Source organism: Nerophis ophidion, unplaced genomic scaffold, assembly GCF_033978795.1.
Source record: "Nerophis ophidion isolate RoL-2023_Sa unplaced genomic scaffold, RoL_Noph_v1.0 HiC_scaffold_160, whole genome shotgun sequence".
Lineage (NCBI taxonomy): Eukaryota > Metazoa > Chordata > Actinopteri > Syngnathiformes > Syngnathidae > Nerophis > Nerophis ophidion.
This window is the reverse complement of record NW_026907082.1, coordinates 1-202,989: the sequence shown is the minus strand read 5'-3', so window position 1 is coordinate 202,989 and position 202,989 is coordinate 1. Positions and strand designations below refer to the sequence as shown.

Sequence of the window (202,989 nt, the reverse complement as noted above, 5' to 3'; positions counted from 1 at the left end):
AAATCATTTCATGCATATAAAGAAGGTGTTACCACTATTTTCAATGGAGTGGAGGGTGCATAAGGCCCAAATAAAAAAAGATGATATTATGCAGTTTTGAATGATACACATTAAATATTTTTATTATGTGGTTTTGTGGGATACGACGGTACCTCGGTTTCCGCACACCCTAATTTAAATGTGATTTAGTTTTCCGACAAAAAAGTTTGCTAATATTTTGCCCCAGATTTCGTATACCAGCCAGCCAACCATTGTGTGTCACAAAAATATAAGTGCCCAAACATAGAATCTCATGCTTTGGTGGCTCAGTCTCTGTGCTTTTTGTATTGAGTATGACTGCAAAATAACTCACCATGGGGCCTAATAAAGTATGATAAAGAAGTTGAGAAACACTATTGAACTCAAGACAGGAGTCGTAGCAAAATGTAAAGGTGGTGTAGAGTAACTCTCCCCTTTCCTCTGCCTTCTACACTCATCACCGTCTTCACCAACAAGACTTTGATAAAGGTAAAAGTAATTTTAAATGTTAATTTATCAATTTCATAAATACATTTAATGTATTCTCCTATTTCTGGGGCTGAGGTTGCTGAGGTAGTTAAAAAGCTCCTCGGCGGCAAGGCCCCGGGGGTAGAAGAGATCCGCCCAGAGTTCCTCAAGGATCTGGATGCTGTGGGGCTGTCTTGGTTGACAAGACTCTGCAGCATCGCGTGGACATCAGGGGCGGTACCTCTGGATTGGCAGACCAGGGTGGTGGTCCCTCTCTTTAAAAAAGGGGACACACTCCTCAGCCTTCCCGGTAAGGTTTATTCAGGTGTACTGGAGAGGAGGCTACGCCGGATAGTCGAACCTCGGATTCAGGAGGAACAGTGTGGTTTTCGTCCTGGTCGTGGAACTGTGGACCAGCTCTATACTCTCGGCAGGGTTCTTGAGGGTGCATGGGTGTTTGCCCACCAGTCTACATGTGCTTTGTGGACTTGGAGAAGGCATTCGACCGTGTCCCTCGGGAAGTCCTGTGGGGAGTGCTCAGACAGTATGGGGTACCGGACTGTCTTATTGTGGCGGTCCGTTCCCTGTACGATCAGTGCCAGAGCTTGGTCCGCATTGCCGGCAGTAAGTCGAACACATTTCCAGTGAGGGTTGGACTCCGCCAAGGCTGTCCTTTGTCACCGATTCTGTTCATAACTTTTATGGACAGAATTTTTAGGCGCAGTCAAGGCGTTGAGGGGTTCCGGTTTGGTAACCGCAGGATTAGGGCTCTGCTTTTTGCAGATGATGTGGTCCTGATGGCTTCATCTGACCGGGATCTTCAGCTCTTGCTGGATCGGTTCGCAGCCGAGTCTGAAGCGACCGGAATGAGAATCAGCACCTCCAAGTCCGAGTCCATGGTTCTCGCCCGGAAAAGGGTGGAATGCCATCTCCGGATTGGGGATGAGACCCTGCCCCAAGTGGAGGAGTTCAAGTATCTAGGAGTCTTGTTCACGAGTGAGGGAAGAGTGGATCGTGAGATCGACAGGCGGATCGGTGCGGCGTCTTCAGTAATGCGGACGTTGTACCGATCCGTTGTGGTGAAGAAGGAGCTGAGCCGGAAGGCAAAGCTCTCAATTTACCGGTCGATCTACGTTCCCATCCTCACCTATGGTCATGAGCTTTGGGTCATGACCGAAAGGATAAGATCACGGGTACAAGCAGCCGAAATGAGTTTCCTCCGCCGTGTGGCGGGGCTCTCCCTTAGAGATAGGGTGAGAAGCTCTGCCATCCGGGAGGAACTCAAAGTAAAGCCGCTGCTCCTTCACATCGAGAGGAGCCAGATGAGGTGGTTCGGGCACCTGGTCAGGATGCCACCCGAACGCCACCCTAGGGAGGTGTTTAGGGCACGTCCAACCGGTAGGAGGCCACGGGGAAGACCCAGGACACGTTGGGAAGACTATGTCTCCCGGCTGGCCTGGGAACGCCTCGGGATCCCCCGGGAAGAGCTAGACGAAGTGGCTGGGGAGAGGGAAGTCTGGGTTTCCCTGCTTAGGCTGTTGCCCCCGCGACCCGACCTCGCATAAGCGGAAGATGATGGATGGATGGATGGACCGGAGGGTGTGTTCCAACTATCGTGGGATCACACTCCTCAGCCTTTCCGGTAAGGTTTATTCAGGTGTACTGGAGAGGAGGCTACGCCGGATAGTCGAACCTCGGATTCAGGAGGAACAGTGTGATTTTCGTCCAGGTCGTGGAACTTTGGACCAGCTCTATACTCTTGGCAGGGTTCTTGAGGGTGCATGGGAGTTTGCCCAACCAGTCTACATGTGCTTTGTGGACTTGGAGAAGGCATTCGACCGTGTCCCTCGGGAAGTCCTGTGGGGAGTAATCAGAGAGTATGGGGTACCTGACTGTCTTATTGTGGCGGTCCGCTCCCTGTATGATCAGTGTCAGAGCTTGGTCCGCATTGCTGGCAGTAAGTCGGACACGTTTCCAGTGAGGGTTGGACTCCGCCAAGGCTGTCCTTTGTCACCGATTCTGTTCATAACTTTCATGGACAGAATTTCTAGGCGCAGTCAAGGCGTTGAGGGGTTCTGGTTCGGTGGCCAGGGGATTAGGTCTCTGCTTTTTGCAGAATATATGGTCCTGATGGCTTCATCTGGCCGGGATCTTCAGCTCTAACTGGATCGGTTCGCAGCCGAGTGTGAAGCGACCGGAATGATAATCAGCACCTCCAAGTCAGAGTCCATGGTTCTCGCCCGGAAAAGGGTGGAGTGCCATCTCCGGGTTGGGGAGGAGACCCTGCCCCAAGTGGAGGAGTTCAAGTACCTAGGAGTCTTGTTCACGAGTGGGGGAAGAGTGGATCGTGAGATCGACAGGCGGATCGGTGTGGCGTCTTCAGTAATGCGGATGTTGTACCGATCCGTTGTGGTGAAGAAGGAGCTGAGCCGGAAGACAAAGCTCTCAATTTACCGGTCGATCTACGTTCCCATCCTCACTTATGGTCATGAGCTTTGGGTCATGAGCGAAAGGATAAGATCACGGGTACAAGCGGCCGAAATAAGTTTCTCCCTGAGAGATAAGATGAGAAGCTCTGCCATCCGAGAGGAGTTCAAAGTAAAGCCGCTGTTCCTCCACATCGAGAGGAGCCAGATGAGGTGGCTCGGGCATCTGGTCAGGATGCCACCCGAACGCCTCCCTAGGGAGGTGTTTAGGGCACGTCCAACCGGTAGGAGGCTACGGGGAAGACCCAGGACACGTTGGGAAGACTATGTCTCCCGGCTGGCCTGGGAACGCCTCTGGATCCCCCGGGAAGAGTTAGGCGAAGTGGCTGGGGAGAGGGAAGCCTGGGTTTCCCTGCTTAGGCTGCTGCCCCCGCGACCTGATCTTGGATAAGCGGAAGATGATGGATGGAATATTTTATGTATGTTTTAGCCTGTAAAATTATATATAATAATGGTAATATTATTATCATACTATTTTTTGTAACACACAATAAAAATGATTGCTGTATGATCCATCCATCCATCCATTTCCTACCGCTTGTCCCTTTTGGGGCCGCGGGAGGTCGCTGGAGCCTATCTCAGCTGCAATACATTTTTGTGTATACTATAAAGTGTTCAAAGTTTGAGGTGTAGCCTACTGTATTTCTCCCTTTGTTGCAACTTTGAAAATATCCTGACCTCAAACATATACCATACGTACACTTAACGTGAGCGTTTGTCTTTTTTTTCTCAACAAGTGAACGCTGATGGAAGCCATTTTGTGTCAGGTTTGGGCTTAAGTGTGTTTTCATTCACTATCCCATAATTAGTTCCCACAATGAGAAACTTAGTTGCATCTAAATTACAGGGTTGGGCTGTTACAGTAGGGTGTTTTAATTGGGAAAATGACTGTGTGCATGTGCAAAAAGGTATATTTGTGTATATATGTCCACAAATGAAATAGAATTGAACTTGAACACGTTTCTCCCCATACATAACATACAAGGGATTTGGTGCATCAGCAGGCTTGGAGGCGATGAAACAATATTTAAAGTACTTTCCGTCATAGTTTTTAGTTCGATTTTACCAAATGTTTTCATCCTTTTTCATCCAATGGACTCTGACGGACCGGGGATACAATTACATAATTGTATATTGGAAAAAATTAGAATATAATATAGCCTTTATTGTCATTGCATGATCAAGAAAAATTAATGCAATTCTTAATGGCGTACACGCGACAAAATAGTTCTAAAAAAAACAAACATGTAAAACACATGGGAGCCTGATGTACTAAGATCCAAATACCACTCGCTAGTGATGTGTGGATCCATACTGAAATATAGATACCGCCGATATCAGCTCTTTAAGCTCTAATATTGATTCTCAAATGAAAATATCAAAACTTTTGATACTTTCATTCAGAGGTGTCCAAACTTTTTCCACCATACTAAAAAGTGAACGTATTCTTGATTTTTTTATTTTTTTTTGTCCATCTATCCATTTTCTACCGCTTGTCCCGTTTAAGGTCGCGGGGGTGCTATCTCAGCTGCATTCGGGTGGAAGACGGGCTACACCCTGGACAAGTTTCCACCTCATCGCAGGTCCAACACAGACAGACAACATTCACACTCACATTCACAAACTAGGGACCATTTAGTGTTGCCAATCAACCTATCCCCAGGTGCATGTCTGAGTAGCCGGAGGGAACCCACGCAATCACGGGGAGCACATGCAAACTCCACACAGAAAGATCCTGAGCCCGGGATTGAACTCAGGACCTTTGTTTTGTGAGTCACATGCACTTTTTTGTTTTTTAAATATGCTAATAACAGATATTGTTTCAGCTATGTATTATAGATTACTAAGTGTGTTATTATTTTATTATTAGTCAGAAAGTTTCATTTTTTTCTAAATACATACGTTTTCTTTCTTACATTTTTACTGTTGTTTTTTCCCCATTTAAAAATAGAATAAACATATTAATGATAAGATTGTATAACTGCATAACCAAGTGTGTCAAAACCTCCGCCTGTCTGTAAATATCTATGTACAGTTACATATTTAGAAGGGTTTATTGTGTTTTTTGTAATTTTTCAAATTAAATGAGGTGGCGACTTGTCCAGGGTGTACCTTGCGTTCTGCTCGAATGCAGCTGGGATAGGCTACAGCCACCCCTGCTACCACTAGAGGGACAAGCGGTAGAAAATGAATGGATGGATAGAATTCAAAAGTTAGTTTTATCAAAATGTTTAATTAATCAATTAAAACTTTGTTTATATTTTAAGTTTATTTTATCTTTATTTTGAAAGCTTCTTATATTTTAGATTAGGGGTCTCTAAACCTTTTTCACCAACAGATATTATATATATTTTTGAAGACACAATTGTGTTATAGGCGACTAAGTATATTATTATTATTAGTTTAAAAATGTCAGGTTTTTCCTCATTCCCTTCCTATGTTTTGCTTTTTTCCCTCACAATTTTAGTGGACACATTAGGGGTATTTGTAGGTGCCAGCCTGAATTTTACTTGGTATCCGATGGGAAAGAAAAATATGTGGTATTGCTCATCATTACCTCACACTAAACTCATGTTCAAACTGTAAAATTGTGTGTACTATGTACAATGTGTTGCATGTGATCTACTAACATTATATGTAGAGGTGCAGAACGCGCTATTTAAATGATGTTTTTGGGTGTACTAAGTGGCTTCACCATGGAAATACTAATTTCCCTCCACACCAATGCTATCATGCTCTCCTACATTTGGGATTTTGCAATGTTGTTGAAAAACATCCATAATCTGTGTCACTTTTTTTGCAATATAGAATGGCAATCTATGCAACAAAACCTATTTTTAGCAGACAGACGGGTGCTTTCTGCAGGCAGCACCTCAGCCCATTCATGCGTCTGGAATGATCCAAATGCATGTAAATGCATATTGCAAGAAATTTTTATTCGGAAAGTATGTTAATAGATTTCCTAAATGAAAAAATTAACATAAAAGAAAAAAAAACAGTAATTTTAATAAACCTCTAAATTACTTGTAGAATGTAGCACCAAAGACTTACAATGGGTGTAATTTGAAGTGATATTTGGGAGCGAGCACACTAGTCGTAGTCTCGTCACTCGTCTTTGCAACATATGCAATGATCGCCTTTTGGGTAACCATTTGGTCAAGGTGAAGTAGCATGTGCAGTCAAAATAAATTGACTGATCTGCGTTTAAATAATATCTGCAAAAATGTTTGTGATTAATCACACGAGTTCACTAGTCATTTTTGACAGCCCTAGTTACAACTAAGTAACTAAAAAAAATCTCATTAGAAATTGCGTGTGAATGCTCAAAAGTTGAAGGCGAAGTGAAATGCTAACAGTTAGCATACAGGCCAGATAGCATCAAGTAACAAAATAAACAACTCTTAGATTTGTATCTGCAAAAATTAATACTTCAAAGTTCAACTCATGCGTTAACTACTAAAATATGACTGAGGTTTAAAATGGCAGAATTAGCTAAAAGAGCCTTTATTTTTGTTGGTAAGAGGTGAGAGATTATTATCATATCTTATCATACATATGTCAGGTAAATGCTGCCAAATAAGAACACGTTCTTAATTGATTTACCATGCACAAATAATGCTTCAATAAATTCATAAGTGCATTAAACTAAGAAGTAAATGCTTATATATTACATTACAGAGAAGGCGTTGCACTCTAGATGGGAAACAGAAGTAGGTCTGAGTTACACAGGAGGAGAACAAATGTGCCATTTGAGCAATAAGGATTTTCTATATGATTGCAAGTGGCTGTTCCTGCCTAGTCTACACAACATAAAATAATGTAAGTTTTGATTAGACTGTTTGTGCGTGTTTAAGCGACACTTTAAAGGGGAACATTATCACCAAACTTATGCATGCGTCAATATATACCTTGATGTTGCAGAAAAAAGACCATGTATTTTTTTAACCGATTTCCGAACTCTAAATGGGTGAATTTTGGCAAATGAAACGCCTTTCTGTTTATCGGTATTTTAGCAATGACGTCAGAACGTGACGTCACCGAGGTAACACACCCGCCATATTAATTTTCACATTACAAACACCGGGTCTCAGCTCTGTTATTTTCCGTTTGTTCGACTATTTTTTGGAACCTTGGAGACATCATGCCTCGTCGGTGTAACAACACTAACAGGGAGGGATTCAAGTTGCACCGAAGATGCGAAAGTGGCAAGAAATCTGCCGCCGGAGCCCCATTGAATGTGTCGGAGTGTCTTCACATTTTACCAGCGGTGCTAAGACAGACATGGCACAAAGATGTATGGATAACCTGCAGATGCATTTGCAACGATTAAGTCAACGAAATCACTGATGTGAGTTTTGTTGATGTTGTTGCCTTATGTGCTAATCAGACATATTTGGTCACGGCATGACTGCCAGCTAATCGATGCTAACATGCCATGCTAATTGATGATAACATGCTATTTATGCTAGCTGTATGTACATTTGTAACTAGATACCCACATTTAATGCGAAACAAACACTTACCATTCGACGGATTTAAGTTGCTCTAGTGTCACAAGATGCGAAAGTCCTGATCGTTTGGTCCGCACATTTTACCGGCGATGCTAATAAGGCAGCCATGCTATGGGCCACTTCATTAGGTACAACCACGCTATGGCAGAATAGCGTCAATAGCTATTCGCTCAATAGCTTCAATTTCTTCTTCAATTTCGTTTTCGCTATCTGCCTCCATACTCCGACCATCTGTTTCAATACATGCGTAATCTGTTGAATCGCTTAAGCCGCTGAAATCCGAGTCTGAATCCGAGCTAATGTTGCTATATCTTGCTGTGGTAACCGCCATTATGTTTGTATTGGCCGCACTGTATGACGTCACAGGGAAATGGATAGTGGTTTCGAAGATAGCGAAAATAAGGCACTTTAAAGCTTTATTTAGGGATATCCCGGGACCAGTAAAATTTTGAAAAAAACTTCAAAAAATACAACAAGCCACTGGGAACTGATTTTTATTGTTTTTAACCCTTTTGAAATTGTGATAATGTTCCCCTTTAAGAAAAATGTGTTTGCCGCAAATTGATGATGAGTGGCCAAATTGTGGGGGGAAGTTGCAGTCATTGGTTGCGAAGCTAAATGCAATTTGCGGGGATTGGTTTGATTTACTTGAATTGACATGATCGCAACATCTCAAATTCTTTGGGGGCCTGAAAGCGGTGGTAAAAAAAAAGGTCATCACACTGTTAGTATTGCCCCAAACATATATTGCACAATATATGTTTGTCTCATGAAGAGGTATTAGGAGCATTACACTCATTTATAGCTTCTGGATAAAATGTGTTGGTCAACATGTTTAATAATCTGAATAGAATGGATCTTTGAAAGTGTTTTTAGCTTATCTGAGAGATCTTCAAGAAAGGGAAAAGAGCAGCTGATGATCTTCTAGGCTGAGTTGATGACCCCCTGAAGCCGTTTACTCTGCCACTGTGCATCAAGCAAACCACACACACATCCAGTATGTTGCTATCCGTGACCAAGTGATAAAAAGACACTGCTGTTTCTGCAGAATCTTCAGGAAACAGTCTGCTGTGCCTTCTTGTTTATTGATGTGGGGTGATGCTCCAAAATCAGGTCCTCCTCTATTTGGACACTAAGGGAGCAGACGTCCAAGATGGACAGGTTTCTGTCCACACACCATGCAGTCAAGCGCTGCACCTCATCCTTTTATGCAGACCTATTTCCCCAATGGATGAACTCAGCTGAGCAGGTGTGTCGCAGTGTGTACGTGGCTAAAGATTGTGCTCATGTGAAAGAGTCATTCAAGGGATGCATGCTCAGGGAGACACATTTACATTGACAGATTCCTTATTACACAAGCAGGAGTTGCGTGAATTCCCGGAGGATGCATGTTTTGACCGAAATCCGGCTCGAATTTGAGAGCAAGATGCAACAAACACATTGTCTATGCAGTGAGAAGCTACTTCTAAGATAATGATCCTCACCACCAATTTTCTTCCAAGTCTCATAATCACTGGAGGACAAAAGGAAAATAATGACTAAGCATGCTACACACACACAGGATGACACAATAAGCTAATAGCTAATACTTCAATGTAAATTAGGGGTGATTGATCCGGGTGTCAACACTGTGAATACCTAGTGATTAGATCAATCTCAGGGCATTCAATCGATCGCAACTGGACTGTTTGGTTTGTCTTAGAAGACAACATCAGCTGTGAACAATGTTTTTAATTTTCAGAAAAATAAATAAATATTATTTTTATGTTTGAGTTCTTCCGGAGGTGGGAATTAAAACTCTCTGACAGGAGACTCTGCCAGACGTTCCCAGCAGACCCTCACAATGCGCTTGGGCCTGCCAGGTCTGTCCGGCATCCTCCCCCACCATCGCAGCCAACTCACCACCAGGTGGTGATCGGTAGAAATCTCCGCCCCTCATGAGGCCGCAAATCTGATGACACAACTACAAAGTCGATCATGGAACTGCGGCCTAGGGTGTCCTGGTGCCAAGTGCACATATGGACACCCTTATGTTTGAACATGGTGTTCGTTATGGACAATCCGTGACAAGCACAAAAGTCCAATAACAAAACACCACTTGGGTTTAGATCCGGGCGGCCATTCTTCCCAATCATGCCTCTCCAGGTTTCACTGTCTTTGCCAACATGAGCGTTGAAGTCCCCCAGTAGGACAAGGGAATCACCCGGGGGAGCACTTTCCAGTACTTTTAAAAAACAACTTTTGTGCAACTAAAAAACAACTAACATGAATTTAAAAAAACACATCAATTCTGTCTCTTCTATTCACTTTTGGTTTTCCTTTTGGTTAGTATAGTATTGTGTTTGTACAATAGGTCTTTTCAATTGCTTGGTATCTTGTATATATTTATATCCTTAGTATTATAAAGCTGGGACTGGGTTGGATCTTGGTTTGCTCTGTTTTTTTATTAGAATGATTTACATTCTGTGATATTTGTAAATACAATTTCAAAAATACATTTATAAAAAGACCAACATTGCGCGAATCAGTAAATAGTCAGCAACCAAGAAGAGCTTTTGTAAGATGTTCTGAAAACGTTATATTATGATCTATATACAAAATATTATATTACGAGAATCGTGTTGTATCGAAAGTGGATTCGAATCAAATAACACCGCAAGAATCGGAATCGAATCGGCTCTTTTGGTGCCCTAATATTCCGAATTGTAATTTATATATTGGTTCAAAATTGCCCTGTGAAAAATTAATAGTAATTTTTTCGAATCGGAAATAAGAATCATTGGGAACCGTATTCGGAACAGTAAGCGAAAACAGAATCTAAACCGAAATCGTACAAATTCAAACGATGCCTAACCCTAGTCCTGATGTTTAAAACTATGCCAGTTGGTTTTATTTAAGCAGTTCTGCAGCTGAGGAGAGGCACCACCAGACCATGTTTTTATAGTCTTTGTTGTTTTAAGAGCACTTTTCTTGAGGGGGGACGTATGGTCCGACTGGTCCAGGTGTGCGAGTGGTTTAGGCCCTGTAGCCATGTTGACGTTGGTGTGTCCAAGGTCATTGTTACTTTGGTGGAGTGTTCAATGTGTTGATTGCATTTTGGAGGCCCTGATTATAAATCTGCATGGTTAAAATCAAAATGCATGCCCTGGATAAACTACTATTAGTGTCATTAGCATTAGCAATTATTCCTTATTAAATAACAATTGTATTTCCAAAATCGATTTACATGTACAGTAAATACAAATTGACATAGTTATCTGACCCTACCGGTCAATAGCCTGGTGGTTGATGATCACTTTTATTATATAGCAATGATACGTTTGAAAAATGATGTCCATATGAGAGGTAAATCAAACAATACTTCAAGAAAAAAATGAACAAGAGACAAATCAAGTATCCACATCTGATGGTGTAATTTAACAAAAATCCTTGAAAGAGGCAAAAGAGAGAACAAGCACCTGTGTCCACTGCAGACTCCCCAGACGGACATTTGGTTCCAGACTCATGAAAAACACAGTAGCTGCTGTTATTTTAGGAGTCAAATTAGCGCGCCAAAAAAAAGTTGCTGGGTTCTAATTTGAAGCAGCCCTGCTCGTTTTGTGCACTAATACAAAACTGTAGAAAGATTTGTCGCAAGTATGAGGATATTATTCAGGGTTACAGACATTTTTTTTAATTGAAAAAGCAGGAATTAGCTAGTGTCAAATATATTGGTATTTCGATATTTGGGGATAAAGTTGTGACAAACCTACTGTGCTCTTCCATGTGAGACTATTTTAATTACATCTGAGAGTATTCCTTTTTTAAACATTGCTCCTTGTAATAACATATGCTCAAAGTTGTTGCACGCCAACAAACATAGCTCATTTCTTTATGACCTTGACACTTCTGAAAGAGTCCCGGTGAGAAGTATGAAAGGTATAAAAAGTCTCCATCTTACATTTTGTTTTTTAGGAAAACGTTTTAACAAACATAATTACAGAAGTTTCCATATAAATGCAGCAATTACAGGTTACATACAATGTCATTGCGCAAGAGACCATTGGAATATAATTCCAGAGCACTGTTTTTTCCATCTCAGGAAATAATTCTCTCCATGTCTTTGATTTGGTTGCATTTCATGCTGTTGAAACGTCTCTCTGTGTTTTGGCAGCCATTTGTAACGTTTAAAAGTAACCTCCAGGCGACTGCTTTACAATGTATTCATATGTTCCCTTCTACTCCTGCTTTTTTATCTTCTAACCTCCATTTGTATTCCTAAATAACCCATTCACTTCTCAGATTCAATTAAAGTGACATGTTTAGTTTTCTTTGGTGAATTGTAAAATGTTCTTTTTCCCCCTCATATAAGATTCAAGATTAAAGATTGTTTATTGTCATATAAATAGTTAAACAGTTTGCCATACAATGAAAATCTTACGTTGCTAGTCCACCCTTAAAAAAGTCACACGGTATGTAGCTAAAATAAAAAATAAAAAATGTTATATACAAGGCACGGGCTTCACGGTGGAAGAGGGGTTAGTGCGTCTGCCTCCCAATACGAAGGTCCTGCAGTCTTGGGTTCAATCCCAGACTCGGGATCTTTCTGTGTGGAGTTTGCATGTTCTCCCCGTGAATGCGTGGGTTCCCTCCGGGTACTCCGGCTTCCTCCCACCTCCAAAGACATGCACCTGGGGATAGGTTGATTGGCAACACTAAATTGGCCCTAGTGTGTGAATGTGAGTAGGAATGTTGTCTGTCTATATGTGTTGGCCCTGCGATGAGGTGGCGACTTGTCCAGGGTATACCCCGCCTTCCGCCCGATTGTAGCTGAGATAGGCGCCAGCGCCCCCCGCGACCCTGAAAGGGAATAAGCGGTAGAAAATGGATGGATGGATACAAGGCACAGTGAGTAGCCTAACATTATTGCACATTCTGATTCACAGTCAACAGTATGAATATGAAGATGACATTGGGTCACAGCAGCAGTTAAAAGTGTCTTTAGTGATCAAAGGTGAAAAGTGTCTACAGTTCAAAAGATAAAAGTAAAAATAATTACTTACATAATACAAAATTTACACCAATATCCAGAATCCCATCGGGGTATGATCAATCAACCAATCAATCAAATTTGATTTGTATAGCACTTTTCATACATCCAATATGTAGCACAAAGGGCTTTACATTTAAAAATGTGTGGTTCTCGCCTTCATTACATAACCCCAGGTTAAAACAGTCAACCCCACCCACCCAAACCCTCTTTTCCCACTACAACACATCTGCACTTATAATAAAAGTCATGTAAAAACATATGTGGCTGAGTCCAGAAAAAACAGGTGACATGATGGGAGCCACTTCCAAACCATGTTTGATTTCTTAATCATGTCATACAAGAACCATGCTAACGTTGTTGCTTTGAGAAAAAATATGTAATGTAATGTTTTTTTAATGCACAATTTAGTAGTGATTGGAGGATCCAAATATCAATCAGAGCAATACAAACATTTTAATTTTAACAAATGTCTATTGGCATTTAAACATGGCTTTAGTTAAACACTTGACCTAGAGGCACTTCTGGGATTTTAGTCGATGGTTCAGAGTCCCAATTAACTACTGTTTATTGACCTGCATTTGAAAAAATGTTTAAAATGGAATGGAGTAGATTCATACGCTCTTGAGAAAAATTGTGAAAAAAATGTGTTTATATCTGAGGAGTCCACAAATTAAGCATTAATCAGTGAAAGACAATGTTGGACCCATCGGTAAGCACATCAACTAAGCTTTAAATCTCAGGGCATTCAATGGATTGCAACTGGACTGTTTAGTTTGTCTTAGACAATGTTTCACTCTCATCAGAGTAGGCTTCATTAGTTCATGCTCATAGACTTAGATTGGTCAGATCTAGTCTTAGATTTAGATTGGTCAGATCTAGTCCTAGACTTAGATTGGTCAGATGTAGTCTTGTGGCTGGTGACGATTTGCCAAATATTTATACTCTAAAACCAGGAGGGTGTGCCTGGGCAGAGATGGTTTTGCCCTATCGTAGTGAGAAAAACAACTGTTTTAATGCAAACGAGCAATCTTAACTGTCAAAGCCAATGATAGTCGTTGAAGTGTAAATTCCCTTCGTTAGCATTGAGGTATTGTGTGACTGAACAATCGCTGTGGATCGACTACTACCAGTCCAAAATAGTCAGAAATCCTCATTGCTACCATTCCATTCAGTTGTAAACAAATAGCACAAATGGCATTCTGGTCACCTTTTGTGACCAGAATGTTTTTAACTCCTTTTATTTGTTGGAGGCTAAATTGTGGACTCTTTTAGGACTGGTTGAAAGGACAGTGTTGTGTGTGGGAGTGTCGCAGATCACATCCTCTGTTCAGGATAGATTTTTCAATCTTGATATAGAGGGCTTCCCTCACTCCTCTTTCTTACCATCCGTCCTCCCTCCACAGAATCAGTACATGTTTGTTCTCAAAGGAGTACTGTTTCTCATTGAGGTCCAGGTAGACAGCTGAGTCTTGGCCTGAAGAGTTTGCCTGTCTATGCTCTTCCAAAAGTCGGCTGAGTGGTCGTTTTGTTTTCCCTAATATATGAATCAATGCATTCATCATTACATTGGATAGCATACACCAGATTATTTTTGTGGGTGTGGGGTGTCCAATTTTAGGATGCACCAGTCTCTGTCTCAGGGTGTTGCCTGGTTAGAAGTGTAGCAGGATGTTGTGTTGGTTAAAATGTTTTCTGAGTTTCTCATGGATACCTGACACATACTGTATGGAATGACAATAGTTTTGTGTCTGTCACCTTTTTCTTCCTTAATTACTATATTCTTCTTATTTCTGGAACTGGATGCACTTTTCACAAATGACCAGCTTGGGTAACCATAGGTTTTGAGGTCTTCCCTCAAATTCCTATGCTCTTTCTCAATGGCCTGTAGGCTGGTAGAGACATTATCAGCTCTGTGTTCTAGGGTTCTGATAACACCCAGTTTGTGTTCTAGTCGGTATTGATCGGTATGTGTGGGTTTTGGTTGAACCCCGACATTGAGGTCTCCGTTTTCTCCAATGTAGACATCGCAGTCGTAAAAAGTGTATCTTACTGTCTTTGACATTCTCACATGTAAACTTGATGTTTTTGTCCACTGAGTTAATGAGCTCGGTGAAGGCTTGCACTTCTTGTTTTCTGATTTTCACCCATGTGTCATCCACATATCTGTACCAATGACTTGGTGCTGTTCCCTTAAAAAGCTCAGGGTTTGCTACTATTGATGTTTTATTATGTTTGTTATCTATCAAGAAGTCTGCACTAAGTAGAAATCAATGATGTTGTTGAAGTAGAAATCAACGGTTATGATTTGTTTATGGAATTAATGCTTAAAATGAGCAAAAAACATAAACATTACATCTTATTATGAATGTGCCTGTTACTACATTACATATATACTTAGATTGTGTATATAAAACCTTGATGGAAGTGTTTGAATGTTTTTTAAGCGCCTTATAGGCAGTAAAGCGTGACTCCCATAGAGAGGCTCCATTGTAAGCGGACTTTGATTGCATTTATTTTCTATTTAAAATGCATAATAACAGAAAAACATATGAGTGCTTGTCTTACATAAGGATTGTAAATTATATGCAAAATTCAAAAAATAGTGCTGTTCCCCTTTAAATCAGAATACTCTGTATAGATTGGGGAGGAACGGGGTTGTGTCACACTTTTTTTTTTTACATTTGTGAGAATTGCTCATCAAAACATCTTTCAACAGTCATTCCAACATTAAATCGTCCGTCACAATCCTATTTAAACGGAATATTTCTGAAAAAAGGCGTAACCTAATTTGCAAGTCGAATTGCTTTGACAAGTTGAAAATTGCTCATCAAAACATCTTTCAACAGTCATTCCAACATTAAATCGTCCGTCACAATCCTATTTAAACGGAATATTTCTGAAAAAAGGCATAACCTAATTTGCAAGTCGAATTGCTTTGACAAGTTGAAAAATACATACTGTAACTTAATGAATCTTAACACAAAATTAGCAAGGGACATGAACAGTAAACACATCTTTAAGCCATGTAATGAGTAATGTCTGAGTGTATTTGACAACCAACCCCACAGAGAAAGTGACGACTAACCCCAGATGGAATTTCTTGCTAGCATCAAGGCTAACAATTGTGTCGAACCATTTGCTAATCTAAACTAAACCCATCACATCTTTTAGGGGTAACAATTGTTTAGTTATTAGGCCGTTGTCTAAATGCCAGAGTTGGGTATAGTAGAAAATAATTCAGTAAATGTACTATTACTTTAAAGTAATGTGACCAAAGTAAAAGTGAAACGTAGTCCACCAAATAAATACTTGAGTAAAAGTAAGAATTCAGAGAAAAAAACTACTTAACCAAAAAGTAACTGTTGAGTAACTTCTAATTTATTTAGCTGTAGCTATTTTTAATGGTACTTACACTACAGCCGTGGTGTGCATGTGCATGAGAGATAGCGAGCAAGTGAGAGAGAAACACTACAGTGTGTACCACAAAAAATGCACATTTTACAGTCCCTTATGATGTCACAACATATGCGCAACTAAAACATAAAATACTAAAACATAAAAAAACATCTACAACATACAGCAACATGTTTTCTTCGGTTGGAATTGGAATTCTTGTCAGAAGAAATTTGAACATTTCTACTGACACAGATGACAGCGGGTGATACAAATGTTCTTTTTCCTACTTAGTAAGTAAACCTTGAAGAACCTTGTCTCTTTTAATTGCGGGTCATGTAACTGCCATGCTCTGTTTGATTAGTGAAATGGAGTTAAACGTCACTTGTGCTTATGTTAGATTGGTGGAATACAGTCATGTGACAGTGAACGTTGAAATAATTATGTCAGACAAACCACAACAATTCGTCTTTGCTAACAATGATTTTACTGTACATTACAAATACAATGATGATATCGGAATGAAACTCAATGTAGCAAAGTAAAAGTATTTTTTCTTCTTAGACTTAGACTTAAACTTCCTTTATATTGTCATTCAAATTTGCACTTCACAGTACAGATAAGAAAACATTTTTATTGCATTAGCTCATGGTAGTGCAGGAAAAAAAAGCAATAAGGTGCAGATATGAATAAATAGATTACTGTACAGATAAACATATTGCACTTTTGCATATGCATCCAAGTTTATAGATGTATGTTATATTGTTTTTATATTCCAGCGAGTTAATCCATTTTTGGGGGGGAATTATGATGCGTTCAAGAGTATCTTCACAAAAATACTCAAGCAAAAGTAAAAAATGCATTAAAACTACTCTGACAAGAATTTATCCAAAACGTTACTTTAATAAATGTAACGCAGTACATTTGGTAAATACTGAGGAGCTGAATATTTCAAATTTAACATGACGAACAGTCAGCCATTTTTACGCCACAGGCGTTTATGTAGGTGAACTCTGATCCTTAGTCCGTAAATTTCCATACCACAATTTGAGACACAGGACCCCAAAGGGAATAAGCAGTAAAAAAATGGATGGATGGATGGACTTTCTGGTGGCAAAAGCATGACAACCATCCCCATGCTACGAACGTGTGACTCTAAAGGAAAAAGTAAGATGGCAAGTACGGTTCTTCATGCCGTGGGAGCGTTAGGATCGAGACAAATAGGGAGACGAAGACCTATTTGGAACCATTGCCTCCCTTTGGGGACTTGACTCAGAACAGCATTTGATGTTTTTAGCAAAATAGCTGACATACTTTTGAAGGGAATTTGTTTATTTTGGAATTGGACTGAATGTGAGCAAGGAAAGGGATGCAAGGTTGGGAGAGAGGGCCAATATAGGAACAAGGGGTCGGATGCAAGAATTAAGTTTAGATGCTTGGAAAACTGCACTATAAAAAGCAAAATACAGTTTGAGCTAACATTTACACTCACTGTAATATTTGACTTCTCCAGCTTGCAGCAACACAGGGAAGAACAGTAGCAAAAGTCAATAAATGCAGAAAAGTCAACTTTGCTTCAAACACACACACACACACAAGTTAGTCTGGAATGCTAGGAAAGAAAACATAAACAGATGAACGAACGTATTAAAAAAATTAAGCTATTATGCAACTTCCCTCCAGAACAGCAGATTGGTCACAATTAGATTCTAACAGTTAGAATCACATTTGGGAGCAATATGAAGTCATATGCAAAACAATAGATCCAAAAACTGAATCCATACTCAGAATCGGGTCGATATAAGCATCATAAAAATCCATGTCATTTTGTTTATTTACCCTGTGCCAACTCTTTGTACCCCATGCAGGAGGTGGCAACTGGAGACTCGACAGACCCACGGGTGTACATGTCCTCCACCAGCACTGTTTACAGATTAGATATGCATATCAACATTATTTGCCTTTAAAGGACACATCGTTCCTGCATTAAAAATGTCACTGATAACCCAGAAATCATGAATGAAGTTTATCCCACTTGAATTAAAGGGCCCTTTTAATGCTGACAACTTTGGCATTTATTTCATAGCTCTGGACCCCAAAATTTAAAAATTCCCCCCAAAATATACACTAGAGATTTCAGGCTTGTTTTCTAAAGAGTTTCAGCACATTTTGAAACACCTACATTTAGCCCCAAAATGTGGGCAGGTCTGCACGACCCTGCTGACGTCAGCTACAGAAGATGAGAGCTAATTTCAAATTACGTAGTATGTGTCTTGAAAGGATCTTCATCCTGAATATATACCCTATACCCGGGGTCACAAACCTTTTTGAAACCAAGAGCTACTTCTTGGGTACTGATTAATGCAAAGGGCTACCAGTTTGACACACACTTAAATAAATTGCCAGAAATAGCCAATTTGCTCAATTTACCTTTAATAAATAAATCTATATGTATATAAAAAAAAATGGGTATTTCTGTCTGTCATTCCGTCGTTAATTTTTTTTCCTTTTACGGAAGGTTTTTTGTAGAGAATAAATGATGAAAAGAAAAACTTAATTGAACAGTTTAAAAAAGAGGAGAAAACACGAAAAAAATGAAAATTAAATTTCTAAACATAGTTCATCTTCAATTTCGACTCTTTAAAATTCAAAATTCAAACGAAAAATATGAAGAGAAAAACTTGCTAAATTGAATATTTTTGAAATTTTTTTAAAAAGAATTTATGGAACATCATTAGTAATTTTTCCTGATTAAGATTAATTTTGGAATTTTGATGACATGTTTTAAATAGGTTAAAATCCAATCTGCACTTTGTTAGAATATATAACAAATTGGACGAAGCTATATTTCTAACATAGACAAATTATTTCTTCTAGATTTTCCAGAACAAAAAAGACTTTGAAATAAGATTTAAATTTGATTCTACAGATTTTCTAGATTTGCCAGAATATTTTTATTTTATTTTAATCATAATAAGTTTGAAGAAATATTTCACAAATATTCTTCGTCGAAAAAACAAAGCTAAAATGAAGAATTAAATTAAAATGTATTTATTATTCTTTACAATAAAACAAATTAATTTACTTGAACATTGATTTAAATTGTCAGGAAAGAACTTGAAGGAATTTAAAAGGTAAAAAGGTATATGTGTTTAAAAATCCTAAAATCATTTTTAAAGTTGTATTTTTCCTCTAAAATTGTTTTTCTGAAAGTTATAAGAAGCAAAGTAAAAAAATTAAAAAAATAATTTATTCAAACAAGTGAAGACCAAGTTTTTAAAATATTTTCTTGGATTTTCAAATTCTAATTGAGTTTTGTCTTTCTTAGACAAAACTCTAAAATTTTGAGCAAAGCGAGACCAGCTTGCTAGTAAATAAATACAATTTAAAAAATAGAGGCAGCTCACTGGTAAGTGCTGCTATTTGAGCTATATTTAGAACAGGCCAGCGGGCTACTCATCTGGGCCTTGCGGGCTACCTGGCAGAGGTGTGGACTCGAGTCACATGACTTGAACTCGAGTCAGACTCGAGTCATGAATTTGATGACTTTAGACTCGACTTGACAAAGTGTAAAAAGACTTGCAACTCGACTTAGACTTTAACATCAATGACTTGTGACTTGACTTGGACTTGAGCCTTTTGACTTGACATGACTTGCTACTTTCCCCAAAACCCAACGATTAAAAAGTTATTCAGGAGCGCTCCGTATCTTCCATTGTGTACGCGTGTTTGTCAACATGTGTGCGATGACAGCCTGTGCGCTACCTGTCAGTACAACAGCCAATCAAATTACAGCCAATCAAATTACATCCACGTTGTTTTCGTCACATAGCATTCACCCAATCAAATTGCAGGAAAACCAACGAAGAAGAGCTTTCAAACAACAGAAGAATAAGTGAAGAAAATTATGCCATAAAGTGTTTCGTTCGGGTATTAAGACGCATCAATTTACATTTGAAGTTGCACAAAGAAGGGTACTTATTTCCATCATTACTGCATTATCCTCTATATGTCCAAATAATATGTCAGCAGAAGAAAAAGAAAGTCTCTTAGAAAACCAAAATAAATTAGACAAAATGTATCAATCAAAAGCAGAAGGAGCCTTTGTAAGATCTAGAAAACAATGGCTGGAGGAAGGTGAACAAAACTCTGCGTATTTCTTTCGTTTAGAAAAATCGCAGGCTAAAAATAACACCATTGATCAATTGAAAATAAATTATGTAGTTTGCAATGACGCAAAACAGATTGCAAATTTTTGTTCTCAATTTTACAAAACGTTATACAATAGTCAATACTCTGAAAGTGATTCTGTTAAGTTTATGGACACCTTAACTGAAACTAAATCAATCAGCACAGCTGACCAAGTATTCTGTGACTGTCCAATCTGTCTCAAGGAAGTAGTGGAATCAATTAATAGTTTAAAAAAATAACAAATCTCCTGGAGTGGATGGTATTACATCTGAATTCTATAAAATATTTTCAGAAGAGCTAGCTCCTTTCTTACTAGAAGTATTTTGTGAAAGTATTGATACAGGTGCCCTTCCTCCAACTTTAACACAAGGCCTTATTACCCTTATACCCAAGCCAAACAAAGATTTACTAATCATTGATAATTGGCGTCCAATTAGCCTTCTAAACAATGACTATAAAATTGTAGCTATTATTTTTGCGAAACGTTTAAAATTGTTTCTGGACGACATAATTGATGAGACACAGTCAGGTTTTATGAGGAAGACACATATCTAATAATATCAGGCTTGTACTTGACATTCTGGATTACCCAGAGGTCATTAATGATGAAGGCTTCCTTCTTTTCCTGGACTTTTACAAAGCATTTGACTCGATCGAACATGAATTTATATTCAGGACACTTGAGAAATTTGGCTTTGGCAATTTTTTCCGCAAAACAATTAAGACTTTGTACTGCAATGGTAATAGTTATATAAAGCTCAAATCTGGTACATCTCCTAGATTCGAGTTAAAACGTGGGATACGGCAAGGTTGTCCTATTTCTCCATATTTATTTCTGTTAGCCACCCAACTGTTATCGGTTCATATAAAAACTAGTCATTTAAAGGGGATTTCTGTATTAGACAGAGAAATAATTATCAGCCAACTGGCTGATGACACAACACTCTTTTTGAAAGACTCTTCTCAAATTCCCCCATCCTTGGATGTGATTCATGTTTTTTCCTTGGCTTCTGGTCTCTGTCTAAATGTGAATAAATGTGAACTAATGGCTGTGAAGCGATGTGAAATGATGTCTGTATCTCAAATTCCAGTTAAGGATAGTATTAATTACCTAGGAATACATATCACTAAAAATCAAAACTCTAGATCGGTATTGAACTTCAATCCAATTGTAGAAACAACTAAGAAAAGATTTAACCAATGGCTACAGAGAGATTTATCCTTAAAAGGCAGAACCTTACTTTCCAAAGCAGAAGGTATCTCCAGGCTTACATATGCAGCAATTTCTTTAGATGTTAACCAAAAAATATGTAAAACTATTGACAAAATACTGGTTGACTTTATTTGGAAAAACAAAATTCATTATATTAAGAAATCTGTTATAATGAACAATTACAATCAGGGTGGTCTAAACTTTCTTGACTTCACTACACTAAACAACACCTTTAAAATTAATTGGATAAGACACTACTTGAAAGACCCTACCTCAATTTGGAACTTTATTTCTCATCATGTATTCTCTAACCTTGGAGGCCTAAAATTTTTGCTATTGTGTAATTATAACATTGATAGGAAATCCTTTTGCGCTCTCAAACTTCCACAAACAAGCCCTTCTAGCATGGTCTCTTGTATACAAGCACAATTTTTCACCTACCAAATATTTCATCGGGCTTCACGGTGGCAGAGGGGTTAGTGCGTCTGCCTCACAATACGAAGCTCCTGCAGTCCTGGGTTCAAATCCAGGCTCGGGATCTTTCTGTGTGGAGTTTGCATGTTCTCCCCGTGAATGCGTGGGTTCCCTCCGGGTACTCCGGCTTCCTCCCACTTCCAAAGACATGCACCTGGGGATAGGTTGATTGGCAACACTAAATTGGCCCTAGTGTGTGAATGTGAGTGTGAATGTTGTCTGTCTATCTGTGTTGGCCCTGCGATGAGGTGGCGACTTGTCCAGGGTGTAGCCCGCCTTCCGCCCGATTGTAGCTGAGATAGGCGCCAGCGCCCCCCGCGACCCCAAAAGGGATTAAGCGGTAGAAAATGGATGGATGGAAATATTTCATCTGGAACAATAAAGACATATGTTACAAAAGGAAATCTCTTTTCCTCAACAATTGGTTTAACAATAATATTATTTTAGTGGAGGAGTTCAAGTACCTAGGAGTCTTGTTCACGAGTGAGGGAAGAGTGGATCGTGAGATCGACAGGCGGATCGGTGCGGCGTCTTCAGTAATGCGGACGTTGTACCGGTCCGTTGTGGTGAAGAAGGAGCTGAGCCGGAAGGCAAAGCTCTCAATTTACCGGTCGATCTACGTTCCCATCCTCACCTATGGTCATGAGCTTTGGGTCATGACCGAAAGGATAAGATCACGGGTACAAGCGGCCGAAATGAGTTTCCTCCGCCGTGTGGCGGGGCTCTCCCTTAGAGATAGGGTGAGAAGCTCTGCCATCCGGGAGGAACTCAAAGTAAAGCCGCTGCTCCTTCACATCGAGAGGAGCCAGATGAGGTGGTTCGGGCATCTGGTCAGGATGCCACCCGAACGCCTCCCTAGGGAGGTGTTTAGGGCACGTCCAACCGGTAGGAGGCCACGGGGAAGACCCAGGACACGTTGGGAAGACTATGTCTCCCGGCTGGCCTGGGAACGCCTCGGGATCCCCCGGGAAGAGCTAGACGAAGTGGCTGGGGAGAGGGAAGTCTGGGTTTCCCTGCTTAGGCTGTTGCCCCCGCGACCCGACCTCGGATAAGCGGAAGATGATGGATGGATGGATGGATTATTTTAGTGAGTCAGCTTTTCAATAAGGAAGGTCAACTTTTTAATAACCAAGGATTTCTCAACCAATTTAAGATACCTGTGACTCCCAAACAATTTGCTATTGTATTTGATGCCATCCCAACAGGTGTTGTTATGTTGTACAGGGCTTACACACCCCCTCTTTCTGCTGTAAAAATTGTGAATGATCCACTTGACACTCCTGTGGGGAAACTTTGCTTTGATCAAAAAAATAACAGAAAAATCCGCAGCTTATTCCAAAATGATTGTGTGTCTGTCTCCTATGTAATTTCCTAATGGAATAATGTTGTAAATGACATCTGTTGGATCAAAACGTGGTCCCTTCCTAACAGGTATTTACTTACCAACAAAGTCAAAGAGATATCATTTAAAATCATCCATCGCTATTACCCTGTAAAGACTGTGATGGTTAGATACAAGTCGGACATTGATGTTACCTGCACCTTTTGTAACATGCACCCAGAGACTGTTAACCACTTGTTTTGGACTTGTGAAAACACTCGATCACTATGGCAGGGCATCTGTCGCTTCATCCTGGACAATATTTATGACAAATTTGTGCTTTACTTTAATGATGTGATTTTTGGTTTTACACTGTATGAACAAAAATTTGAAAAGGAATTCTACCTTTGCAACCTCATTATTTTATTGGCTAAGTTTTATATATAAATGTAAGTTTCTTAATACCCGTCCTATCTTTTGTGCCTTTAAAAAAGATCTGGAACTTTACATTAAAACGCTCTCTACCTCTAACAACAAAAAAGCTGTGAAAACAATGATGCTGTGTTCCAAAATTAAGTTGTTTGATGAATCTGAATAAGCCTACGGCTTTGCATTTTGTTTATTATATATATATATATATTTTTGTATTCTATTTTTGTACTGTTTTCATAATGTTTTATAATGTTTTATATTGTTGTTTGACTTATTGTTTGTAATTGTTGAAATTTATAAATAAACCTTTAAAAAAAAAAAAAAAAGAAGAAGGGTACGTTTTGAATGTAAGCTAACGTTTATTGGCTGAGTAACATGACTTTTATCTGCTGTGTAGTTAAATCAGTGAGGCTATAAACTCACTGCTAACGTATAACCATAGACATCTTATAAGGGTACGCAGCATGGAGCGCTACTGCCTATTGCCGCAGACGAGACGCGGGGCCGCCATCTTGGAGTGGTGATCCGCTCCACTCAGGGCAATTAATTTGTCAGGAGCAATGAACTGTCAGCACATTTGATTCATATTAACTCACTGAATACCACTGATATTCACGCGCTTTTCTGTCATACGTGTACCTATGATAAAGGACACATGTTTGCCGTGTTCATAATTTGCTTAACAGAAATAGAATATTCTTATATGCTATAAGTGGCCAGACGTCTCAGATCAAAACTGGGAATATAATCCCAGAGAAGGGGAAAAAACAGTCAGCTATTTTGAAGTTGAAGAAACAATATGATTAGGTTGTATATACATGCATATATCCTACATAAACAATGTATGAATACATTAGATATCTATATATTTTACGGACCTATAGACCAGTGGTTCTCAAATGGGGGTACTTGAAGGTATGCCAAGGGGTACATGATATTTTTTTAAATATTCTAAAAATAGCAACAATTCAAAATCCTTTATAAATATATTTATTGAAAAATAGTTCAACAAAATAAGAATGTAAATTCATAAACTGTGAAAAGAAATGTAACAATGCAATATTCAGTGTTGACAGTTAGATTTTTTTGTGGACATGTTCCATAAATATCGATGTTAAAGATTTTTTTTTGTGAAGAAATGTTTAGAATGAAGTTGATGAATCCAAATGGATCTCTATTACAATCCCCAAAGAGGGCACTTTTAGTTGATGATTACTTCTATGTGTAGAAATCTTTATTTCTAATTGAATCATTTGTTTATTTTTCAACAAGTTTTTTTTTATTTTTATATCTTTTTTTCCAAATAGTTCAAGAAAGACAACTACAAATGAGCAATATTTTGCACTGTTATACAATTTAATAAATCAGAAACTGATGACATAGTGCTGTATTTTACTTTTGTATCTCATTTTTTTTTCAACCAAAAATGCTTTGCTCTGATTAGGGGGTACTTGAATTAAAAACATGTTCACAGGAAGTACATCACTGAAAAAAGGTTGAGAACCACTGTTATAGACTTTATCTCTGTTGCTGCAACAGCAGAGAGTTTATTCTGTCTTGACACTTTGTATTGATATTTTCTATTACATTCTTCCTTTAAATGATCATGTTTACAGTGATTGTTTTATATGTATTTTTCATGTATGTTGCTTTGGATAAAAGTGTCTGCCAAATACTTGAACATATATAAACACCTGAAAGTCTATTTCAGCTAAAACCACCAATCTGTTTCACTGGATTCAGAATAAAACCAAATTCTGTGTTACTCAACAAAGTTAGTATTTGAATATTGTTACTTGAAGACTTATCTGTGGTTACAATAAAATGAGAATGCATCATAATCAATGGCGTCTGGTGAATTTTGTTTTAGGTGGGCCTGAAAGTTTGTAAACCAAATACCTGTAGGGGGGTCATCCTCCCCCAGAAGATTTCTTTGTGATTTTCAGATACAAATATTGTAGTTCTTTGCTCCTGCTTAACTCTGTGGTAATATTCTTTTCACAAAATACAACCAATAGTATGTTAATGTAAATTCGTACTTGTGAAAAGAAATCCTCCAATTCCTATTTTCAACAATCTGCTCAATTGAGCAGGAAAACGCTGAATACCAGCCCAGCATCTTTGTTTTCTACCTGCCAACTGTTCGTTTAGGCTGCTTGCCGGCTCCTCATCACCACTTCAAGATGGCGGCCAAATTGCTTCCGCCACAGCAGCCAATTCTGCGTCTACTTATAAGATGTTTATGGTTATAACGTCACTGCAAACACGGCAATTTGTTGCATCCACTGCAGTTCGCTACCTTATTCATACTTATTGTCAAGTGATTTTTTTTAAGCAGGGTTGCATGAGGTACCTACACATAACGTTACGTTAGTGAATGTATCACACACAGTAACGTAACGTTAGACGGCGGTCAGCAGCACCGCGTATTTTAGCCACCTACAAAAAGACAAACATAGTCAAATAAAGGTCAGTTAAAATGTATACTATATTAAGAATATGTGTACATATTCTATAGAGCCCTGACATCTAACAAGTACAGCACTATTCATTGTTATGTTCATGTATTTGTTGTTTTTCATGTGTACGCACACAAACACATACAGTATGAGATGAGATCAATGAGATAAGGTGACAACATGATATAAACTGCCAATGAACTAGTTACAATGCAATGTTCCATGGAAATACAATGTTAACACTTTTGTGCAAATAAGTACAGTTGCACTTGTTTTTTCAAATGTGTTTGTACTGTAATGAGTTAAATGTTTAGAATAACTGGTTAATAGTGCTATTATGAAGTGCAATGTCAGCACTGTTTTTTTTAATAATAAATACGTACAGCGTTTTAAAAGCATACACAATCTGTGTACATATATTAGTCTGTGGTTAAAAAGACTTGAAATGACTCGAAAGCCAAAATGCAGGACTTGGGACTTGACTTGAGACTTTCCAGTATTGACTTTGGACTTGACTCGGACTTGCCTGTCTTGACTCGGGACTTGACTCGAGACTTGAGGGCAAAGACTTGAGACTTACTTGTGACTTGCACAATAATGACTTGGTCCCACCTCTGCTACCTGGTGCCTGTGGGCACCGCGTTGGTGACCCCTGCGCTATACAATATCCTACCCTATTACCCTACTGTGCAATACTACCTTCGAGTGCAATACGTCCGACACTCATTGTTATCTATGACACTGATTGTTATTTATTACTTCGGTACTCTTGTCTTGTTCTGTATATTGTACAGCATTTTGTATTTCTATAGTGTTTTGTATATTGTACAGGATTGCTTATTATTTTTATTAGATAGTAGTCTGTTTATAAGCGGTAGAAAATGGATGGATGGAAAAAGTAGTCTGTTTATTTCAATTGTTAGTTTTTCCTTTATTACCTTTTGTGTTATTTATTTTAACCCCATATTTGTTCCCACTACCGCACCTTAAGTTGGAGTCTTTATATGCAAATATAATGACAATAAACTCCATTCTATTCTATTCTATTCTGAATCACGTACAGTAATAATCACATATGTCTGCCAGATGCATTGTTGCAGGTTGTAGCAATACAACTAAGGGGTCAGCCTGCATAAATTTCCAAATGATGGAAATATGTAAAACAAAATTCGGTCAAATGGTCACCTCTGTGAGAGGAATGCAATCCTGGAATAAGTTGCGCACACACATTAGAGACTGTGATAACTATTCACTTAAAAAAAAAAAAACTTACACACTGGCTAAAAATAAATCAGACATCCATCCATTTTCTACCGCTTATCCCTTTCAGGGTCGTGGGGGGTGCTGGAGCCTATCTCAGCTGCATTTGGGTGGAAGGCGGCGTACACCCTGGACAAGTCGCCACCTTATCACAGGGCCAACACAGATAAACAGACAACATTCACACTCACGTTCCCACACTAGGGCCAATTTAGTGTTGCCAAACAACCTATCCCCAGGTGCATGTCTTTGGAAGTGGGAGGAAGCCGGAGTACCCGGAGGGAACCCACGCAGTCACGGGGAGAACATGCAAACTCCACACAGATATGCACCCACTAAACCAATAAACACTGTTTTCAGACCCCAGCCCGTTGAAGTGGGCTTCTGGCCAGCGTATTTGAAGCTGTGAGTGAATTGTCTGTCCTGGTCTATTGTCTTGTAATTGTGTATTCCAACTGCTTGTCTTGTCTGTTTTATCATGTCTCATTAATTTGGTTCTTATTTCTGTCATTGTGGTTTTAAAGTTTCATGTGTTTCACTGTGTTAAAACCTGCCTTGGGAAAATTAGCATATATGAGCATTTATGCTTTACAATGTTTATCCAAGTGTTGATTAATGTGCACTGTCCCAAATACGTAAAATTAAAAAAAAATGTTATTAAAAAAATTTGAGGAAAGTATAAACCTCTCCAATCAAATTAAGTTGTGTAAAATAGGATGGATCAAGTGAGAAGAGTGTAATTTGCAGCAATCATTTTAATGATTCTGACTTCAAAGAAGAAGGGTTTTGGTTGGAATTTGGATGGAAAAAACATAAAAAACTCAAGACAAATGCAATCCCCAAATTTAGAAGCACAATCAAGAAGAGAAAGACTGAGTCAGAACCTGCAGAAAAACAAAAAACAGCAAAAATGAGAGAAAAATATCATTCATTGATAGTCTTCTATTTTGCGTCCTCTTTTATTGATGTGTTCCTCAAGATGCTTGAGGTTATAAAAGAGCACCGTCGGGTCAGGATTGCTCTCCTGCATTTGTGCCCGGCTTCAGGCTCAAGACAATACCTTTGAAGTTGATGATTGGAGGTTAATTGGCCTTCTTCAGTGTTTTCTGCGGTAGAATCACAATGCAAAATCTTGAACTCAGAACTTGAATCAGAGTCCTCTTGCACGTAAGCCATGTTTGTCCAAACTAGTGTAAAATTAAAAAACATTATTGTGGAGAAGCGTAGCTGACGGTCCGACGGCGGGAGAGGGCACGCTGGAGCCCTGCCCAAGATGGCGGCAAGGAGGCGGAGAATGTGCCGGGAGCGACGCCTCCGCAATCTAAATCAGGGGCGTGGATCGTGCACCGGCACACAATTGACATATCTTCTCACACTGTATAAAAGGGGAGAAGGAGGAGAGATCGCGGCAGAAGGAGTTGGAGAATCTGAGTACCAAGAACGACAGAGACCGAGCCGAAAACAGCGATGTCGTGCCCGGCTGAAAGAGAGCGAGGAGCAAGCAGGAGAAAAGGAGCTGAAAAGCAACCCGACCGCAGACAAGCTTGTGTTATTGAAAGAATAAACAAGAGTCAAACCTGCTAAGCAATGTCCTTTCTGAGTGGTCCATGAAACCCGCACGACGACGGCAAGAGTCCGTCACATTTGGCGCCCAACCTGGCTGGACCACCGGAAGCTGGGGAGGATGATCCCCTGTGGGCTCTCGTAGGCGCTCTCACGCAGCTGTCGGCAAGCAGCCGTCAAAATTGCCGACTCCTGCAGACGCTGGCGGACAAGGTGCGGGGAGGCGGCGAGTGCCCCCCCCCAAAGAAGTAACGGAGGAGCACCAGAAGGGAGATAGTGGGAGCAGGAGAGACAGATGACTGAAAAGCAAACAGAAGAAACTTTGACAACGAAACCAGATTGCTGAAAAGCAAAGAGAAGAAACTTTGACAAAGAGACCAGATTGCTGAAAAGCAAACAGAAGAAATGTGAAAACGACAACAAACGAAAAATAAAAAAAACTCTCCTGTTAAAACCCACGTCTCGAGGTGGTGTGGTCACGTTGGTCCATCGAACCCTGAAGGAGGAAGAAAGGAACCTCCACAATTATATTTCCAGATTTTATTTTATTTATAATAATACCCATATCAGTTTGAAGTAATCATTATGCAACAAAAACCCAGAAAGAAGTGATCAAAATAATAGTTTAACGTGCCTTTATACACACTGTCTTTGTGGGAAAATGGGCTCCAGTTCGGTGGATGACATCACATCAGGAGGGGCGGCATATCGAGTCTGGTGATGAAAAGAGGGTGTTCCAAGTTCAGTTACAATTACAGAAATGTTGGTCGTCTGGTCGCTATCGGTCCTTTTTTTTAAATGATGGGACCCAATCAAAGAGAAGCCCACATCTCCACACGCTCTTGTTGTCAGTAATTAACGATGGTAGTCATCTGCACTGTGAGTGATTGTGTTGACGTCTATCCGCAAGCATGCGAGCTATGTGTGTTATTGTGTGCGCTGTCACTGCATGGAGCTGAAATGTCAAAAGGCCTTGAGAGGACAGGGTGAGGAGGCTTGCGTTCCTGTTGATAAGACTCGCTTTCCTGTTGGACAGGTCAGCACGTACCGCCGACGTGAGCATTTCATACAGGCTGTATTTTCCTGACTTTAACCTAACAGTGTGTACAATGTTTTAAATAATGTGTACTACATTTGTATTAGTTGGTGTGTTGCGTGCGATTTACCAAGACTGTGTAATCATAAAGTGGTGCATGAGGATTAAATGAGGATTTTGATTGTACTATATGGAGCATCACCACAGAGACTCTCTTATTTACTGCACATTCATGTCATCATGTGCCTACCTGTGGCAATTTGCTATATTTTAAAACACGTAGCAGACGAGTAGCACTTTTTATGGGCATTTTAGAAGCAGTTGTGCAGTGCATCTACATTGACATATATATATATATATTTTTTTTTTTTTTTACAGCCGAAGGTGTAAGGTGTCATTAGTAAGAGGCTGCACTTACTCCACTTAAGACACAAAAAAAATGTGATACTTAAGTTTTTTTTTCATGTAAGAAGATTTCAATAAATATTATATGTGAAAGAATTAACAACATTAAAAAAGACAAAAGGACACCAAAATGCATCTATTGAATTTGCTTTAATTAGCCCCTTTAATCCTCAAGCAGCTGTAAAATTATAAAATTATGTTACTGAATAAACAATATGTCTTATATATTTTTTTATTTCTGACTGTCCAAAATGTCGACACGCAGACGTAGGACGGAGGATTCTCGTCTCTTCATCATCTGTCTGTGCAGCGCGAATACCGATCCTGCAGCTCTGTGTGGAACAGTCAGTTTGCACGTCCTTCTTAAACATGCAAAATAAAACGCAAAATAGTACTCTCAAAATGGTGGTGAGTGTTGATAAATCACATTGCGTGTACTAATTATTGGTTAAATCGTCTCCTCCCATTATCGTGGGGGTTTTCATGTTCAGCATATATTTTGCATAATAACAAAGACAGACACAAAATGGATTGCACACCTTATTCTGCTCACTTAACAGACGTAGTCCAATTTGCACAAGTTAAGTTACAGTAAATCAATTTTGCGTGCGCTATCGGGTTTGCCTGTGTTTTAGTACACGCAAACTTTAAATAAATCAGGCTCTTCGTGGACTATTTCTAACAACCTATCGAGTCATTCTGATTAATTCTATTATGGAAGGTGGTGGTTCCCAGTAAACACTTGAGGGAGGAGCAATTGCAGAAATTAAATGTCACACCTTTTTCACACAAACACATTTAATTGGAGTTGAGCAAGTGTGCCGTGAGTTGGATTATTTTGAGTCTGTTTTATTTGTACTATGAAATACGTTGGGTATCGTTCAGTGTAACGAGTTACAGTTGGAGCAATTCTATTAAAATTATTCAATTACTTGGCTGGGGATGTGCAAAGCTGAAAAATTGGCCTCTTTTTCACCTTTGCGTTCAAACTTAGCTATATATTTTTTTTCTTCTTTGCACTTTAAGGGGTTGTTTGCAATTACTCAAAGTTACATACAGTTGAACACCATCAGCAGTCCCAGAGAAGGAACTAACCATTTGCAGTCATGTTTTTGTTACAATAGAATATATACATTCAATTTTACATTAATAGCTAAACTCTGCGAAATCATTATTAATGCATGTTTGTTACATGGGGCATAGTTGACCGCCCCAAATCCGTAAGAGGTCTGGATATAATGCTTACAACACTTTTGAAAGTTAATGCCCTCTAGGCAGCTGTGTAAAAATTGTAAACAGCCCCTAGTAAGGTTTTTTTTGGTACTTGACTGTGAGTCCACAGAATGACGTTTCTGGATGAAATCCCATAAAGCAATTACATAATTCCGTATTTCCCCTTTCCTTACAGTCAGCAAATACAGTGTGATGATTCACACTTTACATTATCTTTGAATCCTTATTTGAATCTTGAAATGGTTTAAATTTAAATAAAAAAATATATTGAGTGTACTTTGTAGTTGCACTTTTATGGTTTTACTTATGCTTACAAATCAATTTGAAGCCTGTTAAATTTGTTTCTAGGGTCAATGGATCGATCCAAATATCAATAGCATTGAAACCCTTTGTATCAGAATAACACTGACATGATACTATTTTATTAAGTTAAATCTATGTTTAATTTCCAAATACATGTGTGTGTTAATATGTTGTGTTTGATGTAAAAAGAAAATTATTTTAAAAGACCCACTAAGGATTTTTGCTTTGTTTACTTATTTTGCACTATTGGCCTTTTTATGCTCATACAATTGTATGTAATGAAAGAGAATAATTGTATTAAATTTCCACCATTTATTAATTTGCTTTACAAAAATCACACAACATGTTAATCAATATCAAAGAAAAGAAAAGAAAACAACCCCAACTCAACCCAATCCCAGCATTACAATACTTTATCAAATACAACACTAGAAAAAGGAAAAATATAAATGTATATCAGCAACAACAGTATTCCATCCATCCATTTTCTACCGCTTATTCCCTTTTGGGGTCGCAGGGGGCGCTGGCGCCTATCTCAGATACAATCGGGCGGAAGGCGGGGTACACCCTGGACAAGTCGCCACCTCATCGCAGGGCCAACGCAGAATGACAGACAACATTCCCACTCACATTCACACACTAGGGCCAATTTAGTGTTGCCAATCAACCTATCCCCAGGTGCATGTTTTTTTGGAGGTGGGAGGAAGCCGGAGTAGCCGGAGGGAACCCACGCATTCTCGGGGAGAACATGCAAACTCCACACAGAAAGATCCCGAGCCTGGATTTGAACCCAGGACTGAAGGAACTTCGTATCTGCCTCACAACAGTATTCGTAACAATGATAATAATATCAATGTCATGATCCATTGTCCGGGTCATGTTTTGTTTAGTTTGATATTTCCTTAGTTGTTGGTTAATTCTGTTTCAGCACCCTTGTTTGTTTTCTTAGTTGCCATGGATGGTGATTTTTGTCACCAGCATTTGATTAGTGGTCGGGACGCTCACCTGCTCCTGATCACTAATCAGAGAGCTATTTATTCCTGCCTTGCGCCACACACTGCCTGCCAGTCTTGTTCGCAACACGCAACATTTACATTGGGTATTTAATTTCTTGAGACATTAGAATGACTAGTTTCTTGCTCCGTTGTTGGCTAGTCTATTGCTAAGCTTTGCCGTAGCTTCTCATACAATCTGCACGTTTTCCTTTTTTTTTTTGCCTCGTTATGAGAATAAATCAATTTTTTACCTACTCGGTGTTTCCTGACGTCCTTTTGCAGCTTGGGGAAATGACGTTCGCAAAACCATGCCATCCAGATGTGACAATCAATAATAGTGATTAAAAAATAAACAATCACAAACAAAATAAATTACATATACAAACAATATGTATCATTATTATCGCTTACCATTTACATGTCCATTTAAGCCATTATTAAAAACTGAACAATAACAAGAACAGTCACAATGGTTTAAGCTTGCATTGGATCTCATACATTTGGCCTCAAAGTGCCACACTGTAGCTATAATTTACCACCAGGAAGAAAAAGTCCCATTGTTGGGTTGCTATCACGTAACCAAGAAGCACTTCCTGGTTTCAGGTGGTGGTCTGGAGTCCTATTAGGCTACTGTTTATTTACCTGCATCAGTCCAAAAGTGGGTGTATTTTTAAAGGTTTAGAGGCAAACATATAAGCTATCTTTAAAAAATATTTAAAATGGGATGGAGTAGATTTATATACTCTTAAGAAAAATATTTTTTTGAAAAATTTAAACCATTTATTATCACTGAAGTAGATGTCTGCTTGCCTTGGCCGCACTTCCTTGACACTTATAAGGATCGAAAAAAGAAAAGATTGGAGGCACATCATGTCTTCACATCTGAGGGGTCACAAAATAAGCATTACTCTGCAAAAGACAATGTTGGACCTATTCGCCAAGTAATATATTTGATTTACTGTGATCGTGAAGCTAATGAGAAAAGGGATTAGTTTAGATTTTGCAGTTGATTTCTTCGTACAAATATTTGTCATCTACAATTCATGTCTGTGGTTGTTTTAATTGTGTGAAGTTCATGTTTTGTCTCATTGTTTAGCTATAAATGTCCATGTTGTTCAGCAATGTTTGGTTTTTCAACAATATTTTGTGGTACCAAGATTCAGTTTGCTGTTGAGCCTATGGGAGATTTATTCATCTCGTTTATAATTACTATTAAGGATATGTTCTTCATGCTAACGAAGAGTGAATATCACCAAAGACGCTATAATGTGGTTATCTGTGTGGAATAAAGCACTTGGCTTTCCTGCTCAACAACTTAACTTTTAGAAAATCAACAACCAAAACACGGTTAATTGGACCAACATTCCCAATATTTGTTCGTAGGACTCAACATGACGTTAGTTTATTTGCACAAGTGCGGTCTTTGTAGTTATATTCAAGCACATCTCTAGAACACAACTTAAAAGAACGCAAACAAACTAATGCAATCTCTTATATTATTTTATGCTCAAGTCTGATCTTAAACAAGAATAAACTTGGTTGCATCACATACATTTTCTCAAACAAATCAAATGATCACACAACCTTTGACTAAGTAATAGTTGCAGACACGAGCATGGTCTGGCTGTATTCTACAAGATAATGAAAGTGATATTTTTTAGAGCCATTCCCCTCAACGCATATTTGAAATTCCCCTAACTTTTTTCTTCTGTCAACTTTATTAAAAGGTATTTCCTATCTCTAGATTTGAATGCGTGGAACAACACAGCAAAGCAGCATTTTTTAGCTCAAATTCTTCATTTACTAACGTGTCTTTCACTTGATTTAATGCTGCGCTCAAACTTGTTACATCATGTGAAATACACCCCGACAAAGCAAAGCGGACGTGACATCATATGCAACCCAGCGATTTTAGGTTCAGTTAAACATTTGAATATTTAGATATTATGTTTGATATTGTCACAACATTGTCTTGTGTATATAGTTATATGTATATATTGTATGTTTTTTTGTTTTTAGCTAATTGTTAATACAAACCCCAACAGCAGTGAAGTGGGCACGTTGTGTAAATCGTAACCTAAAACAAAATACAATAATTTGCAAATCCTTTTCAACTTATATTCAATTAAATACACTGCAAAGACAAGATACTTAACGTTCGAACTGGAAAACTTTGTTATTTTTTGCAAATTTTAGCTCATTTGGAAGTTGATGCCTGCAACATGTTTCAAAAATGTTGGCACAAGTGGCAAAAAGACTGAGAAAGTTGAGGAGTGCTCAAACACGTATTTGGAACATCCCACAGGTGAACAGGCTAATTGGCAAGAGGTGGGGACCATGATTGGGTATAAAAGCAGCTTCCATGAAATGCTCAGTCATTCATAAACAAGGATTGGGCGAGGGTCACAACTTTGTGAACAAATGCGTGAGCAAATTGTTGAACAGTTTAAAAACAACATTTCTCAATGAACTATTGCAAAGAATTTAGAGATTTCACTATCTGTGGTCCGTAATATCATTAACAAGTTCAGAGAATCTGGAGAAATCACTGCACGTAAGCAATGATTTTACGGGCCTTCAATCCCTCAGGCAGTACGTAACTGCATCAAAAGGCGACATCAGTGTGTAAAGGATATCACCACATGGTCTCAGGAACACTTACGAAACCCACTGTCAGTAACTAAAGTTTGTTGCTACATCTTTAAGTGCAAGTTAAAACTCTACTATGCAAAGCGAAAGCCATTTATCAACAAGACCCAGAAACGCTGCCAGCTTTGCTGGGCCCGAGCTCATCTAAGATGGACCGATTTACAGTCGAAAAGTGTTCTGTGTTCTGACGAGTCCACATTTCAAAACGTGTCCTCCAGACCAAAGAGGAAAAGAACCATCCAGATTGTTATAGGCGCAAAGTTCAAAAGCCAGCATCTGTGATGGTATGGGGGTGTATTAGTGCCCAAGGCATGGGTAACTTACACATCTGATAAGGCACCTTTGATGCTGAAAGGTACATACAGGTTTTGGAGCAACACATGTTGCCATCCAAGCAATATTATTATGGATGCCCCTGATTATTTCAGGAAAACAATGCCAAGCCACCTGTTACAACAGCGCGGTTTCATAGTAAACGAGTGCGGGTACCAGACTGGCTTGCCTGTAGTCCAGACCTGTCACCCATTTGAAAATGTGTGGTGTAATATGAAGCCTAAAATACCACAACGGAGACCACGGACTGTTGAACAACTTAAGCTGAATGGGAAAAAATTCCACCTCAGAAGCTTCAAAAAGTGGTCTCCTCAGTTCCCAAACGTTTACTGAGTGTTGTTAAAAGGAAAGGCCATATAGTGGTAAAAATGCCCCTGTGCCAACTTTTTTGCAATGTGTTGCTGCCATTAACTTCCAAGTTAATGATTATTTGCAACAACAACAAAAAAAATTCTCAGTTCGAACAATAAATATCTTGTCTTTGCAGTCAATTCAATAGAAAATAAATTGAAAAGGATTTGCAAATCATTGTATTGGGGACAAGCGGTAGGAAATGGATGGACGGATGTATTCTGCTTTTATTTACGTTCACAACGTTCCAACTTCCCTGTTTTTGGATTTTGTAGATACATGTTTCGTTTATTTTCGTGTCCTGTGTTTTATTCTGACTATTATAACGGTCATGATTAACATATTAGAGGCAAAATCTTGGTATCCGTTTGATACCACCCCTAATCAGTAATGCCCCCCCTATAGTCTACTGGCTGTATGACACGCCCCTTTTCTCGTCCTCCGCACTCCGTCCTTGCACGCGCACACACGCACGCGCACACACACCAGTTGTTTGACTGTTCTGTCAAGCCATCATCACTCGGACGAATTCAACTTTATTCTTCTGGACAACAGCTCTAAAGTATCTTTTCTTCGAATTTATCCAGTTTGTCGGTAAGTTTTCATCCTTTTGTTGGCGTTCAATCGTGCCTACTGCATCCGCGTGACGTCACACTTTTCTGTGTTCTTTTGTGCCCATTAAGCAATCAAACGAGATTTAAATACTCATTTTCGTTATAAAAGCTCTTAAAACTGTGAATGCAGTTTGACTCTGGCGTTCATTGGTATAATTATGTTAAATGTGTGAATTACAGTACTAAGGTAAAGTGTTATTTGGTTTAATGTCATTATGACATCAAATGTAACCAGCTAAAAGACACGTGTTGCAATTACGTAAATTAGGGCTACATTCCACTGAGGTTTTAGCTCCTATTATTTATTTTAGTGTTCACAGACATGTTTGTCTATTTTTGACAGTATTAATGTTTATTGTTCGCCTTGTCATGTAGTATAGTTATGTATGGCAGTGGTTCTCAACCTTTTTTCAGTGATGTAGCCCCTGTGAATTTTTTTTTAATTCAAGTACCCCCTAATCAGAGCAAAGCATTTTTGGTTGAAAAAAGAAGATAAATAAGTAAAAAAACTGCACTATGTCATCAGTTTCTGATTTGTTAAATTGTATAACAGTGCAAAATATTCCTCATTTGTAGTGGTCTTACTTGAACTATTTGGAAAAAAGATATAAAAATAACTAAAAACTTGTTGAAAAATAAACAAGTGATTCAATTATAAATAAAGATTTCTACACATAGAAGTAATCATCAACTTAAAGTGCCCTCTTTGGGGATTGTAATAGAGATCCATCTGGATTCATGAACTTAATTCTAAACATTTTTTCACCAAAAAAATAAACCTTTAACATCAATATTTATGGAACATGTCCACAAATAAATCTAGTTGTGAACAGTGAATATTGCATTGATGCATTTCTTTTCACAGTTTATGAACTTACACAGCCCTTTGAGACACTAGTGATTTAGGGCTATATAAATGAACATTGATTGATTGATTGATTCATATGTTGTTGAAGTATTATTCAATAAATATATTTATAACAGATTTTTGAATTGTTGCTATTTTTAGAATATTAAAAAAAAAATCTCACAGACCCCTTGGCATACCTTCAAGTACCCCCAGGGGTACGCGTACCCTCATTTGAGAACCACTGATGTATGGGACAAAATATACTTTCCCGTCTACTTATTGCTTATCCGAGCGTTACAAAATAATGTCGCAAAGTACTGTACAATACTTCCATCACTTCCTTTTTTTTTTATTGAGACAAATATTATTTATGTATTTAATATTTATTAATTATTTATTTGTTCACTGTTCTGTTGCAGAGAACAAGGAAATTGGATAAAATTGCTATGGTATAAAAAGGGGTAGGATTAAAAATAAGCTCCTTTACGGGCGTGCTGCAATGAAACAACTGGAAATTTGTGATGCTTTACATTGTATTGTATGCATGTTCAAAATAAACTGAAACTGAACTTAACTATATTTTTAGATACAATAACTTGTATCTAAAAAAATTATCTTTTTAATATATGATTTGATCATTTGATGATGCACTTTGTCATTTTTGTGACATACTGTATATCTGCAGGTTGAACGGGGACATTCAGCATGCACTCTTTGGGGTTTAGTTTCTGGTGAGGAAAGGTGATTTCGATGTGATGTTAATGACCTTTAAGTTTGGGCAAAACTACAAATGTTGGTATTGAAAAAGCAAATACAGGTTTGTAGTGCTGATTCTAAAACCGATACATTTTACTTGAATTTTTTCACGGTCGTTGAATGGTTTTCTGATTGTGCCTTTAATTTGTTGATTACCAGCAAGACAAAGATTTTAGGCAAACATTATTTGGATCAACAAACTTATGTTTGAAAATTGCAACAATATATAAATACAAAAAAGTATATAGGACAACATAACAATATCAACAAAATAATACAATTACAGTAGTATCTTAACTTATGAGCATATTTGGTTCTGTGACAGCTGCTTTTAAGTCAAAACACTTGTTTCGCAAATCAATGTCTCCCACTGAAATCAAGTGAAATTGATATAAATGGTGCTTGCCCCCTAAAAAAAGCACTATTCATATGTAACATGCCTTTTTAAAAATACATTTTAGATGAGAAATATTGTATAAAAACAATAACTTGGAATGTACTACAAACATCTACAGTAGTTTTATAAAGTAATGCAATAATAATGTACTGCATTCACCCTGAGGAGTGGACTTTTACGGCATCTCCTTCCAGCTGCTTCTCTGTCAAACACACCATCAGGAGCTTTTCCTATATTTTTATGGATACATTTGTGCCCTTTAGGTATTATTTTAACATCTTTTGCTGGGGTTTGACTCATTCTGCTTCAGCATGGTGCAGACTAGCAGTGATACGCTCCAATTGCTTTGCCCAGTTGGGTAGACGCTCCTCTTTGAATTTATGATTGCTTTTCTTAATTCAATGAATATCATCTGTGTTTTCTTCTCATCGCTTTCTTCCTTCCCATGGTGAAAAAAAAAGTTATGTTGATCTCTAGATATAAGATAGAACGTAGTTTTTAGGAGTAAGACCAAATGTTTTGAGCATATCTTATGGGGTTCACTGTGACATTTGCTACGGCAACTAATGGGGATACTTGTTACTCAAATTTTTGCTTGTAACTTAAGGCATACGAATTAGCAGAGAGACAGCTCTTACATCAAAACACTCTTAAAAGGTCTGTATAACGCAAAACAAACTTTTCTAACCCTGATGGTACCTGCTTATGTATATTTGGGATCACCATGAGTCCCGAAAATGTAAAATCAAAGCCTGGCGGCATCACAGAGATATTTGTAAAAGCTGAGATAGGCGCCAGCGCCCCCCGCCACCCCGAAAGGGAATAAGCGGTAGAAAATGGATGGATGGAATCTTGCCTTCTTTCATACTTCTGGCAAACGAGCTGTTTAGAATTCGGTCTGTCCTGTGACGTTGTATGCCCTATCTCAGGGGTGCCCATTACGTCGATCGCGATCGACTGGTCGATCTCGGAGGGTGTGTCAGTCGATCTCAAGCCAGGCATTAAAAAATAGACATAAAAATGAGCAATCATCAATCATACCAAGACTTCACTTTCGTCAGTTGTTTGACATTCTCGGCACCCGAGGATCTTGTGAGATGACGCTGGCTGCTGCGAGCTCATATTTAAGAAAAAAATCACTAACAGGGCGGACGCAGAGAAACACATTTTATTTCTAGAGACTCCGTACCTACTGTCAAAACTCTAAAGACCGACAGCACAGTTCCTGTCTTCACCATAAAAGACCTGTTTCATCCTGCCTGTGCTAACAAAATAAGAGTCTCAGAAAGCTAGCGTGCACAAGCTAGCAAGCTACGGAGTTTGATGCCAATGTATTTCTCCCCCGCCCTCAGCGACCGCTTTCTCACTTGCTTGCCCACCCGCACACTCACTGACGTCACTCACCTGCTGCCAGACATTAAAGGGCCACACACATACGCTACTCTCATAACAAAGTGTTTAAAAACGAGTATGCAAGTTGGACAAATGAGATGCCAAATCCAACCACTTTCATGTGGTATTGGACGGAAAGGAGGACTTGTTTTCCCTCCATTTGAAAATGCGGACGTTATCAGCACCACTGTCTAATTCCAATCAATGCAAGTCATCAGAATCAAATACACCAACTTATATTCTTGTCTTCATGAAAGAAAGGAATCTATGTGTCTTAAACATGCTTGTATTATCATTAAACACCATTAACTTGTTAACAAAAATGTCTCTTTCATAAATAAATAAATATAAATTATAAATAGGAATGAGGTAGATCTCCTCGACTTGGTCAATTGAAAAGTAGCTCGCCTGCAGAAAAAGTGTGAGCGCCCCTGCCCTATCTTGTCAATGGATATTTCCATATATGGTAAAGTTTTACCCAGAGAGCTTAGCACGAGTCCACAATTCTGAACTGTAGTCCATAAGCACATTCTTTTTAACTATCCTCTTGTTTTGGGGCAGATTTGCTCGTAAATGCACATCTATCCGCCGCTGTTGCCATTTCTAATACAAAGTAGCGTATAGCTGGAAATTATATCCGTCAGTAGACACCGCCATTGAAGCGCTAAAAACTAAGACAATGACGGGCAGAAGATGCTGTCGAAGTGGAGCCAAGTACATAAGACCGCCCACAAAATGGCACATCTTGAAGAGACAGTCAGAAAGCAGCTTGAAGATGGTCTGTAAAACCTAATTTATGCAAAATTTTGACCAAAGAACTACGATTAGATTTTATGTAGACCACAACATATGACCCCTGTAAGTTGGGGCACTCTTAAATTGTGGTACTACTGTATACATTGTGTTACATACAATTGTATAAATAGTAAATAGTGCAAATTAAGTAAACAACAGCATAAACATTGTTTGGCTTTCATTTAAATCCATCTTTTTTCTCCAAAGGGATATTTGGGACTACAAACAGAAAATATGGGTCTCATCATGCTAGATACTAGTACCTTTCAGGTATTGACAGTATCAATATTTTTTGATGCGCCCACCCTCTAACATTCTTTCTGTGTAGAACTGCCCTGGGGTACACTGTCACTCAAACGTAACCCTTTCCTTGAAGAAGCAAATTATTATTGACATAATTGATTATTTTGGAATCTTTCTGAAAAGCGGCAGTTGTCATATGTAACTGTCGGGCAGCAATTCCAATAAAGTTGGCTACGCTATGGGAAACACTGGTCTTGTTGAGAGAGTCTACTCAGATATCTGTCATGAAACAAATCCCACCTGCCGACATATTTATACACCACAAGCAGCTGGATCAGCAATATATCTACATTATTATATCCCTGCTGCAACCGTGCTGTGAACTTTGATTTTCCAAATTAATTATAGGTTGCAACATGACAAAAACTAAAATCAATCGGGATGCACTGAGAGTTGGGGGACCCCGTTGACATTTGGTAGCCTTGAGGTGTTTTAATTAGTGATTGTTGGGGGCAGTGCCCTTTTTTAGCCCTACAACCTGCCAGCACATCATAAAGGAGGCCACAGTGCGAAATACCACACACATGCGCACATTCACTTGCACTGACAGAGTTTGCTGGAAAAATCCAATAGACAAACAGGCCCAATCAATAAAAACATTGCTCACCGAATGACTTGCAGTCACTGTTGCACACTTTGTGTGTCAATGTGTGTAAGCAACAGTGTGTGACAGAGTGGGTGTATAGTACAGTACACTACATCCTCCTTCAGTGTAGGCTGTCATATTTCCTGCTTCTGTGTAAAGTCAGTCAGATTTTTATTTGTGCCGTCCTTCTCCTGGACACAACACAAATCATAACGTTTGATTAACAGCTAGTCCGTGTGTGTTTTTCCCCCTTGCAAGGAAAGATTGACATTCCTTAGAGGCAGGACCCTTTGTGACCTTTCGGTGTCATTGACGCAACTAGGACGGGGTCAGTTGTAGAGGTGCAAAGTTTGAATCCGAGTGCTGTATTTGTTTTCACACCACTGGACTCTAACCATTTTTACAACAAATGGTCAAACTTCAGTGCTTTGGCAAAACTTGGCCAAAGGAATTTGCAGCATTTTGAAATAGAAGTAAAGGCATTAAAAAAGGATATTGCTTATGATCATTAGATTAGATTAGATAGTACTTTATTTATTCCGTCAGGAGAGTTCCTTCAGGAAAATTAAAATTTTCAGCACAATCCCATTCAAGTTTAGACAAACATTACAGGGAGACAGAACAGGATAGCTGACGGGTCTGCCGGCTTCCAGCGGCCCTTACAAAAAAGATGAGATACAGGTAAACAAGGAGGGGGAATAGAAGATTAAAACAAAATAAATAAAAAAAATCGGTCTTAGCCTGGGCCCTGGAGAGGAGGTGCAGACTGAGGCCAAGGGAAAAAACAACAACTCATAGCCATGGTACACATCCCTCTTCCATGTGTGTAAGAGGGAAACATCAAACATCAAAGAACACAGAGGACATTAAAGACATTAAAGCAGCAGATACAACCAGACACTTCTACATACTAGCTATGAATAAAAAGTAAAATAAACATATCCACTGGGGTGTTCCACGCCATCGTCCGCTGGGGTGGAGGGAGCATAGCCAGAGACAGGAGCAGACCCAACAAAGCAACCAAGACAGCCGACTCCATTTTCGGCCTGTGTCCAGTCCGCATGGATGAGCGAGGATACGTCCAAGGTGACTGAGGTGTCCGACACCTGCTCACCCAGCCAAGACACCGCGAAGCCTCTCCGTCCCAGCGCTCAGTGCTAGCTCCGCAGCCCTGTCCCCTCATCCGCACCTCCTCCAGTCCCTCCAAACTCTGCAGTCCTGTCCCCTCATCCGCATCTCCTCCAATCCCTCCAAACTCTGCAGTCCTGTCCCCTCATCCGCATCTCCACCAGTCCCTCCAAACCGACTCCGGTGTGGCAGACACCCAGCAGCTGGTCTCCATGGCCAAAAGGCTCCCGGGAGGCAGATCCAGGAGTCCACAAAAAAAAAAAAAAAAAAAGCACCACAGAGGTCACGAAAGTGGCACCCCTTGTCACACAGTCCCAAAGGGTCCCGGACCAAGAGGCAAAAAAATATAATAAGACATGAAAACAAGAGGGAAACACAAAAGGATGACACAAGAGCACAAAGCTCCTGCCTACAGCAGCCACTACAGCAGCGCCATCTTGTTAGGCTTACTTACAATTGTTTGTTCACATGCTTTCTTGGAAAACTCCTTTGTACAGTATGTCCTTGTCTTCACTATTGCTTATTCAGAAATTGCTTTCTTCAGTCTTATGATTGGCTAAAACGATTTTACTAATTTGCCACCTGTTGCTTTGGCACGTGTTTCACAGCCTGTGAATGTGTTTTGTGAAAATAGTAAAAGGAGAAGGGACAAGTAGATCAAAACCCAAAGCAGTGTGCCACCATTATTAAGTGGAGATTGGGAACAGGGTTACAAGCTGGAACTATAAATGTTTCACTTAAGGCATTACTTTTATATATCAAAATAAAATAAAATATATTCACATTGTTTAAACTGTAACATTTGCAAATGTCTGTACTGTTGCACTTTTGAAACACTTAAACTATGTGTACAAAATGTAGCTTAGGGCCATTTTTGGCCCACAACTTATTTTTTGTGGCCCTCTGCTTATTTTAAAACAAAAATGTATTCATTTGTTTTGTCACCTATAGCACAAAGCGTAAATAACTTTTTTTTTAAATGCAGTGTACTTACCTACATTCGATGTGGATCAAGTTCGTCCACATCCTTCCTATTAATACTTTTATTTTACTTAAAAAGTATTCAATGGGAGAATTATCACTTTTTTTTTTTTAATAAACTGTTTACACAAAAGTTAAACAGTTTTATGTTTAACATGTAACAAAAATAAACAGAACCGAACTGAACTGTGATCATATATCATAATGTATATAATGTGAATTTGTTTGGGTCGGAGAAAATTGCATCTTTTTCTCCGAGTGAGGCTAAAACTCACAACCTCAGCAATTCTCAGTAGTTGTTGTTGTTATAAACTACTCCGTCTTAGAAAACCATGTGGTCTCCAATTATACGTCTTTTTTGGAATTGTACGTCTGAAAACCTCAGAATTGTGCGTGCCTTGACAACAAAATCATATACAATAATGCAGCTACTGGTAAAATATAACACAGCGATTCCTTGCATGCAATATTTTATTTTTTTAGATCATGTTTAAGACTGAAGTTATGCCTATTGCAGAATATTATGATTCTAAGTACACAGAAAGTAATAGCCCAAAGCTGATTAACGCCTTTCAAACTCAGCATTCGATAGTAGTTTCTCTTTTCAGCTGCCTTTGACTTACAACTGAAGTGTAAACGTCTTTTGTGGATAGTGTTAGCAAGCAAGACTGATTGAATCTAATCTAATTGAGCACATACTTTATGACTTTAGTCTTGCTATTTTGCCTGCACCACGTTTTCATTTAACCTAATATCAATGACCATTTTGTTGTGATATTGTTCCTGAATGTTCTGTTGAAAACAAGTACCAAGTAGATGAAATGAAGTTTATTTGTTTTGATTCAACAAACAGCAAAGCGAGTCTGGATATTTGAGAAGTTAAACATGTTTTTTTTGACCAAAGAAGTGTTGCCCTTGGATTCAAAATGAGTGTGAATGGTGAAAATAGAAACATTGTAAACGGCTAAAGGCTTAGTGTAAAAAATGCTGCCTTATCTTGAATGTTTGTTCACCTGGTTAGCGGGGTTACAGCCCGAAGGACGTGAGGGGGGAAAAAAGTCCACTGATGTTGAACCTACAGCAGAGTCAAGGATTTTAGCACCGCAGTCATTCCAAAAGGGTTTGTGTGAAATGTGCTTGTAACTCAAAAGACAGCGAAGCACAAACAAGAAGAAAATCTTAGGCAAGTTGCATAAAGAATGATATATGTGTGAGCTTCTGAAAAAAGTTAGGCAAGAGAGTCCTAAATGTGTGTGTGTTTTTTAAAATCAACACCAAGCTTAAGATAAGATGTTAAATGGTCATAAACATATACTCCCTTAATTGATGCTTAGGAATGTGTTTGCTCATAAACTGATATCTCCTACTAAACAAATTAGTACCGGACCCAGTGACATGGAATCAGAAGTTGTGTATTCTTGGTAATGGTTTTCTGTTGCATTATGGAACATCACAGTTACACAGTTCAACATGTCTGAAAAGGAGTAGGTAAAAGCAAAGACAAAATGTTCCGTAATTCTGCCAAAGTAGCTAAAAACCTCACTGTTGAATTTTTATGAAAATAGATTATACTGTATGAATGTATCAGTGATGAAGAGGCATACATTTTAACCAGTTGTGAAATCCACAAATGTATCACAATGCACTGAAGAGTGCTCATGCAAACATATGTACTATTTGTTAATGATGGTCAGATGTTATCACCAACTGAAATTCTTCCTTTCCATGTAATATGGAAAACAATGGAGGGATACTAAGGACTTACATGCCAGGAAAACTATTTTTACTGCTTCATGTGCTTTTTAAAATGATATTTAGTTATAAATATCGGATTTTTTTATGTTTTTATTAATTGCATGAATTAATGCATTAAATTGGACTGCCCGAATTAACAGTAAAAGTAACAGTAACTGATTAGAGTCTTCTTTCCTAGTAGTATCACAATTTGGTTTGGCCTTGTTACTTTAAGAATATAGTTAAAAAAATAGTTTATTGTTCTTCGGTCAATGGTCAACAAAACAAACAAACAGTTGTACATTCACAGATTGAAAATGAAAATCTTGCAAACCAAAAGGGTTTAGGCTGAAGTTGAACACTTATAGCGCCTAACCCTATAAACAATGTCAAGTACAGAATAAACTTCCGAAAATTATGAAATGTCCTTTGCACAACATATTATAAATACACATTATACACAATTATATACACAGTAAAGGCATTAGAAATATCCTTGCACACGTATTAAACCTTTGCACCAATTATATATATATATATATATATACATACAAACAATCATACTTCTATTATTATTTATATCCCACATTTAGTTTTTAATTAACATTAATCATAGTATTAACTACAATGTTGATTCAAGAGAGATATATTTTTTCCAAGACATTGGTCTTAAAGTGTTTTTTAAATGTGTGAATGGAACTGGAACAGTTTTAAGGAATAATCCAAGCTGTTCCACAGTTGAACTCCCCTAATAGAAACACATCTACTTTTTAAGCTCATTCTTATTTGTGTTTTTTGAAAGAAAGCTGAACCTCTGAGGTCATAGGGATTCTCTCTGTGTTTGAACCTCACCTGTAGACACCCAGGCAGCATGTGGTTATGAGCTTTGTAAGTCACAATAGTAGTATTTAGGTCAACAAGATCGTGCAGTTTTAATGTTTTTAATTTTATAAACAGAGCATTGGTATGGTCATGATAATTCGCATAATTTACAATTCTAATCGCTTTCTTTTGAAGTAAGAATATAGAGTTGATTTTTGATTTGTAATTGTTACCCCTGATTTCAACACAATAATTAAGATATGGGAGTATGAAAGAATTGTATAACATGTTAAGAGTCTTCTGATTTACAGAGTTTTTCATTTTATGTAACATAGCAATAATTTTTTCCATCTTTGTCTTAAGTATATTTATGTACAGTTTCCAATTTAATTTATTTTCTATATAGATTCCCCAAAAAGTTATTGAGTACACCCTTTCTATCTCCATATCATCAATTCTTATATGACGCCGTATGTTATTTTTCCTATTTCCAAAAATTATATATTTTGTTTTATTTAGGTTGATTGATAGTTTATTGGCATCAAACCATTGCTTTAGTTTGTGGAGTTCAATCTCTACAGTCTCTAGGAGTTGGTCAAGGTCTTGCCCAGAACAGTACAGACTTGTATCATCAGCAAAAAGAATACAGTTGAGTTTATTAAAGATTGTACAAATATCATTAATATACAGTAAAACCAATTTTGGTCCCAATACAGAACCTTGGTGTACTCCATGTGTTATAATATTTTTATCTGAATCTACATTGTTCATATGCACATACTGCTCTCTGCCACCAAGATAACTTTCAACCAATCATGAGCAAGACCTCTGACACCATACCTCTGCATTTTGCTTAAAAGTAATGTGTGATCGATGGTGTCAAAGGCCTTGCTCAGGTCAATAAAAACACCAATAGCAAACTCCCTCTGATCAATTGCAGTGGTTACCTCCTCAACTAGTTCCATCCCTGCCATGGAAGTGGACCTATTAGATCGGAAACCGTATTGGTGTTCACTTAGCAAGTGATGCTTATCAATAAAACTGTCTAATATTGACACAAATAATTTTTCAAGGACTTTTGAAATTTGTGAGAGTAAGGAAATAGGCCTATAGTTGGTGAACTGATGCTTATCTCCACTTTTGAAGATGGGAATGACTTTTGCCGTTTTCATTTTCTTTGGGAAGACACCTTTTACAAAAGAAATATTGCAAATATAATTGAAGGGAACAGCTATAAAATCAACAATTTCTTTGATCAGTAGTCTGTTGACTTCTTGTTTTTCTGAGAGTTTACAATTGTGATTTCACTTTCATAAACGGGGGAATAAAAAACGATTCTAAATTGTTTTGAATGGTTTGTTCATTAAATTTTGCACTGTTTTCAGGTTGTACAATTTCATTTGCTAAATTAGGTCCAACATTTACAAAAAAAGGTGTTAAAAGCATCCGTTATTTCTTTAGGGTCATTTATAGTTTGATTATTTTCTATAAAATAGCTAGGATGTTCCTTATGTGTCATGTTTTTTTTTTAATGATATAATTTTAAAATTTCCACGTACCCTGTATGCTATTTTTATGTTGTTCTAATAGGTTACAGTAGTATGTTCGTTTGCTGTGCTTTATTATTTGTGTTAACTTATTTTTGCACGTTTTATTTTGTGTTCAGTTTCTTCGGTTCTGTACTTTAAATGTCTTCTGTAAAGATAATTTTTCTTTTTGCAAGACTTCAATATTCCCCTTGTGATCCACGGTTTGTCCTTAACGGTGTTGTCTTTAATGACATGTTTTTTTAATTGGAGAGTACTTATCGTACAGTTTCATGAAAAGTTTCATATGCCCCAGTCTTGAGCAAATAACTCAGACTTGAATGCTGCCATAGTTTCGTGTTTTTGATGTCTAACAAATCTATATTGAACTGCTTTTTTGTTTTTTCTCTTATCAAAGAAATTGTGGAAAATGCTGAATACAGGTGGATGATCACTTATCTCATCGAGTAGTAGTCCTGCTGTTATTTGATTCTCCGGTTGATTGGTGAAAATGTTATCGATCAGTGTGACAAAGTCTACTGTTATTTGGGTTGCTTTTGTTATAAGGGGAAGTAAATTATTACTGTACAATCCTGTCATAAAATCTGTTGTTTTGGTACTGTCCATGGGGTTCAGAAGATTAATATTAAAATCACTGCACACAATATGGATTTTGTTTGACTTACTAAACAAATAGTCCAATTTTTCATTGAATGTTTCTAGACATGATCCAGGTGTTCTATATACACAACTGACGTTTATTTTTATTTATTTTTTTTCTACCTCGATTTCTACATTTATACATTCAAAGACTCCAGCTATAGCAGTTAATTTGCTGTCAATCTTACAATATTTTAAATCTTGATTTACAAAAAGTGCTACTCCTCCTCCCCTTTTTCCAACTCTGTTTGTGGTGAATAATTCATAACCATCCAATCTCATTTCACAACACTTGTTGTCATCGAGCCGAGTCTGTGAGACTGCAACAACACTAAATTTTTTGAACTGGCTCAGCTATTCAGTAATTATGGAAACATTTTAAGACAAGCTTCGGCTATTAAATGTATTACAGTAAATGATTTATCCACATTCACACATTTAAATTGTTCGACTGTGTAGTACTCACAGTTTCTGGTAATATTATTGTAAAGATTACAGTCGGGATCTATATCACTGCCAAACTCATTTAAATTACAGTTATAATTGATATTGTCATAAAAGTCTTGTTGAATATGATTATAATTATTATACAGTTCTCTACTATGAATATTATCAGTACTTCTACATTCAAATTCCTTATTACCAATATTGGTAAATATAGTTTTTAATTCACTTTCCATTATATTTTAGTTTATTTGTCTTTGTAAAAATGACACATATGTACTTCAGGTCCCTAAAATGCCAAAAAGACTGTTTTGAACCTCCGGCTAGTCAGCAAGAGAAACACACTCCCAGGAAATTACTCCAGCAGTAATAAAATATTGAGATATAAGATAAGTGAGACACTGTTTTGTTCCGAATTAAATACAAAGTACACATACAGTTCAATGTGGTGGGACATAAAGTCTCCATTCCATTTCCTTTCTCTCTTTTTCTGTCTTGACAGGAGCATAAGTATCCAGACCTGTGTCCTATAAATGTGCATATTTAGGGGCAACAGACATGAAGATTTAGAGGATTATCCTGGGTATGTCCGAGACCCGCACACCCTCCAGGCAGGCCGCAACAAGGATTGTAGCATTAAAGTCATTACTGTATGTTTATAAAGCCTGCTGGTGCTTTACAGGCTATTTATCTGACACTCGAAAGTGCGGGCTTCTGTGTTTACGTGACTCCGCAAACACATAAACAAGTACAAATGAGCCCGGGGGTTTGGTGGGGGCAACTGCCTCTGTGTTGCGGTGGTCAAAGGTCTTTCAATGGATTACAGGCAGAGACGATGCATCAGAGCTTCCCGTAAGCACACAATCAGGGTAATTAACAACCCCATGTGTGTTCCCCATAATCCAGTAGGTTATCAATTAAACCAAACCTTGATATGGCATTTTTAGAGTAAGTTGCATTCATGGGAATGTGCTGAAGTACCCTTTAAGACTATGCTATCTCAGCTTCAACATGTGTCCCATTATTTTGTTTAGCTTGGCCTGATACAGCTGCGATCAGTGCTGGTATGTGGCGTGTTTCTCCCCCTCGCTCTGCTTCCAGATGCCCTTCTTAAAAAATGCCAGCCAGGGGAAGTGGAGGAAAGAGTTCTGCGACTGCGGTCAGCTGCAATTGAGAAAGACTGGACCTGGACCTGACGTAGTCCTCATCTTTTAAACCATCGCAAGTCATTAATGAAACCAGATGAGGCCGTGCATGTGTAGAGGCCTGTCTCCTTTGCTAAAACACTTTTAAAGAGAACCAGAAGGCCCTTATGTTATCAAAATATTTAGGAATTGGCTATCCATTACTGCTGCTGGCAAAGAACAGCTCATGATATAAGGACAATTTTCTACAACATACAATATTAAACTGTCAAAAGCTAGCTCCTTTGGGTAACGTCCATGACGGTTGAAACAAGACAAATACAAGAAGAAAATACCTTTTACGTCTAGGAAGTAAAATCGCAGACTTTTTAATTCACAGGGGAGTGACTTTTCATCTAAATTTAGATTCTTCCAGACCAGTCAACATTTGGAGCGCAGAATAACACAAACAAAAGGCAGACTTGCAGAGGACATATATGCACAAGGAATCAACGGCTCAACTGCCACAACATTAACTGTTAATGTCATCTCCTTCTTCCTCCTGCCTCCATTTTAAAGATAGTCCTTCTCTCTCTATTTGTGCTCTCCATAGATGGTTCCACGGCGAGACCGCAGAACCATTTGCAGCTGGACCGGGACCTATTTCTGAGCTGATGTCGACAAATTTGAATCGAGGGAAACCAGGGACTTGACTGCAGTCCAACTGGCGAGGCTTTTCCCAGAGACAACTACACAGTGTTTTCTGCAATTTATGACGGTTTTACTCTGCCAGCTCGGCATAACGATGACCAGCAAAGAGCGGCATGGATTATGTCTTGCACGTGATAAACATAGATAATGTTCAAGTGAAGTATTTGGTCAACTTTTTACTCATTTAGACTATAAGCATTCAAATCTTGGAGAACTTGGTCAAGGTTTTTGAAGGTTGATACTTTGCAGTTGAGTTTGAATTATTTAAAGACTATTTCCATTCTGTACATACTTTTTATAGTTAAGGCAAGTGAACATGAATCTGCAAGAAAAGCTCTCCGGCCTGAAGGGTCTGGTCACACACTCTCAAAGCAAACGGCGCTTTAAAGGCGACCTCACAGTGGACATGATCAGCCCCCCTCTGGGTGACTTTCGCCACACAATGCACGTTGGCCGTGGCGGTGATGTGTTCGGGGACACTTCCTTCCTCAGCAACCATGGCGGCTCAACCAATGCGGGCAATGGCGAAACGGAGTCAATGTCCACACCGGACAATAAGCTTGGAGCGTATTTCTCCAGGAAACTGCAACAAATCCGCAGGGGCTCTGACAACCGACCCAGGGAGGTATCCAAGGATGCAGGACTGCCACCCCCGGCCATTTCTCCCATTATCAAGAATGCAGTCTCCCTCCCAAGGCTGGATGTGGATATGTGTAACGGGAGTCCCATCACCAAGGTGCTTTTTCCAAGTTCTCAAAGCACGCCAGGAGAAAGGACAAGTTCTTATGGTGAGCATGGCAATACACTGGGGAAAATCTTTTTAGAAAGAAAAAAACATGTTTTTAGTATTTCACTAATCATATTTTCTATGTAGTTTTTTGATTACATCATTGGAAAAATATTATATTCAAATTGGCATCATAACGCCTCCTCTGTTTGATGCTAACTTGCACAACTTTCTATGTTTTGCCTGCATGTTCCTAACTCGCTGCTGTGTAAGTGACAGGAAGAAAAACTGACTCCACAACCCTTTTCTAAGGGAAAAACACGTATCCACTCTACCGGCCAAAAGTTTTAGAACACCTTATGTATAGTAGTAAGTAAGTATGTCCAATGGTACTATAAAAGTTACTACGGCGTTTACATACTTTGCTATTAATGTTGCTGTTGTTATTACTTGTTATAGTACGATCCAGATGTCATTTGAACGTGACACTTTTTTCTTTAATGATTTTAGTTCTACAATACACACGGTTACACAACCATAATAGATTTGAAATAAATACTGTAAATCAATAAACACAATTAGCATGTGATTAGGAGGTTTGATCAAAAAAATTTATCATTTAGAAATGACAACTACATTATAGATAACATCCATTTAATTTTCATTGATTCATGACATAATTGTAAATGTATTCAACTTGTTTATAGTCATAATTTAAGGATCTCAATGGGCTTCTTTTACTGCAAAGGATTTTCATGTCGCTAATATATTAACCAATGTGTGTACTTGAAGCTTTAATTACTAAATGGTAAATTATATTATTTTGTAACAGCTCTTAAAGTATAAAGTCTATACTTCAATCGCTAACTAGCTGGCTAGTAAAATGTAAAAAAAAAAAAACCCACCATAGTCTTACTGTATTGAGTATGTGTTTGCAAAACAACACCATAGTCTTACTGTATTGAGTATATGTTTGCATTATTCTTGTTGTTAGGAAAGGGTTGAGGTTGGTTGGAAATAATAATTAAAAAAAGAATAGCAAAAACCTACGCGGAGTCATATTTTGTGTACCATGTGACAAGACCACATGACAAATTGATGAAAGCAATATTCAGCATTTACAGTGGATCAGGTTACATGAAATGCAGCGATCATAGGTGATATGTGTGCTGATTTGCCACAGCTCTCTAGAACTTTGTAACTTCTGCTGACATTTGTAATAATGTTACTGTGTGGTTGACTCCCTGGGCTCTCATCAGCAGCAGTCTGTTTACAGCACCTTAAATAAAGTCACTGAATTCATCTTCCCGGCATCAAACAGACCGTGAAGTGACCACTACCACCACATTTGGTGGTCATATTATGTTTAAAAAAGACATGCCTGTGCAATAACAACAATGCCAGACCGACTGAATTGACTTTTTACAATGTGTGAATAGTGTCAGTGTCTGGTGAGGCCGCTAAGGAATAAAATGCTGAAAACAGACCTGCTGCAGAGTCTAGTGTGTGTTGGAGCCATCTACCACCACTACCACCGTACTTATACTACCTCACATTGAAATAACATCAACATCACCCAGCCACTCGGCTACCTTGTTGAATAAGACCATTTGCGTCCGTCACAAATTTGAACACATCAAGATGGACATTGTAGAGCAGTTAGTTTCTAAAAAGTCAAGTATTGGAGAACATTGTCCTTTTTTTTTTTAAGTACAGTCATCCCTCAATCATTGTGGTTAATTAGTTCAACAATAAACAACTTTCCACTAAGTAGGAATACATTATTATAGATTAAAAATGTTAATAACTACAGCATAAAAAATTGTTACCTACATTTTAAATCTGTTTTTCAACATTAAGAGATCCCGCTAGATATGAAATAACACCCATTTAGTCACTTTTACACTCTAAATCTAATATAATAACGCTTTCTTAGGCAGAACCAATCAGTGGCCACGATACCAAACAACAAGATCTCATTGGTTTCATCTAGTGGACAATACTGTAGTATTGACAGTTTTAGTTAATTTAGCCATTTTTTGCGTAAAAAGTATTAATTTACCACATTTCTTTAGAATGGACCATATATTTTACCCTAGAAAAAGTCTGAAAAAGTAAGGTCGTCCAGAGATTTGTGCATGCAAACTAACAGATGGTGCCGAACAGCTTCTACAAACTTGTACCCGTACATGTCAGAGCTTTTCTTCCTGTCAGTCACACATATGTGACTTAGGCGGATGCAGCTGCAACAGAGACCCTCTAAAAAGAGCTATGATGATAGTTGAACACAACCAAATTTATTTTTAGTCTAAGAAAATAAGAAATATGAAAATGTTTAGTCTGTTAGTTAAAAATATTACTGATAGTAAAAAATATATTTAAAAATATAGAAAAAGAGAGGCTGTCTTATATTCAGGTTACTGTGGTAGCTCATGCATGAATCCTAATGACAAATATGATGCATATACAGTACAAACACACAATTTAGTTAAAAGACTGTTGCAGTGATCTGAACCATAACAAGGGTCACTCTAGTTTGCAATTGTGCATTGTTTTCTCATAAGCAGTGAAGATCAGAGACATCATTTTAAAAAAACCAAAACCTCTTAACTGGAACGTCCCACAGTCATCTATACACACCACCAAATCCCAGAATAACGCCTATGATTACGATTGGATGAAACCATAAATCCCAGTTGCTAAACAAAGTAAAACACACAACAGAGAGTCAAACGAGTTAACGCAGCAAAGACTAAGCGACAACGTGTATGACTGCAGTAAAACTCATCCATGGAGTCTACTCAACGATTTAGACAGATTTTCCCCAGATGCTATTATGAATCACCTTGGCTCGCTATCAGCAGCTCCTGCACTGATAAACAGCAGCCATCCAGACATGACAGGCAATAAACTGTTGGAGTCTGTGTTTGAATGACCCGCAATGACACCAGACTCATGCTTTACGCTGCATACGTGTGTGTGTATATACGTGTGTGTACATAGATGAGTGATCACGTCAACTCCTTAAAGATTTCTCACAGACACGTTGTTACATTTCAAATGTCAAAAGGTAATTATATGCCTTAATATATACATCAGGGAGGGGCCTTTCAGCAGATTTACTGTACTATAATTATGTACAAGGTCACATAAAGCACTGTTAGACCATTGCCACGACATACAGTGCTGCTGCAGTCATTTTGGTTGTAATGGCAGAAGAGTGAATGAGACAGGATATGTGATATGTTAGCCTCATGGCAATGTGACAATGATGACTGAGAAGAAACTACATTAAAAAAGTTTGCAGGCTCGAGTGTGATGTGAGACAGGTTGATGGTGTGTACTGCCCCCTGTTGGAATTATTGACTAAATAATGTTAGAACAGAGTTGAATGGTATGAATTACATCCGGAGTATATCGGCAGTTCTGCCAACTGTTTTTACCCAAAATGTTGTGAAGCATGACATATGGCAAGAAAAATTGGGAATTTTAAAAAATAAAATTAGATGCAAAAAATTCCAACTAAAATAGTCAAATATGCACATCCAAACTTAGGAAACATTATTTTATGTGTATGTAAATATAAATTAGGTTTTATCATATTACATAAATATTAACAATACAGAACAAGAAAAACGTTTTTACGTAAAAAAAATATTAATTATGTGAATTTTAAAGATAAAAATGAATATCAAACAAAACACTTTTTAAAAAAAATGTCAAATACCGTATTTCCTTGGATTGCCGCCGGGGCGCTAATTAATTTAAAACCTCTTCATACTCCTGCACTTACCCTAGGCATGCGGTAAAAGTAAGCATGAACTAATTATTTTAAAACCTCTTCTCACTGCGGCACTTACCAAAGGTATGCAGTAAAAATTTGAGTTTGATGTATGGTTGGACCTTAAATTCTACTGAATAACTCTTAATCCTCTTCCCTTTATGCGATTTCAAATCACCGGTATTGAAATCAGCCTCCTCAATTTTGAAAATGATGACAGGGAAAGTGTCACTCGTGACGTCACAAGTTTGACCAGGCGGTAATACTAAGCATGCGCTAATTATTTTGGGAAGCGAGTTTGACCCGGCAGTAATTCAAGGCAGGCGCATACTATATGCCCTGCGACAATTCAAGGAAATACGGTATCTCCTATTCTCTTCTTGAACAATTTTACATTTCTCAATAGTGTATTACAAGTCTGTAACATAATGTCTATGCTGGCTTGTTTCATTATTCCATGAATTTTCAGCAAGTGTATGATTCATACTGTACTATTAAAGATATTAATTGGAGTAGAGACGGATATAAAGAAAATTTGCACGTATAAGTACATCTTTTGTATGTATTACATGCCTCGATGCTGGAATTTAGACAGTTTAAAAGGGCTTTCAGTAAACCATACTGGGAACATGTTTTGTGTGTCTGTAGCTTTAATGTGAATGAGTTGTGCTATCGTGATGTAGTTTTGCATAAAGGAGGATCTTTTTTGAGGATCATTTTATCTAATGATTTTGGTATGCGAAAGATTGAATGTGAGAGTTTGCATGAATTTTGGCATTCAGTTTAAGTCCATCCAAAGTTTGTGGCCCACTTTGCATAATTCAATCGGAGCTTGTTCATGCTTTACAATTTTCCATGGAATTATAACATGAAGTGATTTCTGGTAATGTTCATGTTGTGTCTTCTTCAGGTTTGGAATCTGGCTTTGTCACTCTTCCTCGTCTGTCCCGCTCTGAGCGCCAGCAGCCCTCCATCTCCAACCCTGCTCCTTGCGGCTCTCTGACCGCCCCCACCGACGCCAATTTATCCACCGGCGCTAGCACCGACCGCAAGTTCACCGCCTTCTCCGATTCCCTCGGCTCCCTGGACACCTTCAACTTTGACATGGGCCCCTCCCTCATGAGTGAAGTTTTCGGCTTACTTGAGGGAGACAATGAGGCCTGGGAGAGAGAGGACATGGGGTCGGCGTGGGGGCTCACCAACGAGGGATCGGAGATGGACTCGGCCACAATCTCGTACGTGGACTCCCTGCTGAGAGAGGACTGCGTGGGAAGGAAAAGTCCACACGTCACAGAATGGGATGACGACGACGTGGAGGTGAACGGAACGCCGATGTCTGGGAGACTAGCAGATACGCCGAGAGGCGGGTCACCCGAGCGAGCCAGTTTGGGCCTGAAAATGGAGAGTGAGCGCTTCCAGAGTGCTGCCGATGTGCTCGCACGCCATTATGGAGGTCAGGGCCTCTGGAAGGGTCACGGCACGGTGGAGGCGCCAGATTCTGAGATGAGGAGCATTGGGCAGTTGAAGAAGAAAGCATCCTACAGCTACACGGATGATGATGATGAAATCAAAGTCTGATTGAATAGGATTGAATTCTAACTAAACCAATAATCTCAACCTCAACAACTGGATTCTTTATTCATACAGTGGAACCCGCTTATGTTAAACAACTCATGTAATTACTTAATTCGACCTAGACCATTTTTAGGTCTTGTGGAAAAATGCTGCAGTGTTGTTAACTTCATTATTGCTAAGCCAAAACGTCACTACCAACTAGTGAAAGTATTAAAACGTGCGGACAGTGACTTTCGGTTCAGAGCAAAATACACTTCAAAATAAAACATGGAGTCGACACCAACTTTTAATTTTGTAACTTGTTAACCACGGTAATAAATATTTTTGCACATATGAAAGTTTTATTCTTGTCGTAGTCAAAACATATAACACCATTACTGTACTTTCCGGACAAATTGTAAACCCTGCGGATTATTGCTGGATTGCAATCACGTGACCTAGAGGGCGATGGTCTAGAGTCCTATTATGGTACTGTTTATTTACATGCGTCAGTGTAAATTTAAGTGTATTTTGAAAGCTTTAGAGGCAAAAATACAAATTATCTTAGAAAATAAATAAAATCGGATTGAATGGATTTATACACTCTTAAGAATTTTTGGGGGGAAAGAATTGAACCATTCATCATAAACATACGTTACTGCTTGCTATGACCTCACTTCCTTGGACACACGGGTTTGGAGAAGAAAAGACTGTATTTTTCTTAGCAAATGGATAAATTATAGATTGCATTAAGCAAAGAAATCAGACAGTGTACTAAAATGATTCACAACTGTTAAAATTCAAAGTGCTCAAAGTACAAGTAATAAGAATCCTGATAAACATAAGGAACTTTATATTGAAAATATTAGAATAGAAGATTTCTATGTGAATATAATATCACAACGTACTGGTATATTTCTGCTGCTAATATACGGTTGCAGATTTAGTAGGTATGGTTTATATGCCAGTGCGGCTTATAGTCTGAAAAATAGATTAGGTGTGTAAAAGATTGTAATGCCAGCAGAATGAAGACAAGACAACGCCTTTGATTGGCTTCTAGAAAACAGCAGGGTTGGTTGTCACAATCATATCTTACCCTTAAATTAAATAAATTAATAGGGATCAGAGCTCACTCTTCTCTGGAAAAAGATGGCTGAACATGAGATAAAAACTTCTTGTATTTTCATGCTAAATTGTAAATATTCAGATACTCAATGTTTGTGTTCTGGACTTTTACAGTATAACCAAAAACAGTTGCCTATGCAGACTGTGTAACACCGCTATTATATGTTTACATTCCGCGTCACAAGCGGCCCACTGAAGGCAGCCATAGTTGCAACGGGGCCCTCAATAAAAACGAATTTGACACCCTTGGTCTAGAGCAGGGGTCACCAACGTGGTGCCCGCGGGCACCAGGTAGCCTGTAAGGACCAGATGAGTCGCCCGCTGGCCTGTTCTAAAAATAGCTCAAATAGCAGCACTTACCAGTGAGCTGACTATATTTTTATTTTATTTTATGTATTTACTAGCAAGCTGGTCTCGATTTGCTCGACATTTTTAATTCTAAGAGAGACAAAACTCAAATAGAATTTGAAATTCCAAGAAAATATTTTAATGACTTGGTCTTCACTTGTTTGAATAAATTCTTTTTTTTTTTACTTTGCTTCTTATAACTTTCAGAAAGACAATTTTAGAGAAAAAATACAACCTTAAAAATGATTTTAGGATTTTTAAACACACACCTTTTTACCTTTTAAATTCCTTCCTCTTCTTTCCTAAAAATTTAAATCAATGTTCAAGTAATTTTTATTATTGTAAAGAATAATAAATACATTTAAATTTAATTCTTCATTTTAGCTTAATTTTTTTTCAAAGAAGAATATTTGTGAAATATTTCTTCAAACGTATGATTAAAATAAATAAAAAAATATTCCGGCAAATCTAGAAAATCTGTAGAATCAAATTTAAATATTATTTAAACATTTTTTTGAATTTCTTTTTAAATTTTTGTTCTGGAAAATTTAGAAGAAATACTGATTTGTCTTTGTTGGAAATATAGCTTGGTCCAATTTGTTAAATATTATAACAAAGTGCAGATTGGATTTTAACCTATTTAAAACATGTCATCAAAATTCTAAAATTAATCTTAATCAGGAAAAATTACTAATGATGTTCCATAAATCCTTTTTTTATTTTTTTCAAAAAGATTCGAATTAGCTAGTTTTTGTATTCTTTTTTTTCCAGTTGAATTTTGAATTTTAAAGAGTCAAAATTGAAAATAAACTATGGTTCAAAATTTTATTTTCATTTTTTTCGTGTTTTCTCCTCTTTTAAACCGTTCAATTACGGTAAGTGTTTTTTTCATCATTTATTCTATACAAAACACCTTCGTAAAATGAAAAAAAATGTACGACGGAATGACAGACAGAAATACTCTTTTTTTTTTATATAAATAGATTTATTTATTAATGGTAAATTGAGCAAATTGGCTATTTCTGGCATTTTTTTTAAGTGTGTATCAAATTGGTAGCCCTTCGCATTAATCAATACCCAAGAAGTAGTTCCTGGTTTCAAAAAGGTTGGGGACCCCTGGTCTAGAGTCTTGTTAACTAGATAACTAGTTGTCACGCGGTTGTTAGCCTTGATATTGGCAAAACGTTCCAGTTGTAATTGGTTGTCACGCATTTGTCGTACATATTACATACTGCATACACAAGGCTGGCCTACAGATTTGTAGGCATAGAGATGCATGTTTTACCTTTTTTAAAAATATATATTTTTACCATTAAAATAACACTGCATCAACCATTATCACCTTTAGGTAGCTGCTTGTCAACATGTATTGGCGTGTCTTTGACAGTTGTTTACCTCTTTGTTACGAAGAGTTGTAAAATGAGACAGATGAACATTTACATCCAGCCCTTCAATTTAAATTAGAAAAGAAAATTTAAAGTTGTTTAGATGAGCAATTCACACCAAGGTAAACGTTGTGACAACCAACCCCGTTGTCATGAACCGAATATGCAAGACGCACTCCACATGTCGCTACACGATGCGCAAAGACTATGTCATTTCCCGTCGACTTATTTCGATCAGTCATTACGTTTGTGTACGTGGTCACTGTCACCTGGGTTAAAAAATGTGTTGTTCTTTATAAAACACTACATACAAAACACATCACAGCTGAGAACCACACATGATACTCATGACGCTTTACAAAAGCAGAAAAACCCACATGAAAATATGCACAAATGGAGGAAAACAATTTCAACAAAGTGAAATAGGTTTAAAAATCCTCTATTAGTGATCATTCTCTTTTAGATATGGCTAAAGTCTCAAGAAAATGGACACGCAATGCTTTGTTTTGATTTATGCCTACATCAGTCTGAGGGGCGTTGAGATAAGCGAGTTCCACTGTACTTTATAATGATGCAACAACACTTTGGCTGAGGAAACACTAATGTCACTGGATGTATAAGTCATGCCATTCAATTTATATGCTAAACGTCAGGAGTACCTTACACTTATTGTGTCTTCGGCCTAAATTCAGAGAGGGGTGGCCATCCAAAGTCACTTTTATTCCAGACTTTTTGACTCATATCAGTTGATAATCCTGCAATATGATACGACCAATACGAGTAGTATGTAATGCAGACCTTTTATAGAAATACTATGTGCTCCTTTAATGAAGAGGAACTCGTTTACCTGTATGCTTTAATAGACAAATCATATTTCCTTTTATTTACTTCCTATACAAATGTACATGAAAATATCAACTGACCTCCCCTATAAATATGTACTTACAATATAGCACCTTCAGTGCAAGTTTTATATGTAAATATTCATCTCAGTGAGAATATAATGCAAAGTTCTTTGATTTCAGGAGTTCAAATTTGGCTAAAAGGCTAATTAAAGCTATAAGGAAGTGTTGTTTATGATATTCAACCACATATGAGATACTGAATTTGAGGCTTTTATTAGCAATAGGTCTAAAAAATGTATTGAACACATTCTCTAATTATTTAATTTTCTTCATTTGAACTACTGAAATAAATGAATTTTTTCAAAATATTCTAGCTGGTTGACATACTCGTGTAAACATCAGACTATGATGTCATTCATTGGAAATAAACATGCTTTCTTTTCAGCGTGATGGACACATTATGGGCCAGGAGCCGAAATAAATATTTGATGTCAAGGCTTTGTAGACTTTATTAACTGATTATGTTGAAACGTTGTTGTTAACTAACTTATATCAAATAAATACATAGTAATGAACTCAAACAATACCCCAGTAAATGTGCAAAGTTGATAGCGCATGTAAAGCTGAATTACTAAGCTTGGGCGCAGAGGATTGTGTCTACCAAATGAGCAAAATAGCGAGCGCAATCTATCATTATAGTAGAAGTGGAGATGCAACTGTAATCATTTCTTCCTCGCAGTGTGATTTACCAAGCCTGAAACCGTTTCGCATCTACGTTTAGCAAGTTGGAAATGTGTGAGTAAGCAGGCACACAATTCAGCACAAATGAGTGTGAGAAAGCATTATGATGAATAATGCAGAGAAACTATTTCGCACCTTTGGAGTGTCAGAAATAAAACATTAGACATATCGGCTTTCTGAAAATGTCTGGATAACATAAGGGGCTGATTAAAATTAATTCTGCGTGGGTTCCCTCCGGGTACTCCGGCTTCCTCCCACTTCCAAAGACATGCACCTGGGGATAGGTTGATTGGCGACACTAAATGGGCCCTAGTGTGTGAATGTGAGTGTGAATGTTGTCTGTCTATCTGTGTTGGCCCTGCGATGAGATGGCGACTTGTCCAGGGTGTACCCCGCCTTCCGCCCGATTGTAGCTGAGATAGGCGCCAGCGCCCCCCGTGACCCCGAAAGGGAATAAGCGGTAGGAAATGGATGGATGGATTTTTTTGGAAGGCATTCATTTGTTTCATCCATCCATTTTCTACCGCTTATTCCCTTTTGGGGGCGCTGGCGCCTATCTCAGCTACAATCGGGCGGAAGGCGGGGTACACCCTGGACAAGTTGCCACCTCATCGCAGGGCCTACAAAGATAGACAGACAACATTCACACTCACATTCACACACTAGGGCCATTTTAGTGTTACCAATCAACCTATCCCCAGGTGCATGTCTTTGGAAGTGGGAGGAAGCCGGAGTTTCTATAAAAACACTTCTTGCGACATGTATTTTCTTGCGTCTGGATCATTCCAGACACACCATCGGAACCTTTGGCATGCTAGTAATAAGTTCTGTTGTTTGTATTGAGTTTCAATATAACCCTGAAAAGAAGGTACACATTATATTTGTGTGCTGCATGTTTCACAACATAACAAAACACTACAGATTGAAGCATATGATGCAATGGGTGTGCAGTAAATGAGTGTCTCCATGGTGACAGCCGGTATACGCATTTATATCGGCCAGGTTTGCACCACAATCCTAGACACGCTCACTAATAGTACACGCCATTTAGAACTTATTTGGATTTTATTACAACGGGGCCCTATTTGGACAAAAGTATTGGGACACCTGACCATTTTGAAATGGAACACTGTCCTTGTCCATTCATGCAGAACATTTGCGAGGGCAGGGAGAAGGTCACGTTCCTCCTAAAGGTGTTTGGATACAGTTCTTCCACACCAAACAGCTCAGGGAGCGATGTACACATTTAAGTCGTGTGTCAAAATCTCATCTTACTGTGCTTCTGTGGACTGCAATGCAGGGGGGCGTGGCGGAGGGCAGTTTGGGGCTTTAACGGCGGGCTTTTTAAACGGCATCTTTTTGAGGCCAGTAGGTTGAGCTGGGGGCATAATACCCGGGGGTGCCACAGGGGCCCGTGGCTTTGGCGGCTCCGGGGCTTTGGGTTTGCTGTCGAAAACCGTCATCGGCTCGTTAGCTTTGTTGGCTTTTCTCATACTGACGTTTCTCTTTGCTGCGGACGAGAGGCAGGAAGACACAAAACAACTGATTAGGGACCCACTATAACAACTATTGTGCTTGAAGTGTAGCGTCGTCCTGCATTATGCTTCTTCAGCTACATGCGAGGAGTTGGTGACTACATGAAGTAAAAGGAAGTCAGCGGTTAGAGGAAGTGTGTGATATGTTGGTAGAGTGAGACTTCCTGTTATCTTATTAATGAGCTGCGTACGTATCTGCTTTCTGTAGACGTGCACATTATGAGGAAAAGGCTGATGTGTACATGACAAAAGTGAAGGAAGAAAACTGCCAGATACATCAAATTTGTTTTAAATCCTACTCTGGACTCCAAAGTGTTGTAGTTGATTATATATTGCAAATAATCTTTTTGACTCACGTTTGTTTGGTGTGATCCCCACAACTGCTTTGGCAGAGCATGGCGGGGCCTCTGAAATATTCTCCAACTGGCTCAATTGTTTTTGGGCTTGGTCCCTGCTCGGTCCTTGGCTGGATCTCACAGTTCTAGGATGCAGCGTCGGGTTCTGGTTTGACGGCAGGGCGGGTGTTTCTATTTGGGCGGTTGCTGCCTCGGACGCGGGCCCGCTCCACGCCAAGCGCCTAGCAGAACCGGCTTTCACAGAGGAGACGCCCTCTTGAGAGGACATACTAAATGGAAAATGAGGTGATAGAACCTTCCGACATGAAGTCATGCCTGCTGGGTGATGTACAGCACCTGTTGGTCTTGGAGAGAGGGTGATGGTAGGAGGATGAGGAAGCTGTGGAGGCTGTGGAGGCACAGGACACTGTTCTGCTCAGCGGCGTGGGTTTGGAGATGGAGGACTGGACTAGAGGATCATCTTGGGCTTCTGGAAGCTCTGGGACCTCAAAGGACACCTCTAAATAAACATTTAGGACAATATTTGTAACTCCACTCCTGCAATACATTACAGTCTGTCATTGATTACTTCATGATACTCAACTCAATTGTTTTGGCGGCCACATTTCGGTGTATTTATTGTATAACAGGGGTGTCAAACTCATTTTAGATCGGGGGCCACATGGAGAAAAATCTACTCCCAACTGGGTCGGACTGGTAAAATCACAGCATGATAACTTAAAAATAAAGACAACTTCAGATTGTTTTCTTTGTTTGAAAATAGAATAAGCACGTTCTGAAATTTTACAAATCATAATGTTGTTGGGGTTTTTTCCACTTACATGTTGCGGTTTCTATCTTTGTTTATATTTTCTGAAAAATGATGTGATAATTTTCATCATTTAACTCATTAGTGTTAGTATTCAATTTATCAAGATAAAAAAAAAATATGAAAATCAAATTACAGGATGTTATTTATGTAGTTTGATCAGTTTCCTCGACTGATGTACTAACATCATGTGGTTTATTTTGTACATATGTAGCATCATCTACAAAGATATAAATAATTGCTATTGCGACATCCAGTGGACACATTTAGAACAGCTGTTTCTGTCGTTCAAAAATTTCATGTTCATTTTTATACTTGGCAAACTCATCCCGCGGGCTGGATAAAACCTGTTCGCGGGCCTGATCCGGCCCTCGGGCCGTACGTTTGACAGCCCTGTTTTACAGTTAGAGAGGCGCTTTATAGGACCTTCTGCAAAGAAGGTAGTCAAATATGTTGTGTTTTTTTAAGAAACAGGTACAAAAATGTTTTTAACTGAATGTGAATAGCTGAAATGATGAAAGAGAACACTACAAGTAACTAAGGAAGTTGAAAAAAAAAATGACTACTGACTGCATTAGAAGTAAACAAGCTACAGCCACACATATTTTCCTTAAATCGCATTACGAAAAAAACATGTAATTCCAAAAAAAAGAGGGCTTAAAGGGGTGCCTTGAGGAAACTCTCAGTTATGGAAATGACAAGTTTGGATTCAGTGTTCTGTTTGCTAGCAAGGTTAAAATGTCAATGCAAGGATCTGCCAATATGTTTACAGTGGTCCAAGTTAATCTATACAACAACATTGCAGTACATTTTAGAAATGTACTGCAAAAATATTTGTCTCCCAAATTTTGAAATCAACTCGGACCGCCAGTTAACTAGTCCTGCACTACAAGAACGGTAAGTTGTGAAACAGATTGTTTGTTTTAACCGACGCTGCAAGAAAAGTATCATTCAAATTTGATGTTATTCTGATCTTGTGGAATTATTTCTAATAATTAAGCACAACATTATTCCTAGACAGTTTGAGTTCAAGTTCATTTTTAGTAAGTGTTTTAAGGTGGAAATTAAAATGATAAAATAACAACAAAATATATAAGCGATATATATTTTTTTACATTCTAAAAAATATGCCACACCCTGATCTTATCGGACAATTTTGATGACCTTGGTTATTTCTAGCAAAACTTATTAGATGAAAAAATCATCTCTTCAAACGTTTTAGTGTCGTTTGGAATGGAGGATCAAAAGGGGGGACATTTTTGAATAAGTATTTAAATGTATCATTCATTAATTGATTAATAAATGGAATTAGATACATGTGGTTTTAAATGTGTCGATGTATTCAATGTAAGCATTTAATTAATCATTTGAATATGTAATCAACTGTTGAATGAATTTATTATTTTTTTCAGGATTTAATTATTAATTGATCAATTCATTAAATATTATTATTGTATTAATCTGTCAAACTCAGCCATCAAAGTAAGAGAGCGGAGCTAACAGATATCTTAGTCCAATGATTGCTTTGGTTTGAACCCTGGAACTTTAGAAGTCTTTCAAAACATGGTGGCTAAGGATGACACTCAAATGGGACAAAGTTACATGAATACATCTTTAAATAATTGCTTAAATGTGTCATTAAGTTATTGGAATTAAAATTAAGTACATAATTGTGTTATTAAATGTGTCATTTTTTTTTCTAATATGAGATACTTTTAATTATTTAATCATTGAATTCATTAATTCAATATCTAATTCAGTAGTTTATGATTTCACTATTTTGTAATTAAATTCATTATTTCATGACTTTGATGGCTTAGTTTGACGGATAGAATAATTGTATACATGAGGCTTCCACACAGGCTCATGAAATAATCACAAAAACTAATTAATTAAATATTTAAATTAAAAATGTATTGAATTGTGAAATAGTTAAATGATTAAATAATTGAAAATGTTTGTAATTGTTTAATTGTGAAATAAGTGATGAAATTGTGGGAAAAGTAGATAATTAATAAAATTTGAAAATAACTAAATGAATAGTTCGTTAAATCAAAATAATTGTATTTTACATTAAATTAAGTAATAACAAATGTATGTACTTATTTAGATTTATTTATTTATTTAATTATGTCATATTTGACCTGCCATAGTTCCCAGCTAAAAGTTGAACATAAAATAACATTTTGTCAACTAATAATATTTGGGCAAAATCTGTCCATGTTGAAAATAATTTATGACTTAACCCAGGGGTGTCAAACCCATTTTAGATCGGGGGCCACATGGAGAAAAATCTACTCAAAAGTGGGCCGGACTGGTAAAATCACGGCACGATAACTTAAAAATAAAGACAACTTGAGATAGATTTTTTGGTTTAAAAATAGAACAAGCGCATTCTTAAGATGTACAAATCATGATGTTGTTGGGTTTTTTTACCCTTACACGTCGCGGTTAATAGTATTCTATCTTTATTTGTCGACATCTATACTTTCTGAATAAATCATGTGATAATGTTCATCAGTCAACTCATTGGTGTTCATTTTCAATTAATCAAGATAAAAAAATAATATCATAATCAAATTACAGAATGTTATTTATGTAGTTTGCTTCTTTTCCTCGACTGGTGCACTAACAACATTTAGTTTAGTTTTTTTTTTAATGTGTAGCATCATCTACAAAGATACAAAGAATTGCTATTGCGACATCTAGTGGACACATTTAGAACAGCCGTTTCTTTTATTTAAAAATTTAGTCTCACTTTTATACTTAGCAAACTCATTCCACAGGCTGGATAAAACCTGTTCTCGGGCCTGATCCGGCCCACGGGCTGTACCTTTAATGCCTCTGGCTTAACTGTAATTCTTGTTTCTAAAAAGCTGTCATTAAAACTACAATAAAATAATGAACATATGATGAAATTAAAAAGTATAATAAAGTCTCCAGTCAGTAATCTGAGGGTGACATCTTATTCACAAAATACTGAATCCATTCAAATGTGAGGTTCATATACCTTCAGGGAAGAGCGTGGCGCTGTATTGAATAAGAGGCTCGATAACCGTCACCACCTGGACAGAGGAGGCGGACGCCATGTCCAGCTGGGGAATTTCCCTGAAGAGGACAGAAAAAAGTTAGGAACGTGTGGTTGAAGACGACTAAGAAATACCAGCTCTAGTCACCCCTCTGCTAGCGGTCGCAGCAGGTTGGGCCCCAGGACGATGGCGATGTTACTGGGCGTCATCTTGTTGGCAGACTGCTGCTCGGACAGCCGGGACAAGAACTGGACTAGATAACTGGTCAAAAGTTGTCCAGTTAGTTTGGCTAAGTCTTCATTGTTTACAAGTGTACAAAAATGTACTCGTCCGTGTGTCTTTTTGACTGTTTCTGATGACATGTACCTGAGGTTGTTGTAGTTTTCTGCCGGCAGTTTCTTCAGCAGCGCTCGGAACTTCTCCAGCTTCTCACTGACATCTTTTTCACTGTGGAAACATCAACTCTTAAATCCCGGAAACAGCTCCATGCTTGAGGTTCATGTGTAGTGTTCTTACGCACCCTGCTGCTTTAAACCAGTCGTCGTAGAGTTCAAAGGTCATTAGAGGTTCAGGAAGTTCTCGCAGGTAACACTTCAGTGCTCCTGTTGGGATCCAAAGAGAACATTGTTTGTCGTATCGAGTATAAATGGATGATGGTTGGTTAGAACCCAGCAGGCACAATACGTTAAAACAACATTGAGAAATTGTTGAATTAGGTCCTGACCTTGAGCAGCTCAGACCTAATGTTAAAACAACAGGCTTTTTGGCAACGCTTAATTTCACTTTTAAACCTTTTGTTGATCAACTTGTGAAGAAACTAAAACTTAAATTTTTTATTTCTTCCGTAATAAGAGATGGTTTCCTTTTGGTGTAAAAAAAAAAAAAAAAAAAAGCCACATTTTTATCTGTACCACATTATAGTCCATCCATCCATTTTCTACCGCTTATTCCCTTTGGGGTCGCGGGGGGCGCTGGTGCCTATCTCAGCTACAATCGGGCGGAAGGCGGTGTACACCCTGGACAAGTTGCCACCTCATTGCAGGGCCAACACAGATAGACAGACAACATTCACACTCACATTCACACACTAGGGCCAATTTAGTGTTGCCAATCAACCTATCCCCAGGTGCATGTCTTTGGAAGTGGGAGGAAGCCGAAGTACCCGGAGGGAACCCACGCATTCGCGGTGAGGACATGCAAACTCCACACAGAAAGATCCCGAGCCCGGGATTGAACCCAGGACTACTCAGGACCTTCGTGTTGTGAGGCAGACGCACTAACCCCTCTGCCACCGTGCTGGCCGCTAGATTATAGTGATCTTTTTTATATAAATGCTACTCATTCCTGATTTTAGATGGTGGGCTGTGTTTACCATGCTTCTTTGAGGTTCATCACAGACTGTAGAGCCGTAACACACCCCTGTGACTTGTACTCTCAGGTGGGAAGGCCTTCTCTGTCCATTAGGAGGCAGTGTCACTGGTACATTTTTATTTACAAAGCTCTTCTGGGACTATTGCCCGAATATATTTGTGCATTGATTTCACAGAGAAGGATTCTTATGCACTGAGAGCAAACGATCATCCGTCCCTTTTGCTGGCACTGAGCTGGGGAAAAAACATTTTGTCTATGCAGCTCCTTGTGCTTGCAACATGCTACAAAGGGACTGGAAGCTGACTGAATGTTTGTCCTTAAATGCTTTTAAATCTAAACTGAGAGCATTTGAAGGAGCCTCAGTTATCTGTAACTGTTTTACTTGATGTCTATCCTGTCATTTTAGTGTGTAATGTGAATGTGTTTTTGCCAGGACTCCCTTGAAAAAGAGGTTCCTAATCTCAATGGGATTTTTTCCTGGTTAAATAAAGGTTAAATTAATCAATAAAAAAAATCAATGTTGGGTTCTGACGTTGATTTGACCATTGCCATCCTCCCATCCATTTTCAACCGCTTATTCCCTTTGGGGTCGCGGGGGGCGCTTGTGCCTATCTCAGCTACAATAAAGTTAAAGTTTAAGTACCAATGACTGTCACACACATACTATATGTGGTGAAATTATTCTCTACATTTGACCCATCACCCTTGATCACCCCCTGGGAGATGAGGGGAGCAGTGGGCAGCAGCCGCACCCGGGAATCATTTATGGTGATTTAACACCCAATTCCAACCCTTAATGCTGAGTGCCAAGCAGGGAGGTAATGGATCCCATTTTTATAGTCTTTGGTACGACTCGACCGGGATTTGAATTCAGGGCAGACACTCTAACCACTAGGCCACTGAGTAGGTAATAGGCGGAAGGCGGGGTACACCCTGGACAAGCGGCCACCTCATCACAGGGCCAACACAGATAGACAGACAACATTCACACTCACATTAACACACAAGGGCCAATTTAGTGTTGCCAATCAACCTATCCCCAGGTGCATGTCTTTGGAAGTGGGAGGAAGCTGGAGTACCCGGAGGGAACCCACGCAGTCATGCGGAGAACATGCAAACTCCACACAGAATTTGGTCATTTCTCAGCCAATATTCTGCAACACAAATACAACTTTGAAACAAAATGCGTTTTGATGACGTGCATTCAATGTCAGGTTGTGACGTTGATTTGAACATTGAAATTTGGTCATTTCCAACCACCAACGTTGTCTCACTTTACAAACACAACTATTTTGTGACTTGTTTCAAAATTGGTTTTAAAGACATGTACGTATAATCAACATTGTATCAATGTCTTGCGGCTGCTGGGAAAGCTCTTTACCTACCAGCCACAGCGTGGGGATCCATTCTGAACTCGCTCTGGTCGACCACCCCATGATCCATACACGTCTTCAGCCTCTTCACCACAGAGGCAGCAGCCGCTAGCCGAAATAAACCCTGAGACGGCAGAGAAGGAGAAGAGGTGGAAGCAGGAAGGCATTTGGTCACTTGTCATACCTTTATTAGACACATAAAAACGTGATCCCACCTCTTCGCGCATTCCTGTTCTGAGAAGCATGTGAATACACTCTTGGATGGGGGCAGCGATCTCCCTGTTGCTTTCATGCAGATGAGAGGCTAGAGACTCCCCAAAAACCTTTTGTCGATAGAGGTTCCCTGGTGGCTCTGCACCACATCACATAATTCACATTCAAATACTGTATATCCATCCATTTTTTACCGCTTATTCCTTTTGGGGTCGCGGGGGGCGCTATTGCCTATCTCAGCTACAATCAGGCGCAAGGCGGTTTACATCCTGAACAAGTCGCCACCTCATCGCAGACAATCAAATCTCATTAATATTTTTTTGTCACCAAAATTATCGGTTGAATACGGAATCTATGTGGTATTTTACCTATAAATGACACGGCAAAGACTTTAAGACACTTTGTTATGAGTTAGTAAAAAAAAAAAACTTTTTTATTCTTTTTTAATAAGCTGATAAATATTTAACTTATCAAATGAATTATTATTAGAAGGTATTAAAGATCAAGAGATTGTCATTATTTCTTATTTCATAAAGAAGTATTCATAAAAACTATAATTACCTAAATCAATACTAAACTGTATATTTTATCATTTTTTTATTTTGTAAAAAATATTGATATTAAATTGATTCAATTAATATTAAAATACAACAGTTTTTATTTTTATATTTTTAAGTATTTTAACTAAATTAATTGCATGAATCAATATTAAAATCTATGAAAAGAAAATATTTTTAAAATTTTTTGTTTTGTAAAAAAAAAAAAAATTAATGTATAATAATTAAATTGATACTCAAGGTATAAAAAACATTTATTTCTTTTCATACCATAAAAGTTATTGACAATAAATGGGTAAAATTAATATTAAAAGTTATAAAAAAAACAATTATTTTCATAGTATATTTAATTTATTTAATCTAATAAATGTATTTAAACAAATATCCATCCATTTTCTACCGCTTATTCCCTTTGGGGTTGCGGGGGGCGCTGGCGCCTATCTCAGCTACAATCGGGCGGAGGGCAGAGTACACCCTGGACAAGTCGCCACCTCATCGCAGGGCCAACACAGATAGACAGACAACACTCACACTCATATTCAAACACTAGGCCCAATTTAGTGTTGCCAATCAACTTATCCCCAGGTGCATGTCTTTGGAAGTGGGAGGAAGCCGGAGTACCCGGAGGGAACCCACGCATTCACGGGGAAAACATGCAAACTCCACACAGAAAGATCCCGAGCATGGGTTTGAACCCAGGACTGCAGGACCTTCGTATTGTGAGGCAGACGCACTAACCCCTCTGCCACCATGAAGCCCAAAAATTAAATAAATAAAAAAATAAAAACTATATATATATATATATATATATATATATATATATATATATATATATATATATATATATATATATATATATTCAATTAAATTTACAAATACAGTGGGTCATTATTTATTATTAGAATCAGCATTTGACTTTTGTTTATTATCCCTATTGCTCTATTTTCTAATTGAGTTAAATAACATTTGTATGCCAATGCTAATATAGGCCAATATATGGCTTTCTTTATAGCTGTTTGACAGGAATAGTTTTTCTAAAGCTTACTCTGAAGACTTCTGGTGTCCCTCAGGGAGAGGATCGCCCACCTTACATTTTGAAAAGCTTTTATGTGGATCGTGCCCGGGTTGACACTTTCGTTAAAAGGATCCAAAAGGAATGTTCATAAAAATTTCATTAATCAGAAATATATTTTTCTTTACTTTTAACTATTGGCATCTTTGAACAACTTCAGATCTATCTATTGATAAAAAACGTTCTATTACATGGCTTTTTTTTATGTTTCATGGCCTTTTCGTCAACATAACTGTTTTTTTATGATAGGAAAATACAAAATATGCAATATTTAGAAAAACAAGTTGCCCAGTGGAATATTTGAGGTTGGGTAATTGCAGCCTTGAATAGGTCAATTATTTTTGACAACATCAATTGTGATACAGTAGACAAGTAGACCACAAAATATTATATTTACAGTGCCTACTGAGCTAGGAAGAGACAGGAAGCAGGCAGGATTTGGTTGAGTGTGTTGAGTTCATATATCAACCATGTTACATATAACTTCACAAGATCAGTGGTTAAATGGCAATTAAACTCATCAAAGCTCTGAAAATTATACTCATGGCTTTCCGGTGCCATGTGGTGGTTAAGAGGCACAATTAGACCAAAACAATATTTTCTTGTGTTTCCATCTGCAAGAATGAGAATCATTTGGTTTACATGGAAAAAGCAGAGTAATATAGCAGGGAGTCAATGGGGCTGAAAGTGGTCTTGAGAGAAAGTGTGTATACTTTGTCTTTTTCTAACAATATTGCAATTAAAGACACTATACAATTATATATAAAAGGTTCTGACTCCTGTAACCTTCGAACTGAACAGTCATTTCACATAAGGAACACATGTAATGTTTTGGGCTCCTTAGGTGCACAAAGTTTAAACATATCTTATCTAATTTTTTATCGATTGTTTGAAAGGCATAAAGAAATCACAAGCACTGACCTTTGTGGCTGTGATTCTCTTTGAGTTCGCATATATTTCTATCCAGGAATTCGTGTGAATGTTTGTGGTATTCCGCTTGCAGCTCCAAAAGCTACAGTTGAGAGAACACAAAGTTCAATAACATACATGCATAGATCCCACTGTGGTCCCGATTTCTACAAAACAGGCAATGTCCATTTAAGGATTCCAACCTACGCGAATGAAGTAGCTGGCGTAGTCCTCTTCTTTGGTTGCAAAGTGATACAGATCTGCTGAATACTGATTCTGCAAAGAAAAAAGCGACAAATATGTGAAAGGTGCAACCCCAAATTAGAGAGGAAGGCGTCCTTTTGAAAAATGAACACCGGTGCCTTGATGGTCTCCAACTTCCTCCAAGCTTCTTCTTCTTCCTCCTTGAGTCCATCCTGCTTTGCCTGTGGACCGGTGCTACCCTGGCTCCTGAGAGTGGTGAAAATAAGCAAAAATAATTGGCAAACATGCTGCAAAAATATGGGTTCAAACTTTAGAACGAGGAAATGAAACCTGAGTCGTGCATTATTCCAATCTGTGTTGAGCTTTGCAAAGTGCTTCTTGTTTTTGAGGATCTCTGGTAGTTCATCCTTGAGGACGAACAAGATGAGAGATCGGTCAAATATATTTATCAAATATGGCTAAAATGACAAAAACATCTCTGTAATCACCTCACTAAGTTTATTCAACGGTTCCAACACTTGCTTCTCCATGTTCATCTCATAGTCTGCGAGCAGGGTGGCTAACTTCTTCTCCATAAAGCAACACATCTCCAGCACCCTCCTACCCCCCCCACACACACACACACACACATGATTAAACCACTTAAGTTAAATCCAAACTAAAATTCAAAGTTTTAATTCCTCTTTAAGTAGGTAATGATCAAACTACACCGATGACATCTATTAATAACCACAATTTATGATAAAAGGGGTTCTTAACCTTTTTGACCCACTCAAATAATGACACTTAATTAAGTAGAGTTCATAGGTCTTCTATTTGTGCGAGACACAGCCTCGTCCAATGCAAGCTAACACTTCATACTTAGTATACCAAGGTTCGACTTGCTAAAATGTATGATATATATATGGACACTGAATTACTCATCTTATTCTTGATTTTAATTGTATTCAATAATTATATCTAACCTACCTACAGTTTATAACCTTATCAAATTCTATGTAAGCATGTGTTGATCACAAAGATTATTTATTTAACACAGACACCTTAGATCAGGCTGAATAGAAAAATAAATACCAACCAAATATATTGCATAGGTAAGGACCGATTAAAAATATGTTTCAATGCAATTATGTTGTGTTAAAAGAATTAAACTAAATTGATAACGAATTTGTTTCTTGGATAAATTGTCAATAAAATTAAAATCCAAATGACTCCACTTTAGTTTTATTTTTTGGGCTTGAGAGAAGGGGAATTGCACTTTTTTTTTTTGCCTATTATTCACAATCATCATGAGAGACAAGGACACACATGTAGGAGTATTTTAGGGTCCTAAAGATGATTAAAAAATCGCTTGGAAGATGTGGCTTATGGAAGTCAGCTTTGTGGCCTTAAAGGCCCTCTAAAACAACTTCCAAACCCTCCATCAACATTTTGTATGCACTCTTTCAGTCTACATATAATGTAGTAACAGACACGTTCTTACCAATATGTAACATGTATAACATTTACCATATTTTGATCATTTTATGCATCACCAGAACTTGTAGAAGGTTTGTTGAACCAAATACCACAATTTCTGTTTTATTTTTTTTCAAATACACAAAATTGTGACCCTAACCATTCCTGTGCATCATGCATATGCAGAGTATGGTCACCCTCTTTGGCACTTTAAACTTTTTTTAGTCCCATGGCTATTCTTGTGAGTAAGCAATGCATTTCTTACAAAATGCACGCACGGTTAATCATCAGCAGAGTTTGATACAACACAAGGATGGGACTACTTTCCTAATGCAGGGTTTTCTAAACCTTTTTGACATCAGGGACCAACTTTTCCACTAATTAGGGAGCACTGAAATAACAATCTTACTCTTGATTTTATTTGTATTCATTATTTGTATCCAAAGTAATTACAGTTAAACATGATTGACCTTGTCAAATGATATGAAACAATGTGTTGATCACAAAGATTAGTATTTATTTAACACATAAACCTTACGCTAAGGTCATGCTGATTAGAAATAGTAACCAAACATACAGCATAACAAAAGACTCATAAAGAACTGGCCAAAAAATGATGTACAAATATAATAACAAATATGTTTCTTAACTATTCTGTCAATAAAAATAAAAGTGCAAACACAAATACAGCTTCACCACTAAAAAAATGTACTGCCGGGTCTCAGGTGGTTATTGTACCAAACGTACCAAAATTGCGCGTCTACTCGCTCGCTATTGTCGGAGCACACGCCGCCTTTTACGGAAACTCCCGTTGGACAGCGCAAACACAAAACTGCACGGCTCTATGGTGTTGTTCTGCTTTTGTACACAGCTCCACCTTGGCTGAGGTCTGCGCTCTGCAAAGAGTCTTTTTGATGTAGAAGTGAAAACGTGGGGGGCCGTCACACTGAGTCAGGGGGATATCACATGGGGGCGCGAAGACAGCACAGGGGGAAGTGAAGTGCTCACCTGATGGGAGACTCTGCATCAAAGTCTTTGAAGCTTTCCGCCATGCTGATTGACAGCAGCATCAGAGGAAGCTTCTTCTGCAAGGACACACACTTTCTGTTTAGAGTGCATGCACAGTTGTTCCATCGTGGCCGACGTACCATCCGTTTTTCAGCATCCAGTCCTGTCTGACTCTGCATGCAGCCCAGCAGCTTCTTGTGGAGCATATGTGCTGCTCTCTTGGCTGGTTCCACCCGCTGCTCCACCTGAAATTAAAGACATATAAACCCTTGTATTAATGGAGTTCTGGTCCTATTAGGCTACAAGTGACTGGTACTCTCACTGTTTAATCACGGTAACGAAAGCAGAAGAAAACATTTTGTCTTTTCTCACCACAACCAGGTCTTCATGTAGAAGCTCGCTGACATCATGTGACCTGCAGATGTCAACAATGGCTTAGTAAGTGGATTATTGCGTGATAATAAAGTACCTCTAAGAACTGGCTACATTACCAAGTACGAGTAAAAGTAAAAAAACAAACATAGAAAAAAGTAACATTTGAACAGTATAACACCTCACCCATATCAATATAAAAGTAATGAAAATAATCCATCCATCCATCGATTTCCTACCGCTTGTCCCTTTCGGGGTCGCGGGGCGTGCTGGAGCCTATCTCAGCTGCATTCGGGCGGAAGGTGGCGTACACCATGGACAAGGGCCAACACACATAGACAGACAACATTCACACTCACATTTACACACCAGGGCCAATTTAGTGTTGCCAATCATAATAATAATTAGCTTTATTGTCTCCGAGGAGAAATTTGTCTTGGGCATCAAGACAACGTTTTCATGTCCAACGGCTTGCTACTTGGGGGCCCAGCCGGGGTCGTTTCTCCTCATGAACAGCATCTAGCTGCCTCTCTCGGCTGCCTCCAATGCAGTTTTGATGGCTATACCCAGGCTTTGGCTTCAGACTCCCAGGTCTACAAGAAATTTGGTGGTAGATCTCGCCACAAAGCCTGTGCAGCCCACCTCCACTGGGCGGACCTCAGTTTTCCATCCATGATGTTGTGCTTCAGCGGGTAGCTCACTATTGCGTAGGTGTTTTCGCTTGTAAGCCTCATCCACTGAGTCCTCTCAAGGTACTGTGAGTTCGATGATGAAAACTTTTTTTTGTGAAGGGGACCAGAGCACTATGTCCGGTCTCATGGTGGTCATGGCAATCTCCAGAGGAAACTCAAGCTGCCGGCCAAGATGAACCAACATCCTCCAGTCGCGGGCCAAGCGTAGCTGGCCTCGCTCAGGTGGTATGGAACTGCTCCTTACTACTACCTTAGCCGCTTTGCGGACAAAGGTAATGGCCTGATAGTGGTTGGCTACTGGTGGTGGTAGGGAGTTGGTGGAAACTCATTTATCCTCCATGGTGAGCGTAAGGGTCTTTAGGACTTAATTGTGACGCCATGTGTAATATCTGTGGGTTAGACTTGTTTTGCTACCTGTGAGAATGTGCTTGAGGGTGGCTGGCATGGAACAAAGGACACACACCGGGTCTTCGCCAATCCACTCGTGAAGATTTACTGGTGTTAGAAGGATGTCATATGTAGCTCTGATGACAAAGCTCAACTGCCTTGCTTCCATGACCCACATGTCCTTCCAGCTGATCTTCTACTGACCCTGTTTGCCCAGAGAGATTGCCTTGGCCCATCTTGCAGCCTCCTCCTGGCGGCGTACTTCGTCCACCCCCGTCTTCCTCCGTTCTGGTGCTGTGGCCTTGTGCCAAGCTGGGTGGGTAGCTGTCAGCCCAAAGCCTCCTCCTCCTTGCTAGACATAACCCACAATGTCAGCATGTCTGAGGGCTGCTGTTGCTTCTTCCACTGCTTTGGCTGGTCTCCATTTGCGCCCTGTCGCCAAGGTCGGTGCATTTTTGCTCACTACTAAGTCTCTGGATTCATTCAGTGTTATCTGGAGTCTTGTTTTTGCCCACTTTAACTCCTCTGTGAGATTGGTGAGTGGCAGCTTGAGGATGCCATCTCCGTAGAGGCCTATGGTGGTAAGGCATCGTGGAACTCCGAGCCATTTTTTGATGTAGCCTGTGACTCCTCTTTCCAACTTCTCCATGATTGAGATTGGAACCTCGTAAACTGCGAGGGGGCACAGTATCCTGGGAAGGAGTCCAAACCGCAGGCACCAGGCCTGTTTACAGAACAGTTGTCATTCACTTCAATTTCACTATGAATTTTACCATGAATTGATTAACGTGCATTCCGACTTAAACAAGTTGAAAAACTTATTGGGGTGTTACCATTTAGTGGTCAATTGTACGGAATATGTACTGAACTGTGCAATCTACTAATAAAAGTTTCAATCAATCAATCAATCACTGAATCTCGCTCAAAAATGAATATCTTTATATGAATTATTTCACTGGAAAATATATCGAAATATATATCGAATATAGAGTTTAAGTAAAAATATATCGAGATATACTTTTTCATCCATATCGCCCAGCCCTAGTAACAGTTTTATTTCATGGATTAAGAAGCTCTTTTATTAATCTCTTGAGGCCTCGATCAGGACAAATAATATTCCATCAGAACATTTCTGCCTCTCTTGCTCTATACGACAAGGTTGTGCTCTGAGGCATTTACTTTTTGCTCTTGCCATTGAGCCTCTGTCAATAGCGTTTTGAACTAATCTGCTTATTATGGACCTTTTAAAACACAATGTGCAGGTGAAAGTCTCTCTCCGCAGATTACCTTCTATATGAGATCCATCCATCTTCAACCGCTTATCCGGAATCGGGTCGCCAGGACAACAGCTCCAGCAGAGACCCCCAGATTTCCCTCTCCAGAGCAACATTAGCAACTTCCTCCTAGGGAATCCCGAAGCGTTCCCAGGCCAGAGAGGAGAAGTAATGCGCCATCTGGTCCTAGGCCTGCCGTAGGGTCTCCTCCCAGTGGGATGTGCAACAAAGACCTCCCGAGGGAGATGCTCGTGAGGCATCCGCACGAGATGCCTGAACCACCTAAGCTGGTTCCTTTCAAAATGAAGGAGCAGCGGCTCTACTCCAAGTCTCTCTCGGGTGACTGAACTTCTCACCCTTTCTCTAAGGGAGATGCCAGTCACCCTTCTGAGGAAACTAATTTCGGCCGCTTGCATCCGTGATCTTATTCTTTCGGTCATGACCCACACTTCATGACCATATGTGAGAGTAGGAATGGAGATAGCTAGGTAGATCGAGAGCTTTGCCTTCTAGCTCTGCTCTCGTTTCGTCACAACAGTGCGCCAGAGAGACTGCAATACTGCCTCAGCTGCTCCAAATCTCCGGCTCATCTCCTTCTCCATCTTTCCCTCACTCGTGAACAAGACCCCAAGATACTTAAAGGCCTACTGACCCCCACTACTACCCACCACGCATTCTGATAGTTTATATATCAATGATGAAATATTAACATTGCAACACATGCCAATACGGCCTTTTTAGTTTACTAAATTACAATTTTAAATTTCCCGGGAGTTTCGTCTTGAAAACGTTGTGTAATGATGACGTGTACGCAAGACGTCATGGGTTTTAATGAAATATGAGCGCTGCACACACACACAGCTAAAAGTCGTCTGCTTTAACGGCATAATTACACAGTATTTTGGAGATCTGTGTTGCTGAATCTTTTGCAATTTGTTCAATTAATTTTGGAGGAGTCACAATAGAAAGATGGAGTTGGGAAGCTTTAGCCTTTAGCCACACAAACACACGGTGATTCCTTGTTTAAAATTCCTGGAGGTGAAACTATACTATGGATCACAGCGCGGTCAGGCAAACATGAAGCACGACGGAATGTCAACCAGCAGGTTTCGGTTAGAAAATTGTGGTAAAAAGTCGCTTCTTACCGGAGAAAAGCTGAGCTTGTGCCATCCATAAAGCTGCCGTCGACTCCCCTGAGACATTGTCGTCAAGACACCCATGGACGTACGCCTCCGACTATCAGGTACTATTTAACTCACTAAAACACTAGCAACACAATAGAAAGATAAGGGATTTCCCAGAATTATCCTAGTAAATGTGTCTAAAAACATCGGAATCTGTCCCAATGCAATCGCGTTTTGTTTTTTTTACTTATTTTTTTAAACCAGTTTTTTTTTCTAGTCCGTCGCTATCAATATCCTCAAACACAAATCTTTCATCCTCGCTCAAATTAAAGGGGAAATTCTCGTTTTCTCGGTCCGAATAGCACTTTTTGTTGGTGGCTCCCATTAAAAATAATGTGAGGATGTGAGGAGCCCCCACACGTGTGACGTCATCGTCTGCGACTTCCTGTAGAGGCAGGGCATTTCTCTTAGCACCGAAAGTTGCGAACTTTGACGTGGATGTTCTCTACTAAATCCTTTCAGCAAAAATATGGCAATATCGCGATATGATCAAGTATGACACATAAAATGGAACTGCTATCCCCGTTTAAATAAGAAAATCTCATTTCAGTAGGCCTTTAAACTCCTCCACCTGGGACAGAGTCTCGTCCTCTACCTGGACAGTACAAACCATCGGTTTCCTGCTGATAACCATGGCCTCAGATTTGAAGATGCTGAACCTCATTCTAGTCGCTGAACACTCGGCTGCGACCCGATCCAGTGAGAGCTGAAGGTCACGAACCGAAGGTGCCATCAGGACCACATCATCTGCAAACAGCAGTGACGTAACCTTTAGCCCCCCGCGACGTATACCCTCTCCGCCATGGTCAGGACTCTGCCTAGAAATCCCGTCCATAAAAATCACCAACAGGATAGGTGACATAGTGCAGCCCTAGCGGAGACAAACCCCCACTGGAAACGGATCCGACTTACATGCAAGCACCCGGACACAACTTTCGCTTTGGTTGTACAGAGATTGGATGGACATCAGCAGGGTTCCCCTCACCCCGTAGTCCCTCAGCACCTCCCACATGTAGACTAGATAGGCATACTCCCAGGCCTTCTCCAGGATTCCCACAAGAGTAAAGAGCTGGTCAGCTGTTCCATGACCAGGAGGGAATCCACATTGCTCCTCTTGAATCCGAGGTTCGACTATCGGCCAGACCCTCCTTTCCAGTACCTTGGCATAAACTTTCCCAGGGAGGCTGAGTCGTGTGATACTCATGTAGTTAGCACACATCTTCTGCTCCCCCTTTTTGAAAAGGGGAACCACCGCCCCAGTCTGCCATTCCCTCGGCACTGTCGCAGACTTCCACGCAATGTTGAAAGGCGTATCAACTATGACAGCCCCTCAACACCCAGAGCCTTCAGCATTTCTGGACGGATCTTCAATCAATCAATCAATCAATAAATGTATATTTATATAGCCCCAAATCACAAATGTCTCAAAGGACTGCACAAATCATTCCGACTACAACATCCTCGGAAGAACACAAAAAAGGGCAAGGAAAACTCACACCCAGTGGGCAGGGAGAATTCACATCCAGTGGGACGCCAGTGACAATTCTGACTATGAGAAACCTTGGAGAGGACCTCAGATGTGGGCAACCCTCCCCCCCTCTAGGGGACCGAAAGCAATGGATGTCGAGCGGGTCTAACATGATACTGTGAAAGTTCAATCCATAGTGGCTCCAACACAGCCACGAGAGTTCAGTTCAAGCGGATCCAAGACAGCAGCGAGAGTCCCGTCCACAGGAGACCATCTCAAGCGGAGGCAGATCAGCAGCGTAGAGATGTCCCCAACCGATACAGGCGAGCGGTCCATCCTGGGTCCCGACGAGCGGTCCATCCTGGGTCTCGACTCTGGACAGCCAGTACTTCATCCATGGTCATCGGACCGGACCCCCTCCACAACGGAGGGGGGGACATAGGAGAAAGAAAAGAAGCGGCAGATCAACTGGTCTAAAAAGGAGGTCTATTTAAAGGCCAGAGTATACAGATGAGTTTTAAGGTGAGACTTAAATGCTTCTACTTAAATGCTTCTTGTCAACCTCCGGAGCTTTGCCACTGTGGAGTTGTCTAACTACCTCAGTAGCTTCACTCCGAGAGATTGACGTCGATCCCCCACCATCCTCAGGCTCTGTGCCTGTCAGGGAGGGTGTGTATGTTGTAGTTGGGTTCAGGAGTTCCTCAAAGTGCCTTTTCCAAAGCCCTACGACTTCCTCACTTGAAGTCAGCAGAGTCCCATTCTTCCTGTACACAGCTTGGATGGTTCCCTGCTTCCCCCTCCTGAGGTGCCGTATGGTCTTCCGGAACAGCTTTGGTGCCGCCCGATAGTCCTTCTCCAGGGATTGATTGATTGATTGAAACTTTTATTATTAGATTGCACAGTTCAGTACGTATTCCGTACAATTGACCACTAAATGGTAACACCCCAATAAGTTTTTCAACTTGTTTAAGTCTGGGTCCACATAAATCAATTCACGGAGAAGGACTATATGACATCCTCTCTCTGAAACCTAATAATCAGGTTGGAAATTTAGGCGTAATAATAGACTCAGACTTGAACTTTAACAGCCACACTTAGTCAATAACATAAGCAGGTATTTTCTACCTAAACTACATCGCCAAAATCAAAAGAGTAATGTATAAATCAGACTTAGAAAGACTAATCCCTGCCTTTGTCTCCAACAGGTTACACTACTGCAATGGCCTTCTCACTGGGCTCTCTAAACGAGTTGTAAAGTGCTGCAGTACATCCGGAATGCTGCTGCTCGAGTCTTGACTAGAATCAGGAAATATGACCATATTAGTCCGGAGCTTAGGTCACAGCACTGGCTTTTTGTTGCTCAGAGAACACGACAGCTTTGCTTGTGTACACGTTTTTTCATGGTCCTGCACCAAAGCACGTTAGAACCATAAGAACCAACGTCAGGAAGTGGCCACACGGGGAGGCTGTATTTCAATTTTCCATCCATCCATTTTCTACCGCTTATTCCCTTTATGCTGCTAAAATCTGAAACAATCATTCAGAAGGTGTGGAAACCAGCCTCAACTTTGGCAACGTTAGAAATCCAGGTAGGCAAAACGTTTTTATTAGTGCATAGGACAACTCAAAGTACTATCTACACCAGGGGTCTCAGACACGCGGCCCACGGGCCAATTGCGGCCCGCGAGACGTTATTTTGCGGCCCCCACCTTAATATCAATCATCAATCAATGATTACTTATATAGCCCTAAATCACTAGTGTCTCAAAGGGCTGCACAAACCACAACACAAACCACTACGACATCCTCGGTAGGCCCACATAAGGGCAAGGAAAACTCACACCCAGTGGGACGTCGGTGACAATGATGACTATGAGAACCATGAAAGTTTAATGTTAGTGCGGCCCGCAAGTTTTATATGAATGGCGCTTGACAGTGTTGTGTTATTTGGGTCCAAAATGGCTTTTTCAACGTTCTGGGTTGCCTACCCCTGCGTTAGTGGAAAAGCGGCAAATGACTAAAAGCGACAGAGACGTTGCCATGGAGATGAGGGTTTTCTTATGTGCCTGGCTGCAGTCACACCGCGACACCTGTCCGTCAATAATAACAGTCCCCGATAACCTGGACCAATTCAAACCGTTATTTTTTTTATTGTTTAATTTTCATTGCCTCACACGATGAACACTACATATATTTCTATATGACGCCGGATAACACTCCGGGAGCCGTCACCTTTTTGTGCTCGCTATCCCGGTACTTTCCGGTACTATTATCCGCCGATCGTCGTGTTGCTGTAGGGAGGAAAAGCGGAACGACATACATTGCGGAAATAACAATATTCTCCAAACATGTCTTTTTTTTAAAGCTTGCAGTGAAGAGAAAGGTTAGTGATGAGCAAAGACAATTCCAGGAAAAGTGTGAAATGCAATATTTCTATGTTGAGCACAAGGGTACCCCGACGTGTGTTATTTGCACAGAGAAAGTGCACAAGGAATACAATTTGAAACGTCATTATACAACTAGACATGCTGAGGAGTATGCAACATTTTTTTGAAGAAATCTTTTCTTGCGGCCCAGCCTCACCCAGACTCTGCACCCAGGGGCCCCCTGGTAAATTGAGTTTGAGACCCCTGATCTACACAATTTGCTTTTAATCAAATTAATGACTATTTGTATGTTTTTATCCATCCAGGCATAATTGAATGCATCTGTAAAACACTTCAAATTATCTTGCTTACAAATTGCGTTCTATAAATAATCTTGCCTTGCCTATCATACTGCATCAAACCTTGCAGGACTTGCTTGTGCAGTTCAACAATCCTGCCATGTACTTTGCCCTCAGGAGGTCATGACTGTGTGGATGTCTAGCAGATAATGACACAAATTAGTGCATAATTTCCTGTGATGAGGTGGCGACTTGTCCAGGGTGTACCCCGCCTTCCGCCCGATTGTAGCTGAGATAGGCGCCAGCGCCCCCCGCGACCCCGAAAGGGAATAAGCGGTAGAAAATGGATGGATGGATAGTGCATAATTTGTCAATGGTCATAAAGCTGATGAACAACTTGTTTGAGGTAATTGTTCAATTCTATATATTTTTTTTGTTGCTTCTTTCCTTTTGATGAGCATACTCTACTGGAATCCACCCGTGCAACATACTAATACGGATGTTCAGGAGTCTATGTGGCGTGTGAAACGTCAACAGTTTGGAGCTTTGGCCACTTCCTTTTTTCAATGTCATTATTGAGAACCATTGACTAATAGTAACTATAAACTGAAATATGAAAAAACAACCAAAATAGTGATGCCCCATCAAAGTTTTGTATCGCTGTGCAATGTTTTGTAAGGATACGCGTACGTAGCATCCGGAAAGTATTTACAGCGCTTCACTTTTTCCACATTTTGTTACTTTCCCACATTTTGTTACTTACCCAGATTCCAAAATTAAATAAATCATTTTTGTCTTCAAATGTGTACATGTTATACCCATAATGATAATGTGAAAAATAAATTGTATTAATTTGCAAATGTATTAAAAGAGAAAAATAAAAACCACATGCGTAGATGGAAACTAATCTGATGGAGCTTGAGCGGTTCTGCAAAGAGGAATGGGCGAAACTGCCCAAAGATAAGTGTGCCAAGCTTGTGGCTTCGTATTCAAAAAGTCTTTAGGTTATAATTGCTACCAAAGGTGCATCAACAAAGTATTGAGCAATGGCTGTGCATACTTTAAACATGTTTAATACATTTTCAAAACGTAATAAAAACTTTTTACATTGTCATTATGGAGTATTGTCTGTAGAATTTTGAGGGCACAAATTAATTTATTCCATTTTGGAATAAGGCTCTTACATAAAATTTGGAAAAAGTGAAGTGCTGTGAATACTTTCTGGATGCACTGTCTAGAACTTTACCCCAAAAAGATGCCCTCATAATGTAATAATGCCTGTTGTTCAAAGTGACTGGCTTTGCGTGCCAGTGTGGTTTGTGTTTTGCAGATGCACACTGCACCGGTGTACAACCTCAAATTCAGAGGCAGAAACAGTGACACATGCTTCATGCAGTTTAAAGAATAGACAGAGTGATCGTTATAGGCCGCTGTCACCACGCAGGAACAATAATTCATCAATTAATGTCATTGTAAATGTGTATTGCTCAGGTGTGTTTTGCACTAAAGGACTATTTTTTTCTGAAATTTGTAATACAGAAAAACAGTGTCCGTCCACCGCTGGATTTCAGTAAGATATTGTGCGTAATGTTATACAAAAGTACAGTGCACCTGAGATTATTCCCAGCATACACTTTTGAATTTAAATGAATGTTTAAGTACAAAAAACAGAACAGTATGATGAAGGTGGAAACTTACTTTGCAGAAGATCCAAGCTGCTTAAAAATGCTCAGGGACTGTCGGAGCATTTTGGCTGTTTTAGCAATAACTGACCCACTTGGTGAGTCCCCTCCCCCAGCAAAGGTCTAGCACGTTACTACAGAAAACAGATTTTTTTTTTTGTTTGGATTTTACCGTTTCGCTTTAGATTTCAGACGCGCACTCTCAAGCTCTAAAACAGCTAATGAGGAAGTTGCACACATGCAATTGTTAGCGGGAAGAGATGTTTTTTTTTTCTTCTGCTTTGACTGACAGAGTTCCACTCCCCCACTACTGACAATCACAAACTGTTACCTTCAGCGTAGTTTTTCTTTCATAGTAAACATATATACAACCTGAATTCACTTGAGGCCTTGATTTTTGTACAGGTAGAATTTTCATAAAATGGTGCAGGTGCACTTAATGGTCTACCCCAGGGGTCCCCAAACTAACCGCCAGCGTCCAAAATCCGGCCCACTATAAATCCCAAGTTAATTTTTTTTAATCTGTCCTTTCTAAACCAACCCCTGGTCTATCCAGTATGCATGTGTGCAAAGTTAATAAAATATATTACAAGGAGTTGCTAACAATCAAAATAAACTAAGTGCCAGTTTTAAAATTAGACAAATGTGTAATCTGTGTATTCAAAATACTAGAACCACTGACAGATGAATCCTCATCTTTATGAATTTATAAAAAGGTTTATTTTCAAAGCCGTCACGTTGTAGTATCTCAAAGTTTTAATGTCGCTTTTTTTGGTCAATGTTTTATTTTACCAACTTGTTGGTTACTATTTTGAGTAAACAACCTGTGGTTGATATTTTCTTTTAAGTTATCACAACTGTAATAACAATTGCTCCATGTATTATATAATGACTTGTCATGTCATGTTGTGCCCAAAAACAAACAGCTTTGAACTGTGTTAACTACTGTTATCCATTATGCAAGCTTTTAGTCGATGGACTTTTTAACTTATCCTTTTTGTGATGTTGCCCCTGTTTTAATTCACCTATGTTTTGTACAGCACTTTGATTTGTATTTGTGAAAAGACCTTCATAATCAAAATGTACGTATTTATATTGTGACCAAATAATGCATTAAAATAATGTTCAACATTGTAAACTAAAGCTCAAATAAAAAATGTACAGCAAAGCCATCATGAATATATGAATGAATTTCTTTATTAAATGACTTCAAACACATGAGGGGAAAAATTGAGGAACTTGTTTCGATGCTGCAATTTGAGCTTTGATTTTTTTGTATCTACAATGTATAACTCTTACTTGTGTTTAAATGTATTTGATGACTGTTGACCATCCACTAAAAGTTTTTGCATACAAATACTTAGCTTGTCAGATACAAAAATGCATAACACAAGTGAGGGTTTTTTTTTGAGCAAGTGAGTGAAAATCAACTGTAAAAAATATCTAACGCAGGTAAAAGCCAGTGATGCGGTCTCACGAAATAAGACAAAATGCGTCCTATAAAAGGACTGCAGATCCTTGCAGAAACAAGGCCACAGTCACTGAGTCAGTTTGATGCGAGGCTTTCCAGAAGTGGTGTGTTAAGTGGTTGAACTATTGAGAAACAAACAATACGTAGTTCAAGTAATATTCCCTCTGCACGGAGTAAACATTCAGTCCACTTCATAAAGAATTAATACAAGCTTTACCTACTTTTTCTTTCGTGTACATTTTACTGTCTATTGCTGCGTTCCGACAAAAATAATTCAGATACAGGGAAAAGTTGCGGCTGTTAAGAGTCAACACCTTGTAAAAACATTTGAAACAAGAAAAAAAAAAAAAAGGAATGCAAATGTAAGCCGCTCTAAGAATTAGTATGGTGTACGAGTAAAGAGTGTGTGTAGCACATAGAAAACCTGCAGCAGTCTCTTCAAAACTGCAGACGAATTCCAAATGTTGCATTTCTCTTCACCGCTTAATGATTTCACCCGTTTGCCTGTCTGGACCACACCATGATGAAAAGTCCCACGCCTCGCTGGTGGTACAAGGAAGCACTGGATGGAGCTCAGGAGCAGCCATGTTCTGACACTATTCCAAATTTGTTCACCGTCCTCCCTCCATCCCTCTGAGACTGATGTGCATGTTGAAGTTCTCGGACAGGTGACTAGCGTTTTGCTTTGGCCTCCTCTGTCTCTTTTTCTACATAAAAAAAAGATGATGGTTGACATTTCAGACTTAGGGGAGTTCTTACAAACCACATGTAAAGCTGTGTAATTAAATAATTGTTCCTTCCTTCTCACCTTTCCTGAGTTCATCTCTTTTCTTAGCAGCGTCCTCCCTCTGCTTTTTGATGATAGCAAGTCTTGCCAAGTCGGCCCTGGCCTGCTCCGTCTTCCCCTCCATGTGAAGCTTCCTGTAGCGTTCCTTAGATTTCTGCTTCTCGATCTCCTCCCTGACAAACACAGCAATACGAAAAAAAGCTCACTAGCAGACACACAATTTAAGTCAATTGTATTATTCAATGACCATACAAATAAACTTAAAAAACTACCGTATTTTCTGGACTACAACCACCAACGTTTTGAATCCTGCAGCTTATAAAACAGTAAGGCTCATTTATGGATTCTTATACACCAACGGCCTTAATTTTCTGTAATTTGCAAAAAGTTTTCATAGAGGCCCAGGCTTGGACTGAATTATTATTATTTTTCTCCCCTCGTCCCCAGTGTTAATGTGCTTCTCACCTGTTTTTGTAATGGGCACCGGAAGTTGGCAGACCTGTCATCGATCCTGTTCTGTCTCCCTGTAATGTTTGTCTGCTCTTGAATGGAATTGTGCTGAAAGTGTTAATTTTCCCTCGGGGATTATTAAAATATTTCTGATTCTGAGAACACAGTTACTGTTGCGGAATTGAAAGTTGCACCGACATCATTACTATATCAATCAATCAATCAATCAATCAATGTTTATTTATATAGCCCCAAATCACAAATGTCTCAAAGGACTGCACAAATCATTACGACTACAACATCCTCGGAAGAACCCACAAAAGGGCAAGGAAAACTCACACCCAGTGGGCAGGGAGAATTCACATCCAGTGGGACGCCAGTGACAATGCTGACTATGAGAAACCTTGGAGAGGACCTCAGATGTGGGCAACCCCCCACCCCTCTAGGGGACCGAAAGCAATGGATGTCGAGCGGGTCTAACATGATACTGTGGTGTATCCCCGGCCCCGGATGGACATCCTCCCAAATTTTTCCAAACATTTTTGCATCAGCTCACCTACATATAATTGGACATCTACAAAGAATTGTTTAAATCATTTAACCAGGCTTCAATTTCTCTCTTCTTGAAAAAAGGTAAGTATTCCTTATCATGCACCTCGTATCAGAATGTTATGTGTGGACTTCAAACTGTTATCCAAATTGCTGGCTTTGTGTCTGGAGACTATCCGTCCATTTATTGTTTATATCATTTCAATATATTGTACAATGTACCTGCTTTTAACACCAAAAGAAGCAGTCATAGCTATAGATGCCGAAAAGGCATTTTACTCATTAATATTTGTAATTATCCATTTTATGTCCTGGAGAGATTCAACTTTGGTAACAGTTTTATTTCATAGACTAAGCGCTTTAATTCATCTCTTGAGGCCTCGGTCAGGACAAATAATATTCCATCCGAATATTTTCGCCTCTTTTGCTCTACACAACATGATTGTCCTCTGAAACCTTACTTTTTGCTCTTGCCTTTGAGCCTCCGTCAATAGCGCTTTGTACTAATTCGCTTATTATGGACATTTTAAGACAATGTGCAGGTGAAAATCTCTCTACGCGGATGACCTTCTGTATGTCTCAGACATTCTTTTGTAAATTAGTCAGATTTTGGGTTTCATTTAAAATAAAAAGACTTACAGGTTACGTAAACAATATTTGCAAAGACCAAAATCGTTGGGAGGAGTAACAGTACCAAACATTAGGTTTTATTAGTTGACCACCAACCACCAATTCTTGGGTATTGGCTGCAATATGAAGCATTTGATCATCCTCCATAATTGCTGACTATGGAAGCACCCTTAACTAAACCAGCTTTGGTTCACTCTCCCATTCCCCTTAACTACCAGGTGCAATCCTGGCACAGGGAGGATGAGGCCCCATCCATGCAAAGGCCGCAGGGATTGTACCAACTAGTCCTTTCAACAAATCCTCAACTTATACGAAAAACTAAATTGTGAAGACCTCATTCAATTTGGGTTCAGTTTAGGCGCTATTTTGGTCTACAGACTATATTTAATCTTGTGCCGATCACTACAATCATGCATTCTCTCCCTTTGTTGTATATAGGGCCTTTTTAAAGTAAGTCTGGGATCAACAACATGAAAGATTTATACATTGACAACACTTTAGCTTCTGTTCAGCAACTTTGTAATACATTCTCACTACCTAAGCAATTTTTTTTTACATATCTGCAGACCCGCAGTTTTGTTTGTACAGTTGTGATCAAGATTATTCAACCCCCACACAATTTTGGTGTTTTAGCAAGTTGGACATTTATTCCGTATTTTGTTTAAAGTCATACCAAATAAGGATGTGTCAGACAAATGCAACTTAAATTGTAACACTGTATTTTGAAAAATACCAAAAAATTACATTTTTCTTAATATCTTATTGACAAAATTATTCAACCCCCTAGTTACATGTATCTTTAGTACTTAGTAGAACACCCTTTGGCAGTAATTACATCCTTCAAACGTGATACATAACCGGACACAAGCTTCTTGCAACGATCTACAGGTATTTTAGCCCATTCCTCTTGGGCAAAGGCCTCCAGTTCATTCATATTCTTGGGCTTGCTTGCTGCAACTGCCTTCTTCAAGTCCCACCACAGGTTTTCTATAGGATTTAGGTCTGGCGACTGTGAAGGCCACTCCAGAGTCTTCCAGCCCTTCTTGTGCAACCACTCTGATGTTGATTTGGAGGTATGCTTGGGATCGTGGTTTAAATGGAACTTAGATATTGGGTTTCACTATGTAAAGCGCTTTGAGTCACTTGAGAAAAGCGCTATATAAATATAATTCACTAATTCACACACATCGTTGTCCTGTTGGAAGGTCCAACGTCTCCCAAGCCTCAGCTTCGTCACTGACTTCATGACATTTGCAGCTAATATATCCTGGTAAGAAATAGAATTCATAAAGCCTTGAACGCGCTGGAGATTACCGGTACTTGAGGCAGAGAAACATCCCCAGAGCATGATTGACCCCCCCACCATGCTTAACAGTAGGCAAGGTGTTCTTCTCTTTGTAAGCTTCATTTTTTCTCCTCCAGACATAACGTTGATTCATAGGCCCAGAGAGTTCCAGTTTTGTCTCATCACTCCATAGAACAGTTTCCCAAAACCTTTGGGGTTTGTCCAGATGATTTTTGGCATACTGGAGTCTATTTTTCTTGTGCCTGGTAGTCAGAAGTGGGGTGCGCCTGGGAGTTCTGGCATGGAGGCCTTCATCTCGTAGTGCGCGCCTTATTGTCTGGGACGAAACCAGCGTTCCCCCCTCTGCAATGTCCTGTTGTAGTTCCTCAGCTGTTACCCGGGGGGTTTTCACCACTGTACGCTTCAAATACCGGACAGCAGTTGCACACAGCATCCTCTTTCTACCACACCAGTGTTTCCACTGTGCCTTTAGCTTTAAACTTGGGAATTATGCTGCCAACTGTGTCTCTTGGAATGTGTAATGTCTTTGCTATTTTCTTATATCCATATCCTTTCTTATGAAGAGAAATTACCTCCTCTCTTGACGTCTTTGACCACTCCCTGGACTTTACCAAGTTGCAAATACACCATTGACCATCTACAAGAAGCTAAGCGTCACAGTCTTTTTCAATCAGTTTAATTGTTGCTCGTTATGGTTCTAATCACATCTACAGCTGTTTCCAACACCTGATTGAAAAGATCTTATTCAAATTATGTTCTTAAGAGTTATGATTTTCAAGGGGTTGAATAAATATGCCAATGAGATGTTAAGAGAAATGACACTGTTTGGTATGTTACAAAATATAATGTTGTAATTCAAGTTGCATTTGTCTATTTAATGCAACTTTATTTGATATGACTATAAACAAAATAAGGAATAAATGTCCAACTTGCTAAAAAACCAAATGTGTGGGGGTTGAATAATTTTAATCACAACTGTAATACTTTCTCTAGGTCCCCAAACTTACCGACTGAAACAGAGTCTGGTGCGTTTTTGACACCACTTTCGACTCTAATAGGATCAATTACAAGTATTTACAAATATTTTTTTCATTTATGCCCTGAGTCTCTGGATTAAATTAAGTAATTTGGGGAGGGTGATTTAGGAGTGACCCTATCAGAGGAGAGCTGGAGAGATTTTAAGTAGAGTTCATAAGTCTTCTATTTGTGCTAGACACAGCCTTATTCAATGCAAGCTAATACATCTTATTTATTATACCAAGGTGCAACTGGCTAAGATGTATGACGCAATGCCATTATGTGATCGGTGTAAACAATCTCCACCTAACTTAATACGTATTTTTTGGCTTTGCCCACCCCTGTGCAGTTATTGGTAATAAACATTGAATACTTTGTCTTGTTAATTGGCAAAAAGATTGAACCGAATCCTCATAACGGACTATTTGGGGTAGCCTCTCTTTGTCCTCTTCTCTCAGCAAATCCAAAAAGAATTCGGTAGCATTCACTACTTTGTTAGCTAGAAGACTCATTGTGGTATTTTGGAAGGCTGCAGCGTCTCCCTGCCACACCCGCTGGATCAGAGATATTCTTTAAATTGGAGAAAATTAGGCTGAATTTCATAGGTTATTCTGTGAAGTCTCAATAAGTATGGGGTGGTTTCCTACAATATGTAAGAGAATAATTTTCAATTTAACACCGATTGAAAAGTAATTCAAATGTAGATCATTGATGAACATTTTTTTGCTTTTGTGTATTGCTGTACAGTGTTGAGGACATTCAGGAGTTTGGTTGTCTGTGGCTTCATGTCAATATTTGCCTGTACTTTGACTTGCATGTTTTTTTTAATTTTTGTTTACATGTTTTGGGGCAAAAAACCTTTACTGTGTGTTTAATTGAGTTTCTGGCAACTGCATCTGCAAAAAGAATTCAATAAACAAATGTTAATTAAAAAAATAGAGATGTTGCGATCAGGAATTTATGCTGCCGATTCCAGTACAGAGGGAATGCGGCCGCTACTAATAGCCATCACATGTATTATCTCTAAATTGTTCTATATATTTATGAGTGCTGCTGACAGTTTAACAATATCAGCATTGATTGACTGATTGAAACTTTTATTAGTAGATTGCAAAGTTCAGTACATATTACGTACAATTGACAACTAAATGGTAACACCCGAAAAAGTTTTTCAACTTGTTTAAGCCGGTGTCCACATTAATCAATTCATAGTAAGCATGGTAGCACAGTATTTTAACTAGTTTTTCATTAACTTTTATTACATCCAATTATCAAAAAGTCAACAGTACTAAACAACAACTGGTCACCTACCAAACAGGAAGTGATCTGTAAGCAATGGAAGGAACATGCTAAACAGTCAATCACCTAACCGTACCAACTATCAAATTTTGTTGCGCCATCTTGCTATCCATTCTCTGCACAGAGTGAGAAGGGAAACTATAAATGAGTGCTGCAGAGAGCAAAAACTGTGGCTAAAACCGGTAAAGCCACATCGATACTTTGGCAGTTTTATGGATTTTTTCAAACGGCCCATAATCCTTTGCTGCGCTCACCTTTTACCCCCGACCGCTCCCTATTTGGATGTACGAAAACAAAAAGGTAAAAACTAAAGTGCAGGACCGTATAAATAAGATAAAGGTAATGCGATACTTAATTTTTTTTAATTTTATAATATTTAAATAATTACTGCACAAAATATATGAATTTGCATACTTTAATAAGAATAACACACCAAATTAAATGTTAAACAGACCACGTAACTTCCTGACAGTAAACCTGCCAAAAATTGTTCTCAGGTTTCTCTGTGTTTACATATTCAGAAATCAGAATCAATACTTTATTAATCCCAAAGGGGAAATTAAATCCATTGAAGATTAAACAAACATTACAGGGAGACAGAACAGAATCGCTGACGGGTCTGCCAACTTCTGGCGCCGTTACAAAAAGGTGAGATACAGAAAAACAATGGGGGGTGAGAAAAAAAAAATTTGTCTAAACCTTTAACACTTTGCGCTATTTTGTTACACTGCATTAAATACTTTCTTACATATTACTAATCTTTGCACTTTAATTTAAAGAGGTTATTTTTAAGTGTTTGTGATTTTAGACCATTGTTTTGCCATGGGTGTGCTGACATTCCTTACCTTTCTGCCCTGATACCCAATGGGATTATAATCAGAGGACAGTAACATTTGAAATGAAAATGTTTAATATATTTTTCTCCTGGTCCATATTTTTATAAGTCATAAAAATATCAATTATCAATATTGACCAATATGAAAACTTATATTGTGATAGTTTTGAGCCACATCGCCGTGTCCTATATCTACCAGAGGGGATAGCGTATGTGATCGGCTTTGAAAGGCAATAATTAGCAATGGCGATCACATAGTCTTTCTTTAAAATAGGCCGATAATGACCGGTGTCCGATCAATCAGCACATTATTCAAAACAACTCCCTAAAGACCCACCTTTCTCTGCGAGACAGTTCCGGAGGTGCATCAACATCTACTTCGGCCACTTTTTTACTTTTCTGAGACACACGGTTGGGGTTCTCAATTTCTATGATTCCCTCCACACCGCTCCTCTTCCTAGACTGTATGTAGAAATGAACGCATTTGTAGCACAACATAAGATGCAGCCAGCAAACTCTTTACCGTCCTTCCTCACCTCGGACTCCTCATCACTGCTACTCTCATCAGAGTTGGAAGCAACCTCTTTCTCAACACCACCATTTTCCTCCTATTTAAGAAAAAAACAGACACCAAAATAAATTTTTTATAAATAAAAATACAACTTTTAACTCACCAGCTCTCGCTGTGCTTTCATCTGACGGTCAATCTCCTCAGGATTGCTGAATTGCTTCCCTCTGCCCTTGTGGCCCTTTTTCCCTGGACAGTCACATGCAGATCAATTACAATACAATATGACAGACCTTGGCAAATTAAGGCCCGGGGGCCGCATGCGGCCTTTTAAGCTTCTCAATCTGGCCCGTCGGACATTCCCAAATCATTTTTTTTAGATCTTTAAGATGGAAACTGTTGCTGCCATTATGATGTGCAGTGATGCTTTCAAATGACCGTTAGTCTTGAACTATACAAAGTATTTCAATGGTTGAAATCTGCACTTTTCTGTGATATATTAGTTACTATGATAATCTAATTAGTTATACTATGGTCATCTAATTAGTTACTATGGTCATATAAGTCAAAGCAGCTCAGACAAGGCACCGAGCAGGGTGGGTGGGAAGTGTTTCCACGGTGTGTCCAGAGCGACCAGCCTGAAATGCGGGTGTCAGGGACAGATGTGGAAGGAGATTTTTACAACAAATGTTCTAAAGCTTAGTGATGTATCAGATATATCAGATTGTAGGTGGGTTTTTCTTAACCCCTTCACGTTCATATTTCGCTGTGTTTGTTGCATTTTTGTTGCGTTTCGCTTTATTGTAAAATATGTCGATGGAGAGGGGGTGCGACATTCATATGTTGTGAATATTCAGTGTTTTATCCATTCCATTTTCTACCGCTTATTCCCTTTAGGGTCATGGGGGGCGCTGATGCCTATCTCAGCTACAATCAGGCGGAAGGCGGTGTACACCCTGGACAAGTCACGACCTCATCACAGGGCCAACACAGACAGTAAACATTCACACTCACATTCACACACTAGGGCCAATTTAGTGTTGACAATCAACCTATCCCCAGGTGCATGTCTTTGGAAGTGGGAGGAAACCAGAGTACCCGGAGGTAACCCACGCAGTCATGGGGAGGTCATACAAACTCCACGCAGAAAGATTCCGAGCGATTGAACCCAGGACCTTCGTATTGTGAGGCAGACACACTCACTTCTCTTCCACCATGCTGCCCAAGTTTTTTATCGTACATAGTTAATATTGCAAATCCCACATTCTTTAATTTCATGAACATTCTGGGTGGCTCATTCAGTAAAAAAAAAAAAAAAATGCCATTCCGTTTTTTAGGCCGTCTGTAATAATGTTTTTAGCTTTCAATGAGACAATGTAAGTTTTTGTATTAGTGCTCCTATAAATAGATATACCGGCCCCCAGGCACAATTTTTTCCTCAAAATTTGGCCCCCCCGAGGCAAAATAATTAAACGGGCCTGCAAAGTGAGCTTCTGGGGTTAACTGATTTAATACTTTCGTTGATGTAGGTATTATCTAGCAGGAAACTACTGCCACAACATATTGTATACATGTCCCATTGTGAACCTTGATTAGACTGTATCAAATATCCTGGGGCCTTCAATAACAAGTCTCACACAGTGGGAAAACTACGTGTTATTGAGAAGAGGTAAGAAATATTAAATAGCTGTCAACGGGCGAATCTACGGCACACATGGTAACGTTAATGGCGGTAAACGAACACTGAAACGGTATAATGCGAATGTTTTAAGGGGAGCTAACTTTACAATAAGCATAAAACTCACTCCGACACAATTTAATGCACTCTGATATGCAAGCATTATGTTTCCGTGAGACGCTAACACAAATATAGCCCCTTTGCTAACCAGTTAGCATGCTAAAGCTAAGCATGCGCCACATTTGCTAGCTACGATTAGCTTGCTTAAAGAGATACTTACCACCTCTCGGCATGATGACGGTAAAGGACAATAATACAACTCGATCCCAGTAGTTACCACTATTTCCTTTTTCACACCACAACGTTAAAATTCGTCTAAGAAAAGCTCAACAGCTGGAACTTTGTGTCTACTGTCTTCTCAGGGTTGTCAGCATTTACCCCAACTACGTCGCGAAACTACCTGCGCATGCGCAGTCGGTAGGCAATCGTGACGTTTGACTGAGAGATTTACTTACCAATCAGCTGCACTGATTATTAGGCGGGCCTACTCTTGGACGTGGATGTTGACAATAATAAGCTTGCACTCTACATACTATGTACACAGTCCTATGTTAAGTAATTATATACAATAATGATTGGAGATGAAAAAACACAAATATCATTCTATCATCAAATCGAATATACCGTATTTCCTTGAATTGTCGCCGGGGCGCTAATTAATTTAAAACCTCTTCTCACTCCTGCGCTTACCAAAGGCATGCGGTAAAAGTAAGCACGTGCTAATTATTTTAAAATCTCTTCTCACTCAGGCACTTACCAAAGGCATGCAGTAAAAATTTGAGTGTGATGTAAGCTTGGACCTTAAATCCTACTCAAAAGCTCTTAATCTTCTTCCCTTTATGCGAAATTCAAAATACCGGTATTGAAATCAGAGGAAGTGTCACTCATGACGTCACATGTTTGACCAGGCGGTAATACTAAGCATGCGATAATTATTTTGCGAAGCGAAGTTTGACCCGGCAGTAATTCAAGGCAGGCGCAGACTATATGCACTGCCGCAATTCAAGGAAATACGGTATACATATATACTATGGTAGCTTGAAATCTACAAGAAAATACAGTAATGAACGACAGCATATGGTCTATTTGTATCCGTCATCATAGTTGTCCGTGCCGTTTTTGTTGTTACAGCCTTATTCCAAAATGGAAAACATGTCCATTGTTGTCCTCAAAATTCTACACACAATACCTCAGCATTTTGTTTTTCGATCCATCCATCCATTTTGTACCGCTTATTTCCTTTGGGGTCGCGTGGGGGCGCTGTGCCTATCTCAGCTACAATCGGGCGGAAGGCGGCGTACACCCTGGACAAGTCGCATCTCATCGCAGGGCCAACACAGATAGACAGACAACATTCACACTCACATTCACACACTAGGGCCAGTTTAGTGTTGCCAATCAACCTATCCCCAGGTGCATGTCTTTGGAAGTGGGAGGAAGCCGGAGTACCCGGAGGGACCCCACGCATTCACGGGGAGGACATGCAAACTACACACAGAAAGATCCCGAGCCCGGGATTGAACCCCAAACTACTCAGGACCTTCGTATTGTCAGGCAGACGCACTAAACCCTCTTTCCACCGTGAAGCCCCATTTTGTTTTTAATTTTGCAAATTTATTTAAAAAAAAAAACATCCCATGTACATAAGTAGAGATAGATAGATAGATAGATAGATAGAGATAGATAGATAGATAGATAGATAGATAGATAGATAGATAGATAGATAGATAGATAGATAGATAGATAGATAGATAGATAGATAGATGGATAGTACTTTATTTATTCCTTCAGGAGAGTTCCTTCAGGAAAATTTACATTTTCAGCACCATCCTATTCAAGATCCGACAAACATTACGGGGAGACAGAACAGGATCGCTGACGGGTCTGCCGACTTCCGGTGTCCTTTACAAAAAAGGTGAGATACAGGTAAACAAGGGGGGGAATGGGAGAAAAAATAAAAGATTAAAATAAAATAAAATAATCGGTATGTAAGTCATCAGTAATAAGTAATCACAGCCTTCGCTCAATATTTTGCTGATGCACATTTGGCAGCAATTACAGCCTCAAGCCTTCGCTCAATATTTTGCTGATGCACATTTGGCAGCAATTACAGCCTCAATTTTTTGGGAAAACGATGCCACGCGCTTTACACACTTATCTTTGGACAGTTTAGCCCAGGGGTCACCAACTTTTTTGAAAACAAGAGCTACTTCTTGGGGTCTTATTAATGCGAAGGGCTACCAGTTTGATACAAACCTAAACAAATTGCCAGAAATAGCAAATGTGCTCAATTTACCTTTAATAAATAAATCTATATATGTAAAAGAATGGGTATTTCTGTCTGTCATTCCGTCTACATTTTTTTTCCTTTTACGGAAGGTTTTTTGTAGAGAATAAATGATGAAAAAATACTTAATTGAATGATTTAAAAGAGGAGAAAACACGAAAAAAAAAATTAAAATTTAATTATGAAACATAGTTTATATTAAATTTCGACTCTTTAAAATTCAAAATTCAACCGAAAAAAAAAAGAAGAGAAAAACTATCCATCCATCCATCCATTTTCTACCGCTTATTCCCTTGCTGATTCGAATCTTTTTGAAAAAATTTAAAAAATAATTTATGGAACATCATTAGTAATTTTTCCAGATTAAGATTAATTTTAGAATTTTGAGGACATGTTTTAAATAGGTTAAAATCCAATCTGCACTTTGTTAAAATATATAACAAATTGGACCAAGCTATATTTCTAACAAAGACAAATGATTATTTCTTCTAGATTTTCCAGAACAAAAATTTTAAAATACATTCAAAAGACTTTGAAATAAGATTTAAATTTGATTCTACAGATTTTCTAGATTTGCCAGAATAATTCTTTTTGAATTTTAATCATAATAAATTTGAAGAAATATTTCACAAATATTCTTCGTCGAAAAAACAGAAGCTAAAATGAAGAATTAAATTAAAATGTATTTATTGTTCTTTACAATAACAATAAAAAAAATACTTGAACATTGATTTAAATTGTCAGGAAAGAAGAGGAAGGAATTCAAAAGGTAAAAAGGTATATGTGTTTAAAAATCCTAAAAATCATTTTTAAGGTTGTATTTTTTCTCTAAAATTGTCTTTCTGAAAGTTATTAGAAGCAAAGTAAAAAAAAAAAAAGAATTTATTTAAACAAGTGAAGACCACGTTTTAAAAATATTTTCTTGGATATTCAAATTCCATTTGAGTTTTGTCTATTTTAGAATTAAAAATGTCGAGCAAAGCAAGACCAGCTTGCTAGTAAATAAATACAATTTAAAAACTAGAGGCAGCTCACTGGTAAGTGCTGTTATTTGACCTATTTTTTGAACAGGCCAGCGGGCTACTCATCTGGTCCTTACGGGCTGGCTACCTGTTGCCCGCGGGCACCGCGTTGGTGACCCCTGGTTTAGCCCATTCCTCTTTGCAGCACATCTCAAGCACCATCAAGTTAGATGGGAAGCATAGTTTTTTTTATTCAGGATGTCTTTGTACATTGCTGCATTCATCCAATGTGTTTGTTAAATGTTGGGATTCATCTCCGCACCAATCCACCAATCAGGTCTGTATGGTATGGTATGGTATGGTGGCCAGGGGGAAGCCCATCCTTTCATCCATTATCTACCGCTTATTCCCTTTTGGGTCGTGGGGGCCAGAGGGAAGCCAATACCAACCCTACATTGAAGCATGGTGGTGGCAGCATCAAACTGTGGGGATGTTTTTCAGCAGCAGGAACTAGGAGACTAGTCAGGATAGACGGAAAGATGAATACATGAAAACTTAACGCTTCTCATCCAACCTGTAGAGCTTGAGAGGTGCTGCAAAGAGGAATGGGCAAAGTGAAATGTGCGAAACTGCCCATAGATAGGTGTGCCAAAATTGTTGCATCATATTCAAACACACTTGAGGCTGTAATTGCTTCCAAAGGTGCATCAACAAAATATTCAGTAAAGGCTGTGAATACTGTAAACATGTGTTTTTTAGTTTTTTATGTTAAATACAATAACAAAACAAAAAAAGATTCACATCGTCATTTTGGGGTATTGTTTGTAGAATTTTGAGGGCAACAATCAATTCCATCCATCAATCCATTTCCTACCACTTGTCCCTTTCGGGGTCACGGGAGGTACTGGAGCCTATCTCAGCTGCATTCGGGCTGTGAATGCTTTCTAGATGCACTGTATTAATAATACTTACCTGAATTTGTGTAATAAATAAGGTGTTGGTCTTCCTGGAAATAAATATGTGAATAAAATCCCCCGGCTGCTTAAATTGTGACAGAAAAATTATTTTAATGTGAAGAGTTTTTTGCCACACAGGTACTATGTAAAAAATGCTGAATATTTAAAATACCTTACGCAATAAAATATAAGGCTATTAAAAAAATCTATAGATTTAGTCTTTCTGATTAATAAACCTTTGGACATTATTATATACACAAATTCAAAAGGTATTTTTTATTTTTTTTAAACAAAACAAAATTCCACTTTATAATTCCTATGAGGAAGGCATCATATCTTTGTCATTTCTTCAATGCATGGATGTGATCCCCTCTACTTCTTTCTCTTTTAGGTGGTACTCCACTGTGGACTCTGTCAGCTACATGGAAAAGATGAAATGTACTGTTTATAATAGGGATGCATTAAACCTCATGAGTGTTCTATCTGTTCTCACCATGTCAAGAAGAATTTCAATCTTTAATTTCAGAATATTGTTTTCTTCCTCCAGCTGTATGTTTTTTTTCTTGAGTCGCTCAACTTCCTTTACGGATACATTTCCACCGGAGTCTGGTCAAGAATAATTCAAAGAGAAGTAATATGTATGCATCTGACACTGTAACATTCTCAGTACTGGCTTGTTAGCCACATTGCTAACTTACATTACCTGTTATCCACTGGCCATCTTCAAATTTTAAAGTCTGTCCTCCAATGTTCATCACAGGCGGTCCATATTCAAGGCCAAGCTCCAATTCCCGTGTGGAACGATCCAACTAAAAAAAGGACATGTACAGGGAAAATAATCAAATCTGTATGTTTTTGTGATGTAAAGGGTGGGCGATACTCCAAATGTTGTTCTCAATAAAGTCAGGCTTTCAGAATAAAAGTTTTCCACCAGCACATGCCCTTGTTGAGTTGTGTGCTCTTAATAAGAATGTTATTTGGTCGTAATGTATATTATCATTTTATTTCTGTTATGGTACATACATACTGCTTTTATTTTGAAACAATTTCCTGAACAAGTTTGTTGTAATTCATTCTTGATGGACACACAAAGGGGCTTTCTAAGTGTTGTAAGCATTATATCCCGCTCTCCAGCAGCTTTGAGCACGGAAACTACGTTCCATGTAACACGAGCACACAATTTGTACTTGTTTTAACTGTTATTTAACCAAATAAGAAGCCATTGAGATTGAGATCTCTTTCACAAGGGTGCCCTGTCCAAGAGGTCAACAGCGCATGTCACAGAGCAGTTACAGAAGGGTAATAAGACATTCATTTTAAAATGTATAAAAATCAGCTAATAATAGGGATTTGGCAACATTTAGCTCCTAACGTATGGAGGGTCGATTGGGACAGAATTAAATGAATAAATAACCCACTGACTTTGAGTTTGACAGATAAAATACATGCATGAAGCGCTGACACACAGGTTCATGAAATTATTGCATAAAGCATGAAATCATGAAATTATTAAATTGGGAAATAATTAATTAGATCGTTAAATAACTAAATAATTGAATCATGAAATAATGATGAAATCATAAAATAAATAATCAAATAATGAAATGGATTAAATAAATCATGAAACAAATAGTTGAATGATTACTTAATTAAATTTAAATTTACATTAAATAAATCAAGGACACATTTAATGAAACATATGTCTCTAATTTCAATTACAATTTACTAATGACAGATTTAAGTAATTATTGAAATATGTAATTATTTATTTATTTAATTATGTCGCAAACCTCAGAAAAAACTTGGCTCTCCAAGTACCAACATAACGACCAATAATAAAATACAGTAGTGTAGTAGGCCTTAGCATTTATGAAAACCAAAGCAGAGGTTTTATTTTTAAAAGTATATTTAATATTTTTGGCCACTGTAACAATACACACAGATTGAACAGTAACACTATGTTTGAATATCGGAAAACGATAGACTGTACCTAAATAATGAATCAAAGTTTTTGGCGCGTACAACAGTTTGAGAATTACTGCTCTATACTAACGTTAGTTATCACTGACTGTATAGCCTATCATCACAACAGGACAGCATTATTGTCATTTGCAAAACTTTCTTATCTGGAACTGCGTTAGTGTGTGTACGTGTGTAAGAGACAGCCATGAGTGAAAGTCTGAATGCCAGAATTTTTCGTCAGGCCAACAAGCTATTTTTATTCAATATGATTAGTAATTGTAAAAAAAAAACATGTACAATTCTTTAAAATATATACTATGTTAAACCACTAATGATAACAAAAAGTTCTATTTTGGTTTCATCTGATTACAAAACCTTCTACCAATCCTCTGCTGTATCATCTGTGTATCCATTTTGGTATAAACTCAACTCGTCGTGTTTGGAGGAAGAAGAATACTGAGTTGCATCCCAAGAACACTATACCTACTGTGAAGCATGCGTTGGGGCTGTTTTTCTGCTAAGGGGACAGGACGATTGATCCGTGTTAAGGAAAGAATGAATGGGGCCATGTATCGTGAGATTTTGAGCCAAAACCTCCTTCCATCAGTGACAGCTTTGAATGGTTGACCAAATACTTATTTTCCACCATAATTTACAAATAAATTCTTTAAAATTCCTACAATGTGAATTCCTGAATTTTTTTTCACATTATGTCTCTCACAGTTAAAGTGTACCTATGATGAAAATTACAGACCTCTGTCATCATTTTAAGTGGGAGAACTTGCACAATCGGTGGCTGACTATACATTTTTGCCCCACTAGTATATTCAGAGTGTGATTATGTGTACCTATGATGAAAATTACAGACCTCTGTCATCATTTTAAGTGGGAGAACTTGCACAATCGGTGGCTGACTATACATTTTTGCCCCACTAGTATATTCAGAGTGTGATTATGTCATGTTATCGATGGGAAAATGCATTTTTAGACAATATGATTTGCCTGAGCGACTAGGAGACAACGAGTGTAACAAGCGGGAGAAAATATATATATATATATATATATATATATATATATATATATATATATATATATTAGTTGGGACTTTTGGATTTTGGACGCTGGCGGGCCGTAGTTTGGGGACCAATCTAACTACACGAACAACAAAAATCATAGACGTCGATGAAACGAAATGAAAGACAACTGAAAAATATCTCCCGTGAATATTGACCAGATATTGATATAACGCGAAGTATCGATCGTATCGATGTTCAGATTGATCAGCTCGCCCTTTATAGTGACATTTACATACTTTATTGTGCAGGAACTTACTGTATGAAGGCTTGATAACGATGCTGATTTCCTTGGAGGGATCTTCTTCGGACTGAATACGTTCCCAAAATACCGGAAGCCCTGCAGTGCCATTTCTAGGTCCTAGATGAGGTTGAACACACAAGTCAATATTACTTTTTGTACAGACACTTAACGCCATGCCATCGTTGTAGTTACCAGCAGGACTCAATGCGACGGGCCAACGCTAGCTAACAGCTACTTATCTGACAACTAGTAGCTACGAATATGTATCATACCTGACTTTTATTTTGATACTGTTAATAGCCCTACGGGTGCATTATTAGCTCTTGCTGTGACACTGTGTTTATGTATGTATACTATTTAACCCCATAAAGACTATTTAGTTATATCCCTAATGCTGTGGTCGACCTCTTTGTAAACAATGCTAGCGTGCTACTGCGCAAGTGCGAATGTTCCATTAAAAAATTTGTAATTCTGTTTCACAATTGTATGTATAATATAGATGTAACGGTTGAATGTAAACCACACCATGTTTTCCCCTCTTTTATATTTCGATATTATTTTACATAAATGTATCTAATGAATTAGTAAACACATTCTTTAAAAACGATCAAATGGAACGCCCCAAAACGCATCACCATAGTGATCCGAATACGGCAATTACCACCTCCGAATTGGGTCAATATTCCTACTATGATCGTCTATATGGATAATATAGTAAAAGTTACACAAATGGACATTTTGACCAGGATGGACGCCATGATAAGGCACAGATTTGCTAAATATTAAAAGCAGAACCATGTGTTACCCATGCCCCAGTGGCCTAATGGATAAGCCACTGTGCCATTTCTAGGTCCTAGATGAGGTTGAACACACAAGTCAATATTACTTTTTGTACAGACACTTAACGCCATGCCATCGTTGTAGTTACCAGCAGGACACAATGCGACGGGCCAACGCTAGCTAACAGCTACTTATCTGACAACTAGTAGCTACGAATATGTATCATACCTGACTTTCATTTTGATACTGTTAATAGCCCTACGGGTGCATTATTAGCTCTTGCTGTGACACTGTGTTTATGTATGTATACTATTTAACCCCATAAAAACTATTTAGTTATATCCCTAATGCTGTGGTCGACCTCTTTGTAAACAATGCTAGCGTGCTACTGCGCAAGTGCGAATGTTCCATTAAAAAATTTGTAATTCTGTTTCACAATTGTATGTATAATATAGATGTAACGGTTGAATGTAAACCACACCATGTTTTCCCCTCTTTTATATTTCGATATTATTTTACATAAATGTATCTAATGAATTAGTAAACACATTCTTTAAAAACGATCAAATGGAACGCCCCAAAACGCATCACCATAGTGATCCGAATACGGCAATTACCACCTCCGAATTGGGTCAATAGTCCTACTATGATCGTCTATATGGATAATATAGTAAAAGTTACACAAATGGACATTTTGACCAGGATGGACGCCATGATAAGGCACAGATTTGCTAAATATTAAAAGCAGAACCATGTGTTACCCATGCCCCAGTGGCCTAATGGATAAGGCACTGGCCTCCTAAGCCAGGGATTGTGGGTTCGAGTCCCATCTGGGGTGTCATTGACATTTTTCTCCCTCCAGGGACAGTCATACATCTATCGTTCGTTACCTGCACTGTAGACAGTGGTGATAAAAGAGGAACATTTTTCGTAGAAAACAGGAATATACCTGCATAAATGAGGGGGCATCTCGCTAAACTGTGGATATTGTTCAACACTTTGGCTGCATCAGGACACACTTGGCGTGAGTATGGTCTTTAGTGGTTCAGACTATGAATTATTTTTTATTAGAAAAGAGAACTTGATTTTATCATGGTTTTAGACTGAGTGCGTGCATACATTTTGTTAACATTAGCTCACATATCACAGGCTGCATATATACGTGATTTATTCCCTTTGGGGCATCAATTGGAGGCATATTGTCAAACAAAGAAAAATTTAAAAATGTGCCTTAACAATTGCATTGCTGTGTTCCCGCTATGACATAAGTTACATAATGTGTGTCATCTAACCTCAACTGTGTGACCCTGACTATCCTCTTATAATGATAGGCCTTCATGAGGCCACTGTGTACTGGGATGCTGCCCAGAAAAGGGTGAGCCTAAAGGAGGATGCGATGGACACAGAGGGGGGTGCCTATGGCTACTTCAATGATACTCTGCACTTAACCGGATGGGGCATCTTGGAAATTTGTGCCGGTTTTGGAAATGTCCAACAGGAAGACGAGACAACCTTCTTCCTGGCTGGGTACCTGGAAGGCTACTTTAGTGCCAAGTGAGTATACGGTAGGCGTTTTACGTATCCCTACACTTAGTGAATGTTAAGAATGAAGCAATAAAACTATAATGTACTCATTTATTCTTTAAATGTTGGGATACTAACAATTAACCGCGTAAGGGAGGAGTGTTCAAAGTGCGGTTCTCATTTTCTATTAGCCTGCAGAGCAGTATACTAAAACATTTGTGATAAAAAAAACAAAAAACTAAATATTACACTAATAATATAATCATGTTTTGTTCTGTCAGCATAGTATATTTTAGCATCCTTATGGACAAACTCTATCAAACTGGCATCCTTCAAGTCTTCCCTATAGGGTAGCTGCACTTAAAAAAAAAATGTGTCTGTTGTTCACAATCATTAGGAAAGACATGACAACATATGGATTTTTTTTTTATGCACTGTAATTTCTAAATTTTAATGATCCGTTCCCTGTACGATCAGTGTCAGAGCTTGGTCCGTATTGCCAGCAGTAAGTCGGACACGTTTCCAGTGAGGGTTGGACTCCGCCAAGGCTGCTGCCCTTTGTCACCGACTCTGTTCATAACTTTTATGGACAGAGTTTCTAGGCGCAGTCAGGGCGTTGAGGGGATCCGGTTTGGTTGCTGCAGGATTAGGTCTCTGCTTTTTGCAGATGTGGTCCTGATGGTTTCATCTGGCCAGGATCTCCAGCTCTCACTGGATCTGTTCGCAGCCAAGTGTGAAGCGACTGGGATGATAATCAGCACCTCCAAGTCCGAGTCCATGGTTCTCGCCCGGAAAATGGTGGAGTGCCATCTCCGGGTTGTGGAGGAGACCCTGCCCAAAGTGGAGGAGTTCAAGTACCTAGTAGTCTTGTTCACGAGTGCGGGAAAAGTGGATAGTGAGATCGACAGGCGGATCGGTGCGGCGTCTTCAGTAATGCGGACGCTGTATTGATCCATTGTGGTGAAGAACGAGCTGAGCCGAAAGGCAAAGCTCTCAATTTACCGGTCGATCTACGTTCCCATCCTCACCTCTCCCGTCCAAAGACAAAACCTAGTAACTCACTTCTAGCTGATTTTGAGAAAACAAAGGAAAACCAATCATTCTTGATCCTGTCTTACAAAGATCTACAAAGTCATCAAACGTATAGATGTTTTCTTGAGCTTTCATTTTCTTGCCGATTGAGCCATGGATTGAATCTGCTCCCATGAACGTGTGCCCTTTCTCCAGATATTTTATCACAATCTCGGGTGGGCCCCATTCTGCGTTTGCACATTGGGCAAGAGCCGTGTACAGCGTCCAGTTTTTATTTTGACCTCCACAGTTATCTGCCCAAAAGAGTATGCAAGGGGAAGAATCAAGAACAATACATTTAATGAAGGTGCTTGCAACGTCCTGGGCCAATCTTCCAAATATCCCCTCGTGCCATAATATCACATAATCAGGTTGACCGTCGGCCCCCATTCGTGCAAATGTCTCATTAAAGACAATAAGGCGACTGACAAAGAAGCTTCGATTGGTCCCTTGAGATACTAGGTTTTTCTCTTGTATCTACGCGGTTATGTGGTAGTTGCTAGGTCCTGCCATGCGCGTAACAGCTTACTTACGGAACGAATTACAATATCACATACACTAATGTAAAGCATATCACCTAGGAACTCCAAAATTATTATCAGTTCAGTTTTGATGAAAATTGAGTTACTGGGTTTTGCCTTTGGACGGGAGACCTATGGTCCTGATCTTTGGATTATGACCGAAAGGACAAAATCACAGTTACAAGCGGCCGAAATGTGTTCCCTCCGCCGGGTGGCGGGGCTCTCCCTTAGAGATCAGGTGAGAAGCTCTGCCATCCGGGAGGAGCTCAAAGTAAAGCCGCTGCTCCACCACATCGAGAGGAGCCATATGAGGTGGTTCGGGCATCTGGTCAGGATGCCACCCGATCGCCTTCCTAGGGAGGTGTTTAGGGCACGTCCTACCGTTGGGAAGACTATGTCTCTCGGCTGGCCTGGGAACGCCTCGGGATTCCCCGGGAAGAGCTTGACGAAGTGGCTGGGGAGAGGAAGGTCTGGGCTTCCCTGCTTAGGCTGCGACCCGACCTCGGATAAGCGGAAGAAGATGGATGGATAGATGGCATTTTAACTTGTAGATCAACGTAAATTAAATTCAGACCAATGGGAGGTCCTGTATTTTTCCCCAAACATCCAATAAACAGCCATTCAAAAAGCGCCAACAATACTCCATTTACATTTTGTGGCTGGAATATTAACCAAGTATTAGTGATATTGTTATTATAAGCGCTAACACAGACAAACTATTTATAGCAGCGCTGTGATCACAAGCCTGTGTACAATCTCAACATTAACAACAGGTGCGGTGTTTCCTCGCTTCCTTGCTGCCTGGAAATTTATTGTAGTTCATAAATCTTGCATCTCACCTGAACAGAAGAAGTCTGAGTAAGTATTTTGACAAGTTGGTAAACTTTGACAAGAAATTTAGGACACGGAAATGGTGAGAACGAAACTAAAAGACTCTTGATTCCATCCCTAAACCCTGTTTCTTTGTGAGGACTATGGTCATTCTTCATCTAAATGGGAATATATGAACATGCCTAGTCGGCATCCTAATGACTGCAGACATTGCACAGTAAGTGATGTTTTATTATGTTTGTTGGCTCTCATGAAGTCTGCTGTGAGTAGCAATAATGATGAAGATAAAAAAGCAAACAGGATGCGTTTTTGAGATTATGTGCCGTGTTTGCTTGAAATGACAAAAATACGTAGATATTCAATGTTATTATAAATGTGACCGTTACTACATTATATATGGGTTGAGTTGAGTTTGAGTTTATTTGGAACATGCAAGCATACAACATGATGCATCACAATTTCCAGTTTCTCTTTTCAACATGTTCGAAAAGGAGTAGGAAGAGGCAGAGCTTATTCAATCCTACCCCTTTTCTTTTAGATAACAGTTGCTAAAACTTTTGTTCACTTCCTGTTCTCAACGTCTTCACAATATACTCCATAAGTAATGAAAACAAAAATAAATAAATCATTTTTGAAGTAAGTTTTATTCCATACGATGAGATAAGTAAGATTATTTTGAAAATGAAAGAATGAATGGGTGAATAAATTCAGAATGTTTATCATGGTTCTTCTTTTTTTGTAAACACTTCAAGTTTAAAGAGTTTCTTGAAGTGGATCATATTAGTAAATTGTTTGATTGCTTTGATTGTTTGATTCCATAGTTTAATTCCACATACAGATATACTGAAGGTCTTAAGTGTTGTACGTGCGTACAAATGTTTTAAGTTACATTTTTCTCTAAGATTATATTTCTCATGGGTTATATATACTTATATCATGTATATAAAACCTCAATGGAGGTGTTTGTATATTTTTTTAGGGGCTTCATGAATAGAGCGGCTTACATTGTAAACAGTTTTTTGATTGCATTAATTTAATATTTCTAATGCAACATCCATCCATTTTCTACTGCTTATAAATGGGTTGTACTTGAATAGCGCTTTTCTACCATCAAGGTACTCAAAGCGCTTTGACACTACTTCCACATTCACCCATTCACACACACATTCACACACTGATGGAGGGAGCTGCCATGCAAGGCGCTAAGCAGCACCCATCAGGAGCAAGGGTGAAGTGTCTTGCTCAAGGACACAACGGACGTGACGAGGTTGGTACTAGGTGGGGATTGAACCAGGGACCCTCGGGTTGCGCACGGCCACATTTCCACTGCGCCACGCCGTCCCCTTATCCCTTTGGGGTCGCGGGGGGCGCTGGTGCCTATCTCAGCTACACAAAATACATAAATAAAGTAAAGCTGCAAGCAGCGATGGACGGGACCGAGTACATATGGAAGTGGCTGAGGAGAGGGAAGTCTGGGCTTCCCAGATATAAGTTAGAACAACACACTACTTTGTATTATATTGTAGTTTTTACCTTCCATAACGTGTCTACTGACAGATATAAGTTCAAACTAAACACTACTCTTTATTATAAATGTCATAGTTTTTACCTTCCATAACGTGTCTACTGGCAGATATAAGTTAGAACTATACACTACTTTGTATCATAAATGTTGTAGTTTTTACCCTCCATAACGTGTCTACTGACAGATATAAGTTAGAAATACACACTACTTTGTATTATGTTGTAGTTTTTACCTTCCATAACGTTTCTACTGACAGATATAAGTTGGAACTACTTAGTATTAAAAATGTTGTAGTTTTTATCTTCCATAACGTGTCTACTGACAGATATAAGTTAGAACTATACACTACTTTGTATTATAAATGTTGTAGTTTTTATCTTCCATAACGTGTCTACTGACAGATATAAGTTAGAACTACTTTGTATTATAAATGTTGTAGTTTTTACCTTCTGTAACGTGTTTACTGACGGATATAAGTTAGAACTATACACCACTTTTTATTATAAATGTTGTAATTTTTATCTTCCATAACGTGTCTACTGACAGATATAAGTTAGAACTAGTAGCTACAATTAGCAAACAGATAGACTTACAAACTTGGTGTAATATCTTAACATCGACACACTCTCTCGTCGCAACTCGGCCCTGATGGTCGGCTCCGATAAGTTTACAATTAGTTGTAAAATGTTGGACGGTTGTTTTAACGATATGCAGGCAAACGACAACTTTAAAACACACCGGCTTAGCTACGGCCCCTGGCAGCCATCTTGGTATAGACGATCACAGCCCCTCCCTCACAAATATTGGTGCGTGCGCAGCGGTTCTTTGAAGTCTGATAAGATAAAAGCCCTAGCAGTAATTAAAACTCTTTCGTCAACTTTTAATCACAAGGATCCCATCTCTCTCCTGTGGTAGTTTGAAGCCGAAACTACAAACGCGCTCAGAGGAGATAATGTTTGAAAAAAGGTGACCGGTTTTTACAAAACTTTTGTTTTGAAGGGGGAATTGCAAACTTCCTGTTGATTTTTGCTGGAGGGTGTCAATATATGAAATGTATGTCTAAGTGAGACCTACATAGAGGTTTTTGTTTCATGTCTCTACAACATTCCTACTGGAAGTTACAGGCAGTTTTGTCAGTGTTTTCTCATGAGCGCAAGTTTAAGTTTTGGGGTTAGATTTTTGATTAGATCGCAATTTTCGCAAGTCCTGATGTGTATGTCCAGTTTGGTGAGTTTTGAATTGATTGAGGCATATTAAGGGGGTCAAATTACAGCTCAAAGAGGCAAAGGTGAGTGTTTTTACAATACTTTTGTTTTGAAGTGGGAATTGAAAACTTCCTGTTGATTTTTGCTGAAGGATGTCAGTGTATGAAATCTAGGTCTAAGTGAGACCTACATAGAAGTTTTTGTTTGATGTCGTTACGACATTCCTACTGGAAGTCACAGGCAGTTTTGTCTGTGTTTTGTTCCTAGGGGGCTCTAGGCCGCAATTTTTAGTTTTGGGGTTAGGTTTTTTTTTATTAAATCGCAATGTTCGCCAGTCCTGATGTGTGTGTCAAATTTGGTGAGTTTTGAAGCATGTTAAGGGGGTGAAATTACAGCTTAAAGCTGCGGAATAATAATAAAGAATAAAACGCTAGAAATTCAATAGGGTCCTCTGTCCCAAAGGGACATCCGGTCCCTAATAACATCCATTGGCATGTCTCTTATAATGATTGTGAACATTTTTTTTTTTTAAGTGCAGTTCCCCTTTAAGCGAAAATGTTTGGACATTACTGATCTATAGGGTGAGTTGAGACTAATAACATAAACATCTAATAACATAAACATTTTGCTGATTTCAAACTTAGATATCAAAAAATAAAGGTAATATTTTACAAGAGGACCGGAAATTGACATGATACACTTTTAATTTGAAAGCAGTTACCTCCCCTTCTGACACTTGATTTGAATCATTTTAGTGGTAATGTGAAGTAATCTGTTGTCTTTGTTATGTGCATGATGTAACTTTGTCCTCTACTTGCTGCTACCTCTTGGCCAGGACTCCTTTTGGAAAATAAGTTCTTAATCTTAATTTGATTGTTTTTGAAAACACATTTAATACAAATAATTGCTCTCCTTTCCTTGCAGACAGATGTTTCACCATTATTCCAACGTGTACCCTCAGCTAATAAAGGACAAGAAGGTTCTGAATCCCTTGGAAAGCTTCTTAAGGTACAATCATAATTAGTTCACATTTATACAGTTGTCACTCGCAACATTGTGCTGTATTCTAAGCATATTCAAGCACAAACATGGCTTAATAAACTAAAAAAATATCAATACTTCAGTCATATTGACCACGAGAGGAGCCCAAACCACTCACTGCTCATTATTGTGGCCACTGATTGGCTCAGCCTAAATTGGATTAAAAGAGTGTAAATGTGACAAAAGGGTGTTGTTTAATTTCTAGAGGGCTCCTTTACTGTAATGTCGAAAAACTTGTTGTAAGACAGGTTTTCTTGTGCTCTAGCTATGAAAATTTTGGATTTATAATTAATGGTTCCTTCTTCGCAGGCATGTCCGGATTCAATCAACAGCGACAAACAAAATATTCGTATATAGCAATAACACACAATATTGAACAAAACCTATAGTATTTTCAGAGAAGCAAAAACAATCTATGTTTCTATATTCTATTTTAGAGCAGGGATTCTCAAACTGTGGTACATTTACCACTGGTCAGTATAAAGAAAGTATGGTCAGCTAAACAACAGGCACCATGACTGCTACCAAGGACGTGTGCGGCTGTGCCTGGATGCATGCAATTGCTGTCGTTTTGACGTTAGTTTTTCTGACAAAATAAACCCAAATATTACGTCCTTATGTAGTTCTAAAATAGCCATTAGGTTACAATAAAAGGTGAAAGTACAATTTGGCGGACGTATTGTATTTCACACACTCTTCTGCTGCATTCATGCAGTGTTTAGTGACCAGCCGGCTTTAAACACGCACCCGGCGACGCAAAAGAATTTTAAAAAATTACACAGAACAACCGAAAAAGCAACCTATTAGCCTCATTTTGCCAAAATGTTAAACTTTGGACCAAAAATCATGGGGAAATTATGACTTTTGTGTTAAGTATGTAAACTGTAGTGGCTGCCTTCAGTGTCTTTTTTGTAATAATTGTTTGTGCTATGCCTGTGCTTTTAGACTTAGACAATATCGATTGATTTACTCTCATCTACTCTTACACCAAAAAAATTAAATGATTTAATTCTTACTATGTCAACTCTGTCTATTTGTATTTGTGTTTGAGTTTCTCTTCTACAGTTACCGAATAGCATTGTCCTATTTTTACTGGGATTCTAAGATAGTCTGTTTTTTTTTCAAAACATTCCTTTATTGGTTAATTTCCTTTGTTATTATTTGCATAAACTTCTGCGTGTTCTCTCCTGAACAAAACACGGACATTGTTTTGTGTGTTTACCTTGCACAAGGCACTGTAGTGTGTGTTGACGGCAAACCTTCACTTCCAATACTTATCTTCTTTCCGGTATGCAGGGAAAGTTTTGTAAAAGCTGTCTACATTTCTGGCGAGTGGAGCAACCCCACGCTGCAGGGCATTTATACATGTCAAAAAACTAACGAGGAAGAGCCGCAAACACATAGTATCAGCTCAAAGCTGGTAGCAGTCATGGCGGCCTGCAGTCACGTGAGTGCCTTTTAGGAGATTGCCTTAAACCGGGTTGGCCATACTTTCTCTATACACAACTCTGCCACTAGTCAGAGTCATGCACATTAATACGGCCGCAAAATTATACCTATTATGCAGGGTTTTTGTAAGATTATGAGCTGGAGTACGTTGAGAACTCTGTATGGACATATTATTTTGGTTTATTTTGTCAGAAAAACTAACGTCGAAATGACAGCAATCGCATGCATTCAGGCACACCCGCACTCGTCCATAATAGCAGTCATGGCGCCTGTTGTTTAGATGCCCATACTCTTTTTATTCACGACTCTGCCACTAGGAGTCTACGCAGGCTCCATTTAGTGGTATGCCAAAGAATAACCCGATAAAAGTATTTTTTTTTTTTGTACTTTTAAACCCAGTGTTACTGTTCAAACTGTTTAAACCCAGTGTTGCTGTTCAAACTGTGTGTAATGTTATAGTGGCCAAAAATATAAAGTATACTTGTGAAATAAAACCTTGTTTTTCATGAATACCGAGGCCGACTATCCTACTGTATTTTAATTTTGGTCATTATGGTGGCCAAGTGTTTTCTGAGGCGGTGCTTCGTGAAAACAGTTTGAAAACCACTGACCCACAGCGCTTTTTGTCACTTAACATAATGTGTAATGTATCTAAAAGCACCTTTTTGAGTGTAGTCACACCAGGCCAGTTGTACCGTGTTACACACCTAAAGTCTTGCATGTCTGGCTTGTGTGATCTGTACACAAGTTCGGCACACTTCCTCTTTTTTTGGCACGGTTGAAATAGATGGGCCAGGGCATGTTGAGTACATACATGCTGAAATAATGCAATCACACATCACAGGTTTGTAAAAATAACAAACACATTTTATCATACAAATTAAATATAAAGACAATCCGTGTTGCGATGAGGTGGTGACTTGTCAAGGGTGTAATCTGCCTTTCGCCCGAGTGCAGTTGGGATAGACTCATGCCCCACCCGCGACCCCGATAGGGACAAGCGGTATAAAATGAATAAATTAACTTAGAATAATCCAAAAGCCAAGGCTGATTGCCCGATTGCATTTGTGTGCCTTGTAATTTCCCCTACTCGCAAGTAATTATATGTAAAAGACTGCCACCAACTTGTAAAAAACGATAATAGTAGACTAACTCGATATACAAATAAAAAAAATCATCAATATCAGGGTAATTGCGGTAATACAGCAGTCGAGAAGTGAGGGGACATGCAATCAAGTTGAAGCCAGAGTGCTCAGGAACGCTCAGTGTCAGGTCAGCGGCGGCTTGGAGAAGGGTGAAGAATCACACCATGGTGAAGTCTGGTCCAAGCAAGGCTCAGTGGGTTGAGCGGCCATCTTGTAACTGTTGGGTTACTGGTTCGGTCCCGGCCTGGCGAGCTCATGTCGAGGTGTCCTTAAGCAAGACACCAAACCCCTAAATGCTCCTCAGGTGACATGGTTAGCGCCTTGCAGTGCAGCTTCCGCCATCTGTATTCCACAATGTCGTTGTTCTTGATGTGCAATGATAATAAAAGCCTTTTCTATTCTATTCAATTCAAAGGGCTTAGTACAGGGGTCACCAACCTTTTTGAAACCAAGAGCTACTTCTTGGGTACTGATTAATGCGATGGGCTACCAGTTTGATGCACTCTTAAATAAATTGCCAGAAATAGCCAATTTGCTCAATTGACCTTTAACTCTATGTTATTATTAATAATTAGTGATATTTATCTTTGTGGAAACACTGATCGTCTTAATGATTTCTCACAATAAATATACATAGAAACATATAAATGTCAATATGCAACACTTTATTTTTATATTCTCTCTAAGTGCACATTTTTCAAATTGAACATTTTTAAATGATCACTTCTAAGACAATATCCCATTTTAACTAGCTAGCCACTAACATTTTTTAAAAAATCATGAATTACTTTGCACCATGTTTGTACAAATAATAACTCATGTAAAATACAAAAGTCAACTCTCACATTTTTAGATAAATCATGTCACACTTTGAACTGGACACCAAATGTGTTATCTGTTTCTTTGTCAGTTAGTGGGAAGCCTGGCATTGCATGCTGTTAATTAGTGTGTTGTACTCTGGTGTGTAACTTGACACTGCAACTCTGAGTGAGTCTTGCAGATGTGCATCAGTGAGGCGTGTTCTGTGTTTGTTCTTGATGAAGTTCATGTCAGAAAAGGCTGATTCACCTTCATGGCTGCTGCACATACACCACTGTACTTTTCTGTGTCAACAAGGCCCCAAAAGTTTGGTGCAGCCTGGTGGGCTTTAAATTTTAAATTGTCAGGAAAGAAGAGGAAGGAATTCAAAAGTTAAAAAGGTATATGTGTTTAAAAATCCTAAAATCATTTTAAGGTTGTATTTTTTCTCTAAAATTGTATTTCTGAAAGTTATAAGAAGCAAAGTAAAACAAAAAAAATGAATTTATTCAAACAAGTGAAGACCAAGTCTTTAAAATATTTTCTTGGATTTTCAAATTCTATTTGAGTTTTGTCTCTCTTAGAATTAAAAATGTCGAGCAAAGCGAGACCAGCTTGCTAGTAAATAAATAACATTTTAAAAAATAGAGGCAGCTCACTGTTAAGTGTTGCTATTTGAGCTATTTTTACAACGGGCCAGCGGGCGACTCATCTGGTCCTTACGGGCTACCTGGTGCCCGCGGGCACTGTGTTGGTGACCCCTGGCCTAGTAATAAGCACACCCTATATGTTCCACAGCGAACAGGATCAATAGGCCAGAGAGCAGGTAAAACTGAGGAAGAACAGTGAACCCTTGTGGAACTACTTGGGACTGATCTTGGCCCAACTGGACGGTCTCATAGCTGGAGCTGCATCGTGGGCCAAAAGCAAACACACAGAGGTGTGTGTAACGCCTGTTGCAAATACACTAACAACGACTGTGTCATCTTACTCATCTCTCGCTCCTCTCACTCCCACCAGCCTCTGTCAGTGTTTATGGTACAGTTTCTGAATAGTGTTGGCGACCTCCTGGACCTCGTCCCTGCTCTAACACCTCGCCTCAACTCTGCCGGGCCCAAGTCTTTCAGTATTCAAGAGATGGGCCACTGCACGGCTCTCATAAAGGTTAGCTCTGGCTCTTTTGGCTCAAGCTGCCAGTGAGCGCTGAGGAATCCCAAATATAAATTAATTTTGTTTTGGTCCTTCTGCACTCTTGACAGCGCAAAATATATTTACGTGCTTGTGGATTGTTTCTGAGTTAATAGTTATGTTAAGGGGACCTATGATGAATATTGTCTTTTATGAGTTATGAACGTTGTTAAACTGTTGCATACTTGTGTGAAACAATACCATAGTGTCAAATAATAAGGTTCATACATTTAAAATGTATGAACATAGGCATCTATGTAATACATGGATGCCTATGTGTGCGGGGTTTGGCTGTCTGGCTACGCCGTGGTGTCACAGTGAGATGGATGTACTTATTTGGACATTGAGTCAAGCTCTCGGCAAGAGGGGTGGACCTCATCCCCTGCGGCTATGAGAAAACATAAAAAAGGCAGGGTGATGTATTATTTTTATTTAAATTCAACTTTCATCTTGGGATATGCATAATAAAACAGACGTGGGACTTGAAGTGACATAAAAGCTGTTAAGGATGAGGGACTGACAGTACATGTTTTTGAACATCACAACCTGCAAATTCTGTTATCATCAGGTTTGCAAGGTAGTAGTAATCGTGAATTTTACTGCCAATGCTCTTGAACTGACCCACAAAACTAGAACGAGATCTCCAATAGGGAAAACTAAACACATCCAAGCCATCCTCTCTTTGTTGTGTCCAAGGTGACGCCTGGTTTTGAGAACCTGCTGCTGGGTCACTCCAGCTGGTACAATTATGCATCCACCATGCACATCTACAAACATTGGAACCTCAGGGTGTCCAACATGCACGTAGCCACGGGAAAGATGTCGTTCAGCAGCTACCCTGGTACGTACACACATTTTCCTAATCATACATAGTGCCATAGTGCAATAAAGTAAAACAACCCATACCTATGGGTTATGGAATGTATGTATATATCTCACAAAAATGTATCTTACTTAAACTTACGTATTTAAAGGGGAACAGTCTATTGTTCACAATCATTATGAAAGAAATGACGATGGATGTTACTCATGTATTTTTATTTCAAAATAATAAATAAATGCGATCAAAAGTCCTCTTAAAAAACCTTATGAGAGCTGCGCAATCCCACCTCCAAAGCCCTTGAAAAACATATTTTATAATGATCGTGACTGATAGCCAGAATTCCCCAAAAAGTACAGTTCCCTTATGAGGTTCAGATATATATATATATATATATATTTATATATATGTATATATATATATATGTATATATATGTATATATATATATGTATATATATATATATATATATGTATATATATATATATATATATATATATATATATATATATATATATATATATATATATATATATACATATATATATATATATATATATATTATATATATATAAGCGGTAGAAAATGGATGGATGGATATATATATGGATATATATATATATATATATATATATATATATATATATATATTCCCATTTCGATGAAGATTGACTCCTAATCCTCACAAAGAAACAGGGTGGGGCCATGGGAGGGACCAAGCGTCTTTTCGTGTCATTCCGGCCATTTTTGGGTCCTAAATGGTTGTCAAAGTGTACCAACTTGTCGTAATACCTACTCAGACTTCCTTTGTGCAGGTGAGATGCATGATTTATGATCTAGAATAAACTTACAGGGAGAAAAAAAGCGAGGAAGCAGCAGACCACGCAATGATGTAGACATAGGGACACGCGGTAGTGATTACAGCACCGCAATAAATAGTTTGTCTGCAAAAGAGCTCATAATAAACAATCACTTGATCAGTGTTCAAGTCATGGAGTATTTATTGTTGACAGTTTTTGGATGATTGTTTATTGGATTTTATGGGAAAAATAGTGGAGCTCCCATTGGCTTCCCTGTAAGCCAACTTTTATTTAAGGTTATTTAATATTAAGAATGCATTAAACAAAAATCTATCCGTCGTCATGTCTTTCATAATGAATTTGATCGACAGGCAATATTCCAAAAACAGTGCAGTTCCCCTGTATACACACAATGAAATATATTCAACATGGGATTTTTTTATAGCAAATTAAAAAAGACACGGAATGATAAGAATGAAAACACCATACTGAAATGTAGAGTAAAAATAAATGTTAAGTTGCAGCAGTTTTATTCATTTAAATAATGTGTTTTGAATGTAAAAGTAGAATATCACTGAATAATCTAACTGCAAAGATTTGCCAAAAAATCCTCTTATAGGCTTGTGTTTCCTTTAGAACACAACTGATATTCAATGTGCTATTTTTAGAGCGTACAGGCTGTGACTTCACTGTGTTACAATGAAGATAGTTGTTACTCTCTGACAATGTAGAATAGTGAAAATGCTTGGCAGGCATTAAGGCTATCCTATTATATAAAGCACAAAACCACATTTGGTTACTTAAACTTAAGTTGAACCGCAGGATTCCTCATAGCAAGGGAATGACAGGAATGAAAACACCCTTCTGTCATATACAGAAAAAAATAACAGCCAAAGTACCAGTAGAGGGGAAAAACAAGTTGACTCTTTATTGAAGCTATTATCATCCATCCATCCATCCATTTTCTACCACTTATTCCTTTCGGTGTCGCTGGGGGTGTTGGAGTCTATCTCAGCTACAATCGGGCGGAAGGCGTTTACACTCTTGACAAGTCGCCACCTCATTGCAGGACCAACACAGATAGACAGACAACATTCACACTCACATTCACACACTAGGGCCAATTTAGTGTTGCCAATCAACCTATCCCCAGGTGCATGTTTTTGGAGGTGGGAGGAAGCCGGAGTACCCTGAGGGAACCCACGCAGTTACGGGGAGAACATGCAAACTCCATACAGATTATTATATACAGCTGAATGTATGACACCTGAAGACTTCCAAAGTGTGTTAATAGATATTGTAAAAATAATACAAATCTCACAAATATTCCTGAGGTATTTTGAGAGATAATGAGAAGCCAGTCACGTGATTGCGTGACGTAGAGGTAGGAACCGCAGATCCCTTCATCACGAACAACAATGCAAATCATTTAAACTTTGTGAGCCTGGGAGGAGCTGGAGGAAATGGCTGGGGAGAGGGAAGTCTGGGCTTCCCTGCTTAGGCTGCTGCCCTCGCGACCCGACCTTGGACAAGCGGAAGAAGATGTATGGATTGATGGAGAGCCAACAACAATTATTTTGGGCCCACTTAAGATCCGGAACCTTACATTGTTGATCCTAAATATAAGTTTTAGAAGCTCTGCTAAATGTATCCAGCTTTAGTAAAACACCTAGCATCACGTAGCAGTGTTGCTAAGTGCTAAACAGGATATACAAACTACAAACATAATAAAACGATAGCTAACTGTAAAATGTCTGCGATTACTTGGATGACGACTGATAGGATGTTCATATCTTTCTGTTTAGATGAAAAATTAATCGTGATGTGCATAAAGGGTTAACAAGGAAAGGTCTCCCTGCAGACACTGTCTTCGGTTGTGTGTGTTTGTCTCCATCTCTGTATATAAATTGAATTTTACAGATAAACAACTTCTAGATTCATGGCTCAATCTTCCTAACATCCAGATAAGAGGCATGATTTATAATCTATAATAATTAGCCGAGACGTGATGATGCGGGAGCAACAGGACATCGCTGCCGGCTCACAGCCGAAACGTGATGATGCGGGAGCAACAGGACATCGCTGCCGGCTCACAGCAAAGGCAGCAAAGGCAGCAAAGGCTGCAAAGGCATCAAAGGCAGCAAAGGCAGCAAAGGCAGCAAAGGGCTAATTAGCTGTCTGTTTCAATGCGCCGCTAAAAATATTTTGTCTGCATTAGCGCTTATAATAACAACATCTGTAATATTTGGTTAATATTCAGGTCATGATATATATAAAGAGTATTGTTGGCAGGGTTTGCATGGTTTTTTAGAGGGTTTTGTGGGCGAAATAGAGAGCTTCCATTGATTACATTGTTAGCTGACGTTTTATTTGTTTATTTATTTAAGACTTTGAATGCATAGAAAAACAAACATATGTGAGATTGTGAATGATAAACAGAACGTCTCTGTCTAATTTTTGCATATCGACATTTCCAGTAAGACTGATCAGATAACATGGTCAGAGCGCAAAAATGTTCCCATCGTGATGTCAATCTACGTAAATAGCCAAAGGTATTTGGATCGGAATATTCAAAATGGCTAACTAAATTTGTGGCATATAGCGATGTTTAAAGTGTTTTTTTAAATACCTTGCGAATTGTAAATACGATTGGATATGGTTTAATGGATACAATGAAACACAACTAAGCATATAAAGTCAACTTGTTTTTCCATTCTACTGGTGCTATAAGTTACAGAAGCCTTATTAATTTGAATAATTAGTTTTGAAAGTAAAAGCACTGTCATTATTAGTGTCACAAACCCCAATATTTGTACACAAATGCAATTTTATTATCATATGTTGTATGGGAATTTTTTTTTAAATGTTTTACTTGAATGCACATAATTCATATGGTTAAAAAATTGGAAACCGTTTTATCTGAAGTCCAGTTAGGGTTTATTTTGAAGTGAAATGTTCAAGGAAAGAACACTAGTTTGAGTCTCCTCACTAATTTTTGCACTGATGTATGCATTTTCTTATCACTGACCTTATGGCAGTTAAAGTAAAAGAGCATGTACGGTCAAAATAAATTGCATGATTAATGCAATATTTTTTTGTGAATAATCCTATGAGTTAATTTTGACAGCCCGATTTCCAACATATTCTTCACCTATTTTAAAATTATATTTCAACAAAAAGTATCCCTCTCAGCACATTTGCTAACACCAAATGTTCCTCATCGTCCTGCAGGCTTCCTTACGTCTCTGGACGACTTCTACCTCCTTGGTAGCCGCCTACTGGTTACTCAGACTTCCATCTGTGTTTTCAACGCCTCCTTGTTCTCTCAGCTCAGCCCTCACAGCCTGCTGGCCTGGCAGAGAGTCCGCCTGGCCAACAGCTTGGCGCGCAGCGGTGAAGAGTGGGCGCAGATCTTCTCAAAATACAACTCAGGTCACAGTAGCTGCAGGTTGTGGGACTCAAACTTGCAGGAAACAAGACAATGTTTATATTCCTGTGTTGCAGGTACATATAACAGCCAGTACATGGTGGTGGACCTGAGTAAGATCTCACTCGGTCACAGCATCAGAACTGGAGCTCTGACTGTTGTGGAGCAGATTCCAGGGAAGGTGATGCACTCTGACCAGACCCAAACTTTGCGAGGAGGTAACAAGGGTTTTTAATAGTTAACCAGAGTGGTCGTCTATCTACTATAGATAACCTTTTCCCCATGGTGCTTTGCTTTAAAGGGTACTGGCCGTCCTACAACATTCCATTTCATGTTGAAATCTATAACCTGAGTGGATACGGCGTGATGTGGACAAAACATGGTGAAGATTTCTCTTATGACCTTTGCGCCAGAGCTAAAATCCTGCGCAGGGACCAGGCCAAGGTGTTTGATCTCAGGTCCCTCAAGTACATCATGAGATACAACAGTAAGTGCAACTGGATGGAGCTAAACTGAAGTGCTGGTAAAGAAGCATGACTCCGACACAGTTGTACCTCAACTTGCATGCTTAATTGGTTCTGTGACGAAGCTCTTAACTCAGAACACTTGTATCTCAAATCAACGTCTCCCATTGAAATTAATTGAAATCAATTTAATTTGTGCCTGCCCTGTGACCAGCTGACAGGGAGGCTTGCAACGTGACCCCAAGATGCGGAGAAAGCCGCTTGTGTGCAAGTAAAAAGGAGGTTTATTAGCACAAAACCTAGTGCAGCTAGAGAGTGAACCGAAAGGAAACTCCTCCATGGCATAGTCACTAAACAACTAAAGATGAGCCATGAGGAACATGGCTTTTAAGGTATCATGATTGGTAACCAGGGACAGGTGTGTCCATATTGCCAATGAGGTAAGGGAAGCAGCGGCCCAGCCAGAAAAAAAAAAGGGTTAGGAAATGAAACCATATAAAGCAACCTGATTGACAACCAAGGGCAGGTGATGGACGCACCACTCTGACCAGAGAAGAAATGTCAGGAAATGAAAACACGCAGTAAGTGTAAACGAGAAAACAATGTTGGAAGAGAAATAACACCGAGCAAAGGAAAAAAACATAAGACGCCATGATCTATCAGCAGGTCATGTCTCCTGTTGGTTTTTGCTATATAGAGCTCCTCGGTTTTGTATTTAGTTCTGTTCCTAGCACTTATTTCCTTCTTTGTTTGCATTTCGTTGCTAGGAGCGTTGGGTTTACAAACATCTCTAGTAATGATTAGTTTCTCCACCTGTTGTAAGGCTAATCATTCCCCTTATTCATACCTGTCTTGCATTGCAGTAAGTGCTGGGCCAACGTTCGCTGTTGGCGCCTTCTACGTTTTCATGCCTGTTTTTATTGTATACCAAGAGCTACTTTTTTGCATTTGGGCTTCACATGTTTTTTCCCCACCATGCTGTTTTGTGTTTTGCCAGTGTTTGGAATAAAATAGCTTCTTACCTGCACGCTGCTTCTGCTATCGTCCGCCGTCGTCTTGCATCTTGATAACATAACTATCGCTACGGTGCGGCCCGAGAACTCTTCAAGAGGATCATGACATGTTCCTCGGAAAAACAGCATAATTTTAACATGTAACATGGCTTTAAAAAAAAACCCCAAAAAACATTTAGATACATAATATTGTGTAAAAACAATACAACACAATGTACAACTAAAAGTCAAAGTTAAAGTACCATTGATCATCACACACACACACCTCTGCATTTGACCCTTGTTCCACCCCCTGGGAGGTGAGGGGAGTAGTAAGCAGCAGCGGTGGCTGCGCACGGGAAACATATTGGTGAATTAACCCCAATTCCAACCCTTGATGCTGAGTGCCAAGCAGAGAGGTAATGGGTCCCATTTTTATAGTCTTTAGTATGACTTGGGCGGGGTTTAAACTCACGACCTACAGATCTCAGGGCGGATACTCTAACCACAAGCCCACTAAGCAGCTAATATCTACAATATTTTCATAAAGTAGTGTACTAATAATGTACAGTAGTTACTTTGGAGAAAGGACTTCTACGATATGTCCTCCCAGCTTCTTCTCCGTCAAACACACCATCAGCAGTGCTTCTATATATTCATGGATAAATGGCAGCCATTATTATAAAGCATTACAATTAGCTGAGCAACAGCTCTAATCTCAAAATACTCTTAAATTAGGGCAGTCTTAAACTAAGGTACCACTGTATACACTTTTTGATTCTTCTGTTTAGTATGACATTGTAGCTGCGGGAGTATTGTTGGTTCTAAACTGCAATTCAGCGGTTGGGCTTTATGGGGCAGTGGTGTTTGCCTGCTATAGGCCAGTCTAAAACTGAAGAAGAGTTGTCGAGTCGTCTTGGTGTGGAGTTTGTCTTGTTGTAAGGTATTGTGGCTTCCAAGGTTAAACGGCAGATTTTGTTGTAATTTTGCATTGTTATTTTGCAGACATTTCAATTTTCTATACTTTGCCCTTAAAGTTTCAGTGTACAGTATGTTTTGACAACAATGGCAATAAAGCTTTCGCACATGTGTAAATATTTCTTCCATTTACTAACAATTTAAAATAAATTCACACAAGGGTGTAACATCCAGGTTGATACTGTCATGCTTTTGTTTTGAAACCTATTTTGCACTGGACAGAGAATCACTGTGTGCATGTTTCAATGCTGTGTAACAGTTGTTTCACGCTTATTATTGATAACAAAGAAGGCAATATTACAACACATGTCGACATGAATGTAACAAAAAATTTAATTTTCATTTTAAGAAAAACAGTCCACCATGTATGTCAACATCGACTTCAATAGGCTTGTTTAGTAATAATAATAATAATAATAATAATAAAAAACAGTGGACCAGGACTTAATGAGTGTTCCGACATATTTTTACACTTTTACACAACCCATTATTATACACTTGTGTGACAATTAAGAAACTTGAAAAGTGATATGAATGTTCTAGTAATAGAAAAGCGCGATATAAATCTAATCCATTATTATTATTATTATTATTATTATTATTATTATTATTGTTATTATTATTATTACTATTATTATAAAAATAATTTTGATACAGGAGAGGTTTTACTGTATGTCAGTTATGTGTCTTATTCTGGATCTGTTTCAGACTATAGGAGAGATCCTTATGCCAAGGGCCATCCATGTAAAACCATCTGTTGCCGTAACGACCTGCGACCAAGGAGACCACGGCCAGGTGGTTGCTACGACACTAAGGTCAGAAGTCAAAGGCTCGTCTTCTTTGCATCGATTCTTATCGTTCAACTCAAAATGTTTACTGTGGAGTAATCAGGTGATCGTTTTTTGTCCTGTTCGTTGCATGCCGCTTACGCACCACCTCACTCCTGTCACATGACACAGGTGACTGACTACCAGATGGCTCTTCAGCTGGCAGCAGAGGCAATAAACGGCCCCACAATCCAGGGGGGGTTACGACCATTCACATGGCTCTCCTTCAACCTCACGGCTCACGACGGCCTTCCTTTCAAGTACAATTTTACTTTTATCACCGTGAGACCCGCTCTGCACAAGCCCTAAATGTACCAGCTCCCTAATCCATGGCATATATTGTGTTAACGGTTTAGTTTGTGTGCTAGCATTTAAACATTGGTTGCAGATTGGGCAGCTACTTGGATGTCATGTAAAGCATTATTCCCTAGAGGAGGGATGCAGTTGACCTTTTCCTCCAGCATCACCATCAAATGTTAATGTTTAACTGTCAGTAAACTGGTGAAGAGCCTGTTAACGTGTAACATTGAATGTTCAGTCCGATATACAGTCTATGAAGCATGAAGATATCTTCTTTATTATTATACTGTACATCTGAGTAGAATAGAATACCCTAATCTATACATGTACAACCAGACTGAATGCAACCCTTCTCATTTTAGTGTGTTGTAAAAGACTAATAAAATTAAAGCTACAGCAAAAAAAAGGGTATTTGACATGTGTTTAATGGTATTTCTGGACTGAATGTGTCAAAAATGATTAAAACAATAAAATATTAACAGGTTAGTCAAAAAACGTTTTCATTAATAATCTTATTTATTCATTTTAGCACAACAAAATTGTGTGTCAATGTATTTTTTGTCAGTTATTTATGATTCCTCTTTATGCAGCATTTTTTATTAGTACTTATTTTTTTTCTAATCAGCCTGACCTAAGCCTAAGGCTTATGTGTTAAATAAATAATAATCATCAATCCCTCGCTACATCACGCGTCAAATATCGCGGCTTCACAAAATCTCCGATTGCTCTGTGTTTTTTTTAAAAAGGTTGTTTTAGTTCTAAAGAATGTTGTCCTAAAGTAAGCATGTTCAAGCAGAAACATGGCTAAATCAACAAAAAAACTCAATAGTACTGGGTGCTGGAAGCCGGCAGACCCGCTAGCAATCCTGTTCTGTCTCCCTGTAATGTTTGTCTGATCTTGAATGGGATTGTGCTGAAAATTGTAATTTTCCTGAAGGAACTCTCCTGACGGAATAAATAAAGTACTATCTATCTATATATCTATCTACTGTACTACTGGCCAGGAGAGGAGACCAAACCATTCAGAGCACACTGTTCAACATCATGGCCAATGATTGGCTAAACCTCAGGTACTATATTGGATTGTAAAAAATGTTAAGGTGGCCAAACGGTATTATTCCATGTCTAGAGGGCTCTCAACATTTTGAAAAACATATTTTGAAGGTATTCGGCTCCCCATAACCAGGGAGCTGTTTATGGGGAACGTCCAGTCCTTGTGAAATAAACTTAACGAGCTTCAAAGAAACGCTTGCTTCCTCCAGGACTACAAAGACAGCTGTGTTGTGGAATTTACTGAGACACGGCTTACCGTGGACGACTCGGACAACGACGTGACCATTGATGGATTTGGCATCCCTTTTCGCTTGGATCGATTCGTGACACACAAGCGACCGGGAAATCCCGCAGAGGGGGCGTGTGCATCTACGTCAACAAGCGCTACTGCAGCGCTGTCACTGTCACTGTGCACAACTGATGTGGAACTTCTGACGGTGTCGTTTCGTCCATTTTATTTACCCTGTGAGTTGCAACATATATTTTGAACAACTGTTCACCCCAAAGCAAACCATACCACAACCACAAGTACTATAGTGGACATGGTACAAAAATGCAGTCTCCCTCACCTGTTGCACCTAATTAGGTGATTTTAATCATGTGTCCCTAAAGAAATCCCTGTCTGTTGTTTCTCAATATGTAACTTGTCCAACCAGACAGAACAAGTCTTTAGATCTTTGTTATGGCACAGTAAAAGATGCATATAAATCCGTCATAACCAGATCATAACCATGTGATTCTCCAACCAACATATAAAACAGTATTGAAGAAAGAAAAACTCCACACCAAAGAAGTTAAAATATGGTCTGAGGATTCCACTGCTTGTCTTGTTTTGACTGCACTATGTGGGATGTGTTCTCGGATTCTTGTAAGGACATTGATGAACTCGCTGATGACACCTGCTCTTATATTTCCTTCTGCGAGAACATGATCATCTCAACAGAGACTATTATAATTTATCCTAATAATAAACTTTGAATGTTTAAATCAGTTAAATCCAGTCTTAAGAGGAAGAAAGCAGCATTTGGTCAATGAGAAGCATCTGATATGGAGACAGCAAAAAGGAACTGAGAGTTCAAATATTAAGGGCAAAACAAAATTATAAAACAAAAATTGAGAATAAATTTGCTGCAGGGAACCTTGGTGCAGCTTGGTCAGGTATGAAAATCATTGCTGGCGTTCATCAAAGTAAGAGTAAAAGCAATATTGTAACAGAGGGCTTCAGATATAACGTTGATTTGGCTACTGCTCTTAATACATTCTATCCGAGATTTGAGCAGAATCAAGATTTTAATGACAAAATTGAGGATTTGAGACGAAATCTAAAGGATGATGACTATTTCATTATAGAGCAAAGTCAAGTGGAAAGGCGTTTACTTTCACTGAAGACTAACAAATGTCCAGGTATTGATAGAATCAGTGGTATTTTACTTAAGTCATGCGCAAAGCAACTAAGTTTTCTATTTTGTTATATTCTTAATCTATCTTTAAGTTTACAGCGTGTTCCAAGTGTGTGGACGTGTGCCACGATTATCCCTGTGCCTAAAAGCAGCAGACGTAGCGCGTTGAATGCCTTAAGGACAGTTGCTGTTACTTCACTTGTAATTGTCTATTTTTGGAAGAATTGTAAAGTTTCATCTTGCAACAGAAATCGAGCATGTACTCGACCCTATGCAGATTGCTTGTAGGGCAAACAGAGGTTTGGTGGATGCTTCAACCGTGCTTCTTAACATTCTATTTAAACATCTACAGGAAAATAAAACTCTCTACTCACTAGAATTTTATTTGTTGATTTTTCATGTGCTTTTAAAACTATTCAACCTATCCTAGCTGAAAGGATGATCAGGGATTTCAATCTGAGTTTTTAATCTAACTGGTTGGATTTTTAGATTTTTTACCTTTTTGATCCCAACAAGTCAAGGTGAATGGTATTTTATCTAAGTCAGGGGTAGGGAACCTATGGCTCTAGAGCCAGATGTGGCTCTTTTGATGACTGCATCTGGCTCTCGGATAAATCTGAGCTAACACTGCTTGACACGATAAGTAATGAATAATTCCACTTGTAATCAAAGTGTTAAAAATAATGTTCAAAATATTAAACACGTTCATGCATTTGAATCCATCCATCCTTTTTTCTACCGCACTTTATTTATTTTTATTTTTTTTAGGGCTTGCCCCCCTGTGGGTTCTTCAGACCACCAAGCACCTAAAAGCCTGTTTCAGGGTTACGATATTTTTTTATTTTTCGATATGTCTCTCAGTTGCTTTCCAGCAATTGTCTTTTTCTCTTTCGTTTTCGCTCACACTCTGGCTCCAGCTCCAACTCTGTCTTTCATCCTGGCTGCTGCTTATAACAGAGCGACAGGTGATTAGATAACAAGGCCCAGGTGGGTTGTCTACGCACCTGTCGCTGATTTCGAGGCCGGTCCTGGCACGCCCCGCTTTGCTGCAGGCCCTCAGGCCACGCCCCCTGCACAGTTCAGAATATCAATGTTATTACAAAGAATAAGAGACCTATTATACTCTAGTAATGTTTGTCTTACTTAAAATTGCACACGTTTAGGTGTTTTCAGTGTTGAAAAAAAAATTATATGGCTCTTACGGAAATACATTTGAAAATATTCGGATTCTTGGCTCTCTCAGCCAAAAAGGTTGCCGACCTCTGATCTAAGTTATCACACTCTTCAACTGGCTCACCTCAAGGATGTGTGCTTTTAGACCTTTTTTATTCTGTACACAAACACGTGCCAGAGTAAGCATGCTAACAGGATGCTAGTGAAATTTGCAGATGACACGGTCATTGTCAGTCTTCTGAGTGAAAATGAGTCCAGCCGTGGGCCCGTTGTTAGAGAATTTGTCAGCTGGTGTGAGGAATCCTTTTTACAGCTCGACATATCTAAAACAAAAGACATGATTATTGATTTTAGAACCCACACCAATGCCAAACCTACCGCAGTCATCAAAGTCAGCCTGTAGATTTTGTGGACAGCTACAAGTACCTTAGCACGGTCATAGACTCAAAGCTGACCTTAAGGATGAACTGCGAAGCGGTGTGTAAAAAGGGACTCCAACGTATTCATTGCCTGAGGAAACTGTCACGTCTTCACACAGAGAGAACCATGTTGACACTCTGTTACAGGGCATATATTGAATCGATTCTGTCCTTTTCCCTGATGTCATGGTTTGGTAGTTTGTCCTCAAGAAACAAGTCTAAACTAAATCAAAATGCCGCAACTCAACCTATCTGGCATCTATGCCACGCAGCTCCAAAGCAGGGCAAGCTCTATCATTCACCACTGCACCCATCATCCTTTACGCAGTGAATTCCAGCTCCTTCGTCCTGGTCGGCGGTTCATTGTTCCTCTTTGTTGGACTAAACGATATAAGAATACCTGCTGCCATCACACGTTTAAATAAGGCAATCACATTGTGATTTAGTTTATTTATTATGCCATAGCACTTTAATCACAATGATGTTATTGGTTTATTAGGTATTATATTTTATTGTTTTACAGTGTGCCTGTATACTGGTGATTGTTTGTGGATTTTCAAAATGTTTTTATGTTTTATATGATTTGTGTTTACTTGCTTCATTCTTTCTTAACGCTGAATTACAAATGTCTGCACAACTATTTTGCCTCCGGGTACCATTAAAGAAACCTTGAACCTTGAAGTCTGGTTATGAAAATATTAGATTGATAATTAATTATTCCTATTTTGTGGAAATGTGTTTATCACAGTCATGGCCGTGATAAGCAAGGGAAAACTAGATAGATAAGGTAGATTTTGCATGTTTGACATAATCTAAACCAGGAGTGTCCAAAGTACGTCCTGGGATAAAAGAGCAAACAGGTGAGAAATGAGAGAAATTTGCAATGTTGACTCCAATAAGACAAAGCTGTCATGCTGGCTGTTTTTTTTATTAACAAAAAAAATGAATCAAAATCAATGTTGTTATGAACTATTGACTTATTCAAGGACTCAAATTACTTCACATCAAATATTCCACTCGGAAATATTTTTTTGTGGAAAATAATGCATATTTTGTGTGTTTGCCATCAAGAATAAAGTTTTTTTGTGGCAAAAAGGCCATTAAACAAACAAAAAATAAAAAATAAAATAAATAAAATTATAATCGCCAAATATATATGAAGTTGATCAAGCGCATTTAAGTGTTGAAAGACGAAAAAAACTTATGAAATGTTTTTAATACTTCTATGACTGGGGCCCTTTTGGATCCCTGAGAATTTTTGTGGGATTTGTTTTTGTTCACAGTCATTGCTTAAAAAATAATTTAAATAATAATTAATAGAAATCAATGAGTGGCCTATTTAGTTTTCCAATTAATACAATGTTTCTACTTTGAAAATGTTTTGGGGAGAGGGGGGAAATGTTGCATATTTTGTGTTTTTGCCAAAAACAACAGGATTGTTTTTCTGTTTATTGTTTGTTGTAAAAAAAAAAAAAAGGTAAAAAACATTTAAAAAAATACAACTTTATATCAACAGATAGATCTAAAAGTTGATCTGAAGTTCTGAGTGTTAAAAACATATAAGCATATATCAAAAATGTTTTTGTTATATGCTTATTTTCATGATTTTTCTGACTGAGACCCTTCAGGACCAAACTTGAGGGAAGCTGTAAAAGTCAGAAACAATCTATACATTGTATTGGTTTTTAAAATGTAATCAAATATATATATACATGTATGAATGAATGAATGGTTTATTTTGAGCCGTGCAAACAAAACAAAAGAAAGACATAAAATACAAAAGAAATATATATATACATTATTTTTACACCTACATTGAAAACATTACATGTGACTAGTCTTTTGTAGATGTCAAGATTGGCTCAAAAGGGAGTGGGAAGAAGTAAACTTATTAGGTCCCACCCCTATACATATACAATATATATATACAATATATAATACAATATTATATATAATATAATTCAATTCAGTGGTTGCTGCGTAGATGATATATATTATCTATATATAATACATTTACATTCACACACACTTACATATATACATATGTACACACACATATATACACAACACGCACATTTATACAATTTATATATATATATATATACATATATATATATACATACATACAATACATACATATACACACATAATCACATACATACACATACATACACACATGTATATACCCAAAATACACACATATCCATCACACACACACACACACACACACACACGCACACGCACACACACACACACACACACCTAAATAAATACTATATATATATATATATATAATAGTATATATAATATACATTTTTGTCTAAACATTATTAACAGTTTTTGGTGCCTATGGGAACAAGCTTTCTTTTTGACTGTGATATTAGTGGTTAATAGTGGATCTGTGGCTGTGGAGCTACTGCCCCTGATCAACAGGACCTGAGGACCACTCTTGCTATGTGTCCTATGCTGTGCATTAAAGGAGACGAGGGGAGCCCCCTGCCAGAGGAGTTATCCACGAACATAAGATCCCCCACTCGCCCGCCCTGTACTCCAGATAGTGTACTTATTATGTGTCCTATGCTGTGCATTAAAAGAGACGAGGGGAGCCCCCTGTCAGAGGAGCTATCCATGAACATAAGATCCCCCACTCGCCTGCCCTGTACTCCAGATAGTGTACCCAAATCCCTTTTATACATATATATATATATATATATATATATATATATATATATATATATATATATATATATATATATATATATATATATATATATATATATGTAAATGGCCCCCCTGCATGCTATGATTTTTGAGCGTACGGCCCTCAGTTCCAAAAGTTTGGACACTCAGATCCAAACCATTACTGTTACCACTGACAACTAAACGATTCCCAGTCTTTTAAATAATATCAAGTTAAATAATAATAATTAAATATAATGGATTTTTTTTTAGAATAACAAATTCATATAATAAAAAAATATATAAAGTGATTAAAGTTAAGTTATGGCACATTCCACTTATCCTACAATACCCACAGTGCACTGGGACGACGCGAGGCCGCGCCTTCTGTGGGCGGGGCGTGCTCCGGTTGGTAACGGAGAGAAGACGCCAAAGCACACAAACTCTATGGTCTTCTTGACTCTTTGAGAAGCGCCCGTTTCTAAATGGCTACGACACCTGACGACCAGTGGGAACCGGCGCTCCACGGATGCCTCCACAACAGTAACAACAACAACAATAACAACAACAACAAAGACAACGAGGCGGGAGAGAGCTCCGCCACAGCGGCCAGCGCGCCCGAACCTGGCGGGAAGACATCGCCTAGTGTCGGAAATGGCTCGGTCATCAACCCTGCAGGAGGGAGTAATGGAAAGTGGGTCCGGTTGAACGTTGGCGGCACCGTTTTCCTCACTACGAGGCAGACGCTCCTCAAAGAACAAACTTCGTTCCTGTACCGACTGTGCCAGCAGCAGGACCTACACTCTGACACGGTGAGTCCTGATAGTACACCCCGGTCCATACATCCTAGTGTACATGGTAGCAGGAAATGAGCCTGTATTCCATTATATACTCTATTCCATTCATTCACACACTCATCATAGCGCCCTCCTTTTGAGTTTACATCCTTCCATCCATTTTTTCTACCGCTTGTCCTTTTTGGGGTTGCGCAGGGTGCTGGAGCCGATCCAAACCTACACGTACAATTTAACAATTAGTAAATTCACAAACAAGTCTCAGCAAAACAAAATCGCTTATCTAGTTCGTACATGTGCAAAAGACCAAAACAAAAGCAAAAACTACTATTGGCTGTCATACAAATCCTTTGGCTTTTTTCCTCCTGCGCCCAATAACTTTTAAATATATACAATATATTTGGACAACACGACAAAACACACAGATATGTGTAAAGAAAAACATACAAGAGAACGGAAAAAATATTGATTAATCGCACGATGATTGATACCAACACACTTTGAAGACTTAGAAATAAGTATGTGTGTAAAGACTTCAAAGTAAGTATGTGTGGTAACAAATGTAAAATTATTGATTTACATGAAACTGGTTTTATCTGACGGGTCTTGTAAGGGCAATTCCAGTGATGTACGTATCATTTTCCTGTGATAAGTATTAGCAAAGTTATGGAGTTTTAAAACGAGTGAAAATACACTAATTTATGGTCAAATTCTTCAATACAATGTCAAAATTAGGACTGGGCGATACAGCAAAAAAAAATGATCACAATAGATTTTTTTCCTATTCGATCTCGTTTTTTTTTTATATAAAGTGGGATTGTCCGAGCAGGATTATACTGGGTATAAGTATAATGCAAGTATCTTTTAACAGACATTTTCGTCATTTTTGATCAAGGTAATATATGCTAACATCTGACAACTGTCATTTTGTTTGTATTATTTCGTTTACTAGAGGTGCAACTGTACAGGTAACCCACGCTACGTTATGTACCTCGGTTTTTGCAGACTAAATTTGTTTTTCAAATGTTTTTCCTTTCGATGTTGCTGTAAACAAGTGGTGTACTCAATACTATAAGACTTTTTTAAGTTAACATTTAGTAAACAACACTTTCAAATGGTAAATTATGTGTTCTCTTTAATCACTTGTATTATATTAGAGCCTCTTACCAATGGTTTGGCAAAGGGCAAGCGATCACCCAGATTTTGGAGTTTTTTAAAACGCAAAATTCTTTACCTTATGTTTAATCAAAGTACATTAAGTGCAGTTTGAATTTCTAGGTACTGTAGAACAGGGGCAATCGCTAGGGATGATGTTCGAAAACTGGTTCTCCCGATGCTTCAATGACAAAAAGAACCGATTCCGTAAATTCAAATCCCTTTTTGAGAACAGATTCCCATTTTCGAAGCCACTATACCGTATTTTCGCGACCATAGGGCACACCGTATTAAAAGGCGCTGTGTCAGTTACGGGTTCTATTTCTGTATTTAGCGCATAAGTAAGGCGCAGCATATTTTTGGGCGCAGGCATGGTTAAACAAACGCTAGCTTAAAACATACGCCAGTATGCATGTTTTAAAAAGGCAGCAGGAGCAAAGCTGAGTTCGGTTGTACTTTATTCAAGTATTTATGAATGTACTCACATTATTTTTTGATCAAACCTCGTCAACAAATCCATCAAACTCCATCAAACAGCAGAGCAATTTCTCCATAAAACTTGCCAGATTCCCTCTCGTCATTTTCAAAGTCAGTCTCGTTGTCGTGGAGCTCCTCTGAAAAAATGCCGGCTTTCGCGAAAGCACGACCAACAGTGCAAGCAGAAACATTAGCTCAATCATCCACGATCCATTCACAAATTGTGGCATAACTCGCCCGACGGGGCCTCCTAGTTTTCGTGAAGCTGTGTTCGTCTGTCATCCATCGCTTCCATGACGCTCGCAACTTCACTTTGAACGTCCTGTTTATACCCATGTCCAGCGGTTGGAGTTCCTTCGTCAAGGCTCCATTGTAAGCAGACTGTTGATCGCATTTATTTAATTGGAATTTTTAAAGTACATATAATAACATACATCGGCATGTCTCTCATAATGAATGTGAACAATAGGCGCGTGTGTGTGTGGCTCAGCATCCTTTTGTGGTGTGACTGTAGCTGGAGTCAGATGGAAGAACACGTGCCTTCTCTTCTGCAGGAGGGGTGCACATTCACCATGGCTGTACAGAAGCATCTTATGAGCACAGCGAGTGCACTGCAGAGAGCTCCTGGTAGTCACATGTAGCATTAGAGAGACTACAAGAATTATCTGAATGAGGCTGATTTATATGCTGCTTTTGCCTTTGATATGTTGATACTATAAGTATGGGTGTAATAGTAAGAGATGATGGTATGGCTCATTGTCTATTGGTGGTGATAGTTGGCTCTCCTTCAAAATGATAAGGTTAAAACATTGCTCAGATAAATGATTAAAAAACGCCCCAATGAGGCAAGATTACGCATACTGTGCTATAGGCGGGTTAGGGTGAACAACTTAAGCGCTTCTAGCTAGCTCGCAGGTGGTCGTAAACTTCCTCTGTGTAAACAAACATGGCGTCGATTTTGCGTAACTTATTCACACATTCAGATTAAGACATCCTGTGTGCAACCTGCACCAAATGCCCTGCAAACATTCTGAAAGGAGAAAAAGGCAGCAACAAAAAAAGATTGGGGTTGTTCCTACAGCTGCTGTGTCCGACGAGTGCAAAAAGCTCGCTTCAGGCAACCTAGGGGCCAAAGCGATCTGCCATGGAAATTATAGCGTTGGACAAGCTCCAAACCACTCCGAGCCACGGTTTGTACTTTGGTTTGTATTCATCTATATTTTGTTTGTATGTTTGCCAGAAAAATACAACATGAACGCCACACTCCTGCATACACTGATAACGTCAGCTTCACAGATGCCATGTCTGCTGTGCAGATGGTTGTGTTGTAGTAATGTCATGTATCGCGACTAGGGATGTCCTGATCCAGGTTTTTGCACTTCCGATCCGATACCGATATTGTTTTTGCACTTCCGATCCGATACCGATACTGGCCTCTCCGAGCATGTATTAAAGTTTGAAGTTATTTAGCCTACTTAGTTGTCGGATTCATGCTGAAAAGGATTTTAGTACTTTTGATAACAACTAGCCAGCTGAATTAGGTGAGTTTGAATAATACACAATAGTTGGTATTCAAAGATAAGCACAAAATATCAAAAATTATACATGACAAACAGAAATGGCATCATTAAACAGTAAAAAAGTGAACAGTATAAAGTGCAAATAATGCTGTAAACATTATTTAAAAAACCAAAACACACAAGTGGGATAAAATGTCTATAACTCAGCATCAATACTTGCTCTTGAACAAGTGTAAACTTAAAAAAAAAAATTCTACACACTCCCTTCAATTGTTTGCCCCAGTCAGGGGGGGCAAACAATTGAAGTCCAAGCATAATGGGGAGATTCTTTCTAACAAAGACGAGCACTTCAAGATGCTCAGGTGTCAGCCTGCTCCTGTGTTCATCTATGATGAGTGCTAAAAAGCCTCTAACTCGCAAGAGTCATTAAAATATCTTACAACTTTACCACCACGCTTGACTTTATTGTGGCATGTTTTGCACTCCACCTCTTCATCTTTTTCGTTTTGTAGGGTAAAATAATCCCAGACAGCTGACATTTTTACCGTAACTTTTAATTCACACGGCCGTCAGAACGGTTAGAACACACACCTTTGGATGTTTTGAAGGTGTGCTGGAAAATGCGGAACGGAGTTTAGGGAGCAGCAGAAGAGTGGAATGTATTATTTAAATCGGTGCGTTGGAAAACACGGACCGGAGTTTTTTTTAAAAAACTGGATCTGGATCGGCATTTTCCCATGCCTTGCCGATACGCATTTTTTGGCAAATATCGGCGGCCGATCTGATCCAAATATCGGATCGGGACAACCCTAATCACGACACATGGCAGTTTCAAATGTCACAGGGTTAATGACAACTGCCTAATGTGTGACTTGCTATTTTTGTCCTTAGTTGATAGGCGAAACCTCTAGGGTTGCGCAATATAGACTATATACGTTTGGCCCACGATAGAACTTTTAATTCTATCACTATAGCGTGATAATGCATGTTGATTGCCCATTCTAGCTATATGCCAAAAATTTGACAGTGACAAGCGATCGTAGGCGTCCTCAACGCAATGTAGCATTCTTGCTAGCGGGTAATGTCCCTCCACAGCGAAAGCCACTTCTAAGACAGTAATCATTGTCTTAATGGTGAAAAATAAACTGTTTTTTTACAGTTATCATCCCAGGAGGACGAAGAATAGCTAAACCTGCTACACTAGTCACCGTAGGAAGATACGCTAACGACAAGCTAGAGCTGTTGATTCCTAACAAAAGTAGATTGACACAAATATCGACGGTAACGATAACGTACGATATCAGGACGATATCACAGTGACCAATGTCGCCCCCTGTAACTACTTGGTATTGAGTCCATGCTCAAATTTCTAGTATTGCCCAAAACTAATATTAAGTATCCAAACAACAGAAGAATAATTGCTTATTACATTTCAACAGAAGTGTAGATAGAATCATGTCACAACAGAAAGTAATCAGCTAGTTGCAATAAATTAACAAGTGGAATAGCAATGGATTTGAGAAAAAAAATACAACCGGAAATGATGTAATATGTAATTGCATATGGCAGAATCTAAATTAGGAGGCTTTATAACCATTTTTGAAAAGGTTATATTAGCATTTACATAGCAAATATTATATAGCGATACATTTCGTTATCACAGTAAGCTGCAATATATATCGCAAAATAAATTTTAGGATAGGGCTGGGCGATATTGCCTTTTTTTAATATCTCAATATTTTTAGGCCATATGTATCTCGATATTTTGCCTTAGCCTTGAATGAACACTTGTTACATATAATCACACCAGTATTATGATTCTGTGTCTACATTAAAACATTCTTGTTCATACTGCATTAATTTATGCTAATTTTAAACTTTCATGCCGAAAAGAAAATCACAACTAAGTAAATTAACCAAAACTGTATTTATTAAACAGTTATTAAGCAGTGGCACACACGTTCATGTCATTTCCAAAACAGAAAGTGCAAGATTTTCAGCGACATTTTAAAACAAGCTATTAGTGCACTTTCGTGCATAATGTCACTAAGATGACATATCAAAACACTGCTAAATTAAAGTGCACTTTTTGTACAGAACGCCATTACATTAGTTTAAAACAAATACATTTCACTTTTTTGCATGATTTTGTTGGTGTGTGGCATCGAATGGAGATGTTGACATGTTGTCATTCTCCAGCAGCTGACTTTTCAAATGATGCTACATATTAGCATTAATGCTACTTTTTGTAGTAACGCTTTAGAACTAAGAACTACACTGGACAAATTATGGTTGTCTGTTCGACATATTCCCACTTGAAGCCAAACCACGGCCAGACGATGGACCCCGTGCTGTTTTTCTTGGGAATTAATTCTTCCTTCATTTGTTACCAGATTAGCACCTGCTTTCTGTCGTATTACCACTCGCACGGGTCCGCTAGCATCACAGCTTTTTTTTCGCACGGAGACAAACCCGCAATATATCGAGTATATCGATGTATCCCCCAGCCCTGTTTCAGGACATATCGCCCTTCCCTCGAGACATCTGTTTGATTTGTGGTGTTCATTTGTTTCAGGTGGATGATAGGGGCGCAACAATAATAAAAATGTGCCCTCACTAGTAGTCGGTGGCATCCTCACTCTTGTTTTTCAAGAGAGAAACGAACATGAATGAGTCAGTGTGACCAGCAACAACATCGCAGGTGAAAACATAAGATAAAATAATCGATTAGTCAACTATAAAAATAATCATTAGTTGCAGCCCATTGATTGATGATGATGATAAAATAGTGCAGCCAGGTGCCCTTTTGAGCAAAGGGAACTATTTTAAAAAATACGGCAATAATAAAATAACTTCTCTTAAGAATACTTAGATATGAGGAGGGTAACTTTTTGATTCAGTGGGATTTGCAAAAAACATGTTCAGCCTATTGAAGAACAACACAAATGACTGCTATCGCTCTGTGCTTAATGTGCCTTTTTGTACAACATTTTAACCTCTCCAAATGAGCAGATGTTCTTTTCTGCTGACCAAGAGTGGAAAAAAAACAACTAAATTAAATTAAAGTACTATTTGCTTAACAGCAGCAATGGCTGTCTCCACGCCACACTGGCGAGAGAATATTCCTATGTGACCTTCAGTTGGGACCTGTTAGGTGTTCCCCAACTCCCCCTGTAGACACACACACATTGTTTCTCAGCCCAACGCGAGATCGAGCGCACACACTTATTCTCATCTTCATTTCCACTTTCTGTGTCCTTGTCATTGACAGTATCAGCAGGGGTGACTCATTTTCTTCTCACCCGCCTCTCATTTTGCTCTCAATAGCGCAGTGTTGAATCTTGAAGAAATTGCAGCTCTACGTGATTTTAGACTATGGCTCACTAATACTCGCTGTCATCCTCTATACAACAGAAGGTAGTGTATAGATATCGATATCTCTGTAGTACTAGATGAAAAGTATGTCAAAATGCTAATATTCTCTTATTAGTCATTTGCTTATTCTTTGAAATCATATTGCATGCAGTGTGTGCTACGTATATGCATTCTTTCCTCATCAGTGACATAAGCATGGGGCGGCGTGCCTCGGTTGCTAGAGCAGCCGCCGCGCCTGCAACCTGAGGGTTCCAGGTTTGATCCCCGTTTCCGCTATCCTAGTCACTGCCGTTGTGTACTTGGGCAAGATACTTTACCCACCTACACACAGTGCCGCCCACACTGGTTTAAATGCAAATTAGATAGTGGGTTTCACTATGTAAAGCACTTTGAGTCACAAGAGAAAAGTGCTATGTAAATATAATTCACTTCATTTCACAGGGAGCCAATTTCAAGACGGACACATCAATTTCATGCAGAGTGGCAGCATTTCCGCATGAATATGGCGCTGCAGTCCAGTAGCCCAAAGGAAAAACATAGTTTAATTATATATTCACCATGATGTTGCTTGCAAATTGTGGGTTTAGTCACTTGAATAATATAACAGTGGACAAAATTAGTGCCTATTTGTTTCCATTCAGCAGGTTTATCATCGAAATCCTTAATAATGTCTAGCAACTTAATTTATGTGTTTGTTTATTAGTATAAGCCACTAAAACATAACTGCACGCTAATACGACAACCTCTATTGTGTTCCATGTCATGCAAAAATAGCTCAGATTAGATGTTTTTTAAATTACTCTACGCCATTTGGCCGCTAAATAACATTTTATTTCCACAATGTGTCAAAGTTTGGGCCAGTTTACTGGCTATTCTCTTTTTGATGTGCATGCAAATTGTAGCTTTTACACCACAACGGAAAGCCCCAAAAAAGCAGTGACCTTGCATGTTTTTGATGACAATATGGTATTCTCACTCTAGGATCCAAAAAACAAATGAAAAAGGAACAGTACTCTACGTGAAAACACATTTACCGACTGTCAAAAACCTGCCAAAGTGGCAGGTGGTGCTACCTGTAGCCAGGAAGAAAGTTTAATTGGAATACATTTTGAATACCTATAGTTGACGACAAAATAAAAAAAACACACCAAAAAAAGCTGCTGTAATGTCACACAAAGAAGACCCACCAGAATAAAATGTTTTGTCTTTGCGTAAATGTAGAATGATGATGAAAAGTTTTGTCACCCAAAGCACTTTGTTTATAGACAAAACACCAACCAAAAATGAAAAAAAATTAAGAAAGTATATTCAGACCAACTTTAGGCTAGGTACAATGAGAAACAGCGGTAAACTTCCACCACACAGTTATTAGTATAAGTTATAATTTTGATTATCGTAAAACTGATCAATGACTTCCCTTTGAAAAACTCAGACATATTTCTCATTTCCTAAATAAGCAGCTTGCATGCTGATCGTTAGCTAGCTTAAATGCTCACATAAATACAAGACACAAAACATACTTGACCGATAAAACTGATTCTGATTAACGTCTTTCCCTATCATAAACACCATACCCCGAACAAAACTTAGGTAAACACATTGCTGTAACCGGGACCAAGCTTTCGAATTGTGCGCATTGAGTGTTCTCCTCGGTCAGAGTGGTAAATATTAACATCCATACATGGACACATTTACAACAGGAAGTGAACCCACGTGACCGAAATGAAGCACAACGCCCGTTTTGCCTTCATCTTTGAAAAACACTCTAAAACTTTTACTAAAACGGAAGGAGATAAACATACTTATACTCTCAAATAACAATAATATGGCTCTTAAGGAGTATAGTTTTTTCTGCAAAGTAAAGTATTTTGTCTGTGTGTTTATTTTCTAAATAAAGCTTGATTAAAAGATTTCATTGTGTTGAATAGTTTTTGACTACATTCACCAGTACCGTGATAATAATAACAACCTCTAACTAACTATGATATGTTATGAAGGTTCACATTATTACATTCCTAGTTTGGGCATACACATCTATTTATTGATGGTTAAGAATTCTGGTCAGTAGTATGTAGTGATTGATGCTTAACCATATCACAATGTAATTAAGACCAAATTAAGTTCAGTATATGGCTGCAACCAAAAGAGGTGATTTTAATTCAATTTCAACCAGTTTGTGGTCAAAGGAAATATGGTAAATCAAGTACATCAAGATCTTTTGATAACCTAATAGAGTGGTACTTTGGTTTGTGTACACCCCCCTTGTTGGTTTGGACATAAAAATTGCACAAAATGTGTCCCGGTTATGCCCTCTTGGTTATCGTAAAGCCAAACATTGCACAAAACATATTACTTGGTGTATCATTTCAGGGAATTGATTGCCCAAACAAAGAATCCAAAGTGTTGGTGACCTAGTGAAGCATTTGACTAGCCCTACTATTTTAGTTGTTTCTGGGCACAGGGGATCCAGGTCATAATGCGTTCGTACGTGTACAGTATATCTTTTGTCTATAATGGTGGTGTGTTGTGGTTGGATGAATGGTGAATGTGCAGTCGGGCTGGACGATTATGTGATCGTGATCGTTGATCGCAGATAATTTGACTTCGATCATGATGATCATCTGTTAGCATATTTCCTCGTTTAAACATGGCGGAAATGTTTAGTAAACAGTAGGGAAGCAACAAAGATTGGTATAATCCTGTACGGAACAATCCACCTTTAGTGGTCAATCCTGTCTCGGGATCTTTCTATGTGGAGTTAGCATGTTGTCCCCCGTGACTGCGTGGGTTCCCTCCGGGTACTCCGGCTTCCTCCCACTTCCAAAGACATGCACCTGGGGATAGGTTGATTGGCGACACTATATCGGCCCTCGTGTGTGAATGTGAGTGTAAATGTTGTCTGTATCTGTGTTGGCACTGCAATGAGGTGGCTACTTGTCCAGGGTATACCTCGCCTTTCGCCCGAGTGCAGCTGAGATAGGCTCCACCACCCCCTGCCACCCCAAAAGAGACAAGCAGTAGAAAATGGATGGGTGGATGGATCCTGTGTGTGTCTGTGAATGTGTCTGTGTACGAATGTGTGAACGTGTGTTCCTATGCACGAATCACTCGTTCCACTGTTGCGAAAGTCAGTCTCCTCACGACCTAATTAATGTTCAATGGCATTGCGCCTCGTCCCATCACTCAGCTGGAAGTGCAGCCCAGAAGATCAAAATAAAGAAATATGTCTAACACTAGCATAGACGTTGAAACACAACATTTAAAAGGAGGAACAGCGGTTTTAGTTTCACTAACTCACCAGTAATCATGCCCCAAAGTGGAGTTGCAGGTACTCCGAGAATGTGACGGGATTGGTTCCGACTAGGAGAATCAACACACCCACTAATTTAATCAGAAAATACATTTTTATATCTAAATATTTTTTTAATCAGACTTTTTGTTTATGTGTCTGCAAAGATTCCACTCCTCTAATATAACATGTACTAAAAAAAGAACTTGTCCCTGCTGTTGGAGTAACCAGCGCCGGTATAAATGGAATTTGCAAACAGGCAGTTTTTGTTTTTTGTTTTTTTGTGGAGAAAAAAATGTTCCTGTGTTGATACACATTATTTTACAGTACCTCAAATTCAAACTGCACTTTAATGTATGTTCATTCAATATAAGATAGAGAATTGAAGTTATAAATACTCCAAAATGTGGCTCACTGCATCAGATACAGTAATTAAAGAATACATATAATAATTTACCATTTGAAAGTGTTGCTTAGTAAATGTTAACTTTAAATAAAAGTGTTACTGTATTCACCACACCAATGATCTTATGTCTACTGCAGAATGTTTGTGATGACAAGCCAAAAAACAAAAGAACTTCGAGAGGAAAAAAAGTTGTTCTCTTTACCCCCACAAAATGTACCAAAAATGATGCAAAACTGTGGTTCTAAAACCAAGTACGGACAGTAGCGTGGGTTACCTGTACCGTTGCACCTCTAGTAAACACAAATATAGTTATGAACAAAATGACAGTTGTCAGCTGTTAGCATATTTTACCTCAATCTAACATGGTGGAAATGTCTGTTGCAAGATACTGCCGTAGTACACAGTAGGGATGCAGTACTCAGTATATTCCTGCATGAGACAATCCACTAAAATTAAAACAAACTGTGATATTTATCGAGGTCAGATGATATGAAAATATTAATCGGGATGTTTTTCTTTTTTTTTGCCATATCACCCAGCCCTAGTGTGAAGCATGTGCGAGGGGTAAACAACCCGTGTCACTTTCCGCCACTCAAACCATCCCGTCACCGCAAGAGGTTGCAATCTTAGGCCAGCTCACGATTCGATTATGATTACGTTTCAGGAGCTACGCTTCGATGAAAAATCGATTATTGCATCTTTATTAGAGATTTCCGATAATATTGGCCTGCCGATATTATCAGCCGATAAATGCTTTAAAATGTAATATTGGAAATTATCGGTATCGGTTTTTCTGCGATGAGGTGGCGACTTGTCCAGGGTGTACCCTGCCTTCCGCCCGATTGTAGCTGAGATAGGCGCCAGCGCCCCCCGCGACCCCGAAAGGGAATAAGCGGTAGAAAATGGATGGATGGGTTTTAAAGAAAAAAGTAAAATGTATGTCTTTTTAAAAGGCTGCTGTGTACACGGACGTAGGGAGAATTACAGAGTGCCAATAAACCTTAAAGGCATTGCCTTTGCGTGCCGGCCCCATCACACAATATTTAAGTTTTTTCACACACACAAGTGAATGCAATGCATACTTGATCAACAGCCATACAGGTCACACTGAGGGTGGCCGTATAAACAACTTTAACATTGTTACAAATATATGCCACTCTGTGAACCCACACCAAACAAGAATGACAAACACATTTTGGGAGAACATCCGCACCGTAACACAACATAAACACAACAGAACAAATACCCAGAACCCCTTGCAGAACTAACTCTTCTGGACGTTACAATTCCCCCCCGCCCCCCCCGCCCCCCCGCCACCTCAACCTCTCTCAGGGAGAGCATGTCCCAAATTCCAAGCTGCTGTTTTGAGGCATGTTAAAAAAAATAATGAACTTTGTGACTTCAATAACAAATATGGCAGTGCCATGTTGGCATTTTTTCCATAACTCGAGTACATTTATTTTGGAAAACCTTCTTACATTGTTTAATGCATCCAGCGGGGCATCACAACAAAATTAGGCACAATAATGTGTGAATTCCACGACTGTATATATTGGTATCGCTTGATATCGGTATCGGTAATTAAGAGTTGGACAAAATCGAAATATCAGATATTGGCAAAAAAGCCATTATCAGACATCTTTAATCTATATATTTTGTTTCTTTTTACTAAATAAGTGTTTATGACTTGCAACTTTTAATAACAGCGCATTTGTAATGAGAAACAGTTGAATTAATTCCCACATTTATTCCCATATATCTACATTCATGGAAAGGTCTGTAAAACTGGAACATTAGAGCCTTATATTAAAGGAGCTGGTCGAATCTCCTGATGCGGTAGCTCACTGCAGTCTGCCAAATTTTCGAATTGTCTGCTTTACTTTTTTTACAATAAATATATCGATTATTGACGTTTACTCATCGATTTCATAGTCATCCATGTCCGAATTGCGGTGCATCTAAAATCGATTGTTTCCACCACCTCTAGTAACCGCTCTACTTACAGTATACACAGCCACACGTGGTCAAATCAAGTATACTGTAGGTCAGTGATTACCAAACATGTAAGCCCAAAACAAATGGAAGAGTGGCCGTGCGCAACCCGAGGGTCACTGGTTCAAATCCCACCTAGAACCAACCTTGTCACGTCCGTTGTGTCCTGAGCAAGACACTTCACCCTTGCTCCTGATGGGTGCTGGTTGGCGCCTTGCATGGCAGCTCCCTCCATCAGTGTGTGAATGTGTGTGTGAATGGGTAAATGTGGAAGTAGTGTCAAAGCGCTTTGAGTACCTTGAAGGTAGAAAAGCGCTATACAAGTACAACCCATTTATCATTTATTAATTTATTTAAACCAAATATTCTAGACCAGGGCTCTCAAACTCAATTTACCTGAGGGCCACTGTATGTAAAAACTGGGTGAGGCTGGGCCGCGAGAAAAGATTTCTTAAAAAATCTAACATGCACTTTTTAATGAATTCACTTTCTATGAATGGGCAGGAAAGCCAACCCTCACGATTTTTCCGGGAGACTCCTGAATTTCAGTGCACCTCCCGACAATCTACCGGTCCAACCATTTTCCCGAATTTGTCCCAATTTTCACCCGGCCGTGACTGCACTGCCTTTAACGTCCTCTACAAAAGTGGTTCTCAACCTTTTTTCAGTGATGTACCCCATGTGAACATTTTTTTAATTCAAGTACCCCCTAATCAGAGCAAAGCATTTTTGGTTGGAAAAAAGAGATAAAGAAGTAAACTAAAGTACTATGTCATCAGTTGCTGATTTATTAAATTGTATAACAGTGCAAAAATATTGCTCATTTGTAGTGGTCTTTCTTGAACTATTTGGAAAAAAAGATATAAAAATAACTAAAAAACTTGTTGAAAAATAAACAAATGATTCAATTTAGGGCTGCAACAACTAATCGATTAAATCGATTAAAATCGATTATAAAAATAGTTGGCGATTAATTTAGTCATCGATTCGTTGGATGTATGCCATGCGCATGCGCGGAGGCTTTTTTTTTTTAATAAATAATTTTATTTTTTTCCTCCTAAACCTTTATTAATAAACTGCAACATTTACAAACAGCTGAAAAAAAAATCAAAATAAGTACAAAAACAGTACAAAACAGCACCAGGGCTGCGCTGAGGCTAAGTCTCATGAGGTAGCAGTGAGCCACCCAATGATATGTCATGTGCAGCTCACGTGACCACGGCGTTTCCTTTGTGGAAACGTTCGAAAAATGGCGGAGGGAAACAGTACGGATGGTTCAGCGGAGAAACATCTCGAGGTTATTGCTTCAATGGAGAAAAGTCTACGACATAAGTCCAAAGTGTCGGAACGCTTTACTTTAAAGACTTCAAAGAAGACATTTCCTGCAAAACGTGCATCATGGACGTCACGTGGCACGGAGGACAACATTGCTTAGGCAGCACCTGAAGAGGAAACATGGATGAAGGGAAGAACTCACGGTACGTAACTTTTTTAAGTCCATAGTCCGAGTATATTGATCCGTTGTGTCCGTCTTTGTTTGTTTTTAAAGGCCTACTGAAATGAGATTTTCTTATTCAAACTGGGATAGCAGGTCCATTTTATGTGTCATACTTGATCATTTCGCGATATTGCCATATTTTTGCTGAAAGGATTTAGTAGAGAACATCGACGATAAAGTTTGCAACTTTTGGCCGCTAATAAAAAAGCCTTGCCTGTACCGGAAGTAGCAGACAATGTGCGCGTGACGTCATGGGTTGTGGAGCGCCTCACATCTGAACATTGTTTACAATCATGGCCACTAGCAGCGAGAGCGATTCGGACCAAGAAAGCAACGATTTCCCCATTAATTTGAGCGAGGATGAAAGATTCGAGGATGAGGAAAGTGAGAGTGAAGGACTAGAAAAAAATAAAGACTAGGGCAGTGGGAGCGATTCAGATGTTATTAGACACATTTACTAGGATAATTCTGGAAAATCCCTTATCTGCTTATTGTGTTACTAGTGTTTTAGTGAGATTATATGGTCGTACCTGAAAGTCGGAGGGGTGTGGCCACGGGTGTGGTGACCACCAGTGTCTCCGTGAGAAGCCACGTTTCTCAATGAGGCAAGGCAGCCGGGCTGAGATTTATATTTTTTTCCCCTCCTCCATGGCGTAAGCATCCAATGGTCGGGGGCGGCCGTTGGAAGGAGGCAAGAGAGTCCTCAGCTGCAGGAAGAACGACCCAAACTCTCCGCTCATGTCTACGGTAAGAGCCGACTTATTGCCACCATTTTCTCACCAAAACCTGCCGGTTGACATGTGGTAGGGAACCGTGTTCGCTTGACCGCTCTGTTCCATAGTAAAGCTTCACCGTCATCTTTCGGGAATGTAAACAAGGAAACACCGGCTGTTTGTGTGTTGCTAAAGGCAGCTGCAATACACCGCTTCCCACCTACATCTTTCTTCTTTGACGTCTCCATTATTAATTGAATAAATTGCAAAAGATTCAGCAACAAGGATATCCAGAATACTGTGTAATTATGGGATCAAAGCAGACGACTTATAGCTGGGATCGGTTCTGGATCAAAATGTCCGCTACAATCCGTGACGTCACGCACACACGTCATCATACGCGTCATCATACCGCGACGTTTTCAACAGGATACTTCGTGCGAAATTTAAAATTGCAATTTAGTAAACTAAACCGGCCGTATTGGCATGTGTTGCAATGTTATTATTTCATCATTGATATATAAACTATCAGACTGCGTGGACGGTAGTAGTGGGTTTCAGTAGGCCTTTAATCTTTTGTTAACGAGGAGATTTTTTTCTGGACGCACAGCAGCAACCGTTGTGTATTAACTTTCAGAGTGTTAGGAACTTTTTGGATAGTGCTGTGACTTCATTTTCTGTGTTGTTTAGAGTCGCAACAGGCATTAATTCATAAGTTCAGCTTTTTTGTGAGTAACTTTAACGTTACGTCTTTGTTGCAACGCGGGGCTGATAATGTGTCACCGGCACATTTGACTCCGTTTTCAGAGAGAAAATGCACGTATAAACGTAACGGACAGAAATATCTCAGGTTGGTTTGATAATGGATCAATGTAGCCGGGCCCAATAAAGCTATATAAATCTATTTAGACTTGAATGACACTTAAGTATAACTAAACGTTATTAAGGTGCTGGAATATTTCATGCTATTATTCAGATGTAGCCTAAAGTGAATCCTTTATTATTCAGAACAGAAATGTGTACTATATCTGATACAAGTTTTGATCTGATGAATTACATTTCTGTGTTGTTATTGGTGTATTATGCAACTCCAATGTCCATTTATTTAATTTAGCTGTTTTTTTTAATGTGGTGGCGTATTTGTCAGAAATTATTAATTAAATCAACTGGGTATAAATGGGTTGTACTTGTATAGCGCTTTTCTACCTTCAAGGTACTCAAAGCGCTTTGACACTACTTCCACATTTACCCATTCACACACACATTCACACACTGATGGAGGAAGCTGCCATGCAAGGCGCTAACCAGCACCCATCAGGAGCAAGGGTGAAGTGTCCCACTGCGCCACGCCGTCCCTATGTATGTATTGAGTTACATGTAAATGATGCTACTATGTACGTTCATAATATGGTTTCTCTCATTTCAGAAAGAAACAAGGCAGCATTAGAGACTTGGTACAAAGGAAGGTGTGCACACCACAGCAAGCGGCTGCATTGACTGATGCTATCCTGAATATGTTGCTAACTGACATCAATGGTGGAGGATGAAGGTTTTTGACAAATGATTCACATCCTCGACCCTGGTTACACTCTTCCCTCGTGGAACCATTTTACCAAACTGATGGAGAGAAAGTACGAGCAGACATTCCATGCAGTGTAGACTGAAATAAAAGCCACCCAGAGCAAAATTGCTCTCACTACTGATGTGTGGACAAGTGTAGCCTACCTTGGCAATACATGCCACTACATTGGAGAGGAATGGAACATGAAGTCAATCTACCTTACGACCATGCTACTAAAGGAAAGACATTCAGCATCCAACATTGCAGAATGGTTGGAATAGGTAGATTCCAGGTTTGAAATTCCCCTATTGTGCAGGACAATGGTGCACTTTATAAAAAAAACTAAACATTTTTGTAACACTTGCCTTGTTTTATTTGGCAAGTCGAAAGGACATGATGCCAGAACAATTTCCCTTGTGGATCATTAAAGTTTGTCTAAGTCTAAGTATGCTGTTTTTCAAAATAAAGTATTGGAAAGGATAGAAATGTAGTTTGTCTCTTTTATCCGATTATTTATCAATTAATCAAAGTAATAATTGACAGATTAATCGATGATCAAATACATTGTTAGTTGCAGCCCTATTAATAACGATTTCTACACATAGAAGTAATCATTAACTTAAAGTGCCCTCTTTGGGGATTGTAATAGAGATCCATCTGGATTCATGAAATTAATTCTAAACATTTCTTCACAAAAAAAGAAATATTTAACATCAATATTTATGGAACATGTCCACAAAAAGTCTAGCTGTCAACACTGAATGTTGGATTGTTGTATTATTTTTCCACAGTTTATGAACTTACATTCATATTCGCATAAAAGATTTATGAATTGCTGCTGTTTTTAATAATTCTCACTTGTCCCTTGGCATGCCTTCAAGTACCTCCAGGGGTCCGCGCAACCCCAATAGAAGACTACTGCTCCACTACATGTCATCGCTCACGCTTTTATTTCACACAACCAATGTGCCGGCTCTGTATCATGTTGTGTGAGACTTGTGCAGAACAACGTCAGTGGCTGCAAGACGTACTTAGTCAACAGCCATACAGGTCACACTGACGGTGGCCGTACAAACAACTTTGACACTGTTACGAATATGCGCCACACTAAACCCACACCAAACAAGAATGACAAACCCTTTTTGGGAGAATTTCCGCACCCTAACACAACTTAAACACAAGAGAACAAATACCCAGAACACCTTGCATGGCTACAGTATACAACACCTCAACCGACGCAAGTAGGGAGGGTGGGGACGTGGGGGGTTGATGGTAGCAGGGGTGTGTATATTGTAGCCCGGAAGAGTTAGGTCTGCATGGGATTCTGGGTAATTGTTCTGGTGTGTTTATGTTGTGTTATGATGCGGATGTTCTCCCGAAATGTGTGTGTCATTCTTGTTTGGTGTGGGTTCACAGTCTGGCACATATTTGTAACAGTGTTAAAAGTTTTTTTAAGGCCACCCTTAGTGCGACGTGTGTAGCTGTTGATCAAATATATCTTGCGATACCACACGTGCGTCTCACATGGCCAAATGCAACATACAACTGGACTTGCACGCCGTCAGTTTAGAATGTAGGGGGTGCTAAAGTGCCATTACGGCACTCCCTGAATATTGTTGATCTGGTAAAAATTGACTGGGGCTTCGAGAGAATTGGTGCCCTGAAATTCAGGGGTCTCCCGGGAAAATTGGGGACGTTGGCAAGCATGACGTACCTATCAAGCGCCGTTCATATTAAACTAGCGGGCCGCACCAACATTAAAATGTCATATCAAAGCGCGGGCCGCATAATAACGTCTCACGGGGCGCAATTGGCCCGCGGACAGCATGTTTGAGACCCCTGATCTAGACCTAAAGACAGCATAAATGGGTTCTACACTCGGTGTCTATGACGAATGAGAAGTGGTTCTTATAGAGTCGGGATACTACAAACTGATTTGGACCAGGGAATCCTTAATTAGCTTCACAATAAGTGTAAGGTTGGTTTATCGGTTCATACAAACCCCGTTTCCATATGAGTAGGGAAATTGTGTTAGATGTAAATATAAACGGAATACAATGATTTGCAAAATATTTTCAACTCATATTCAATTGAATATGCTACAAAGACAACATATGATTTGGTGTTAAAACTGATAAAAAAAAATGTTTGTGCAAATAATCATTAACTTTAGAATTTGATGCCAGCAACACGTGACAAAGAAGTTGGGAAAAGTGGCAATAAATACTGATAAAGTTGAGGAATGCTCATCAAACACTTATTTGAAACATCCCACAGGTGTTCGGGCTAATTGGGAACAAGTGGGTGCCATGATTGGGTATAAAAGCAACTTCCATGAAATGCTAAGTAATTCACAAACAAGGATGGGGCGAGGGTCACCGATTTGTAAGCAAATTGTCAAACAGTTTTAGAACAACATTTCTCAACGAGCTATTGCAAGGAATTTAGGGATTTTACCATATACGGTCCGTAAGATCATCAAAAGGTTCAGAGAATCTGGAGAAATCATTGCACGTAAGCGATGATATTACGGACCTTTGATCCCTCAGGCGTGTAAAGGATATCACCACATGAGCTCAGGAACACTTCATAAAACCACTGTCAGTAACTAAAGTTGGTCACTACATCTGTAAGTGCAAGTTAAAACTCTACTATGCAAAGCGAAAGCCATTTATCAACAACACCAAGGAACGCCGCCGGCTTTGCAGGGCCCGAGCTCATCTAAGATGGACTGATGCAAAGTGGAAAAGTGTTTTGTGGTCTGACGAGTCCACATTTCAAATTATATTTGGAAACTGTGGACGTGGTGTCCTCCAGAACAAAGAGGAAAATAACCATCCGGATTGTTATAGGCGCAAAGTTCACAAGCCAGCATCTGTGATGGATGGGGGTGTAATAGTGCCCAAGGCATGGGTAACTTACACATCTGTGAAGGCACCATTAATGCTGAAAGGTCCATACAGGTTTTGGAGCAACATGTGTTGTCATCCAAGCAACGTTATCATGGACGTCCCTGCTTATTTCAGCAAAACAATGCCAAACCACGTGTTACAACAGCGTGGCTTCGTAGTAAAAGAGTGCGGGTACTTTCCTGGCCCGCCTGCAGTCCAGACATGTCTCCCATCGAAAATTTGTGGCGCATTATGAAGCGTAAAATACAACAGCGGAGACCCCGGACTGTTAAATGACTAAAACTCTACATAAAACAAGAATGGGAAAGAATTCCACTTTCAAAGCTTCAACAATTAGTTTCCTCAGTTCCCAAACGTTTATTGGGTGTTGTTAAAAGAAAATGTGGTGAACATGCCCTTTCCCAACTACTTTGGCAGGTGTTGCAGCCATGAAATTCTAAATTAATTTTTATTTGCAAAAAAAATAAAGTTTATGAGTTTGAACATCAAATATCTTGTCTTTGTCGTGCATTCAATTGAATATGGGTTGAAAAGGATTTGCAAATCCTTCTATTCCGTTTATATTTACATCTAACACAATTTCCCAACACATACGGAAACGGGGTTTGTAGAATGCAAACTTTCTTCCTATGCTGATAAGGTGTTAAAAGTGCACTCCGTATTTCTGAGTCTTAGGTGAATAGACTTTCAGATAGTCTTGATAAGATTTAATTTACAAAATAATTTTCAGCAAAGTAAAAATATAGTGTCTGTTACAAAATAGATTGTCATGTAAAAGTTCCTCGTTAACAGGTTGCAGGGGGAGCAGTTTTAAGGGAGACTAAGAACTTTTTTCCAATGGTGTAATCGAGGTGTGTTAATTCTTTCTTTAAAAAGCCAAACGCAATTAGATTTAGGTGTTTCCGTGTGTTGTAGAAATCTTATTTTGAGTCAAAATATTTGAGAAACCTTAAGAAGGTGCCTATGACAACATGCATTAGACTGAAAATCTTTTTGCATGTTGGTTCAACCAAGGTGTTTGTGTTTTTTCTCTGGAGAGAAGCCCATATTCTCCAAGCTGGAGACACTTTCAGTCTGCTACATCTCATGGGTCTTTTGTTTTGAAACCCATACATGCAGACATGCACATGCATTATCTACTTGTGTGTAACTGTTTTATTGAGATTACTGGTACTTAAAAGAACCGGTCTCCAGGCCACGACTCCCTCATTATTTATGTCGATTGTAGCTATGCAGTATTTGATACCGATTAAATTCCATAGCAGATGAGGCAGTTGAGTTTCATAACACTCATGTCTGAGCATATTTACTGTCTTTTCTCCCTCCCCTTTCAAATTGACTGGAAACTTCTCTTCTGTGTCACAGTGCCAATATAGATTCCACCACAAGTCTGAACTCGCTTTATTGCCACGTGTGTTATGGGATAATACAACACATGGGGAGACAGTGTGTTATATGGTGCAGAGTTAGGATAACTTATTTGAATGTAGATACAGCACAAATAGACCTTCATGGGTGTTTAGAATAAGCACTTGTTTTAGACATGCCTAAATGTTCTTTATTTTATACGTTTTCCATTATATTGCCTCTCATTGATAGACAACGGGGAACTTGAGTGTGAAACTATTTGATTCTGGCTTGGGTATTAAAGCAAATACATTACAGAGTATCATAGCATTTCCAGTGCCACCTACTCCGAATCCTACGAATTAAAGAGTATCACCAATAATGCTGTTGATACAGATTCTTATATCATAGCGATACATATGTCATTTTCTATAACTCATGTCCTGTGCAGGATTGTGGTAAATAATGTGCAAAATGTTTATGTTTTTCAATAAACATTTCTTGTGTTTTAAAGTAATAATATTTCTATGGAAAAAAAGAACAATCATGTATGGAATATACTGCAGTGCATAATTCTAAGATATACTCCAAAATGATTAACTGGAATTTCATGGAATTCTACTTTTAATTGAAATTATAACTCTTCTTCCTGTTTGCCACCTCAACTAAATCCATTTAAGTGTTTTTTCCAGAACTCCTCCTGGCCACTATTGTCAAGCTCACACAGTCAAATGTCAGTGTCACTTTGTCCTCTGATGTTCCTCGACTCCACACACTGAATTTCTCTGCAGACTCTCGCACAAAACACACTAATGTGATTATAGCAGCGGATTCTCAGTCCTCATCCTCTTCCCATCATCCATGTGTCCTCAACCTCCTTGTCCTTGACTGCCAGAACTTTTTTATGTGTGATTATGCAGGCTTTATACTTGCTTTATTGTTACTTTCTATCAAATTGATCCCAAATATGAATGAATGAATGAATGAATGAATGAAATAAGTTTTATGAATGAATGAAATAAGTTTATTTCGGTCATATAATCAATCAAATCAAATCAATCCACCATTGTGTGTGATCAGTTTTACAGTACATGTTATATGTATACAATAATGCACATTTACACATAAAAGAAAAGAAAAAGAATGACCAAAAAAGGAATAGGCTGAAGCCAAAGCTTATATTTGCCTATCCTATACCTTCACAGAAAATTAGATTGCCTGGAACATCAACATAAAAAAATAAATAAATCAAAAATCAATGGGATGAAAGTAATTGTGACTATATTTTATAATTTTCAATTATTTCACCTTTCAATGTTTTCTTAAACCTTACCAAAGAATTGCATGTCTTCAGCTCATCACTGAGCTTGTTCCACCATTTAACTCCTAAAACTGTAATACATTTGTATTTTATATTTGTTCTCGCTTTACCCATTTCAAAAATCGATATCATCATTTTAAAAACATAGCATACGCATGTAAGCATAACTCCCATTCATGGGTTAGTTAACAGTAGCTAATGCATTGAGAATTTAGTTGGAGAACATGTTTAGATTTCAGAAGATTAATCAAGAGAGAAGTGTATGATTTTTTTTTTAATATTACATTGCTAATGTTGTTAATGTGTAGGGTTGCAAAGATTAAACGATTAAGTCAACTATTTGTTTTAAAAAAATCTTAACTAGTGTAACTTACAGAAATTTATCAAATCTGGACCGCATGGAGTGCCTGAAATTTTAAATATGCGAACATAGTTTTCGCACTGCTGTTGCAACTTGCAATAGAATGTACATAAGAGCGGTGGTGTGCATGCTATAAAGTGGGTTTTATCTAATGACTCTGTTAGTCGAACACACTCATCGATAAATTACTCGATTACTAAAATAATCGATAGATTACTCAATTACTGAAATAATCGATAGCTGCAGCCCTAATGTGTATGTTCTAATTCTTTGTTCAACAGGATGAGACGGGAGCATATGTGATTGACAGAGATCCCACCTACTTCGGACCCATCCTGAACTACCTGCGACACGGCAAACTGGTCTACAACAAGGAGCTGGCTGAAGAAGGTGCATATTAGAAATGTAACGATATGAAAATTTAATATCGCGGTTATCTTTATGATTGCGGTATTGTTGAATGCGACAAACTGAATTATTTTGACCAAGTTTTTTTTTTTAATAACTAAAATAAAGAGATACTCTCTTACAAAACCCACCATTTTCAAATCTTATGTGTTTTTTAAGCTTCACTGATAGTGTTTTAGTCTTAGTATTTAATCTGTTTTAATGGATAAAATCGTCTTAGTATTAAAAATGTTTTTAATGGATAAGTTTTTATTGTTTTAAATATTTTTTTGTACTGTAACACTTTAAGATCTATTTAAATGAAAAACACGTTACAAATCAAATCTATTATTATTATGTATTATTTTGGGTGTTTTGGCGTCTTACTCTTTTCAACGGTCCTTGAAGGCACCCTTAAACACCTCCATCTTGTATTCCTCTAAGTATAGAACGATCACTGTGAAAAGAGAGCACAGTCTGTAGGTTCAATGTGCACAATTGAATAGCTTAGTAGCTCATACAGCAATGTGTTTATCTAAGTTTAGATAGGGCTATGTAATTTTGTAAATGGGGAAAGATGTTAAAGACTCTGGTTTTTATTTTAGCATTTTAAGCCAGCAAACTGGCGTGAGTTTATCAAAGTGCAGTTATCAAATAATAACACCAACTGTGGGGCGTTTTACCACGGTTGTCATTAACACTGTTTATGGTTACATCCCTAGTGCAGATGTAGAACAACTTTAAATAATTAATAATCAATGTCTCAGGTTCCCTTTCTTTGTCTTTATGTTTAAGAGTAGACAATATTTTTTACACAACAAAGACTATCCCAACAAGAAATATGTTTTAGACGAGGATTTAAATAATACAATATGCAGTATACTTTAGATAAGAATACAAAACTCATTATTGTACTGCATCCAGAATTCTGATTGGGCATGATTTACTAAGATCCAAATACCACACGCTAAACAACATGTGCAAACTATAGAATTGCATGTATTAGTTGCTGTGTAGTATGCGATCTATTATGATTCCCTAACTGACCCCTATAACTGGAGCAGATTGCCTTACTTAAGTCAAGTTTTTGCGTGGACTGCCCGCTGTCACCATGGAAACACTAATTTAACTACCATTTTTAGGGTTATTTTAAAAGCACTTCTGCAGTGCATCTACAGTCAAACACACTCCTTTAGTGCGCCAAACGTGCGTCCTGAGAGTCGCTGGCACTAAATAAATACTAGAGTGCACTCCAGATGCAATAAATGGGTTCTGCAAGAAGTTTTGTTCATTTATATGAAAAACACCAGGATACTCTAAAACGCATCAATTGAATTTGTTTTTTTACTCAGCCACTTAAGTCATCCATCAGCCATAAAATTCTAAAATGCTATTGCTGAATAGAGAGTATGTCTAATAGTTTGGTTTTTGACAGTCCAAATATGTTTACAAGCATACGTAGGATGTAGCTGCAACACAATCATCTCCTTTCTCACTGCCATTTTTGCTCAACTGCCAGTTTGCACGTCCTTTCTAGATGTACTAGATGCAAAGAGTAGAATGCAGAACAGTTTCAGCCTTGATAAATCACACTGCACGTGCTAAATAATTATATTTACATTTTCTCCTCCCAGTAGTGTGGCCGTTTTGATAATCAGCATGTATTCTGCATATACAAAAAAACAGACATGCTTAATAGATTACGCTCTTTATTTTGCTCACTTAAAAAACTCAATTCTCGGCGCACAAGCACAGATCAGTTTTGCATGCTTTATCAAGTTTGCATGTGTATATATACATGCAAATCTTCAGCAGATCAGGCTCTAAGTGTATTGGTTATTGTTGTGTAAGGAAAAGGGCCACAAACGGCTAAAACGTAGAGTAAAACTGTGCATTGAAAAAGTTGACCTTAAGGCAATTAAAACTGTATTAATCATTAATGGTTTACAATGTAAACTAGTTTCAAACTAAATCATTTTGTAATGTGATTATGTGTTCTTGCTGTCTGCACACAGTAGCCGATTTCGGTTTTCCTTTTGCTTCAAGGTGTTCTGGAGGAGGCTGAGTTCTACAACATCACTCCTCTGATTAAACTGATCAAGGAGCGGATTGTGGAAAGAGACTCCAAGTCCACACAGGTAAACTTCAAATCACTGTTTTTTTAACACAGTTAACTAATCTTCTCAGAATGCTGCAGCTTAGAGGATAGTGTTGTCATATTCTGGGTAGAAATGACAGCAGAGCAGTGATGGATCGTCCGCACTAACAGTCCCATCATGTTGTTACTATCGGACCTTCACCCTTCCGTGCTTTTCTAACGAGAGCGCTGCTACTGCTGCGTCTCTCTCCTTTCTTTTTCAGGATGGTTGCACTCACACTTACATAATCACCCCGCTCTGTCCAGCATACTCCCACTCTCCCTGTGTTGTGTTGTACTGTTCTTCACTGTGCATGCCTGCGGTCCCGTGTACTTCACTCGTCCGAAAATAGAAAAGGGTGATTTACTGACACTTTTGTTACTCTTAAGATAATGTAATCCGTGTTCTAAACATAGTCATTTGGTTCTTTAAAAATGCTGTCTCCATGTTTATCTTGGAAATTTCGCAAGTGAATTGACATTGCCTTCTCCTCCTCCTCCTCCTCTCCACCCCACACCAGCAGGTTCCCCCTAAGCACGTCTATCGAGTGTTGCAGTGCCAGGAGGAGGAGCTGACCCAGATGGTCTCCACAATGTCCGACGGCTGGAAGTTTGAGCAGGTCAGCGTGCGCGCCTGCAGAAAGCCCCGCACTGGACTGCTCTGGACTGTGGGTTGGACTCATGCTGCTGCTGACCCTTCAACTTTGACCCTCCCCAAACCCCTTTGGCGCCGACCTGAGCCCCGCCTGCTGCATTCCCCAAAAATATTCAAATTAGGTCCTATCGTCCGGTCCTCCTAAACATTATCGAGTGCAGACCCTAAATGTCACTATCTTTCCCATTTAGCTTTCAAGGTTGGCACGTCTGCTATTGTGACAGCCATTTTGTCATTTCCACAGCTGCAAGGCCATTTATTGAAGAAGGACATTAAAATGTCACTAATTTTTGAGTGGACTGATTATATTTTGGGTTACACTTGTCAGCTCGTAAGTTACACCCAACACTTCCTGTTTTTAAGCCTTCATTATAAAATGGCCTGTTCTCCAATCCACACGTTCAATATAAACATAACTTTCCGTGCTACTTTCCCAAAACAAGAAATGTCAGTTTCAGACAGTAGTGTGTGTTAGCCCAGAAGTTACAGTGCATTAAAGAAATAGATTCTCAGCATTTTACCTTTTCCACATTTGTTTACATTGCAGCTTTATTCCACACAACACCCTACAATGGCAACATTTTTATTTTGTTTGCAAATGTGTTTTTTAAAAAAAACACTAAAAATACATGTCAATGTAAATCCTGCTTTTACTGATTATCCTTAAGATGTTTTTATAGCTCCATTTGTACCCATGTTGTCATTTTTCGCAGTTTGTTATAGAATTGTTTTAGGGGGAAAAATAATTTATTCTATATTGGAAAAAGCCTTTGAAGCGCTGCTGTGAATACTTTTTAGATCTACTGTATAATTTTAAAAGTGCAGAATTGTTGCACTTAAACCAAACAGTAATGTAGTCATGTCTATTTTCAGTGCCTACTTTGTGTCTTATCAGGAAGCCAGCTTTTATTCACGTAATGCTAGTGGCACACAAAAGTAGCAGACTACAGATCGCACTGAGTGAGCTCCTCCAACCTGCTGCTTTGCCACCTTGCATGCAGTAGGCGCTCTGCACAAAGTTTGTTCTATAAATGCTAACCTGTTGTTTATACATATTTATGTTGGCATTAGTAAATCGTGCTTCTTGTTAAGTCCACTGCTGATTGTGCAATGACCGGCTGTCCGCTCCCCTACCTGACCCAGCATGCTCAAACAATTGTGTCTCTCCTCGCTGAAGTGTTTTTCTTCCTGGGTGAGCTTTACTTCCTGCTGATGAATCCTATTTTTTGGTCTGTGTGTCTAGATGGTGAACATCGGCTCATCATACAGCTACGGAACAGAGGACCAGGCTGAGTTTTTGTGTGTAGTTTCCAAGGAGCTCCACACAGCCGGTTCTGGACTGGGTACAGAGCAGAGCCACAAAACAAAGGTAGAGCTCTCTCTCTAGTTCTTGCAAACACACACACACACACACACAATGGTGCCAAGCAACTGTAGCAACATGTCCACAAGTAGAGATTTAGTTTTGCATAAGTCCAAAAATAACATGGAGGTGAAGCTAAATATATTTATATAGCACTTTTCCCTAGAGACTCAGAATGCTTTACATAGTGAAACCCATTATCTGCATATTTAAGCTACATTTAAACCAGTATGGGTGGCATTGGGAGTAGGTGTGCATAAAGTGTCTTGCCTAAGGACACAACAGCCGTGACTTGGATGGTGGAAGCAGGGATGCCGGCATTGTGGCTCTACCAACCGAGCCACGCCGCTTGGAATGCAGAAGCTCTAAATAGAACCAGGAATTCATGGAAAACCACAATGTAGTCGCCCAGGCATCTTCTGGATGTCCTCATGTTTTTAATTCACAAGTAAAATGTAGAGTTCTCTCACAACTTTGTGTATAACTCATTGCGGATTTTAAAATTACAAATGTGTCTTTTTATAGATGGGTAGTATAATATAATGGTATAACCAGCCATCTATTCAGTAGTGAAGCTGCTCTGCTCATGTGACATACAGCATGTTAAAAAAATGTACATAATGTTGAGCTCACAAATATGGTTACATACATGCTCTAACTAAAACTGAGGCGAAAACATTCTACCCTAGAAGGTAAACTATATAAATAAAAACACTGTCAAAGACATGGTGAGCATGAAACAAAAAAAGCAAGAAAATGTTTTATTTACATGCATTGTCAAGTGTTGTCAAATGATTCCAAGCTACACATACATGTCCTGTCAATGTGCGTTATTTTCCCACTTTGTATATGTGTGTGAGTTACTGCTTTGTGTGTGTTGTTTTACTTTCTCCTCTTAAAGCTCCAAATGTCACTCACCTACAAATGTCATCCACTCCATCCCTCACACACACTCTCTGTGAGTGACCTTCCACTTCCTGTTTCACTGTTCGGCCGCTTCCTTGCTCTTTCATGTGGATATATATATATATATATATATATATATATATATATATATATATATATATATATATATATATATGTGTATGTATATATATATATGTATATATGTGTGTATGTATATATATATATATATATGTATGTATGTATATATATGTATGTATATATATATGTGTATATACATATACATATATGTATCTATATTTATATGTGAATATACACATATATACGTACACATATTTATACATATATATATGTGTGTGTGTGTATATATATATATATATATATATATACACACACGTATGTATACGTATATAAGTATACGTACATGTATATATGTGTATGTATATGTATATACATATACGTGTGTATATATATATACACTATGTATATATATGTATGTGTATATATATATATACATATATGTGTGTATATATATATATATATATACGCATATGTATATATATATGTGTATATATATATATATATATATAGACATATATATACGCATATATATATATATATATATATATCTGCCTGTTCACTGACACTCATCAGCCTTCATATTTTTTTCATTTTCTGTGTGTCTGTTTTGTTTTTTTCCTTTTTGTTTCCCCCTTTCCCTCCATCCTTACTGCGGACTGAAGCCGACGGAGACGCAGGATGAGGAAGCGGCGAAGGAGGAGGAGGAGGAGGAAGAGGGAGGGAGAGAAACCACACCGAATGAGTGGCTTAGAGAATGAGGGAGTCATGTTTCTTTGTTCCAAAGAGTCGGGGAAAGGGTGAGGAACTGTCAGTATGACACATGTATTTTTTTTAAAAAGGCTAAGAATGTATACGTATATTTAAAGACAATTCTGTGTTATTAGTATCAACATTTTTTTTTCTTGTTACTTTATGTTGTTTCGGTGCAATATTCAATTGTACCTCCTTACTGTACTACTACAATATAACAGAGGCTGTACTTTTTACACCCCTGGTTTATTTACATATTTTTCTGCATGCTGAATGTTCAAGTTTAGTTTGGCAGAGAAGTAAACAGTGCTTGATATTATAGATAAACGAAAACATATTCCAACTTTAAGGTGTTTATTATTAGCCTTCAAAATGAAGTTACTGTAAAAGTAAGCACACAGAGAGGTAAGTAAATTAATATACATATGAAGTTCACATACGGTATATGTTGGAGTCCTGTTAAATCAGGGCTGTCAAACTCATTTTAGATGGGGGGCCACATGGAGAAAAATCTACTCCCGAGTGGGCCGGACTGGTAAAATCCCGGCACGATAACATAAAAACTAAGACAACTTCAGATTTCACAACAAAATTAGGCATAATAATGTGTTAATTCCATAACTGTATATATCGGTATCGGTTGATATCAGAATCGGTAATTAAGAGTTGGACAATATCGTAATATCAGATATCGGCAAAAAAGCTATTGTCGGACATCTCTAGTCGTTATTTATACTTCCTGAATAAATGATGTGATAATGTTCATCAGTCCACTCATTGGTGTTTATTTACAATCTATCAAGATAATAAAATATCAACATCAAATTACAGGATCTTATGTATGTAGTTTGTTAAATTTCCTCAACTGCTGCATTAACATTATGTGTTGTTGTTTTTTTCCATATGTACCATCATCTACAACAGGGTTCGGCAACCTTTACCACTCAAAGAGCCATTTTGACCCGTTTCACAAAATTAAGAAAAACAATGGGAGCCACAAAACTCTTTTGAAATTTAAAATAAAATAACACTGCGTACAGAGGTTTTTTTTGCTTTGTGCTATGTCTAAACCAAGAGTCTTAGACACGCAGCCCGCACCTTAATATGAAAATTTAACGTTAGTGCGGCCCGCGAGATTTATATGAATCCAACTTGACAGCATCAGTCCTGCATACTCTCCTTATTTTGCCGGGAGACTGTCGAATTTCAGAGCATCTATTCTGGCGAATGTATGCTGGTGTTCACCCTGATAACCAAAATGAGGGCATGCTATGATGCCAGCTCAGTTACTGCATACACAAGTAAGTCAAGGCATACTTGTTCAACAGCCACACAGGTTACACTGATGGTTGTGATATAAATAACTTTAACACTCTTACTAATATGCGCCACACTGTGAACCCACACCAAACAAGAATGACAAACACATTTCGGGAGAAAATCCGCACTGTAACACAACATAAACACAACAGAAGAAATACCCAGAATCCCATGAATCTCTTCCGGGCCACATAACCCAGTCAATGTTTTGTGGAACATGATTCACATATGTGTGAAGCGTTAGCTTCCCTTATGGCAAAATATTTAAAAAAATATGCTAAATAAATTCGTAACTTATTCCCCAAAAATGTTTTATTTGTGGCGGACTGGCACAAGTACATTTAGGAATTTATGGGACAATTTTTTGTGGAACATCATTCATACTATTAACATTTAGGAATTTATGGGACAATGTTTTGTGGAACATCATTCATACTAGTAACATTTAGGAATTTATGGGACAATGTTTTGTGGAACATCATTCATACTATTAACAAACTGTTTCCAAAGTGCTGCACATTACAAACTAATTCAATGAAAGACATTTAAAATAACAATAGATAAAAACAGTAGAATAAGTAAAAACATATCAGAGGACCACACAACTGATGCCGAGTTAAAAGCCAGAAAATAAAAAGTGGGTTTTTATAAGACACTTTAAACTCCTAATTGATGTCATTGCTGTGGTGTGGACGTGTACTGCATCATGCTATGAATGTGCATGCCCAGATAAAGAAAACGGTTGATTGAGAAATATGGAAAGTGCGATCCATTTCCTGTTGGAAATGAATCAAATGTTGCTTTCTTGTGCAGTCATCTTGACCTGCGGCTGCACACGCAACACGCGCCCCGGGTCCCATCATGACAGATAACCAATGAGTGCGGCGACTCTGTGAGCTTGAATTACCAATGCTGCGACATGCAATATCCTTGACCTTTTAGTGCGGCAGTAGTGCGTGTTCTTCCCTGACCTTGTGTACAAACGCTAAACACAACGACACGGGAGCAGCGTAACTTTTTTTTGTTCATGCGCCTCAGCCATCGTGTGTACCCATTGTCATCATCATTGCTGCCATGGCAACTACAAACCCCGTTTCCTAATGAGTTGGGAAATTGTGTTAGATGTAAATATAAACGGAATAGAATGATTTGCAAATTATTTTCAACCCATATTCAATTGAATGACTACAAAGACAAGATATTTGATGTTCAAACTCCATCATCATCTTCCGCTTATCCGAGGTTGGGTCGCGGGGGCAACAGCCTAAGCAGGGAAACCCAGACTTCCCTCTCCCCAGCCACTTCGTCTAGCTCTTCCCGGGGGATCCCGAGGCGTTCCCAGGCCAGCCGGGAGACATAGTCTTCCCAACGTGTCCTGGGTCTTCCCCGTGGCCTCCTACCGGTTGGACGTGCCCTAAACACCTCCCTAGGGAGGCGTTCGGGTGGCATCCTGACCAGATGCCCGAACCACCTCATCTGGCTCCTCTCGATGTGAAGGAGCAGCGGCTTTACTTTGAGTCCCTCCCGGATGGCAGGGCAGAGCTTCTCACCCTATCTCTAAGGGAGAGCTCCGCCACCCGGCGGAGGAAACTCATTTCGGCCGCTTGTACCCGTGATCTTATCCTTTCGGTCATGACCCAAAGCTCATGACCATAGGTGAGGATGGGAACGTAGATCGGCCGGTAAATTGAGAGCTTTGCCTTCCGGCTCAGCTCCTTCTTCACCACAACGGATCGGTACAACGTCCGCATTACTGAAGACGCCGCACCGATCCGCCTGTCGATCTCACGATCCACTCTTCCCTCACTCGTGAACAAGACTCCTAGGTACTTGAACTCCTCCACTTGGGGCAGGGTCTCCTCCCCAACCCGGAGATGGCATTCCACCCTTTTCCGGGCGAGAACCATGGACTCGGACTTGGAGGTGCTGATTCTCATTCCGGTCGCTTCACACTCTGCTGCGAACCGATCCAGCGAGAGCTGAAGATCCCGGTCAGATGAAGCCATCAGGACCACATCATCTGCAAAAAGCAGAGACCTAATCCTGCGGTTACCAAACCGGAACCCCTCAACGCCTTGACTGCGCCTAAAAATTCTGTCCATAAAAGTTATGAACAGAATCGGTGACAAAGGACAGCCTTGGCGGAGTCCAACCCTCACTGGAAATGTGTTCGACTTACTGCCGGCAATGCGGACCAAGCTCTGGCACTGATCGTACAGGGAACGGACCGCCACAATAAGACAGTCCGATACCCCATACTCTCTGAGCACTCCCCACAGGACTTCCCGAGGGACACGGTCGAATGCCTTCTCCAAGTCCACAAAGCACATGTAGACTGGTTGGGCAAACTCCCATGCACCCTCAAGAACCCTGCCGAGAGTATAGAGCTGGTCCACAGTTCCACGACCAGGACGAAAACCACACTGTTCCTCCTGAATCCGAGGTTCGACTATCCGACGTAGCCTCCTCTCCAGTACACCTGAATAAACCTTACCGGGAAGGCTGAGGAGTGTGATCCCACGATAGTTGGAACACACCGTCCGGTCCCCCTTCTTAAAGAGAGGAACCACCACCCCGGTCTGCCAATCCAGAGGTACCGCCCCCGATGTCCACGCGATGCTGCAAAGTCTTGTCAACCAAGACAGCCCCACAGCATCCAGAGCCTTAAGGAACTCCGGGCGGATCTCGTCCACCCCTGGGGCCTTGCCACCGAGGAGCTTTTTAACTACCTCAGCGACCTCAGCCCCAGAAATAGGAGAGTCCACCACAGATTCCCCAGGCACTGCTTCCTCATAGGAAGACGTGTTGGTGGGATTGAGGAGGTCTTCGAAGTATTCCTTCCACCTATCCACAACATCCACAGTCGAGGTCAGCAGAACACCATCCGCACCATACACGGTGTTGATAGTGCACTGCTTCCCCTTCCTGAGGCGGCGGACGGTGGTCCAGAATCGCTTCGAAGCCGTCCGGAAGTCGTTTTCCATGGCTTCCCCGAACTCCTCCCATGTCCGAGTTTTTGCCTCAGCGACCGCTGAAGCTGCACACCGCTTGGCCTGTCGGTACCTGTCCACTGCCTCCGGAGTCCTATGAGCCAAAAGGACCCGATAGGACTCCTTCTTCAGCTTGACGGCATCCCTCACCGCTGGTTTCCACCAAGGGGTTTTAGGATTGCCGCCCCGACAGGCACCAACTACCTTGTGGACACAGCTCCGATCTGCCGCCTCGACAATAGAGGTGCGGAACATGGTCCACTCGGACTCAATGTCCAGCACCTCCCTCGTGACATGTTCAAAGTTCTTCCGGAGGTGGGAATTGAAACTTTGTCTGACAGGAGACTCTGCCAGACGTTCCCAGCAGACCCTCACAATGCGTTTGGGCCTCCCAGGTCTGTCCGGCATCCTCCCCCACCATCGCAGCCAACTCACCACCAGGTGGTGATCGGTAGAAAGCTCCGCCCCTCTCTTCACCCGAGTGTCCAAAACATGAGGCCGCAAATCCGATGACACAACTACAAAGTCGATCATGGAACTGCGGCCTAGGGTGTCCTGGTGCCAAGTGCACATGTGGACACCCTTATGTTTGAACATGGTGTTTGTTATGGACAAACTGTGACGAGCACAAAAGTCCAATAACAAAACACCACTTGGGTTCAGATCCGGGCGGCCATTCTTCCCAATCACGCCTCTCCAGGTTTCACTGTCGTTGCCAACGTGAGCGTTGAAGTCTCCCAGTAGGACAAGGGAATCACCCGGGGGAGCACTTTCCAGTACTCCCTCGAGTGTTCCCAAAAAGGGTGGGTACTCTGAACTGCTGTTTGGTGCATAAGCACAAACAACAGTCAGGACCCGTCCCCCCACCCGAAGGCGGAGGGAGGCTACCCTTTCGTCCACCGGGTTGAACTCCAACGTACAGGCTTTGTTTATGTTCAAACTCATAAACGTTTTTTTTTTTTGCAAATAATAATTAACTTAGAATTTCATGGCTGCAATACATGCCAAAGTAGTTGGGAAAGGACATGTTCACCATTGTGTTACATCACATTTTCTTTTAACAACACTCAATAAACGTTTGGGAACTGAGGAAACTAATTGTTGAAGCTTTGCAAGTGGAATTATTTCCCATTCTTGTTTTAGGTAGAGCTTTAATCGTTCAACAGTCCGGGGTCTCCGCTGTCGTATTTTATGCTTCATAATGCGTTATACATTTTCGATGGGAGACATGTCTGGACTGCAGGCGGGCCAGGAAAGTACCAGCACTCTTTTACTACGAAGTCACGCTGTTGTAAAACGTGGCTTGGCATTGTTTTGCTGAAATAAGCAGGGACGTCCATAATAACGTTGCTTGGATGACAACATATGTTGCTCCAAAACCTGTATGGACCTTTCAGCATTAATGGTGCCTTCACAGATGTGTAAGTTACCCAAGCCTTGGGCACTAATGCACCCCCATACCATCACAGATGCTGGCTTTTGAACTTTGCGCCTATAACAATCCGGATGGTTATTTTCCTCTTTGTTCCTGAGGACACCACGTCCACAGTTTCCAAATATAATTTGAAATGTGGACTCGTCAGACCACAGAACACTTTTCCACTTTGCATCAGTCCATCTTAGATGAGTTCGGGCCCAGCGAAGCCGGCGGCGTTCCTTGGTGTTGTTGATAAATCGCTTTGGCTTTGCATAGCAGAGTTTTAACTTGCACTTACAGATGAAGCGACCAACTGTAGTTACTGACAGTGGTTTTATGAAGTGTTCCTGAACCCATGTGGTGATATCCTTTAAACACTGATGTCGGTTTTTGATGCAGTACCGCCTGAGGGATTAAAGGTCCGTAATATCATCGCTTACGTGCAGTGATTTCTCCAGATTCTCTGAACCTTTTGATGATTTTACGGACTGTAGATGGTAAAATCCCTAAATTCCTTGCAATAGCTCGTTGAGAAATGTTGTTCTAAAACTATTCGACAATTTGCTTACAAATTGGTGACCCTCGCCCCATCCTTGTTTGTGAATTACTTAGCATTTCATGGAAGCTGCTTTTATACCCAAACATGGCACCCACCTGTTCCCAATTAGCCTGCACACCTGTGTGATGTTCCAAATAAGTGTTTGATGAGCATTCCTCAACTTTATCAGTATTTATTGCCACCTTTCCCAACTTCTGTGTCGCGTGTTGGTGGCATCAAATTCTTAAGTTAATGATTATTTGCAAAAAAACTTTTTATCAGTTTTAACTTTAAATAATATGTTTTCTTTATAGCATATCCAATTGAATATGAGTTGAAAATGATTTGCAAATCATAGTATTGCGTTTTTATTGACATTTAACACAATTTCCCAACTCATATGGAAACAGGGTTTGTAAAATAATACTGTAACTAATGAAGATATACTGCTAAATGATGTGGATAAAAGTCTCTGACTGCTTTTCTCCTTCCCCCCCCCCCACAGCTTTTTCAGATCCATGGCTCCCGGATGTAAACATGAGCAGAACCTAAAGCGTTCATTTAGGCTTATTACAACATCCTGTACATAGCATGTGCGTGTGTGCGCAAATTTCAAACAGCTGCTGGAAACAAGTCTGTAGCCTTTTTAATGCTTTGGTGACAAACTGAAACATAGACATATTTCGTAGATAAGTTGATGTGTGCAAACTATTACAACCAAAGACTCATGCGGATCACGACAAACAAAGTATTGAATTTGGAATGTTGTTGCCATAGAGATGCCCAAATTAACCACCAAATCATGCAACAATATTTCCAGTAATATGATGTACAGCAAGTCATGTAGCAGAACAGGTAAAGGAAAAGCCTCAAGCTGCTGGTGCTTAATATGCGTCATATTATAGTATTTGATGGTGGATATTGTTTTCATTCAACTTGTCCCCAGTGGCAACTTGTGAGAACTGCACCTCACTGTACACGTTTGCCCCCTGCAGGAGTTGATGGCATTTCCTCAAATAGACGCCTCTACTCCAATAATGCCTCAAATAATGGAAACAAAAAAGCCTCATTTTAATAGAGGCCTTCTTGAAAGAGTAGGTACTTTTTACTCTATGACCACGTCTTTCTGCATAGTTTTGTTTAGAACAATACTCTTATTTGGTCATGTTTATACAGTGTGGCCGCAATTCTGCAGGATCTCGTATCAGAGCAACAGAGGGGCTTTTAGTAACGATACCATTTTAAATACTCTTTTTGTGGGTTTTAAAACAGGGGGTTTCAAAGTCTTTCCCTGGTCTGTATTCACTCGTTTCTAAGAGACCAAAAGACCCAAAGTATAATTTTTTTTGTCCTTTCAGTAAATATTTGCTGTAATTTTGGCCATGATTTTTGTTGTGTTAGTGGATTGTACATGTTACATTTTAAAATGTCAGTGTCCAGTTCCTTTATAGGAGCGCGATACAATAAATTACAATCAATTCATGACAGCTGCCGCCTTCCACAATAGAAACTACCCGAATGACTGAAAATAAACCACAGAGTCAAGGAAATTATAGTAACATGCTAGAAACGAAACAGGCGAAAGCTATTGATAACACAGAGTATAATACAACCTTGGACACTTCAGTGGCATACATGTCTTGTTGCTGTTTTTTTCAAGTCAAAATGTTCTGAAAATACAATAAATTAACTATTTTGTACGAAGCAAAATCTGCATGGTGCTGTTTGCAACTTCCTCACAGTTACATTTTTCACAGCAAACAATATGACAAGAAAACCACCGGCTATCTTGTGTTACCATTAGTGGTTTAAGAGAACACATTTCATTGGCAATTGTTTACGTTTTTCACAATGGCAAAGTATGTCATAAAATGTTTTAGTGGCCCGAACAAAATGATTGGTGTTCACACGGTCTCTCACCTTGTCTCGTCAACACGTATGCGTGCACACATACAAAAGCAGTCCATGAGAAGGAACGAACAATTTGTAGTTATGTTGTTGTTATAGAATATACAGTCAATGGCAGCTAGTGCTAATTATCCAAATTGCTATTATTAGCTAACAACACCTAAAGCTAACGCGCGTGTATGTGTTACGTATGAGAAGCCGTAAAAGGGCGAGATATAATGTGCAAAAAAAACATTGTAAAGTTGGCGCCCTCTGGGCATCTGTGTAAATGTTGCAAACAGCCCCTTTAAATGTGTAATACTCTCTACAGTTGAGTAAATAAGTAACCCTGTTTGAGGAAATAGCTTATTGTGCTGGCAGGTGCAGGGTGGTAAAAGTATGTCTTTTTTCACTTTTAGTACGTTTATTTTTTATTTTTTTTTGTACTTGTTATCAATAACTATAAAACACCACAACATTTTCATCATATCATTTGACTCAGCCATAATAATTTGCCGTGGAGTTATTTAGCTCCTAACACCCTGACTTGAGAGATGATCTCCCTTTGAGACAACTGCAGCCGTCTGGAGGCTTGCAGCTTACGTCTTTGCCCCTGTTGTACACGCACACATACACAAATTAGCAACAAGTAGTAGTTTTGAGACAATCACACACTGAGTGAGACCCCTCCCCCAAAGCCCCTAATGAAATGTTAATATTGTTTTGCAATGCATTAGTAGCTGCAGTACCACCATTAAGGTTGAGTTATTTGACTTCAATATAGTTTATAATACTTGGATTATTATTCAGTGCCTTGAGTTCTAGCATGTAAAAATAGTCATTGTTCTTTTACATGTTTTCCAAAGAGAAGTTGTACTATTTTTGGTCATTTAAATAGTTTTTGTCTAATTTGAGAACATATTTTGAAGAGTTTTCCAGAATTACAAAGATAGAATATGGTGTTGTGAAGGCTGTTTTGTACATGTCTTTTTTTATTATTATTCTGTATATTTGGGTCTTATTTATTATTAATTAAATATTATGTCTGAGACTTTAAAAAAAAATCAGGGGTTTGAAGTCGAGGCGATCGTCTACATTTTTATACTTGATGACTAGCGTTTATGTTTCAATGAATGGCACAAAAGGAAGACATGATATGTCAGTATGTTTTTTTAGCATGCATTCAAAATGTGTTTTTATAGCGTTATTTCCTTTCAGTCCTCCTCTTTTTGCCACATCCTCATGTAGGTTTTTGAAATTGTACACTACTTGTTAAATGTGTCCTGCTGCCGTATTTAATGTGTAGAAATCCCTTTTCATTACAACAAACACAGAGACAGGATGTGGAATTAAAAATATTTGTATTTGATACAGTCACAGCCTCAATGTACTTTACAACACAACAAGCTGAGAAACTTTCTGAAAAATAAAAAGTTGTATTTTGTGTAAATAAATGTCAACTCTCAAAATAAAAGACTGGTTAAAAAATATGCTGTCCTATGTATTTCTTTTATAATTATTTAACATGATTTCACAAGCAACAAACATTTGATATAAGTGCTAACTATGAACTTCAGGCTTTTTTCATAATTCACATATTTAAACAGCTAAATCGTTTTTGACAAAAATGTTTTTGCTGCGAATGCAAAATATGAAGCGAAATGTCATACAAAAGTGGTTATAAATCCCTTGTGTTATATGCCCAATTTAAATGATAACCTTGTGTGATGCCCTCCAAATGATCTTCATTCCTCTGTTTGTGCTTCAACTTAAAGTTAAAGTACCAATGATAGGCACACACACAGTGAAATGTGTCTTCTGCATTTGAACCATCCCCTTGTTCACACCCTGGGAGGTGAGGGGAGTAGTGGGCAGCAGCGGTGGCCACGACTGGGAATAATTTTGGGTGATTTAACCCCCAATTCCAACCCTTGACGCTGAGTGCCAAGCAGGGTGGTAATGGGTCCCATTTTTATAGTCTTTGGTTTGAACTCACAACCTTACGGCGGACACTCTAACCACAACAAGTACACTAGTACCTCAACTTACGAGCTAAATTGGTTCTGTGACGAAGTTCTTAACTCAAAACACTTGTATCTCAAATCAACGTTACCAGTGAAATAAATTCAATCTGTGTTTATCGCCCCAAACAGCACAATTTTAACAGGTAAAATGCATTTTAAAAAGATTGTACTAACACCGGTGTAGTTAATAATATGCAGCTTTTACTTCTAATCTATCTCCGTCCAGCTGTTTCTCTGTCCAACACCACCAGCAGGTTATCCATATTTTTATGGATAAATGTTTGCCGCTTTGATATTTTAATTTTCTTGGCTGACGTTAAGACACATCTTCAGTGTTACGCTCAAATTCCCTCGCCAAGTCATGTTTTGGATTATTTCTTTTTTTAATTCAATGAATATCATCCATTTCTGTCCTTCACATCTATTTTCTTTTTTCCCCATCCTTGGAAAAACAAAGTTATGTCGATCTTTAGCTAAAAGCTAATGCTAGAGGGTAGGACCAGATGTTTTGGTTGGATTTTACAGGGTTCACTGTGACAATATGCATGGACCGAGGACGTTTGGAACTTAAATGTTTTTTCTTGCACATTAAAGCACAAGACAACTTTTATCTGAAAACACTCTAAAGTTGAGGTGCCACTGTGTAACTCTGTCATGTATTGCGTCTTTTTAGGCCAACATTACCAAATGCTTTGTTCATCTTATGGATGACAAACTTAGCACTAAGTGATCAATTTAAAGTCTTATTGGTGATGTTATGATTTTTTACTGATATCATCTCACAAGAACGTGCTGAGGGTGTTATCCACAGTGCCCAGATGCAAATATTCCGGAGGGTCCACCTCAGGTTCTCGATCTGTGCGGTCGTCCTGGCTTTCACTTAAAAGTGTCCGTCTTCTGCGCACGGAGCCTTGGGAACGGCACTCCAGACAAGCCAGGATCATGTGGGCCAGGTCCTGCTGGAGCCGTTGGAAGTTCTCTCTGGAAAAACCGGGTCAGTACCATTGTACAAATTTGCGTTATGGTTCAGTGTATTTATTCAGTTCTGATATTTGGTCACATTTTTATCATTGAAAATGTCTGAAAGGGAGTAGAGGAGCAGAGCTTATTGGATCCGACTGTCGTCGGTTCGCTTCTTGTGTTTCTCATTAAAGAATGCAGAAAGCATAACAATTCATCATACTTTATACACTAATAAAGATTGATAACTGATAATAAATTAAGCTGGAAACCACACATAAGACATATACAAAGCAAAATCTCCAAAACCATCTCTATTATCAATAAATCCAAATTCTTCTTAAATTACACAGCTCTGCATTTATTATATTGTTCATTGGTCTTGCCATATCTAAATTACTGCATAGATATCTGGGGCAACAACTACAAAACGTCACTACATCCCCTGGTTACACTACAAAAACGTGCAGTAGGAATTCTACACAAGGTGGGATATTGTGACCACACAAATATTTTATTTTTACAATCTAAATTATTAAAACTGCCTGATCTAGTTGATTTTAATACAGCTCAATTACTATTTAAAGCAAACAAAAAGGTTGTACCTGCCAATATTCAAATACATTTCAAACACAGAGAAGGAGTTCATAATCTAAGGGGGTGTGGTATCTTTACTATTCCAACAGTAAGAACTACCAGGAAAAGTTTGTGTGTGTCTGTGCGTGGAGTGAAACTTTGGAACGGATTGGATGTGGGGCTCAAGCAATGTTCAAATGTCCATCAGTTCAAAACAAGATCCAAAAAAAATGGTATGGGCAATGTATATGAATGTGAACATGGATGGCTAAGTGTTAAACTCCATCACTGGCTAATAATGATTATTATTATTATTATTGTTGTTGTTATTATCATCGTCATCATCATCTTCATTATTTTATATGTATTATTGTCATCATTTATTGTCATTGCTATTGCTATTGTTCATATTGTTATTAGGCGCCAGCGCCCCCCGCGACCCCAAAAGGGAATAAGCGGTAGAAAATGGATGGATGGATTGATTATCGTTATTATTATTGTTTAGTCATTGTTGATATTATCATTATTATTATTATTACTTCTATGACATCACCCAACTAGTTAAACTATATGAATTAGTATCAATAAGAGGAATACATTGAATTGTGTGTGTGTGTGTGTGTGTGTGTGTGTGTGTGTGTGTGTGTGTGTGTGTGTGTGTGTACAAACAATCCTATATGCAGTTTGAGTAATACTAATATTCTGCAAATGTAAAAACAAATATGAATTCTGACTAAAGAATTGGTGCTGATGGAAACTAAGAAAAGGGATTTGGGTAGACTATCTGGAGTACAAGGCGGGCGAGTGGGGGATCTTATGTTCGTGGATAACTCCTCTGGCAGGGGGCTCCCCTCGTCTCTTTTAATGCACAGCATAGGACACATAGCAAGAGTGGTCCTCAGGTCCTGTTGATCAGGGGCAGTAGCTCCACAGCCACAGATCCACTATTAACCACTAATATCACAGTCAAAATGAAAGCTTGTTCCCATAGGCACCAAAAACTGTTAATAATGTTTAGACAAAAGTGTATATTATATATACTATTATATATATAGTATTTATATAGGTGTGTGTGTGTGTGTGTGTGTGTGTGTGTGTGTGTGTGTGTGTGTGTGTGTGTGTGTGTGTGTGTGTGTGTGTGTGTGTGTGTGTATATGATGGACATATGTGTATTTTGGGTATATGCATTTGTGTATCTATGCGATTATGTGTGTGTGTGTGTGTATGTATGTATGTGTGTATATATATGTATGTATGTATATATATATATATATATGTGTGTGTATATATATATGTGTGTGTATATATGTGTGGTGTAAATATGTGTGTGTACATATGTATGTATGTAAGTGTGTGTGAATTTAAATGTATTATCCATCCATCCATTTTCTACCGCTTATTCCCTTTCGGGGTGGCAGGGGGCGCTGGCGCCTATCTCAGCTACAATCGGGCGGAAGGCAGGGTACACCCTGGACAAGTCGCCACCTCATCGCAGGGCCAACACAGATAGACAGACAACATTCACACTCACATTCACACACTAGGGCCAATTTAGTGTTGCCAATCAACCTATCCCCAGGTGCATGTCTTTGTAAATGTATTATAAATGTATTATATATAGATAATATATAGCATCTACGCAGCAACCACTGAACTGAATTATATCATATATATTATTGTATTATTGTATTATGTATTGTATATGTATAGGGGTGGGACCTAATAAGCTTACTTCTTCCCACTCCCTTTTGAGCCAATCTTGACATCTACAAAAGACTAGTCACATGTAATGTTTTCTATGTAGGTGTAAAAATAATGTATTTATATATTTATTTTGTATTTTATGTCATTCTCTTGTTTTGTTTGCATGGTTCAAAATAAACCATTCATTAATTCAAGATACAGTAGTTAATGCTCTGATGGATGTACAGACTCAAAAGTGTGAGTACATCCTCAAACGTCAGCAATCATTCACACAAATATTTTACAATAGAAATTAAAATTGGATATGACTTAGAATAGTCGGTGTACAGCTTGTAGAACAGTGGATAATAAATAAAGACAAAACCAGTGCTGTGTAAAAAAACTTTGCTTACGTTGTAGGTGGAGTTGGTAGATCATAGTCTTTTCCTGTCTCACCTGTCAACCAATAGGTGGTCTCTGTTCCTTTACCCTGGAAAAAAATGGTCCATACTGTATGTACAAATGAAACACACTGGCATTTTAGCATCCAAAATATTTACCAAAACCCATATAAAAATGTATATGGATGAATGTGTGTGTGTATATACAGTGAGGCAAAAACGTATTTAGTCAGCCACCGATTGTGCAAGTTCTCCCACTTAAAATGATGACAGAAGTCTGTCATTTTCATCATAGGTACACTTCAACTGTGAGAGACAGAATGTGAGAAAAAAAAAGGAATTCACATTGTAGGAATTTTAAAGAATTTATTTGTAAATTATGGTGGAAAATAAGTATTTGGTCAACCATTCAAAGTGATGGAAGGAGGTTTTGGCTCAAAATCTCATGATACATAGCCCCATTCATTCTTTCCTTAACACGGATCAATCGTCCTGTCCCCTTAGCAGAAAAACAGCCCCAAAGCATGATGTTTCCACCCCCATGCTTCACAGTAGGTATGGTGTTCTTGGGATGCAACTCAGTATTATTCTTCCTCCAAACACGACGAGTTGAGTTTATACCAAAAACTTATATTTTGGTTTCATCTGACCACATGACATTCCCCCAATCCTCTGCTGTATCATCCATGTATCCAATTTAGTATAAACTCAACTTGTCGTGTTTGGAGGAAGAAGAATACTGAGTTGCATCCCAAGAACACCACACCTACTGTGAAGCATGGGGGTGGAAACATCATGCTTTGGGGCTGTGTTTCTGCTAAGGGGACAGGACGATTGATCCGTGTTAAGGAAAGAATGAATGGGGCCATGTATCGTGAGATTTTGAGCCAAAACCTTCCATCAGTGAGAGCTTTGAATGGTTGACCAAATACTTATTTTCCACCATAATTTACAAATAAATTCTTCAAAATGCCTACAATGTGGATTCCTGGATTTTTTTTTCACATTCTGTCTCTCACAGTTGAAGCGTAACTATGATAAAAATTACAGACCTCTGTCATCATTTTAAGTGGGAGAATTTGCATAATCGGTGGCTGACTAAATACTTTTTTGCCCCACTGTATATATATATATATATATATATATATATATATATATACATATGTATATATATATATATATATATATATGGCAGTCACATGACCTGACTCATACTGCACAGTGTAAAAAGTGACATGAAGAGGTAGTGCAATTCTTCAATGTTTACTTAAAAACTATGAAAATGAACATTTATACGCGTAGTCACCTTCGTCAGTAGAAATGTTTACATTTTGGCCTACAATAATTCCACTTCCAACTAGAGAAGACATGCTTACAAGTGACATAGAATATGCAAACTGTTGTAGCGCACACACTGAGAAAAAAAAAAAATCCAAACTCATTATTTTCTAATTCCATTATCGTATTCTGCTGCTTGCTAAAAGTGTCTCACCACAATGTCGCAGGGCTGAAAAACTCGATATATGACAAAGTATAATTCTTTTACTGATTACCTTCAGATATGTTTCCCCTCTCATCTCGTACTCGAACTTGCAGTCCGTCCTGGTCAGAATATCAATGGTGGGCTGACTGACGTGTATCCGCAGGGCTGCGAGTGGGAGAGGCACAATGTCATCGCTCACATGGTAAGTTCATTCCGTTATGTTGATGGCGAGATATGCGCTGATCTGCACGTGAATAATTACTGGAGCCACATAGCAGGAACAAAGTGCCGGCTTGTATTAACATCGCCATAAATCAGTATGCGCATTAAAAGGATGCTCACGGTGTCCGGTGGACTCCATGCGGGACGCCGTGTTGATGGTGTCTCCAAATAAACAATATCTGGGCATCTTTATCCCCACCACGCCTGCCGCGCACAGACCTGGCACACAATACGAGGAAATATATATATATATATATATATATATATATATATATATATATATATATATATATATATGTATATATATGTATATATACATGTATACGGCATAATACTATTGCATTAAAGTGACAATGTTGTCTTCCTGGAAGAAATATGTGGTACCTGAGTGCACACCGATGCGGATCCACACAGGGATGCCAGGCAGGTGTCGGAGCTGGAAGGTGCCCATGAAGGCCAGAATGTCCAAGGCCATGCGGCAGATATCCACCGCGTGTCTGTTGCCATTCCGCCTTGGGAGACCGGAGGCCACCATGTAGGAATCGCCTATGGTCTCCACCTGGGAGTCCACACAGAGGTCATGATGACAGCGTGTGACCCGCTTAGAACCTTCCACCCTAAACCCTTTATTAGCGAGGGATGCCTTCAGAAATAAGTAAGATACTAAAACCAATACCATGTATGTAATGTAGTTTAATCAATGTATGCTAAACTATTTCAACAAGACAGCTTTGTGTTCTACAAAGCAAACTAGTGGTTGTGGTTTGTGCAGCCCTTTGAGACACTTGTGATTTAGGGCTATATAAATAGTGACTGATTGATTGATTGAATACCTCATCTAACCCCATTGAGATATTTCAATTATTATTCCTTATTAATATTGTTGGCATTATTCTACCAACTGAAACCTGGTTTCAGTGCACTCAAGAACATACCATATCTTGCAGGAAATGTGCACATCTCCATCATGACAGGAAGCAGAGATATCATCGCCATGTAGAAAACGCGCAGGTGGCCGGCCATTTTGATATTTTTGTCTTTCAAAAATAATAATAATGCCTTGTTTATCGCTGTTAATTGGTTCTAAACCCGACCGCAAAAAATGTTATTTCAAGTAAGAATCATTCATTTTTAAATGGAAATCATTTATTGCTAGAGGCAGAAAAACTTAACTACCTTCTGAGTACATTTTTCAACATTATGAGAGCCCTGCAGATGTGAAACAACACCCTTTATTAACTTTTACACTCGTTATTCGAATAGAATAGGGGTAGGGAACCAATGGCTCTAGAGCCAGATGTTGCTCTTTTGATGACTGCATCTGGCTCTCAGATAAATCTTAGCAGATATTGCTTAACAGGATAACTAATGAATGATTCCGCTGGTAATCAAAGTGTCAAGAATAACGTTTAAAATATGAAACATTCTCATGCATTTTAATCCATCCATCCGGTTTCTACCGCACCTGTTCAAGAAGTCGCATTAATGGTGCGAAGTATTTTATTTATTGTTGGTTAGCTTCAGAATAACAGTGTTATTAAAAAGAATAAGAGACTTATTATACTCTGAAAATATTGGTCCTACTTAAAAATGCACGCATTTAGTTGTATTCAGTCTTAAAAAAATATATTATATGGCTCTCACGGAAATACTTTTTAAAATATTTGGCTTGTATGGCTCTCTCAGCCAAAAAGGTTCCCGACCCCTGCCTTAACAGGATAAGAAATGAATAATTCCGCTGGTAATCACAGTGTCAAAAATAACGTTCAAAATATAAAACATTCTCATGCATTTTAATCCATCCATCTGGTTTCTACCGCACCTGTTCAAGAAGTCGCATTAATGGTAAGAAGTATTTTATTTATTGTTGGTTAGCTTCAGAATAACAGTGTTATTAAAAGAATAAGAGACTTATTATAATCTAATAGTATTGGTCCTATTTAAAAATGCACGCATTTAGTTGTATTCAGTCTTAAAAAATATATTATATGGCTCTCACGGAAATACTTGGCTTGTACTGTATGGCTCTCTCAGCCAAAAAGGTTCCCGACCCCTGGAATAGAATAATCTCCCTGAGGCTCAACCAATCAGTGGCCACGATACTGAACAGCGCACTCTAGTGGCCAATACTACTGTAGTATTGATAGTTGGAATTAATTTAGCTAGTTTTATGCTTGAACATGCTTCATTTAGGACAAAAATGTTGTAGAATATGCTTCAAAAAACAGAAATAAATCTGCAATGTGGCAAAGGACGACCTGCGTGTCAACCTTGTGTAGCGTCAATATTTGCAATTTTTGTCATATTACACCTCATTGCTCTTTTATTCCACTTTATTAGTTTTTTTTTAGAAAAAGTTCTATTAAAATTAGCTGTCGGAGGTTAACACATTAGATGACGGGTTCACCAAATCAAATCTATAATCCCATGATTTCCATCAGATTTACTGACCCGCAGACCGGAGGAGTTAGAGGTCTGAGACTTCTGAATTGTCCTGTTACAGTTTGAACATTTATTTCATTTTATGTAAAAATTTATTTTACCTATCTGAACGATTATCTTCTTCCACATTGCTACTCCAACAACTTTATGACTTGCTATACTCTGTGTAGTTATTGTAAACTACTCATGTTATGTAAACTCATTGAAATATAATTAAAAATATAATCATAATACATTTTTCATTATATAAATACTTTCAGAATATATTCATATTTTTCATTGTTATATTTGTATACGTCAAACTGTGTTATCCTTTATTTATCTAATTCAATAAATATTTTTGATTTTATTTATTTTATTTTCAATTAGCTATTTTAAAGAGGAAGGGTGCGTGAGGCGAGAGATGTTCCACTATCAGAAATAAAAAAATAAAAAAAATCTGAGCATCCTAAATTTTGTTTATACATGGACTGTGTCAATACAGCATATTAATATATATATATATATATATATATATATATATATATATATATATATATATATATATATATATATATATATATATATATATAGGCCACAGCACCCCCTGCGACCCCAAAAAGGACAAACAGTAGAAAATGGATTGATGGATGGATGGATAAATAATCAATTAGCTGTAAGCTTGGTCATTCTTTTTCTTTCCTTTTCGTGTGTAAATGTGTATGATTGTTAATATGTGTAATCTGTACTGTTGAACTGGTCACACAAAATGGTTGATGGTAGATTATATGACTGAAATAAACTTATTTCATTCATTCATTTTGTAAGTCGTAAATGGCTCCTGTGCTGCACTTTGGACACTCCTGGTCTAATGTGAGCCATCCAATACAACAAAATAATAACAGACCTGTACCAACATATTCATCTTCACGTTCCAATGACAATTTAACCATATGTTCAATAAAGTAGTTGTAGTGTGCAGTGGATCAGAGCTTTTTACAATATCTCCGGTGGCAATGGAACTCATTGCAACATGGAAATGGTCTGGCTGGTCAGTACAAAAATGACTTGAGTATTATTTATAAACTTCCACAAATGTTGAGCGTAAACATACTCATTACACAGCGAACACATTACATTACCGTATCGATCCGAATACAATACAAATCCAATATAGTGTGTATTTGAGCTCCAGGTTCATAATTCTGGTGGGCACCAAAAAAAAGACAAAGTTTTAAAGCGCATCATTGCCAAGGAAGAGAAGGAGACGACAGCGCTGTTTCAGATAATCGAGTCAATCCTGCAACACTCGTAAAACACCACTAGATGGCAGCATTTTTCTGTTAGTGCTCCTAATTGTGTTTATTGGGCGTCCTAAAATCTGAGTGACTTGTTTTACTTGTTAGTTCTGTTTACAATACTATGACAGTTAGGAATATTAAGATGTTGCCTCATTCGTTGATAATCTTCATGTAAAAAATTCACATTATTTCCAATTGGAAAATTAGTTTTGCAATTATATAAACTTGTTGCATAACAAATGTGTTTAGGTCTTTCTACTTTTAGACAAGTGGTTATTATGTGCAACCAAACCAGTGGCGTTTTTAGCTTTAGTGGCGCCCTGTGCGAGATTCAACATCTGCGTCCAACCCCCAGTTTGTCTTCCCCTTTCTTCTACTGTCTAAATTGTGCACCTCATGGTGTAAAGATTGATCTCTTAACTACCATCCAAGGCTAAACCAACTCATTGACTAAAATAACATTTAAACACCTAAGACTATTTACCTTCAGTATGTTACATTTTAAAGCAAACTCTTTTGTAACTTGTTTTTTTTTAAATAAACATGAGGGCAAATGCTTCATCACTTGGCTTGTTTGGGTTTTGTTCACTCCATGTGAGCAGTATGGAACAAGCAGTCAAAAAATATATATATTTTTACTTCATCTCTCATTCTTCCTCTCCGAGAAGTGCCCTGAAGCACATAATTTTTTTTCAGAACGCGTATAAAAAAGTTCCACCTGTGTCCTTACTATTTGCGTAAAAGCCGAATTTCTGATGCATTCCTCGACCTAACGGTTGAGTATCATCCTCATTGTACCTTGTAGACGTCGTGGTGGTCGAGGATGCTGTCGAAGCCCTTGTAGATGTCATTGAGCATGTCGACGACCTCCATGGGTGTGCTGTACTGGCACAGCGTGGTAAAGCCTACGATGTCGCTGAAATAAACGGTCACCTCGTCGTACAGCTCAGGCTCCACTGCGCCCGTCTCCTTCAGGCTTTTCACCACGGGGCTGCACAGGAGACAGCAACGTTCATTCCACCTCAATGGCCTGCGAGGTGAAATCTCACACGGGTCAAAAATAAGATTGAGCCGTTTCGTTTAAGATGGCACAGACCCAGGAAGTAACATGAAGTTGAGGCAGTCTGCTCGATCCCGCTCGGCTTTGTAGAGCACCGTTCTCTCCTCCACCAGGTGCTCCAGGTTTCTGGAATACATCTGCAGCCGGCGAATCAAGTTGTCCATGTAGCTCTCGTTATCCTTGTTGTGAATTTTACTAAAGGAAAAAGTAAAAGTAAGTTATATCACACATTTCTGGAAACCGTCAGGACTTGCAATAACACTTTAGTATGGGGAACATATTCTAAGTAACAAAGACTTAATTTAGAGTCATTTGGACACTAATGTTAATGTTAATGTACCAATGATTGTCTCACACACACACACGCACCCACACACACGCACACACACACTAGGTCTCCCGTCCAAAGGCAAAACCTAGTAACTCACTTCTAGCTGATTTTGAGAAAACAAAGGAAAACCAATCTATCTTGATGCTGTCTTACAAAGATCTTCAAAGTCATCAAACGTATAGATGTTTTCTTGAGCTTTCATTTTCTTGCCGATTGAGCCATGGATTGAATCTGCTCCCATGAACATGTGTCCTTTCTCCAGATATTTTATCACAACCTCAGGTGGGCCCAATTCTGCGTTTGCACATTGGGCAAGAGCTGTGTACAGCGTCCAGTTTTTATTTTGACCTCCACAGTTATCTTCCCAAAAGAGTATGCAAGGGGAAGAATCAAGAACAATACATTTAATGAAGGCGCTTGCAACGTCCTGGGCCAATCTTCCAAATATCCCCTCGTGCCATAATATCACATAATCAGGTTGACCATCGGCCCTCATCCGTGCAAATGTCTCATTAAGGACAATAAGGCGACTGACAAAGAAGCTCCGATTGGTCCCTTGAGATACTAGGTTTTTCTGTTGTATCTACATGGTTATGTGGTAGTTGCTAGGTCCTGCCATGCGCGTAACAGCTTACTTACTGAACAAATTACAATATCGCATACACAAATGTAAAGCATATCACCTAGGAACTCCAAAATTATTATCAGCTCAGTTTTGACCAAAATTGAGTTACTGGGTTTTGCCTTTGGACAGGAGAGGTGTGGTGAAATGTGTCCTCTGCATTTGACCCATCTCCTTGATAACCCCCTGGGACACTAGGGGAACATATAAGGGCTAGGGTTAGGGTTACTAATAAGCAATACTTCTGAGGTTATTGAGGGAAGACTCTTAGTTAATGGCTTACTGGTTGTATAATAAGGCCATGCAGAAGAAGGCATTAAAATAAGTACTTAATATTGACTAATTAAGAGCCAATATCTTACTAATTTGCAACAAATTAATGGTGAATATGTTCTCCATACTAAAGTGTTACCGGACTTGCATATGAAATATGTTATTATATTGGTTGTAGTTTGCATCATACTGAGAGGTTCAATCTTGTGTCTCATTCCTGGTGTGTGATTGTGTACGGTATATTGCGAGTAACACAAGAAAAAACAAACAGTTACCTGATGGCTTTGCCCAAACAGTTTTCTACCTTCTTAAAGTCAGGTCTTTTCTCAGCATCCTCTTCCCAACAACTTTTTATCAGCATATACACCTGGGGGTGGATAGGAGAAACTCTTTAAAAGGCCCCCCAAGGATGAACCAGGTCATCAATATCCTGCCTTAGGATAAACATGCATATAAGTGGTCCTCATTTGTAGGTGTTGCTGGAGCAAAATAGTAAATTTTATTATTTAGTATGAATAATATTTTTATTTTTGTTATCATCACATACATCCTACACAATGTTCCTCGATTATTGTGGGGGTTCTGTTACAGACCTACATGGTAAGTACATTTTCGTGAAGTAGAGATGCTATTTTGTGTTTTTTATAAATATTATATGCATTTAAAGTCTTCCACACAGCTTCCACTCATAAACACTTCCAATGCTCTTAAAACACGTCATACACTATGTGATTTTAAAATACAAACTTGGAGTAACAGGAGGGTGTTTTTATTAGAGAATTACCAAACATTGTAGGAGCCAGAATTTGTTTTTTTTAGAAGCAAAGTGTGTGTGATTGTGTTTATATTTTTTTAGTTTAGTTTATTAAGGGTCCCCATTAGTCTACACCGCAGTGCAGACTATTCTTGCTGGGGTCCAGGGAAAAAACATCACACAATCACAAAACAAAAGGTTACAATGCAGTACAACATGATCAATAATAACATTTTGTAATACAAAAATAGCAACAACAAAAAAACAACTTGGAGTTTACATAATAGACTTAGACTTCCTTTTTATCGTCATTCAAATTTGAACTTTACAGTACAAATAATGTTCATACGAAAGATAAAAAAGAACAATATAAAAATAGATATATTTTCTTTTGCAAAAATAAAACAAAGAACCTATGGCCTACAATATACACATTAGTGTACCCAAGACAAACAATATTCTAAGTGACGAAAACATACCATAATGAATAAAATATGACAAAGAACATACAAAATCAAAATACAGTGGGGCAAAAAAGTATTTAGTCAGCCACCGATTGTGCAAGTTCTCCCACTTAAAATGATGACAGAGGTCTGTAATTTTCATCATAGGTACACTTCACCTGTGAGAGACAGAATTTGAAAAAAAAATCCAAGAATTCACATTGTAGGAATTTTAAAGAATTTATTTGTAAATTATGGTGGAAAATAAGTATTTGGTAAACCATTCAAAGCTCTCACTGATGGAAGTAGGTTTTGGCTCAAAATCTCAAAATGAATACATTGATGATACAGTAGAGGATTGGGAGAATGTCATGTGGTCAGATGAAACCAAAATAGAACTTTTTGGTATAAACTCAACTCGTGGTGTTTGGAGGAAGAAGAATACTGAGTTGCATCCCAAGAACACCACACCTACTGTGAAGCATGGGGGTGGAAACATCATGCTTTGGGGCTGTTTTTCTGCTAAGGGGACAGGACGATTGATCCGTGTTAAGGAAAGGATGAATGGGGCCATGTATTGTGAGATTTTGAGCCAAAACCTCCTTCCATCAGTGAGAGCTTTGAATGGTTGACCAAATACTTATTTTCCACCATAATTTACAAATACATTCTTTAAAATTCCTCCAATGTGAATTCCTGGATTTTTTTTCACATTCTGTCTCTCACAGTTGAAGTGTACCTATGATGAAAATTACAGACCTCTGTCATCATTTTAAGTGGCTGAATAAATACTTTTTTGCCCCACTGTAATATAAATATAAAAACGATAACCAGAAACAAGAATTAATTTAAGCAAAAAATAAGTCAAAAGAAGATTGACATAAGGTACCATCTAGAATAATCTCTTTCTGCAATACTTCTCCTTTCAGTCTATTCTTAAAAGTGTGTCTGCTGGGATGAGGGAGTTACTGGTCACATGGGCAAGGGTGTGGCTGTGTGACTTCCTTGACAGGAAGTATTTAAGGTTGTGCATTGACCTGTGTCAATTGAGAAATAGGAAACAGGAGCAAGCCCAGGTTGCCATGCCATATTTTTGGTTTACTGCTTTATTATATGCTTTATTTTCTGCCAGAAAGCTTTGTTTGGTACCACTCATGCCCTCTTATTTCTGTAACATGCTACATCCATTTCAAAAGTCAAATATAATTTCAGTCTCGGAACCCATCGCCGCCTCTCAGCGTCCACAAGGAAATGTGGCTGCAACATGCAGTATTTCAACAAAAACAGATTTTAAAAAACTAATAACATAAAAAAGATTTACGTAACTGAACTGTACTGAGATTTTAAGACTTTGCTTGGTAAAATCACTGATTTTACAGTTAATCTTATCCTTCATTTACAGCATACACTGGAGACGCAAATAAATGAGGAACTTACTTCGTGTTCTTTCTCTGAAGCTGTGTCAAAGTCTAGATCTGGCCTGAAGTAGGACATGATGACCTTGGACAGTTTTTCTGCGGCAACACCACAAATTAATTATTTAATGTATACAAAAAAATCACATGTCTATTAAGTCTCTTCAGCCTCTAGAGCAGTGGTTCTCAAATGGGGGTACATGTACCCCAGGGGGTATTTGAAGGTATGCCAAGGTGTATGTGAGAGTTTTTTTAAATATTCTAAAAATAGCAACTATTAAAACATCCTTTATAAATATATTTATTGAATAATACTTCAACAAAATATGAATGCAAGTTCATAAACTGTGAAAAGAAATACAACAATGCAATATTCAGTGTTGAAAGCTAGATTTTTTTGTGGACATGTTACATAAATATTGATGTTAAAGATTTATTTCTTTGTGAAGAAATGTTTAGAATTAAGTCCATGAATCCAGATGGATCTCTATTACAATCCCCAAAGAGGGCACTTTAAGTTGATGATTACTTCTATGTGTAGAAATCTTTATTTATAATTGAATCACTTGTTTATTTTTGAACAAGTTTTTAGTTATTTTGATCTCTTTTTTTAACAAATAGTTCAAGAAAGACCACTACAAATGAGCAATATTTTGCACTGTTTTACAATTTAATAAATCAGAAACTGATGACATAGTGCTGTATTTTACTTCTTTATCTCTTTTTTTAACCAAAAATGCTTTGCTCTGATTAGGGGGTACTTGAATTAAAAAAATGTTCACAGGAGGTACATCACTGAAAAAAGGTTGAGAACCACTGCTCTAGAGTACTCTAGCAAAGCCCTCATTGTACCAATTAACACTTTAACCACACTCGCACAAAAAACACACACACACACACACACATACACACCTTAAGTGTGTATGACAATCATTCCTCTGTGTTCACCATTTTAAAGCAATACAGTGTGTTAGGTGGTTTACACACAAATTGTGTCGCAATGTTTCACCTGCTCGGTCAGAACAGCATTTGGTGTAGAAGGTACTTTTTCTTAGAACTATCTCCTGAGAAATAATGGCGAAGCTGTACACGTCTCCTTTTTGGGAAGTACCCTGCTTCCTGAGGTGCTCTGGAGCTGTCCACAAGTCTGTGCAGAGGAAGTAGACAAAGAAGTCACTGGAAAAAATCAACAACTCATGAATGCAATGCAGTAAATGTTGTGTTGTTGTTGTTGTTATACCTCTGCCAGGCTTGAGAAAGGAGTTGCAACCAAAGTCTGTGATCTTCACAACCATGCGGTTGTCCACCACACAGTTGGTGGACTTAAGGCGTCCATGCACCTGGATGTCACTGGCATGCAGGTAGGACATGCCCTACACACACGCGCGCACGCACACAAAGATTAAATAAAAAATGAGTCAATGTCATTAATTTTTGTATATTAAAACAGTCTACAAAACATAAATGACGACACAAGTGACCAAAATGAGTTGCAGTGACCTGAGCTATGTTAAAAAAGCCTTATTGTACATTGACAGGACACAACATTGGGTACACTCACACCATCTAAATGAAAGAGATAGATAAAAATAAAATGTGCCTTCACGAGAGCAAAAAACCACACACTCCTAGACAATGTACAACCATGTTTAAAAACTAAAACAAATAGTACTAATATGATCTCAGTTAAAAAATATACTTATATGTTCAAACATCTGTATGCCAGCAGAACACTCGTATCCTTCAGCATTACAGTATGTGGAGTACAAATGTGATATTCTAATATAAGACAGTTTAAGCACATTGTGTTTGCAAGCATAATACTGACAACCTAAATCGGTAATTTTTTAAAAATTAATTAATTTATTGTTGTTTAATGGAAATTAGTACAATGTAATTAATCCTGAATACATTTTTGTTCTTGAACACTTTTGTGTTAGTTTACTTTGTAACCTTGATACTTTCTCTGACACAACACTAGCCGGTAATTGAGCCAATGCTCTCTGTCATGTACCTGAATTCACCCATTTATTATTGTTTAATAAAAATCACAGAAACTGATACAATTCATCCTAAAGTCATTTATTTATTATTGTTCAATTAAAATCACAGTAACTGATGTAATTTATCCTAAATTCATTCATGTGTAGTTAATTATTAGTCACAGTAACCGTTATCATTTATCCTGTAATCAATCAGTAATTGTTTAATTAAAATCATGGTAACTGATAAAGTTTCTCCTGAATTCATGAACATCACAGTAACCAACATTATTTGTCCTGAATTCATTCATTATTAGTGTTCAAAAAACAAAACACAGAAAATGATATAATTCATCCTACATTCATTCATTTATAATTGTTTAAAAAAAAATCAAATTAAACATTATAATTTATAATGAATTAAAGGCCTACTGAAACCCACTACTACCGACCACGCAGTCTGATAGTTTATATATCAATGATGAAATATTAACATTGCAACACATGCCAATACGGCCGGTTTAGTTTACTAAATTAAAATTTTAAATTTCCCGCGGAGTTTCTTGTTGAAAACGTCACGAAATGACGACGCGTATGATGAAGCGTGCGCGTGACGTCTCGAGTTGGAGGGGACCTATTAGCCCAGCACCACTAGCGGCTAAAAGTCGTCTCTTCTCATCGCGCAATTACACAGTATTTTGGACATCTGTGTTGCTGAATCTTTTGCAATTTGTTCAATTAATAATGAAGAAGTCAAAGTAGAAGGATGGAGGTGGGGAAACTTTAGCATTTAGCCACACAAACACATGGTGTTTCCTTGTTTAAAATTCCCAGAGGTGGAGCTTTACTATAGATTAGAGCGGTCAAGCGAACATGGATCCCGACCACTTGTCAACCGGCAGGTTTCGGTGAGAAAATTGTGGTAAAAATTCGCCTCTTACCGGAGATCAGCGGAACTTCTGTCGTGCTGCTGCTGCTGCCGTGACTAATTCCCTCAGAGACTGGTGTCAAGACACCCGTGGACACACCCCTCCGACTATCAGGTACTATATAATCTCACTAAAACATTAGCAACACAATAGAAAGATAAGGGATTTCCCAGAATTATCCTAGTAAATGTGTCTAAAAACATCTGAATCGCTCACAATGCAATCGCCTTTTTTTGTAAACTTTTTTTTAATTTTTTTTTTTTTTAATTTCTAGTCCTTTGTTATCAATATCCTCAGCCACAAATCTTTCATCCTCGCTCAAATTAATGGGGAAATTGTCGTTTTGTCGGTCCGAATAGCTCTTTTTTTTGGAGGCTCCCATTATAAACAATGTGAGGATGTGAGGAGCCCTCACACGGATGACGTCATCGTCTGCTACTTCCGGTACAGGCAAGGCTTTTTTATTAGCGACCAAAAGCTGCAAACTTTATCGTCGATGTTCTTTACCAAATCCTTTCAGCAAAAATATGGCAATATCGCGAAATGATCAAGTATGACACATAGAATGGACCTGCTATCCCCATTTAAATAAGAAAATCTCATTTCAGTAGGCCTTTAATGAATTTATTATTGTTCAATTAAAATCACAGTAATTAATATAATGTATACTAAATTGATTAATTTACTATTGTTTAGAGAAAATCACAGCAACTGATATCATTTGTCCTGAATTCATACATTTAGTATTAGTCTAAAAAAAAAAACCAGTTACTGATATAATTATCCTGAATTAACCAATGTATTATTGTTTAGTAAAAATTCCAGTAGCCAATATAATTTATTCTGAATTATTCAGTTATTATTGTTTAGTAAAAACACAGTAACCTATATCATTTATCTTGAAATAATCAATGTATTATTGTTTAAAGAAAATCAGCGTCTGATTTCATTCAACCCAAATCCATTCATATATAATTGTTTAATGAAAACCACAGTGTCTGATATAATATATCCTGACTTCATTCATTTATAATTGTTTAATAACAATTTGTGTCTAAAATCCTTCAATCTGAATTCCTTCATTCATTATTGTTTAATTAAAATAAGTTTCGGATATTGTTCATCCTGAATTCATGTATTTATTAGTATTCAATAAAGTATTGTCCATCATATATTTTGTATTTATTTATTTCATATACAACACTGGTATACCTTGGCGATGTCATACATGACAGAGATCTTAAACTCCCAGTCCATGAACGTCTCCTCCGGATAAGAGACCTTGTCATTCAGCACGTACTGGACAAAGAACAGGTGTGTATGCCGTCTGTTTCAATGGAAATGTGTGCCCACCATACATACGTACCCTAAGTGATCCCCGCTCACCGTACTCAAAAACCCCAAACACGCCCTCATCCAACTTCACTGTGCCGTAAAACTTGGTGAGGTTGTTATAGTCGACTTGCAAGAGCTGAAGAGTTGAAAGAAATCTTTAGAATATAAAGTGACAGTTAATTATGTGTGTCTTACAGCATTAAGCTCCATTTTCTGGGTCTCATTGAAGTTTCCATCTGAGTGGTTGAGCTCCTTCAGAATGACAATCTGAAACATTTGCAGTAGCACTGATATCAGATCAGGAATCCTCAGAAACAAACACTTTACGCTATACCTTCTTGTCGTAGAGCGCACGGCGGATCTTAAAAACTTTGTTTTTCCTCTCTTTTTCAATCTGAAGCAGACGACAGACACTTTAACCAAAAATGCAAGTGGACATGTGGACGGATGTTGTCTACCTCCAGGACAACTTGGTTCAATGAGTTGTCCTCCAACAGGGTGACAAGTTCAGAGGGGATGTGCGAGTCGGAGAAGCGTTTCCTCCGCAGCCGATCTCTCCTGTTCTGTCTGAACATGGTGTTAACTTTATTACTATCCATAATCACACAGCATTTAAGTAAATGTCCACACAGGGAATTCCTGTTCAGTGCATAATAAGCATCAACACGATAGCATGGCAGTGATAACCTGGGTTCTACACTCTTTTAAAGAAAAAAATGTGTTAGCCACCGAAGGAGACGTGTGCTTGTACAGAAAATACTGTAACATTGTTGGAATGATGACGAGTAACACCAAGATAAGCGGGTTCCACAATAGTTTCTATTGATTCTGATAAAGGCTGTGTTTAATTTTGTGTTTAGAGTAAGCCAAGGGCCATAAAACTAAAAGAGCTGCAGGCCGAAAATGACCCCAAGACCGGACTTTGGACTGTTAAGCAATTAACTGTGATAGCAATTTGTTTATTTTTTACAAGCGCTTCAAATGTTTATTCTAAACAAATCTCTGAATTCTCACTGAAGTTAGAACCTAAGCAGTATCACAAATTGATAGATATTTAAGAAATAATGTTAGAATAATAAGGCGTAATGTCAAAGCATTATTTCAATATTTGTCATTGCACCGTTCTATTGAGGATTTCTTTAAAGCATATTCTGTGTGATTTTGGTCTATATTAAGCATTTTAAAGAATAATGTGGCTGAATGAACTAAAAATAAAAATACTACAGTACTATTGGATGATACCAAACCAATCAGAGCATGCTGTTCAGTACCTTGGTCACTGATTGGCTTAATCTTAGGTAGCATTAATGTGTTGGATTAAAAGAGTGTAAAGGTGACCAAAATGTGTCATTTTGTGTTCAGAGAGGTCTTATAATGTTAAAAACAATATTCAGAATCTTTTCTATGCTCTAGCTATGAAAATATTTGATTCATAACTATTTTACCACTGTCACACCCAGAACCAATATACATATTCAGTATACAGTAATTAATGTATATCTAGTAGGTCTGGTAAATAATTATCCACCAATCATGACATGACTTCTTAGTCTGTTGTATGAATGAAAACAAGTGGATACACAGGTTAATTACACAGGTGGATACACAAGTTCATTACAATACCTTTTTCCAAAACATTTAATTGTTCTGCCTCTCACTGTTTGTCACTGACAAAGATAGATGGACAAATAAAACACTTTTCTGACCATTTAAGGGAAATTTGAACATTTCAAGCAGCACACCTGATGATCTCTCAGAATCTCACAGCACGTTTATGTGCCGCGATATAGGGGTTGGGAATCAGTGCTTTAAATGACCCTATTGTTCATCAAACTGCAAAAACAAAATTACATATTTATTCAGATGACTTTATGAATTTCTTTAATAAAAAAATTTTACTTATTAGAATGCGTCCCAGCTACAACTGGGTTGTATTAACACAGATATGACTGTATATACGGCGGATACTGCAAATATCCAAAATAGTTTCTCTCATTTTGATAAAATAACATTAGAAGAATTGTTACAACGTGTAAATGGAATAAAACAAACAACATGTTTACTTGACCCACTTTGTGGGAAACTTATCAAGGAGCTCTTTGTATTATTAAGTCCATCGGTGCTAAATATTATAAACTTATCACTTTCTTCGGGCACTGTTCCCCTAACATTAAAAAAAAAAGCGGTTATTCATCCTCTCCTTATAAGACCTAACCTCGATCCCGACCTCATGGTAAACTACCGACTGGTGTCTCACCTTTCCTTTATTTCGAAAATCCTCGAAAAAATTGTTGCAGAGCAGCTAAATGATCACTTAGCGTCTAACAATCTATGTGAAACCTTTCAATCCGGTTTCAGGGCAAATCCCTCTACTAACAGGTCCCTGTTAGTGACCTCGCAAAAATGACTAATGATCTATTGCTAACGATGGATTCTGATGCGTCATCTATGTTGCTGCTCCTCGATCTTAGCGCTGCTTTCGATACCGTCGATCATAATATTTTGATAGAGCGTATCAAAACACTAATTGGTATGTCAGACTTAGCCCTGTCTTGTTTTAACTCTTATCTTACTGACAGGGTGCAGTGCGTCTCCCATAACAGTGTGACCACGGACTATGTTAAGGTAACGTGTGGAGTTCCCCAGGGTTCGGTCCTTGGCCCTGCACTCTTCAGCATCTACGTGCTGCCGCTGGGTGACGTCATATGCAAATACGGTGTTGGCTTTCACTGTTATGCTGATGACACCCAACTCTACATGCCCCTAAAGCTGACCAACACGCCAGACTGTGGTCAGCTGGAGGCGTGTCTTAATGAAATTCAACAATGGATGTCCGTTAACATTTTGCAACTCAACGCCAAAAAAACGGAAATGCTGATTATTGGTCCTGCTAGACACCGACCTCTATTTAATAATACAACTTTAACATTTGACAACAAAACAATTAAACAAGGCGACTCGGTAAAGAATCTGGGTATTATCTTTGACCCAACTCTCTCCTTTGAGTCACACATTAAAAGCGTTAGTAAAACGGCCTTCTTTCATCTCCGTAATATCGCTAAAATTCGCTCCATTTTGTCCACTAACGACGCTGAGATCATTATCAATGTGTTTGTTACGTCTCGTCTTGATTACTGTAACATATTATTTTCGTGTCTCCCCATGTCTACCATTAAACGATTACAGTTGGTACAAAATGCGGCTGCTAGACTTTTGACAAGAACAAGAAAGTTTGATCATATTACGCCTATACCGACTCACCTGCACTGGCTTCCTGTGCACTTAAAATGTGACTTTAAGGTTTTACTACTTACGTATAAAATACTACATGGTCTAGCTCCATCCTATCTTGCCGATTGTATTGTACCATATGTCCCGGCAAGAAATATGCGTTCAAAGGACTCCGGCTTGTTAGTGATTCCTAAAGCCCAAAAAAATTCTGCGGGCTATAGAGTGTTTTCCGTTCGGGCTCCAGTACTCTAGAATGCACTCCCGGTAACAGTTCGAGATGCTATCTCGGTAGAAGCATTTAAGTCTCACCTTAAAATTCATTTGTATACTCTAGCCTTTAAATAGACCTCCTTTTTAGACCAGTTGATCTGCCGATTCTTTTCTTTTCCCCCTGTGTCCCCCCCTCCCTTATGGAGGGGGTCCGGTCCGATGGCCATGGATGAAGTACTGGCTGTCCAGAGTCGGGACCCAGGATGGACCGCTCGCCTGTGTATCGGTTAGGGACATCTCTACGCTGCTAAACCGACTCCGCTCGGAATGGTTTCCTGTGGACGGGAATCTCGCTGCTGTCTTGGATCCCCTTTGAACTGAACTCTCGCGGCTAAGTTGGATCCACTATGGATTGAACTTTCACAGTATCATGTTAGACCCGCTCGACATCCATTGCTTTCGGTCCCCTAGTGGGGTCCACTCCAAGGTTCTCATAGTCATCATTGTCACCGACGTCCCACTGGGTGTGAGGTTTCCTTGCTCACTGGGTGTGAGTTTTCCTTGCCCTTGTGTGGGTTCTTCCGAGGATGTCGTAGTAGTTTGTGCAGCCCTTTGAGACACTTGTGATTTAGGGCTATATAAATAAACATTGATTGATTGATTGATTGATTTTTGTGTGAAAGACACTAGTCTGCTTCCTGAAAACTGTTAAGTCTTGTATATACAGTATGTGATATTTAGTCCTATGGGTACAACATTAAAAGACGTATCCTCATTATCACTCACCTGTAGAAGATGAAGGCAATGAAAGCCACAACCACCACAGTCACCGCCAAAACTATGACGACGATATTAAGTGACGCTGCTTCTGTTAACAGAGAACATAAACTGGTGAGAAAACAATACTCTAATACTCTAACTCGCCATATCATTAGGTACACCTTTGTCTGCATGCACTGCTTTGTCTGAAATCTTCGTGGTAATAGTTGTTAATCAGTGTCACCTCTAAACTGTGGTATAAGTGGGAAGGGCATTTGACGACATTTCTTTAATCAAAATATGGAAACAATTATCCATCCATCTTCTTCTGCTTATCCAAGGTTGGGTCGCGGGGGCAGCAGCCTAAGCAAGGAAGCCCAGACTTCCCTCTCCCCAGCCACTTCGTCCAACTCTTCCCGGAGGATCCCGAGGCGTTCCCAGGCCAGCCGGGAGACATAGTCTTCCCAAGGTGTCCTGGGTCTTCCCCGTGGCCTCCTACCGGTTGGACGTGCCCTAAACACCTCCCTCGGGAGGCGTTCGGGTGGCACCTTGACCAGATGCCCGAACCACCTTATCTGGCTCCTTTCGATGTGGAAGACCAGCGGCTTTACTTTGAGTTCCTCCCGGATGACAGAGCTTCTCACCCTATCTCTAAGGGAGAGCCCCGCCACACGGTGCAGAAAACTCATTTCGGCCGCTTGTACCCGTGATCTTATCCTTTCGGTCATGACTCAAAGCTCATGACCTTAGGTGAGGATGGGAGCGTAGATCGACGGGTAAATTGAGAGCTTTGCCTTCCGGCTCAGCTCCTCCTTCACCACAACGGATCGGTACAACGTCCGCATTACTGAGGACGCCGCACTGATCCACCTGTCGATCTCACAATCCACACTTCCCCCACTCGTGAACAAGACTCCTAGGTACTTGAACTCCTCCACTTGGGGCAGGGTCTCCTTCCCAACCCGGAGATGGCACTCCACCCTTTTCCAGGAGAGAACCATGGACTCGGACTTGGAGGTGCTGATTCTCATTCCGGTCGCTTCACACTCGGCTGCGAACCGGACTAGTGAGAGCTGAAGATCCCGGCCAGATGAAGCCATCAGGACCACATCATCTGCAAAAAGCAGAGACCTAATCCCGCGGCCACCAAACCGGAACCCCTCAACGCCTTTACTGCGCCTAGAAATTATTTCCATAAACGTTATGAACAGAATCGGTGACAAAGGGCAGCCTTGGCGGAGTCCAACACTCACTGGAAACGTGTCCGACTTACTGCCGGCAATGCGGACCAAGTTCTGACACTGATCGTACAGGGAGCGGACCGCCACAATAAGACAGTCCGATACCCCATACTCTCTGAGCACTCCCCACAGGAATTCCCGAGGGACACGGTCGAATGCCTTCTCCAAGTCCACAAAGCACATGTAGACTGGTTGGGCAAACTCCCATGCACCCTCAAGAACCCTGCCGAGAGTATAGATCTGGTCCACAGTTCCACGACCATGACGAAAACCACACTATTTCTCCTGAGTCCGAGGTTCGACTATCCGGCGTAGCCTCCTGTCCAGTACACCTGAATAACCCTTACCGGGAAGGCTGAGGAGTGTGATCCCACGATAGTTGGAACACACCGTCCGGTCCCCCTTCTTAAAGAGAGGGACCACCACCCAGGTCTGCCAATCCAGACGTACCGCCCCCGATGTCCACGCAATGCTGCAGAGTCTTGTCAAACAAGACAGCTCCACAGCATCCAGAGCCTTAAGGAACTCCGGGCGGATCTCATCCACGCCTGGGGCCTTGCCACCGAGGAGCTTTTTAACTACCTCGGCAACCTCAGCCCCAGAAATAGGAGAGCCCACCACAGATTCCCCAGGCACTGCTTCCTCATAGGAAGACGTGTTGGTGGGATTGAGGAGGTCTTCGAAGTATTCCTTCCACCTATCCACAACATCCGCAGTTGAGGTCAGCAGATCACCATCCGCACCATACACGGTGTTGACAGTGTACTGCTTCTTCTTCCTGAGGCGGCGGATGGTTGTTCAGAATCGCTTCAAAGCCGTCCGGAAGTCGTTTTCCATGGCTTCCCCGAACTCCTCCCATGTCCGAGTTTTTGCCTCTACGACCGCTGAGGCTGCACACCACTTGGCCCGTTGGTACCTGTCCACTGCCTCCGGAGTCCTATGAGCCAAAAGAACCCGATAGGACTCCTTCTTCAGCCTGACGGCATCCCTCACCGCTGGTGTCCACCAACGGGTTCTAGGATTACCGCCCCGACAGGCACCAACTACCTTGCGGCCACAGCTCCAATCGACCGCCTCGACAATTGAGGTGCAGAACATGGTCCACTCGGACTCAATGTCCAGCACCTCCCTCGTGACATGTTCAAAGTTCTTCCGGTGGTGGGAATTGAAACTCTCTCTGACAGGAGACTGCCAGACGTTCCCAGCAGACCCTCACAATGCGTTTGGACCTGCCAGGTCTGTCCGGCATCCTCCCCCACCATCGCAGCCAACTCACCACCAGGTGGTGATCAGTAGAAAGCTCCACCCCTCTCTTCACCCGAGTGTCCAAAACATGAGGCCGCAAATCCGATGACACAACTACAAAGTTGATCATGGAACTGCGGCCTAGGGTGTCTTGGTGCCAAGTGAACATATGGACACCCTTATGTTTGAACATGGTGTTTGTTATGGACAAACTGTGACGAGCACAAAAGTCCAATAACAAAACACCACTCGGGTTCAGATCCGGGCGGCCATTTTTCCCAACCACGCCTCTCCAGGTTTCACTGGCGCTGCCAACATGAGCGTTGAAGTCCCCCAGCAGTATAAGGAAATCACCCGAGGGAGCACTCTCCAGTACTCCCTCGAGTGTACCCAAAAAGGGTGGGTACTCTGAACTGTTGTTTGGTGCGTAAGCACAAACAACAGTCAGGACCCGTCCCCCCACCCGAAGGCGGAGGGAGGCTACCCATTCGTCCTCTGGGTTGAACTCCAACGTGCAGGCTTTGAGCCGGGGTACAACGAGAATTGCCACCCCAGCTCGTCGCCTCTCACTGCCGGCAACGCGAGAATGGAAGAGAGTCCAGCCCCTCTCGAGAGAAGTGGTTCCAGAGCCCTTGCTGTGCATCGAAGTGAATCCGACTACATCCAGCCGGAATTTCTCTACTTCACGCACTTGCTCAGGCTCCTTCCCCCCCAGTGAGGTGACGTTCCACATCCCAAGAGCTAGCTTCTGTAGCCGAGGATCGGACCGCCAAGTGCCCTGCCTTCGGCTGACGCCCAGCTCACATCGCACCAAACCTCTATGGCTGCTGCTATGAGTGGTGAGCCCATTGGAGGGGAGACCCACGTTGCCTCTTCGGGCTGTGCCCCGCCGGGCCCCATGGGGACAGGCCCGGTCACCAGGCGCTTGTCATCGTGCCCCACCTCCGGGCCTGGCTCCAGAGGTGGGCCCCGGTGACCCGCGTCCGGGCGAGGGAAATCTGAGTCCTTTGTTCGTGTTCATCATAGAGGTCTTCGAGCTGCTCTTTATCTGGTCCCTCACCTAGGACCAGTTTGCCTTGGAAGACCCTACCAGGGGGCTTGAATCCCCCGGACAACAGAGCTCCTAGGATAATTGGGAGACACAAACTCCTCTACCATGGTAAGGTGGGAGCTCAGAGAGGAGTGGAAACAATTAACGAGTAAATAATTTAGAGAGTTATTGTATTTTTTTATTATTTTTGATGAACAGACAAAAAAATCCCTACTAAAGAATCAAACTACTACTACGAGAAAAACATCTGTTAACCTTTCCATCCGTTTACCCCCGATCAATAGGGGCAGAGTGTCTGTTTGGCTTTCCTCACGACGTCTATGAACCAGCTCCTTGGTCTTGGAGGTGTTCAGGACACGGTTATTGCCTGAAAACCAAATTGAAAGCTGCTCCACCTCGTCGCGGTAAGCTGACTCATTTCCCCCAGAGATGAGCCCCACAACCAAGGTATCATCAGCAAACTTGACACTTGACAGCCTCCAGACACTCCGTTCTGGAGAGACTAGTTCCAATACAGCTGACTCTCCTCAATGACTCTAATTATAGCCTGTCAAATTTGCAATCTGGGTTCAGAACTGGCCATGAATGCATCACAGCTACAATTACCGCTACCTGTATTTCCCCTCGGAGATTAACTCCACTTTGTTTGGAATTTTGCGTATCGTTCAAAATCATTATGAAGGACATTTTGCATTCTAACATGTAAAACTTGTCTGCTTCTAGGTAGCTAGCAATGGAGCTAATAAGAGCAATCAATTCTACCTGTAAATCAATTAAAAATTGCATTCAAAAACCATCACCAATACTTCATTTACGTTTCGTAACCTGTATAATAACCAAACTGTAGCGACATTGTGATTGTAATAGCGAACACTGAGGAACTATTTTTCTATCGTAGTAACACATCAACGTGCTACGGTATTAGCCGTATAAGCTAACTACGGCAAGAGATAAGCTTGCGTCTACGTCTGCAAACGCGTTTGAATTTGGAAAGCACAACACATAAGAGACCGATCTGAACTGACTGACAAATGAACAATCATATTACGGTATCTATAAAGTATTAGCCTACATTTCATGTTATGTTTGTCAGAACTAGCCAGACAGCGTATGTACTGTAGTTGTAATAACACACATTAAGTTCTGCGTGTATTAGGATCGATGTAACTTGTGACTCACTCGATGGAATTTTGTGCGTTTGGTCCAGCTGGCGTGGAACATTTATAATTTTTTGGGGGGTAAGCACTCTATTTGTGTCGAAATAGCTTGTCTCCAAATTCCACATTCCCAGCTTCGAGTGGCTTTCACCTCATCGTATCGATTTCCGTCTGCTCCAACGTTTAACCCTCTTCTTTGTGCTCGCTTCTAGAAGCAACGGTTCATCCTCCGTTCATTCAGTTTCAAAAAGATAAGGTAGTGAATCATCATTTGTCCAAAAATAGTCGTCTTTGTTTCGTCATGATTAGAACACACATACGTGTTTTGTATGTGGAAGAAGGAACACACATTTGTGCGCTGCTATGGAAACAGAAATCAATGCGCAGAAGAAGTCAGTCCCAGAAATTATTAAAATGATAAAAATATTGTAAATATTGAACATATTACACATTGTTTTGAACATGACAGTTACTACATTATATATATACTTGCAGTGTGTATACAAAATGTTGATGGAAGGTTTCGAAGGCTACAATGGTGACTCCAATTAGCCAAATCATTCAAGCGTTTGTTATCATCTTAAAAATCCTAATTTAAAAAAAATATCTCTCGTCATTCCAGAGACTATAAAAACGGGAACAAATACCTCCCTGCTTGACACCCAGCATCAAGGGTTGGAATTGGGAGTTAAATCACCAAAAACGATTCCCAGGCGTGGCCACCACTGCTGCTCACTGCTCCCCTCATCTCCCAGGGGGTGATCAAGGGTGATGGGTCAAAAGGAGAGAACAATTTCGCCACACCTACTGTGTGTGTGACAATCATGGTTACTTTAACTTAAATAATGATTGTGAACAATTGGCAAAATTCCCAAAAATGTGCAGTTCCCCTTTAAGGTCCTTCATGATTACATCACTTCCATGGGCAATAAACATGTCTGCATACTTGATTTCCTAGATCTGGCCAAGGCGTTTGATTCAGTAGATCTCAAAATCCTCTTAAATCGACTTTTTAGTATTGGCTTGTCCAAAGGTTGCATCGACTCTAAATAACCGCATACATCAAGGGAAATTTTAAAATATTCTGAGCCGCCTTGGATTTTTTAACGTGTGCCCCAAGGTTCCATTTGGGTCCAAGGTTATTCTCCATCCACATAAATGATGTGACTAAGGCTATCAGTGCCTTTCAGATACATCTTTATGCTAATGATACTCATTTGGTCCTTCACTCATCATCCACCCTCCAACTCCAACTGGGGACGGCGTGGCGCAGTGGGGAGAGTGGCCGTGCGCAACCCGAGCGTCCCTGGTTCAATTCCCACCTAGTACCAACCTCGTCACGTCCGTTGTGTCCTGAGCAAGACACTTCACCCTTGCTCCTGATGTGTGCTGGTTGGCGCCTTGCATGGCAGCTCCCTCCATCAGTGTGTGAATGTGTGTGTGAATGGGTAAATGTGGAAGTAGTGTCAAAGCGCTTTGAGTACCTTGAAGGTAGAAAAGCGCTATACAAGTACAACCCATTTAACTCAGCCTCACCTCTACTGGGGAATCTTTTTATGACTTTCATCTTTGTTTCAATTTAAAGAACACCAGATGCGTGTTATTTGTTAAAAAAAAAAAACTTTGGAAAAAAATCAAGGGTTCCTGCTTCACAAAAATCTGAATACAGATACATGATTTTTTTTACACACATTCAAAAAAGGACAATTTAAAAAAAAAAAGATTTTGGACACGGCAACATACACATATTATTTTTACAAACAGATCAAAATACAGAGAGACAGATTTGTCTTACACGCAAACAAATATGAATACAAACACAAAATACAACACGAAGACACACCTCTGTCACACCTGTGAATCAGGTCTTATGTTCGATCATGTTATGTTTTGTTTTTTGGACTCTTGTTTCCTGTTTTGCACTTCCTGGTTTTGTTTTGTTTCCATAGTAACCCATTAGTTTCCACCTGGTCTCCTAGTCACGACCTGGTCCTCAGCCCTCACATCTGTTTTTAATAATCACAGCTGGTATTTAAGCCATTTGTTTTCTGTTCCTAGGCCTGGCAACTTTACCGGATGTACCTACTGAACCTTACCTACCCTCATGGCCACGCACCTGCCTGACCCTCATTTACCTTCATGCCTAGCCACGCTGTTGTTGTTCTGTTTATACCACGTAAGTTTTTTGGTTTGTTTTGTGCCACAGTTAGTATCTTTTCTTCCTTTGTATATAGTGATGCCATTGTGCTGTTTTTGTTTGAAGTATAGTCTAGTTTATTCTCCGCCACTGTGTTTTCCTGTTTTGAATTATAGTGTTAAATAAATCAATCATGTACCTACATTCACGTCTGGCTTGTGCAAATCATCCTTTGCGTGGAAGAAGCAAAAAAATTCCAAGTTCAAGTCCTGACAAAAGTTGCCAGCAAAATAGCTTCTTCGGAGGATGTTTGGACAAGGCGTCTTTGGCGGTACTGCGCGCGATTTAAGAGGAAACGCTGCGCTATTCCTCCCTGGCGCAAAGAGGACTGACGTTGGTGCCAGATGGTGAACTGATGCCGATAGATTTTATTTGGCCCGATGACGACGCCATGTTCCCGTCATCCTGGAGGACGTCGGGGAGGGCTTCCACGAGTGGACAGGAAGCGTCGCCTCCGCAAGCTCCTCCCGCTCCGGGCGGAAGTGGACCGCGTGCTGCCCGGACTTTCCAGGACAACGTCACGCCACCGTTAACAAACGACACAACAGCTCAGGAAGATTTTTTTTTCAAATCTTTCAAGCTAGATCACCCACCTCCACCAGAAGACTCAAGCCCCATAACCATGATAAAATATTATCAGAACATGATTTGAACATCAGATCAAATCAGTCACAGCCACCCAATTTTCATTCCACGCCCTCCAGGACTCAAGCCCCGCCCACGTCACAAGAAAATGTTTTTTTTTCACCCACGAAGACCAAGAGCAAAGAAAAAAGACTATTTGGACAATTTAAAGAGGAGGATTCTGCCCTCCTCCTCACTTCCTTTCACCCACCCCAAGAGACTGTTCCGCATCGCGGTGAGAGCATCTGGTATCGCCCCCTTGAGGGGGGGGCTAGGGCTGGGGGCTATTTAGTTGGTGCTGCCCAGTGCGATGCCAAGCCACAGCCTTTAGCACAGCCGCCACCACCAGTTCTTCCGCCTGCCAAGCCACAGCCGCCAACATGTCCGCCACCACCAGTTCTTTGGCCTGCCAAGCCACAGCCACCAGCTCGTCCGCCACCACCAGTTCTTCGGCCTGCTAAGCCGCAGCCTCCAGTTAGGCCACCGCCACGGCTAGCACCAAGTCCACGGCTAGCACCAAGTCCACGGCTAGCACCAAGTCCAAGTCCAAATCTGATGCTAGCACCAAGTCCATAGCTAGCACCAAGTCCAAGTCCAAGTCTAGGTCTGATGCTAGCACCAAGTAGAAGTCTAAGTCCAGGTTTGATGCTAGTACCAAGTCCAAGTCCAAGCCCAAGTCCAAGTCCAAGTTTGATGCTAGCACCAAGTCCAAGTCTGATGCTAGCACCAAGTCCAAGTCTGATGCTAGCACCAAGTCCAAGTCCAAGTCTTATGCTAGCACCAAGTCCAAGTCTAAGTCTGGTGCTAGCACCAAGTCCTAGTCCAAGGCTAGCACTAAGTCCAAGGCTAGCACCAAGTCCAAGGCTAGCGCCAAGTCCAAGTCCAATGCAAGCGCCAAGTCCAAATCCAATGCTAGCGCCAAGTTCAAGTCCAGCACCAAGACCAAGTCCGAGGCTAGCACCAAGTCAAGGTCCACGGCTAGCACCAGTGCCTGCACCACGTCGGGCCCCAGTGCCTGCACCACAAGAGGTACCAGTGCCTGCACCACAAGAGGTACCAGTGCCTGCTCCACAAGAGGTACCAGTGCCTGCTCCACAAGAGGTGCCGTGCTTGCTCCACGAAAGGTACCAGTGCCTGCACCACGTCGGGTCCCAGTGCCTTCACCACAATTGGTACCAGTGCCTGCACCACGCCAAGCTCCAGTGCCTGCACCACGCCGGACCCCAGTGCCTGCACCACGCCAAGTTCCAGTGCCTGCACCACGCCAAGCTCCAGTGCCTGCACCACGCCGGGTACCAGTGCCTGCACCACTACAGGTACCAGTGCAGGTTCCAAGCTAAGCTTCAGTGCCTGCACTACGCCAAGCTCCAGCGCCGCCAGTAGCAGCACCAGGCCAATATTCTCCGCCTGCCACGATGACGACGCGTCCGCCTCCTTGTCAGCCACGGATGTGGCTACTACGTGGTCGTCCGCCACGCCAAGGGCGCCGACCTCCTTGTCGGTCACGGATGTGGCCACTATGTGGTCGTCCGCCACGCCAAAGGCGCCGACTTCCTCGTTGGCCAAGGACGTGGCCACTACGTGGTCGTCCGCCACGCCAAGGGCGTCGACCTTCTTGCCCACCTCGTCAGGTACAGCGGGCTTCTACGCGTCGCCGCCACCTGACTCTGCCCTGGTGGATACGGGGACACGTGACTGGCGACCCACCGCCATGTCCCCCTCCCGCCCTACCATGACTCTTGATCATTGTTTCCTTTTTTGGACGTCTAGAATCTGTCCTTAATGGGGGGGGGCACTGTCACGCCTGTGAATCAGGTTTTATGTTTGATCATGTTATGTTTTGTTTTTTGGACTCTTGTTTCATGTTTTGCACTTCCTGTTTTTTTTTTTTTTTCATAGTAACCCATTAGTTTCCACCTGGTCTCCTAGTCACGCCCCGGTCCTCAGCCCTCACACCTGTTTTCAATAATCACAGCTAGTATTTAAGCCATTTGTTTTCTGTTCCTAGGCCTGGCAACTTTACCGGATGTACCTACTGAACCTTACCTACCCTCATGGCCACGCACCTGCCTGACCCTCATCTACCTTCATGCCTAGCCACGCTGTTGTTGTTCTGTTTATACCACGTAAGTTTTTTGGTTTGTTTTGTGCCACAGTTAGTATCTTTTCTTCCTTTGTATATAGTGATGCCATTGTGCTGTTTTTGTTTGAAGTATAGTCTAGTTTATTCTCCGCCACTGTGTTTTCCTGTTTTGAATTATAGTGTTAAATAAATCAATCATGTACCTACATTCACGTCTGGCTTGTGCAAATCATCCTTTGCGTGGAAGAAGCAAAAAAAATCCAAGTTCAAGT

General features: G+C 39.2%; 6 protein-coding genes, 1 non-coding gene and 1 pseudogene across 14 annotated transcripts; 4 read left to right on the top strand and 4 right to left on the bottom strand.

Annotated features, from left to right (window-relative positions):
- Window positions 1-36,578: 36,578 nt before the first annotated feature.
- Window positions 36,579-61,209, top strand: LOC133547711 (cdc42 effector protein 1-like). The gene is made up of 3 exons (XM_061893279.1): window positions 36,579-36,720; window positions 50,852-51,737; window positions 56,368-61,209. Exons 2-3 carry the CDS (start codon window positions 51,266-51,268, stop codon window positions 57,033-57,035), a joined length of 1,140 nt encoding a protein of 379 aa, XP_061749263.1. The 5' UTR covers window positions 36,579-36,720; window positions 50,852-51,265; the 3' UTR covers window positions 57,036-61,209.
- Window positions 61,210-62,315: 1,106 nt separating this feature from the next.
- On the bottom strand, window positions 62,316-85,318 carry LOC133547705 (SH3 domain-binding protein 1-like). The gene is made up of 18 exons (XM_061893266.1): window positions 85,089-85,318; window positions 75,721-75,763; window positions 75,489-75,593; window positions 75,349-75,425; window positions 73,371-73,482; window positions 73,213-73,289; window positions 73,041-73,128; window positions 72,886-72,954; window positions 72,691-72,781; window positions 70,143-70,279; window positions 69,940-70,051; window positions 67,704-67,785; window positions 67,550-67,630; window positions 67,331-67,444; window positions 67,165-67,262; window positions 63,683-63,845; window positions 63,347-63,615; window positions 62,316-62,965 (listed from the first exon to the last, which is right to left on the bottom strand). The coding sequence occupies exons 1-18, from the start codon at window positions 85,136-85,138 to the stop codon at window positions 62,727-62,729; spliced, it is 2,007 nt and encodes a 668-aa protein (XP_061749250.1). The 5' UTR covers window positions 85,139-85,318; the 3' UTR covers window positions 62,316-62,726.
- Window positions 85,319-86,247: 929 nt separating this feature from the next.
- Window positions 86,248-96,078, bottom strand: LOC133547706 (28 kDa heat- and acid-stable phosphoprotein-like). Its single transcript, XM_061893267.1, has 6 exons — window positions 95,883-96,078; window positions 94,091-94,173; window positions 93,953-94,024; window positions 93,754-93,878; window positions 87,352-87,503; window positions 86,248-87,250 (listed from the first exon to the last, which is right to left on the bottom strand). Exons 1-6 carry the CDS (start codon window positions 95,893-95,895, stop codon window positions 87,216-87,218), a joined length of 480 nt encoding a protein of 159 aa, XP_061749251.1. The 5' UTR covers window positions 95,896-96,078; the 3' UTR covers window positions 86,248-87,215.
- Window positions 96,079-97,418: 1,340 nt separating this feature from the next.
- Window positions 97,419-104,317, bottom strand: LOC133547707 (protein chibby homolog 1-like). Of its 3 annotated transcripts, none has more exons than XM_061893270.1 (5): window positions 103,339-103,940; window positions 103,162-103,263; window positions 100,571-100,676; window positions 100,361-100,473; window positions 97,419-97,564 (listed from the first exon to the last, which is right to left on the bottom strand). In XM_061893270.1, exons 2-5 carry the CDS (start codon window positions 103,252-103,254, stop codon window positions 97,514-97,516), a joined length of 363 nt encoding a protein of 120 aa, XP_061749254.1. In that variant the 5' UTR covers window positions 103,255-103,263; window positions 103,339-103,940; the 3' UTR covers window positions 97,419-97,513. The 3 variants fall into 3 exon arrangements, with proteins under 3 accessions (XP_061749254.1, XP_061749253.1, XP_061749252.1); XM_061893269.1 differs by lacking the exons at window positions 97,419-97,564; window positions 103,339-103,940 and adding exons at window positions 100,129-100,285; window positions 104,075-104,317; XM_061893268.1 differs by lacking the exon at window positions 97,419-97,564 and adding an exon at window positions 100,129-100,285 and having other exon boundaries at window positions 103,339-103,902.
- A 374-nt stretch (window positions 104,318-104,691) lies between these two features.
- Window positions 104,692-104,764, top strand: trnar-ccu (transfer RNA arginine (anticodon CCU)). The gene has a single exon. It is a non-coding gene; the product is annotated as a tRNA-Arg (tRNA).
- A 486-nt stretch (window positions 104,765-105,250) lies between these two features.
- Window positions 105,251-125,139, top strand: LOC133547704 (phospholipase B-like 1; annotated as a pseudogene).
- A 6,803-nt stretch (window positions 125,140-131,942) lies between these two features.
- On the top strand, window positions 131,943-170,194 carry LOC133547709 (BTB/POZ domain-containing protein KCTD5-like). 6 transcript variants are annotated; one of them, XM_061893275.1, is made up of 7 exons: window positions 131,943-132,367; window positions 154,558-154,666; window positions 156,710-156,801; window positions 157,325-157,420; window positions 158,699-158,824; window positions 160,465-160,599; window positions 167,323-170,194. In XM_061893275.1, the coding sequence occupies exons 1-6, from the start codon at window positions 132,041-132,043 to the stop codon at window positions 160,558-160,560; spliced, it is 846 nt and encodes a 281-aa protein (XP_061749259.1). In that variant the 5' UTR covers window positions 131,943-132,040; the 3' UTR covers window positions 160,561-160,599; window positions 167,323-170,194. The 6 variants fall into 6 exon arrangements, with proteins under 6 accessions (XP_061749259.1, XP_061749257.1, XP_061749258.1 ...); XM_061893273.1 differs by having other exon boundaries at window positions 157,325-157,468; XM_061893274.1 differs by having other exon boundaries at window positions 157,322-157,420.
- Window positions 167,340-193,454, bottom strand: LOC133547708 (guanylyl cyclase C-like). The gene is made up of 17 exons (XM_061893271.1): window positions 193,147-193,454; window positions 189,378-189,486; window positions 189,254-189,313; window positions 189,115-189,186; window positions 188,951-189,055; window positions 188,797-188,883; window positions 185,914-186,046; window positions 185,683-185,820; window positions 184,696-184,772; window positions 182,337-182,428; window positions 180,872-181,030; window positions 180,574-180,766; window positions 176,438-176,612; window positions 176,174-176,272; window positions 175,902-175,996; window positions 174,361-174,437; window positions 167,340-171,709 (listed from the first exon to the last, which is right to left on the bottom strand). Exons 1-17 carry the CDS (start codon window positions 193,311-193,313, stop codon window positions 171,508-171,510), a joined length of 2,040 nt encoding a protein of 679 aa, XP_061749255.1. The 5' UTR covers window positions 193,314-193,454; the 3' UTR covers window positions 167,340-171,507.
- Window positions 193,455-202,989: the final 9,535 nt, after the last annotated feature.

Excerpts from the sequence above, each read along its gene's own strand:
- LOC133547711 (XM_061893279.1), top strand. The coding sequence starts at position 51,266 with ATGAATCTGCAAGAAAAGCTCTCCGGCCTGAAGGGTCTGGTCACACAC. Across the intron at positions 51,738-56,367 it reads AGAAAGGACAAGTTCTTATG|GTTTGGAATCTGGCTTTGTC; the intron begins GTGAGCATGGCA and ends TGTCTTCTTCAG.
- LOC133547705 (XM_061893266.1), bottom strand. The coding sequence starts at position 85,138 with ATGCTCCGACAGTCCCTGAGCATTTTTAAGCAGCTTGGATCTTCTGCA. Across the intron at positions 72,782-72,885 it reads ACGCCAGCTACTTCATTCGC|CTTTTGGAGCTGCAAGCGGA; the intron begins GTAGGTTGGAAT and ends TCTCAACTGTAG. Across the intron at positions 62,966-63,346 it reads GGGGATCACACCAAACAAAC|CAAAGAGAAACGTCAGTATG; the intron begins GTGAGTCAAAAA and ends TCTCGTCCGCAG.
- LOC133547706 (XM_061893267.1), bottom strand. Across the intron at positions 94,025-94,090 it reads TGAAAGCACAGCGAGAGCTG|GAGGAAAATGGTGGTGTTGA; the intron begins GTGAGTTAAAAG and ends TTTCTTAAATAG. Across the intron at positions 87,504-93,753 it reads GAACTGTCTCGCAGAGAAAG|GGAGGAGATCGAGAAGCAGA; the intron begins GTGGGTCTTTAG and ends TGTGTTTGTCAG.
- LOC133547707 (XM_061893269.1), bottom strand. The coding sequence starts at position 103,254 with ATGGCACTGCAGGGCTTCCGGTATTTTGGGAACGTATTCAGTCCGAAG. Across the intron at positions 100,474-100,570 it reads AGATGGCCAGTGGATAACAG|ACTCCGGTGGAAATGTATCC; the intron begins GTAATGTAAGTT and ends ATTCTTGACCAG. Across the intron at positions 100,286-100,360 it reads TTGAAATTCTTCTTGACATG|CTGACAGAGTCCACAGTGGA; the intron begins GTGAGAACAGAT and ends TTTTCCATGTAG.
- LOC133547709 (XM_061893272.1), top strand. The coding sequence starts at position 132,041 with ATGGCTACGACACCTGACGACCAGTGGGAACCGGCGCTCCACGGATGC. Across the intron at positions 156,802-157,321 it reads GAGACTCCAAGTCCACACAG|CAGGTTCCCCCTAAGCACGT; the intron begins GTAAACTTCAAA and ends ACCCCACACCAG. Across the intron at positions 158,825-160,464 it reads AGCAGAGCCACAAAACAAAG|CCGACGGAGACGCAGGATGA; the intron begins GTAGAGCTCTCT and ends TGCGGACTGAAG.
- LOC133547708 (XM_061893271.1), bottom strand. The coding sequence starts at position 193,313 with ATGCAGACAAAGGTGTACCTAATGATATGGCGAGTTAGAGTATTAGAG. Across the intron at positions 184,773-185,682 it reads ATGCTGTTCTGACCGAGCAG|AAAAACTGTCCAAGGTCATC; the intron begins GTGAAACATTGC and ends GTGTTGCCGCAG. Across the intron at positions 182,429-184,695 it reads CTTCAGAGAAAGAACACGAA|GTGTATATGCTGATAAAAAG; the intron begins GTAAGTTCCTCA and ends ATCCACCCCCAG.